The sequence below is a fragment of the Sinohyriopsis cumingii genome, chromosome 9 (genome assembly GCF_028554795.1).
Source record: "Sinohyriopsis cumingii isolate HCF-2022 chromosome 9, ASM2855479v2, whole genome shotgun sequence".
Taxonomy (NCBI): Eukaryota; Metazoa; Mollusca; class Bivalvia; order Unionida; family Unionidae; genus Sinohyriopsis; species Sinohyriopsis cumingii.
In genome coordinates, this window is record NC_142969.1 from 28058909 (window position 1) to 28327125 (window position 268217).

The 268217-nt window shown below is 36.2% G+C and overlaps 2 protein-coding genes across 2 annotated transcripts; both read left to right on the forward strand.

Annotated features, from left to right (window-relative positions):
- Positions 1-20879: 20879 nt before the first annotated feature.
- LOC149791453 (transient receptor potential cation channel subfamily M member 2-like) lies at positions 20880-111891 on the forward strand. Its single transcript, XM_089969198.1, has 5 exons — positions 20880-21088; positions 105239-105342; positions 107060-107136; positions 109786-109945; positions 110351-111891. Exons 2-5 carry the CDS (start codon positions 105274-105276, stop codon positions 110594-110596), a joined length of 552 nt encoding a protein of 183 aa, XP_089825324.1. The 5' UTR covers positions 20880-21088; positions 105239-105273; the 3' UTR covers positions 110597-111891.
- A 2810-nt stretch (positions 111892-114701) lies between these two features.
- On the forward strand, positions 114702-231774 carry LOC149791454 (transient receptor potential cation channel subfamily M member-like 2). The gene is made up of 17 exons (XM_089971361.1): positions 114702-114738; positions 115194-115333; positions 116393-116576; positions 121216-121322; positions 122615-122712; positions 123581-123768; positions 126684-126733; positions 128861-128995; positions 132048-132098; positions 137539-137589; positions 138996-139071; positions 157040-157152; positions 159173-159273; positions 167958-168183; positions 175861-175971; positions 229708-229812; positions 231745-231774. Exons 1-17 carry the CDS (start codon positions 114702-114704, stop codon positions 231772-231774), a joined length of 1803 nt encoding a protein of 600 aa, XP_089827487.1.
- The last annotated feature ends 36443 nt before the right edge of the window (positions 231775-268217 follow it).

The following is a 268217-nucleotide window of genomic DNA, read 5'->3' on the forward strand; positions in this document are numbered from 1 at the left end:
ACATGTGCAACAATCTAATGACCAGTTTGACATCACCGATGGAAAAGCCACATTGGACATGACCCACGTCTCTCCTCCTCTAGGGACCGGACGCAAAAAGATGTTATTGGTGAACGACCTTCGCAGCATTAAGCGTAGCCTTGTCCAAATTCACAATCCTCATGACCAGATGTGTTTAGCCCGTGCCATCGTGGTGGGACGAACCTATGCCAACAAGAACGACACGGTAGAATGGAAAAGAACCTGGAAAACTATTCAACAATCGGACCGAGCCAAACAACGAAATGAAGCAGAACTCCTGTTGCAACAAGCTGGCCTGTCCAAAGACACACCCTGTGGCATTCCTGAGATGCAAAAATTGCAAGATGCCCTAGCTCCACGATACACCTTGAAAGTGCACCCTCAAGAAGTGCGCGGGCCTCTGTTGTTTCGAGGGCAAGATTTTAAGGACGGAAAATACATTCATGTTTATCATCACGATGACCATTTCGATACAATTACCAGTATCACCGGATTCCTGGGATACGGTTATTACTGTGAGAAATGTGACCATGGTTATAATAATCGAGAGCAACACAAGCATTGTGGATTGAAATGCTCAGGATGTTTGGCCTCTTCACCCTGTCTGAGCGAAGAACCAGTGCCTTGTTCAACTTGTCTCCGCACGTTTGTCAGCCCTACCTGTTATCAACAACATCTGAAAACGCAAGGTTCACAGAAGAAATGTGCTTGTCAACTCCTGAGATTGTTCCCTACGTGTGAACAAGTCATATGTACCAATGCTGCCAAGGCACACGTATGTCGAGGAAAGAAAAAATGTCACATTTGTCACCACATCGTGGACTTGGAACACCAATGTTACGTGCAAAAATACCAACCCCCACCAGAGAAAGAGGATGGTCACAAGAAGAAAGGCAATTTCATCTTTTTCGATTTCGAATGCATGCAAGAAACCGGCATTCACATTCCTAATTTTTGCGTGGCTCATCGAGCGTGCGAGAAGTGCATTCAAGAACCTATTTTCAGTCATTGCCCTCACTGCAGCAAGATTCCCGGAGGGCGTGAAAAAATCTTTCGGGGACCGAACACGTTAGCCGATTTTGCCCAATGGGTCTTAGACCCCATCGACAAGACGTGGAGCCAAGAGGACATCGAACGTTACGGAGATTGTCATCGTCATGCCACGGTGATGGCTCACAATTTCTCCGGATACGATGGACAGTTTCTTTTGAGGTACTATACGGAACAAGGCACCGAGCGTCCTAAAGTGACTTTGAACGGAGCCAAAATCATTTTCATGCAAGTGGGACAAGTGCAGTTTAAAGATTCGATGAGCTATTTCGCCATGCCTTTGAGTCGAATGCCTAAAACGTTTGGAATGACAGAAATGGCTAAAGGGTACTTTCCACACTTTTTCAATACGGAAGCCAATCAACACGCCGTTCTACCCCATTTGCCTGAGGCTCACTATTACGACCCCGACACCATGCGTACCGAACAACGAGAAGCTTTCTACGCTTGGTACCAGGCTCACGCCTCGGACCCTTTCGACTTTCAGGAAGAAATGCTAAAGTATTGTCGTTCCGACGTGGACATTTTACGGCGTTGCTGTGGAAAATTTCGAGAACTGTTCATGGAACACGGAGGGGTCGATCCTTTGAAAGAAGCTTGCACCATTGCCAAAGCGTGTTCCTTAGTGTATCGACAACGATTCATGCCTGAAAACACCGTGGCTGTCATCAGCCCTGAAACGACCCACTATGTCAAACGTCAATACTCGGTCAAAGCCCTACGCTGGTTACATTACTTGTGCGACAAGGAAGACAAGTGGATTCAGCATGCCCGCAACGGAGGGGGCGAAAAGACCATCGGAACGTATTCGGTCGATGGCTGGGACTTAGAAAACCCCAAGATCGTGTACGAGTTTAACGGTTGCTTATTTCACGGATGTCCCGTCTGTTACCCTGACCGTGGCACTAAAAATCAGTTTTTACAACGAACCATGGAAGACTTGTACCAGGACACTTGTCAGCGACGCCTAAAGTTAGAACAGCAAGGATACCAAGTGGTGGAAATGTGGGAACACGAGTACGATCACTGTATGAAAACCGATCCCGAGTTTAAACGCCTCGTGGAAAGTTACCAGTTTATGGACCCGCTGAACCCGAGGGATAGTTTGTACGGAGGAAGGACCAATGCCACCTGTTTGCTGTACCAAGCCGACGAAGAGAAAGGAGAAGAAATCAAATACTTGGACGTGTGTTCGCTGTATCCCTACGTGTGCAAATAGTGTCACTTTCCTGTAGGGCACCCGCAATTGCTGACGGAACACATCGACCTGGTCAACATTCGACAATACGAAGGCTTGATCAAGTGCAAAGTTTTGCCTCCCACGAACCTATACCATCCCGTCTTACCTCACCATTGTCAAGGCAAACTGATGTTTCCCTTGTGCCGTACTTGTGCCGAAACGTGCAACCAAGACCAACCTTGTCAGCACACCCAAGAAGAACGGGCCTTGACGGGAACCTGGGTCAGCGTGGAATTGTTCAAAGCTCTGGACATGGGATGCCAACTGTTAGAAGTGTACGAAATTTGCCACTTTCCCAAGACACAACAATACCGCAAGGGTGACCCCACGCAGAAAGGCATTTTCGCAGACTACGTGGATGCCTTTTTGAAACTGATGCAAGAAGCCAGCGGCTATCCTTCCTGGTGTCACACTCCCGAAGACCAAATACAATTCAAAGAGAAATACTACGAACAAGAAGGCATCTCTTTAGACCACATCGAGAAAAACGAAGGCAGGCGATCGTTTGCCAAAGTGATGTTAAATTGCTTGTGGGGTAAAATGGCACAACGACCGTGTTTACCCAAGACGGAATATTTGACAGAACCTTCCCGCTACTTCCAGATGATTCACGACAAAACCAAATACATGAAACACGTGGACGTCGTTCGAGAGAATTTGATCTTGGTCAATTACGAAGAAGATCTGGACTTTGTACAAGACGACCCTTTTGGAAATGTCATCATTGCGGCTTACGTGACAGCCCATGCTCGCTGAAAATTGTACGAAGCTTTAGAACTGTTAGAAGAACGCGTCCTGTACTTTGACACGGACAGTTGCATTTACATCCATCACCCGATTCAACATCACCCTAACATCGAAGGAGACCGTTTAGGAGCCTGGACAGACGAGCATCCCGACGACAAGATTCTAAGTTTCGTCAGTGGCGGTCCCAAAAATTACGGCTACGAATACCGGGACAAACAAGGAGAAGTGCACACGACGTGCAAAGTGAAAGGACTGACTCTGAATTATCGTACCAGTCGAGTGGTCAACTTTGGGGTATTGAAAGAAGCCTTGCAATCGGGAGAGGATGGAAACTTTAAAGTGACCACTTACCAACCGAACAAGATTGTACGTTTACCCACTCACCACATCGTCAGTCGACCTTTGGAAAAAGTTTATCAAATCGTGTACCAGAAGCGAGTTCGACTTCCCAATCATTTCACCTTACCGTATGGACACGTTGGTATAAAACATTGGTTGTAAGAGGATAGCCACTCACCAGAAAGATGACTTCGCCACAGCAAGAATCGAGTGAGAAACCCGATGAGAACTCCAAGTTCAAACCCTACCATTTTTCAGTCTTCTTACCTGACTATTGTGATTGTGCCCGTCGATTGGACACGTTTCAGAAATGGCCTACGGATAGGGAAGGATTACCTTCTTCGCATGTTTTAGCTAGAACAGGATTTGTCTACTTGGGACCTGAGTCAGGATTGGGATACGAGGTACAGTGTTTCGCTTGTGGACTGAAGTTACGAATGGATCTATGTATCTATAAAGATTCAGCTATTCTGGAACATACTCGATGGTCTCCGCACTGCCCTTACCTTTCTATGGCCTTTCCACCCATTACACTACGGTACAATGTTGACGGTACCTTAGAGACGGTACCTTCCGAAACAAGACATAAAAAACGTAAAAAAGGAAAGATGTACAAGCTGGAGACTGCATTGCGACTAGTATAAAAAGGGGGGCTATGGTCAAGATCAATAGTTCATTGTGACTACCAAGACCGAGCGAACAAGATGAATACTTTGAAAAAGACATCGTTCCAGTTTGGGGATTGTAAAAAAGTTGTATCTTCCTCTAGTGTGACTAATATTGGATGGATAAGACCCATGCATTGCGACGGAAAATGTCCGGAAGGAAACTGCGATTGTCCATGTGGTTACCATTGTAATTGCGTAACGGAGTTTGCAGACGAGTGCGATTGTGAGCCTTGCGATGGGTACGATGCTGTACGTTGTGACCTGAGCGATGCCGTAAAGCATCATGGGAACTTTGTTCTCACTACCCCTGTCATGGAAAGTGATGCTGTGCGTGTCAAACCTGAGGGATGCGAAAGCGATGCCGCTCGTCCTCTTAGACATTTTACCGGGTTTAAAGGGGAATGTTCACCTTCACGTCTACCCCCCTACGGATGTCATCCAGCCCTGAGCAAACTCCTGTTCCTGTCACCCAACCCTCATCGAAATGAACCTGTGAAAAACGAATATTCGTTTCCTGTGCGTTTGTCGGAATACTGCGACTTTGAAAATCGTCTTCAATCGTTCAAAGGAAAATGGCCTAAATATCTGGGAGGACCGACCCCCGAAGAATTAGCCAGAGCCGGATTTTTCTACTTGGGCGAAGGAGATAAAGTCAAGTGCTTCAGTTGCGGTGTGTCACTTCACCACTGGGAACCGCAAGATTCGGCCTACGTAGAACATGCTCGATGGTCACCGAATTGTCATTACTTACCCTTAGTGGGACCGAGACATTGAAGTAACTTCTTACCATAATAATCTGTTCATGGATACTTTACAAGAGAACATTCGTGCTTTGCCTGTGGAGTTGAGAGAACGCATTTATCGAGAACTGGTCAAAATACAAGTGAAACGTAAAGAACAATTGCATCCGTTACGTCACCGGTGTTTGAACCACTGGTACCTTCAGGCTATACAAGGACTGATTGAGTTGAAAGTGTTCCATTGGACAGACATTGATCAACGACCTCCTGGTTATAAAAAGGAATGGTTTGGTATGGACGATTCTATCTACTACATTGTAAACGTACTGCATCGAATTCCAGAGGAAGAGTTAACGAATTACCAACATCTTGAACACAATGTCAACTTGGTGAAAGAGGAAACTTCTGAACGAATTGTAATGTGTAGATTAGTGGTGAAACGATTTAGATTCGACAATGAATTAAAACCATGTTTGTGCAAACAGTACATTTCTTGTGTCAGACCAAAGAGGATTTAGTATGACCTATTCATGGATACTTTGCCAGAGAACATTCGTGCTTTGCCTGTGGAGTTGAGAGAACGCATTTGCCGAGAGCTGGTGAAAATACAAGTCAAACGTAAAGAACAATTGCATCCGATACGTCACCAGATCTTTAACCACTGGTACCTGAATGGTATAAGAGAACTGATTCGTCAGAAATTGTTTCAGTGGTCAGACCTTGTTCAATACTTCCAGGCCCCCGATGATTCACGTGTTGATCATTTTGGTTACTTCGAGATTCACCTAGAGCAACCCATTGAGGAAGACGAGGTAAAGGATTACCAACATTTGTTACGTGGAATCTACTTAGCGGAAGAGGAAACTTCTAATCGAACTCTGACGTTTCGGTTACAGTATGCAAGATTTAGATTCCCAACTGGAGAACGAAGATCACTGGCTAGAAAGTACGTGTATTCTTTTCGAAACAAAGAGACTATAAAAACAGGCTGCTATGCCACGACTTATGTCGTATGTCATCCAACAGATTCCGTGGAAGGAACTCAATGACCATATTCAAACCGTGGATCATTACCATCGATTATTACAAGAATTGTATCCATTCAATTTGGGACGACAAGTGGTGTGTGTCTTAGTGACTTGTTTTCTGGGATTTCGTTTACCAGCCGATTCTTTGTGGACTCTTTACGATCAGTACTTACCACCTCCATGGACTTAAATGGTCACGAAAAACTCCTTTTGCTCAAAGCCTTGCGATTTCATCTGGATACTTCTCGACCTCAACAGGAAAAAAAGATTCGTCAACTTTTAGCTACCCAAGACGTGTATGACGATGTGTGTGTAGCTTGTGACTTACATCCCCATTGGACAGATGTCCGTGCCTGGAAAGAATGGGGTTTTGAGGCTTGGACCCAAGAAGTGGTCCAGTATGCACGAGAGTTGTTCAAGGAAAAAAGTTACTTTTCAACCCGTGTTAGTGACGGTGCCAGAAGAACCCGTCACCCAGGACAGGACTGTCGTGGACAGACCTGAAAGACCCTTTCGGGAGGACACTTGTGTGACCTTACCCCCTACTATAGAACTGGTTAGAACATTACCCAAAACATGTTGTACAGACACTTGTTTTTATTCCACGTTCATCGTTATCATGTGCCTTTTATCCTTGTACTTAAGCCTTTGGCTTTTATGTATTTTTGTCTTTCGTATTCATGTTTGATAAAAAAACATTCAATAAACGTGTTCTGAAAAAGTATATAAACTCTTGTCTTGTTTGTTTTCGTGTCACAAGTGACATTTCTCACACCATGGCTACCTCTACTGTCTCTGCTCCCTCTTCCTCTACTGTCAAAGTCATCGACGAACACTTAGATCGTGCCAGTTGGGAGGCTTTGTATCTTCGCCATCCCTTTAACATGCTCATTGCTGGACCTAGCGGTTCAGGAAAAACCGAATTCGTCAAACGTTTGATCGAACATAAACATCATTTGATCGATCGGCCCCCTCAACGGATCGTGTGGTGTTACAAAGAGTGGCAATCGGCGTACAGTCTCTTGCGAGAAAGTCAAGGAGATTCCATCGTGTTTGTGGAAGGCATTCCTAAAGAAGACGACGGCATCGTCTCTGACTCCCGTCAAACCCATTTGGTCATTTTCGACGACATGTTAGGAGAAGACGAAGAAGAAATTAAATTGTGGTTCACGCGCAAAGGGCATCACCGTAATGCCAGTGTCATTTACATCACCCAAAATTTGTTTCAACAAAGTAAAGCCCATCGCACCATCAGTCTCAATGCGCATTACGTGGTCTTGTTTAAAAGCCCTCGAGATAAATCGCAAGTGCAAGTCTTAGCCAAACAGTTAGGAACGCCTTGGCTGACTCAGGCGTACGACGATGCCACTCAAACGCCACACGCCTATTTACTCGTCGATTTGAAACCTACGACTCCCGAGGATTTGCGATTTCGTACCCACTTGTTTCACCACTGGTGCCAAGACGGAGGACCTGTCCTGTACACGTCTCCGTCCTCGACTTCATTTCACTCCCCATGAAAAAAATCTATAAAAACCTCAGACCCTTTTTCGTCTGTCTCACACAGTGTGAACATGACGTCCCTTCAGTCGCATCTTCCCGTCAAATTGATTCGTGCCTTGTATGGCATCAGTCGAGAAATAAATCCACAAACACGAGCTCGTGTCTTAGAAGCTAGTCTCAAAGAAGTCTTACGATGGTTCACGGTGACGGCACGTCAAATACTCCAAGGAATCATTCAGATTCCTCATCAAACCCAACGCTTTTTCGATCGAAACAAAGTCGCTTTGGTCCAACTGGCCGATCCCCGCATCGACACTCAAACCAAAAAACAAATCATTTTGAAACCTGGAGGGAGCGGTACTCTAGGAGGGGTCATCATTCGCTCACTCTTAAGATGGGATCCTAATGCCCCCAAAGTTATCCCCAAGACAAAAGTCCAACGAAGCCCCAAGAAGAAAAAGAAAAAGACCAGGTCCCCAAGAAGAATAACTTCTCCAGTGGCAGGACCTTCCTCTTACCAAACACCACCCCGGAAAAAGAAAAAAAGCCCCCAGAAAAAGAAACAGAGAAAAAGTCCTCAGAAAAAGAAAAGTCCACAGAAGAAAACTAGTCGCAAGAGAGGCACTTCGGCCAGGACGCAACCTTACACTCGCATACCACGACCTGCCACAGCGGTGACTGCGTCTCCGGCAGCCTCACGTTTGTCCACTTCTCCGTTGATGTCACCAGGAACTGAAGAGTACTTGGAGACGTTGATCACACAAAGAACTTCTCCGTTGATGACCCCCAAAAGAACTTCCCCAGTGGCAGGACCTTCCAATTTAGCGGCAGTGGCTGCTGCTCACGAAGTACCTTCTCCCAAAATCAAAGTCCATGAAAGATCGGGCATGTTGCAAAGTTTACTGGATTTGTCCAAGCAAGAACTGGCTCGATTTAGTCCGTTACGTACCCCTGCACGACGTGTCATGCCTGTCCTCAAACTAATACGCCGTAAAGACAATCAGTGGCGACGTGTTCCAGTATAAAAAAGGCCTGTGACCGAGTAGGGTATCAGTGTTTTTAGGTGCTCCTAAAGACTCAAAGATGTCACCCTCCAGAAAACCCCAAGGAAAGAAAAGGAAAGGACTGCCACCACGTTTCGCCAAACATGGGGACCTGTTATCTGTCCTGTCCAAAGCTTCTCCACTCCTACGAAAAAAACTCATTCAAACGGCCTCCAAAGAGGTCATCGATACCGTGTGCGAATGTTGTTTGAACGTTTTGAAAGGCACGATCCCTTTGTCCAAACATCAGAAACAATGCTTAGGCAAACATCGTCAAGTTCTTCGGAAAATGGTTCAAAAGAAAATTCCCATTCGTCAAAAAAAGAAGATGTTGGTCCAACGTGGAGGCATTTTACCTCTCTTGTTAGGCCCCATACTGAAAGGAGTCTTGGGAACCATGTTGGGAGGACTGGTGGGAGCAAGATAAAAAGGCCTTCGGAAGTCCCAAGATCTCAGAATCGACCCCTGACAACCCCATGGAAGGACGAAAACTAGCTTTAGTGCCTTACAAACGATGGATGGAATACCATCGGTGGCAAGAACAACGCACCCCGCATTTACCTCCCAATCCCAATTTGAGCGAGATGTCCCAGTTACAACACGAATTGCAGTCCTTGATGAATCGCCAAGATTTGTCCGAAACAGAAAAATCGCAAAAGTACGGTCAACTCTTGCAACGACTGCAACTCTTTCACCAGAAAGCTTTAGACGAAACAGCTCTACCCACTTTGAAAGATTTTAAGACCTTGATGAAAAGTCCAACACCATCACCAGTACCAGTACCGGTACCAGTGGTCAAGACAGAAAAAGGAAAAGAAGAAGAAGAAGAAGGGTTTCAAACTCCACCAGAAAAAGTACGCAAGTTAACAACACCACCTACCTCCAGAATTGGATGGATTAAAAAGATGATGGCCACCCCTTCTTCATCACAAGAGAAAAAGAAAGTGAAGACAGAAGTGAAGACAGAAGTGAAACAAGAACCGATATCCCCCGCTCAAACATCCTTCTCCTCTTCGACACCTATTGCTGGCCGCACACGCAAAGCCTTGCAATCCAAGAAAATACCCCAAGAGAAAAAGAGTAGCCTCTTCCAAGAGTGGGTGCCTTATTAACACACCAACCAACACAAAAAATGGAAAAAGTCTTAGCCAGCATTTACTACGATCCCTCGCATCCTGCAGGTTACGCAGGAGTTCAAAAATTGTATCGTGCTGCCAAAACTCGACTGAAAAGTCTCCGTTTACCTCAAGTGCAACGATGGTTACAAGAACAAGCTACCTACACTTTACACAAACCCATTCGACGCAAGTTTGCCAGAAGTCGCACCCGAGTGGAAGGCATCGATCATCAATGGCAAGCCGATTTAGCCGATGTCTCTCATTTGGCCAGCTACAATCGTGGCTACAAATATTTGTTTTGTGTCATCGACGTCTTTTCCAAATTTGCCTGGGTCGTGCCCTTGACTTCCAAATCGAGCAGCGAGTTAGTGCGAGCCCTGCAACGGGTGTTGAAACAAAGCGGTCGTCACCCTCTTCGATGGCAAACGGACAAAGGCACCGAATTTCTGAACCAAGCTTTCCAAAAAGAATTAAAGAAACGTGACATTCATTTTTTTACCACCGAGAATCCCGAAACCAAAGCCAGCATCGTGGAACGTTTTCAACGCACTTTGAAAGAACGCATGTGGAAATATTTTACGCATCACCACACTCTGAAGTACATCGACATCTTACCGCACCTGGTGCAAGCGTACAACCAATCTTACCATCGAAGCATCGGACGTGCCCCGCAAGACGTGACTCCCGACAACGAAGTGCTGGTGTTTGAGCGCCTGTTCGGTACGTCCCCGACGAGGGCTGTCCCCAAGAAAAGTGGAGAGTTGGCCGTAGGAGATTGGGTGCGCATTGGCAAAACCAAACGCACTTTCGACAAAGGTTACTTACCTAACTGGACGACCGAACTGTTTCGCGTTACTGGACGAGTGCATGGCCGTCATCCTACCGTCTATAAATTGGAAGACATGAACGGAGAAGTACTCAAAGGAACGTTTTATTTGCCCGAGTTACAACGTGTCACCAAAAAGAAGACGACGTGTACGACATCGAAAGCATTCTCGAACGCAGAACCCGTAAAGTGGGCAAACGACGTGTCAAAGAAGTCAAAGTACGTTGGAAAGGATATCCACCCAGTTTCGATTCTTGGATCGACGCTTCGCAAGTCATCGACTATAAAAAGAAGAAGTGACCATCATGCCCTTTCACACATCAGACGCAGCTACGTCGACCACTCCTTCTTCACCTAGTTCTTCTGTGCAAGATTTACAAAAACAACCCTTGTGGGTGTGGTGTGGAGAACGTGTGCCTAAAACGCAAATCGTCTTTTTCTGCCAAATCTTCGTGGTGTATTGTGTCATCGGGGCAGCCATTGCCAATTTGAGTTTGCAACAAGGAGACAAACAATTGTGGACCATTTTATTGAGCAGTTGCATCGGTTACCTGCTTCCCAATCCCTCCCTGAAATTCTCCTCGATCGGGAACCCCGGGAACCTTGTGTCCAGTGCCAGTGTCAGTCACCACTCCAACAACTACAACCAGAACCCCATTTTGGACGGAGACACGCCTCTGACGTCCAGTAACCCCTCGGACAGCCACAGAACTCTGGAATTATGAGTCACCAAAACCAATTTTACTTAACCTTACCCAGTGACAGTTCCATGGAAGTGTTTCCCCACAACACGTTGTGCTGTTACACGGCCAAATTACCTCAAGCCATCCCCTTAGATCACGAAGCCCATTGGGAAGTGGCTTTAGTAGAAATGATTCACCCGACCCAAGTCCTCAATGTCCTTCCCAATCAAAATAAATTTGATGTGGAAGTTCATGACGAGCAATTGCAACAGGAGTTGGATAAGAGAGTTACCATATCTGACATTAAAACCTATAATGAGAAAACTCAAAAGTCGACCTACCACTTGTCCATTCTCCCAGGCTATTATTTCAGTGGTCAACATTTGGTCAACACCATAGCTACCAAGTTTAATGGCGTGTTTGGGAAAGCTTTTGACATTGTCAAGAACAAAAGTGTCACCATGGAGTACCACAAAGTAGCTCGTCGCTTCTTAATAAAATTTGAACGGACTAAAATCCTGTCCATTTTATTTTGTCCTGAATTGTATGACATGTTGGGCGGAGACATGAACATGAGAATGACCATACTCAAGAACAACGAATTACCCAGCGTTTACGACAACGAGTCTTTTAGCAAGTTATTTCGTACCCCGGTAGAACTGAACCAAGGACTGAATTTGATGTTCGTGTACTCCGATGTGGTGGAGTACAACGTGGTGGGACACACCTCCGTGCCGTTACTGCGTGTCATTCCTTTCAAAGTGGATTCTGCCGCAAACGCTGACGAGGAAGGTGGAAACACTTACCACGTTCACCGCGAATTTGTCCATCCTCACTATTTGCCGGTCAGCAAGTCGTATTTGGACACGGTCAACATTACTATAAAAGGAGATTTGGGACAAAATATTTCATTCACCAAAGGAAAAGTCACGGTGAAACTCCATTTTCGAAAACGGTTCTCTCACGACTCGTAAGTAAGTCATGTATCCAGTGTACCGAGGGGTTGCTCGACAGCGAGGACACGGTTTAGGAGACATGTTAAAATCGGCCTTTCGTTCGGTGGCCCCAGTGTTGAAACCGATGGTGACACGCGGATTGCACGCCTTGAAAGATGCGGCACTGACGCAAGGCGAAGAATTTCTCCAAAATGTCATCATCGACAAACAAAACCCTAAGGAAGCCTTGATGAGGGCAGGCAAAAATGTCTTGCTGCAAACGGGTAAAGACATTTTAGGTCGACGAGACACACCTATAAATGCCCTGCACGCTACCGAGTCAGGCATTCAACAAGGACAAGGCAGAAAGAGACGACGAAGAAAACACCCTTTCACCAGACTTCAAGCGAGAAAGGCCAAGAAAAGAAGAACCGTTCGAGACTTAGACGTTTTCGATTATTGAGAAAGAACAGAACAAAATGATGCACCGAGAGTCTTGCGCTTGTTCCAAAACGGAACTGGATCTGTTTACCATGCCCCCCACCATGATGACGATGCAAGAATCCCAGTGGGTGGAATTTCACCCCGTCTCCTCATTGACCGATTCCGCTCCCATCGAGTTTGAAATCAAAGGACAGCCCGAAGATTACATCGATCTGAATAGCAGTTATTTGTACTTAAAAGTCAAAGTTCTAGATAAGGATGATGGTGGAATAGATGACACTGAGAATATAGCTCCCGTCAACAATTTCATGCATTCCTTGTTCAGCTCAGTGGACTTGTGCTTGAATAACAAACTGGTCAGCAGCAGCATGGATACTTACCCTTACCGTGCCTACCTGGAGAATCTCTTGACGTACGGAATAGATGCCAAGGATACTCATCTCAATGCCTGTGTGCTGTGGGAACCTGAAGAAGCGGGCAAGTTCGACCTTGTAGATGGAACCAATAGCGGCTTTGAGCAAAGAGAAATCAAAATCTTAGACAAGAGGAGTTTAGAACTGATGGATCGTTTGCATTTGGACATGTGGTTGCAAGAGAAGTATTTGCTGAACGGGGTCAATGTCCGCCTCAGACTGAATCGCAGCAGTACCGCTTTCCATTTGTTGGCTGATGCTACTAAGGCTCCTAAAAGCAAAATCGAAGAGGCCAAACTCTACGTACGACGCGTGGAAGTGTTACCCAAAGTAGGTAACGACATCAGTCAAACGTTGAGCAGAACAACCGCCAAGTATCCCATACGACGTGTGGAAGTGAAAACGTTCACCATTCCCGCTAACCATCATTCCATGATCGAAGATCATCTGTTTCAAGGACAGTTACCCAAACGTTTAATCCTTGGCATGGTCGAGAATTCAACCTTCAACGGACACTTCGCTAAAAATCCTTTCAACTTTCAGCACTTCAACGTGAAGAAAATCGAAGTCAGTCGCGATGGCAAGACCTTGTGTACCAGACCTTTCGAGCCCGACTTTGCCAAGAACAATTACTTGAGATCGTACTTGTCCTTGTACGAAGCCACGGGCCAGTTAGGAACCAACACCAGTCACGGCATTACGTACGACGATTATGCAGGAGGCTATGCTTTGTGGGCTTTCGATTTCACTCCAGACCAGGGCAGCGACGAGGGACATTTCCACCCTATAAAATCAGGCCAGATTCGTGTGGAACTTCAGTTTGCAAAGCCACTGGACGATACAGTGAACGTCATCCTGTATGCAGAATTTGATAATACCATAGAAATCAACAGTTTGAGAGAAGTCATCCTAGATTACTAGAAACCATGGAAGACTGTTATCTCTCTTTACCTAGTGGAGAAACTTTGGAGATGGAATGTAAGGAGACCGTAGAAAAAGAAGAAGAAGTGATCATGATGAAATCGAGATGGCCAGAACAAGAAGCCCATTTAGTCTCCTGCTTTGCCAAACACTTGGTCGATAAAATGACGGAATTGATCAAGAAAAATTGCTATGGATGTCAAAACGATCATCCCAGTAAAATTCAACACGATAAATGCCTAATGTTGAGTCAAGAAGAAAAATTGGACGAGTATCTGGACGAAGCTTGGAGTCTCATCTCGAACAAAGACGTGTTGCACCAGTGGTATAAAGACTTGCGTGAACATTCTTGTCCACCATTAACCACTCAAGAGATCCATCGTATCGAAGCTCTCCTGAATCAGAGTGAGGAAACAGAACGAATAACCGTTTATTCGTCAGACATTTTCAAGCAAAAAGTCAGGATCGAATTGACGACTTATTATTACCTGTGAAGAAGAAAAAAACCACACAAATGGATACCTGGGAACTTTATTACCTTTTGAACCACAGTTCGTATACGGCTTCTTGGAATCCTGTCGTCTGTGCTAAAGATGAACTCCCTCATCGCAAACCTAAAGACCATCAAGCTTACGTGATCAACACGGACGACAGTCATCTCCCAGGAACCCACTGGGTAGCCGTTTACTTTCCTCAAGAAGGATGTGTGGAATATTTCGATTCGTACGGATTGCCCCCTTTGGAAGACGATATCATCGACTTTATGAGAAGAAATGCTCAAACCACCCGATTCAATAATGTGAACTTACAAGGCACAGATTCCTTGGTGTGTGGACAGTACTGTGTGTATTTTCTGCATCATCGCAGCCTGGGCTATTCCTTAGAACATTTAGTGACTCATTTTGATCCTCGTTCTTCTTCTAGAAACGATGTGAAAGTAGATCGATGGTTTTGTGACCATTATGCTTATCTTTTGTCTCAAGCTAGGAAACGTAGTGTCCATCAATGGCCTAATGATTTCCAACAGTGGAAATCACAATTTCATTCACAACGTTGTCAGCCCTGTTCAAAGTAGAATGTCTATTGAGAAAAAAATGTTTGTGATTTGAAAAAATTGTTTGATGTTATAGTGTTGGATTATTGTTAAAAAAATGTTAGAGTTGTTGTTTAGTGTTAAGTGATTTTTGAATAAAAAATGTTGTGTTTTGAAAAAAAATGTCTTTGTCTTTTGTTTAGCTAGAAGAATGTTGGATTGATGCTCTTTGATTTCTTACTATCCCTCTCATGACACTCACTAAACGTTGCGGCTCGAAAACCGTGTGGGGATGTTTTCCTTCACGTCCGCGCTTTGACTTTAAGAACCGGGGTTGTTTCCAGTCTAACCATCCATTGTCGACTCATCCTCCTACGAAGATGTGCTCCAAACTAGCTAAGCTCAACGAAGCCTACGTGAATTTGCATAGGGTCAGACACAGTCTGATACCGAAGCCAGAAGAAATAGAGAATGTGAGAATGTTAAAAATCACTGAAGACCTGATAGAAGAGCTCTTCAGAGAAGAAATGAACAGGGAAAAAGAAGAATGGACAGAGAAGTACAGACTTCAGAGACAGCAGCAACAGCAGCAGCAACAGCAGCAGCAGCAGCAACCTGAAGCTGACAGAGGCTTTGTCGATTGTCGTATCGACACTAAAGAGTTCTTCTTCTCTTTCCGAAGAAGCAGACCTATCGCCAGAAAGTCTATCCTCAGAGGACATCGCATTCTTAGAAACTAAAAAAGAATGCCATAGCAAACAAAAAAAACAGCCCTTTTCAGGGCTACCCAATACTCTAGAAAAGAAATAACCATCAATTTGCCAATGTGTGTAGGTAGAGTAGTGTGAAAATAAACACTAACTCTTTTTCAAAAAAATGTGAGGGTATGTGTTTGTGTATAGGATTGTGTGTTTGTGTGTTTGTAAGTGATCAAGTAGGTTGGTGTGGATAGTAGATTAAAATGATGTTTGTTTTTTTTGGCTGTTAGAGGTGTATATTTGGAGTTAGATTGGATTGCTTTGCGTATGTGGATAGTCTATTGGAGTGATTTATAAAAAATTTTAAAATAGTGATGGGTAGCATAAAAAGTGAGTGAGTGTTTCTTTTAGGTCCGCGAGTTGCTTTTTTTTTGGGGGGTCACGATCTAGGTAGGATCAATTTTATGTTATTAGGGGATGTTTTCCATCACGTCCGCGCTTTCACTATAAATTGAAACTCGCTGGGCAGTCTAGCTACCCTTGTTGATTGATCAACACAGCCAGAAGAATGACTAGCAGAATAGTGAAACTGTTAGAACTCCAGATGCACCTGGAATATGCCAGGCGCATAGTAAACGAACTATCAGCGGAGGCTATAGTAGAAGAAGCAAGAGTAAAGAAGGAAGAGGAGGAGAGAAGAGAGAGGGAAGAAGAGGAAAAGAAAAGAGAAGAGAGGATGTCGTTCAATATTCCCGAGACAGAGGATTGGGGTGTTGAAGCGAATCATCCTCCCTCTGCGCTCCCCAGAAGAAAGGTGAAAGAAGACTGGGGAAGAAGATGCGTGTGTGGCGCCAGGCCAGGACGGTGCAACCATTAGATAGGTGCATCAGGAGTTCAAAAAACAGCCTTTTTCAGGGCTACCCAATACTCTAGAAAAGAAATAACGATCAATTTGCCAATGTGTGTAGGTAGAGTAGTGTGTATATAAACACTAGCTCTTTTTTAAGATAGTGTGAGGGTATGCGTTTGTGTGTTTGTGTGTTTGTGTTTGTAAGAGCTCAGGTATGTTTGTGTGAATAGTAGATTATGGGTTTCTTAGCGTATCTGAAGAGTATAGTTAGGGTTTTATTATATGAAATGAGAAAAGTAGGGGATGTTTTCCTTCACGTCCGCGCGTTGCTTGGTCATGATCGAGGTAAGATCAATTTTATGTTTTCAGGGATGTTTTCCTTCACGTACGCGCTTTCACTATAAAACTAACAGTGTTGGTCATTGGAGCCCATTCTACGGAATAAGCGAACAAGAAGATTCCAGCAGCTTCAGCTTTATACAACGATCTTATGGGAAGTTGGTATTGGATGGTGGATGGATTGAGTGTAGTAGAAAGGGTTGAACAGGAATGGAGGTATGCAGTGACAAAAGACTTCGTCTCAAGACAAGTAACCAGCCTCCACTTATCCGTAAATATTGTAAAAGAAATGATAGAGGATGAGGAGAAGAGAATCAGAGGTTTAATTAACCCACCGTATGTCAAAGTGGGTAAGTTAAAAGAAGCGATAGATCATGTGACGAGTGCAAGGTGCTTTCTAGAAGACATTGTAGAATGGACAGATTGGTGTTTCGCGAAGTGGGGGTTAGAAAAACTTAAGAAAGCTGAAGAACTAATGAGGAATGTGCTGACCGAAGAGGTCAAGAATATCAAAGAAAAGTGGTCAAAGGAAAGAAAAGAAGAAGAAAATAGAAAAAAAAGGGATGAATTCGAAAAACTGAACACAAACTGGATGAAAATCCAAGAGAAGTTCCGGGCCATGGGCCACCCGGACTGGTTGCCGGAAACAGAAAAGAAAAAGAAGAAAGGAATGATGGACAAAATAAGAGGATGGTGGAAGAAGTTAAGAAGTTAAAAGAAGAAGAAGAAAAAACCCAAAGGCCCTTTTCAGGGCCAGCCATATTTCTCGAAAAGAGATAGCCTTTCCATTGCCTACCCTTTTTTAAAAAAAATTTAAAAAAAAATCCCATGTTCCATTTCCCTTGACGCTATACAGTCCCACCCTGTTTAAATTCCCCTTGACGCTCAACAGTCCCACGATTTTTCTCTATGTTAAATTCCCTTGACGCTATATGTTCCCACGATTTTTCTCCATGTTAAATTTCCCTTGACGCTATATGTTCCCAAGGGTGTTTTTAATGATAAGTCCCATTGACGCTATACTATCCCTATTCACTACTAACGTTATTGATTTGGTGATGTAAGGTATATAGTCACGTGGCTGAAGTTAATACTCCAGGTGAGTCTCAAGCAGCGTGAGATCAACAACGAAATGGAAAAAAGAACTAAAATAAAACAAATAAATATCCCTCGTTGCGTTTATTACTTACTGAAATTAGCAGAGATATCGATGCCAGTATTTACCCACGAACCTATTTTGTCTTATTTTAAATTTTCTGTCAAAAGAAGCAGTGCCAGTATTTATCGATATAGCTTACTATTGTGTATTTCAAATTGGCCTGTCAAGAATAATCAGTGTCAGTATTATTTACTGCCCTTAGAATGGTTGAGTAATCAGTGCCAGCATTTTTCCACCCAGCTGAGAATGGTGTTCATCATCACCGGTCAGAGGATAGATATTACCCGCGAAATAGTATACAAACATCATTCAGCTTGGCGTGCTAGTTTCCTTTTGCTAATTAATTATATTTTTGTTTGTACACCACGAGACCGCATCTGGGCCTTGTCGTACTTCAGTGACGGTATTCATCTTGCCAATTAGGCTTACATTCAAGGCTCGGATTGGCTTTTGAAAATTAAGAGATCAACATTTTCCAAGGCCTGGACGATGGGGTGGGGTGGGGTGGGGGTGTGGGTGGTCACCATATAGGGCTCGGATAGGCTTTTGGCAATTCAGAAATCGGGATTATCGGGTTTCTATACGGATAACAATCGCAAAAATAATAGCGATACATTGAAATACACCAAGATGACTGGAATGACGATTGATTATGTAAATTATATAATGGATAATTCAGTTCTAAAACGTACCTAAAATCTTAATAAGATCGTAAATTTGACCTTTACGCCTTTTGCGACAAATATAGTAAACGGCAATAGTGTCGTTACAATGTCATATACGTTAAACGCACTGTACATATATCATTTTATTGACAAAAGTAACTAGTTAAGACTTGTTATTATTATATGTATTGATCCTTCTTTCGAAGCGTTCGTTAAGTACTTGTCAGGCAGATTATTTGACACTTGATTCTTGTCTTATTGATATTGGGTCCGCCTTTAGTTATGTGCTAAATTTGTGCCAACTCAGCTGTTATGATACCGGTTTACAAATGAGTTAAATATATTGTTGTTTTCAGTAACCCATTGTTCAGCCAAGGTCACACCTTCAGTGGCGCTATTCACAAAATAAAAAGGTGAAACGATGAACAAACAGTAGAATTACAACAGAAACGAGAATTCCCTCCCCAAAACAAAGACGGATTACTACTCTGTCTGTCTGTCTGTCTGTCTCTCTCTCTCACACACACGCAACATAACACCGTAAAACATATATATACCTTTTTTAATTCGTGAGACCCCATAGGCTGCAAGGGCAACTTTAATGGCGCGTCCATCTGCCAAATGTAAACAAATCATTAAAAAAAAGTATACAAGTGAGGTCAGATAGGTCCATACTTGTGGAATACTATATTAAAGCAAATCATAAGAATATTTTGACTTGACCTGAGAAGTCATTGACAGTTCATAGCAAAATACGTTTATTGGCACTTCACTGGCTACATACAGTGAAGTATCTATGGGAGGTGTTCATTCAGCCAATTATTGGTGCTTCACTGGCTACATACCGTGAAGTAACTATGGGAGGTGTTCATTCAGCCAATTATTGGTACTTCACTGGCTACATACAGTGAAGTAGATATGGGAGGTGTTCATTCAGCCAATTATTGGCACTTCACTGGCTACATACAGTGAAGTAACTATGGGAGGTGTTCATTTAGCCAATTATTGGTACTTCACTGGCTACATACTGTGAAGTAACTATGGGAGGTGTTCATTCGGCCGATTATTGGTATTTCACTGGCTACATACCGTGAAGTAACTATGGGAAGTGTTCATTCAGCCGATTATTGAAACTTCACTGGCTACATACAGTGAAGTAACTATTGGAGGTGTTCATTCAGCCGATTATTGGTACTTCACTGGCTACATACCATGAAGTAACTATTGGAGGTGTTCATTCCTCATATCAACTGCAAGAAATACAAAAGCTCAAAACACCTAATCCACAGATATATCCATATAATTAACTATTAAACAATAATATCTGAAACAGTCACACCATAGCCTTAAGGAAAGAAAGTCAAATGCGGCAAAACTAATCTCTGCCACCATAATTTCACTCTGGCCCACCCACTAACACCATTGGAAACTTACATTGTCATCTTATCGTCCCCGGCTTCTGGCAAAGGGGATTGAGTCTCTTTGAGAAAGAATATCAGGTCAGTTAGTTAAATTTACCTCGTTCCAAGATCGCGTCCTTCGCCCTCCAGCAATACATTGCTACAACCTTAAATATCGACTTCATCGGTCCAATAATGTTATCAATATATTGGAAGTATCGTTTTCTGAGTGATATTTATCAAAAGCAAGATATATAGTTTCATTTCTTTATTAGTCTTCATATTTAGTTCATTACCCGCCCAACTTCATTCCAAGCTTGCTTGATACATTTGCATTCATCATCAGGATCTCGACGATTTCATGTACGTGCATACTATGATCTTAAGACAGGAATGCAATTTTCATATATAATTGGACTGTTTCTTATCGAGACGCCAGCTGTATTATGATTAGCATTACAGGTAACACACGTACACATCAGGTCATCTTTCAATATATTTTACAGTTCCCATTGTTCAAAATATTTCTGGCGGGAAGAATAAATTTGATACTAGCTGAACTATGCTTCACAATGCCAATAGTTCAGTAGGGTTGCAGACGTATATGGTATTTGCTAAAGCGTATTATTATTCTCTATTACAAAATGTATTTTTGATATTATTTTCATTGTATGAAAATGTCATTCATGGCAAGCTTTATAATTGTTCGCCAGGTGGTTCTTGTATTGACATTCTCCATTAAAATGTTTGCAATGGAAATGTTAGCACAGGTATATTCAGACTGGTATGCTGTAAATGGCCGAGACAAGAAAAACAAGTTAAAGTAATCTTACATACATTCCCCGCGTATACCTACCCAAGCTGCGTACATGTTTAAGCTTGGGCAACCCAAATTATGTTCAATGAGGTAGTTTTCTTGGAATGACTGAAAGGCGAAATCGAAAGTAAACAAAAATTGTTATGGAGATTTGCACACATTGACGTGCCCATTACACTTAGGAGTTTCTTCCCGCAACCGTTCATTATGAGAGTTCCTGTTGAAAGCTAAATGCCGCAAATCTGAAGATGGAGTTCTTGATTCTTCATTTTGTTTTTGCTACCATACAATGTGATTAATATGGACTTATCCACTGTTGACCTATAGAAACTAATGCTTCAAATGGTGATTATCAAAATGCTGATATCTATATCTCATTTAACTGCAACTCGACGTATTTCGTGAGAGGTAGGTCAATTATAGTGTATGGACTTGTTTCTAAAACTCTCATGATATTTTGATGCCCCTGTCGAATTGTCCATTCATCTTTTTTTTTGTCACAAAACCTCCTATATCAAAGATAAATTCACCAAAGTTTGACGTAATTTTCTTCTTACAATAAACACATTTTCTCAGCTGCTTAAGTAATTAATCCAGTTGCTAAATTTGAGATCAAATTAGTAAATATCTGATATTTATTGTGAGAGAGTTTTGTTCACTTGATATTTGACAAAAACCCATGTCATATCAAATTATAGTAGCTACATTATCTTCAGCAGGAAAACTAAGTCACGAGCAGTATTCCATTGAAGGGGGTGGGGCATATGATTAGAAATGAGAAAAGGAAACATAATTCCGCCAATAAGCGAAATATACGATTACTTGCAGGTACCTCTTTTTATGTTTTATTTTTTATTTTTTGCTTCCTTTAATTTTTTTGGTGCTATTTTAACCAGTCTTGTTATCCCAAACGACCTCTTTTCTGTCTTTAATTATTTTATTTTGTTTTTGTTTTCAGCACTTTATATTTTTAAATAAAAAAAAATCGTTATTGTTTTCTATCCCTGTCTTAAGTAGATAACAGCAGAATATGTACCTGCTCGCTACGTGAACTATTACAATATATCTGGCTATTAAAGCACATGCGTTCAATCTTCAATAGCAATTTTATCATATTTCACAAAATATGTTTTCAAGTACGGCACATATTTGAGCGTGATTACAAAACTTGTGCATACATATAATATTTAATTGGCATGAACAACCAGCTGGAAGTTTTCTTTACTAACTGATTGATTGAGATATAATACGTCTTGATCCTGGACGCAAAATATTTCCGTGAATTAATTTTGGGCAACTGTACAAATGCATTTAGTGTTGTTTTAAGCATGCAAACTGAGTGTGGCCGGGAATTCGTTATTCAGAATACATTTGTTGTTTTAATTTTTTGTTCCATTCAAAATATCGAAAAGTCTTGGTGTATCATAGCTGTCAAAACGTGTCGGTTAATGTCAAAGAGTCAATTTACGGTATGACATCAATTTATTCTCAGAATAATAACACTTTCTCCTAAAGTAACCGTTCAAACATACAATATCTACTTCACTTCGTTACCACATTAGAATCCGAAAATCATATTCTCCGTCATGTTAAAATAGTTATCTTCATTGCACAATAATTCTCTGAAGTCATTCCCACCCTCATCCCAACCTCCGTAAATATTTCTCAAGATTAGACTTCCCAGGAGAAAAGCTGATATATATTATTTCCCCCTAAATTAGCTATATACTTAAACATGTTGCTTTGCTATATTCTTTTCAAAATGTCAAAATGAATAGCCATCTAATGACCCCTTACAGAGTTTGAACACATGTTTCCTGCATTGTTAATGGATTAACATCTGTGATAGAGCGTATCTGTCTTTCTGTCTCAGTGCTTGCACCCAGCTACCAAATTCGCTATGAAATGATTGTAACAATACAATATTTCTTTGCAAGTGATTTGTTTTAAACCGAAGTAGATCTAATGCAATTTATATACGGCATGACATGGCTCCAAAGTTTCAAGAACACATGGACTGTAAATCCGACACTATGCATTGTAACAGACTGGGAAAACATAAGAATTAATTCACATGTCACATATTGTCTTTCTTTTTAGACATCTGACTGAGATATTTAACGAAAAAGTGTGTGAGGCTTGTAACTGACAGTATAGTGGAATTTACTTATAGGATAAGATATGCTCTAGGGGCAAATGATCATTTTCCCTTGTTTAAAATAGATTATGGACTTACTTTCTTCCTTCCTGCTTTTCTCTGAGAAGTACGACTATATAGCAGGATTTCTGAGGGAAGTCAACTTTCTGGCCATTTTATCTCTGTGTGTGTAGGGGTTTAGGTGAGGTTTGGGATGGGAATGACCTCGTCGTAAAAGAGACCCTCCAAGATAGAAATATAGAATCGTAACGAAACAAGAGTTAATCTGACCTACATCTAGATGAAAGGAATGATAACTGATATATGCATATACAGATCATTTATTTGTATTCAAAATGTTCCAATTTCCGGTCTTCTTTTTCGTTTTGTTGCACTGTATTTATTTTCCTTCTATTCTTCTTTTCTGATTTTGTCCTCTAAATTTATGTATTTTGTTCTTTTCTTATGTTTAATACTTTAAACTCGAGTTATGTCGTAAACATACTACAGAAGAATATGTGCTTATGCTGTACATAAATTATGTAAACATATAATTCATTGGTATTACCTCAAATCTCCTTTAATACACGGATTCGTAAATTTGAATTGTAAGTCTTTCACAGTATATATTGGACATGGAATTGTGTCGTTACAAAATCTTATATGTTAAACGCACCTGATATTGACAAAATAATTAGCTACAATTATACGGCATCTAGAGTTTCTTTTGAAGGGATATTGAAGTAAGTTTTAGGTATATGCACCTTATTCTTAAATGTTGTGGTGTTCCGACTTGAACCGCCTTCAGTTATGTGCTAGCATTTGTGACCTCAGCGGGTACGATCTGTGTGTTTAAGGGTTGAGGTGAGAGGTGGGATGGGAATGACCTCGGCGTAAAATATAGGAATTTAGAATCGTAATCTGAACTACATCTAGATGAAAAGAATGATAACTGATAAATGCATATACAGATCATTTATTTGTATTTAACATGTTTCTATTTCCGGTCTTCTTTTCCTTCTATTGTTATTCTCTCTTTCTTTCTTCTTTTCTGATTTTGTCCTTTAAATTTCCGTATTTTGTACCTTCTATATGTTTTGAACTTTATGCTCGAGTCTGTCGTAAACATATTACAGAAGAATATGTGCTTATGCTGTACGTAAATTATGTCAACATATAATTCAGTGGTATTACGTAAGTAGTAAAGTGGGATACTATAGCGACAATGGGAATTAGCACTACAGACCCCCCTTGTGAACATATAGCGACAAGGGAAATTTAACATGGAGAAAAATCGTGGGAACATATAGCGACAAGGGGAATGAACATGGAGAAAAATCGTGGGACTGTTGAGCGACAAGGGAAATGAACATGAAGAAAAATCGTGGGACTGTTGAGCGACAAAGGAATTTAAACAGGGTGGGACTGTATAGCGACAAGGGAAATTGAACATGGGATTTTTTTTTTTTTTAATTTTTTTTTTAAAAAAAGGGGTAGGCAATTGAAAGTCATTCTCTTTTCGAGAAATGTGGGTGGCCCTGAAAAGGGCCTTTGGGTTTCTTCTGCTTTCTTCTGCTTCTAATTTCTTCTTTTTCTCCACCAACTTCTTATTTTCTCTCCTACACTCTTTCTCTTCTTTTTTTTCTCCTCCTCTTCTTTCTTCTCCTCCTCTTCTTTCTTCCTCTTCTCATTTTCTTCTTCTTTTTCAATTTTTTCATTCCATTCTCTTACCCTTATCCTTTCCTCTTCATCCTCCTTCTCCTCCTTTATTTCTTTCATGACACCACTTATTATGTCCTTTACTTTTCTTAAGTTATTAATTTCCATCTTTACTCGATGGGGACTATAAGAATAATGGTCTTCATTGAGTCTTACTAACATCTGCTCCATTATTCCTAAATTGTCCAAAACGTCTTGCAATTTTTTCATTTTGTCAAGGTGGTTCGAAGCCATCTTCTTTTTTATTCTTTGTAGAATGGTGCGAACGACAAAACCTTGTGGATTCTTACATAAAAAGCGCGGACGTGAAGGAAAACATCCCCTAAGACATAAAATTGATATTACCTAGATCATGACCAAACAACGCGCGGACGTGAAGGAAAACATCCCCTACTTTCTCATTTCGTATAATAAAACCCAAACTATACTCTCCACATACGCTAAGAAACAATAAACAAACCCATAATCTACTATTCACACAAACTTACGTGAGCAGCTACAAACACAAACACAAACACACATACACTCACACTATGAAAAAAGAGTCAGTGTTTATATTCACACTACTCTACCTACACACATTGGCAAATTGATGGTTATTTCTTTTCCAGAGTATTGGGTAGCCCTGAAAAGGGCTGTTTTTTTGGGAACTTCATGGACACCTGGTTAATGATGGCACCTTCCAGGCCTGGCGCCACATACACATCTTGTTCCCCAGTTGCTTTTTACTTTTTTTGGGGAGAGAGCAGAGGCAGGATAAATAGCTTCAGAATCCCAATTTTCTGTCTCGGGGATTCTGAAATTTCTTCTCTCCTTTTCCTCCTCTTCTTTGTATCTTCTCTCCGCCTCTTCTTTGTATCTTCTCTCCTCCTCTTCTTTGTTTCTTCTCTCCTCCTCTTTCATCCTTCCCTCTTCCACAATCGCTTCCGCGGCCAGTTCGTTCAACAGGCGCCTGGCATATTCCAGATGCACATGAAGTTCCAACAGTTTGGTGTTCATTCTGGTGTTGATCAATCAACAAGGGTAGCTGGACTGACGAGTGACTTTTAAATTATACTAAAAGCGCGGACGTGAAGGAAAACATCCCCTAAAACATAAAATTGATCTTACCTAGATCATGACCAAAACAACGCGCGGACCTAAAAGAAACACTCACTCACTTTTTTATACTACCCATCACTATTCTAAAAAATTTTTTTTCATTAATCACTTCAATATACTATTCACATACGTAAAGCAATCCAATCGAACCCCCAAATGTACTCTCCCCACACCTCAAACAGCCAAAAAAAAGACATTATCTTAATCTACTATCCATACCAACGTACGTGAGCTGTTACAAACACAAACACACAAACACATACACTCGAACTATTAAAAAAAGAGTTAGTGTTTATATTCACACTACTCTACCTACACACATTGGCAAATTGATGGTTATTTCTTTTCTAGAGTATTGGGGTAGCCCTGAAAAGGGCTGTTTTTTTTTGTTTGCTATGGCAATCTTTTAGTTTCTAAGAATGCGATGTCCTCTGAGGATAGACTTTCTGGCGATAGGTCTGCTTCTTCGGAAAGAGAAGAAGAACTCTTTGGTGTCGATACGACAATCGACAAAGCCTCTGTCAGGTTCAGGTTGCTGCTGTTGTTGTTGTTGTTGCTGCTGCTGTCTCTGAAGTCTGTACTTCTCTGTCCATTCTTCTTTCTCCCTGTTCACTTCTTCTCTGAAGAGCTCTTCTATCAGGTCTTCAGTGACTTTTAGCATTCTCACATTCTCTATCTCTTCTGGCTTCGGTATCAGACTGTGTCTGACCCTATGCAAATTCACGTAGGCTTCGTTTAGCTTAGCTAGTTTGGAGCACATCTTCGTAGGAGGATGAGTCGACAATGGATGGTTAGACTGGAAACTATCCCCGGTTCTTAAAGTCAAAGCGCGGACGTGAAGGAAAACATCCCTCCACGGTTTTCGAGTCGCAACGTTCAATGAGTGTAATGAGAGGGATAGTAAGAAGTTAAAGAGCATGAATCAACATTCTTATAGCCAAACAAAAGGCAAAGGCATTTGTTTTCAAAACACAACATTTTTTATTCAAAAATCACTTAACACTAACCAAAAACTCTAACATTTTTAACAATAATCCAACAATATAACATCAAACATTTTTTTCAAATCACAAACATTTTTTTCAAATCACAAATATTTTTTTCAATTCACACTCTTCTTTAAACAGGGCTGACAACGTTGTGAATGAAATTGTGATTTCCACTGTTGGAAGTCATTAGGCCATTGATGGACACTAGGTTTCCTAGCTTGAGACAAAAGATAAGCATAATGGTCACAAAAACATCGATCTACTTTCACATCATTTCTAGAAGAAGAACGAGGATCAAAATGAGTCACTAAATGTTCTAAGGAATAGCCCAGGCTGCGATGATGCAGAAAAAACACACAATGTTGTCCACACACCAAGGAATCTGTGCCTTGTAAGTTCACATTATTGAATCGGGTGGTTTGAGCATTTCTTCTCATAAAGTCAATGATATCGTCTTCCAAAGGGGGCAATCCGTACGAATCGAAATATTCCACACATCCTTCTTGAGGAAAGTAAACGGCTACCCAGTGGGTTCCTGGGAGATGACTGTCGTCCGTGTTGATCACGTAAGCTAGATGGTCTTGAGGTTTGCGATGAGGGAGTTCATCTTTAGCACAGACGACAGGATTCCAAGAAGCCGTATACGAACTGTGGTTCAAAAGGTAATAAAGTTCCCAGGTATCCATGTTTTGTGTGTTTTTTTCTTCTTCACAGGTAATAATAAGTCATCAGTTCGATCCTGACTTTTTGCTTGAAAATGTCTGACAAATAACCGTTTCTTCGTTTCGTCTCCTCACTTTGATTCAGGAGAGCTTCGATGCGATCGATCTCTTGAGTGGTTAATGGTGGACAAGACTGTTCACGCAAGTCTTTATACCACTGGTGCAACACGTCTTCGTCCGAGATGAGACTCCAAGCATCGTCCAGATACTCGTCCAATTTTTCTTCTTGACTCAACATCAGGCATTTATCGTGTTGAATTTGACTAGGATGATCGTTTTGACATCCATAACAATTTTTCTTGATCAATTCCGTCATTTTTTCCACCAAGTGTTTGGCAAAACAGGAGAATAAATGGGCTTCTTGTTCTGGCCATCTTGACTTCATCATGATAGCTTATTCTTTTTCCATGGCCTCCTCACATTTCATCTCCAAAGTTTCTCCACTAGGTAAAGAGGGATAACAGTCTTCCATAGCTTCTAATAGTCTAGAATGACTTCTCTCAAACTGTTGATTTCTATGGTATTATCGAATTCTGCATACAGGATGACGTTCACCGTGTCTGGTAGAGCATTAGCAAACTGAAGTTCCACACGAATCTGGCCGGATTTTATAGGGTGGAAATGTCCCTCGTCGCTGCCTTGGTCTGGAGTGAAAACGAAAGCCCACAAAGCATAGCCTCCTGCATACTCGTCGTACGTAATGCCGTGACTGGTGTTGGTCCCTAACTGTCCAGTGGCTTCGTACAGGGACAAGTACGATCTCAAGTAATTCTTCTTGGCAAAGTCAGGTTCGAAAGGTCGGGTACCCAAGGTCTTGGCATCGCGACTGACTTCGATCTTGGACACGTCAAAGTGTCCAAAATGGAAAGGATTTTCAGCGAAGGCTCCGCTGAAGGCTGAATTCTCGACCATACCAAGGATTAAACGTTTGGGTAACTGTCCTTGAAACAGATGATCTTCAACCATGGATCGCTGTCCCTTGGGAATGGTGAAGGTTTTCACTTCCACGCGACGGATCGGATACTTGGCGGTCGTTCTGCTGAACGTCTGACTGATGTCGTTTCCCACTTTGGGTAACACTTCCACGCGTCGTACTTAGAGTTTGGCCTCCTCGATTTTGCTTTTAGGAGTGCCAGCAGCAGTATCAGCCAACACATGGAAAGCGGCACTGCTGCGATTCAGTCTCAAGCGGACATTTACGCCGTTCAGCAAATATTTCTCTTGCAACCACATGTCTAAATGCAAACGATCCATCAGTTCTAAACTCTGTCCATCTGTGATTTTCTTTCGTCTTTCCTCAAAGCCGTCATTGTCAAATTTGTCAAACTTGTCCGCTTCGTCAGGTTCCCATAGCACACAAGTATTGAGATGAGCATTCTTGGCATCTATTCCGTACGTCAAGAGATTTTCCAGGTAGGCACGATAAGGGTAAGTATCCATGCTGCTGCTGACCAGTTTGTTATTCAAGTACAAGTCCACTGAGCTGAACAAGGAATGCATGAAATTGTTGACGGGAGCTATATTCTCAGTGTCCTCTACTGCACCATTATCCTTATCTAGAACTTTGACTTTCAAGTACAAGTAACTGCTATTCAGATCGATGTAATCTTCGGGCTGTCCTTTGATTTCGAACTCGATGGGAGCGGAATCCGTCAAAGAGGAGACGGGGTGAAATTCCACCCATTTGGATTCTTGCATCGTCATCATCGTGGGGGGCATGACAAACAGGTCCAGTTCCGTCTTGGAACAAGCGCAAGATTCTCGGTGCATCATTTTTTCTCTGTGTCTCAATAATCGAAAACGTCTAAGTCTCGAACGGTTCTTCTTTTCTTTGCTTTTCTCGCTTTAGACGTGTGAAGTCTGGTGAAAGGGTGTTTTCTTCGTCGTCTCTTTCTGCCTTGTCCTTGCTGAATGCCTGACTCGGTAGCGTGCAGGGCATTTATAGGTGTTTCTCGGCGACCCAAAATGTCTTTGCCCGTTTTCAGCAAGACATTTTTACCAGCCCTCATGAAGGCTTCTTTAGGGTTTTGTTTGTCGATGATGACATTTTGGAGAAATTCTTCGCCTTGCGTCAGTGCCGCATCTTTCAAGGCGTGCAATCCGCGTGTCACCATCGGTTTCAACACCGGGGCCACCGAACGAAAGGCCGATTTTAACATATCTCCTAAACCGTGTCCTCGCTGTCGAGCAACCCCTAGGTACACTGGATACATGACTTACGAATCGTGAGAGAACCGTTTTCGAAAATGGAGTTTCACCGTGACTTTTCCTTTGGTGAATGGAATATTTTGTCCCAAATCTCCTTTTATAGTAATGTTGACCGTGTCCAAATACGACTTGCTGACAGGCAAATAGTGAGGATGTACAAATTCGCGGTGGACGTGATAAGTGTTTCTACCTTCCTCGTCAGCGTTCGTGGCAGAATCCACTTTGAAAGGAATGACACGCAGTAACGGCACAGAGGTGTGTCCCACCACGTTGTACTCCACCACATCGGAATACACGAACATCAAATTCAGTCATTGGTTCAGTTCTACCGGGGTATGAAATAACTTGATAAAAGACTCGTTGTCGTAAATGAATGGTAATTCGTTTTTCTTCATCATGACCATTCTCATGTTCATGTCTCCGCCCAACATGTCATACAATTCAGGACAAAATAAAATGGACAGGATTTTACTCCCGTCGAGAAGCGACGAGCTGCTTTGTGGTATTCCATGGTGACACTTTTTCTGACACTCTCCAAAGCTTTAAGAAACACGCTATTAAACCTGGTGGCTATGGTGCTGACCAAATGTTGACCACTAAAATAATAGCCTGGGGGAATGAACAAGTGGTAGGTCCACTTTTGATTTTGTGTACGGGTTTTCTTGTCATATTTTACATTCTTATCCAAGTACTCTTGCACTTGCTCGTCATGAACTTCCACATCAAAAAAATTTTGATTGGGAAGGACATTGAGGACTTGGGTCGGGTGAATGATTTCCACTAAAGCCACTTCCCAATGGGCTTCGTGATCTAAGGGGATGGCCTGAGGTAATTTGGCCGTGTAACAGCACAACGTGTTGTGGGGAAACACCTCCATGGAACTGTCACTGGGTAAGGTCAAGTAAAATTGGTTTTGGTGACTCATAATTCCAGAGTTCTGTGGCTGTCTGAGGGGTTACTGGACGTCAGAGGCGTGTCTCCGCCTAAAATGGGGTTGTTGTTGTTGTTGGAGTGGTGACTGACACTGGCACTGGACACAAGGTTCCCGTGGTTCCCGTTCGAAGAGAATTTCAGGGAGGGATTGGGAAGCAGGTAACCGATGCAACTGCTCAATAAAATGGTCCACAATTGTTTGTCTCCTTGTTGCAAACTCAAATTGGCGATGGCTGCCCCGATGACACAATACACCACGGAGATTTGGCAGAAAAAGACGATTTGCGTTTTAGGCACACGTTCTCCGCACCACACCCACAAGGGTTGTTTTTGTAAATCTTGCACAGAAGAACTAGGTGAAGGAGTGGTCGACGTAGCTGCGTCTGTGTGAAAGGGCATGATGTTCATTTCTCTTTATAGTCGATGACTTGCGAAGCGTCGATCCAAGAATCAAAACTGGGTGGATATCCTTTCCAACGTACTTTGACTTCTTTGACACGTCGTTTGCCTACTTTACGGGTTCTGCGTTCGAGAATGCTTTCGATGTCGTACACGTCGTCTTCTTTTTTGGTGACACGTTGTAACTCGGGCAAATAAAACGTTCCTTTGAGTACTTCTCCGTTCATGTCTTCCAATTTATAGACGGAAGGATGACGGCCATGCACTCGTCCAGTGACGCGAAACAATTCGGTCGTCCAGTTAGGTAAGTAACCTTTGTCGAAAGTGCGTTTGGTTTTACCAATGCGCACCCAATCTCTTACGGCCAACTCTCCACTTTTCTTGGGGACAGCCCTCGTCGGGGACGTACCAAACAGGCGCTCAAACACCAACACTTCGTTCTCGGGAGTCAGGTCTTGCGGGGCACGTCCGATGCTTCGATGGTAAGATTGGTTGTACGCTTGCACCAGGTGCGGTAAGATGTCGGTGTACTTCAGAGTGTGGTGATTACTAAAATATTTCCACATGCGTTCTTTCAAAGTGCGTTGAAAAACGTTCCACGATGCTGGCTTTGCTTTCGGGATTCTCGGTGGTAAAAAAATGAATGTCACGTTTCTTTAGTTCTTTTTGGAAAGCTTGGTTCAGAAATTCGGTGCCTTTGTCCGTTTGCCATCGAAGAGGGTGACGACCGCTTTGTTTCAACACCCGTTGCAGGGCTCGCACTAACTCGCTGCTCGATTTGGAAGTCAAGGGCACGACCCAGACAAATTTGGAAAAGACGTCGATGACACAAAACAAATATTTGTAGCCACGATTGTGGCTGGCCAAATGAGAGACATCGGCTACATCGGCTTGCCATTGATGATCGATGCCTTCCACTCAGGTGCGACTTCTGGCAAACTTGCGTCGAATGGGTTTGTGTAAAGTGTAGGTAGCTTGTTCTTGTAACCATCGTTGCACTTGAGGTAAACGGAGACTTTTCAGTTGCGTTTTGGCAGCACGATACAATTTTTGAACTCCTGCGTAACCTGCAGGATGCGAGGGATCGTAGTAAATGCTGGCTAAGACTTTTTCCATTTTTTTTGTGTTGGTTGGTGTGTTAATAAGACACCCACTCTTGGAGGATGTTACTCTTTTTCTCTTGGGGTATTTTCTTGGATTGCAATGCTTTGCGTGTGCGACCAGCAATAGGTGTTGAAGAGGAGGATGTCTGAGCGGGGGATATCGGTTCTTGTTTCACTTCTGTCTTCACTTCTGTCTTCACTTTCTTTTTCTCTTGTGATGAAGAAGGGGTGGCCATCATCTTTTTAATCCATCCAATTCTGGAGGTAGGTGGTGTTGTTAACTTGCGTACTTTTTCTGGTGGAGTTTGAAACCCTTCTTCTTCTTCTTCTTCTCCTTTTTCTGTCTTGGTCACTGGTACTGGTACTGGTACTGGTGATGGTGCTGGACTTTTCATCAAGGTCTTAAAATCTTTCAGAGTGGGTAGAGCTGTTTCGTCTAAAGCTTTTTGGTGAAAGAGTTGCAGTCGTTGCAAGAGTTGACCGTACTTTTGCGATTTTTCTGTTTCGGACAAATCTTGGCGATTCATCAAGGACTGCAATTCGTGTTGTAACTGGGACATCTCGCTCAAATTGGGATTGGGAGGTAAATGCGGGGTGCGTTGTTCTTGCCACCGATGGTATTCCATCCATCGTTTGTAAGGCACTAAAGCTAGTTTTCGTCCTTCCATGGGGTTGTCAGGGGTCGATTCTGAGATTTTTGGACTTCCGAGGCCTTTTTATCTTGCTCCCACCAGTCCTCCCAACATGGTTCCCAAGACTCCTTTCGGCAAGGGACCTAACAAGAGGGGTAAAATGCCTCCACGTTGGACCAACATCTTCTTTTTTTGACGAATGGGAATTTTCTTTTGAACCATTTGGCGAAGAACGTGACGATGTTTGCTTAAGCATTGTTTCTGGTGTTTGGACAAAGGGATCGTGCCTTTCAAGACGATCGATGACCTCTTTGGAGGCCGATTGAATGAGTTCTTTTCGTAGAGGTGGAGAAGCTTTGGACAGGACAGATAACATGTCTCCATGTTTGATTAAACGTGGTGGTAGTCCTTTCCTTTTCTTTCCTTGGGGTTTTCTGTAGGGTGACATCTTCAGGAGCATCAAAACACTGATACCCCGACTTGGTCACAGGCCTTTTTTATACTGGAACGCGTCGCCACTGATTGTCTTTACGTCGTATTAGTTTGAGGACAGGCATGACACGTCGTGCAGGGGTACGTAACGGACTAAATCGAGCCAGTTCTTGCTTGGACAAATCCAGTAAACTTTGTAACATGCCCGATCTTTCTTGAACTTTGATTTTGGGAGAAGGTACTTTGTGAGCAGCGGCCACTGCCGCTAAATTGGAGGGTCCTGCCACTGGGGAAGTTCTTTTTGGGGTCATCAGCGGAGAAGTTCTTGGTGTGATCAACGTCTCCAAGTACTCTTCAGTTCTTGGTGTCATCAACGGAGAAGTGGATGAACGTGAGGATGCTGGAGACGCAGTCACTGCCGTGGCAGATGGTGGTTTGCGAGTGTAAGGTTGCGTCCTGGCCGAAGTGCCTCTCTTGCGACTAGTTTTCTTCTGTAGGCTTTTCTTTTTCTGGGGACTTTTTCTCTGTTTCTTTTTCTGGGGGCCTCTTTCCTTTTTCCGAGGTGGTGTCTGGTAAGAGGAGGGTCCCGCCACTGGAGAAGTTCTCCTTGGGGACCTGGTCTTTTTCTTCTTCTTGGGGCTTCGTTGGACTTTTTTCTTGGGGAGAAGTTTGGGGGCATTAGGATCCCATCTTAAGAGAGAGCGAATGATGACCCCTCCTAGAGTACCGCTCCCTCCAGGTTTCAAAATGATTTGTTTTTTGGTTTGAGTGTCGATGCGGAGATCGGCCAGTTGGACCAAAGCGACTTTGTTTCAATCAAAAAAGCGTTTGGTTTGATGAGGAATCTGAATGATTCCTTGGATTAATTGACGTGCCGTCACCGTGAACCATCGTAAGACTTCTTTGAGACTAGCTTCTAAGACACGAGCTCGTGTTTGTGGATTTTTTTCTCGACTGATGCCATACAAGGCACGAATCAATTTGACGGGAAGATGCGACTGAAGGGACGTCATGTTCAAAATGTGTGTGAGACAGACGAAATGGGTCTGAGGTTTTTATAGATTTTTTTATGTGGAGTGAAATTAAGTCGAGGACGGAGACGTGTACAGGACAGGCCCTCCGTCTTGGCACCAGTGGTGAAACAAGTGGGTACGAAATCGCAAATGATCGGGGGTCGTAGGTTTCAAATCGACGAGTAAATAGGCGTGTGGAGTTTGAGTGGCATCGTCGTACGCCTGAGTCAGCCAAGGCGTTCCTAACTGTTTGGCTAAGACTTGCACTTGCGATTTATCTCGAGGGCTTTTAAACAAGACCACGTAATGCGCATTGAGACTGATGGTGCGATGGGCTTTACTTTGTTGAAACAAATTTTGGGTGATGTAAACGACACTGGCATTACGGTGATGCCCTTTGCGCGTGAACCACAGTTTAATTTCTTCTTCGTCTTCTCCTAACATGTCGTCGAAAATGACCAAATGGGTTTGACGGGAGTCAGAGACGATGCCGTCGTCTTCTTTGGGAATGCCTTCCACAAACACTATGGAATCGCCTTGACTTTCTCGCAAGAGGCTTGCGCCGATTGCCACTCTTTGTAACACCACACGATCCGTTGAGGTGGCCGATCGATCAAATGATGTTTATGTTCGATCAAACGTTTGACGAATTCGGCTTTTCCTGAACCGCTAGGTCCAGCAATGAGCATGTTAAAGGGATGGCGAAGATACAAAGCCTCCCAACTGGCACGATCTAAGTGTTCGTCGATGACTTTGACAGTAGAGGAAGAGGGAGCAGAGACAGCAGAGGTAGCTATAGTGTCAGAAATGCCACTTGTGACACGAAAACAAACAAGACAACAGTTTATATATTTTTCTCAGAACACGTTTATTGAATGTTTCAAACATGAATACGAAAGACAAAAATACATAAAAGCCAAAGACTTAAGTACAACGATAAAAGGCACATGATAACCATTAACGTGGAATAAACACAAGTGTCTGTACAGCATGTTTTGGGTAATGTTCTAACCAGTTCTATAGTAGGGGGTAAGGTCACACAAGTGTCCTCCCGAAAGGGTCTTTCAGGCCTGTCCACGACAGTCCCGTCCTGGGTGACGGGTTCTTCTGGCACCGTCACTAACACGGGTTGAAAAGTAACTTTTTTCCTTGAACAACTCTCGTGCATACTGTGCCACTTCTTGGGTCCAAGCCTCAAAATCCCATTCCTTCCAGGCACGGACATCTGTCCAATGGGGGTGTAAGTCACACGCTACACACACATCGTCATACACGTCTTGGGTAGCTAAAGGTTGACGAATCTTTTTTTCCTGTTGAGGTCGAGAAGTATCCAGATGAAAACGCAAGGCTTTGAGCAAAAGGAGTTTTTCGTGACCATTTAAGGCCATTGAGGTGGTAAGTACTGATCGTAAAGAGTCCACAAAGAATCGGATGGTAAACGAAATCCCAGAAAACAAGTCACTAAGACACACACCACTTGTCGTCCCAAATTGAATGTATACAGTTCTTGTAATAATCGATGGTAATGATCCACGGTTTGAATATGGTCATTGAGTTCCTTCCACGGAATCTGTTCAATGACATGTGACATAAGCCGTGGCATGGCAGCCTGTTTTTATATTCTCTTTTTTTTGGATGCAATACACGTACTTTCTAGCCAGAGATCTTCGTTCTCCAGTAGGGAATCTAAATCTTGCATACTGTAACCGAAACGTCAGAGCTCGTTTAGAAGTTTCCTCTTCCGCTAAGTAGATTCCACGTAACAAATGTTGGTAATCCTTTACCTCGTCTTCCTCAATGGGTTGCTCTAGGTGAATCTCGAAGTAACCAAAATGATCAACACGTGAATCATCGGGGGCCTGGAAGTATTGAACAAGGTCTGACCACTGAAACAATTTCTGACGAATCAGCTCTCTTATACCATTCAGGTACCAGTGGTTAAGGATCTGGTGACGTAACGGATGCAATTGTTCTTTACGTTTGACTTGTATTTTCACCAGCTCTCGGTAAATCCTTTCTCTCAACTCCTCAGGCAAGCCCAAAATGTTCTCTTGTAAAGTATCCAGAAGTATATACACTGTTTTTGGAATCCTTGGGTGGTGGCCAATAGCCTCGTTTACCTTTGTGCCTGGTGTAATATCCACTCATAATCAGTCTTCTTATACTTTGGAACAGAGCATAATTTAAAAACGGTTCAATAACGTTGCGTTTGCGTTTCACTTGTATTTTGATCAGTTCTCGGTAAAAGCAGCAGAGGGGGCGAATCGGACATTTTGTCCAATCGTTATTTTGCTTAATTATTACTTTCTGCACTCAACGATCTAGTGTCGTCAGCGCCTGGTAAAAAAAAAACGACGACGTCGTTGGGGAATCGTCGCGTCGTCATTTGGTTTAATTAACACCTTCTGCACGCTGATCCCCAGCGTCGTCAGCGTCCGGTAAGCACATCGACGACCGCGTCGATGTCATCGCCCCCTCTGCTGCTAAGTGGTTATTTACAATGAAAATTATTTACAACTAACCGAATATTTGGTCAAGTCCGATACGATATCGTGTCCGAGGATCATGTAAATTTATCGTTACGAATCCATGTGGGGTCGACTGAGCATGACTAAAAAAGTTTCGAAAAACATTAAAGTCCATGTCACCGCCGCACCATGTCTGCCAAATATTTCGTAGCGTGTGTGTATCAACGCCGTTGAACACAGCAAGAATATTACAGTTGTCTCTAATTACTTTTGGAATCTGAGTGTATCGTTGAGTGACATATATCACGTCAGTGTTTTTATGCCTGCCTCTGGAAAATATCCTAGCTGGGTTTTTTTGATTGTCTAACATAACATCATCGTACACGACTAGATTGTTAACGTCGCCATCAATATCATCAATACCCGGTGCATCATTGATATCCGTAATAAACTCAATAACATTTTTTTTAGCGATCGCTGATGCATTCTCGTTGAAATCTTTCAACACCTCGTAGCATCGTTGATCATCTACGCTAGGAGCAACCAAATACAACTTATCCCACTTCATCCATCTCATTATTAAATTGAGTAACAATTGCGTCTTGCCGGATCCAGATGGTCCGATGATAATCATCCGGATCGAGTTTGGTAACGCTGCAACATGCTTAACTGGTTCTCTTGTTTTAGTCGCCGAAAAATCAATTATATTCATATCTCTATACATAAATTATGGATCTATATTGTGTGAAGTGTAGAGTACGTACTGGCACAAATGATATGACAACCGCTACAACAAGAAATAACAGATCGGCCCTTACTGGCAAGTGTGTACAATGCGGTACAAAGAAATTTAGATTTATTTCTATTAGACCCGGAGATGTTTTAAAAAAAAGCGAGGTGGTGACATCGCAGCCAAGTTATCAAAACTCCCCGGAACCCCGTGGGCAAAGTATCCAGGAGAAAAACACCTCCCAGGATATAACTACTGTGGCCCCGGAACACGATTAGATATTAGACTCGATGATCAAAATCAGCCCAAACCCGGTGAGTATCCAATAAACGCTATCGATAAGGCGTGTCATGCTCATGATGTTGCTTACAAAAGTAGCGATCTGCAACAGCGTCATATCGCGGACGTAAAATTAATTCACGCGTTAAATGCTATTCCTGATAAATCCGTCAAAGAAAAATTGGCTTCATGGTTGGTAAAATCGGCTATGAAAGGTAAATTAATGATTGGAAGCGGAGCTTCTCGCGCTGGTAATTGAAAACGCTAGCGTTTATAATAACAACATGGATTCCATCTATTATTCCCCGAGAGGATACTGGAAGGGGAAGGCCGCAATTGGTAAGCTTGCAAGCGCTGCAAAGGTAACAAAGGCCACTGCGGCCAATTGGTTATCCAAACAGGCTATATGGCAAATCTATCTACCACCGCCTAAACAAATCAACTTCTCGCGCTTTGATGTCAGCGTACCTAATGAAGTTCATCAGGCTGATATACTATTTCTGCCGCATGACAACGGTTACAAATACGCGCTAACCGTAGTTGATGTTGCGAGTCGATACAAACAAGCGGAACCGTTGAAAACAAAGTCAGCAACTGAAGTGGCCAATGCGTTTGAGCGGATTTATCGAAGAGGTCCTCTGCGCTGGCCAAATCTATTACAAGTTGATCCTGGTAGTGAATTTCGCGGCGCTGTTTTATCAACGCTGAAACATCATAGCGTCGCGATACGACGAGGTCATACTGCGCTACATCGTGATCAGGCAATTGTTGAACGATTCAATCGGACTCTCGCTGAACGGTTATTTGGATATCAATACGCGAAGGAATTCATCCAAGAAAAACGATCTCGTGAATGGGTTAAAAGGTTGCCAGGTGTAATTGCAGCGTTAAATAACGAGATTACCCGAGCAATCAACATGAAGCCCAGCGACGCGATTAAATACGAGTATATACCCGGAAAATCAAAAATAGATAGCGTTTCCAAGCCGATTCTTGGCGATGTTACCGTGAGATATCTGTATGAACCAGGAGAGCTTGAAGGCGGTAAAAAAAGGGCTACTGATCCTATTTGGAGTGTTACCACACATAACATATCAACGATAACACGATCAACTGGTAGACCACCGATCTATAGACTGGATTCAACTGCTCCTCAGCGCGGATTTACACGCGAGCAACTACAAGTGATACCTAACGATACTCAATTGCCCCCACGTGGTCTTAACTAGCGCCGTTGCGTCTATTGCACTCAAGACAGGTCAACCTCACATTGTTTTTGACATGACCGAGACTGTTATCGATCCTATCCACGGTAAATTGGCGAGTGTCTTTATCCGAATAACGCCAACTCATTATACAATTGCAACTCGCGCAGTGATTATTCTGTTGTTGTCGTAGCGAGATTATTAATTCGGCATCAATATCAAAACGCCGCTGTTTTTTTTTATCCTGTTGGCGGTAACCCGAGAGTTTTCTATCAATGACGCTTGCATCGATGGTGACTTTGTCGCCGGCTTCGTCAGTGACTCCGTCACCGGCTCCGTCAACAACAATTCTTCGAAGCTGATTTATCCTTCGTACTCGGGACACTGCAAGATAGACTAGATTCGACCATTCGATGCGATTATCAACCATCCAAACAATTGTGTCCGTGATGGTTAGTCCCTGCGAGGAATGTATTGTTGTTGCGTATCCTAGCGTCCACGGGGATTTATCAGCACGTAGCGCGTCCTCGACGACACCGATATCAACGAGCACGATATCATTCAGCACGAGAATTTGTTTTTTTGTCCCTGACGCTGTCGGGCCCGGGATTTCAACTTCAATGTTCTGCCGCCGTGTGTCAGCGGGTCTATAACACAACGGCACTGGGCGCGTTGGAAACTTTTCCTTATGCAACGCAAACAACCTCCGCTGAAGTGTGTCTCTGACTATCTTTCTGCTCGCTACAATTAAATCGTTTGGTCTCCATGTTTCCCAGAATTCATTTAACGGCGTTTCCGGAATCACCTCGCGGATTATTTCACATTGAATTCTATCCGGCTGTAATCTGATTAGTTTTTTAACCTCGCGCAGTTGTTCATCAAGTGCTCGGTAATCAGTATCGGTTTCTTCATAATAGTCCACAAAACCCTTTAACCAATCATGTGGACCCTCGCCGACAAATGGTGGTGGTTGGCCATGGTCCCCACACATGATTACTGCTGTATTCGCGCGCAGCAACCACTCAAGAAACATTTGTAAAGTATCTAACGAAACAGTACATATCTCATCCCAGATGATAATGTCGGGAATAAATTTTTCACCCATTCGATCAGGAGTCCACTCACCGCCGCTGTATCGAAAAAAGCTGTGATAAGTAACGGCGTCAACATTTCGTTGTTTTATCTCTCGCGTTAGTCTATGGGTCGGTGTAAGCACGATTATACTTGCCCGCGTTCGAAATAATTCAATTGCCCGAGTCGTCTTTCCTGACCCGCCACAGCCGCTTAAATAAACTGTTTTGTGTCTACAAATTGGATCAGAACACGATGGTGCATTAGACCATTCTGATAAATTATTACCGCGTAGGTAATTGTTCTCAACGATGACATTTGCTGACGGGGAATAATCGCGTCGTATTTCTTCTTTAATTCTCCATGTACCCCAACTCTCGTCCGGACTAGTAAACTCGGTTACGTTTTTCTTATACTTTACGTCAATATAAAATGAATCAACGGCTACTCTAACCGCGGTATCGGGGAATCTATTTATCATCGAGAATAAATTGATAGCGGCATAACCCAGCATAGACGCCCTCAAATGTGGATACGCGGGGCTGTCTCCATCGCTGTAGGAAACAACTGTACCCAACTTTGTTCCATTGGACAAGAAAGCTGTTTTGCAGTTCACGTATCTATTTTTCGCCACTGCGTCCTTGATTACGAAATCATATTCTGCGTCATCTATAATCAGCCGTGAGCAATATCGTTTGTAATCGCAGTTTTTTCCACCTTGTGTAAACTTACCAATTATTCTTCTACCGAGATCTTTTGCCTCGTGGTTTCGTTGGTTGAATATCCTCCTGGACCATTCGATGATATATTCCTCGTCGGCATCAATGTGTTTTCTGGATTCATCAATTATGCTATCTAGACGCTCTGGTTCTGGTAACCAGACTTCAGTCTGCGCCCGGTATGATATAATCGCGTCACTGACAATCAACGAAACTAGCATGCTACAATCAATCATATACCGTAGCAGCGCTATTGGCAACCACTTCTTTTCAGCCATGTGTCTACCGATCCAAATATAGCAACAGCGATGGAGTCCTGCCGCGAATTCAAATGATACTATGCGAGCGAATCCGGTTAAATCAAAATCAGGCAGTGGTCCATTAATAGCAACACGAGTCATTTCATGTCTGGGGTGTCCAAATCGTTTGAAATACTCAGCGGCGGATCCATACCCGAGAAAACTCGCTGGATAACAGGCAACCATATCAACGGAAATCATAGCGTCGCGGTTGTATTCAGTGTTCCATAGTCCACCGTGATAGTATTCCAAACAACTGGATTGTACATCTGGTAAAAATTCCTTGCGCGTTGGTCTCCACGCATTTTTCCTTGCTGCAACATGAGCTACAACCGATGGAATCGTAAAACAATTTGTTAGCAGTTGTTCATCATGCTCTTCAAATTCCATGGCGGTTTTTTTCATCCTGTTGTGAAATGCTTCAGTACGATATAATTCGCCGTTTGGTCTTACAAACTGATCAAAGGTATCCGCATCGTTTTCAGCGCTGCGAAGTAACCACACTGATACAGGGTCGTTTTTACACAAGTAGGCAATAGCATCAAATAGTTTCCTCTCCGCGAGAAAACCGTCCTTGGAGAATTGTTCTCCCAGGAATTCTTCGGGTATATACTTTACTGTTCTATCCCGTGGAAATATTGTGATCGCGGGCGTCCATGCGTGTTCGTTATGATCAATAATTTTGATTGGGGCTCCCTTCGATTTATACTTTGATTCGTATAATACTTCACCGGTTATCGTTGTAACGGTTATTGGAAATCTCAGCGATGTTTCTAATCTCGCTATGTCGCTGATGGTCGCTCCACGCTCTTTTACGGTTAGTTCCCACTGGTTGATTTTGCTACGTCGTAAATCAGTCAATTTGTTTCCTCGACACGCATTTGTAAAATGCTCTATTATTCGTTCTGCTACACAATTTATCCCGGTTGACTGTTTCATCGGTTTCAGTTTTCCGATATCAGGTTTCTTATTTAACGGGTATATTCCATAAACAACTGCTGTTTCAGGATACGCTCGTTCATAGTATGGTCTGTCAATTCCGGTTAACAACCCCGGCTTGGAGTCGCGGCTGACAATGACTGTTTTCTTGTCGCTGAGAACCGGTTCAAATTTATCACGTATGATCCAATCGCCTGATTTCACCCGGACAATGAATTTTACTCTGAAGAAATATCTTTTACCGTCAAGTTGTGATATTATCGTTGCTGCGCGGTTGTCGTTCATGGTAGCATCAACAATGCCATCAATTCGAAATGTTGACCAACTGTGAGATGCGCCATCACGCTTGAATTCATTGATACAATCGCGTATTTTATTCAACAGGGTTTTATCGTTTATTAACGCTTTTGGTGTGTCCTTGAGGACTCTATCGAGATTGAATTTAATATTTTTCCGGGGCTTAATTGCTGCCAATCTCTCAAACTCATCCATATAATTAAAACAAGTATTTAAATGAAAGAATATAGTATAATGAATCACTGCAAATGGTTGATGATTGGGTCGACAACCCCGTGCAATAAATCATGTAGAGGTGAATTCTGCGGATACCATTTACAAAGCGTTCGTAATGGTTCTCTTGGCCCTCTCCCGTGCTTGGTTTGCCACGTCGGTGTAAGAGGAAAATCACAGTTATGTATTAATTGTGGCGGAAAGCGATACAGGGAACTAAAACGCTATTATGACAAGCGAATTAAAAACGCCGTCATTGACCCTACCGCAGACTTCGTCATCAAAACCCCCCAAGACTACGTTGAAAGATTTATAATTAAACCAAATAATAAATTAGACAAATAGTATTATTATACAAATGGACCAAGAATTTCAGCCGCATCCTGTGCTCGTCAGTTACGAGGCATCTCGCGACGGCATTGTTAGAAACCGCAAACTGAAGAAGCCGGTTGGTACCGTGAATAATCGGGGGTATTTGCAATTTAGTGCTGGAAAGAAGACGTATTTTGTTCACAGGGTGGTATATGAAGCGTTTAACGGATTGATCAAAGATGGCCTCGTTATTGATCACATTAATTCTAATTGTCAAGATAACAGACTGTGTAATCTGCAAGCTATCTCTCAGAACGAAAATATTAAAAAAGGCCAAACTGGTAAGTGTTCAAATCAAGCAAGAGGTGTCAAATCGTTTAATACATCAACGCACGAGGAAAAAACATTTCACTCCATGCATGCGGCAGGAAAATATTTCGACATTTGTAGGGTCTCAGTACGATTTGTTGCAGAACGAGTATATCAAACAGCGATCTCAAAAAGGACCGGACACAGAATTCGATTTTCATATGTAAATATCAGCGAGTGACGAAGTCACCGGCGCCTATGGCGCTGACAAGGCCACCGGCGCTGACAATAAATTGTCCGTTCCGGAAGAAAACAAAGTATGAACACCTCGGAATTGATACACGGGGTTTTCATTTTTTTTTATTTAAAAACAAGATGTTTTATAAGAATAATGAATATCGAAGACATCAATAATATATTAACTGAGATTTCAAAATTAAAAAATCAAGGAATTGAATTATCTGATGGTCTCGACAGTGAAAAAATATTATCCGATTATGAGATTATTAACGAACAGTCGAAACGGGGGCGTTTTACCCTGGCCCGCGAGTACTTTTTTATAAAACGATTACAACATACGATTAATGAAAACTTGTACCACAATGACGCAAATGCATTCATTGGACTATTTACTGCCGTTGAAATAATACGAAAAAAACTCGGACGTGTTTATGAACGACGCCGGGAGATTTCTAGTAAGATCAAAAACATTAGAAGGATTATAGACGAAAACTCCGGCGAGAAATTAGAAATTGCTTCGCAATTGCAATAATGGTAGGCGAATCACTTACTACTCGGCTAGCCAGAGAGCGGCTAGCAGCGCTTAAAAAGTTTATACCGTTACGAGACAGGGTCCGAGAACAACTTCAAACGCGGCAGCAACTACAAACCGATTTTACTGTTGGAAGCGAACAACTCTTTGCCCCGGTAACTAAAGCGACCAAAGATGTTACGGCGGCAACTGTACCCGTTCTTGGTGCGCTTGAAAAGATAGCGGCTCAGACCGAACAAACAAAAAGGTCTTTAGAAACACTTCCTGCAAAAATAGCGGCTGCTACAACACGGAGGCCGCCACCACTCGCTATAACCGAACCACAAGAACCCTATGTTACAATGGCCGATGAAGAAGAACTAGGTGCTACTGCGAAAGAACCGGAAGAAGAAATACCAGAAGAGGAAATACCAGAAGAAGAAATACCGGAAGAAAAAGAGGGGAATATACCCCGTATTGTACTCAAGAAGAGCACAATAGATGAAATTAGAGGCTTCAGCAGCAGGGAAGAATTAATTAATTTTGCTGCCAACAATTTTGCTAAGAGCATACGAGATAAGAAGCATATCAATAGCGGTTACTAGAAAAATATAAAGTCGTTAAAGGACTGGGCAAGAATAGTGTATTTAGCGAGTAAACATAAAGAAGCATTACCACATCGTGGTGATCCCGATTACGATGAATTCCACAAGGAAGTTAAGAGTATAACACCAAAAAAAGGAAAAGGATATCCTGTTGGTAAAGAATCCTACGGCGTTACCTGTCCTGGTAGTGTTCTCAGTGATATATCACGGCTAGAGGTACTAATTGGAGGAAAACGAGCCGGAAATAACTCTCCGGAAATAATCAATGAAGCCGCTGATATTTGCAAGCGGTTATTTGCAGGCGGTATTATGGACATTAATGCATATCGAACGCTCATAGACGAACTCGTGGATGATTAATTGGAAAACTGGTGTTTTTAATAAGGATGATCATACACTACAACCATGATAAACCAGTACTCGTCTACGTGGTAAACTCGCGATTGCCTGTTTACCGCGCGTACTATGGAGATGGTCTCGGTAGCACCATTGCGGGGTTATTTACAAGAATGGCTCCAAAAGTAGCGCCGTTAGCCAAACAATTAGGGATGAAGGCTATTGATGTTATTCGTGATAAGGGAATTAGTGCTATTGGAGATGTTGCCGGAAAGGCGCTTTCAGCCGCGCGGGACAAACTAATGTCATTGGTGAAATCCAAGAGAAAAAAACAGAAACCACCGGTAATGCCATCAACGACAGTGATGCCTGCAAATGTCAGTAAAGTAATAAATAACGCCGTGGAAGAAAAATTAGAGTCGTTGGCGACGACTCAGTCGTTGGCGACGAAGCCATCAATGGCTGAGCCATCCGCCGATGCGGCAACCAACGCGCTCATGAACGCGATAGCGGGAAGTGGTTTAAATTCAAAGAATTTACGACGAAAAAATCGCAATTGAAAACATCAACATGATAAATAATAAAATGTTTGCGCGTACCGCTGATCCCGCGTTTGATATGGACGCCCCAGTGCACAGGGATGATTCTGTCCGTGATTATCAATATTATTCTTATCATGCAGCGCAACCTGACCTACGATCGCGAATTGAACTTCAAGTCCAAGATACCAGTAAATATTTTTTGCCGTGTGAAGCGTTTATCGAAATCGAGGGAGAACTCGTGACAAATGCCGCCGATAATGCACCATACGCAGATGACCATCGTGTTCGAGTTGGCTTCGTCACCAACGGTATCATGGCGTTATTTGAGAGCGCCAGATATCTTATTGACGGGCGAGAAATTGAATCAATAGAACGCGAGGTTGATGTTGCAACAACGATAATTGGGTTGGCGAGATACTCGGATGATTATACAAGATCGGCGGGCCCATCTATGATGTTTTCGAAGGACACCACCAATAACGCTGACCATCTTCAGTACATCAACGTGCTGGTGGAAAGAGATACCGCAACTGACCCACAGGCTGAAGCAAATAACCCAGACCGCAGAGCAAGACCAGGCGCTAATTTCAATATTATAAAAAGTACTAATGATAATTTTAATCTAGGGTTTGCAGCACGAGTAGGAATGTTGCAAGGACAACGCCGAAAGTTTTCATGCGCGATTCCACTCCATCACATATTTGGATTCTGCAGAAATGTCAGAAAAGTTGTCTATGGGGCTAAGCATACAATCGCGCTGACGCGAAGGGGCGATGATAACAATGCAATATGGCATGCTGCTGGCGTCGCTGCCGGTAAAGTCATTTTAACTAAAATGGCATTGTGGATGCCGGTGCTGACTCCATCAGTTACCACGGAAGCACGATTGTTAGCATTTATGGAACAGGGAGGGAAATCGCTGTTGAGTTGGCTAGCGGTAACAACTGATGCTAAAGAGGATAACGTCGCCGATACGTTTACATGGCACCTAGCATCAAAACAGGGTGTTTCAGCTCCGCGTCATATATTCATAGCGCTGCAGAATAGGGAACGATTGGGTAATCAAGAACGCAGCCATATGATATTTGATCAATTAGGAGTCAGGGATGTTTCGCTGAGAATAAACGGACAACAGGAACCATCCGAGGATATACAGCTTAATTACGACAACAACCATATCGCACGTGTGTATCATCGATTGCTGTCATATATGGGTCGTGATCAAAACGTCGACACTGGTTTGCAAATATCACAACTTGATTTTAAAAACCTGTATCCGATTTATTACTTTTCGTTGGAACATCTTGATTTAACGAGACAATCCGTCGTTGATATACACTTCAGAGCTCGTATAGCCCCGGGTGGTGTTAATTATAGAGCGGTTGCTGTCATTCTCAGCGATAAATCAATGCTGCTAGAAGGCGTTGGTGGACGAATGAGAATCGTTGATGCGCCAGTGGAAAACATGTAATTGAAAGCACAAAACGCGTTTACAATAAAATGTCGTATAGTGTCGTCAGTGTAGAGTTGACTGATGGTCAAGTCAAGAAATTACGATCAAAGTCGGCTAAACAATGCGGGACCACAATAACGCTGAAGCCGTCACAGATGGCAGGTGGTAATCATAAGATATCGTTGACGGCGCGTCAAATAAAACATTTCAATGATGCGATGAAGAATAAAAAGGGTGTTCAAATAGATTTTTCAGCCGCAGCAATTAAAAACATGGAAAAGACCGGTGGGATATTTCCGCTGTTAGCTGCGATTCCGGCATTGATTGCCGCGGCCGCACCAGCAGTGGCTAAGGCGGCTGCGTTGGGGGCCGTTGGTACCTCGGCGGGGATGGCATTGAAGAAGGCAACCGGGAAAGGCTACAAAAAAAAACGACCCGTGGCCGGAAAGGGTCTAAGACTACCGGGAACCCCGTATTCATGGTACTCGGGAAAGGGTCTAAGACTACCGGGAACCGTTTATTGACTCGGGGGTCAATGACTCCTGAGTCTATGACTCCTGAGTCTATGACTCCAATGTCTAATTTTGATTTAATAGACGCCGCAAACGCGCTAGCGATAAAAAACTTCAGAGGTGTTTTTATGAGAGATCAATTACCGGCGGCACCAGGAAATATTGAAACCGGCATAATTAACCTCGATGGGTCCTCCGGAGCGGGAACTCATTGGGTTGCGTACGCGATTGATCCGCGTGCGATCGTCTATTTTGATTCATACGGGTTAGCTCCGCCGAAAGAGTTCATGCGGTATATCCGGGCGTGTTCAGCCCCGGCGTGTTCAGCCCGGGTTTTTTATTCCACGCTGCCAACACAGCGATTAAGTGACCCACCGATATGTGGCCGTGAGGTATTGAACGTACTTGCGGCGATTTCATCATCGCGGAAACCACCTCATGTGGTTGTAAACGAATACACTAGTGGGGTCGTAGAAGCTCAACGGATTTTAGAGAATAACATTTACAATAATAATGATTGATATCTGGGGGCGACCGGTTTCGGCGCTGAAAGAATCCACGGAAACGGCCGCCGCCGACATAAAAAAACTAATTGAGGATGAAATCGCTGATACGTTGAATTTAACCAGTGTTGACCCAGGTGAAATAGTCGTATTTCAGGACCGCCAGGGTAAATTGAAATCCAGTAATGTGTCACTGAATGACGTTTTAATACGACAGCGTGATGCCGCCGAGGACACTATCGCGCTGTATACCAGCGACGGACGACTCAGACCAGGTAAACATATAGTGGAGATAGAGAGAATAATAGAATTAATCCGAGACGGTACTATAAGGTTGAATGAATCCGTGATCGAACTTGACGCGCATGTGAAAAAATCTGCCACCGAGGTGAAAAAATCTGTCACCGATATACAACTCACTACCGCTAGTTTTTTTGGAACCCCGACGGTAACCGAACCGAATCTTGCAACAATAAAAAATACTATTTTGGAGTTTACGACGCTGTCGGGCCAATTTACCTCGTTACGAAAAAATGTTAACAGGATCGATGACAACTTTGATAAATTCCTTGGTAAAAAAAATGCCAAACCGGATGAAATCACAATAACTATAAATGATATCACTGCGTATGGACAGGAAATAGAAACAATCAAAACTGATGTTGCAACGAACAAAAGGAGTGTAGACGCGCATGAACGGGAAATAGAAATAATCGGCGCTAATGTTGCAACGATCATAAATAATGTAGACTCGCATGGACGGAAAATAGAAACAATCAAAACTGATGTTACAACGATCATAAATAATATGGACACGCATACACAGGAAATAGGAACAATCAAAACTGATATTGAAGCGAACAAAAAAAATGTAGACGCATATTGGCGGGGAATAGGATTAATTAAAACTGATGTTGCAGCGAACAAAAAAGGCATAGACGTGCATACATATGAAATAGAAACAATCAAACTTGATGTTGCAGCGAACAAAAAAAGTATAACCGAGAATACACGGGAAATAGAAACAATCAAAACTAATGTTGCAGCGAACAAAAAAGATGTGGACACGCATATACAGGAAATAGGAACGATTAAAACTGATGTTGAAGCGATTAAAGACGGACTACCGAGAGTAGCAGAGCAATTCGAAAAAATAAAAATCCCTCATGAGAACATCATCAACACAGTATACACAATTCGGCATGGATCATTCGATTGGACTCCTACACAGAATACAGTAAATATCACCGCAACTGTTAAGGGCATTTATCGATTGACACTGGTTTCAATGATGCAGTTTAATATATTATCGTCGAGTTCATCCGGGTTTAACAATACAATATCAACAATTATAGACAAGAACGCAACTGAACAGTTTACAATTTATGCCGTTGATAGAAATCTAGCCCGGGCAAACATTACATGGTATGTGGAATTTGCAGCGAATCTAAGTAATTAAAAACACTAGCTCTTTTAAAATAAAAATGACCACCAAGGAAGTTGAATCAGAGGTATCACCGACGTCACATCAATATCGATTCGATACCGCAAAAGAATTTTCCGCGAACTTGAAAACGCTTTCCGAACAATACCGTGTAAAAATAAAAAAATACCGTCGTAAAATAACCGCCATCGACGCGGTCGTGTACTCGGTGTCGGGTATAGTAGCTGGCGCCGGTGTTATTTTATCCACGGTGACCACGATAACCCCGATCGCTGTTCCAATCGCTGTCTCCGCAATGACAACAGTTGCTGGAGTTGCCAACGCAATCACTAGGAAGATATCATCGTGTTTTCAGAAAAAACTCAACGAGTATACAGTAAAACATCAAATAGTATCCGACGCATACTCGAAATTATCCGGGTTGATCTCGTTATCGATTGATAATTTGTTCGTATCCGATGTTGAATTCTCCACGATGGTCCAGTTATATAGCTCCGCGATGTCAAAAATCGAGGATTTTCAACTGGAAGCCGAAACCACCTGGTTGTTAAAATTAGACACTAAAAACAACGAATAATAATAATGTCGCTGAACCCCGAAGGGTCTCAATTACTTCAGCGGATCGCGGAGAACACCACTCCGGTACAAACAAGTATGATATCGATAACATCAACGAAACCCGAATTCAGTGTGAACTTCCCATCACCGGTTCCAGTAAAGGAAATAGCGCTGGCAAAATTGCGAGTATATCACAGTTGGCCTAATATCCGAGCGGACGCATTTAACGGACAACAACCTAATAACTCGCTGGTTTTTGCACGGACAAATAAACCCGATGGGACCCCAAACTGGGAGGAGGTTACAATACCAACTGGGTCATACCAAATAGAGCAAATCAATAAAGAATTTCAACGCAGGATAAAATCGATCACAGGAAAGGAATCAAAAATCGCTATTACGGTTCATGAACCGACGTTATCGTCGACGATTGAAATAAGCACACCGGGGTATATGGTTGATATTTATAACAGTTCAATAAGAACCATACTAGGATGGCCTGAGAATCCACCCGCGGACACCCCCCCATCAACTATCCTCAGACACGATAACGGAGATGGTGGTAGGCATATTGCTCCATACAACGTAAATATTGCATCGGTGATAGCGATTAATCTAGTGTGTGATGTTATCGAAGGGAGTTACTAGGTGGATACCAAGCAATCAAATCAAGCTCAACAGGGGTATATCCTTTATTCGTTTTCACCAACAGCCCCTCAGGGATTTTTGATCATTGAGAGTCCGATTAATCCGGTCTATATGCGATGCCATGATCGGTTTTTAACGAGAATTAATTTTAGACTTACCGATCAGTCAAATAACCTAATTGATCTGCAAGAGGAGGAGTTAGTGATCACTCTGTTTGTAAGATCATAGCAGCAGAGGGGGCAATGACATCGACGCGGTCGTCGATGTGCTTACCGGACGCTGACGACGCTGGGGATCGACGCGCAGAAGGTGTTAATTAAACCAAATGACGACGCGACGATTCCCCAACGACGTCGTCGTTTTTTTTTTACCAGGCGCTGACGACACTAGATCGTTGAGTGCAGAAAGTAATAATTAAGCAAAATAACGATTGGACAAAATGTCCGATTCGCCCCCTCTGCTGCTGTAAATGCGTTCTCTCAACTCCACAGGCAAGGCACGAATGTTCTCTAGCAAAGTATCCATTAATAGGTCATACTAAATCCTCTTTTGTCTGACACAAGAAATGTATCGTTTGCACAGACATGGATTTACTTCAGTGTCGAATTTAAATCGTTTAGTTTCTAATTTACACATTTCAGGTTTCCTCTTTCACTAAGTTGACATTGTGAACAAGATGTTGGTAATTCGTTAACTCTTCCTCTGGAATTCGATGTAGTACGTTTACAATGTAGTAGATATAATCATCCAGAGCAAACCAATCCTTTTTAAAACTAGGGGATCGTTGATCAATGTCTGTCCAATGGAACACTTTCAACTGAATCAGTCCTTGTATAGCATTCAGGTACCAGTGGTTCAAACACCGGTGACGTAACGGATGCAATTGTTCTTTAAGTTTCACTTGTATTTTGACCAGCTCTCGGTAAATGCGTTCTCTCAACTCCACAGGCAAAGCACGAATGTTCTCGTGTAAAGTATTCATGAACAGATTATTATGGTAAGTTACTTCAATGTCTCGGTCCCACTAAGGGTAAGTAATGACAATTCGGTGACCATCGAGCATGTTCTACGTAGGCCGAATCTTGCGGTTCCCAGTGGTGAAGTGACACACCGCAACTGAAGCACTTGACTTTATCTCCTTCGCCCAAGTAGAAAAATCCGGCTCTGGCTAATTCTTCGGGGGTCGGTCCTCCCAGATACTTAGGCCATTTTCCTTTGAACGATTGAAGACGATTTTCAAAGTCGCAGTATTCCGACAAACGCACAGGAAATGAATATTCGTCTTTCACAGGTTCGTTTCGATGAGGGTTGGGTGACATGAACAGGAGTTTGCTCAGGGCTGGATGACATCCGTAGGGTGCTAAACGTGAAGGTCGACATTCCCCGTTAAAACGAAACCCAGTAAAATGTCCAAGAGGACGAGTGGCATCGCTTTCGCATCCCTCAGGTTTGACACGCACAGCATCACTTTCCATGATAGGGGTAGTGAGAACAAAGTTCCCATGATGCTTTACGGCATCGCTAAGGTCACAACGTACAGCATCGTACCCATCGCAAGGCTCGCAATCGCACTCGTCTGCAAACTCCGTTACGCAATTACAATGGTAACCACATGGACAATCGCAGTTTCCTTCCGGACATTTTCCGTCGCAATGCCTGGGTCTTATCCATCCAGTATTAGTCACACTAGAAGAAGATACAACTTTTTTACAATCCCCAAACTGGAACGATGTCTCTTTCAAAGTATTCATCTTGTTCGCTCGGTCTTGGTAGTCACAATGAACTATCGATCTTGACCATAGCCCCTTTTTATACTAGTCGCAATGCAGTCTCCAGCTTGTACATCTTTCCTTTTTACGTTTTCTATGTCCTGTTTTGGAAGGTACCGTCTCTAAGGTACCGTCATAATTGTACCGTAGTGTGATGGGTGGAAAGGCCATAGAAAGGTAAGGGCAGTGCGGAGACCATCGAGTATGTTCAGAATAGCTGAATCTTTATAGATACATAGATCCATTCGTAACTTCAGTCCGCAAGCGAAACACTGTACCTCGTATTCCAATCCTGACTCAGGTCCCAAGTAGACAAATCCTGTTCTAGCTAAAACATGCGAAGAAGGTAATCCTTCCCTATCCGTAGGCCATTTCTGAAACGTGTCCAATCGACGGGCACAATCACAATAGTCAGGTAAGAAGACTGGAAAATGGTAGGGTTTGAACTTGGAGTTCTCATCGGGTTTCTCACTCGATTCTTGCTGTGGCGAAGTCATCCTTCTAGTGGGTGACTATCCTCTTACAACCAATGTTTTATACCAACGTGTCCATACGGCAAAGTAAAGTGGTTGGGTAGTCGCACTCGCTTCTGGTACACGATTTGATAGACTTTTTTCAAGGGTCGACTGACGATGTGCTGAGTGGGTAAACGTACAATCTTGTTCGGTTGATAGGTGGTCACTTCAAAGTTTCCATCCTCTCCCGGTTGCAAGGCTTCTTTCAATACCCCAAAGTTGACCACTCGACTGGTACGATAATTCAGAGTCAGTCCTTTCACTTTGCACGTCGTGTGCACTTCTCCTTGTTTGTCCCGGTATTCGTAGCCGTAATTTTTGGGACCGCCACTGACGAAACTTAGAATCTTGTCGTCGGGATGCTCGTCTGTCCAGGCTCCTAAACGGTCTCCTTCGATGTTAGGGTGATGTTGAATCGGGTGATGGATGTAAATGCAACTGTCCGTGTCAAAGTACAGGACGCGTTCTTCTAACAGTTCTAAAGCTTCGTACAATTTTAAGCGAGCATGGGCTGTCACGTAAGCCGCAATGATGACATTTCCAAAAGGGTCGTCTTGTACAAAGTCCAGATCTTCTTCGTAATTGACCAAGATCAAATCCTCGCGAACGACGTCCACGTGTTTCATGTATTTGGTTTTGTCGTGAATCATCTGGAAGTAGGGGGAAGGTTGGGTCAAATATTGCGTCTTGGGTAAACACGGTCGTTGTGCCATTTTACCCCACAAGCAATTTAACATTACTTTGGCAAACGATCGCCTGCCTTCGTTTTTCTCGATGTGGTCTAAAGTGATGCCTTCTTGTTCATAGTATTTCTCTTTGAATTGTATTTGGTCTTCGGGAGTGTGACACCAGGACGGATAGCCGCTGGCTTCTTGCTTCAGTTTCGAAAAGGCATCCACGTAGTCGCCGAAAATGCCTTTCTGACTGGGGTCACCCTTTTGGCATTGTTGTGTCTTGGGAAAGTGACAAATTTCGTACACTTCTAACAGTTGGTATCCCATGTCCAGAGCTTTGAACAATTATACGCTGACCCAGGTTCCCGTCAAGGCCCGTTCTTCCTGGGTGTACTGACAAGGTTGGTCTTGGTTGCACGTCTCGGCACAAGTACGGCACAAAGGAAACATCAGTTTGCCTTGGCAATGGTGAGGTAACACGGGATGGTACAAGTCCGTGGGTGGCAAAACTTTACACTTGATCAATTCTTCGTATTGTCGAATGTTTTTCAGGTCGATGTGTTCCGTGAACAATTGCGGGTGCCCTGTAGGAAAGCGACACTATTTGCACACGTAGGGATACAGCGAACACACGTCCAAGTATTTGATTTCTTCTCCTTTCTCTTCGTCGGCTTGGTACAGCAAACAGGTGGCATTGGTCCTTCCTCCGTACAAACTATCCCTCGGGTTCAGCGGGTCCATGAACTGGTAACTTTCCACGAGGCGTTTAAACTCGGGATCGGTTTTCATACGGTGATCGTACTCGTGTTCCCACATTTCCACCACTTGGTATCCTTGCTGTTCTAACTTTAGGCGTCGCTGACAAGTGTCCTGGTACAAGTCTTCCATGGTTCGTTGTAAAAACTGATTTTTAGTGCTACGATCAGGGTAACAGACGGGACATCCGTGAAATAAGCAACCGTTAAACTCGTACACGATCTTGGGGTTTTCTAAGTCCCAGCCATCGACCGAATACGTTCCGATGGTCTTTTCACCCCCTCCGTTGCGGGCATGCTGAATCCACTTGTCTTCCTTGTCGCACAAGTAATGTAACCAACGTAGGGCTTTAACAAAGTGGGTCGTTTGAGGACTGATGACAGCCACGGTGTTTTCAGGCATGAATCGTTGCCGGTACACTAAGGAACACGCTTTGGCAATGGTGCAAGCTTCTTTCAAAGGATCGACCCCTCCGTGTTCCATGAACAGTTCTCGAAATTTTCCACAGCAACGCCGTAAAATGTCCACGTCGGAACGACAATACTTTAACATTTCTTCTTGAAAGTCGAAAGGGTCCGAGGCGTGAGCCTGGTACCAAGCGTAGAAAGCTTCTCGTTGTTCGGTACGCATGTTGTCGGGGTCGTAATAGTGAGCCTCAGGTAAATGGGGTAGAACGGCGTGTTGATTGGCTTCCGTATTAAAAAAGAGAGGAAAGTACCCTTTAGCCATTTCTGTCATTCCAAACGTTTTAGGCATTCGACTCAAAGGCATGTCCAAGTAACTCATCGAATCTTTAAACTGTACTTGTCCCACTTGCATGAAAATGATTTTGGTTCCGTTCAAAGTGACTTTAGGACGCTCTGTGCCTTGTTCCGTATAGTATCTCAAAGGAAACTGTCCATCGTATCCGGAAAAATTGTGAGCCATCACCGTGGCATGACGATGACAATCTCCGTAACGTTCGATGTCCTCTTGGCTCCACGTCTTGTCGATGGGGTCTAAAACCCATTGGGCAAAATCGGCTAACGTGTTCGGTCCCCGAAAGATTTTTTCACGCCCTCCAGGAATCTTGCTGCAGTGAGGGCAATGACTGAAGATAGGTTCTTGAATGCACTTCTCGCACGCTCGATGAGCCACGCAGAAATTAGGAAATTGAATGCCGGTCTCTTGCATGCATTCGAAATCGAAAAAGATGAAATTGCCTTTCTTCTTGTGACCGTCCTCTTTCTCTGGTGGGGTTGGTATTTTTGCAAGTAGCATTGGTGTTCCAAGTCCAGGATGTGGTGACAAATGTGACATTTTTTCTTTCCTCGACATACGTGTGCCTTGGCATTATTGGTAAGTATGCCTTGTCCACAGGTAGGGCACAATCTCAGCAGTTGACAAGCACATTTCTTCTGTGAACCTTGCGTCTTCAAATGTTGTTGGTAACAGGCAGGGCTGATAAACGTGCGCAGACAAGTTGAACAAGGCACTGGTCCTTCGCTCAGACAGGGTGGAGAGGCCAAACATCCTGAGCATTTCAATCCGCAATGCTTGTGTTGCTCTCGATTATTAAAACCATGGTCACATTTCTCACAGTAATAACCGTATCCTAGGAATCCGGTGATAATGGTAATGGTATCGAAATGGTCATCGTGATAATAGACATGAATGTATTTTCCGTCGTGTTCTTTGGGTTGACATTGTCGCTTGAGTGCAGTGAGCAAAGAATCCCACACCACAGTGATGAACCCTTCTGCTTTCTCTAACGGCACTTCAGCCTTGAAATCTTTAAACTTCACTGTGTATTTGTAAGCCGTGGTTCTAAATTTTCTAGAGGAGCGCTTTTCCGTCTCTCGAATGGAATAGTATTTTTCAGGGTTGACTAAGGGTGACGAACTTGGTTTAGAGGGTTCGGATTCTGGTTCACTCATGTCCTCTTCAAAATCACTGGCATGAATTTGTGCCAAGACTTCAGCCCTGGTACGAGGCGATAGATCACGTTTCTGCCTCTTACTTTCTTCTTCTTTCTTCTCGAATGAATAGGATCGTTTCATCTTGAATGAAAAGCGTCAAATGATTAAAGTTTAAACACCATGGACTAATTTATAGTCATGGCAGACCGGCGTATATAAAACGGTGTGTGTCTTGTCCTTTCACTATTCATTTCACTCTCTAACCGAGCACAACGATGGAAGAGACTAGCCAAATCGAACGTTTCATCAGAGCTTTGCGAGGGGTCATTAGAAAATTCTCTTCAGACCAGCCTACGGACTACTCTCCTTCCTTTCGAGATAAAAGTCAAGATACTTGCTATATCTGTCAGAAGAAAGGGCATTGGTCTTCAGAGTGTCCAGACCGTCAAAAAAGAAAAAAAGGGGCTAGAAAAGACAAAAGTAAAGATACCTGTTATTATTGTCCAGAAAAAGGACATTGGTCTCCAGATTGCCCAAAAAAGAAACAAGAGGAATCAGAAGAAGAGAGGGATTCTTCAGAGGAAGAGAGGGATTCTTCAGAGGAAGAAGAGGAAGAAAGAAGACAATTCTATTTACAAGAGGCAAAGAAACAGGAGAAGAAAAGAAGAAGGGAAGAAAGTGAGGAGAAAGAAGAGGAAAAGACAGTGAAGAAATTTAAAAAACAGAGAGACTAAACAAGGAGAAAGAAGAAGTCAATGAACTTTTTAAAGTGTTCTGTTGTGAATTGTGAATTGAATTGTAACAATGGATAAAAGAATAAATTAATTATATAAGGTAAGTGTCTTTGAGTTTTGATTTTAAAATAAGAAGCTACACTCACGCACTCATATACAAGTACTATGAGGTAAAATGGGTTGGTTTTTTTGAGTTATTGGCAATTGAAATTGTATTTCTTTTCGAGAAATGTGCGTGGCCCTGAAAGGGGCCTTTTTGGTGCAGGGGTGAGTTTAAGCAATCAACTTTAACTGCCTTAAGCCTTTGCCACGGCCAAGGCCTACTTCTGGACTGCGTACTGTTGATGATGATGATGATGATTGGGTTGAAATCACTAAGGGTGGTACGGTAGGCTTAGTCACAGGGTTGACGTGTTTAGCTCGGGAAGGTCGTATTCTCTTCGGTCGTAATAAAGAAGTCTGATACATTTGTTTCAGACTCCTTAACTCCGCTAAAATGTCCAACAGTACCGTGACCGTTTGATTTTCACCCTCTTGTTTCTTTGCTGCTACTTCTTGTTGTTGTTGTTGTTGTTTTTTTTCTTACCTCATCTTCTTGCTGCTGTTGCTGTAGGAGAAAAGCTTGTTCCGCTTCCATTTGTCGTTGTATAAATTTCTCCAATTCTTCTTTCTGTCTCTGTCTAAAATTCTCCACTTGCGGTAATGAAGAAGGTAACGAAGGTTCCGGAACAAATTCTTGCGAGGTAAGAAAATCCACAAAATCCCAATTTACCTATTCTGAAAGTAAGTCCGGGTTCCCTTGGGCGGTCTCCACTGCTGGTGCACCCCAATGGATCGTTTTCTGAGTTTCCGTCATGTTGAATCACTGTCGCATAGATTGACTGCATACAGGCGCTAGCGAATCTATATAGACCACGTGACGTCACAAACTGCTCTCTTCGGATTGGATGCGGGCTGACTGAATTTTGTAACGCGTGTTCGGATTGGTGAATGAACTCAATTCGTTTCAATCCTTCCTCTACCTATAAATAAGCGCAGTTCACTGCATTGAATCACCTGTTCTCGTCGCTTCAAGATGTGGACCACAGTCGAATCATCCACCCTTGTGTCTTCAATGATGTTTAGGACGGACATGCTCATGTATGTCCGGTCCAAGTGGACCGTTGTCGACAAGTCAGACACCAGTCTGTGGATACGAAGAGTGTACGTAGAAAGACAAGGTTGCCTCAAGAGGACACTGATTTATGGCCCTCGAGTAAGACGCAGCTTGAGGACAAGAAGATGCCGCAGATGCCCTTTATGTTAAGGGCATATTAACATAAACCCAAAGGCCCTTTTCAGGGCCACCCATATTTCTCGAAAAGAGAATGACTTTCAATTTGCCTACCCCTTTTTTTAAAATTTAAAAAAAAAATAATCCCATTTTCAATTTCCCTTGACGCTATACAGTCCCACCCTGTTTAAATTCCTTTGTCGCTCAACAGTCCCACGATTTTTCTCCATGTTCATTTCCCTTATCGCTCAACAGTCCCACGATTTTTCTCCATGTTCATTTCCCTTATCGCTCAACAGTCCCACGATTTTTCTCCATGTTCATTTCCCTTGTCGCTATATGTTTCCACGATTTTTCTCCATGTTAAATTTCCCTTGTCGCTATATGTTCCCAAGGGGGGTCTGTAATGCTAATTCCCATTGTCGCTATAGTATCCCACTTTACTACTTACGTACCTCAAACCTTTACTACACGGATTCGTAAATTTGATTTGTAAGCCTTTCACATTATATATAGTACATGGAATTGTGTCGTTACAAAATCATATATGTTAAACGCATCTAATATTGACAAAAATAATTAGCTACAATTATACGGCATCTAGAGCCTTCTGTTGAAGGGTTCTTTAATTAAGTTTTAGGTATATGCACTTTAGTCTTAAATGTTGTCGAATTGCAGCTTGAACTGTCTTCAGTTATGTGCTAGCATTTGAGACCTCAGCGGGTGCTATGCGGCTTTAACTAATGAATTTCATGTATTATTTTTCCTTAACAGATTGTTAAGCCAAGGTCATACCCACAGTGTCATTCTTTACAAAATGAAAAGGTGACAAGTAGCGATGCTAGAAAGATAACGAAAACATAAGAGCCATAAAAAAACCGCGAAAAAAATACAAAGATCAAACCCTGATTACTACACATATAACACTGAAGGCCATAAATCAATTATAACCTCACTCCAAAGCCACGCACCACCAGTGTGTCGTTCAAAGTTCGAAATCTTAATTGTCATCTTTTCGTCCTTTTCGTCTCACCCCCGTAAAGCACTGTGCCAATAGTATTACCCTAGTACAATCGGTATAGACTGAGTATAGGAAGAATGCATAATGTGACGTGCGACCAATCCTATCCTGAGGGCTGAATTAAGGATATAAAACAGTTATCATTTTCTCATCCTCATGAAACATTCCACACTAAAAGACATCCTGCCTCAATCGATGTTGACTTAGAATAATTTGCAAATAAGACTCATTGAAACAACCAACTGCCATTTGTTTTAGATAGAGAGAGAATAATAAACAATAATTAAAGAGAAAGAATAATAGATACTAATTTTACAAGTAATTGTAATTTAAACGTCGACGAGATGATCAACATAAATATCCCCGTTTGATAATTAATTATTGCTAAAGACCTGTCATAATTGTTCGATTTGTTATCTTACTGCATCAATTTCCTCCGTTTTAGCTCGGTTACTCCATGATTTTCGTCTATCTTCATTCCAACAACACTGCCTTTCTCCATGGCAGCATTTAGGTTTTGTTTGCCTTCGTATTACTAATATGGGCTGTTACAGGTAACACTAGCTTGTTGGCTCACCGACGCTTGTATGAATTCTCCTAGAGGTAACTATTTTGAGATCAAGGTCAAGGAACTGGCGGATTGGATCTTTATTAGAAAGACTAAAGTCATTTAATTGAATTTATCTTGTTCAGGGATTGCGTTTTTCGTCTGTCACATATGCATTGCTGCTATCTCAAATATCGACTTCATAGGTGAGATGATACTTTCAAAGGCACTGGAATATCCTTTGGCCAAAAATATCTGTCAAAAAGTATTAAATAAGTAAGGTTCCATTTCTGGAATAGTTTCCATATTTAATGTATTCCCCATCTCACCGAATTTCGGGCTTGCTTAATACGTTTGCTTTGATTATTATGATCTCAGAGATTTCGATAACAGGCATAGTATGCGCATACGTCTGACCTTAGAGCCGACCCCAAATTAAAGGTAATTTCCTTCTATAACTGGGTATCCTTTCTTATCGAAGCCCGGATATTTTATGATTGACATTACCGGTAATACACACAGACAGACAGAAACATCAGGTAAATTTTCAAAACGATTTTTACAGTTGCCTTTGTTCAAAGTACTTATATACAGTATAATTGCTGAATGTTTAGTAGTATTCTCCGTTTAGGGTTATAATCATGTCTGTGGGCTTGCTGACCTGCTGTCGAATTCATTTCTTGATAACCTTTGAGCGAGTTAAGTACAACCTCTACCGCATATGATCACAATACAAACACTGATGGCTCCGTCGCTCCATTGTATCTGAATACAACATAGCAAAACGCGAGTTGGACTTATTCAGCATAGTATTCGTTTGGTTCTTGAAAAGCGATACTCGCGTAAATATCAGAGACAATATTCAATGGATATGTGCGAATTAGTTTAAAACAGAAATGAGAGAACTTAACAACGGACAGAAAGCGACCTCAAAATGAAATTTTGCGATAAAAGAGGATCCTTATATCACACCAAAAGGAATCCAATCAAATACAATGCTATTTTAGACCTTAGATTTGTATTAAATTTGACATGTTAATCCTTTATAAAAATGACATACTTCGACTATTATCAGCGCCATGAACACTCAATCTCATCGTTGAAGTATTATACGAGACTAACCTATATCACATTTCTTAGTCAATTTATGAGCAAAATGGTGTCTAATGTTGGTACGCGTCCCTTTTGCAAACACAAATACGAAGACCCTTTGACTATTTTAAGAATGGGAAGGAAAGGACACATAGTTTTTACCAGATTTGATATGTTTTATATAACACTTTAGTGATATCAACGTTCTTTCAAAGGTATTTAAGAATTAAAAATGAAATGGTACACTTCACATCAACAAGTTTTGAACTGCACTGTTATGAGATAGTGTTTCAATATTGGCTAAGATAGATCCCAGACTATGGTGTACAAGGTATGATACATCCCAGGAAATCAGAACACATGATATGAAACATCCCTTCCTATCAGAACACCAGGTGTGATACATTACGGGAATTCGGGTTGTTTCGAAAATGTGTTAGTGGATTTTTTAAGTTACGCGGGTTAGAAATTTGCTTTATTTCCTTTTGTGACCAGATCATATTCCCGTAGGATATTTCTGGACAATATAGTTTGGAAAGAGTGCCCATAATTATTTTGTGATGCTGCATAAACTATCTAAGGTTCTTCCTTTTTGTGAACAAGAGTGTTTATAATTCCGGTTGGAAAAATGTGTAAATGATCCAAGCTTTCCTCTATCTTTAAATAAGAAGGATGCTTTGGAGGGTATATGTTAGTGTTATGATAAGAGGAGATAGACACTGCAAACGAATAAATTTGCAAGACAAACAGTTCTAGTATTTCACCTCTTTTATAGGTTCCGCCCATCTTTTTACAAGGGCGAGGGAAACTCAGTGAAACGTTTAATTCCCAACCCTGTCGTGCATAAGTACTTAAGAAAATCATGCAAAAACTTTAGCAGAGGAAAAAGACCCACGTAAGTAACTCGACGTATGTTCATGAAAAACGAATTCCCCAACACAATGCCTCGAATGTCTCGAATGCGAAACTTAATAAAGCAGTGACCAACTGTTGGACGTAATGACAAGTGTGACACTATATGCCTTAACACTATCGTGGTAGCACATACAATACATAATAAACGGTGTAACAGCTGGTGTATAATTTACTCCAACATTTATTTTTAAAAAAATTGGAATTGGTACTCAGTCCATGTTATTCTTGGACGGACAGATGAAACAGTATAACTGCAAACTTGACCCCACATGGCACAAATATTTTCCGCACAAAACTGATGTTCAAAGAGGTATGCAACAGACAGTAATTCATGCAGGACACCTAATGCTAATATTCTTGTCGATACGGTGGGAGTAGAGGCTAGAGAAGAAAACAGGGACTGATGTTTAATAGCACATCGTAACCTTAAAGGCTACATCGTGTTGAGGCAATTGGAGTAAAGGTTCTTGCCTAGCAACAACAAACGGAAGTCAACTTAAAGCATAAATATGGTTACTGTCAACAAGCCTGTGGCCTCAGTATATTTATAGGAAACACTTTTGTCACAGCTACTTTGCTCTCATGGACACAATGCCTCAACCGTCTCATCAACTAAAAGTCTTATTCTCATCTAAGGAGTTGTTTAGTTTAGTAAACTGAACTTAGTGACAAAATGACAATTCTGATGCTGCATGTCTGCGGCATGATGCCCCCGTATTAGATATCACTATAAATTGCCACACTGCAGAACTATTTGCGATATGACTAAATCAATGTTAAAGCTAAGTTAAAATTCCAACACACACACACACACACACACACACACACACACACACACACACACACAATTCACTTTATCACAGCTGAATTAGAAAATTCATCCAACTTCCGATAAATGTTCACGTGTAGTATTATTAGATGCCCCCTCTGAAATCAATTCCATAGATATGATTTTCATTGTCTGTTCCTAACTTTTCAGACGTTGTTTGACACTGAGTAGAAGCTGAGTACAATATTTGTCTGTTTTAATAATAATAATAATAATAATAATAATGAGGACTTTGTATAGCGCCTAATCTTTAGAAGCTCTAAGCGCGTTACAACATTAGACAACACCTATAAGATAAGAAACATAATAATATTATTACAAAAACAAACAACATGAAATTAGAAAACATTAAAAAAACATGCTGAGAATACTTCAGGTAGGAAACCTGAAATATTCTATATTATGTTATCACTATCCGGATCTTGACCAACATTATATAGACATCATATCAGTTTTGTCATCACATATATGCGGAGAGAGAGAGAGAGAGAGAGAGAGAGAGAATGTCAGTTTCGCCTTTCTTAAGTTTTAGTACTTCGTGGCCATAAAATTATTTGCCTTGAAAGAATTGTTACGAGTCTCTCTCTCTCTCTCTCTCTCTCTCTCTCTCTCTGTATAATTTTGTTATTATATTAATGTATTGGCATTTCATAACCATTGATCTGATAGCAACAAAGGTTGAAATTTATTTTTCAGTTTGATATCTATTCATGTTGCAAACTTTCGGCAACCTCATGTTTTGTATGTAACGTTCTGTCGATCTTATGTGTGTTTACAGGCGTATGGTAAATTGCAAGATGGTCTGTTAACCTCACATTTGTAAAATAGTTAGAAATAACAAGAAATATCATAACCCCAGGTACAGAAGTCAGTGAGATAGGGCTGGGATGTATTGGAAGTGTAACCTCCCGTGGTCATGAATGCAACTTCAGCGCATGCCTATAGTCATCTTCCTGACAAGCAGATAGACGTTTAAATAAATAAAAAGAAAATAATGGCAGGCTTGATATTAAATCAGGATGATCCACCCATTTGTGTTAAAGACAATAATACACTGTGAGAGCCCTCCAACTAATCTGAAGACGTAGAATGTCACAAGATGCTCCGATAAACAGAAACATTGAGGTTCACATTAAATCAAAGATTATTGATGTCCTTTAGCAGATTAATCATCGAATTAGATCAGTGGAAGTAACTGAAGGGTTAACATTGTTTAAAAAAGGAATGTGGTCTATTAATAAAAATCGCATTCAAAATGTAAACTAAAAAGCATAGTAAACAAGTGCACCCAATCTCTCTACTTCTTACTGTAAAAAGGTAATTTGTTAATGATGTGTTAATGGGATGGTTTTGTTTTATTTGCTTTGTGTAATATGGTTTAATAAAAGTTATTCCTTATACGTGTTTTGTTATAAAATACAGCTGGGACAAATACTTTAAGTCATCATCCCTGAACTAAAATATAGTAATTTTCTAACACCATTTTAGAATACGCTTATAATTATTGTTATTTTACGAAATGTCTGACATCGCCAATTTATAATTTCACGAAATGCTGCATCGGCGAGTTTTCATTTCTAGGCCCACACAAATGCCATGTATATGTATATGGTTTCGCATGTGCATATGGGAGAGGGTTACAGAAGGGGGGTTGGGGAGCCGGGGAGGGGAATAAAAGAAAGAGAGGAATATAAACAAGCGCATCTTTACATTTTGTGCGGACGCACATGAATATAGTGTGAATGAAGAGTGAAAGAGGCAGATTTAACACCATATTGGGAGTGAAATAACGATAAAATCAAGTGGATATTTTAATTTTTTGCCCAATGTGTGTGTAAAGAGAGAGCAAAAACGTTGCTCATTTGCACCTGACATCTAAAAGCAAAGCTGTGGCACCAACTTGACCAAACATTGGTCAAAGCCAATCAGGACATTCAGATCTGTATATGTTAAAAGTGAAATAAGCATGGCGACCAGTATGCAAAATCAATTAGTACAAATTTCTACACAAAATTAAAATTAAACAAGTTTTGAACAAGTGAATAATCATTGTTTCAATTAGCATGATCACATATTTTTAATCGAACAACCAGGTATGGATGCATATGTCTATGTATGTATCTATGTACGTACGTACGTACGTACGTACGCATGTATGTATGTATGTATGTATGTATGTATGTATGTATGTATGTCATGGTATGCTTTAATCTAGAAAACTATCCAACTATGTTTCTTTTTTTTTTCTACTTCATTCCTTCTGTTAAATGAATTTGAAATCAGGAAAGCCTTCAAAAATTATACATTAAAAGGAATTTGTCGTAATTTAAAGATAGAATAATTAGGTGCAACATTTGGTGTCGCACACACTAGATAGGCGGCTGAGAATGTCTGAGTCGTTGTGACATTATTTAATTGTATTCCCAGCCATTTGTAAATCAGATACCAAATTCTATTTGGATGGAACGACCCATAACGCTCAGCTTTTAATGGCAAATATGTTTCAACAGCATGCGTCATTAGACAGCTATTTCAGGCGATCAGTATACAAAACAGCAATACATCAATTCAACTGAATATTACATTAAATTATAGAACATCACGTACTTCATTCTGTGTTTTTCTTTGTTTTAAAATGAGACATGAAACGAAATTGATTGGATAACCTGCATGAAAGATTAATATTCAAAGCGGTTGATCATGCCATTACTATGTGTCGAATCTGTTAATATGGGTGTGGTATTCCCACAGACACCGATGATCCCAATGCACACAAAACTCGGTGAACATTAGTTGTCACAGTTATCAATAGAAAAATCATTGTCTGATACTGAAAACAAATCAGTCTATTTAATTTACTTTACTTACAATACATTTTAAGTAGCAATGTGCCAGAAAGTAAATATATGCTATAGGACAGAGTTGGATTAAGATAATCGGATATCACATTTGTGATCATATTTTTAACTTATCTCATTTTTATTATCGACAGTTGTCGAATGAATGAATGTGTGGGAGTAGTGAAGTGGGGCACTATAGCGTTAATGGGACTTACCATATAAAACATGGTCCCTGCACTTTGGCGTCAAGGGGAATTTAACATGGGAAATTGAACATGGGAAATACAGGACCGGCACTATAGCGTCAATGGGAATTAGCATTACAATACCGCCCCTGGGCCAAAATTTATAGCGTCAATGGGCATTATCATTACAAGCCCCTCTCCCGGCCACTATAGTGTCAAGACTTTTTCATCACACTGGGCCACTATAGCTCAAGGGAAATTTTACATGGGGCTATTGGGTTTGTAAAGCGACAAGGGAACGTCGTGTCTGTATAGCGTCTGACGTCACGGTGTGGGAGATTGGTAACAATGTTGCAACCATGTGAGTTGACGTCACAGTACTGAGCAAAGGAGTGGGACTTAAATTTGTATAACACATACAATAGACCAGCACTTACACAGCAGACTAAAAAAAATTGTTGAGGCAAAAAATCAATTCTTTTCGAGGCATATGAATGACCCTGAAAAGGGCTTTGGGGTTATGTTTACATCATTCCGTTAACATAGAGGTCATCGCATAGGTCTTCTTCTCTTCCTTAAACTTTGACTTCTGGTCCGTAGATTAAGACCCTTTTCAAACAACCTTGTCTCTCTACATAAATTCTTCTTTTCCAAACGCTTATATCCGTGATCCTGATAATTGTCCATGATGATTTCACATACATGGATAAGTCCGTTCGGAACAACATCGACGATACGAGAGTAGATGATTCTACGTTGGTCCACATCTTGTGATGAGAACAGGTGAAGGGAATGAACTGAACGGGTTATTTATAGGGGAAGGGAGGATCAAAAAGGATTGAGTTAAATCACCAATCCAAACACGCGTTACACAATTCAGTCACAACACGGAGTCAGTCTTCCAATCCGAAGAGAGCAGTCTGTGACGTCACATTCCCTATATAGATGCGTTAGCGTCTGTGCGCAGTCAATTCATGCGACACAGTTTTCAATCATGACGGAACCTAAGAAGACGATGTATTGGGGTGCACCGGCTGTGGTGAAGACAAGTGACGGTATAGCAGCGGCTACTCAAGTCAACACAAGCGTACTTCCAGATGAGGTTGATTTTAATTGGGATTTTGTCGATTTTCTTTCTTCTTCGCAAGAATTTATTCCGGTAGCAGTACCTTCTCCACCTTCTCCTTCTTTACCACACGTGAAGAATTTTAAACAGAGACAGAAAGAAGAATTGGAGAAATTTTTACAGCAAAAGGAAGCAGAACAAGCTTTTCTTCTTCAACAACAGCGAGAAGACGAAGAGGCAAGAAGGAAACGACAGGAAAAATTAGCAGAGAAGAAAAAAGGTCTAAGAGAGAAGGATGACAGTGAAAGTCAAACGGTGACGGTACTCTGAGACATTTTAGCAGAGGTAAGGAGTCTGAAACAAATGTATCAGACGTTTTTTATTACGACCGAAGAGAAAAAGACCTTTCCGAGCTAAACAACCCAACCCTGTTACAACGCCTGCCATACAACCCCTAGTGATTTCTACCAAATCATCATCGACAGGAGGCAGTCCAGAAGTAGGCCTAGGCCGTCGCAATGTCTTAAGGTAGTTAAAGCTGATTGCTTCCCATTCCTGAGTTGTTTTTTTAACAAACAAAATACCCAAAGGCCCTTTTCAGGGCCACCCACTTCTCTCGAGAAGAGATAGTATTTCAATTGCCAAAATCAATTAAAACTCAAAAAAGCCATTTTTACTCATATTGTACGTGTATGAATGTTTGAGTGAGTGCGTGAATGTAGGTTCTTATTCTATAAATCAAAACCATGAGACACTTACGTTTTATACCTGGTATATTCTGGTATAAATTTTACAATCCAATTCACAGCACAACATAGCACTTTAAAAAAAGTTCATATGCTTCTTCTGTGTATGTGTTCACTCTCTCTGTTTTTTTTTTTAAAAAAATTTTCTTAACTTTCACAAATTGTTCCTCCACTTACGTCTGGCTTCGTCCTTTGGGGATGGTATCTCTTCTTCTTCCTGTCAGCACGCCAATCTTCTTCTTGCTCCTGTTGTTTCTTAGGGCAATCTGAAGACCAATATTCTTTTTCTTGACAATGATAACAGGTATCTTGACGTTTGTCTCTTCTAGTACCTGCTTTGCTTTTTTGACCGTCTGGACACTCTTCTTCTTACAGATATAGCAAGTATCTTGACTTTTATCTCGAAAGGAGGGGGAGTAGTCCTTCGGCTTGGCTGAAGAAAATTTTCTTATGACACCTCGCAAAGCTCTGATCAAACGTTCGATCTGTGTAGGCTTTTCCACCGTTCTGCTCGGTTTGAGAGTGAAATGAATATTGAAAGGGAAGTCACACACCCTTTATATATACGCAGGTCTGCCCAGGATATAAAGTGACTCATGGCGTGTAAAATGCAGTCATTTGACTTTTCGTAGTCAAGATGAAATGATCGCATAAATTAGTGAAGTACAGTAGCCGAAGTCTTGGCACAAGTTCATGCCAGTGACTCTGAAGATGACATGAGTGAATCAGAATTCAGACCCAGAGATTGTACACCCAGCCAAAGTTCACCACCATTAGTAAACCCTGAAAGTACTATCACATTCGAAAGAAAATCGATCCTGTAGAAAATTTAGAACTGCGGCTTACACCTACACGGTGAAGTTAAAAGATATTAAGTCCAACGAACCACTGGAGAAAGCAGAGGGATTCATCACTTAAGTGTGGGATTCTTTGTTAACCACTCTGAAACGCCAATGTCAAGCCAAAGAAGACTATCGCTTGAGACTTTCCATTGATCACGACAGTTAAAAGTCCCCCGTTTGGATCGAATTTAGCAGCCCAGCAGAATTGACACCTTCCAAAGTCATCGATAAGATTCAACATGTGCAACAATTCTATGACAAGTGTCACATCACCGATGGAAAAGCGACACTGTTTATGACTCACGTGTCTCTTCCCCATGGGACAGGACGTAGCAGAGAGGGGGAACAGACTCTAATTGATTTGCTTAAAATATAATTTGTCCAATCGTCAAAATAAAGCTTCCTGGGAAAAATTACCAAAAAAACCTAGCAGAGAGTGGGAACATACTCTAATTGATTTGCTTAAAAATATAATTTGTCCGATCGTGAAAATAAAACCTTCTGGGAAAATCTACCAAGAGAAGCCCTCAGATCGTCAAAATAAAACTTTCTGGGAAAAATTACAAAAGAAGGCTTCAGATCGTAAAAATAAAACCTCCTGGAAAAAATTACCACGAAGAATTATACCAGAAAACAAAAGCCTCGCGGTGATTTAATTTTCGTTTGGTCATAGTAAATCATTTACTGTGTCGAGGGAAAAGCGCGCCTGTTGCTTCTCAGCCAAATATTTTATCAAGTCCGATTCGATATCTTGTGTAAATTTATCGTTATAAAAAATAGAAAAAAAAATGTAAAATAAGAACATGAGAAAATAATGCAAGAAAGTGAGGAAAAATTGAAAAGTGATCAAGAGCAAGAACCTTCATATCAACTTCCTCCACCTAAACAAACAAAACAGTCACCATTATCACCTGCGATAATGTTTACCGACGTTGCTCTTGATACTTTTAAAGATCGAGATAAATTAATTAAAATCGCTACGTTTGATCATAATTCTAAAGAGAAATATCTAAAACCAGAATTTATTAAAAAAATAAAAATCGGTGATTGGGTTCCTACAGTATATTTTGCTTCTCAAGGAATGAGAATTGATTTAAGTGATCCAGATATAGAAAATTTCTATAGAAGATTAGAAGTTCTTATTGGAGAAATAATTACCGAAGCAACTGATATCTTTCGGCGATTATTTCAAGGCGGTATCATGAATATTAGTGTTTATCGAAATCTCATTGATGAAATCGTTGATGACTATAGTGACTAGTTGTTAAATAAATAAATAATTAAATAAAATGATAGTACACAAAAACCATCGCAAATCCATACCTATTCGAGTAATAAACTCGTATTACAAGTATGTGAAATCACTTACGGAAGTGGATTCGGTGATGATGTTAAAGGTTTTATCACAAGGATAGCCCCTAAAGCAGGACCTATTGCAAAACAATTATCAATGAAGGCGATGGATCTTATTCGTGATAAAGCCACTGCTGCTATTGGTGATGTTGCTAGTAAAGCGTTCAATACCGTCAAGGACAGACTAGAAAAATTAATACGTAGAAAAAACAACCTGTCAAATTGCCTTGCACCTCGGTGAAGCCCAGTGATGTTAGTAAAGTGATAAATGATGCAGCAAATAAAAAACTAACACAGTTGATAAATCAAGGAGAACTAAATACGAGTCTGATATCAGGAAGTGGGCTTCGTTTCAGAAGATAACAAATTTATAACAAAATGTTTAAGCGAAGGTCAGACCCAACTTTTAACATGGATGAACCGGTATATAAAGATGAATCAATAAGAGATTATCAACATTATTCATACGATGCAAGATCACCAAATAATGAGGGACGAATTGAACTACGAGTTCATGATACAAGTAGATATTTTGTACCCTGTGAATCATTTATTGAGGTTGTAGATGAAATTGTAACAAATGTTGCCGCTAATACACCATACGCAGCAGGTGTTAAAGTCGGTTTTGTTAATAATGGGATTATGTCATTATTTAAAGTGCAATATACATGATTGATGGAAAAGACATTGAGTCAATTCATGATAATAGTGATGTTGCTACAAAGATTATAGGCCTAGCGAGATATTCAGATGATTATACTAGATGAGCTGGTCCGACTATGATGTTCGAAAAGGATAACTCTAATAATGCTGATAATAATCCATTTCGTCATATGCTAGTAACAAATGTTACCACGGTTAACCCACAAGCTGCTGGAGGATTAGCTAGACCAGCTGCTGATTTTTTGATGCCATATGATCCCAACCCTAATTATAATTTAGGATTTTCTGTAAGTAAAATGATGTTAAAAGGTGATCGCAGACAGTTCTCATATCAATTCCATTATCACACATATTTGGATTCTGTAGAGGTGTCAGAAAGGTCATTTTTGGAGTCAGACACACAATTTTTCTTTTTCGAAAAGGTGATGGCATTGATGCTATCTGGAGAGAAGACGTTGCTGGTGTTGGTGACGGTAAACTAATATTATCTAAACTTACATTGTGGATGCCGGTAATGACTCCATCGCTTGCTGAAGAACAGAAGATATTTTCTTTTATGGATCAGGGCGGTAAATCAATAATGTGGATAACAACAATTACTGATAGTATTAATAGTACCATTAATAATATTTTTACTTGGCATATATCATCACAGCATGGTGTTTCTGCACCAAGACATATCTTTATTGCTCTTCAGAGTGCTGATCGATTTAATGATCAAAGAACTAGCACACTGATATTTGACAAATTTGGTGTCACTGAAGTATCATTGAGAATAAACGGACATCAGGAACCATCTGAGGAGATATCATTTGATTTTGATGATAATTATTTATCACGTGTTTATTATCGTTTAATGAGTTATATGGGACGAGATCAAAATGTTGATACTGATTTACAAATATCACAATTGGATTTTACAAGTTTGTATCCGATTATTTTTCACTAGAACATATTGATTTAGTAAAACAACCCGTCGTTGATATACATTTCCGAGCTAACATAGATAATCCAGGTGGTGCTAATTTTAGAGCAATTGCTGTTATACTTAGCGATAGAACTATGCTTCTTGAGGGTATTGGTGGATGGATGAGAGTCATTGATGCTCCAGTGGAAAAAATGTGAGATTAATTTAAAGCAATCGTTTTTATTATAAAATGCCATACAGTTATGTTAGTGTGACTCTGACTCCGGGTGAGGTGAAAAAACTTCAATCAAAAACAACAAAAATCTTTGGAACAAAAGTAACATTAAAACACGATCAAATTCATGGTGGTCCAAATAAATTATCATTAACCAGCACTCAACTAAAACATTTTAATGAGGCGAAATCAGCAAAAACGGGAGTTCAAATTGATCTTTCTCCAAGCGCTATCAAAGATATGATTAAAACAGGTGGTTTTTCCCTCTTCTTGGTTTATTACCAGGATTAATTGCAAAAATAGCAGCTGTTGCTCCGGTCGTAGGAAAAGCGGCTGCATTAGGCGCTGCTGGATAGGCCAGTAGTAAAGTAGCTGAAAAAATAACAGGAGGAAAATATAAAAAAAATGGGACGCGGAATAAGATTACTAGGAACACCGCCATTGTGGTTCGGACGCGGCCTGAGTCTACCAGGAACCCTAGCATCGTGGTTCCCAAAACGTTTCCCACAGACATAACGAGACTTACACCGATGTCAAATTTTGTTTTAAATGATGCAGCTAAAAAAAACTAAAATAAAATTCTTCCGAGGTGTTTTCATGCGATCAGTTACCGGAATAACCAGATTATAATGAAACAGGAATTATTAATCTCGATAAGAAGTCTGGTCCAGGGACTCACTGGGTTGCCTACGCGATAAATCCACGTGAAATTATTTATTTTGACTCATATAGACTAGCACCACAACAAGAGTTTCTAAATTATGCACACCAATAAAATGCTCCAATTAGGTATTCGACGTTACCAACACAAACACCAACTGATTCAGCAATATGTGGCAGTGAAGCAATTAATGTTCTTGGTGCAATATCAAAATCAACCAAACCATATCATAAAGTCGTACACGAATACACCGCTGATTAATTAAATCAATCACTAATTATTAATGGTTGAAATTTACGGACGGTCCATCTTATTACGCATGTTAAAAAAAAAAACTCGTCGACGTGGATTTGTCAAAATATGCAACTAAAGACGAGGTTAATAATCTTTTAGCACTATTCGGAATAGATCCGGATGAGGTTGTTATTTTTCAGGATCAACACGGAATAGATCCGGATGAGGTTGTTATTTTTCAGGATCAACACGGAAAAATAAAAACAAGTAATATCAAATTGAATGATATAATTCGACGGACCGAGTATAGCGCTCACTTGGGTAATTTTACAAATTTCCAGAAAAGGTTTAGAAGAACCGATGAAACTACTACTGCAAGAATCAATGAAAATATTAGAAAATCCGATGAAAATATTAATAAAACTAGTACAAAACTCGCTGATATTAAAACCAACATTGATACGTTCGAAGGAATTCGAGTACTAATTCCTGGAATTATCGAAAAAACTGGTCTTATTAAAATTCCACCGATAATCTCATCACAGGTCAGCAGTATTGTATCAACAATATCATCGGGATCCGCAACATGGTCACAAGAAAATAATAATTTTAAATTTACCGCAGCAGTTACTGGCGTGTACAGGTTATCTCTATTTAATTCTGTAAGATTTAGAATAACTATAGCAAAATACACCTGGAGACACTCCTCCGATAGATTTTTCGGGTTTATAACCGTTTTATTAAACAGCGGAACCGAAGAAGAGTTTACTTTAAGACCACCTGATGACAAGGTAGCAGTTACAGCACAATACTGGTGGTGTATGGAATTTGTAAGCGAAACACCTCAATTATTTACTTAAATAAAATAATAATGAACACCTCAGTCAACGATGCATCTCAATATAGAAATAATCAAGCGCGTGAGTGGCAAGCAGCGTTAAAAAATATCATTGACATATACACAGGAAAAATAAAAAAATATCGGCGATAACTATTTATCGCTGATGCAATTGTTTACTCAGTCTCCACAGCTGTTGCCGGAACCGGCGTAAAATTATCCGCGGTGACAATGATGGCTCCAGTAGCTGTCACGATTTGTATTTCAGTTACAACAACAACTGCGTGTGTTCTTAATATAATTGTCAAAAAAATATATTTTTGCACGACCGAAAAATTATCTGCGAGCATGATAAAATTACACACAGCGACGGTGGCGTACTCGAAATTATCCTCGTTGTTATCGGCAAGTCTTAGTGATGGGATTATATCTGATTTTGAGTTTTCATCAATGATTAAAATTTATAATCAAGCTGATATTAAAGATACAAATAATAATAATGGCGGAACTACTTCAGCAGATCGCGACAAACTCAATCTCACACAGGACCACGATGATTTCGCTAAGTTCGACCAAGCCAGAATTTAGTATTAATTTTCCAACTGCAATTCCCGTGGACGAAATCGCGCTAGCACAATTGCGAGTATATCACAGTTGGCCAAATGTCAGATCAAAATCATTTGGTAAATGACTATCAAATAATTCGTTTGTGTTCGCAAATAAAAATAAACCAGACGGCACTCCTGATTGGACCGTCGTTGGTATTCCAAGCGGTAGTTATCAAATTGAAGAGATCAATGATGAGTTATTACGCAGAATAAAAAATGTCACCGGGGAAGAACCTAAAATAAAAATATCTGCTCATGAACCAACATTAACCTTAGTTATCGAAATAGAATCACCTAATTATGCTGTAGATATTTATCAGTCCGCGATAAGAACTGTCCTGGCATGGCCTGAAATTCAACCACCAACACCACCAACGCCGCCAGAACCTAAAAAATCTGATTATCCTACGGACAGGCAATCATATCATGATATTGATCCAGAATACAAACGACATTTATTTGGGATAAAAGATGCAACTTGGAGTAGTAGAATTCTCTTCAGAAATAAAAACGATATAAGGTGGGAATTTATTGTAACTGCTCAAGATGATGAAATAATCTTTAGTACATTTGTTGAACTAAGTGAGATTATTGAATATTTTAAATATATTAATCAAGAACATAAACGACAGCTGCAGCTGTTACGACAGTATTTTCAAGAGTGTGTTTTTAATGTATCAGGTTCATGCAGCGAGATTATCAAACACGTGGAAATACTAAATCAGCTCGTGTCCGACATGGAAAATATTAACCAGAGATTAATTCAGGGAACAATTGATGATAAAAATGCATCCAGTAAACGACGATTTTTAAAAGCGTATTCGCTGACAGAAGCGTCGCTGCCAAATTTTAAATTTCCCGGTTATAACGTACCAGAATTAAGAAAATCCGTCAACGATGTCATTGATGAGTTATTTTCTGAAATACTAGCCGCGTGGAAAAAAATCATTACCCATAGCAGCTGTACTTAGACACAATAATGATCCATCTGGAGGTGGAAGACATATTTCACCAGAAATAGTGAATATCACAACCGTAGTCGCAGTTAATCTTACATGCGATATCGTTGACGGCAGTTGCAACACTGACACAACAGTATCAAATCAAGCTCAACAAGGATTTATTCTTTATTCATTCTCGCCAAAAGAACCTCCTGGGTTTTTACTTGTGCAGGAACCAATCAATACTGTTTATCTGATATGGCATAATCGTTTGTTATCAAGGATGAATTTTAAATTAACAGATCAATTCGGAAATTTATTGGATTTGAGAAGCGAAACACTAAGTGCAATTTACTTGTAAAATCTGAAGAAAAAAAATAATATTATTTTTCGCAAAGATCCTTAAGATAAAAGTATTTATTTAATTTACTGAAATATTTATTTCTTGTTTTTCCGATAGGGCATTTACTAATCAGAAGCGTTCAAATTGTTTGATTTGTTAATTTCGACTGGGTAATTGGTCGTCAGAATCATAAAATTATTGGATTTGTTAAATCTGATGGGGTAGTTGGTAGTAAAAATCATGAAAATTGTTGGATTTTGTCAAATAATTTTTTTTATATACTAATATTAAATAACAAAATAATCTGAAAATTATTTATTTTTTTACTGAAAATACTGAACAATTGCTGGAATTTGTAATTTTGATGGGGTAGTTAGTAGTAACAATCATAACATTGTTGGATTTTGTTTTTCTGATGGGGTGTTTACTAGTCAAAATCATAAAAGTGTTGGATTTTGTTTTTCTAATAGGGTGTTTACCTGAAAATTCAGTAAAAAAAAGTAATAATTGCAGTAAAATAAATAATAATTTCTGTAAAATAAATAAATATTTCAGTAAAATAAATAAATAATTTTCAGTAAAATAATATTTTTCGTCTTTATCTAATATTTTTATTAGTTGCCTCACACGAGTATTAATTAATTTTTTGCTTCATATTCATGTGATAATTCTGGTCTAATTTTTTCAATTGCTCGAGATAAATCGACAAACTCTTTTATTTGTTTTTCATCCACGGCAGCCAGTGATTGATACATCGCTGACTGAATTTTCTTTATAAATCTGTATTCGGACGGTAGAATATATCTCCCTTCGTATTTATTCTGTTGTACTGTTTAAAAATCAGAGATAATTTTTTCAGGAGTTAATTCATCAGATATTTTTATTCCTTTATTTATTATTTTTTCAGCAGCATCAATTATATCGTTGATTTTTTCGTTGTTCATTATACTTAATATCCTATTTCTAAAACAATATTTCTTCAGTAAAAATATATAATTTGAGGAAAAACGATAGGTTATATAATCTTAATCTAATACTAGAGGAACATAGGAAAACGAGATCCAATTTCCAAGCAGATACGAAAAAGTTGATTTGATTATATGTTCTGCAACTCTTCCTACTGAAGCTGAATTAATATCAAAATATTTTCCAGCCGCATTCATCGATTGAAATATTATTTCTTCGCCAGTCTCCATTTTGAAGAATTTAACCGCTCTTGGTTTTCCTCTTCCACGAGTATTTCCGGATTTACAGTTTTCACTCTGTGTAACCGCTCTTAAATTGGATAAATTATTATTTAGTTTGTTCCCGTCAACGTGATCAATAACAAGGCCGTCCTTAATTATTCCAAGGAAGCACTCATGAACGAAATGGTGATTAAGATAGTGTTTCTTTCCGGCTCTGAATCTAAGATAACCAAATTTGTTAATATTACCAATCGGATTTTTTGATTTGCAGTGTCTAACTGTACCATCGCAAGATGCTTCGTAGTTTCCAATAATCGGATGGTTCGTGAATATTTTATTCATATAGTAAATATTATAATTTGTCTGAGAACTTATTTAGATAATCCATCTCGGATTCAATAGCGCTATCACTGGTGATGTTTTTTTTGTCATAATATCTTTTAAGCTTTCTGTATTTTTTACCACCGCCGTCTGCTCATAATCGTGTTTTTCTTCAGACTCCAACACCACACCGCATGCCCGGAGTTGGTCCTGAACAACCTCGACGAATACACTGTAGATGCTATCCGCAGAGTTCTTTTTTGCAAGATTTTTACAACAAGTCAACGAACCAACCATTAACCATTTGCACTGATTCATTATTACATTAGATATTTGTCTAAAATATAATATGACTACAACTAAGCCTTTATTTGATCTTGAAGATGTTGAACAGGATTTGAGTAATGTTAATAACGCCGAAAAAGAGTTTTATGATGATGGAGCATCTCATGTATGGTCTACGTGGAAAATCATGCATGCTGGCGGTGTTATTGATAATACGATGAATGATACACGAGCGAAAAAAATAATCGATTATATTGGTAGCCATCATCGTGGTAAGAAATTTATCTTTAGAATACAATTTATTGTGCAAATGACGGATCCTTATGTATGGATTATTCGTGATAAGCGTGATCCTATAGTTCAGGGAAAAAAACATATTTTATGCGGTGATTCTAAACCCGATCTATTAACTGGAATTGATAAACCATATTGCTAGCGATCGTATCCCGTGACCGCTGTTGTTTATGGAATTTATCAACTTAATGATAAACCCGATGTTGAAAATCTTGCTCCAATGAAATTTTCTTCGTTAAATGGTGTGGCCGAGCGAGTAATGGAATATTTTGCAAATACGAAACGTGGAACGGGTTTAACGGCTTTAAGACGCAAAAAATAATCACATGGGCTGAATCAGTTACTGATAAAGGGGCATCAATAAATGATGTTGCTGAATTATCAAGTAAACTAAAATTTCCTATAGTAATAAAAGCCTTATCAGGAGAGATTTTATATGAATCAGTGAATAAATCAAGAGGATCACCAATTACGATTTTTGATCATAATGCACACGTGTGGACCTCCCCGGTAACAATATTTCCACGAAATAGTGTTGTAAAATTTTATTCGACAGAATTTTTTAAAAATTTTATTTACGAAATAAGTAAATCCGATCCTGTGTCAGTGTGGTTATTTAAAAGCTCTGAGAACGAATACGATCAGTTTGTAAGACCTAATGGTGATTTATACAGAAACGAATCATTACACGAGGAAATGAAAAGACTAACAGAAAAATATTCCATGAACAAGCAATTATTAGTTAATTGTTTTACGGTTCCATCAGTTGCTACTCATGTTGCTCGAGAAAAAAACTTGTGGAAACCAACACGTACTGAGTTTTTAGAAAATATCCAGCAGAGTTGTGTCGAATACGGACACGGTGGTTTGTGGAATACTAAATATAATTACAGCGATATGATATCAGTTGACATGGTCACGTCTTATCCAGGAAGTTTTATAGGGATGGGCGAGTGCGCTGAGTACTTTAAAAAATTCGGACACCCTGAAAACGAAATGACACGAGTATCAATTAATGGTCCGTTACTGGATTTTCCTCTGACGGGATTCGCTCGTGTACTATCATTTGAGTTTGCTAGAAATCTCCATGGGATTTGTTATATTTGGTTTGGTATACACTTTTCGGAGCGACGTTGGGTTCCAATAGTGTTATTGAGATATATGCTTGATTATTTAATGTTAACGTCGTTGGTGGTTAGTGAAGCGATTAAATCATATAAAAACTAACTAGTGTTTGGTTACCAACTGAATACGACTCGCATGATAAAAAAAACAGCAAAGGATCTCGATAGAAAACTAATTGGTAAATTTACTCAGAGTGGAGCATATGATCACCGACTACATCATTCACGATCAATTATGGATGATGCTGAATTAGATTTTATAATCGCTGATACTGCTGCGAGAAATCTATTTTGTAATCGAGAGAGTATTTATTTGCCAGACGGAATAAAATTATGAACGGTTGTTAGTTATATTGATGGAGAATCCCCTCAGTATACTCATTTAAGATCTTCAGTGCTCGCGTATGTTTCTATAAATTTACTATCAATGATAAATATATTTCCTCGTGATAAATATATTTACTGTTACCTCACCATTGCCACGGAAAACTGATGTTTCCCTTGTGCCGTACTTGTGCCGAAACGTGCAACCAAGATCAACCTTGTCAGCACACCCAGGAAGAACGCGCCTTGACGGGAACGTGGGTTAGTATGGAATTGTTCAAAGCTTTGGACCTGTGATACCAACTGTTAGAAGTGTATGAAATTTGCCACTTTCCCAAGACACAAAATTACCACAAGGGCTACGAGACTCAGAAAGGCATTTTCGCAGACAAATTGGATGCCTTTTTGAAACTGAAACAAGAAGCCAGCGGCTATCCTTCCTGGTGCCAGACTCCCGAAGACCAAAGGGCATTCAAAGAGAAATACTGGGTGCAGGAAGGTATCACTTTCGACCACATCAAAAACAATAACGATGGCAGGCGATCGTTTGCCAAAGTGATGTTAAATTGCTTGTGGGGCAAAATGATACAACGCCCGTGTTTACCCTGTACAGAATATTCAACAGAACCCTCCCGGTACTTCCAGATGATTCACGACAAAACAAAATACATGAAAGACGTGGACATCGTTCGTGAGGATTTGATCTTAGTGAATTACGAAGGAGATCTGGACTTTGTACAAACCGACGAATTTGGAAATGTCATCATTGCGGCTTGCGTGACAGATCATGCTCGCTTAAAATTGTACGAAGCTTAGAATTGTTAGGAGATCGCTTCCTGTACTTTGACAGGGACAGTTGCATCTACATTGATCGCCCGGGTCAGCATCACCCGTTTAGGAGCCTGGACAGACGAACACCCCGACGAGAAGATTCTAAGTTTTGCTAGTGGCAGTCCTAAAAATTACCGCTACGAATACCGGCACAAACAAGGAGAAGTGTACACGGAGTGTAAAGCGAAAGGATTGACTCTCAATTATCGCACCAGTCAATTGGTGAACCTTCGGGTATTGAAAGAAGCCTTGCAGTCTGGAGATGATACAAATTTTAAAGTTACTACCTACGAACCGCACAGGATTGTACTTTTACCCACTCACCAAATCGTCATTAGACCCTTGGAAAATCTGTATCAAATCGTGTACCAGAAGCGAGTGCGGCTTCCCAACCACTTCACTTTGCCGTACTATCACGTCAATATTGGTCAGCATATAAAACGGGACAATATGCAAGATCGATAGTTCATTGTCACTATCAAGACCAAGGGAACAAGATGAATCCTTTAAAACAGACATCATTCAACTTCGTGGATTGTAAAAAAATTACCTCCCCATAGTGTGACTAGTAGTGGATGGAAAAGACCCATGCATTGCGACGGAAATTGTCCGGAAGGAAACTGTAAATTTGCATGCGGTTACCATTGTAATTGCGTAGCGGAATTTGTAGTGGAGTATGGTGCTGTGCCTTGCAATGAGAGCGATGCAGTAAAGGATCATGGGAACTTTGTTATCACTACTACTACCACTACACCTATCATAGAAAGTGATGTTGTGCGTGTCAAACCTGACGGATGCGAAAGCGATGCCACTCGTTATCGTGGACTCTTTACCGGTTTGCATTATTAATGTCCACCCTCACGTGAGGCTATGCGCTTACCACCCTACCGTGGTCATCCAACACTGAACAAATTCCTGTCAATGTCACCCTGCCCTCATCGAAACGAACCTGTACAAGACGAATATTTGTTCCCTGTGCGTTTGCCTGAATACTGCGACTTTGAAAATCGTCTTCAATCGTTCCAAGGAAAATTGCCTAAATATCTGGGAGGACCGACCCCTAAAGAATTAGCCAGAACCGGATTTTTCTACCTGGGCGAAAGGGATAAAATCAAGTGCTTCAGTTGCGTTGTGTCACTACACCAGTGGGAAGAACAAGATTCAGCATACCTGGAACATGCTCAATGGTCTGAATTGTCACTACCTACCTTTAGTGAGACCGAGTCATTGAAGTGACATACCATGTCGCTTAAGAAACCAGACTGGCTAGGAGTCAAACGTTGGATCCCACCGAGACCAGTATTTAAACCCCATTTAAAACATAATATTTAAGCATTACCAAACGAACTGCAAGAGAAGATTACAAGGAAGTTTGGCAAGGACTAGCCAGAGCGAAATCTCAATGGGTGACTGTAGAACCTTTGTTTCGAGAAATTCACAAGAGGAAAGTGAAAGAAGTCAACAAAGGGATTATATTGTTCTGGATCAAGTGTGCGTTCACCCTATTATTCTGCTTTAGGCCGTTTACATTATAAGAGTTTATTGACATTCTTGCTCTTTACCCTGAATGGCAGTGGTCAGAAATTACTCACCATATTCATTACTTTCTCTCTAGGAGAAGATTTTAAATATAATATACTGACTGACATGATCAAGGGAACATTCTGGGCTTGCCTGTGGAGTTGAGAGAACGCATTTACCAAGAACTGGTCAAAATTCAAGTGAAACTCAAAATCATTTCTCGATCTTTAAATTATGCTCTTTTCCAAAGTATACGAAGATGGCAGGAGACTACCTCATTCACAAATGTAAACGAGGACATTGGCCACGCCCCAGTGATTCCAAAGGAGGACATGATCATGGATATTTTACAAGAGAACATTCGGGGTTTGCCTGTGGAGTTGAGAGAACGGATTTACCGAGAACTGGTCAAAATACAAGTGAAACGTGAAGAACAATTGCATCCGTTACGTTACCGATGTGTAAAGCACTGGTACCTGAATGCTATAAGGGAACTGATTCAGATGAAAGTGTTCCAGTGGTCAGACTTTGTTAAACTGTTCGAGGACGAGATGGATCAGTATGTTAATGATTTTTTTTTAACTACGAGTTACACATACTGCAACGAATTCCAGAGGAAGAGTTGGAGGATTACCAAAATCTTTTACACAACGTGGACTTAATTGAAGAGGAAGCTTCTGAACAAAGTGTGATGTGTATGTTAGTGACTGAACCATTTAGATTCGATACTGGAGTACGATTATCTCTGTGCAGAAAGCACATTTATTGCTTCCGAAACAAGAGGATATAATAACAGGTTACCATGCCACAACCTTTATCAGAAGCGATACAACAGATTCCGTGGAAGAAAATCAATGATACTATTCAAACCGTGGATGATTACCAACACTTATTACGAGAACTATATCCATTGAATTGGGGTTGTAGTGTGGTGTGTGTCTTAGTGACTTGTTTTCTTGGATTTTTTACCAGCCGATTACTTGTGGACTCTTTACAAACAGTACTTTCTATCCAATAAAATATGAGAGTGGTTCCTTTAAATGTCCACGAGAGACTAGTTTTGCTCAAAGCCTTGCATTTTCATCTGGATAATTCTAGACATGTACGGGAAAAAAGATTCGACAACGTTTGGTTACCGCAGATGTGTATGACGATGTGTGTGTAGCTTGTGACTTATACCCACATTGGACAGATGCAAGTGATTGGAAAAATTGGGGTTATGAGAAGTGGCCCATTATGCTCGAGAGTTGTGATCCTTCAATCAAACGTCCTAGGAAAAAAGTCACTTTTAAACCTGTATTAGTGACAGTGCCAGAAGATCCCGTCACCGAGGACAACCACTTCCTTCAGGACAGGACTGTCATGGATTTTCTCGAAAGACCATTCCGGGAGAACACTTGTGCAACATTACCCCATATAGAGTCTGGAAGAACATTACACGCTGTCCCTACGATATCATCGTTACCAAAAACATATTGTACAGAGACTTGTTTATATTCCACTTTGATCGTTTTGATGAATATTTTATCGTTGTACTTAACCCTTTGGCTTTTATGTATTTTTGTCTTTCGTGTTTATTTTTAAAAAATCAATAAACGTGTCCTGAAAAAAGTATAAAAGCACTTGTCTTGTCTGTCTTCGTGTCACAAGTGACATTCCTTGCCATATGACTACCTCTGCTGTCTCTATTCCCTCTTCCTCCATTTTCAAAGTCATCAACGAAAACTTAAGCCAGTTGGGAGGCCTTGAATCTTCGACATCCTTTTAACCTGTTAATTGCTGGGTCTAGCGGTTCAGGCAAAACCGAATTTATCAAAGGTTTGATCGAACATAAACATCATTTGATTGATCATCCGCACAACGAATCGTGTGGTGTTACAAAGAGTGGTAATCGGCGTTCAGTCTCTTGCTAGAAAGTCAAGGTGATTCCATCGTGTTTGTGGAAGGCATTCCTAACGAAGACGACGGAATCGTGTCTGACCCCAGTCAAACCCATCTGGTCATTTCGACGACATGTTAGAAGAAGACGAAGAAGAAATTAATCTGTGGTTTACACGCAAATGGCATCATCGTAATGTCTGTGTCATTTACATTGCTCAAAATTTGTTTCAACAAAGTAAAGCTCATCGCACCATCAGTCTGAATGCTCATTACGTGGTTTTGTTTAAAAGCCATAGAAAAAAATCGCAAGTGCAAGTCTTAGCCATTGGCTGACTCTTGCGTACAATGATGCATTTTAAAACCCACACGCCTATCTACTCGTGGATTTGAAAACCATCACCCCCGATTATTTGCGATTTCGTAACCATTTGTTTCACCACCGGTGTCATGACGGAGGGTCTGTCCTGTACATGTCTCCATCGTCGACTTAATAAAAACAATCTATAAATCCTCGGACACTTTTTGTCTGTCTCACACAACGCCAACATGACGTCCCTTCAGTCTGATCTTCCCGTCAAATTGATTCGTGCCTTGTATGGCATCAGTGGCGAAAAAAATCCACAAATACGTGCTCGTGTCTTAGAAGTCAGTCTCAAAGAAGTTTTACGATGGTTTCGGTGGCATCACGTCAATTACAGCAAGGCATCATTCAGATTCCTCATCAAACCAAACCCTTTTTTGACAGAAACAAAGTAGCCTTGACACAACTGGCCGATCCCCGTATCCTCACTCAAACCAAAAAGCAAAATAGTTTGAAACCTGGATGGAGCGGTTCTCTAGTAGGTGTCATCATTCGCTCCCTCTTAAAATAGGATCCTAATGCTCCCAAAGTTCTCCCCCAGAAAATAGCCACTCCAAAAGAAGCCAAGCGAAGCCCAAAGAAGAAAAAGAGCAACGCTGTCAACACCAGGTCACAACCCCAGAAAGAGAAAAAGAAAAGTCCTCAGAAAAAAAGCCCACATAAAACAGTTTCTACCCTCAAGAGAGGCATTTTGGCCAGGACGCAACCTTATATTAACAAACCACGACCTGCAATAACGACGTCTCCGGTAGCCTCAGGTTCTTCCACTTCTCCGTTGTTGATGATGCCTACCAAACCCAATTTGACATCCGTTCTTCCTCAGTTGACGAAACAATGGAAACTCACGTGTCCAAGAACTTCTCTTCCAGTGGTGACACCCTCCTCCACTTCAGCTGCAGTGGCAGCTGTTCACAAAGTACCTGCTCCCAAAATCAAAGTCCAAGAGAGATCGGGTATGTTACATAGTTTACTGGATTTGTCCAAGCAAGAACTGTCCCGATTTAGTCCTTTGCGAACCCCTCCACGACGCGTGATGCCTGTCATCAAGTTGATACGACGCAAAGACAATCAGTGGCGACGCGTTCCAGTATAAAAAAGACCTGAGGGTGTTTTTGCGCTCCTGAAGGCTCAAAGATGTCACCTCAAAGAAGTGCACACCGTCACTATCGTAATTCTCCTATCCAAAAAGGAAAGAGACAAGGACAGTCTCATCGTCCGACAAAGCGCTTAGGCAAGCATCGACGTTACCCTAAGAAGACACACCGTAGTCCAACCAAAAAGAGGAGTAACCAAAGTGGAGGATTCTTTCGCGATTTGTGAAAACACATTATTACCTTTTTGACGAAGCGATAGTTAAAAAAAAAGATAAAAGGACGTGGGCTAAGTCATCGACGTCAGTGTTTTTTTTGTGTGTCCCAGAACCAACAAGCAAAGACGTCACCCCCAAGAAAATATTCTTCTTCTAAACCGAAAGGAAAGAAAAGGAATGGACTGCCTCCTCGTCTAGTCAAACATGGGGACAAGTTGTCTGTCATGTCCAAAGCTTCTCCACATATGCGAAAAAACTCATTCAAACCGCCTCCAAAGATGTCATCAGTACCGTGTGCGAATGTTGTTTGAACGTCTTGAAAGGCACGATATCTTTGTCTAAACACCAGAAACAATGCTTAGGCATACATCGTCACGTTCTTCGCCAAATGGTTCAAAAAGAAATCCCCATTCGTCAAAAGAAGAATATGCTGGTACAACGTGCAGGAAGTTTGCCTCTATTGTTAGGATCTTTGCTGAAAAAAGTATTGGAAACCATGTTGGGAGGACTCGTGGGAGCAAGATAAAAAGGGTCTCTGGAGTCCAAAGATCTCAGACATGACCCCTTGAAATCGAAAGGAAGGACGAAAACTGGTTTTTGTGCCTTACAAACGATGGATGAAATACCATCATTGGCAAGAACAAGGAACCCCACATTTGCCTCACAATTCAAATTTGACCGAGATGTTCCAGTCACAACACGAATTGCAGTCATTGATGGATCGCCACGATTTGTCCGAAACAGAAAAATCGCAAAAGTATGGTCAACTCTTGCAACGACTACAACTCTTTCACCAGAAAGCTTTAGATGAAACAACTCTACCCACTCTGAAAGATTTTAATGCCTTAATGAAAAGTCTATACCCACCCCACGACCCCCCCACCACCCCCAGTGGTCATGAGATACGTAACCCCACGAAATCCTGAGGAAGAAGAGGTACTTGAAGTCTTTCAAACACCGTCCGCAGCTCACATTTTTAGTCAGATTGCAGCGTACCTGTTGTTATTGTTTCTTTCTGAATTCGTAATTTATCATTTAATTTTATGCAAATTACTCAGTGAATTGGTTGATGCCGCTGTAGGTACCATCGAATTATTACCGTCTGTTTAGCAGTTTGGTTGATTAGTACAGCCAAGATTAATTTCATATTTCATTGCAAATAAATGCTATTTATATTTAATTTGATATTATTTGCTTGAATTTTGTCCATGACTGTACAATATACTTTAAGATTATGATCATTTGCAAACAACACATTTGGATTTGAGTTTAGGACCTTGGTTGTTCCATGGAAAATTATAATGTCTACCTGATTTGTGTCATGATGTTTGCTTGACTTTAAGTTTAATGTTTGACTTTGTTTACCTCTTTGGAATTTTATGTAAGCGAACTTTTATTTAAATGCATTTGATGTGAAGATGACACACGTTCTAGGCATTATCTTGCGTCATTGTTCAGGTGACATCTGTATATCAGGTACTGTTTAGTCAATTATTTATTCCTATTTTAATTTCATTCTGTGGCATCACTTTTAGTTGTCTTCAGATATAATTTCTGAGGAATCATTTATCTAAATTATTCAATGGAATTACAAAGTGCTTATTTCCTTTATGGTGATATCGAGGACTCATTCATAGACATTATGGATTATATACTTGTGATGTTGCAAGACTCTTGGTACACAATCACATTTAGGATTATTGGAATTCATCCGGAACATTATGTTCTTTGAATATTTTAGAGCACTCAGGATTATTTGGGATTTATTTCGCAACATTCTTTATAAATTTAGACTTTGGATTCCGTTGAAATAAATTGTCGATTGAATGTTAAATTTCTGATGTAAGTTACTTAGTTTAAAACCGTAGAGTCGTAACACAAGGATAGTGAGCTTTTGGGAAAATTGATCCAATTCAAAATTTGCAAACGTATTCAATTAATTAAAACACCCTTACAATGATTAGGGTGAAATAAAATAAAATTGGTCTGCTGGTTTGACCGTTTACTCCCAAGATAAAATTTCAACGGTAGCACTAAAGAATGTTTAAATATTGTGCTGCTGATCAAAAACTCTTCACAATATATTTATTCGGAAAACATACTTCCAAAAATACGTTTTGCATGAGAAACTATTAATAGCTAATGGTTAATTTATATACATTACTATTTCATAGTACTGAAAATAGTCCATGCCTGCCGAATTTATACATATTTTCAAAATATTTTCCAACGATTTAGTTCAATCAACAACTTAGTTATCATTATTACAAAAAATGAATAATTCATTTTGATACAAAATTATAGATGCAATGGTTCCTACCTATTTTCTTCTGATTACAGCCAAGAGCTAACTTAAAGGCTTAAAACCAACCTTTAACATTGTAGCTACTAAACTAAATCAGATATGAGTGTTCATTGGTTTTCTTAATTTATTTCATCTGGTACGAATCAGCCTGGCATTGGTCCGAATCAGCTAGTAATTTTGGCCCGAATCGGACATCATTCAACTGAAGCAGATACCTTTAAGGGTATTTTGATGACTCTGGAGAGGGGTTATGATACACATGGCTGGAAATGGCGCAGAAACCATGTCGACACCATTTTGTTTAAGTATGCTTAAAGTATCGTCGATAAAACGCAATGCTATACATTTTCGCTGCTGTTGGTGAATGCAGACACTAATCACCGTCTAGCTGGCTAAGCATAATAGTTTTGTTTTATCGAAAGGTGTGTATGTTTCGTCATTCAACTTGTTTTCAAAATATATTGATCCAATTCAACTTGCGTCCTGGCGTGAAGGTTTTCATTATAATAAATGACAATCTTTATAAGATTGGAAATGATGAAATTATCTTTCAATGTGCACTCTAGTATAATTGATCGTCAGTCAGTCAGTGACCAAATATAAGTATACCTCTCATTAAATTTACTAACCGAAATGAACGTGTTATGCTTGTAAACCTTACATGCCGTCTTTATCCGTCACATATTTTGTGTGAACTGATACGGCCTAGATCAAAATAACTCGGCTCAAATGATGATTCAATGTACAAGGAGTCTGCAGATTATGCAGAAATGACCTTTGAACCGTTATATAAACTTTTTAATATTTTTCGCTAATACTACTTGCAATTGGACGAAAGGTGAAGCGAGTGGTTAAGACAACTATTGATTTAGTCGATGTCAAAGTTGATAGATATATAACGTATACAGGTCAAGCTGTTGGCACAAGTCGCAATCTGACTTCATGTACATTGCAATGTCTAAAGTGAACTCAAATACAATTCAGTAGTGGCAAAGTGTGGCGAAATGGCATGTACCATTACTTGCATTGTTACGGGTATGTACAACCTATGCATCCACGTATTTTGAGGTTGTATACGTTACTTTTGAAATTATCTAGGCAACTTGGCTACACAGCTGGTTCGGTCGATAAATCAGGCCTCTGTTTTTATTCGACTTTTACTTTTTGTACATCTGCGCTGTTTTTATTTATGCTCCTAATTGTCTGTAATTTTGAATTTCTGCCAGCATTGTCTCAGACTCGATCGCACTGATTATTTGCTATCTGTTCAATGATCGATTTAGACTGCTCTGTGCGGTTAAAGGTAATTGTGAATAGGCACGTACTCTTATCAAAATAAATTTGCACGTTCCACCAGAGATTCCGGTTACTATCGATATAGCTCCAACAATCATCCGATTGGTGCACTTCAATGGTGTTGCTTCCGTGATTCCAGTTACACCAAGACTAACAGTTGTAGCAGTAGCAATACCTCAAACGGCATATATAAACAAATAAATGCGCTTGTATTTCACGATCAGTAAGGTTCTCTTGGTTATTTCATCTCCCAGCAGTTGTTCCGATTCGAGTACGTTTTCATGTCGGTAAGACGGAGGGTCTATTGTAGTTCTTTTACCAATAAAACAATCGCATAAAACAATTGTATGACAGGCAGACCTTATCCGAACTCGTCACGTCCAGGAGAAATACGCACACGTTCTTCTAGCCAGTAACCTTTTGTGCTGGTACAATAGTCATACAATTATACAAAACCCTCTGCTCGGGAATAATGAAATCTACAGCGAACGAGCGTTTTGGGCCCCAATATATTTGTTCGTTTAAAACCAAACCGATTATGCATGTACCTTTTGCATCTAACGATCGTATTTGCCCAAAAACTGTTACCCAAACAAGTAGACCCCTGTTGAATATCAGTCGACAAGGCTTGGCTTTTGCTAGTCGAGATAATTTTGGTTAAACACACTTAACAGAGAAAGTAGCTTAGGTGCATACATCGTTGAATAACACTTCACCATTGTAGAAACAATTCCGAGTTGTTGCACTTGCTGCTGCAGTCAAAGCTTGAGCGTTTTACGTGCTGATGCTATAACAACCAGCATACTTCGAGTTGGCATTGGCACATCAGGGTGGTTCTAGCTATCAGTTTCTTTTTGGAGCTTGACAAGAGTATATTTATGTGTATAATATGAGGGTCTCGTAATACCACTCTGGCGCAGATATTCGTCAACAAGTGCGACAAACGTATTATCAATGTTCGCATCCAATGTCAGTTGATCCGAGGGATCGTCGGAAAGCTCTACAAACTCATCACCATGTACATAATAAATCTAATCTTAAAAACAAACGCAAAGGACGGTTATATAGCCGTTTGGATAGATGTGTGTTGTGATGTGATTTGGATTTTTAACGTAGCTTTAACAATTTTTCAGTCATATCGCTACGATGTCTGCAATGTGGCAGTTTATAGTGATGTCTAGCACTGGGGCATCACGCCGCAGACATGTAGCATGATGTCCCACCCAGTCACATTATCCTGACACCGGGCCGACCAGTCCTAACACTAACCTCTTAATGCTGAGCGCCAAGCGAGGCAGCTGTTAGTACCGTTTTTGTAAGTCTTTGGTATGACTCGGCCGGGGATCGAACCCACGACCTCCCGCATCGGAGGCGGACACTCTAACCACTAGGCCACCGGAGCGATCGTTTGGATAGATGTGAAATGCTTCAAACTGAAGTTGACAGTTAGCTGCCAATGCATTTGATGTTACCTTTGTGAAATATTTTGTGAAATATTTTAGAGTATTGAAATTAAGTTCGTCAGGTGTTACTACTCAAGGACAAGGCTGATTAATTATCATTGCTGTTGCTCCATCCATAACATAACATGATACGACAAATAAATACGATCCAAACGCGCGCGCAATCAAGATATTAGATTTAGGTTTGTCAAAACCATTTACATCATCATAAACAATTGGACCAATTGATGTTTTATGTTCAGTTGTTTCCTCTTCTTCATTGGCGAACATAGTTATGTTTGGTGTAAATGAAGTCACTACACGTGGTGGTTCGGACATTTGAGCGGTTTATTCTTGCACGTATTGTCTTATTGTAATATTAGTTGTATTAACATAGTCTGTGATGAACGCAACTGATACGACAGTCTCTGATTCCAGCGTTTTCGCTGAATACAGCCAGATTCTTCGTGACAAAACGGACTGAAGTGATAATAATATCTTAAATGTCAACCTTAAACGTTTAAGTTTCCCATTTGATCTTCAAAAATCACAAGCTCACCTAGGTCGACACCAACAGTAACGCGACTAGTAGACTCATCCAAATACATTTTGATGACAAATCGGCTCTACATCGGCACGGAATCGTCCAGCTGAGTAACTTTCCATAAATGTCTATTGTAGATGACTCCAGGTCCACTGTGGGCGTTTGTGCCCTTCGTTAAGCAATTAACAATTGCAATTGGTGGTGCAAGTCCATACGATGCAAATTACAAATGATGTTGAGGTGTGACCACATATGCGTCCCAGTGAGTGCCAGGTCCCGTTGACGAATCCACTTTGACAATACCAGTTTCATCTGTGTGTGGCACCTACGAGATAGGTTCATGTCGCATAAAGACATCACGAATATGTTTGATTGCTTTTGGTATCGCGAGTATATCAAGATTTGTAAATGGCGTGATCTTGTGCAACCGTGTAATAGATCGGGTACAACCTACGAAAGTCTTGTTGGGAAATTTATAGACTCGTGTCGATGTTTTGATGCCGGTCGGTATACAACAGATTGACATACGCACATGCAATATGAGTAGATGCTGCATAGTCAAATGTGACTTCTTCCGGATGTTCATAATGACCGTTTACCGCAAATAAGCCTCAGTCACTCCCGGGGCCCCGAGTGGCCGAGTGGTCTAAAGCGCTCACCGTTCCGGATCACTGCCATCTCACCTCTGTCTGCGTGGGTTCGTGTCCAAGGCTCGGCTAGCGTGGGTATGTGGGAAAGCCTGCCAGTAGCTTCTCGTGGGTCGGTGGTTCTTTCCTGGGTTTTCCAGGGTTCTTCCTCCACCAGTTATACTGGCCGCCATGTATAGCCTATCTTGTGCTGAAAATGGCGTTAAACCCTAGAACAACAACAACAACAACAACAGTCACTCCTAAGGTGTAAAATATCATTTACTATGCTCTTTGAGTATTATCTCGATTTACATATTTGGAACGTGAAGAACATATGTCTAGCTGGTGAAAGACCATGTTGCGTACATATTTGCCAATTAAATTGTTCCACAATACCAGCTGGTGGGAGTGCGAATGTTGTATGGCGAGAAAACAAAACGTGGAAGTGGTTGCAGATTGTATAAATGATAACAAATGTCATTGTGTAGCCACTGTAGGAAATAAAGCAGGAGTCCACAACGTTAATGTTAACAACTTAACTTTACTAGCGGAACCTCCTGTATGCCATATTTTGTTCGTTGGCGTTATTTTGTACGAAATAAGGTGACAAATATAACCTTGTTAATATCATTACAAAATTCAAAGATGGGGATGAGGAGAATTGCGCACTAATATCCCAATGAAGCACCAATGAGTTGCCATTCGAAGGTTGAAATTTGAGTTGGGACTTGGTAACACGGTGGTGTGAGCAGCAATATGTGGCTCAAAAGAATTACAATGAAAATCAAGGGTTGTCTACGGTCAGTGATCTGCTTTGTTAGTTGCAGCTTTGACAAGCATCATCGTTGGGCCAGTGTTCTCGTGTAATCATCGCTGTGTCTGGCGAATCCGAGAATCTTTGTTGCCCCATGCACGATGTCAAGTTCGTGCGTGTGTGATTTGGATTTGTAACTTACTTTTAAAACTTTTTCAGTAATATCGCTACGATATATACACTGCGTCAGTTTACAGTGATGTCTAGCACCGGGGCATCGTGCTGCAGACATGTATCATCACGTCCCACCAGTTACACTATCATGACACCAGACCGACCAGTACTAAGGCTAACCTCTTAATGCTGAGCACCTAGCGAGGCCCCTGTAAGTACCATTTTTATAAGTCTTTGGTATGACTCGGCCGAGGTTCTAACCCGCGACCTCCTGCATCCAAAGCAGACGCTCTAACCACTATTACACCGGAGCGGTACGTCAATAATATATTAGATTTATTTTACACCGATGGAACAACGCAATGATTCCGTTGTTGACAAATCCCACATGGGTATTGGCGGGATAATTGTTGTCATCGACCTGTATCAGTTTCCTTCAACTTCCAAGAATGTCTGACATGGAAGAAAGAATCTAGACATGTGTTTCCTTTGCAATTCTATTTTATTTGATTGGGTCCATAGCCGAGTATGAGTAATACTGTATATCTCTTTCACTTCGATTCTACAGCACAGGCGCACTCATGTCAAATGCTGGATCAGAGATACCTTTAAATTAAGCCATGACAAAACTATACATTATTAATTTTGTTTAATATCTTTTCAGAAAGCTCTCCTGTCCGAATCCACTTGGGATTGCTAGATTTGCAATCACTGAATCTGACAATCTTTGTTTAATGACTTTACTAACCGCAGGCAGAATTGTTTCCCATGACGGCAACGCAATAGGTTTTGATGGTGCTTGTATCACTAATTGACGCAGTCGATCATGATGTGATTAAGCCACTTGTCATCCCAGTTGATTCATCTGATGCATAATAGAGCTTTTAATGATATTAACGACACGTTTTGCAAGTAGTTTAGCGATTGGTCCAATGCGCGAGGTCAAAGCCGCGAGCACGTTTGTTTTCTTGTACTCGTGAACAATCCACGAACATCACTGAATCCAGTTGATATTTAAGTAATACGTCGATCTCTAATGTACAGTTGTATCTGTAATATGGCGATGAGCTGACCTATAACATATCCGTTTTGATTCACAACCACAGCCAACCTAAAACTAAAATTATTGACGACCGTATAATGTCAACCGCATACGGTGCAGATTTCATCGAGATAACATAACTAAGTGTCAGTTTGTGTTCAAGCACGAAAATTGTAGAGTCTGTGCGAATTGTCAGCAACATTCTCCTTCCAATTTCTTCATGTATCGTTTGTGTGTTGTCTGAGCCCGAGAAACGTTCGATCATTTTCCAGGTTGCACCATTATCCATTGAAATCAAAGGTGAGTAGTGCGCTGACAGTCTGCTTAAAGGTTGTGATTGTATATTTTGCCAACTGTAATACACTCGCAACGACGTACATGTGATCTCAAGTATGCGCGATTCGAAAGGGTTAACACGTGAAAAAAATCACACTTACTTCTGGTTTCGTTGATGAGTTTTTAGCCGTCGAAATCACCCTCTGGGTTCAGAACTCATCATCGGTATTGTCGTATACACCATGTATATATTCACTACGATAATGCATCAGCGCGCGATATGTCTCTATTTTTATGATGGCATTGATGAGCAATCACTGAAAAATAGATGTGGCTTAATTAATAACTTCGAGTGTGTTATTGTCCGCACGAACTGATCCCACAAGTGTTTGTAATTGATCAGCGAGGTCGTTAGGGTCACATAGTCCACCAGGCTTCATCGTTTAGTCGTCTATACATCCAGTCTTGCATTATTTATTCTTGCTGGCGCCACATATTTAGTTGTTCTTTAGCCCATTTGATTTTTCTTCCGGTGTAATTGCATACATATTCGATTTTTCGTTTTGTACTACACTTCTTTGTCCCACTAGTCGTATTTTAAGATACTTTTGCTGTATCTTATCCGACATAGAAAGTTTTTCTTCCAATGAAGGCATAGTTGGTATACGTGTTCATTGCTGCTGATACCATATTTTTATTTTTCGTCATCATGTGAGGGTGAGGAATATCTTCTTTCATGTAGCTTTTCTTTTTGCAGGTCTTTTAAGACCATTTCCCTTTTTGGGTTTTGCTGTTGGAGACATTGGCATTTGTTATTCTACATATTCAGGTGCAGCTGCCACTTCTGCCTGTGTTACAGCGATTGATCGAGGTATTAGCGACTTAGGACTTTGCTGAGGTTGCATTACAGTTGCTCGCAAAAATTCTCTCCAAAACGCTTCACTGTATTCATTTTGTCCATCGATAAGTGTATTAAACATTTGCACATAATGAATTCACCGAGTAGCGTAGATTGTTTCCTTCTATTATTCTCTCTAAATACCATTTTAGGCTATTAATCATTCATGTAATAATCGTGTGTCTTTGGTCAAATTTGTATCATGTACTCTTTCCTGTTGGGAGGACTGTTAAGAGCGACGTTAAAGAATTGAGAATGTTGGTGACTGTGACTTATAGTAAGGTGGCACGTCTGGTATCCTGGCCAGTGCCTTTCAAGTACCCAGTGCCCATTGCAACTACACCAAAGGCTTCTCCAGTTTTACCAACATCTTTATTGACATCCCCGACAACCTGTGGCAAACGAGTGGTATACTTTGCAGTTGCTCTTGTTGTTGTCTATATCTTTGGTTCGTTTCGCTATCTTACGAACTGGATCCGGTTCATCTTTCGTTCCCGATAGCTCTGCTGCTTCTTCCACTGTTGTTCTTGTGACTTTTTTAATATCCTTGTCACGTTCAGCAACTACGTTTGTACAGTTTGCTGAGATTTCAACGCATGTTTGACTTTTTGCTGCCATTTATAACTTTACGAATTCTTGCCGTTGTTGAGTGGCTTTATGGCGCCGCTTTCGATACTTTTATATGACATCATTGTAGGACACCTTGTATGATGTTTGTGCTTGTTAAATTGGCGCATGGAACATTTTTGTGAGGAACATTCTTGTCAAAGCCAGCATTATATTTATACCAGGAAGTTGAAGTCAAACCAATGGTGAGAAATCTGTACGGATCGTGTGTGATCAGCGCAAACAAGTATTGAAATACATCCCAAGTGTGGTCAGTGGCACACCAATTCGAGTGAATATTTACAGACTATGCTCGTGAATTCCAGGAAATATCATATGCAGGTTACAGCTGTCACGGATTACCTTAGGCACATGTGCATATGATTGAGTCAAATAAAACACATCGGTGCTTTTGTTCTGCCCTCTTAAAATATTTGTAGGAGATAGACTTCGTTTTCAAGCATCATATCGTTGTACACGAGATTTATTGTTTTCGTGTGGATCCTAATCGTGAAAAGTAGAAGCGTCATCGATGGTAGACCAAAAAAATAGAACTTCCGCTTCTCATGGTGTTCTTACTCAACAATGTTTTGTCACCTTTTGAAAATCTGTTAAAACATAACACCTGATGGCGCAATCCCATACCACAAATCATTCGTTAATCATAGTAAAACCATATTCAATAACAGCTGTGTTTTGCCTGGTCAACTTGGAGCAATACTCAGCTCACAATCTCACTTTGGAAACAAGATTACATCACTAAACTTTGGATGATTTAGTGTTGTCTGTGTAGAGAAATCAGTGAAGGAAAAGTCTTCGATTTTTCTCATTTCTGTGTTTTTGCTAAAAGAATCTGAGAATTTCCTTTTTCATGATGATATTGACTAATACAGTATAAATACTATCATGTCTTGATATTGTTTACGATCTCGCGCAAAAATACGTGTTGCGAATCCAACTCGAGTTCAGACACTTAACAGACGAGCAGCGATTCCTGGTTACTTGTGTTCGATGTTGAGCAAAGACATTTACGTTCATAGAATGAACTAAAAGTTTCGGTTTTTTAAACCGCATTAACACCGTCACCCGGGACATTATGAGGTAAATATCCTGGTTAAAAGGAATTTCATGGAGAAAATTATTGTGGGCTTGGTACGCGCCTGGATATACGACTTGATTCTAGCAATCAACCAGCGCTCGGTTAGGCACCTATCAACCGCGTTGATGCTGCGTGTTACCAGCACGACGTTGCTTATAAAATATTTAGAGATATCCGTGCACGTCAGCGAATAGAAGTTGACATCATCCATGACATGAATGCGATTAATCCAACACTCTGAGAACGAGTCGCAAGATGGGTCGTTAAAGGAAGTATGAAAGCCAAGATTGCACTGGGTGATGGACACAGTGCACTGGTTCTGCAACTCGTGGTAACCATTAATATTAAAATAATATTAATATAATGGACACAAACAACCGAACAATATCCAAATTATAGTACAGTGCGTGCGGGTATTAGAGAGGGTAACCCGCTGTGGAAGAGTTAGTGAGTGCGGCAAAGGTAACTCCTGGAAGTGCTCGAGCATGGTTGGTCAAACAAGCGCTGTGTCAAATTTACTTACCGGTAGCAAGAGAGATTTCACATGGTTAGCTCGGTGTCGAAACACAAAATTAAGTCTATCAGACCGATTCGTTGTTTCTTCCAAATGATCGCGTCCGTGTTAGACATGGTCGATTGTGCACATACAAATACGCATTAACGATTATAGATGTTGCCAGCAGAAATAGAGAATCTGAGCCGTTGATGTCAAAAGAGTCATCAAGTGCCGCAGATGCTGTCTTCGAACACATTTATGCACGCCGGTCACTCACGTGGACACGATTGTTACAAGTGGATTCTGGTAAAGAATGTTTTGGATCGGATGCTAAGCTGTTGACCAAACACAGTGTACGAGCTCAATATACATCGCGACCACGCTATTGTGGAACTATTTAACCGCACTTTTCCCGACCAAAAGAACTATCACTGTTACACAGAAAATGATGTAACAGACGTGCCTGTTACAACCATTTGGAGACAAGCTTGTGCAGAACCTGTATGCACCTGCGGAGTTAGAAGGTGGAAAACCTCGTGCAACTGAATTGTATTGTCCGTCGATGTGTTTACAATATAATTGATGCTCCTAGACAACCAACACCTTAGCGTTTGGACCGTCACAAGGTAGACCAAAGCCACGACGGAAACAATTGTTAAAGAAGAATTGAAATCGTTGCAACAAATACGGAACTGCCACCAGGATTTGTGTTGATGCGCTGATTCCAAAACCAGTATCAATCGTAAGCTGGTTCACAACAGCACGGTGTTCAAACGCGTAAGCTGTAATTCCATCAGGGATTATCCATCCCTTGGTAGCAAGCAGGGACAAACTTATCATGGTAAGCACTCGTGCGATCTTTCTGACAGCATATTATATTTGCAATGTTCGCGAACTCACGTCGGTCTCGAATATATTCAAGGTACAGTTCGCACTTGCGATATTTTTTGCTCAATCACTCGTGGAACGCCTTTGGCTTGTTTTGTACCGTTTATGCCAGATCCAACCACAATCGAGTACATCCTAGGTCGTAGTTCCACATACTCTTTGTTTGGTTTATCGGAACATTAATCTTTGAATTTACCAACAAAGTTTTTATTGGCGTTACTAAACAACGGATGTTGTTTCGGATACACGCTGAAATCAAATTCGTTGAGAAAACGTGGCTGCTGCCATGTCCGCATACACATCATCGATAGTGATACACATCAGCAATGAGTCAGTGTCAGTGGCAGTGTAGATCGTCTTGGTCTGATCCTGATTAAAAGGTTTGTTCTTGTCTTGGTGGAATTCATATTAGAGCCGCTTCAAAATGTCCGGCTCGGAAGATACGGTCCAACATAGATTAGTTTGACAGCGCTAGTTTTGATTTGTAACTTAGAACAGCAACAAATCCACCATCAAAGATTTTTCTGTATTCAAGGTGCGTCAGTTATGAACCTAAAAATGTCTGTCTTGTTCACTTTCACGGACAAGATCAACTCGGTTTCATTGCACAGATTCTCCATAGCTTTTCCATACAATGCATTGTTCGTCAGCTTGAAAAAGTGCTTCTCAAAATCGTTGGTGGCCTGCGTTCTCAGAGTGGTATTCATCTGTATATGCTGGGCCATCCACGCTTGCTGGCGAAATTCAAGAACTCGACTAATCGTGGTTACACGCATAGACAATCATGTATACAACTGCAGATTTCGTACGTGCAGTATATACTTGTGTTTCGTGGTGAGAATTGTTACTAGTTTCGTGCATTCATTGTATTTACAACGATCGCTCAACGATACGGAGACAACCATGTACGGGTCAGCGGATAATCCTTGTGTTCATCATAAAAGTGTTCCAGGAATTCTAGATCAACTTCAAAGAAGTATCTGTACTCGCTGTTGATGTTATGATTGTGTAAGCCTACCAACCGGAAACGGTTACATGATCGTGCATTGTAGAAATTATTTGTGTATAGATTGATGATGCAACTGTTACGGGGAGTAGGATCGTACCCACCCACGTTTGGATTGTTGGCACAAATGTGTCTGTTACTCGCCATTTAAAACCCGCCATGAAGTGATAGCACAATATACAGACGCTTGTCAATATCGGTTGGCAACTCCAACTCGAATTTAGTCTTGGACTACAACCGTCCCCAAGCCATATTCGGGGACGATAGGTAATGCTCAAGATTTCAGTGTCACGTGTCACATGTCAGTGTCACGAAATTTCTCAAACACATCAGCGAGGAAGAACACATCGGTGCGCATATACAGAGTATGATAGTACCGACACTTTTGCTTTCGAATGGGGACCAAACCTTGTTTGTGTGCTCTTAGTCTTTTCTGAGATAACTTCACGTGACAGGGATGAATAAAACGGTTGCAACTGGGATTCAGCAAATTTATCCCAATTGATCATGTACTCGTACAGATACACACCTTTTCTCGTTAACAGGTCCAAGTAAGTTGGGCAGTATCGACGATTAATTGCTGTTCTCGTGTTTATATTAATCACTAACGTATTCAAGGAGGATTTCAGAAACTGTAACGAACTGATGAACTGCTGTTCGCCCAACCGTTACAGGTTGTCGAGAAACAAAATACATGGGAAGTGGTCATCTTTTTCATTTGTAACGTAATCGAGCTAACACCCTTTGAGACTGAATTGGTATTTAAGAAATAACAAACACATATGCGAGTGACAATAAAAAGATGTATTATTCTCTCACACTAATGATGAAGTAACATGATATCAAAATAAATACAAAGGTACATAATATGGAGCCAATGGAAAACCCTGATGAAGAACAGATATAATTATTTGAAATGTTCAATAATTATAAAGTTGTCTCAGATAATTAAGCACCATCATGTTTTTTGTCTCTATGGTCAACCAATATGCTGACCTTTCCCTATATAGTCAAACACTAATGGCATTCTTATAGTCAAACAATATAATGAAATTCTCCTAGTCAAACACTATGACCTTCTTATAGTCAAACACTACAATGAAATTCTTATAGTCAAACACTAGTGACATTTCTCTTAGTCAAACACTATGAACTTCTTATAGTCAAACACTATAATGAAATCCTTTTAGTCAAACACTATAATGACATTTCTGTTAGTCAAACACTATGACCTTATAGTCAAACACTATAATGAAATTCTTACATGTATGTCCAATGTTTACTTGACATTTCATATGCCCATTTACCCGCCTTCCGGCTCAGTCACTTCAACCATCCAGACTTTTCATGCACATATATGTTGGCACTTTCCTGGCGGTCTTTCATCACTATTGCTGCGGCCTCTGGCTACACCTAGTCAGTCCGCACACAGTTATCTACACCTAGACACTCATACCTAGTTATCCACAACTTGTAATCCACGCCTAGTTATCCACATCTAGTTGGCTGAATATGAAAAGAAACAACTTTCCAAATAGTCTGCTTTCTGTGTATCTAGATTAAAATATCGGAGCATTTTAAATGGCTTAATACTAACACACCTGAAATATTCCTTATGTACGACTGTGACGTACGAATGGCATACCAAAAAATAGAAATATGATATACTAAAACTATAATATATACATAATACGTCTTCAATATTAGTTATAATAGCGACAAGATAACCTACCAATAGGAGTATTGCCTATGTGTTCATATCCCTGTTAATAATCCGAACTGTACCATCTCTCGCTACCAAATTACATAAGCCATACACTCTTGATTAATTAAACTACAAGTACGATAAATCAACGCAAACGTATAATACAACATTGAACGCGTTTTGCGAAACTGAACGTTAATTAAAACTAAGTAAGACATAATGGCGATCCCGCCCCGACAGCAAAATACATAAAGAGCTTCCCTCTAATGGCTGTGTAAGTCAAGATCCCTAAGTAACATATATAGTCGCGCGCGTTAACATCTATTACGCGCGTGCCGCGCAAGCAAAGAAGGCGTCACGCGATGCAAAGAAAAAGTATATTTACAAGATACTATGGCGCGCGAAACACGTCAAATACTGGAATTTTTGGTGGTCTAAGCAAGCCGTATCAGGTATTTCGTAAAACCATTTACTTCTCATATATATTGATTTACCGTAAACTATTCACTCAGTTTAAAATTGCAATATGCAGTTTAATATTGTTGGGATTCTAAAGCTCTATAGATAAGTTAAAATTTTTAAAACTAATCCAAACATTGTTTCATATTGTTGAATGGTATCATTGTAAATAAGGTGTTAAAAAGGGGCCAATAAGTTCGGTTCTTTGCTGAATATATTGGTTGTTACTTTCTTCACTCGAAATGACAAGTGTTCTTTTTGTATGTATTATACGCCATCTTGTTAACGCTCATCTTCAGGCTGCCTGTCATACGTTCTCTGACATTTGAAACCCCGCGTACATCGCGGGTGTTTTCATCTTTTTCTTAGGCGGCGTTACGTGGCTGGGTTGGATTAGCGAGGTTAAGAATAAAACGCTAGGCAATATCATCAGCTTGAACAAGGTTGTCAAAGGATGGAATTATAGACTTGCTCACTTAGTTAGTAAGGGATACCGCGATTATTGCTTTTGCCGAAACTGAAGTAGCATGAGAGATGTTCGCTCTTGAAACACTAGTACTAGATCACTTAAGTTGGTCTACAGGCATCATCTGTGTTTGCACTATACTATAACAGAGGGGTCTACCTGTGATCATAGACTGAGATGACATAGTACTTATGCCACCCTGCAAATGGTTTTACAGGTTGGTCTCCTTCATCAACCACGGTATTCCAGCTGGTACCCTAAGAGCAAGGTTTTAGCGCCTGTCCTTGCCGTCGACAACGCCATCGCATTATAGCGTCTCCGTCTTTAATTTTATGAGTTAGTGCGATGGTATGCTTGGAATTGAAAATAACCTTGTGTACGTTCCAACGTTAGTCGACAATATTGGTTAGCGGTATGGCATCGGAAATGTTACCGCACTCGTCCACATATCGATATCCAGTGGCGCTTCTGATCTCTCTAAAGACAAAATAGGTAATAATTGTAATGGTGTGTTATATATTTTGTTAGAACATCAAATCATCGGCGGTGTGAGTAGTCAATGCCGTAGTAAGCAAAGCGTATTATTATAATCGATACATCGACGTATTCTATCCAGGATTCATCTTCTTTTTTATTGATGACACAGCAGTGCTCTGTTGAATAGCGTCATAACACTGTTATTATCAAGGCCATCTTGTCTGCAACGCCATACCCCTTGACTTCCGCCTTTTAGAGTTTGCCGACAAGTTAAAAAACTGGAGTAGGCCTGCGCCTTTACCTATTACCATATTAGAAGATGACCGTACAGCAATATTTATTTGGCAAAGGAATTGTTGTGCAAAAAGTGCAGGATATGACCCTTGATTTAGTAGCCCGTGTGAACAGTTACTGCAGCATGCACCAAATTTTTTTTTTAACTTGTTGGCAAACTCGAAAAGGCGGAAGAGAAGGGGTATGGCGTTATGTTCATGGGGTATGAACTTTGCGCACGCAATGGACATGATTCCCGAGGAAGAAGACTACCATATTTGCATTAACACCAATATCTTTTGATAGCTTTAGGTCAGGTAAATATCAGCTGCATTTAAAGCTCCTAGCGTCAATACATAATATTGCTTAGGGTGGCAATCTTGTTGGGCCAAATCACGTGTAACCGGACCCACTTCATCCACCGCTTGAGTAGCCGCAGCAACTGGCACGTCATTTCACTTCCATACGGGCTATTAAGCTGTGCTCTGATATGGTAAGCTGACCCAATTGGTTCCAGGGCCATTTATGTGGATGAAACGTCATCAATGCTCATGACATTAAAATCTTTGCACGTCCTTTCCAATCTTCGCATATGTTATGCGCTACAGGCAACGACAGAAAGGAAAGGTGGCAATAAAGCACGACTTGGCAATTGCTAACAGGTACCACTAGAAACTTGCACTGAATGCAGGGCCGAAAGGTCCAGCATGGTTACACATGTCTCTGTTAGTCGATACGATAGGGCACCAGAGGTTAAAGAGGGCGGCGACATAGATTCCATCATTGACACGATGCTGGGGCTGCCCTGAAGCAACTGTCCCAATGAAATTATCTATTGCACCATAACTACTGTAGAGACGTCACAAGACATGACATTCGACTAGATGCCGATCACCGACCCAACTATGGCAAGTACCAATAATCCGTGCATACATTGCTTTTTGTTGCTTGTCCGGTAGTTCTTTAATATGTTTATAGTATAAGTATAAGTCATATATAGGGTACATGCTCATATAGCGAAATTAAATAGTATTAGCATAAATCTCATAGATGGCACGGCAACTATGACAGAAAATACTGATGAACTTCTTTATCTGATGAGCAAATCTGTCTTTGGGAAGAGATTACAAATGTGATAAAGGGGACTCGGCGGGTGCCTAAAGGTGAAAAAGACAAGATCGGTCTCTTAAATGCCGTCCAGCACTTTGGTCCTGAAAAAATCTTATCTGATATAATAATATTTGTCTGTCTTACTCTTTCTCACTACTGCAGTGTATGACCAATGCCTCAGTTCGGAAATAAAATTCAACTATAACAACGTGTAGCTCAGATTCACCATACTATACATTTTGTTGGCCTGTTAGAGGTTTTGTAGCAATAGGCTAAACCTCAGATCATCCAATTCACTGTGTTTCTTTCGAGTACAATTTGTATAATATGAGCCTTATAGTCTAGAAATACGGAAATGTCCGATTCAGGATTGTGCATTTACAGCATGATGCAATATTGGTGGCAGTACCTAATTTTAGTATTGGTGGTAATTTGCTTCGACCTTTCCTTGCTCTTGAGATAGCTGGTTGCTGCCTCTCACTGAAAATATTGTCTTTTCAAATTGCCGAATCCAGCTTTGTAAATTGTGTTTCACACCTACCTAAGGGTTAACATTTTTCGTTGATTTAGGATTGGCTGTTGAATCTGGAGATTCGATTGCGTGGGAATTTTAGTTGGCTGTTGCATTTGGACTGATCGTTCAACACGATGAACTGTCTGCCTAGTAAACAGAACTAGTCGAGTGGCTAGGGCTGCCAGTTCAATAAAGCGGATCGACAGCCTACTCACTAATACTGCATAAGGCAGCATAGATCATTTGCCCTCTGGGAAGATACTAATTGAAAGGTGTGAATGTAGACATATTATTTGTGATTTGTGTATATCCAATTAATCAGCTTTCTCAGACATTTTGTAATCTTTGTAAACTTATCAATTACGTTTTGCATCATAAATCAACAAATTTCTAATTTTAATATTTATGTACGGCTTTGAATTCGTCTATGACATTGAAGTTGTCTAATAGTTGCTTAACGAACAATGTTCAGTTGAAATTGTAGTGGTTTCGAGCTCAATAATGACTTACTTAGTTCCGTTTGTAATTCCTCATTCGTTTTAGTTTCACTGCTATTGTAATTCCACATCAACGTGGAAATATGCAATGATCAGCTCCAACTCTCATGCTGCACATCAGGTATGGCTTCATGTTTGGACCCCTTTTGTCTCTTGTACCGCAATAATTCCAAAGTATACAAGTAAACACTTAAACACAAAACTTGTTATCCAGTATTAACCAAGCATTTTCATGTTTTCAGCATGAAGTGGCATAATTCCAAAGTAAATAACCTGTCTCTAGGCAGTATATATAATGAGCTGCATACTAATGATAAACCATTTGTGTAAGTGTTGGCAATTACTATGTCAATCAGCACACATAAGTTTGATTTTGGTTTGGGATTCCCTTTCTCAACATAGATGACCTCACTGGTAGTATGATACATATGAAAACGATGTGCCATTAATTGGGGTTGCGAGTAAAACCTCCGTAGCTGTTTTCAGTACCGGCTTGTAGATGTATGTATCTAGTAGTCCTCCAAGACTCACCACAGGCTTTCAACCGGCTGATGCCAGTTGTTTCAAAATAACCCATTAAATCTCCTTACGTTTAATTAAATATTGTGAACTCGCATGTAATCGTTGAGTACAAGAGTACTGCATAAAATATGTACATGCATATTTAATAGATTGCTTCAAATATTTGTTTTCTATGTACATTAGCATTGGATAATACACCATATAACCAATAATATTGGGTACTGTGTCAATATGCAAGTGTGTCTGGTATGTACGAATGCACATACTAGCTCTTATAGGGGTTACATCATGCAGGGAAGTCGGAGAATGCGAACTAGCATGATAATAGAGTTTCTCAATACTAAAACAAAAAAGAAATCATATTCTCGTGCATTCTCCAGTATCGCATGTCCTGTTCTATTTTTCCTGTGTATATTACTCTCGCATCATACGACATAACCTAATCATATCATGAGTTTTCATAAATGATTTTCATGAATATAACATTTTTACTTTTTTGTTCTTCGTTGTTGCTGATGTTACTAGAGTAATTAATAATTGAAACCGAATTGCAATAAATGTTAATTATGCAGATGTGTCCTTGAATTCGCGTTGGAATGTATAGTTAATTTGTATTGTATGTTGGCTTTTGTCCCTGTTTCTATATAAAGTATATTTAATTTGTATTGCGTGATTGACCTCTATACATAATTGAGGAGAGGAGTTCGGCCTACCCAACTAATAACTTATTTACAAACAACATATTCAAACGCTAAATATTGTCTATGAATTTAGGTTATATATTGAGATCATTATTACTTGCATGCAAACATGTTTATGTGGATTTTGACCTTAGACGTTTACAGAAGGAATTTCTTGTATGAATTTGATATATCTTTTGTTGTGTCTTAGTCTTGTATATATGTGCTAAGTAAAACGAATTTATCATTCTTATTTTGACATCATTCTTTAGCAGAATGAATTTCAAAAATTGCTTCGATCAATATTTCAACTGGCTTATCTGTTGAAATATTCGCTGCAATTACACTGTGCTCAATAGTACTTTGAAACTAAATTACAGTTCCTGAATTAGTGTGAATTCATTTAGAGACAAGTCTTTAACGAGGCTAGTACCTTTACTCAGAAACAAATTAGCTTTGATCTGGTTCTTATCACTATTATATTTGCTATCAGGTACTAACTGAAGTCAGAAAAATATATAGATCCATAGATAGCAGCTGCCTCTAAATAAAGGACGCCTACGTGTAAAGCAGAACATTAAGAACCAATACATTCATCATTAACCTGTATAGAACAAGAGTCCATAAAACAAACATGATTTTATTGTTCCAATGAAGAAAATATATCGATCATAAAGTCTTTAAATACTAAACGTGATATGATTTTGTCATGAATATCCTTATTCTTAAAATTTGATTCGATATGTTTACTTTTACATACTGTAAGAAAATTCTTGAAAAATGTCAAAATATCATATCAGTTCGCAAGCAGTTATATGTAGCTGTTGTATTTTTCTTCAAAGTCTTATTCCTCAGTTTTATGTCAATTTTAATTCTTTTCCACGATCACATTATAGGAAAGAAGAGAAAATACCTTCTTGCTATAGCATCAATGGATATCACCAAAGGGGTTCAGACAATCAACAACGGCTGGCAGAAGCCGTCGAACAGCAAAAAGAAGGTAAATTCTAAAAAAGCGGATCCTTCTGTGGTACGACCATTTTCAAATAAAATCTCACATAGACGTCAGAAAAAGTTTTCCTTGTAACTAAACTTTCTTGTGAATAACTTTAGAATACTAAAGATCTTTTAAAATCCAAGCTTGTAAAAGAAACGTCCATGAAAAGTTTCACTTATTATTACATAATTGATGTTCATACTAACATAAAAAATGTTAATGAAAGTTCACACTTACAAAAACAATTTAGTTTTGAGAATCAACTGTATCTTCCATGTGCTTGGTGCTACCATATTGTAAGGATAAGATGTGTGGCTTTAATCATAAGAAATCATTAGAAAATCTGCAAATGATTTGTTGCATTTCGAGCCACGTTTATGTTCATTACGTTGCTTTGTGCACTACATCTACAATGTTGTTCGAGCAAAGGTTGTATGAATTCAAATTGTTTCCTTCTAATTTAGCAGCACCTCTTTTACCCATGATAACAAATTTATGAAGAAAGTAAAAAGTTATAGCTACAGCTATTACACGAATATAGGAAGATCATGCGTAATATGGACTGAAAATTAAAACCATGTTATTATTTTAAGCGTCTACATGACAAATGTCTTACAGGTAGGAACATGATCTTGTGATGTCACAGACATACTCATTATCTCCAGCAGTGCCAGTAAAACATGCAAGGAATGATATTGATAGAAATTACAAACCATTGTCTCCTCTGGTGTCGGGGGAAATTGTATAAAACAAACATTTTATACATGATATATTTTATAAAGATAATGTAACACGGACTTTACTTTTAAAGTGTGCATTGATACACAGTATGTTAGCCATAACAAACTCCTAACTGATGCATAATTTTATGATCAGAATTTTAGTAAATTTTTAGAAGATTTGTGGAGATATATTTCAGCCTTCCGTACATGAGTTCTTTAAATGCTAGACTAACCTTATTACTGATTAGCTAGTGTAAACTACCCAGTTGGGTTTGCCAGTTCAAATCATCCCTAAAATAACATGGACATATAATGATATTTAATTGAGAGCTCTAATTTATTAAATTCAATCATTTGTTGGCATTACAAAGTGTTCGGATTACTTGCGACCTTGCTTATGTAATTACTGTTAATTCACTTAACGACAGTTTGGGACATTATCATTTAGATTAATCAATGCTACTGATACATCAGTTCAAGAGTGAACATCATTAAGAATGCCACTTGAACTTATGTGGATACTTGATACCTTTGGATTTAATGGAACTATATGTGCTGAACATTCCCGAGACAAAGTCTGAAAATCTGTTGAACTATTCTTTAAGGTCAAATTTGTTCAGTAAAGTGAAAATAATACTTAATTGTGAAATGTTTTCAATAACATTCTAGTATATTCAGCCAAATTGCTGCACACGTCTTAAAGTAACTGAAGAAACTCGAAATTTCAAAATGTGCATTCTTCTTACCATCATGAAAAGACATAACATTAACATTTTAATATGGATTGTACTATAGATAATTTTAATCTCATTCCATATGTCTTATAGATCATGGACACGTCATTGTTTTTTCCGTTAAAACATTTCTTCTATCATCATACGCACCCTTCTTATTGCATTCTCAAACAAGTGGCCACACCTAATATGTTAAATAGAATATCATAAATATATTATAATAAACCTCGTTTTGCATGTGTGCAATTTTCTTCTTTTGAAAAGAGTTTGGTCAGCTGGATCCAACAGAACATCAAAATGAGACGTTGCATACATTTTGTACCCAGTACAGAGGACAAAAAGTAAGCTTTTTTAGTGTATCTACATTGTATTATTATTTATTACATATAAAATTAATCTTACATGGCTGATCTCAGCTTCAATGTCCTTATTATACTGCCAGTCGTGAACCGCTTACTCTGTTTTTTAACTGAACTCATTGGTTCATATATTTGTTTTAAACTGAATCAAATCTTTATAAATCCAAAGTTCTTTTCAATTCCATTCGCATTCTACAATGGATATGGAATGGTATTCGTGTTGTCTTCAAGTTTAGGGGATAAGAACACGATAGAAGCTTTATGGTATATACATATTCCTATGGCATCGCATCCGCATTTCGTCTTTATTGCGGAAAACATGTACAGATCCTGCAACTGGTAAATTTACGAACTAATTATAGACGTAATGCATAATGTGTTTTGAAGTAAATGGACAATGGAACGAGCGCAAATTCAAACCACAGATCAATGCAAGTTCAAACAAGCCAAAAAAGAAGTTTTTCTTAAATGTTTCTGAAGCTGCTGTTAGATTTTCGCATTCGACTTTTCTTTGTCATGATGATCAAATATCCGATTATTTTCAATAATGGGCATTGTTTTTATCATGTCAGACATGATAATATTATCACTTGAGAGATGCATTTGTGCATTATTTATTTGAACGAAATTAAGTAATAAATCAAATTTCCTGGTTTAAGCTTTACAGTTTTGGATTGATATTAAATGGCATTATTTTTATTTTATCGTGAACTGAGTGGTTTTTGTTGGTAGCTTTGAATTCGATATTTCATCATAGCATACTTTAAATAAAGCAATATATACATGTGATTGTTTTCTCCCTTCAACACTCATGAACAAATAATTTCTATAAATGCAGTTCATGTTTGTTCTAAAAGAGTGAAAACTAAAGATGATGAATTGAAGTGATGAATACAAAATCATGATGCATTTATGATACCATACAAAAAACCATTGCGTTAATTAACTACAGAACGAACGTAAACTGAATGCTAATTCAAACAAAAAATCAATTATGCTTGAGTTTTTAATTTTGAGTAAAAATCAAACGGAGCCTGAAATGCAGATTTGGTTAAAATACCCATATATGCGGACATATTACATTTAAGTTTATAACGGTTTTTTTTATCCCACATCCCCACACTTAAAGTTTCGAATGGCCTTAGTGTTTTGACCATTCATTTATTCAAGTATTACTTCATTGATTGTCATGTTTCTGGAACGTTCTCTATACCTCTGACCATGTTTCACCTACGCTCATGATAATTACTATTTGAACGCATCTAAAAAATCTAACTTATCCACATCAAATGTAGGTCACTGTGGCTTAATGTGTATACTTTAGTGATGTATTCATGACTGATGATTTGTTTCACCCTCAATAGCTATCACTCTATTAGACTAATTGCACTGTGAATACGTCCTTAGAAGAGGAATTTAACTATTACAAATGTCAGCCACCGTGACCTAATTGTTCCCGTGAAATTCTTAGGTATTTGTCCATTATTGGAACTTACCATTTATAGACATATCAAATTTTAAAGAGCCAGACACGAAGACTGTAAAGATGAAAAATTGGTCATAACGACTTAACGTTCCCGATTCGTCAACAAAATCTACTATTTCGGGTATTTCTTCATTACATGCGCAATAGTTTTGACTTGTTTCATTTAAGACAGTTTCATGCGCATACTGAAACATATAAAATTGGCGGTGGATATGATTTTGTTTACATCATGGATTTTAAGAAAGAGCTAAGTGAATCAATATGATCAGGTTATGTTTAAATTTGTTTTCTGATAAAATATAATCTTCATATGAAAATAATCGTAAGTCTAATTAAACAGTTCTGATTATATATTTCATCATATTGTACATCAATATATTGTTTGGTTTCAATAATATTATGTAGCCTAAACGATGAAAAAAAGCTTTATAACCCCAAACCGTCAATCGTAAGAAATTTTAGACTACTGTCAATAAACGAAACCCACCTTTTATTAAAAGACATTCGTTCAAAGTGAGGTGATCCTGCATAGCATATGACTGTACGTGTGACATACTATTAGAATATAACTATTGTAAATCTTTCATTACATATATGACTTCAAATTTCTGAATGGAGATTCATACATTTAACTCAGTCGTTAGCATACCTGGCTCCTGACGAGAAGGTTGGATTTCAAATTCAACGGCTGTATCAGCATGGGATAGCTACTCTGGTGGATCCTTAGGCAAAATGTTGTCTCCCATAGGCTAATTGTGAAATATACAACTTGAAGCACCTATTGAATGTATCGAATTCCACCCCCTGATACAGAAGTGTTTTGATGTACTGGTAAATTAATTAGGGAAATGTGTGATGATATAGCAAGGTGAGAAAATCTTTAGCTTATTAAGGTTATGGGCTTTCTTCGAGGGAATGTGTCCTATATTAACATTTATCTTTCCTTGATATATTGTTGTTATTTAGGTTTATCTTTTATTTCGTCATGCTTGAATTTAGTTTGAAGGGTTTGTCTTATTAATGTTCTTCTGTTGCTGTTGTTCTGTGAGACAACAACTTATACATGCGTATCTAAGAATCTTTATTAGTGAAAGTGGATACTGCCATATCATACCACACTTCAAAATGTGATTGCTTTCTTGCAGAATTTGTCATTGTGGATATGACAAAAAGATCCATAAGAACCCGAAGACATCTACAACCACATCAACATGGGATTGTTTAAAAGACACAGAAGCTCTACCAACCAATGCTTTTGGAACAATTGACTTTGTTGATCATGCAGGAGAATATATTAAACCAAACGTAAGATTAATTGTATACCATTTAAAGTTTCAACTGTTTTGATACCGAGTGAAAGATAATACATCTTGTATAATTACGCTTAAAGTTAAATATAAATATATTGTAATAATGGAATGTATGTTGACATTTATATGGAGATTGGAATGATGCAGTTCATAGAAGGAGTTAACTTACAAATCACATATACCCAGTATGTGGCAATATATTAAAGATAATTAATCCATTACATGAATTTATATGAAAATAACTTTAGTTTGATCACCTCATATTTTGCATATTTCAAAGAATTATGACATATTAGAGGTTCATATATATGCGGACTTAAACAAGATGGCCAACGTATAATTAGTTAGACATAAACTTGCAAACGCAAAGATAGATAATTTATTGTTTTTAATTTTTCAGTTTGTCCGTGTTGACATAAATACTAAAATGTCCACGATGATGGAAATGATGAAAATCGTGGGAATAAAAAAGCCGAAGTTGCTGATTTCTGTGACTGGTGATGCAAAAGAATTCCCTACGTTGCAAAGTGGTCTTATGAAAGCTGCACATAGCATAGGTTGGGATAAAATATGTATGAATATAAATTTCATACCTCTCCATTTTGGCAAATATGTGATCCTATTGGACTGCATTTCTATTATATAAATTTAAAAAGATGTTCTTCTCATATTCACTTTTTCCATTTCATTGCCTCAGTTAAAAGTATGGTTTGATTTAGGTTGGGGTAAAACCAGTGTAAGAAAATATAATTTACGGAGGGAAAATATTTTACTTTTATAACAGTATTTAAAGCAGAAGATAAGTGCTGTATCTCTGAGGCTCGGATTTGCTTGTCTAGGTGTCAGTCTCCGCATCAATTAATGTTCTTTAAATTGGATGTAATAAAGTAACCCGTTTTGTGTTAAGACATCAAAGTTTTGCATACTTTAATTTAAGGCTTATCATTATGCAAGTATAGTATGTTATACTATATAATGCATGTATGGAAGGGTCATGTGAGGACAAAAGGGAAGGAACCCTAGACACTGTGTCAAGAAAAATAACAATTGTAAACCCATGATGTGTATCGGTCACATTATGTAAATATTAGAATACGAAGGATGTGTAAATAAGAAACCTAATTATACAAAGTACTCTGGGCTTTGGTGAATAAAAGGCTCATAAGAAAATTATTGAAAGTTCGTCACTTTATATCCTGGTGAAAATGGCTAATGCTGGTTTCTAGAGCGTCTGTTCACTTAACATGTTAGGTAAAATTCAAGACGATGGTCAGCCCTTTAGCCAAAGAGCAATGATTGCAACCAGCTGCAAAGGTGCAGAATCCAAGATGGCAGACAATCTCAAAGTCTAAATTGTGCCTAATCACAGACGTCTAAAATTTGAGATGGTGATTAGTTTGGATATCATTGGACTGAATTGCTAAGTCTTGGGATTAATTTGAGATGTTCTCAGATTTATCGTTATGTCATAATATATTTCGAGGATCATCTGATTTTACCATTAATCATTATCATACATTCTGGATATCCCAGGATTGTTTGTGAACTTATATACAATTTCCCGGATAATCTGTGAAGTCATATTATGCATGTGGGATATTCTCTGACAAAGTCATACTGTCATTGTTGGTTATCTTCTGTCGTTTACATATAAGCATGTTGTAATTTTGGGATATCACTGGATTGTATCATTAAGTCATTACGCATTTCTGATATTTTAACATTGTAATTTGATACAATATAATACATTTCATAACACTTATAATTTATCATTAAAACAATAAACAGTTGATCTGATTGGATATTATAATTATTTACCCTAACAAATTTCGGAAAACCAATCACTTGAACATTAAAATATATGAAATATACTTGAAATTATGAAATACACGAGGCAGCAAACCTGAATGTTGAAAAAAATTACTATATCTTGTATTTTAAATGGACACCTATGTTTGATTTTAATAAACAAATTGCATGAATAGCTTTATTGCAAAGAAATGATCAGTATTAAAATAAAATTCTATATCTTCTCCACTCCATCTTGTCTTTACCATTTGCTCTTCTCCCATTTATACCATTACCTTCCCTCTATCACGTTTAATAAAATAGAAATTAGATATTAAAATCAAGCAAATATAAGCGATATAAAATTATTAAAATAACACATAAATCCAGATTAAAAAAATTAGCTAAGCAAAGAAAATTACACAAACCCCGTAAACCATTTACCTGCAGAAGGAGAGTAAATAATATAAGGAAATAAACTTTTACTCTCTGTCATCGTCTTCAAGGTTTTAGAGTGCCCTATCCCACATTAAACCTTCTGAGCGAGGAATGTGCTAGGAAAAAGGTTTAATTATATTTGTCAGACGTTTATGAAAATTCGTGAGAATTTAAAGAAAGATAGGTAGCTTAGAAACAGAAGAACAAAATTATTTATGTCTTTTTAAACTGTATCTGTTTTTAAAGAAAGGTACAAAGGGATATAATTCTTTAATTTGATGTAAATTTGGTGGACTATTAGTTATTTGGAAGAAAACTCTTTGTAAAAGTGATACAATTGCTTATGTGTTCATTTTGGAATATTTTAACTTGAATCTGTAAATATTTGCAAAAATGTTTTGTTGTTATTTTTTTAAAATCAATTTTTCATTAATATATTTAACTGTCAAATGAAAAATACTAGTTTACGTTTGAAAAAAATCGATATTAATTTCATTCTTCGCATTGAGGTTTTAACAAATTTAAAATAAAGAGCTCTTCTACCTATGCTTATTCCTGAATTAGCAAATCAATGTTAATTTTCAAATTCTCTTTATGAGTAACATTAACGACTTCTTGGATTTTTAATGCTGAAATTGGCCTCCATGGAATGCCAGCTGTCTGCACGTGAAAGATTAGATTATCCGTAGCAACCATGCAATGAAAACATACATACAAATTACCCATCATATACCATTCTTCATAGGAAATACATTTTTTTCTACTTAATTTTCTTGAAAACCACGTGTTTCAAAATGTATGTGGTACATTATATCATTAGACTACAATTTCAATAATAACTATTACCTTGTTGCATCTTTTGTAAAAGTTTGCTGATTAAATCTATTTGGTGGATTTGTTCAAACATTTTGTTTCCAAAAATGAACGAAAAATAAAATATTATTATTTAGTTAACTGATCTTCTTATATTGGAAATCATGTAATCCATGATGAACATTATTGATAACATCACATTGCATTATCTAGTGCTATTATTCCTTCTTTCCATTATGAGTCGTTGCCCGCCACTTGTCTTCTAATGTATTTACCTGTCATCACCTAAACCTGAGGATTATTTAATTTCATCATGCCTTAAACATTTTAAAGCAAACCTTCTTTCACCAGAACAGACTTGTAAATGTTAAGTATGTATCTATTCACATGGCTGCAGTCTACCAATATTTGGAAAGATTATTCGCACTGCCAACACGTGCCCACAATGGAAACACTATCACCCCAATAGCTAGTCAATGCATATACAATATTCTAAATTATACAAACTCAACTAAACATAATACCTACCTATCACATCCCAGGTTATTGGACTACAATCCCCATAACAAGGAAATCGTTCCATATTGTTTATCGTAGTTAAGTGAAAATATGTCGACCTGCCACGCTAAAGCTTTTGACATCGACTCTCACTGAATTTTTTAAAACAAAATATATGATGAATACAAATAAAGATTACTTGTGTAAAATAATCGTTGAAAAATGTTTTGTAAGGTGCATGGATGCGATGCCGATACCTCCACAGATTAAAAGAAAATGGCAAAACTTTACTTTATACACCATGACTGATACCTACTGCTTTACTGAAAAAGGGATACACAACACACCACACTGCAATAGCAAATCATAAATATATAATTCTCTAAGACATAAGCATATAATTTAAGTATACTGTAGATTTTCAATCATTTTTGTATTATACGCTAAATATCCCACAATAACGCTATGTGCATATAAATGATTTAACCTTATAAATGTTTAATTCATACTTTAATGGTATTTATCATACCAGCAATTCAACTGGCTTTAAAAGAATATGCAGTGACATACATGTCAAAAATTGCACGGTATGATTTGTCTAGCTAGGTTAGGGGTGTCTCCCATCCGTCGCAGTTTTCACTGAAATCAACCGCATAAGCAAAATTATTAGTGACAATTTTATTGTTTTCTCCAGTTTTTTAAAATTTGGAACTTATGTGATAACTTTTTTGTAATACTGCCTGTGATCATGTGACTTTATCTGTCTTACGTGGGCAAGATAATGTAATTGCAAATTTCACTCTTTGACCTTGTCTGCGGTCGGCTGGCTGGATTGTTTAAAAGTTATCCAGGTGGATTTTAAAAAGTGTGAGCAGAAACAATTCTGAAAGGTTTAAGACATCAATTGATTATAGTTGGGCTATTTAAGAACTACATCAGGATCAAACAGTAATCGTTACTTTGATTCCCAAGTATGATAATTTTTGCAGCGATGGTTCATGTTGTCGTGATGGATAAAAGTTTATGCTATATATGATGCAAATAATTTTTGCGGGATTAAAGGTCTTGATTAATACAGATTGGACAAATAAATACATCATGTGGCATAAAACTGTCGTTTTTGACTTCGGTGTTTAAAGTTTGTTAAGAATTCCAGGTGTACGAATGCCAAACACCAAACTCTAAGCAAATGAAGAATCACGTGAGATTTAATGATGGCTGGAAACATGCATTTCAATGGTTGCAGTCAAGGTAAAGTATAAGCATTCTAATTTTCATTTAAAGTTTATTTAAAAATTTGTTATTGTGCATAAAACATCACTTGTCATTCATAATGCAGCAATCCCACCTCATTACAAATACGCCATCATTGTAATCAATATTCACGGAATCCGCATCAAATAAAGAAAACATATACACGGGACGGGACACTATTTGTCAAGTTTATAGCCAAACATGATCTCCCACTTATAGTGCCAGATCATTATTCAGATCTAGTAAATTAATATGTATTTCTTGATTCCTAGAAGCCAAGAAATGTCTCATGTAGATGTAAAAAGTACATATCTGATGTGCTACATTGTCAGTAATTTATTAATTGCAACTAATAAATTACACAAATGTATAAGTTTTGTACGGAATTTAACTTGTGTCTAGTGTTTTCTAGGTTATACATGTTACTCAACAACACAACTATTTTGTTTCAGGTGCATGGATTATAAAAGGAGGCACCCATGATGGTGTTCCACATCAAGATATGAACCCTATAAGTCTGAATGATGTTGCTGTAATTGGTATAGCACCATGGGGGGTAATTCATAACAGAAAGGCCCTGGAGTGCAAAGAGGTATAATTGTATAACAGATTTGTTTTAGAAACATGTTCATAACTATTTGTGTTGCATGCCTGCTAGACATTGCACAAATGATCAAATGTAAATTCAAGACTTTAGCTTGAAGTGCCATTGATATGGTATACCCAGGATTGTACTGACGTTTGAATTAAACATTATTGATACATATACATACATATTGGTACCCATATGCTAACTTATATTAATATGCTTCTCATAATATGCACAAATTAATTGTGGAATATATTTTCCTAAATTCTTCGGACAGCCTTTAAATGCATGTACTTTTTACAAGATATAACAATGATACGTATGCTCACTGAAATTTGCACGTAAAACGTAAAATACAAACACAAGAATGGCCTACCATATGTTGCAAAACAGGAGAATAAATAGCAAATAGACATTAATGATATTCTAATTTTGATAAACAGAAGATCCTTTCAATACGCGCATATACATGCAGCTATGCTCATCCAACATTACTATGATGTTTGTACATCCCAGTACAGGATTCCAGTCATCATACGTTAACCCACATACACTTATACAAACATTCAACAAACAACATCTGGCGTCCACTATTTACAGGTAGATTGCAAGGGACAAGCAGTGCAAAATCGCTTGCTTAAGGTACTGACATAGCAGACATTAGACTGTGCACCTCTTAATCCTTACTTCACTATTCTAATCAACACGTAAAGCTGCATTTGACCAGTACTGTCAATTAATTTGTGTGCTTTAATGGATTTGAAGTTTGTTACAAATTACAGATTTAAGGACCAAATTAAATTCATGATTTCTATTAAAACAATATGACCATTCTCAGTTGTATCTTAGACATCTCCTATTTCTGAATAAATTGTTTAGGCTGACTTCTGTTCGTATTATTGGTGCAAGTACTGTAACTGAAAATTTAAATATTAAAGTTGTATATGCATCCTGTTTAAATGGCATATATACATCTGTCTAAATTCAGACAATAATGCAAACCTATATCAGTGTATGAAAGGACATTTTTTCTTAAAAATGTTGATCATCTTTTTCATACAGGGGTCATGGCCAGCGAAATACAAAAGACTAGAGAAGTTGAAACCAAATGAGATATTACTGGACCAATATCACAGTCACTATATTTTAGTGGATGATGGGACCCAGCAAAAATTAGAAACTGAGATTAATTTCAGGGAGAAGCTGGAACAGAAAATAGCCGAAAAGCAAGTCAACTCAGGAAATGGTAATACGGTTTAGCCAGATATGTTATGTTTTCTTCCTTAGTATGCCTGTCCAACTATAAATGGTGATGATCTGCACTCTGCACTCACATAATGCACTTGTAGATCTGCTATCATGTTATTTGTATTTTCACAGTTAGCTGTACTGTATACACGTGTATGTCAGGTAATAATAATAATAATAATAATAATAATAATAGCTATATTGTAATGTAATCTAGCTATTCTGGAAATTTAGTCGGAAATTTAAGATGTTCGAGTCTTAGATGCTCCAAAGGGTTAAATAGACGCTAGCCTTGGGAATTGAAAACAATCTCCCTGAAAATATAAACATTTGGGACAGATAGTGATTAAGTTTTGTCTCATATGTAATCTGTCATGAGGATTAAATGACACTCTCTTTGCAATGTTCAAAGTCAGTCGAAAAAACAAAAGTAGAATTTCAAACATCTTGTTTTGCTGGACTATTTCAAAACTTAGTTTCAAAAATTGCGCCGTCATAACATTAATCAGCCTGTTTATTGAACGTTGATAACGTGGAAACGTTGTTTGGTTTGGAAATATTTGGTTCATTTTACTTCCAAATGTCTGACATTAACAAATAGTGTTATTCTGCCAACAAGAAATGATATATTTGAAATTATTCAATCCCATATTTACAGATCATGAAGCCTGACACCCAACTTTCGCAGATCAAATTTCCTTGTCACGGTATATATCTATAAGCTATCTAATCGCTCTGCTTTATGTGCAGGTATTCTTACTTGACAATCATTTATTGTTGTACATAATGACGCTGGAATAGCCGTGAAGAAATCAATATACCATTTTACTGTTGAGCATAGAACAAGAATTGAGATAAATCTTTACGATTATATGCCTTTGCTGAAGTACATAAGTAATTGTATAAACCTGTAAAGCATAATGTCCGATGCAGTAAATGTTTCAGAATAGTATTGCCACTGGTTCATTAAACTTAGTATTCATTGCACAAAAACTGCATAACTGATTGTGTTCATTTTCTAGGGGAAATGTTTTGAAATTTACGTAGTTTATCAATAGCTAAATTCCATTTTAGATGCATGATGGTACACAAATGTCATGACTTCACACAAAATAATAATAATAATAATAATAATAATAATAATAATAATAATAATAATGATGATAATAATAATAATGAGGACTTTGTATAGAGCCAAATCTTTAGAAGCTCTAAGCGCTTTACAACATTAGACAACACCTATAAGATAAAAAACATATAATGATATGATTACAGAAACAAACACCATGAAATTAGAAAACATAAAAAAGACATGCTGAGAATATTTAAGATAGGAAACATTATTAGGTCTTTAAGTTTGTTCTTGCAGTCGAAATAAGTGAGTTTTGAGAGCACTCTTGAATGGGATCACTGTGTCTTTGTGTCTAAGTTCAGTGGGCAATTCATTCCACATTGCTGGCCCTGATATGCAAAAGAACGCTGTCCATATGACTTTGTTTTCCTAGTTGGAATAATGAGTATACGATTGTCAGAAGAGGAGCGTAAAATAATCGTGCTGGTGTGTACACATGGGTGAGGTATGTTGGACTAGAGTCTGACAGTGAAATGTAGCACAGAGAACACATTGTGTGTTTGATTCTGGATCGAATGGATAGCCAGTGTAGGGTACAGAGCAGCGGGTAGGTGTGCTCTGATCGTGGTACTCTAAGTATTATCCGAGCAGCTGTGTTTTGCACTTTTTTGAAGTTTTTGGAGCAGAGATTGAGATGAACCAGACATAATTGAGTTACAATAGTCCAGTCTTGAAAGTACTAATGAACACACAATTGTTTTAGTGGCATCAACTGAAAGATATTTGCGATTTGAGCTGATGCGTCTCAGCTCAAGATATGCAGCCTTGCATATGTTCATGAGATGTTGGTGCAATGTGAGAGTACTGTCCAGAGTAACACCTAGGTTTCGTACTGATTGCGTGAATTTAATGTTGGAGGTGCTGATATTCATTGTTTGAGGTAAAGGATGTGAATGAGAAAGTCTTTGTGATGTGATCAGAATGGCCTCAGTTTTATCATCAGTCATCTGCAGCTTGTTGCATGTTATCCATGATTTCACATACGAAATGCACCTCTCTACACTTTGGATGGTAGCATCAGCTTCAGTTGGGTGGATATATTTGTATATTTGGGTGTCATCATCGTACAATTGGTGAGACACTTGATGATGATCTATGACACTTGAGAGCGACTGTGTGTATATAATGAAGAGAACAGGTCCAAGTACAGACCCCTGTGGAACACCAGAACATAGATCAATTGGGCTGGATTGTATTCCATTTGCAGATACAATGTATGTCCTATTGAACAAGTAGGACTTGAGCCACAGTAAGGCTGTATCATGAAAGCCAAATACATGCTGGAGACGGTGAAGTAATATATCATGGTCTATAATGTAAATGATGTAACAATCAGTGTAGTATAATTAAATATTGAAAATCAGAAATCGTATCAGCCAGTAAGAACATTTATATGAATAATCATAATAATAATCATAATGATAATAATACCGACAATACTAATAATAATTATAATAATGAGAATAATAGTTTAAAGCCGAAGGAATAACTATTTATCGATGATTAAATTAGTACATTATGGATATTTCTTGCGAAGGTAATATAATAAGCAACTAGTGTTGCGTATCATAACATATTCGGTATCTCAGATGGTGAAGTAAAATTGTATTAAACAATTATGCCGTATGTCACTGCCACATGTGTAATGCATTGTAACTTTTTATTGTTACTGTGTATAGCACCTTGTTAAAATATGCATTTTCCCTTCGTTTAGTAACCTCTAGCGTCTTTTACAGTGATTCCATGCAATTTAAAAATATAAACTTATCCACACAACTCTTTCTCTCTTCCCACCGTATGCCTCCCCTTAAAAATATATTAAATTGGAACTATTTAATGTCAAATATAAACTTCTTCACACATGATTATGTTTCGTCCTTGGATGCCGCCGCTTCAACAGTATATTACAATGGAACTATTCCATGTCAAATATAAGATATTTGTCCTTTAATTTCCTTGTCCTATGTCACATCCATAATAAACCTCCATTAATAGGACAAGTGTCCAAATATTTTTGGTCCCATGGATCATACTTCAGAATTTTCTTTGACACTTCAACCTTTATAAACGTAAGGCATTAAGTCTCTGCTTCTTAAATGCACACACTTATTTTGCCTCTATAAGTCTTCGTCATGTCGGAAAAGGACAATGGTGTTTTAGTCATAATAAGATTCTTATTTTGAATTTCGTTGTCATTTCAGCTTTCATAAGAAAAAATAGTTGTTACTTCTTTAAGCATAATTTCTAAACTTCATTTCTATTTGCCGTCTATATAAATCTGACACAGGTGTTAATTGAGGATATATGGTTTTTGTACTTTGAATTCTTTGAATTATTGCTTCGTTCCGAACCTTTGCAGAAATAACTTCTATAAATACAGGATGATTGTTTTTGTTATCTTAAGTCTCTTTTCTTAATTTGATTTTCCTATCTCGCAAGACTAAATCATGACACATGTCTACCAACGATAAAATTGTCTGTTCCCTTATGCTCCAATTTAAATTTACCATAGCTATTCAACCTCTACAAACTTGACACCTACTAAAAGCATAAGTTATTTGGTCAGTTGAGTTTCTTAATGTTCCTTAATATCAACTTTGTTTTCAAACTTATTTAGTTTCTTAATTTCACCTTCGTTTTCAACCCATTGAAGCTGACACCTATTCACAAAGGACCAATGTTATGGTTTCTTACTGGTGTCATCCAGATACAGATCCTGTTGTATTATAATTGAGCAAACCGTGTTGAGTCATTATTCCATGGTAAAAATAAATCGACCAACTGCTGCAATCAAAAGACGTTTATAAAGACAAAATGCAGGTGTCATCTTGGCACAATAGCGTCTAATATCAAACAGTTCCCAGCAAAATCCAGCTGGAGCTGACCATTACTATCTAAGGCTGACAGATGAGGTCCCTTTCATTCTGAAACTTGGCATAATAACATCAAGACCAGTGATGTAAAATTCATGGGATTTCAAGATCACTCAAATGTTTCTGTATTTCTTAGACAGTGGTAACGGCATGAACCATCAACGTCTGTGTACATCAAAATAGGAAGATGGACAGTTCTTTATTAATTATCATATACAAATAAAAAAAACCTCAATCATTTGGTTCAGCTGTGTTAGCTCCTAAATTATACTTGGATATATGCCGTTAATTTAAAAAAATTGCGATGTCAAAAGATTTACCTCCTTACATTGTCAGTAGGAACAGGTAGCATATAGCTGGAATATATAAATGTGAAATTTGCTTAGACTACCTATTGATGGAATGATTCTAATGCACGGACAACTTTCAGATCTAATCAAAGTGGAAATCTAGCAGAACTTTGCAAAATCAGCAACCCAAATTCTAACATCAGGCATCTGCAACGTAATGGACAAAAACTAGTGCAAGAAAGGTGTTCTCGGTTTGGCCTTATGAAATGACAGGTTGCCGCTGGTCATGTGAGCCTGTTATGTTGAATGGTGAATATATTTTCTCTATACTATTCATTGCAGGTGCCATGCATGTGCTTAAAGTAATACTAGTTCTAGGAGGAGGACAAGCTACAATAACGACTGTTGAAAATGCTCTGAAGCAAAATACACCAGCTGTCATTGTAAAGGTATAAAAAAGAACAATTTTAATACAGCAGTTATCACTGAACAATGAAAATTGAAATGTGAGTTTGCCTATGCCAAGATCTTCTATTGCACATGTATTGTTTATTCTATTTGTAAGTTCTAGCAAGCATCCTAAACTCTAATCTGCTGCACATTAAGGTATTAGTCAACAAGGGTCAACATTTTTTGCATTATTGAAAATTTGCAGTAGCCATACCACCAACACATGTTTTTAAAAACAATATCCTTCAAATAACACTGTGAAATATGCCCGAAACGTATATACTGTGCAACAAGTAAACATTTATTTACATATCTTGTGTAATGCTCATTGAATCACCCCAGTATAGCTAATTGTTTTTTTATATGATTTAAAATATAAAGGAAGAAGGTGATAAACAATCCACATTCACATACTACTTTACTGATTGGCACTAGCTTGCACTATTATCTATTGTTCGTGTTTTGATTGTTTCTGTTAACGATTTGCTTGTTAACTTTCACAAAGTGGAAAAATGCATTTCATTGGTCGTTACGAAAACCAAAATTACTTGCTGAACTAACAACAGGCAGAGCCAGATGAAGTCATGTGTGTTGAAGAATATTGACCTTTGTGGTCAGAATCAAAGCTGGCATCCAACCTTGAAACGTGCATTATATTTTCAATCAATAGCAACAAGATAATTGTGACTACTTCTTTGCGCAACGTTTCACAGTAATATTAATTCGGTTGTCAAAGGTTGCCAATTTATTATGGTCATCTAATTTGTTGATATTGAAAATTGCATATAATTGGATGCAAAAATGACGATGTTACAGGTTGAAATTTTTATATGTTACATAGTGTAATTATTCTCAGTATTTGCTCATTAAGGCATCATCGCTTTGAGTAGGCAGGTAAGCTAACAGAATTATATAATGCATTGGGTCCGTTGCTTGTTATTTTTCTCCAGAGTCAACTCTTTTCTAAAATGTGAGACACAAAGATCTTGTAATTTTTATCAGTTCATGAATTGTCAAGCTTGTTTGGGCATGGATACAATAGCACCGAGAGAATGCAACAATAAAATAAATGTTGAATAATCTGAAAAAAATCATTGCATACAATTCTTTAATATTCTTGCGAAATGAATATACTTTTCTGTGTTATATGTCTTAAGTCACGAAAATTGCTTATATAATGGGGACATTGTTCAGGTAAAAACATAAGGTCAAGGCTACAAAAGGAATATATAACATGGGGCTTCATTTTCATGGGAGGACAACCAAGATCTTTAAGTTTTGTGTATTTCAGGGATCTGGAGGAGCTGCAGATATTTTAGCTTACGCCTTCGAACACGTGGAAACGGTTGTGGATGATGACAAGGATAATCAGGGGCAAGACAGCGAGAGGTTTTCTGAATGCAAATTGTTATTGCAGATGAATAATAGCATTTTGTTCTAAGTTGTTTGTCGATATTTAGAAGCACACACACACACACACATATATATATATATATATATATATATATATATATATATATATATATATATATATATATATATATATATATATATATATATGATATATTTACACAGTACGTCTTATTTATTTCTGTTAAGTAAATGTGTGCACATCGATGTAAAAGAAATGACAGAAAAGGTTAGGGCATTCAGACTGAATAAAGAGCACAATTATATTAAATATCTTGTCGCTGCCAAGCGATGTTATCAGTGACAACAATGTCTGATAAAGCTTTGTTAAATGGTTATTGGTTTCTACCTTTAAGATCATAAAATATACAGGAAGAGATCATTGCACCTGGAAACAAATGTTTTACGCAAACTTACCTAGCTAATATAATGTGTTTTCGCATATATATTTACTAGAACATTTCTGATTTATCATAGATCTAATTATTTCACAGACATGGTATCAGCGTTTTGTTTATATTAATTTATCATTAATTTATCAGTGCCTTAATCTTTTGTAACTACCAGTCAAGAAGAGGAACATGATCCAGTCAATAGAAAATAATAAAGCTGAAATGGTAATCGACTGAATATCGTATGTCTGATATACGTGAGTCCATTTACCCAGTTAGTAGTAAATATGATATGAGTCTTTAAAATGTACTAAGCAACATTTGAATATAAGATAAGTCCTGATTATGTTTTAATCAGTTAATAAATTATTTTGAAAAAATGTTGAAAAGCTGAAAATATAAATTAGCGAACATCACTTTAGTATTTGTTTATATCAGTGATATGTTGGTTTCAGCAGATACGAGAAGCCTATGAAAGAAATCCTGGAACCTAAAATAATTAAAAAAATGAAGGCAGAACAGGTTGATTATGGCGTCGAGGTAATCATGAATTGCCTTGCCAAGTCCGATCTGATTCATATATTTACACTGGGCAGTGATGAACAAGACATTGCTACTGTCATGCTTAAAGCATTGCTGAGAGGTATGTGGTTCTTTAAAATGGCATGTAATTGTTTAAATCGTCTTACTGGATAGCGAAATTATGGTAAATATTTCTAGTGACAAAGACATTGTAATTGTTGAGATTGTCAACAATTGTTCTAGTCTTCCTCTGTCTAAGTTTGCACGGAAAAGGCATACAAATTCCGACTAAATACCTTTATATATATATATATATATATATATATATATATATATATATATATATATATATATATATATATATATATATATATATATATATATATATATATATATATATAAGATACAATAACATCTGACTGAGCAGATAACATAGTGCTATGTGTTGTAGATTCATACAAAGTGTCAGCTAGCAAGAGTTGACATATTATCAAGACTTTAGTATGACGGTTTTGTGCCATGTAGTTATCGTCTATACTTTAAGTAGTTTTCTTCAATGAGGTCATATGACTTAGCTTTGCAATTATCTAGAGATTACTTTATAATGTTTGTTCCAATACATGATTATGTTCGAATAATTTCTTTTTAAAATACTCCATATAAATTGAAAACAATCAGCCAAATTTAAAATATTTGCTTAAATGGAATATCTCGTCTGGTGCTGCTATTCAACATGATTTTAAAGTTAAATTATGGGTCAATTGTTATATATTTAATCCTTTGAGATGCATCAATAATTAAGATTTACACCCTTGAGATTTAAACTTTTAATACATCAATGATGAAGTATTTGTTTTGCAACCACGATACTAAAATAACCATCGATGAGCTAAAATACCAAACTATTATTCCAATCCTATCATATATCCATAAACTATGCCTACAAGTAGTGAACAGTGAAATTATCTATGACACGTTTTCGTCAGTTCACAAAGGCATCAACATCTCCAAAGTTCATGGTTGATTCCTTGCTGCAAATGCAGATGTCATATGCCGACAATTTGGCCTTGATTTGCCTAGCATCACGATTAATTACTTTGGTATATTGTTTATTATATAACTTGCGTAACATTATAATTTGTTTAAGATTGTGGCTGACGATAGGTAGTTCATGCTTTGATAAATGACAGGTATCTAACAACACATCACATTGCCATGTGTTTTATTTGTTGCGTACATCAATTCAATGGTAAATAGACGTTTGCACCGAAATCAGAGACTTGTTTCCTGCTACGATTTCAGTATAATTGTAATGACGTTTGGAACACAAAACCTGCCGAGCTTCAATTTATTGATTTAGTAGGAAGTTTTCTTTTTTATGCAGTGATGATTCAGGTCTGAGTTCATATCATCTGTTAGGTTCTTCAATATCGCATAGTGCTTGAAAATGTTTTATGTCCTGGACTATAATGTAAACATCAGTATGATTTTGAAAAAGGGTTGTAATGTGATCTTGCAATAAACCGTGAGAAATGCCTTAATCAGCGAGGTCGGATTTATAATCATTCAGACATGTTTGTCTTAAGTGAGTTGAAGGCCTAGAATAACAAGTTCGATCCTGCATGAGCCAGCTGTTGCAAACTACTTTTGATATTCAAAATTGAGGGATGTGTCAGATAAATACGGATAATTTGCAAAAAGTATCCACATGCTTACTTTGTTTTTTCACACTTCTAAATATGACTGACTCTCAATCACGGTGAGAGAAAATATGGGCAGGATGGCTATAATAATGGATTGGATATAGGAAACCAGTAGACATACATTATAATAATATACAAATGTGTATCCGTACTTCATTATAAAGACACATTTTCGTCATGCAAGTTTAATTGCAACATACTCCTTGCTATCGAATGGGAGCCATACGAATTAAGTTTCTTGAATTATCGGAAAAACCTCTATCGAAATACGTTATACATAATATTACTATTTAAATGTTGAAATGCGATCAATAACCATAATCATCTCATTAATGAATCCTTTATAATGAAAAGCTTTATAGTGAGGAAGAACCAAACATACCTCTGATATCTTAAAGTGTGAGGTCAAATGTCACATTTTCTGTCTGAAAGCATAATGTATCATACAAAAATAAATTTATCTTCTTAATACATTTCTTAATAATTATATCTATGCCACTTTTGTTGCATGCTGAGCATGGAGATAACGTTTTCATTCATCTTTATGTTGTTCCATCCATATCCGCTTGCAATGGTAGTTTGACCATCGTTTAGTTTACTATTCATACTAATGTAACTGATTCATATCAAGTCAAACATCAAATAAGCCAAGCTTACATGTATTTTGCAAATATCAGAGTCAGCTTAAAGCAATGAAGCCAGTATTTAAACAATTTCTTATAATAAAAACAGATACAGGTTTAGCTCGTTACATACAAAATGATACTTCACCCAAATTGTTCGAAATGAAGTAGCGAAGTAACATTTGTTTGCATTTCATTCAGATCAACATCCATTGAACAATGCATGAAACGAATAAACATAGAATTTACTAAATAGTTGCTGCCATACAACATTTTGCTGGATCTAATGGACTAATGCCAATAGATTATCACAGCTTTAATTCATAACCTAGCACATTTCCGTGTCTGAAGACATCTGATTGAATTCCAGATCTAGAAACCGTACTCATACTTATTCATATTTTCTTTGAAGTATTTGTGTCCGTTAAATTTTACAAGATGTTATATATTCATCATGAATGGACTCAAGAGCCATATATAATGATATTGGGCAGGACATTATGTGGGCAGTCCTTTCCACCTAGACTACGTATAAACGCACCACTGTGACTAAATAAACTATTATATTATTTCATGCAGAATAAAAGAACATGTTAGGTCATAAGCAGTTTGTCTGGCAATACATACCACTGATATTCCCTCAACCATATCCCAATAGAGAATGGGTCATCCGCATATTTTTTTGAATTATAAATTTCTATCTCTTTCAGCCAACATGAAACTGGTGAAAACTCAGATTGCCAATGACAAGACAAAGATGGTTAGTCTCCCCATTATCTCTCTCTCTCTTAACGGAATTTTGTCTGTCTAGCTTAGTTCACAACCAAACATTAGCTATTATACTCAAAGACTCATTTATCAGTCAATATACCCCATTCACCCTGTTTAGCAAAAGACCGCATAACAAATATTTTACCTCATTATCTGGATATTATATGCTTTCTAAAGGCATGATAATTGAGTGATAATAAGTGCACTGGAGTGGTAGAACGTGTAAACGAAGTTGATTTATATGTATTCCTGTTGCCATGCATGTCAGATAATTTCGATGACCGTAAACGTATTGCATGGATGTATCTCACTTGTGCCAACGCGCGAGCGCGCGCGCGCGCACACACACACACACACACACACACACACACACACACACACACACACACACATATATATATATATATATATATATATATATATATATATATATATATATATATATATATATCGCAATTATGCATTTACTTTGCATTATGTCTCTATCTGTTCATCCCCATTCCTTTTCTATTTATGCTTAAGTTGAAATGATAGTTTAGTTATTTATAACATTTTTATAAATATCATTGAATAATGTTATATTTGATTGTGTCTGATGCTGATTTATACTTACTTTGTTCTATTTGGTATCATGATCGGACAGTTAGTTTCATTTTCTAAATACGTGTATGTAGCCCACACAAGCAAAATAACCTGGATAATTTGTATTTGGGTAGTTGGTTTTTAAATGTATATATCTTAGTACACAGTCTGTTTCACAAATTAATATATTACATTTAGTCAAGACATATCATAAATTTGAGTGTTCGGTATTACATTCGTGAGTGCTGTGTTATGGGCCTACAAAATCTTTTGTGACTCTTTAGTGATCATTATTATCAGGCTTTTAGACAGTAATTTAAGCCCCTAGAATGAGGTGAATACATCAGATATCGAGTTGCAGCAATTCGGCTAATAACTTTGCCTCCCCACTTCATTATATTACTAATGATTCAGAAAACGTAAATTCTTTACTTCATACAAATAGGCACTTTGCCCTGTGTGTGCTACTTTATATTGCTAAAGCTAAAAATTTGTCTGGGCATAAACATTGCTATGAGGGCATCTTCATAAAGTCGCTATACAAAATAATATCTAGAACATTTTCGCTTAAAAATCAACTAGAGATGATTATAGTTATCTGAATTTAAATCCTTAAAACCAATAAACCCGACATCCATTGATCATTTTCAATTGTGTTGTTTATAATAATTTATATATATAGTTAAAAACATGATAATCTCCTCAGATATGAACATATAAGATTGATAGCGACCGATTCCTGAAGGAAACAATCATATTGACACGCTTATTGGTATATATCGATTTGAGCGCTTTCCAGCATCTAACAATGGTACTATTGGTTACGATATGAAATTCTAAAGCTCAAGAACTGCAGGCTAGGCAAGTCCATCATTTTGAATTTGATTAAGTGCATCTTGCTGCTGTCAAACTACTTAGGAAATAAGTATTAGAAAACACATATGGCACAACAGTAGTTTCAAAATTGTGCATTATTATAATCTTTCAATACGAACCACTGTTGAAAATAAGCTTTACTCAAACACTAGCAACGGAACTGCATGGTATAGAGAATGGGTTGAGTGGTATTTCGGTTCGGAATCCCATACCAATGTCTGGAGGGTCATAATACTTACATATATACTTATAACCCTCCAGACAGCGGTATGGGATTCCGAATATATATATATATATATATATATCTATATATATATATATATATATATATATATATATATATATATATATATATATATATATATATATATATATATATATATATATATATATAATTTCACAGGACATGAAAGTTGATTACGCTAGGCTTGCATACACAAATATTACTGGTGTATCATATGAAATATGTTATTGACATGTTGATTCAAGCTGTTTACCAAAAAATCCTTACTTTCGGCAATAACGTAACAGTTATAGGAACTTTAGTCTGGAATTGATTATTTAGGACCATCATCATTGTAACTCATCCACCAGCTTTATACAAAAGTTTAACATTTGTTCAACAAGCGTACTCTGTATGTAAACTGTTTATCTTCAGCCTTTCATTCTTGATGACATGATGTTGCATGCCATACAGTATGAGAAAGCGGACTTTGTGAAGCTACTTTTAGATAATGGTGTCAATCTCAAGACGTTCTTGACAGGTGCAAAACTGCAGAAGTTATACAACATTGTAAGTTCAAGACAATATACATAGAAATAGAGACAATATATATATATATATATATATATATATATATATATATATATATATATATATATATATATATATATATATATATATATATATATATATATATATATATATATATATATATATATATATAGTCATTTGTTATATATGCATGAAAACTGGTATTCATTTCTAGCATAGGAGATGGCATTTTACCACAAAAGGAGCCGTTTTGTGGTAGTCTGTGGCTCATAAAATATTCAGTAAATCAGTTAAGTACATGTAAATTTATCTGCAATTGTCTTCATATCTGATCAGATGCTTCAGCTATCTTCATTATCCGTGATATGCAGTTGTACCATGTTTAGGCAATGTACTCTTCCTGATCAGTGTTTGCGGAGCTGTGTCCATTGAAAATCAATAATATTGTCCGTCCGTTATTCCTTTACCTTTTTTCACAGTTCATCTTTTCCAATCTGTTTATAATATTGTAATGGAATTTGGTACACATTTGCACCATTTCAATAGAGTTAGTATGATTATTTTGTTATTTAAATGTGCAGGCCGAAATCCCTGCAATTATTGTCGACATGCGCCAGGGTCAGTGTAATAAATCATAATGCAACAATAGTAAACTTATGTGAACAATTTCTTGTTGCACTATTTACAAAACTGTGGTAATAAAGGTTTGTCATTATCCAATATGTTTAGAAAAATATTGGAATGAATATAAAACGAGATAATAATACATTATTGTATTATTCCATCAAACAATCAGCTACTCAGAGACCATATTGTCCACACCCATCGAACGAGTATGCAATAATGCAGGCTTAAGATAAAAAGCGATATGACGTTCACAAAGTAATGATACGTTTGTGCCCCAATGTTTAGACAGCAGAAACAAGATTTATATTCTCTAAATATGTTTCACTGCAGTATGAAATGATTGAGTCTGTCAACATTTAAGTCTAGACTAATAATATTAGCACATGAAAATATAAAATTGGTGAAGTGACAGTTTTCATTAAAGAGATGTCAGTTTACATAATAGTTTAGATACAAGTACAATCTACGTCAAAAGCACAGCACTATTTTTATACAGTTCTACCCAACACCCATCACAATGGAAATCCTGCAGAGGGAGAACTTTTTCACAGTTAATTACAATGTCTACAAGGAAGTGTTCTCCATTACTATTAAACCTACATGCTGAATATTAGCTTTCTATTTCCAAGATTTTGCTTATTTTCCAAGAACAAGCGATGTTTAATATTACTTTAACATATTGTCTATTGTAACAATAATATGATAGTTTTAAAATATCGTCACATTGCCGGCATGTGTTATATTATTCATGTCCGTCTCGCCTGGACTACGGCTGCATATCTCTACAAATACGGATATCTCAATGATAGATTTTCTGCATTAGCATACAATTAATCAAAATTACGGGGATATTAGCCTTAGATCTGACCATCTTCCCAGATGATGTATTCTATCTTTATATGCATATGATTAAATACCATTCAATTAAGGATATCTTGCTGACATATCCTTCTGCCCTCAATGCCATTATATTACCCAAAGACAACATTACGGAAAATTTAGTGTTTTATCTGTCTGTCGAAGTTATTTCCGGTACCGGCACCGACCGGAACATTTTCTGCCGGCTTTTCCTTGAGTCAGCGCTTACTGCAGGTTTTGGCCATGAATTATATACAGAAGATGTCACTGAATCATCATTTCCCGAAGTGGAAACAGTCCCAATAACAGTCTGGTAAAAGACACACTCCACCGCCTGTCAAACTTATTTCCCAGCGTTAGAAAATATATATGTACACAAATTCTCGCCACATCAAAAACAAGTTCAGACCATTTTCGAGACGTCCTCGAATGTGTCCCTTTGAGGATTTGCTGATGGGTAGGGAAATTCCGGTCAAACAACACTGGCTATTGACGGACTGAATTGTTTGGTTCATCAACCGATCCAACTACCATTTGATGGGAAATGTATAGATTGCCTCTAATTTTAACTTCATACATGCTAAAGCGTATTTCCACTCCATGAAATTTAAATTCAAAATATCATGCTTTAGCTTTAGGGATTAACCATTTCGCTTGTCATTTAATTTTTGTGGGGCAAACCTGAAGGTGTTAGGAGGCAGACAGCTCAAAGACAACACTTTCAGCTTGCCGCTCTATCCATATCTTAGTTTTAAAAATCATCGTACGTAAGCAAAGTTATTGTCATTAATGTTTTCTGGTCAACACGTCACGTAAATAGGAATTTCTTGTTTTGCAGGCACGTTTATATGGAAAATACAAACGATTAGACACAATATGAAAACGTAAACGCACTTTATTGACATATCGTATTCAGTTAATGTTTTTAAGGATGATGCTACGTTCATGAACAATTACTAACAACATTAACTAAATGAAATGTCACATAACTGCTTCAAACGAAAGGGATACATTTATACAGAGCAAAATGCACTAAGGGACAGCTTGGAAAGTAGGGCAGATAATAAAGCAAAAGAGAAGGTTGTTAACATAGAAATGGAGCAACCTGTTTCAGATATTCTAGCAAACTATTTCTCTTCCCGCCATATCGAGTAGATTATCTAGTTGGATAATTTGGAGGCTGTTTCACGTACTTTAGGGGACCAGGACGGTCATGCAGAAGCACTTGAATGTATCTTTCTCTACCTCTTACCTATCTTCCAAAATTATATTCTGATTTGGTAACGTATCTGAGAACAAAACCGATCTTTCCTAAAAATATATGTCTCTTTAATATTACCGGGTAATTATACACATGCACCCTCGCAGACTACCATAAGTTATATCCATATAGAGAGCGCGCCACCCATTACAGTATTAATTGTCGCATTTTGGGGATTTGGCGCGAATCCATGCATCAAAGGAATTTCACAATAACTGCCACCTAGGTGCGAAAATAAATTTTAGTATTCTAGCAAAATTATGCTGTGTTGATGCTTTATCAAATTGCAATTTACTACCAGTAAATTAATCTTTTTATCATTAGGTGGACCCTTCACCAAGAATATTTATGGAGTTGTGGTTGAAGAAAAGAAAGGTATGGCAATTTGAATATGGTAAATGTATCTTGTAGCTGAAAGTTGCATGGCATTTTAGTTTAGACTTCTCAATCTGGACATACGTGATGTGTGCTGACAGTGTCAGCAGTACACAATAACATGATGCAAAAACTTGGACATGTGTTATTCTTTGCACCCTAACCGCCAACAAACCGTCTGCAAAATCACCGACTGATACGAGAATGTTTACATTCAAGGTCAAAGTTAACTTTACTAAAGAGGATTAGCTTTCGCATGCATTTTTGAATTAGAGTTTATATTATTGCAGTCATGTTAGAAAATAATGAATTTGTTTCGCCTTGTCATGCGCTTGAACTTCTGCATACAACAACCTTCCGAGAAAAGCAAATGGCTGTTAGGATACCGTGCACCCTGACCTTCCATCCAGTCCCCCATAGTAGGCACATTCATCGGGCGCACTAAGTTAACCCTCCCGAACAAACCTTTGGTAGCCTACCAGAGACCAAAACCCTCGAAGACATCCTAGTCAGGGTTAAGATAATGATAATCACTAATCACTAATCAAGACCACCCGAGTCAATATGTCCCCTGATTCGATAAAAGGTGCAAAACTTGTCAACATATGATAGAGACCAGGACATTTTGTAGCACAGTGACTAGAGGAAATCTAGACATTCATGGTCCAAACAAAACGTGCAAAAGTAATTTCTATCATCACATGTAATATCTGTATCCTTCAGTATGTCGGAAAAGCTACAAAATGGAGCAACCTTCATGTATCTGATTGGATGACAAAGACGCTGTAGAGAAGCCCGGTTGCAGACAACCTTTTCATCCCCTGGCCACACTTGTAGTGATATAACACACATTGCAATTACTCATAACCCCAACTGGAGTTCCGAAACCAGGAAAGAAAAGGAATCTTACTGGATAGGCCGCCTTAGAACATTGAAACCAAGCGGTTTAAACCGCTACCAAGAAGACTAGAAAAAGACAGCCATGCACAAATCAAATTATCTTTTTTTGCAAGCGACACATTTGTTTAAAAAAATTCTTTAAATTTGCTTAATAGTCTGTCATTATTACAGTAACAACACATATATGGGCTATAATTTGCGCTTACAAAACAATTACATAAAATAACAAATGTCGGTATGGCTCATACGGCTTTATATGTCTATACCATTTTTTACAGCATCCGCAACAAGTTGAAATAAACTAATTGAAACATAATGAATTTAAACGTTTATTTCCTGCAGAAACAATCATGTAAAAGTTTTCAAGTAAAATAAGATAAGAAGATAAGAATTCTTTATTTCAGACTACAAAGTCTATGCCTCTAAATTAAAATATAATTATAAAGTATAAACATTGTAAACATAAAATGACATATATATCATACATACAAGTATACATATCCATCTACAACAAATAATTGTAATTATAGCCCAGATATTTGTTGCTACTGTAATAATTACAGGATATTAAGCAGATACAACGGGTTTTCTGTTTTATTTGTTTGTCTTGTATATGTTTTGCATTTGCCTTTGACAGAGACTCATTAAGAGTCATGGTTAGTCAGATACCAACCAGTTTTGCACTGTTTTTTGTCTAATTTTTTCTCAGCATGATGAACTAAGCCCAAGTCTTTCTTCAGAACCTCACAGGAACTTTCATGGGGGATGCCGATATGAACCCTATTACCCAATACGATTCAGAAGACTTAGGTATAGCTTAATACATCTGGAATGAGAGTTGATTCCAAACATGAATTGGGATTTTAGATGTTGTCTCTAGTAAAATTGTCATATTGTCGAAATTATCGACAACACAACAATACAATTTCTGAGGATACAACTTGGGTTAAGCTTTTAATTTGTCAACAGGTTGTGACAATCCTGGGTCAAATTTACACTACCCGTACTCTCTTAGTTCTGAGAAAGTTTTATCTGACGTCAGGGAAATTATTTGAATGATGTTATTAGCCGACTAGATTGTCGTTATCGCAATTTGACTAATCAGCAAACAGGCCCTAGCTCCAAACAATTATTTTATCTGACGTCAGGGAAATTATTTGAATGATGTTCTTAGCCGACTAGATTGTCGTTATCGCAATTTGACTAGTCAGCAAACAGTCCCTAGCTCCAAACAATTATGACCTTTATCATCCGAATTATGTCATTTCAATTGTTTATCAAACAGTCCGTCCGTTCTAACGTGCGTTATAAGTTTACATGTCACGATTTGCGTGACTCTGACTCAAGGTAAACTTCTTTATCCAAATGCAATTCTCGGAAATCATTCCAAAGAAAGAAAAAAAAAAAAAACACCAGCAATGATACAATTGAGGCGATTCGTAAACATGACACAATATTCATTATACGTGCGCCACTTCTATCCCATAGGACGAACTTTCACTGGACATCTAAATCAGATCATTATGATATTGATCCACATCGAAAACCCGCTTCTCCATTTACAATGCAGGAAATGGCTGACAGCGGAAATATTCCTCAAGAACATTCATCCAGAAATCTCAAATGTTGTACAGGTGACATTCTGTTGGGATGAAAAGCAAAGTTGCACCCAAATGTTACTACGGTCATGGGCAACCGGCAAGTGGCCATGGGAAGAAATGACACTTCAATTCCGCCTTCTGGAAATGTAAGTCCTCCTCAATGTGTCCAACTGGATATACATAAAGTCCTAATACTGTCGGACAATTTAGATGTTGTGATGTGTCTCAGATAGCTTGGAGCAATGTCAACGGACCTTTATATCATAATGTGGAATTACCTTTTGTGGTGTAAAAAATTCGAGACAAATGTTCAGATCAGTCGAATACCTGTTAGCTGAATTATTTTCAAGGAGGGATAACAAAACGAACTGATTCCCTGATAACAGACGTGCCAGGTAAAAGCATGGCAACCCCACCTAGGATAATCCGCCGAGATTATCACTGTTCCATCTATATCCAGAGAATTTCATCCTTCAAGCTTGGCTTGTTTCGGTATGTCTTTGCGCCGAATGGAATTTGGAATGTTTGGATTTTTGTAGACAGCATCGCAATAAATTTAAGGTCCTTTACCCTGAAAATATAAAGAGGTAATATGGGGAAATTTAACGACTGGTGTCGCATCAACGAAGTAACACAACTCTACGTCCATTCCTTTGATTGCCATCTTTTGTTCTTGTTGTTTCAGTCCAAGACATATGCCCTGTCATTATACAGTGATACCGGTCCATACTATCGAACACGCACTGAAATCATTACAATCACAAAATTCGTCCAATTTCACGAGATTTTAACACAATGTATTTATTCGAGACATAATGGAGTAGGTTAGTTGGCATGCCCAGTTTACCCTCTCAATCTTTTAAATGCACAGCATATCCTAGTAGAAGAGAGAATTTAGCCTTATTAGGTCACTTGTACTTGCATAAGCAGCAACCCCTCCCCCACCACATTAATGACAGCACAAACTCGTATCCATGCCGTATTTGCCAAGTTCACTGGATTCTTCCGAAATAATTTCAACGCCAAAGGTAAGAAAAACATCGAGACTCCCATTGGGATCTACGTACATTTGTATAAAACTTAGGTTTCTCGTTTTGCTAAACTAACATTTTGAAAATTTCATCCACTAGCAGAACTAACATGCTTCTCCTTAATAGAGGTAGGATATTTAGTATTTCTTCCTCTCCTTACGCATTCTCTGAATGCAGTGTGACCAGGGAATGCATTTGTTGTGGGAAGAAAGTTTCTAAAGGAGATTATATTTGTCCTAGAATACCCATATGATAAAGATATATTGAATCACTTCCACGCACCTCGATAGCGAGAGCATCCTATCAGAAAAATAGATCCGATACACCGGTAGCCACATATCTTGTAGAAAGGGGGATATACCTGCAAGGATTAATTCCCTTTGTCTATATAAAAAACATATACAAAAATACCTGCTTCCTTCTATAATGGAAGTCTGGGCTTGGATCTGGCCACAAAAAGTTATACAAATTATATGGAATCGGTTAAGTATCATAGGAAAAAAAATAATTATAATGAAGACAAATTGATTTTTGTCATTATGTACTTTCCATGATGAATTATTTCTTTGAACTAATTTCACTTCATTTAATTTAATTTGTAACATGCATACTTTGAGCCAGAGGTAGATCATACGTAACTGGAGCTGATTTGTGTTTGAAATTACCAGTGGTTTATTCATGCCTACATATATTGAGTGAAAATGGATCACTTGGTCGTTCCTTTATCTGTGCAGCATCATATTCGAACCATTTCAATGCAAAATAAGTGGCTTTAGATTTTGCATCACGACTTTTTCTTTCTATTTTAGGTTAAAAGTATTTCTACAATAATTACGAAATATAGTTCTGATCATAAAACATAATATATGTACACTAAAGCGATCGTGTGTGAAATATCTCTATGTAATTAAATTCGGAGTTAGAGTCTAATTAATAATTCCATCGTATATGCTTCCAATTAGGTTACTGCTTGTTTATTGATGACCGTAATTCCAATATAACTACGGTCTGTGGAAGTATTAGGCTGACATCGACTCGACTAGACATTTCTGTTGAACAATTAATATAAATGAGGTTTGTATGTTCACACAAGGATATACTGATAGCATGATCATGTAGGCATGAAATGAAATTGGTACATGTATATTAGCTTAATGATATGTTGCAAAATACAGTAACATATATGAAGACTTTTTATGTGTACATAAACATGTTATCTAATTGCATTTGGTAACTTGCTTTGTTGATATGAAATGTCATCATGTTGATCATTTGTTTTACAAAAATATCTTACTGCATCAGTCTTAGTTTACTAAATACATACCAGTGTTTATGTTATCAAACATTGCATACAACCCTGCTTGTTATGATGTTATCGCAATATTGGTCAGAAACATTGGCTCCCTTCGTCCCTGCTTTCAAACTAGATTTTAAACACGTTTCATCACAATGTCTCCATCGATATGAGTAACTGAGAGAAATTGTCAACTTTCCTATCATGCCACAAATACTTTTAATGATACTATAATGGAACGACTGGTAAATTGTATGGTCTTGGAAATTTTATTTCCTGTATGCTGTAAAACACAGTTGATATTAATATCTCCGATGAAACTATGAAGTAAGCTATAGTGCACTATTACCATCTTATGGAGTTAGTTCGCATTCTATGAGATAAAAAATGCAAACTGTTTTTGATAATGGAAAAAATTCAAATACTACTTTATTTTAGCAAATTACTTTGTTTCGACACTGGTGTTAACTATAACATTATCAACGTTATAACAGCATATGCTGTCCGCATCCATTAGTATGTTAGGTCTCTTAATCATGATATATCTGGAAAATTATAGTAACGGATCCTTTATCTGAAATAATTTACTATTAATGTATCCCTTTTTTTACTAGGTCTCTTTAAAGCGCATGTTCAAGGATTTCTGCACGGGAAAGTCGGAGGAGGTATGACATTTGATGGATGAAACAATATTTTTGACAGCCGATTGCTGTGCCAATGATTAAAAGTTGCACTGCGTTATAGTTTAGCCGTGTTTCGTCTGGGCAGACGTGGAGTAGGCAGACAGCATTAACACCCAACAGGCAATATATAGAAACCGTACATATGAGTTATTTTGCTAGCTTTTACTATTTTGACCAATCCCAAAGAAACTTGAATAAAAGTCTTACATTCATTTGGCCAAAGGATGAGGCATATTAATGTGATAGTTGATAATTTGGAATAAAAGGCTAGTGTGTGCACATAGCTTTCATTTCGGTACAATGAATTGCCATCTCATTATTTTATTCCTAGGAGACTTGCTACATATGGTTCCGTTTTGCTAAAACGAACCACGTGGTTTTCAAGCCTGCATATTACTTTTACTAAATTTAGAATTGCCCTTGCATTCAATGTCTGGGCAAGGACATTACATGTGTTTGCTTCACAATTGCAGCATATGATCAGCTAATGGCAATCTTGAAAAACAATATTTGAGATTTAGAGTGCTTGAATTAGCTTCACATGCGTATGAATTAATCTAACCAGAGGAAATACTGTAATAGTTAGTATATGATAATATCTTAAGGAAGTGGGATTCACTTACAGTTATTACACAAACTGAGATTCATCAGCAGCAAAATTTAAAATCGGAGGTATCTTTTTGATGTCCACATGAAACAGAGATACCAAAGATTTTTTACATCTCCTGCAAAAACTACTATGATTAGTCTTACGATTGTGATAGTGTGCATAATTATTTGCATTCTGTGTCGAAACTTAATATTTTATATCTCCGCTAGTTGTTGATATTTGAGTTATACTTTGTAGCAGTAATCTTAATGCGATACTACTTATCCTTTTTTACGGACTATTCTCTGCAACCGCTTGGGTAACAATGTGGTGAGAAGAGCATTTTAACAAAAGATGCCAGCTCCGTTTGTTAAACTGGGTAATGTAGATTAGAGATATATTGCGATCTCGGGAATTTTGACTGACCTTTGATGATTAGATTTTTCTTTTAATCTTCGCAAAATCAGTTCAAAATGTTTTCTTTTTAACATTCTGTTTTTTTGTAGGGTATAGGGTATATTATTGATTGGATAAGCTACAATTTCTTAATTAGATAGCACATTTTACATTTTATTCAACAACAGCTACAGCAATATTTCTTATAATTTCAAATAAGAAAATCAAGCTGAAGGATGTGAGGCGCTTGGTACACGATTTGGTGGGTGGCAGCTACCTCCAGCATTACATCCATCATCAACATGCGAATGAAGACCAAACGAAAGATGAAACTGTTAGCAAAGTCCAAAAAAAAGATGTGGCTGAAATCCAGAATAAAAATCCAGATATGAATGAATTTCAGAGGCAAGATGAAGAAATGAAACGAATTCAAGAGAAAAATAACGATGAAAATGAAGCACGAAAGAAAAAGAAAACCAGTGAGTACTTTCTTCCCCAAAAGCATATGTTAATAGCAAATGTGTTCATGCATCTCAAGCTGTCTTTTGCATGCAAGACACAAACACATTAAAGCACTACATTGCAGGGACATTTACATACAATCTTTGCCCATAATAATTAGGCTTATTGTCTTCCTGAAGCATGTGTATGAAAAACACGAAGGTGATATGTTATAGTTTTCTGCATCATGTGAAATTGATTAGGGGTATATCGCTTTGCTGCCGTTCATTTGTCGGTCATCAGTTCTATATAACCATGATTTTAATCATACGCATTCACAACTGATCACATCCCATAGTCCAACATGACAAACTATATATTTTTATGTCGATTAAACAAATCTACGGATTCTCTACTCTTGGGCAAATGCTTGTTTAATACTTGTAAAAGGTTAAGCAAGTGCATTTTGCATGCGTAATCTCCCTATACACATGTAGCAGCAGAGGGGGTGAACAGACCACATAATACGAGCAAAAGGGTATTTAGACAAAAAAAAATCCGTGCTCATATAGGGTGAACAGACCACATAATCCGAGCAAAAGGGTATTTAGACAAAATATATAGGTCATACCACGTCTACGTTTTGTTTGTCCCAAACAAGATTGTAGACGAACCCCCTCTGCTGATATCCAAATATTTTATCAAGACCTACACGATATATTGTTCTAGGATCGTGTAAATTTATTGTTATAAATCCATGCGGAGTAGTTTGCGCTCGTGAAAAGAAATTTCTAAATTTATTATGATCCATGTCACCACCACACCAAGTTTGATGAATATTTCGCAGCGTATAAGTGTCTACGCCATTAAACACAACTAAAATATTACAGTTGTCTCTGATCACTTTTGGTATTTGTGTGTATCGTTGAGTAACATAGATCACATCTGTATTTTTATGTCTGCCACGAGCAAATATCCTGGCTGGATTTGTTTGTTTATCTAGCATCACATCATCATACACAACTAAATTGTTAATAAATCCGTCTAAAACATCAACGCTCGGCGCTTCATCAATATCGGTTATAAGCTCTATAACATCATTATCTTCGTCCAGTAATCTTGCATTTTCGTTAAAGTCTTTTAATACTTCATAACACCTCTGATCATCAACGGATGGTGCTACCAAATATAATTTGTCCCATTTCAACCATCTCATTATCAGATTAAGTAATGACTGCGTCTTACCCAATCCAGATAGTCCTATGATAATCATTCTGATGAAATTTGGTAACGCAGGGTGGTGTTTAACTGGCTCTCGCTGCCGAGTTGCTGAGAAATCAATTATATCCATATATTTTATAACATGAATTTATATTGTTTACGCTGTAGATCTAAAACTCCAACTACTGGTTTAGCTACGGTTACAACAAAAAATAAAAAAGTAGCGTATGGTGGAAAATGTTCTGTATGCGGTAGAAAGAAAGTTTCGTTTTTACCTAATAAGCGCGGTGGTGTCAAAGTTTCCAGGTGCTCCATGGGCTAAATACCCAGGAGAAAAACATCTACCAGGATATAATTATTGCGGTCCTGGTACCAGACTTGATATCAGACTTGATAATCAGGATCAACCAAAACCAGGTGAGTATCCTATAAACGATATTAATCGAGCTTGTCACGCTCATGATGTAGCTTATAAGAGTGAAAATCTACAAGACAGGCATATTGCAGATGTGAAATTAATTCATGCGTTAAATTCTATAAAAAATAAATATATCAAAGAAAAATTAGCTTATTGGTTAGTAAGATCCGCGATGAAAGGTAAATTAGCGCTAGGGGTTGGTAATATATAATGGAATCAATTTATTATAGTCCAAGAGGATACTGGAGAGGCAGAGCAGCAATTAGTTAACTTGCTTATGCAGCAGCGGTCAAATACTCTATTGCTGAAGCGTGGTTATCCAGGCAAGCGATATGGCAAATTTACCTACCACCACCGAAACGAATTCAGTACGCGTATTTCGATGTTAGTGTTCCTAATGAAGTTCATCAAGCAGATATTTTATTTTTACCATATGATACTGTACGTAGAAAAACATACAAGTACGCGTTAACTGTTGTTGACATTGCAAGTAGGTCTAAAGAAGCAGAGCAGCTATCAACGAAAACATCATCTGAAGTATCTGATGCGTTTGAACGAATTTATCAACGAGGACCACCACGATGGCCACAATTATTACAGGTTGATCCTGGTAAGGAATTTCTTGGTCCAGTATCATCGTTGATGAAACAACATAATACCAAAATACGACGAGGGCATACTGCAATTCACCGTGATCAGGCAATTGTTGAGCGATTTAATCGAACACTTGCCGATCGGTTATTTGGATATCAATACGCGAAGGAATTTATTCAAGATAAAAGATCTCGCCAATGGGTTGCAAGATTACCAAGCGTAATAGCTGCATTAAATAATGAGATTACGCGAACAACCACCATGAAACCCATTAATGCAATTACAAAAAAAATTTACCAATACAGCGAAAAGATATTGAAAACAAAAAATACTGGGTGATGTTACAGTTAGATATTTATATGAACCGGGTGAACTTGAAGGTGGTAAGAAAAGAGCGACTGATCCTATTTGGAGTATTACCACACACAAAATATCCACCTTGACAAGATCCTCAGGTAGACCTGCAATGTATAGATTAGATTCGGCTGCTCCTCAACGTGGATTTACACGTGAACACTACAAATAATTCCCGAGGATACACAACTACCACCGCGATCACTTAACTAGCACCTCTACGCCGATTACACTCGAGACAGGTCAACATCACATTTTCTCGTGTATGACCGCGACTATTATCTTTTCTGTCTACGGTAAATTGTCTTGAATCATTATTCGAATACCTCCATAGCATTATACAATTACAACTTGCGCAATGATTATTCTGCTGCTGTTTTAACTCAATAATAAATTCAACATCAAGATCAAAGTCGCGTTTATTTTTTTATCAGATTGTTTGTATCCGATTAATTTTTTTCTTATTATATCATCATCGATGATGCTGCTGGTTTTATTAACGATTTCAGGAATTATAATTCTCCGTAACTGAGATATTTTTCTAACCCTTGATACCGCTAAATAAACTAAATTTGACCACTCGATGCGATCGTCTACAATCCAAACTCGTTTATCAGAAATAGTTAATCCCTGGGACGAGTGGATCGTCATAGCATATCCCAACACCCATGGAGATTTGTCAGCGCATAATGCATCTTCGACAACACTTATATCAACAGCGACAATATCATTTAATACGAGATTCTGATTCTCAGTCTGTCCTGGAATATCAACATTAATATTTTGTTTTCGTTCATCTGATGGTCTATAACATAACGGAACTGGCAATTCTGAGTATTTTTCTTTATGCAGCTGAAATAACTGCTGTTGTAAAGTGTCTCTGATTATTTTTCTGCTTGCTACTATCAAATCGTCGGGTCTCCATAAATTCAAAAAATCGTTCATTGAGGTCTCTGAGATCACTCCGCGTATTATTTCACACTGAATATTTTTTTTATTGTAATCTGATTAATTTTTTAAACTCCTTTAAATTTGCATCAAGAACTCTATGATCATGATCTATTTCTTCGTAATAATCAACGAATTTTTTTAACCAATCATGTGGAGATGGTCCAACAAAAGGCGGCGGCTGACCATGATCGCCACACATTATTATAGCGGTATTTTTCGTCAACAACCAATCAAGAAACGTTTTTAATGTATTCAATGACACCGTACATATCTCGTCTCAAATAATTATTTTAGGTATATATTTTTCTCCTATTCGTTCAGGAGTCCATGTATCTCCGCGCCACCGAAAGAAACTATGATACGTGCGCGATTGTACTTGCCGTTGTTTCATCTCTCGTGCAAGTCTGTGTGTGGGTGTCAGCACGATCATCTCTGAATTTCTAAAAACATTAATTGCTCGAGTCGTCTTGCTGCATCCACCAGGTCCATTGAGATATACCGTTTTATATATAGTTATTGGATCACTCACCGGCGGCGCTTTCGACATTTCTGATATTTTATTACCCTTACGATACAAATTTCTCATCGGAACGTCTGCTGATTCTGTATAATTGTGTAGTATTTCTTTTTTTATTCTCCACGAACTCCATCGTTCATCACTACTTATAAATTCCATAACAGACTCTAAATATTTACTCGAAATATAAAACGAATCTGTTGCGACTCTGACTGCGGTCTCAGGAAATCTATTAATCATCGAAATTAAATTTATAGAAACATAAGACAACATAGAAGATATTAGATGAGTATACTGTGGGGAGACATCATTTATGTAACTAACGATCATACCCAATTTTGTTCCGTCGGATAAATAAACACTTTCTTGAATTACAAATATATCTCTCGCTGTTGTATCAGCGATTATAAAATCGTATTCGGCATCATCTAAAATTAATCGTGAGTAATGTCTTTTATGATCATATGCACCACCCTGGGTAAATTTACCTATAATTCTTCTACCGAGATCTTTTGCGGTTTTTTCCTTATTTTTAAGTTTAGTCTCGAGAATTTTAGGAGCTTCTTTGATAACATCGTCGCCGGAAACACCAGGACATTTTTCCTTAAATTCCTTAATAACTTCATCGAGACTGATAGAATCTGGCATGGGCAACCAAACTTCGGTCTGTGCATGATATGATATAATTACCTCACTAACCACCAACGATGTCAGTATCGCACAATCTAGCATATATCGTAATGAAACTATAGACGCCCAACGTTTTTCACAAAAATGTATACCGAACCAAACATAACAAATCTTGTGAAGATTTTCGTTAAACTCGAATGATTCAACACAAGCGAATCCAGTCAGATCGAAATCAGGTAATGGTCCATTAATTGCCACTCGCGTCATCTTGTTTGTGGGGTGACCAAATCGTTTAAAGTACACAGAACAATCTCCGTATCCTAGAAAACTTCCCGGATAACATGCAACCATATCAACCGAAATAACATCATTGTAATTATACTTGGTATTCCACAATCCGCAATGTCCGTATTCGACGCAACTTGCGCGTACATCCTCGAGTAAATCAAATCGTGTTGGTTTCCATGAATTTTTTTTCTCTAGCGAAATGAGCCGCAACAGATGGAACGGTAAAACAATTAGTTAGTAACTTGTCAGTATCTTCCGTGGAGTGCTTGCACTCTAAAAACTTCTTCGCGAGATTTTTCATCTCGTTGTGGAGAGATTCTGTTCGAGATATTTCACCGCTTGGTCTAACAAACTGATCAAATCCACCTTCCTCATTACTTTTAAATAACCATACCGATACAGGATCGTTTTTACTTATTTCGTTAATAAAATCAAACATGCTTCCCCCATAATTATCCGGGGGGAGGGGTAAAATCTAACAGTTCGATCACGTGGAAATACGGTTACTGCGCTGGTCCATGCGTGCGCATTATGATCAATAACATTTATTGGAGGTCCATTCGATTTATATTTTGATTCGTACAATACTTCCCCAGTTATCGTTGATACTTTGATTGGAAATTTTAATATTTTTCCTAATTCAGCAACATTTTTTATTGTAGCACCGGTATCCTTAACTGAATCGGCCCACGAGTTTATTTTTTCACGTCTTAAACCAGTTAATCCGTTTCCACGCATGGCGTTTGTAAAATGTTCTATTACTCGTTCGGCTACACAATTTATTTTTGAAAATTTCATGGGTGTCAGTTTATCAACGCTGGGTTTTTTATTTATCTCATAGATTCCATAAATAACTGCTGTTACAGGGTACGCTCGCTCATAATATGGTTTGTCAATACCAGTCAATAGACCCGGTCTGGAATTTTTACTTAATATGGGAATTTTATTATTACCAAGGACAGGATCATATTTGTCACGGATAATCCAACTATCAGTTTCTGTTAGTACAATAAATTTTACTCTGAAGAAATATTTTTGATTACCCTCGTACTCAGCGATGTAGTTAATGATAGTTGCCGCTCGTTTGTCATTCATTGTAGCGTCCTTGACAGTATTGCGAATAATCTTGAACGTTGACCATACATGAGATTCACCATCCGTGTAAAATTCTTTCTTGGCATCATGCATTTTCGAGATCAAACTTTTATTTTTCCGATCAACCAAATCTCGTACTGGTAAGTCAGGAGATAATCTGTCGAGAATAAATTTATATTTAGAAGGCCTAGTTTGGGATAATTTCTCGAATTCGTTCATGTAATTAAAACAAACATTTAAATCAAAAATATTATATATACAATGTCTCCATGTAAATGGTTGATGATCGATTCAGTAAGTCGATGCAACAAATCCTGCAGAAAGGAATTTTGTTGAATGCACTTACAAGGTATACGGCGAGGAAGTCTAGGACCAATACCGTGTCTGCGATGTGGTGTTGGAGTGCGAGGAAAAACGTAATTACGTGGAAAGAGCGGTGGAAAACGGTTCAGAGAACTTATGACAAAAAAAATAATAGTAGTGAAACCGCTATAAAATCCGTGGAGGATTATATATCAAGATTTCAGACAAACAATGATTTAAACAATAATAGTATTGTATAATGGAGCAAAATAAATCTGTTCCACATCTTGTCATCAAGAATTACGAATCAGATCGTAATGGTGTGATCAGAAATTGTCGATTAAAAAGACCGGTTGGTTTTGTTACTAATACTGGTTAGCTAATGTTTCCTGCTGGGAAGAAACCTTATCTCTGTCATCGTTTCATTTACGAGTGTCACAAGGAGTTGATTAAAGATGGTCTTGTGCTCGATCATATTGACGGGGATCCTCAAAATAATAGTTTATCCAACCTTCGAGTTGTTACACAAAGCGAGAACTCTGCACGTGGTAATACTGGAAGATGTAAAACAATCGGAAAGAGGGCTGTAAATTCTACAAACATAGAAACCGGTGAAGAAATAATATTTCGTTCGATATGTGCTGCTGCGAAATAATTTGACATTCACTCGTATTCGGTACAAAAAGTTGCAGAAAATATATATAAGCTGCTTTCTCAAAAAATATAAACAAAAAATCACCTTCCGATATCAATAATTATCATCACTACCTCGAATTATATTTATTAACTATTTTTTTTAATTATTTATTATTTTGGGTCACAGTATCCCCATGTACTACTTATTTTTTGACCATACGAAAGGGAGATTACTTCTGTATTCGTAGATTTCTTATGGTCGTAATTAGTCGGTTTAACCATTTACCTCGTAATTAATTACTCGTGGAAGTATATTTATGGTTTTTAAATATATAAACGTATTTCCCATCATACAACATAGCGGAGTTATTTTTAGATCTGTTACGAGAAATTGAGGTAATTTTACAATCTGTTTGGACCGCTGTTATTGATCCGCAAGGTAGTTGTATATAGGCAGAACATGCTGCATTTACAATCTGCTTAGAAACCGTTGTTATGGTACAAATCGATCTGTAGGTGGAACATGCTGTATTCATACCGCTTAGGACCGCTGTTATTGATTCGCAGGTTTGTATTTGCAGTCTGTTTAGGAACCGCTGTTTATATATTTATAGATATATTCAGAAACCGTTGTTTTAATACAGATATATTCAGAAACCGTTGTTTTAATGTAGAAACAGGTATTTAAATGTAGAAACTATTATTATTCAGAAACCGTTGTTTTAATGTAAGTATATGTACCGTAGCTATATATTAATTTCTAAAACATATACTGCTAACTGATTCGATAGGTCAATCGGTATCGTATTGGACTGTGACGCTCGCGGTCCAGGATCGAATCCCCATGGCTGACAACTGTCGGTGGTTAGGCATAATTGCGATTTTTATAATAATTGGGTCACCGCCAGCCCCGCTTCGCTCAACAGAACCTCTCCAACCACATATCAACTGGTGGTTGATACATGTTTTGTAATGAACCATGAAAATATCAAAAACATTATTTCTGCTATTAAAAAGCTAGAAGAAAACGGAATTAATATATCTGATGAACTAAATCTGAAAAAATAATATCTGATTTTGAAACATTAGAAGAACTATAAAAATGAAAATAAGTATGTTCCATCATCTCAATATAAGTTCATAAAGAGGATTCAGGCAGCTATGTTTCAGTCACTGGCTATGGTGAACGATGATCAAGTAAATGAATTTATTCCTCTTTCTGTCGCAGTAGAAAAGGTCAGATCGGGATTATCCAGCGAGTACGAAACGAAAAACCAATCAGTACCCGCGTAAGATACTTAAGAAAAATGTTGTCAGCAGGTAACCTCGAGTGGCACAAAATAATTCTGGTGAAAATGAAAATGAAAGTTTCGGTAAACGGGTTAATCTTTGATCAGAAATATTATTCTGAGATTATATTTATTCTGAAATATTATATATTTATTCTTAAATATTATATATTTTTCTGAAATATTATATATTTTTTCTGAAATATATATATTTACTGTGAAATATTATATATTTATTCTGAGATTATATTTATTTTGAAATATTTTATTTTTTCTGAAATATATATTTTTCTGAAATATTATATATTTATTCTGAAATATTTGATTTTTTTCTTAAATTATATATTTATTCTGAAACATTTTATTTTTTCTGAAATATTTTATTTTTTCTGAAATTGATGTGCTAGTTGGTACTCAGAATTTTCTAAAAAAATGAGGATTTTTGACGATTTATCGATAAATCAATTAGAGAACCGCTCGAGGTTTGACCTGACAAAAAACTGTAATTTGACAAATTTTCCTTGACAAATCGACTAAAATAGCTGAAAAAATAACAAATTTGACAAAATGTTGAAATATTTCTGATAAAATAAATATTTCTGATAAAATAAAATAAAATAGAATAAACTATTTCTGATAAAATAAAATAAAATAAATATTTCTGATAAAATAAAATAAAATAAAATATTTCTGATAAAATAAAATAAAATAAAATAAATATTTCTGATAAAATAAAATAAAATAAAATATTAAAATCAAAGATATATGATAAAATATTTCTGATCAAAGATCCAATCACCCCATCAGAATTACAAAACTGATTGATTTGTATCATTTTGAGTATGAATCACCCCATCAGAATCACAAAACTGATTGATTTGTATAATTTTGAGTATCAATCACCATATCAATAATACAAAATATTTTTATCTATTTATTTGTTTATTTAGAAATATTATTTTTTTTAAGTTGATCGAGTTTAATACAGGAGTGTACATAATTTAGAATCTGTTCTCTGTTTCAAATGATCGCGACAATATGTTCTCGACGGAGCTCATCTAACAGTTCTTGTGTTAATAAGAAATCCTCGTTTCCGTATTCATCAATAACTAAATTAATGTTAAATTGCTCTGTGTTTGGAGGTTGTGAAAGCACTGTTCTGATGGCGTTTTCAAGTACTTCTTTGTCATGTATAAAAACCCTCACGTGTTGGTACATTAAATAATATTTACTGGATTAATTAAAATTTCACATACAGATTTATTACAAGCTCTTCTCCACGTATGTCAATTAAGCGATTAAGGTGGTCTGTGAACTTAAAATTTATTCGTGTTAACTTATTATTGTGACACCGCAGATACACAGGATTAGTTGGTTCTTGCACGATTAAACTTCCAGGGGATACTTGTGGTGTAAATGTATATAAAATATATCCCTGTTGAGCCTGATTTGATTTTCCGAGATCTATTTGATAGCTGCCACCGACAACGTCACAAACCAGATTGACCACGATCGTGCTGGTTATATTAACGATTCCCGGAGATACATGCCTGCCGCCGCCATGTGGATCATTATTATGTCTGAGAACAAGCGGAGGTGGTGCTAGTTTTCTCCATGCATCGAGTATTTTAGGATAAAACTCATTAATGATGTCATTGACAGATTTTCTTAATCTGTCTGGATTATAATCAGGAAACTTAAACGTTGTAATATCACCTTCGGGTATTTTGTATTTGGTTGCGAAAAACCTTCTATAATCGCCCGATGATTCAAAAACCAGGTTTATGATTCTATTATGAAAATATTCAATAGTATCAGCTATATGATTTAAAATTTCTACTCGTTTAATAATTTCTTCACGCGTAGATGTCAAATCTGACAAATGTTCATTAAAAAGAATACGTAAATTAACCAGTTGTTCTTCGTGATCTGAATTTATGATACTAATGACATTATTGATATTTATATCGTAAAATGAATTATACAGGTTATTACCACCATCAGCGTTGTGTAAGAGCCAGTAGTACTCACCAGTTCGCTCGACACGAAATTGATCCCGTTTATCCCATACTCGTTTTTCTATGTTCCACTAAAAACTTGTATAATTCATTTTATAATTAGGATGAAAACATTTTGTCGAAGTAAAATCAACCCGAGTTGGTTCTGGTGGTACTTCATACACTGGGGGAACATCCGGCCAACCTGGTACTGATCTTATCGTGGATTGATAAATATTAACGGCATAATCAGGAGAATGTATCTCAACCGTCGAGGACAGCGTCGGTTCATGAACGTTAATCGATATTTTTGCTTCTTTTCCGGTTATTGATTTTATTCTACGTTGAAATTCCTCATTGATCTCTTCAATTTCATAACTACCAGTGGGTATTCCAACATGTATCCAGTCAGGAGTACCATCTGGTTTGTTCGCGTCAGCAAATACAAGCGAATTATTTGCTGGTGTACCATTAAATCATTTTGATCTGATATTTGGCCAGCTGTAATATACCCGTAATTGAGCCAGTGCTATTTCCTTTACTGGAATTGCAGTCGGGAAGTTAATACTAAATTCAGGATTAGTTTAACTTACCGAGATCATCGTTATCTTTGGTGGAGATGTATTAGTCACGATCTGCTGGAGCAATTCGGTCATTATTAGTACTTGTATCTTTAATACCGATACCATCATGCTATATTTTAGTCATCATTGAAAACTCGAAATCAGATATAATTCCATCACTGAGACTTGCTGATAACAACGAAGACAATTTCGAGTATGCTACCGTCGTTGTGTGTAATTTTATTATGTAACCGGATAATTTTTCATTCGTGCAGGTACATATTTTTTTAGTGATGATATTAAGCACACCTGCAATCGTTGTTGCTGCTGAAATACAAATAGTTACAGCTACTGGTGCCATCATTGTCACCGCTGATAATATCACACCTGTTCCAGCAACAACAGCGGATACTGAATAAACAATCACATCAAGGATAACTAATCGTCGTCGATACTTCTTTACTTTTACTGTATATTGTTCAACTCGATCTTTTAATGCTGCCTGCCATTCACGCGCTTGATTGTACCTGTATTGTGCACCATCCATATATTTTTATGTAGTAAATAATTAGGTGTTTTAGCTACAAATTCCAAACACCACCAGTAAGATGTTGCAGTTACTTTCTTATCAGCTGCTTCCAGAATAAAAATGTCTTCACTTCCGCTATTTAATATAACAGATACAACCCCGGAAAACTTACAGATGAATGACGCCATGGATACGTTGTAAATATTTCAAATTTTGCAGCACTAAACACAAACAACATGTTGCGGTACATCTGATAGTTTTATTTTGCTGCGACCATGTTGCGAATCCAGATGACACCGTGTATACGATATTTGTAATATGCCCGGGCGTTATTCCGGCTGGAATTTTAATCAAACTGGTTATGTTAACGATATCAGGAATCCCCGTTACGATATCCTGCTGTGTCTGTTTGATCGTGTCAATGTTGGTCTTGATATTAGAATGTTTCATGTCGATGACGGGAGGAGTTCCAAAGAACTTATCCGTGGCATCATCGGTTTTTTGAAAGTTTCTTCGAAGTCTTGCAAAAGCGCCTACGTGAACGTCATACTCGGCCCGCAACGTGCATAATTTACCATCTACGGTGTTATAGTTGACGTCAACGTATATTTTTGTTGCTGCGTCTTTGTCGGATGTTGGATCTCTTAAAACTACTATCTTATTTCCGTTCATGCTGAGTTCACCCGTCATTATGTCGCCGGTGTTTTTCACGCGAGTAGCAACATTTTTTGCAGTTTCATCTCTGATGGTTGTAAACGATATACTTGAATCCCTGATTTTGCCGCTGTCAGTAAACACAAGAATATTATCCGTAACTGCACCGAGTACTCGTCGAATTATATCATTCCATCTGATGTTGCTCGTTTTTAGTTTACCATATCGATCCTGAAAAATAACAACCTCATCTGGGTTAACTCCAGCCAAGTTCATGATATCAGCGAGTTCATCTTTAGTTGCGTACTTCGACAGATCAACGTCGGATTTTTTTTTTCTTACTGGTAGATGAAGATCTTCCGTAAATATCAACCATTATATAAGATCTAAGATCCAAGATTTGTTTAAAACGAATCGGTTGCTTGTATAATCATGCACGACGTTATGTGGCGGTTTGGATGATTTTGATACAGCGTTAAGTACATTAAATAATTCACGGCCACATATTGGCGGATCTGTCATTGTTTGTGTTGGTAGCGTTGAATACCAAATTTGCGCGTGAAGTGGTGTGACATACTTGATAAATTCAACAGGTGGAGCTATCCCGTACGAATCAGTATAAACGATTCCACGTGGATCAGCCGCGTATGATACCCAATGAGTACCGGGTCCTGAATTCGAGTCGAGATTAATAATACCTGTTTCGAGTTTGTTTGGTCGGTCGGCAATTGATCTCGCATAAAAACACCTCTAAAGGCTTTTATTTTTAATTTTTTAGCAACATCAGACCTCTTCCCCAGCGAGATCCCGGTAATCTTAGACCTCGTCCCTTTTTTGTATCCTTTTCCTGTTGCTGTCTTAAGAGCCATTCCAGCAGCTGTTCCAACAGCACCTAACGCGGCTGCTTTTGCTACGGCTGGGGCAGCAGCAGCTATTAAAGCTGGAATATCCGCAAGAAGTGGAAATATACCACCCGTTTTAACCATGTCCTTGATGGCGCTCGGAGAAAGATGGAATTGAACTCTGGTTTTTGATTCTAGGGCTTCATTGAAATGTTTAATCTGATTATTTGTCAACGATAATTTGTTTGGACCACCACCAGTCTGATCTCGTTTTAGTGATATTTTAGTCCCGCTGGTTGGCGTTTTTTGATTGAAGCTTTTTGACCTGACCGGGGGTCAGAGCAACATTAACATGACTATACGACATTTTTATATAAATAATATTTTTCTAAATAACATGACTAAATATTTTCCACTGGTGCATCAACGACTCTCATTCGACCATTACCACCTTCAAGTAACATCGCTTTATCGCTGAGTATGACCGCGATTGCTCTATAATCAAAACCACCTGTATTTAATGCTGCTTTAAGATGTATATCAACAACAGATTGTTTTGATAGATCAAGATGCTCCGGCGAAAAATGATAAATCGGATATAAAGTTCTGAAATCATGTTGTGATATTTGCAACCCAGTATCAACATTTTGATCACGTCCCATGAATGACATTAAACGATGATATACACGTCCTATACTATTTTGTTCATAATTTACTTGTATATTCTCTGTTGGTTCTTGTTGTCCGTTGATCCGTAAAGAAATATCTGTAATACCTAGTTTATCAAATATCATATGAGAGCGAGTTTGATCACCTGATCGATCACAGATCTGAAAAGCCATAAAAATATGCCGTGGTGCAGAAACACCCTGTTGTGATGCTATATGCCATGTAAACTGACCGTTAACGTCAGTTTGTATACTATCCGTGCTTGTTGTTAACCATGACAACAAGGATTTACCACCAGTGTCCATGAAATAAATCAACTTTTGTTCTTCTGCGATCGTTGGAGTCATTACCGTTATCCACAATGAAAGTTTCTATAATACTACTTTACCAGCATCACCAATGGGTCTCCACAGAGCATCGTTATCATCACTCTTTCTTACAGAACAACCGTGTGTCTAGTTCCAAAAATAACTTTTCTAACATTTCTACAGAATCCAAAAATATGCGATAGTGGAATTGTACATGAAAATCTTCTATTGGCTCCTAGCAACATATTTCTACGCGCTGCATATCCCAAGTCGAAATTTTCATTAGAACCATGAACCACCTGCGCCACATCAGCATCCGCGTTATTGTCAAAATTTCTTGGTCGTCTTATATCATACGGATTGCTTTCAGGGTGACCAGAATTATCTTTCACAGACATCATTGTGGGACCTGCTGATCTTGTAAAATCATCAGAATATCTTGCTAGACCAATTATTGTTGTAGCAATGTCGACATCATTCTGAATTGATTCAATATTTTTTCCATCGATCATATATGTGGCGCTATTAAATAATGCCATGATTCCGCTGTTGACAAAACCTACTTTCACTGCATCTCCGTAATTAGTATTATCCGTTTTTACAATTGTACCTTCTACCTCAAGAAAAGCCTCAGCGGTTAAAAAGTATCTACTTGTGTCATGAACTTGTAGTTCAATTCTTCCTACACGTTGATCTGGTGTTCGTGCTTCATAAGAATAAAACTGATAATCACGCACAGATTCATCTTTACGCACAGGTGCTTCCATGTCAAATGCTGTGTCTGATATACGCTTGAACATTTATTATAATTATTTTCGTCTAACACGAAGATTACCGGATTTGGAGACTCCACTTCCTGATATCATGCTTGAAATATTATTCCCTGATTCACCGAGTCATTGATCTGCTAACGCCGCTAGTTTTTGATTTGCAGCCTGATTTATTATTTTACTGACATCTGCGGGCATAATTTCAGTACTTGGTAATTTTACCGGTTGTGATCTTCGTCGCAATAATCGTGCTAGTCTTTCTTTGATTGCCGAGAAAGCCCTACCAGCAACATTAACAATTGCACCTGGAGCTTTTTCACGAACAACATCAATAGCCTTCATCGATAATTGTTTTGCAACAGGCGCTACTTTTGGGGCTAACCGTCTAAACAACCCCTGAACAACATCACCAAGTCCATCTCCCTAAATTGCTCTATAGGTTGGTAATCGCGAGTTTACCGCTCTGACCGATACGGATTTACGATGATTATTGTTCTATCATCTTATTTTATTTACTATTTATCTAACAACTAGTCATCAACAAGATCATTGATAAGTTCTCGGTAAACGCCGGTATCCATGATACCACCTTGAAATAATCGCCGACAAATATCAGCTGCTTCATTAATTATTTCTGGTGAATTATTTCCAGCTCATTTTCCTCCTATGAGAACTTCTAACCGTGATACGTCATTAATTATATTATCAGGACATAAACCAGAACCTTTTTTAGGTTCATCTTGAGGTGTTTGAAATACTGGTGGTTGCATTACCGGAGAAAATGATTCAGTGATGACCGGGGGGGGGTGTGTCGGGTGAGTCACTTCGAAATTCACGTAGTGAATCTACCGGTGTAAATGTCATTACCGGCGCAGAAATTTGTTTACGTTGTAAAGGTGGAGGAAGTTGATACTGGGAAAGTTGTTCTTGTTCTAGTTCTTCCAGTCTCTCTCTATAAAGTGTTTTTTCTTCTTCATCAAGAGTTTTGTATTCTATATTCTAAATCATCATCTCTAGCTTGTCTTCTGTTTCTTTATACGCGATATATCCATTTAATAAGATTATCATCACTTAATGTTTCATGACGGTGTTTTAAAATACCAGATTTATTAAATATACTAATTAATATTTTTCAGGTAATTTTTCTTTTTTAGTATTTCTAATATCTTCGACAAACCCTTCCTTAAATCTTGCAATCAATTCTACGTTTTCTTTTATTGGTTTGGGTTTAGGAGCAAGTTCTTTTCTCACGTCGGCGACTTCAGTACGATGTTTTCCAATACCTTCAAGTATTTCTTCACCAACAGGAGGTTGAGCCGCAGCTGTATCGGTTGGAAGATCTCGTAAAATCTTCTTTGTCTGTTTAGTTCTTTTTGCTATTTTTTCAGCTTGTTCTGCTGTTTGTTTTGATACTGGAAGAACATCTTCTTTGATGACTGTTGTAACTTTTTCAGTAGCTGCAGTGACGGGTTTAAAAAGTTTTTTAGTGTCTTCTTCGTACGCAACGTGTGCTTCTTGCTGCGCTTGCAAATTGTCTCTAAATGAATCTCGCACGGGGAGAAATTTTGTAATTGCTTCTAGTCTTTCTCGTGCTATTCTTGCAGTATGAGATTCTGGATGTACCATTATTTTGATATAACAATTTTTAAATTAATATAGCAGCAGAGGAGGTTCGTCTACAATCTTGTTTGGGACAAACACAAAATAGACGTGGTATGACCTATATATATGAGCACGGATTTTGTTTTGTCTAAATACCCTTTTGCTCGGATTACGTGGTCTGTTCACCCTTTATGAGCACGGATTTTTTTTGTCTAAATACCCTTTTGCTCGGATTATGTGGTCTGTTCACCCCCTCTGCTGCTCATGTATATGATCATTTGTGCCCTCCCACCGTCCTGAATGTTTGATTCAACCCCTTTTCATATCTTCATTTTACAAATAATACAACACCTGCCAGTGGCCACTGGAAACTATCCTACTTACACAAATTGTATTACCACCTGGCCAAACGGCCAAATTACTTGCCAATCAATACACATAAAACAACATAAAGCCTTTATGATTATTTACCAGTATGTTAAACAAGTTAGTTGTTTTGTGTTCACGGTTTACTGATTGATTATAATCCAGAAATTAAACAGCATTAACTGATGGCGCTTCAACAACATTGGTGTCGGATTCCAGTATTAAGTAATGAAAACTTAATGAGTAGTGATTCTTTTTATTTGAAATTCATTATAAAATGGATAATTTCCACTTGCGCTAATAAAGGACATATATTTTCATATTCAAACGACATGTTTTCTAGTGATATTCCAATATAACCTTCCAAGTTAATCCATATGATTTCGATTATGTTGAATTAATTTAGTACCAAATAGCTTAATTCTCAAAGTTATAAAATGAAACTTTAAAAGTGCTATCAAACTCAATTGAATAGCTTGTTCCAATGAATTACACGCGCTGAATATGCTAGTGTACAATTAACCTTGAACAAGCTAGATTTATCACAATGGCGTTGTCGAAATCTCCTTTGAATAAATTCACAATAATTCCAAAATGTTGATTTATTCAAGCAAATAATTGATTCCAGCAAATGACTGCTCTCAAATTATTTCTAAACTAAACAATAAATGCATCTGTAGACTTATTGTAAAACATTAAGAATACTTGAAAATCTAAAAAATGTGATGTATGTATTTGTGCACTTTTTATACCCGTAACGTGGGTGCACGTTGCAACGATCACCTACTTGATCTATTTTAATACTGCCATCTGTTGCATATATAATATAAATATAAATGATGCATTAATGGGGTACGAACTAAAATCTTGCAAAAACAAAAGATATTTTTAATTTTCAACCGTAAAATAGTTAGCGAGTGTAAGACACTGGTTCAGTATAAGGAGAATTCCTTACAGCTGAAAATGCTAATTTGTTACTGATATAAAATATGTACGCATTATAATTGTTAACGATGTTACATATCTGGAGAAACACAGACAATAATTTCATATTTGTCATCTTTTTAAAAACGACAATCTCATAGCATTTATTCTTTAACCATATAATCAGCCCAAAAAGTAATACATTCTTAAGCCAGTGTTCGATCTTGAGATTATGTTTCAAAATCACAAATAACATTACATGCTAAAGCTTATTCCTGATTAGCTGATAGCAAAAGCACCATTCGGACTTAAGTTTATAAGTTTATGTTCCTTTGACAAGGACATAAAGCATGCATAACCAGTGTAATTTCGTTTTTTTTTTAATTAAAATTGAATTGTAGCGTTTGAGGACCATTTAAAAGTCAATCTTGCATTTTAAAATTATAATCTATTCATACAATTTGATATGAATATTTCTTTTGAAAGGTGAAGATGTGATGACGAAACATGGGTTTGAGAACCCCTCTCTGGATCTTTTCATTTGGTCAATTCTAAACAACCAACAAGACAAAGCAAAATTGTTCTGGCAGCTTGGGAAGGTAATTATGTTATGTTTGTTTGCTGTCTCTCTGTAGACACAGTTAATGAGTGAAGATATCATTCCCCAGTGTATCATATATATATATATATATATATATATATATATATATATATATATATATATATATATATATATATATATATATATATATATATATATATATATATATATATATATATATATATATATATATATATATATATATATATGTGTGTGTGTGTGTGTGTGTGTGTGTGTGTGTATGTATGTATTTGTTCATCCCTGACAAGGCTTGTTATCGCGTCTTGTTCCACAAAACCTAGACGATCATGATTAAATCTTTTAGGCTATATAATTGTGTGGTCATTGCAAATGCAGAGTATGGCTTCATTGCTTTCTGGTCAGTATTTTGGGATATTTCATCACGATTTGTCAAATATATTATGCAGGGAATTCAGATCTACATCACTTTTCCTTTTACATTAGTTGAAATATTTTACTGAAAGTTTGCTCACTACATATCGCGGCAAATGACCTAGAAGTTAGTACGTGTATATTTAACATTACCTTCCCTTCGATCGCATGATGGTCTGTAAATTTAAATATATGAACTAATTTATGTTGGTAAAAATGGAGACTTAGTGTTAAATTTCCATTGACCCCATAGCAGATCCTAATGTAAGGATATTTCACCATTAAATTTCGTAGACTCCACGAAGGCCCGACTAACTTAATGTTAAATTCCCATTCTTTCCATCGCTAATGTTTTATTGCCATATATCTAATACTTACCCACCTTGCGTAATCGTTAGTTGACTGCACACAACATCACTATAGTTCTCCTATAATGCTGTACAATTGTAGTTGTCACAATGATATCATTGTTGATAATGCGTAAAATATCTAATAGTGGGTTTATATGGCACATATGGGTTGCATTAATGCAGTTGTTATTTGTCTTTATCGCATTAATAATATAGCTGTCATTGCTGTGGGGCTCAATGAGCTTATGTATAGTTTATCGGTTTTTCTTGCGTCGTTAGCCTCTTTTCAACAATTGATCTTTACAGCTCTACAAAAAACAGTTTCAATTGATTTGATGATGCATTTCAATTGGTCACAATAAATGCTGAATAGCCATGCAATTTGGCTGCGTTGACAAATACACAACAACATTTAAACGACCACTTTTTCAGAACTTTTGAGCATAATCTGATCAAATGTAACACGAAGCCCTTTATGTTTAAAATAAATGATACTGATATGTAAGTAAATAGAGCTAGCAACGTCAAACAAGACATACTGTAATGGATTCATTATAACAATATAAACGAATATTGACTAAATTTGATGGAAATCACCAAGAAAGGGAAAGGTTTGTACATTGTATTAAAAGGTTTCAGATCATTAATCAAATAGGAATGCCATTATTAAAATAGAATATTAAAGAACAATTGTATGAGATTTATTTAAAATTCGGTACTGCATTTTCCAAACTCCAAATTAAAATTCGATTATGAAAGAGATTACTGCATATTATTTTCCTTTAGAAAGAAATTGTCTCAGTCTACACTGAAATAAACAACGGTGACACTATATTATAATTTTAAAGCAGTTGACAGAAACTTAAGCTCTTTCAAGCTAAATGGGCAAATGTTAAGTTAGGTTGGTCATTTGGGCGATATGATGGCATACTTAGGCCTTTTAGTCCTTTTAGGTTTTGAAATATCTAGGAAGCATCTGTAATGTAATCTTCAGATAAATGACGTTCATTACTAAAATTCTTTGATAAAGCCCATACAATTATTTTAATTGGTACACTATTTTATTTTCAGCCTTAACCAAATCTGAGTCAAAACTGAGACATAGCATCTAAATAAAGAATGCATTTGTTTTCAATAATACTATGAAAAATGAACCAACTTTGGTGTAGATCTAGAAGATCGATTTCAAACCCCATTATGTTGACAGTTAAAAATTGTAGAATTAATCGAGTACATTAAAAGTGTCTGATCATAACCTCAGCATATATTTTACAGGATAAAATGGCGGCTGCCTTGGTTGCACACGCTTTATTCACCGCCATGTCACGCGAAATTGATGATCGAGAATTACGTGAAGTACTTGATAACAACGGCAGGTAAGATTGATTTTAACATTTACATTTGTCGGAAAGAACAAGGAAACAAGAATAATTAGTTTCCAGAAACATGCATTGCTAATATAAAGTATTAATCGTACACATTTTATTCAATTAATCAACTCTTTATGTTTGGTGAGATTATGAAGAAACTTACCGAAGGATCTGTGTACTCTGATAATACTGATGTCATGCACTGGTTCCCCAATCATCCATCACCAAGAAGGGATTTCGTGTCTGAAGTCTCTGTGAGGTGGTACGAGTCTATGCTCTTAAAAAAGTAACAGAAAAGACTGAAGACAACAAGGTTTGTAAATTTTACCAAATAACTTATTTCCCTAGACTAAAAAGTGAAAAATAAATAAGAGAAAAGATTAGAGTTTTACAAATTAAATCCAAAACTAATCCAAGAATTACAAAAACACATGTCCTATTAATGAAAATATCTAAGTGAATCACAGTTCAAATATTGTCGAAAATCCGTGATGGAAGTCGAAGACGTCTGTAAAATCCTTCAAAGGGCAGTTGTGTCAACAGTCAATTGTTAAATCACAGAAAATATTATTCCAATTTTCTAATTTCGGATAAATTCCAATACATGCCTTTGACCAAGAAGTATTAGAGCACTATTGTATTTCCAGGGAAAATAATCACTTGAAATTTAATAATTTGAAGAAAATAAAAACTCAGACCAAACTGGACACTAAATAAAACAACTTGAAGTCTCAAGTGTTAAGGCCGCACTGCTATAATTGATATCATAATATCAGTTATAAGACTAACTGAAACGCAGAACTAATTCCCGGATGGGTAAAGAGTTCATTGTTCTGGAAAAATGGAAGTTTGTTACATGAAAATTATCACGTAGTCCAGGTATGACCTTGATTTTCTTTATGATTTTTACTCTGAGAAAGAATAAAAAAGGTTTAGCAAAACTGCCACTGATTTTAAAACAAGGTCAGCAACAAGGACATCACTAGACACAATGTCTAAATTATTAGTTGTTTACGTCGATAATAAAATAACACAAAATCAGTCAGGTCAAACAGAACTGAAATCCATTCTGGGAAATATCAAATCCAGTAAACAAAATTGCATTGCAATAGCACGTAAAGGAATTAAAAAAATAAAACATACAAATAAACAAATAAATTAAATATTCATAACACTTCCCCCATAAAAAAGAAAGATTTATATAATAAAGCTTTCCTTTTACCATATGCCAATTATAAATCTGGTTTATAATTTAAAATCATAGGACGAAATCTTATGAATGATACAAAGTATACATGAAATGACACGGGAAAGTGCAGCAGCTATTATATTATCTTTTCCCTGATGTCAATATTATAATTCTGTAACAACAAACTCAACATTAGTAGTCTTTTAATTTTTGTTTTTCATCTTGCCGATGAAGGTAAGGTGGATGTGATCACTAAACACAATAATCGGAGAACAAGATGAACTTCAAAATGTTGTAATGCCAATATCAAAGTCAATCTTTCCTTTCCGATTGTAGAATATTTTATCGGATGCTTGTGTAATTTCTTGGAAAGATATCACACATGATGATCAACACCATTTGTATCTTCTTGAATCAACATTGATCCAAAGCCAACATCACTTGCATCAACATTGACTGCAATTTTGAGCTGCAAGAACTGGTGGACAATTAAGTATGGCTTTTAACTTGACAAAAGCCTCCTTACATTTTTCATACCAATGAAACTGGGATTTGTTGTGAGAGGTTCAGCAATAATGGAAAAGGTGGAACATAATCTCCGACAGTATCCAGCCATGCCCCAAAAATCTCATTAGTTGCTTTTTACTGATGGGCACTAGGAATTCAGAATTAACCTAAGCATTTATAGGTTTCATTTGTCCTTGTCCCATGACATAATTTTAGAAATGTTTTAGAAATGTTACATAAGCACGGCAAAACTCACCTTTGAATAAATTAATTGTCAATCATGCTTCAGTGAGTATGTCAAATAATATTCGAATTTCGATAAATTTTATTTCCAGATGTAGTTTTACGTGATGACATCATCGATGTAAGCATGAAAATTACCTAGTGTAAACAGATAACTGGGTTGGATTTCGGAATTACAACAGAACCCTTTTGATGGTGATACAATGTTCAATAACGAAAGACTTGAATGTGATTAATAAGATTAATATATTCGTGTATATGATCCAAATATTGGATCAATTAACGTAAAACGCACTGACGCAATAATGAAAATACAAATAAATCACCTTACGCAGTACAAGGACATGGGTTGAATGATTCACAGTGATTGCACAACGAAACGATTTATGTTTTACTCAAATAATACAACAAATGTAGTAGTTTACTCATATAGTAAAATGTTGTTCACTCAAATAGTGAAAATATGTAAACAAAAGGGGCAGATATCTAAATTATCTTTACTGTCCCAAATACACACTGAGTTATGAAAACCCAAACATTAGCCCACTGTTAAAATATTATATGTATGGAGTTACACACTCCGTCACCAGAACACTCGGCTACCAATCTTACTGGCCAATCAAACCGTCAGTATTCCAGGTTGGTCAATAAAGCAATGTGCGCCCACCAATCTCGTTCAGCAAAGTCCTATCGCATGTTACTCGATCAGCAACAGCGTTTATTCAGCTCTACGGCTGCTATGGTTGAGCTTCACAGCTGATATGGTCGACTTATATGGTAAGCTATGCCTCTGGCACCACGTCGTCTCCAATCACTACAATAACCCGGATCGCTCCGGTCACTCAGGTCACTCTGGTCACTCGGTTCAGTCCGATCACTCCGACGACTCAGATCACTCTGGTCATTCTGTAATCATTTGCGTCAGCTGAAAATATATCTAACACCGTGCACTATGCATGACATGGGCATCAACAATAAAACGTAATGACGTTATATACGGATAGTTATACAGGTTACATTATCGGTACAATAATTACAAAACAACAAACATATTCAGAAGTAAACCTAACCATACCCGACAAGAATCATACAGTACTAAACGTTTCTTAAAAATTCAGCTTTATATTGCTAATATATATCCCTTGCTACGTCACAAACCAGATTAGAAATTATTTGTATTAGACTACTTAAACCGAAGCTACATAGCAAGCATATAAAAATAAACGTAGTAGTACAATATATATAACTTATAAACAATAAATTAATAATTCACATACCTCTACAGCTGAAGATGTGCAAGTCCTTAGAGTAGACCACTCACTGACAAAACGTTCCGTAATGTGAAGATTTAATCTTACGGTTTGGCATTTATACACAGGCAAATTCGTCATACATTGTATGTGCGCTGGAATCATTCGGTTTTTCCCATTGAAAGCACTTCCCACGAACGGCATAGGATGAACCGAACTCACTATTTCGAAATATTGCACAATATACATAAATCAACCTCTGGTATCGTTTTACACAATAAACGAAACCCGAGTATATGTGTTTAACAAATAAAAGAATATAATTCCATGACATCTAGGCTAGAGGTAATCATGTTTCTAAACGTTGAAAAGAACTTGGCGAACCCTGCATCCCCGAAAACATTACTTTATTTTGATAATGTCCATGTTGAATCACGAATGTTGAAATTTGATTTGCCTTTTCCGTCAATGGAATTTGCCAAATTCCTTTCAGATGGTCAAATTTGGTGACATACTTTGCTTTTCCAATTTTATCAATGCAGTCATCGATTCTTGGTAATGGAAATGAATCTGAATTAGTCACACTGTTCACCCTTCTATAATCAGTCCACATGCGGAAATTTTTGTCTGGTTTCGCAACAAGTATACATGGACAAGAACACTCTCATTTGAAGGAGACTTCTCATTATAATAAGACTTCTCAAAACACGGCAAAGTACTTGATAATAAAATACTCTGGGAATCTCCTGTGTCCTTTAACATTTTAATAGGGATAGGATTGGGGGAATCACCCAAGAGTGATATAGAACCATTCGTCACGAATGGTTCATAGTTTTCCATAATTAAATCAGACTGGGGTTAACTAGACCCAACAAATGTATTTCTTTCAATACATGACCGTGGCCTTGACCTCTTAGATACAAAAGCGTGTGAAATAGGTCTGTCTTGATTTTGTTGCTCTGTTTTCAGTTTGTAGCAATCAGAAATAACGTGTCCTATCTTCTAACAATAGATAGGAAGAGATAAGTGTTGCTGATACTTTTTATCACAAACGTGATTTCTAAATGTTGCGCCTGATTGAAATTTAGGACTTATCTAAATTGAACTGATTTTCTACCAGAAGACTGCTGAGTGTAAGTCTTACTACAAAAGAAATTTCTTAAGCTAAATAATACTCATCAGCAGTACGAGCAGCATTTTCTAAGGTTTCAATCTTATGATCATCCAGATGAGACTTAATGTCAATATGGACACATTTCTTGAACTCTTCAATTAATACAAGTGATCTGAAGTTTTCATAATCTTCATCACCTTTCTCGGCTGAGCACCAAAAAAAGAAGCTGGACAAACTCATGTCGAATTTGCAAGAGAAAAACAGCCGTAATTTGATAGGTGGTGCTCAGCCGAGAAAGGTGATGAAGATTATGAGGAATGCCTGATACTTATCCAGTAGCTTTCCTTGTCAGTGTAATGCATGTTTTTTGAGTAATTAACCAATACTTTGTATTTCTCTTCGATGTATTGAATGCCAGACAGCACGTATGGCATTCTGGTTTGTTTTAAAATAAGAAACATGTGGGTTCTAACTTGGAACGCCGACAATTTTTCTGTAGAAGACCAACATCATGTCTCCTGTGTATTGATTTTGAAGCACAAATGCCGTATGATGTCTCCAGGGAAAAAACAAAGATGCAAAACTTATTGACCAGTTTATTTTGGTAATTCTGTTGATCAATATATTTTAGAAGAAGACGTTGGATAGCATGGATCTGCACTGGCACTTCTAGCAATATCTGCCGCACTGCCATGAATTTCGGCATCCGATGCAATATTAAGAAGCGGTATCCTGTCCAAAGGTACCTGCAGCATTATTACTAAAAATGTCAAGACCAGGTAGACACAAAGCGCATTAGGTTTTATCTCACCTTTCTTTAATTGCATGGGTGATGGTGCACTCCAGAATTTTAACCGGCATATATGTTGCATTTAACATGCAAATTGATCATTCCCGGATAATGCATGATACACTAATGTATCATTCCAATGGAGAGAGTACACTAATCACATCAGGAGTAATTTGTACCAGTTCTGCTGGTGTTCCCGTCAACAATAATTGTAGTTGTGTTTAAATGCTTCAGATAGAAATCATGTCACGGGTATATAAAACACTATATTTATGAGTTCCATAACTCTCAAAAAACTGTCATTAAATCAAAATAGGACCGGGCGCATTTCAAAAGGGCTAACAGTTTGGGTCAGTAGGTGTGATTTTGACTTGCCTAGTGCCTGCATAGTAGTTCGAAGTCATTTCTAAAATGGTATCTTCAGCTACTTTTCTCAAGCACTGTCAAGATCTGTCAATCGACAACAGCAAGCCGGATATAGTCTACTTTATAATACACTTTTACGAAGCTTTTCACTATCCTGGTCCAACCATAATATATCAAAGACGTACATTCGTACCAATGCAAGTGCACATCACTTGTTCTAGTCCCACTGACCCAATTAGAAAATACGTCAGTATGCCATTCACTGCCATAAGCAACACAGTTATGGGAGAGATCTTATTACCTCATTACCACATGAAGGACAGGGTCATTGTGAAGTCAACCTTGACCGATGGGGCCAGGGCATTGACTGTCACTGCAGCTGTGGAGCTAAAAGGACCATATCGCACACTGTGAACTACTGTCCACTGACAAAATGCCCCAATGGACTACAGGCTCTGCATGTTGCTGATGATGACGCTGTTAAATGGATGGGCATGCACTGCATAATAATAATAATAATAATAATAATAATAATAATAATAATAATAATAATATTATTATTATTATTATTATTATTATTAACAATACTACTACTACTACTAATAAATAAATAAATAAATAAATAAATGCATGAATACATAAATAACCCCATTAACTGCAATGCACTAGAAAGTATCCGTTGTTTATGAGTGGGACAAGATTTATTGACAAATAGCGCGCTATCTATTTTTGAGTGGAAGAATTTTGTTTTAAAGAAATGTACTCCAGAAGATTAGTCAGCGATATGAAGCTGGGCCACAATAAAATAAATATTCTATAACTTAAGCTGCCAGTGATTTCTTGATCTATATTGCAAAACCTTATTCACTCAGCTACCAAGGATGTAACATGATACTTGGGTAATACGGTTATTGCATCGAATATGGTCGGGAAATGTTCTTCTGACTGAACTTAAACGCGTAGGAAGGGTCTATTGCGTGTTTTGTGTTAGGAAGGACTCCCATTGTAAAAAACGTTGGAAGATGGACAATGATTTGAGATGATTATACGTTTTGCTTAAAAATGTTAAGTGCAGAAATGGATATTAAATATGTAGATATACAAACTGACAAAAAAAACCCAAACATTTGACAGTGATTAGGTTTGAAGTTAAATATACTTTACAAAACATCTATGTTATAAATAAGCTGTTTTAATCAACGGACACATTAATCAAAGCGTTAATAAGCCGGCAAGATTGAAGTCTATGACTATGTTTCAAATGACAAATTACACTTCTAACTGGTAAATATTTAAATGTTGTTAATGTTGATATGACCACCATGTTCATGACATTGCATGCTTTTAAAGTCCTTTCACAGTTACGCCACGTATTTCGCCAAACTTACATTGATAGAAAAATATAAGTATTTATTGTCATTATATATGCAATATGTCGTACACATGTATTAATCAGTCCCATCATTTACTGATGTTTGGCGTCACTCCTTAGGAACACTTTCGGTAGTAGATAGTTTCTGATTTCTGAAACATTGATGCTAAACATGTCACTGCTGTGCATACAATCCGTATAATCTATTAAGGCCGAGCCAAATCATAATCGAGGTCAGTAGGAGCAATGTTAATAGAAGTAAAGGCTTGCAATGAACAAGTTTTAGTTGATCGAATTACCGACCTAAGGCCGTATAAAAATGTTTAAATAATTTTAGGTGCAATATGCAATCTTTAATTTTTTAGCTCTGTCATATGTTCATAAAAGGAATCACACGATATAGATATTCAGTAGCTAGTGAATAATATTATTTATGATCACTGCAGTGGGATTTAGTAATGTAGGGTAGATTGGTACTCAAACATGAGACTGCGACGCCTCAGTTCGACTTATAATTGTCAGATACTTACTAAAGTGTGACTGTACTATGTGTGCGTATCTTATTTGGTGCTTATCGGAAGCCTAGAATCTCAGATGTATTCCTATCATCGAAACCTTTTAAGCATATAATAGCTGAAACAGTAAGATAAGTTTCATGACCCAAGTATGCCGTGTGGCATTTCAACTCTTGATTATCTCTGTGCCAGGGTTCACCTGGACTTGATACAACCGGAATTTAAATTACAGATGCCAATTAATTATATTTAGATATGCCTGTTTCCAGCATTTCTAAGATTGTTGTGCCAAATATCAGCACAAACCGACTATTGCTTGATAAAGGGATGGCTGTACAACACTTCAGGGTTAATTTTCTTTCGAGCTAATCATTAGTTACTTACTGAGAACCTTTATGTACTTCACTTTTCTATGTGTGTATAATGAATTATGATTATTAATTTTGTTTCAATGACTTCTTTTGAACATCTATAATCTTCTGTTATACGGGTTTTCTAAACCTCTGTTCAAACATGTAAAAATGTATATAAGCATTCATGTTTTGCAACATCTGACCAAACGATGGAAGATAGTTAAAGACCGCGCCAAAACTGAAAAGATACAGACCTGCCAAATGGTAAAGAAATACATGAAACTGGTACATTATTGAATATTACAAAGAGACCAGTTCAGGTCTCATTTTTGGATTTCGTTGTGGCAATTTTCACAACACAAGGTTAAAACTTCAGTCAGGTGTGGGAGCTCAGCCGACCTAGTGACCGTGTGTTTTCAGCTAACAGTTGTTCAAACGGACCCCCAAGTTTATACCAATGTATGTTCTTATCTTTATTAAATAATATCATTGATGCAACTGTGGAAACCTTAATATGAAATATCAACAATTTTGCCCGATATCAATTCATGACAATTTAAAACACAATGCAAGTTATATGGCTTTTTATGTCTTGCTTAGTGTTATTGTGTGACTCTAAATTAGGCACTCATACAATGACCATATTTGCTAAGCAAAAAATAAATAAATAACTATTTAGTTTATATATTAAATTCCATTACTAGTTTGAAGACCCATCCATGACGGTTTTGTAGTTTTGATTTTAATAGCAGGATATATCAAACGTAACGGCGTTAATCCTCTACAATTTGTAGACATAATTTGTTTAATTCTATTTTTTATTAGTAAATCATCACTAGAAATGACATACATCACCACAAAGCTTGGCAGCATTGCGCAAACATTACAGAGTTATCTTAAAGATCACAATCAGATGTCAATAACTTTACATTTGCGACCTTGCAGATAATACCATGATACTGGTTCTACTTGTTCTTTTTACATTTTGCAGAGAGTTTATGACTTTAGCCATAAAAATAGCAAAAGCTTGTTCTAAAGCTGATAAGACGAAAACACAGAATCTGGTAATCCGGAAGATGGAGCAATGGGGTAACGCAACATGCATCGAGATTGCCGTGAAGGCACATAACAAAGAATTTATTTCCCTAAAAGTTTGCCGTGATCTGTTTGACGAGATCTGGATGGGAGGTTTGAAGCAGGACAATAGCATAAAGGCAGTAAGTAAAATTCCTCGTTAACTGCTTATCCTGGAACGCTTAGATGAAACTGAAACTAGGAAGATAATCCATTTGAATTGCCACAAACAGTTGCGTAAGTTCGTATCACTGATAACATACTAAATAGTTAGCATGATATTAATCATGTTGTTGAGAGGCACAAACGGCCACGTATTAAGTTCAAAACAGCAATAATGTGCATCTATTTCTAGCATGCGATGGAAATAATCGTACTTATAGACCACGTTTCTAATGAGGAGGTACGCATTAGAATCAAAATTGTAATTTGATCATATGAAGATATGTTCAACACTGTTAAGAAACACAAACTAAGATGGTATGGTCAAGGCTCACGTTCATCTGGCCCGTCAAAGATAATCCTACAGAACACAGTGAGAGGAAAGCGAAAACGATCCAGAGAGACAAAGGGATAGGATATATCATCTAGGAGTGGACAAGCATAGACTTCGCAATGTCCAAAAAAGCAGCGAATAACAGGGCAAAATGAAGAGATTGCCTGAAAGTCATTAATGGCGCCCCTACGACAAGATAGGTTATGGGATAAATGAAGAAAAAAAAAATATCCCACGTTTCTTCAATGTTGATTCTATTTTATTGTTATTTAGAAAAAATTAATTAATCTCATCCTATTGTTCCAATAGAATGATGTTATTCTCACGAAGCAAATAGTTTAACTTTTATAGGCATATTTATAGTGATCCATAAAGTTCGCTAACGACAATCATTTGATATTGATGTATTTCTCTGGGATATGAAACAGATTGTATCTCGTAAATTTAATTAATAAGCGCACTAGGTCTTCAGCTGAATTGACGTAATCAGTCAAAAATGCACAGATTTTCGGGGAAAATAAAATGTTTGTATTTTTATATGTTTCTTAAAGACATAATTAAACCGGTTCCAGATCCAGTACGTTGCAGAGATCATCGGTACTTTAGCTGAAACAACTACGAATTAGCGGCTGCACTGATTAGCAGTATTTTGTAAATTCCCTCAGACAAGGGTCGTTGATAAGCGGCATTGCAGCTATAACTAATCCAGACAAGCTTTAATTCTCACCACATCCGCGTCGACCGATAATCATAGCACAATACGAAGTATGACTACATTGTGGTACTGCTAGAACATGGGTGAGATGCTTGGTCATTTGTGAATAAGTAGGTGCACATTTATGAGTAGATACATGTATACATTTAATGTCCCATCACTGTCTGCTTGTAGTTATATCCTAAGGGCAAGAACGTTCTTGACATTCTTGATTATCCTACTAGATTTTGAAGTCTTTTATACCTGATCGTTTGCCTGTCAATGACTAGAGCGAATCTGGAGCCCACATCAACTATTACTGACAGTTGCTTCCTTAGTCCATCACGACTAAACATCACCTTACATGCCTCTTCTCATTGCTGGGTTTTGGACGTGCGTAACCCTGATTAAGCAAACCTTCCACTGTCACAAAATTCTTAGTGGACTGTTAAAAGTCTTTTCCTGATAGCCAAATACTCCTTTCAAGTACATTTAACTTTATGTTCCATGTAGTGTCGCTTTTCGATGTGTACGAACTCCTGGTTAAAGTATAGAACATTAGTATATACTTATTACATTTGAGCCATGAGAGCTCGGCGAGAGTTGTAAAGCGCAGATAAGCCGGATATAGAAATAAGAAATCTAACAGTGCAGCTTGATAGAAAGGCACATGGACAATTAACAACTCAAATGCCTAAACAACATATGTAATCTGTTTCAGAAAGTGTCGAATATACGTTTAGAAGGGTGGCTGTCTAGCTATCGTAGGATTATATGTCATTAAGTGCAAACATTTTTATCATCCTTAATAACCAACTCTTTCTTTTGCTTCTTTAGACATAAGTCTTTGTATCTCCCATATATTTCCGACAACTATCGCTCTCCCCAAAGAATTCACTCTACTCAGTTATGAATTTTAAGCCCTATGTAGCTTTTAAGAGTAAGGTTAAAGACTAATCTGACCGATCCTGGAACTTCAGAAACAATTCATCCGCACTTTGGAAAACTTACAAACATTAACTGAATGCGATCGTTAGCAATCAGAGATCAGAGACCCTTAATACCAGTAGGCCATAAAGATATGGACTGAGTTTTTTGCCAGAATGCAGACATGAATAATAAATGCTGCTTGCTATGGTTAAATAAATATAATGCACATTAATTATTTAGTTGAAATAATTAGCTCGTCATTGGAATAACAGTATCAGAATATACAATCCATGATAAATTTTAAAAGAAAACGCCTATAATGGAATATGACTAAGTCTGGATAAACATTTCTAAACCTCAACTGCCCATAAACCATGAAGATATTGTTGACAACATAGACAAGGCAACAATTCAGCACGATTTGATAACGTTATATAAATAAATAAGAACACTTCGTGCGGAAAAAATAAAACACAACCCATCAGGGTGTATGAAATTCAAAAGAAACAGATGATGAGTTTATAAAACAATGAGATGCCACTCCAAGATGAGACAAGGCGGATGAAATACATGTAACAATGAGATAAAATGAGTTGAAGGAGCAAAATAAAAAAAAATTACAAAACGAACTTCTCAGAATAATGACCGGTGTACAAGACACTGTGATGGAAATACTAAATAAAGACACGCCTCTTGCTATGAAACAAAACCTCTCTTTCATTAATTTTGCATAAATATTGTCTACCTAATTACTACTCTAGACTAATAATTAACACAAAGTGCCAGATATACGCTAAATAGTTGAAAAACAAGCCGGGTCTACCTTCGGTGCCTCCAATGCCAATATCTTTAAACGATTGGTTTGAGTAATCTGTCCGATTGGCTTGGCTTTAGGGTCTATCCATAAAGGTAACAGCGTTGTTATCAGGTGGTATGATGTCTATCGTTACCTGCCTCCTTCGTTCGACTGGCTCTCGGGCAGTTTTGTTTCTAGTATTGGCTTAGTAGTTGTTTTGTGTCTTTTGCGTCACGTCCTCATATTTACTCGACATATACTTGTCTGTTCACTAATTGGCATCATCAAAGTTCATCTAAAGCTGCTTTAACACAAACCAGTTGGTGACACTTACTATTAACTTCATCGTCTGTGCACATACAATGTCCATAGATTAACACATTCTCGTTTTTTAGCCTATTCTGGTTAAAGGTTGTGAGTGATCAGTAAGTGAATAAGCAACACGATTATCCAATATAGAAACATCGAATGGAATAGAGATTGCAGCATGCTTCTTTTCATCTAAAGATTTACCCACTATTGTAAACACAGTTGTATTGTAAGTTTCATTGCCATCATAGGATGGCCGTTTTATATAACAAAGCATAATCTATGGAACTGGGTATGGTTCCAGACTGACATGCATGTATTCAAGCTCTCCATTGATTGATTGTATGTGTCACCACTAAAGACGTTTGTTCCATCCAAACCTCCAAATTTAGTGCACATGGCCTCATTTATTTTATCAGTTCCATTGTGAAATGCATCCCATCCAGTGTAGCGTGGCAGACAACACTGCTGTTCCATCAACAGTCTTCGCATCTCATGATTGGCATTACATCTGTTAAATGTCTTGGACGATGGCGAAATGGTACAAAGCTGAAGGAATTCAAAGATACTAACTCCACATCCAGTGGTTCCACTCCGCAGCAAGAAAATACTTTCAGTTTGCTAAAACGTCATTGTATGCTCCCCACTTTAGAAATAATTTTCGCAGGAACTCTCGCATTGACTGCATCTTTGCTCGTAAATAAAAAAAACCCTCTTACGTTGCTGTTATCTTCGGAAATTAAGCTTAGGAGTTATAGAAATATCATCTCTGCACATCGACTGTACCATCCGAGACGATTGTTACATTAACCAAATCGCTAGATGGAGAGTTTACTAGATATGGGTCTACCTACTGACAGTTTTTTCAAACATAGCACTTTGCGAATTTTCCACCAGGCCGTTCGCGGTTTAATATATTAGCCTAAACTAAACACAATAAATGTAATGTAATGAATCATGCCTACATTGCAATAAAATAATATAGATTGATACTACAGCGCGAGAAGCTTAGAGGCATTTATGCAAACTGCATATGAAATGTTTCACTTCTGTACAGTGAATCTAATAGTAGATTAGGCGCTGCAAATAATAGCTGCACATTTGAGCAATTTCCAATACATTAAGTATAAATTGGGGAAAATGAAACTGAAATTGCATGATTTGTATAGGGAATAAGAGCTATAAGTAGTTTACGTACTTTTAACATTTTTAACTTTGAGCGGGAAGTGTTTTACCTTTCACTAAGCGTTAAACAAATGTATTTGTGCAAGCTAATTGATTATTATTAATTATGTAAGTAGATTTTCTGAAGCCCGTGGTCCTAACCTAACCTCTACAACCGTTACGATAAATGTCTATGTAATTCGCGATCGGATCACTCACCAATGGTTCCTTGGATATCGTCGCGAGGTTATTATTATGTCGAAAATCTTCATTAGCCGTGTAATCTGCGTTATCCTGACTGGTGTGCAATTGCTCTTTTTCCATTCTTCAGTGACTGTATAGAACACCTCGGGGCAACATTAATGTCGTGGCATACGTCATCAAGAGGCCTGCTGTGGTTATATAATCAACTGAGAAAACAGCAGCGTTTTATAATATCTGGGAATAGTATATTTCCTCGTTGTTGAATATGTTTTCAATCTATATAAAATAAGTCAGTATCAACTCTGCTTTCGTGCTGGGAAAACACCTTAATAGTCAACAAATTTATATCTCATATCCAGCATGGAAGACATCATATGTGTGCACTGGGGAGCATCTCCATTCTTGTAAATGTTAATGTACCCGGCGAAAGGGTGGCTCATCTGATAGGTTTACATGAATTCTGGACACGAATCTGCTTTTGATGATTGTGTTCATGATAAGGAAATCCGATTTGGCAGGATCAAGGACTAGTCGGCGATACCAAAGCATGCAGTCCGCAGATGCCATCATGGAGCATCTACTGATGATCTTCCGTGCAATCTCTTTCACGTGTGAAATGTCATAGTATTTAGCTTCCGGAGACTGCAGAAGAGCAAAACAGTTTGTTCTTTTATACCGGACGATGGCTTCTGCGACAGTTAAAGCTTTTAAGATGTTTTGTCCAACAAATAGCCTCAAAAATCAATCGATCCCATTTACGCATATTTCCGGGGGTGGGGTGAATGGGTGGTGGTGCTATTGGGTAACTGCCAAACTACCCGACGACGTTTTGGATTATACTCAAAACCGATCTCGACAAATCGGGTCAAACTGTTATTGGACAGTAAGCCATTAATTGCCACGCGTATTAGCTCGTGTGCGGAAAACTAACAGGATAACACACGGTCGTGTCGACGCTGACGACATTGTTCGCGTCTTACTTGGCGTATCGGGATCGCGTATTATATTACAGAACAAGTTTTGAAGTAAATTTCCAATAATTGATTCGATGCTTGAAGTGCAATGCTAACTACTCGTAAGTCGATGAATTATTGATGATACCACCCTTGCCTCAAGTATAATTAGCACCATGTTGTGCAATTCTTATTGAAACTCTTTTACGCGGCAACACTCGCTACTTTTCTGCATATGTGGCATTGAGTAAGGTGGCATTGAGTAAGGAGTTGATAGATTATGTAGACCCTTATACAGAATTCCAGTCATTCTCTAGAATCACCTGCATGAACTGGTAACACTTATTGTAATCAATGCATTCTAAACACTGTTACACTGTTTGCTGATAACAAATTATTGTACAAAGTTCTTTCTTGAAGTATAGACATTTGTTGCAAATAATAGTACAATACTCAGTATGTAGCTGAATGAAGCAAGTATGAAACGTAACTCCGTTCTGTAGATGAAACTTTTGTCTTCTTTAGGATCCGGAGATATAAAAAAAAAATCCTTTAGTGAGATATAGTTTACATCTCACGAACATTTTCAGAATTTGTCTTCAAAAGCAAATGCCATGAATGTATTAAAATAAGTCATTTTCGAATTCGTGCCTTGATAAAGCATGCATCAGATCATTTTTTAATCTTTAATGTATACTTTCGTAATACAGATTGTGAATTCATGTTTTATGACCGGTACATTTCAAATGGTCTAGATTTTCTATGGAATATAAAGTTGTAACGTTTCTTTTCCAGCACTTTTCCACAATTCGTATAATAAATATTAAATATTGTCTTCTTTACTGACAAGGACCTGTCATCTTAACCACAAAGATGCAAATCTTCTGTGAAATAGAGATGCAAACGCCAAAGATAGAAGAAACTAAAAATTGTTTTGATCACCTCATCGCATCGACTGCATTAAATAAAATTTGACTCCGTTAACAGAATGAATACGGCGTTGTATCCATTATGTACAGTTCAACAATAATTAACAGTTTGATGTATGTGTCCCGTAATATGAAGCAGTTTTAATGTTAGACAAATGAGGTTCATGAACCATACTGATAAGAAAGAATTGATCAGCAAAATAAAAAAACTATTCAAGATTTGTTCTAAAAGCATATTCTATCAACATAACAAGCAATTTATTTTACAAACACATATGTCGTAAACAATTCAGGCCTACCTATAGTAGTTGTACACGTATCATCCATGTGAATTATCTAATGCCCACTTGAGGCTTTTGAACGGTTTATTTAATTGTTTCAAGAAAAGATATTTGTACCGTAAAGAATAAAATATATACCAAATATTGACCAAATGGTACGCGATAGGTGCGTTTATATTCATCTGTGAAATATTGAATGTAGTATGTGTGCATCTGTAACAACGTAATTATGCTTTTAGACAGAAGGTTTCTGAAAGACTCAGACCTGAACATTTATACTAATGCTTATTGTAACTAATCCGTTCGCTTGACAAGCGTTTCATGAATCATAAAATATTAGACACATAGAAATTTGTTTGCTCATTTGGTGGATAAGTTTGGTACGCATTGGTGGCACATATTTTAAAAGCATTAAAGATCTACATGTATAACTAAACAAGTGTTTCGTGAATCTGTGTGCATTATATATTTTCCACTTGAACAAGTATTGTGTACCACGGTCCAGTTCATGTGTAGAAAGTCAATTTTTGTAGATAAATCCATGTTTTTGTTCTACGATTTGCCTGCTCTAACATTTTCAACTTTGACATTTTGAAACATTGTTTTAACACAGTGAAGAAATAAACTTCAGAGTTCAGCAAACGAGAATTGATATTAGCATTCGTATGGAGTCTTTGTAACTCTAATAGTTTTCTAAAACGTAAAATGAATTGAAATAAAAGTTAGTGATCTGCAATGGGAGCATACGGCTTTCATAATCTCAGACTTAAAATCTTCAACAAATCATTCAAATTATGCACTAGTACTATCCGTCTAGTCCTATAATAATGTTAAGGTCAACGGAATGCCATATTTTAATTTTTCACTCAAAAAGAAATTTTCCGGTTGTTTCATTAGATGAACCCAATGACCATCCATTCCTATAACATCTCTGAAAACAAACTATGTTCTTGATTTTAATGTGATGTTTTTAGAGCATTAGAACATATGTGTATTGCAAGCGGTGAATTATTTGGGGACACTTATGATTTACAATTACTCCAATAAAATTACTCCATTTTCAGCTACTGGTATATATGGCAATTCCACCTTTGATCCCACTATTCGCACGTTTTGAGAAACTAGAGAATGATCAGCAGAATTCAAGTAATGATGAAACCAAAAGTCATGCAAAGGTAAACTTCCTGCTGTTATATTAATAATTTCTATATTTGTTTCACGTTGGCGTGAGTATTGAATCTGCAGCATAACCTGACTCATAATCATCCAACATAAGATAATTTCGTTACATCCTATATATATATATATATATATATATATATATATATATATATATATATATATATATATATATATATATATATATATATATATATATATATATATATTAAAGACATTCAATGAATTTAATTGCCAACATCATTCACGGGAAGTACCATACTGAATTGCCCATCAGATCTTTGACTCATAATACCATGCATGATTTTGACTTGCAGCATTTTGCATCTTTTATAGCATTCATTAACCCTGACAGTATCTTCTACAAACTTTGTTTATTATAACACACATATGCATCGCTATATTTCAGAGTCTTTGAATTCATTTTTCTGAACTTTCCACAGTGTCGTTTACAGTAATTTTCATACATGATTACCCACCCAGTTTACTTTATATTTACAACGGAACTGTAATAAGGGTAATATAATATAAATCTGATACGGTCTGACGTTTTATATTGATCAGTCCTTGAATAAGTTTAATTTTCAACATTTCTCAACAGCATTTGTGATGCTGATCCTCCTAACTTGGAAAGATTTAAATTAATATTAACCGGTATCTTTTTGATGGGAGCTTAATTGCTATTGACCTTTAATGCATAGTGTCATTATTGACAGGTCCTACTGCCCGTGGCTTCCTAATCTCCTTAAGTGTTAGTCACATCATACAAATTCTTATTCTGTTAAGTTTATGTGGCGTGGAACATTTTATTAATTAGACTTATGAAGTCAATGCCATCATTTGGGTCAAACAAAGTTTACTGTGAAGCAGACGTGTCAACTAGCTGTAACAAGTAGTCATTTGATGTTGTCTTTTTTAGGCTTTCACATTTCTATCACTGGCCACATATTGACCACTTAGTGCCAGATGATTTTAAATCCTATAGCTGTCAGCTCCTACGGGGCTGCATAATGAAAGATTACATGTTAATGTGTGCATATTGCAATGCAAGGCTTAAGTACCAAAATCAGATTGATAATACTTACTTCAATGCTCTAGTTCATACTTTGTTTGAATTATATTTGACAATGTTAATATTTTATTGATATTCATTAATTGATAGTTGTATTTGACTTCGGAAATCAGGTGCATGGTAGGATATGACATTGTCCTTATATAAGTCATTGGTTTGTGTACCATGACTTAACTTAAGAGGCCATTAAATCTATCGAAACAAGTCAGATGGCTTCCGTTTTAAGGGAGAAAAAATACATAAAGCAAAAAAGCAATTGCTATGGTGTTCATAATGGTCAAAGATTAAGATTTTGGTGACATCAGATATGAAAAACAGGAGTAATACAGTTTCTTTGGTTTTGGACCCATTACCATGATAAAACTTGCACTATGGCTTGAACTTGTTGTAGGAAGTCGGATAGAAACATTGTTGGGCTCAGATGAAAACAAGTTTCCACACCATAGTTTTAGTTATATAACACATACTTTGATCAAACAGTGAAGGCTCACTAATGGAACAATAAATCCATGACACTATTATTGTTGTTATTACGTACAGGATACATGGGAATCTTTCTAGTGTGGTATAGCTGGAAATATATTTTACACGCATGATATATATTCCCTTAACTTTCGTGCTGATTTCAACTCGCATCGTAGAAAGGCATATTCGTGACCGAAAATTAAACATGAGTTTCAACGAGACTATCTGCTTGGTTGAGCAGCAGGATATAGCTCTCCCTTTTCCAATGGCAGCATCGTCGTCAAACTTGTGTAAGGTTTAGTTTCAGTTGTTCTACTTGCAACATTTGAGACAATTCACTTTGTGAAATGCTTAATCTCACGTTGGGGTCCATGTTAAAGCAGGGGAAATTTTTAATCCAGTTTTTTATATTGGCTGTTTCTTAAACCTCTAGATTTTTTATTGCATTTGTCTTATGTATTACAGTCTAAAACAATTGTTCCATAACTGGCATGCTTGCCCATATAATCTTGGAGTCAAGACCCCAGTCATAGAATGTTATCGATAAAGTTTTACTGAATTTGGTTTCATTTTTGCTGATATTATCTTAACCACTTTGATTGATTTTGATTATTCTTTCAGTGACTCCTTATGACGTCGAGACAGTTCAGTCTTCAAACTGCATACTGAAATGTTTAACATTAAAATTGAGGTCAAGTGTTTTCAGAAATGCTTTGATGTTGGGCTTGACATCCATGCCATGACCTTTTTGTTAAGTTATCTGAATATGTTCGATCTAGCTCCATCCATGGATAAAACACGATTCGCATGCAAGAGTTATCTATAATTATCCATGGCAGAAGGCAACGATAACTGAGTTTGAAATGCAAACTATTTAAGATCCTGATTTGGTCTTACACAGCCGAGTACATATACTATGTAAAACACGTTTCAGTGATGTTGCAGCAATGCAATCATATTTTTGTTACGTACAATATATATATATATATATATATATATATATATATATATATATATATATATATATATATATATATATATATATATATATATATATATATATATATATATATATATATATATATATATATTGAATTTGTTCGCATTTGTATTATTTTTAATTGCATATATCCACTGATGTGTGTCATGCAGGAGGCCATTTGCTGCCTTTCATCAAAGATAAGGTAAATAGTCTTCTTTTCTTCGAATCCCTAATTACTTTCAATTTTAAAATGACTATTCTAATATTTGCTGACTTATTGGATCGCATATCATTTAGAACAGTTGATGTTTTCAAGGAACAAATGTTTTTCCTTTCATTCATTACATCTATATTTAATTTAACCTACAACGTTTTATTTTAGTTGTACTATATAGATGGTAATTTCTTAGGTGATAAACTTGTATGAAATCATGTATGACACTTTTTCATATCTTCATTAATATTATCTGATTAGAGTATTCGTGTCTGTATGTATTGATTAAATGTTTATACATGTTCTCTTAATATTATTATATCAAAGTGATAATAATAATTTTTAAATTGATCTATTACTGACTAAAGTTGATTAAACATGTATGACTCTCACTTGCTCATTTCAAATAGCGAATATTCACTTAAAATATGTTTCACAAGCTCGGTTATTATACTTAGTTTCTTAGTGGTAATTATTTAAACATGCGACACAATCAAACCTTTTTTTTAATGAAACTGTGGTTGTCTATGTTACTTCAATACCAAGGCATGTATCTAATTTTAAATTTCTATAATGGGTTATGTATTTAGTTTTATTCATGTAATTCTTTACTAATTTATTATAATGGATACATTGACTACATATAGCTGTGTTACTTTAGATGTTTAGTTATATAATCATACATCTGTAGAAGTATCATTTCCATCACTAAAGCATCAGAATAATGTATATTAAGATTTCAAGGGTAGTCCAAATACATATTTAATATATAATACTTGTTAGAATTATCTGTTAATTTGTTTTGTGAATACCATTTAAATTCAGAAACTGGTAAAGATTGATCTATTTCGTATGCGTAGACTTTATAATAGCCAAGATATGTGACCCAGCTTATCGTCATATCTCTATGATAATCACGAACAATACAATTATTGTCTATAACATAAGTTTTCGATGTAGATAGAATTCCACTTCCAAATCCATTTGCATAAATAATCGTAAATTAGTATCAATTAGAAATTATAAAATCCCAATTGTTAGTTTGCATAAAGTGTCCCAGGCTATTGTTGCTGAACTGAAATAATGAGCATGATCTATGCAATAATATTTAAAAATCATATTAATAAAACGTTCAGACACATCAGAAAGAAAACTTTCTATATTGAATAAAGTGTTCTCAGCAATACACATCTTACGATATCTAGTTGATCTTAATTGAAGATGGTGCCAGTCCTGCACGCGATATGTCTGCCATGACGACACTTCAAAATCGTGTCACTACATCCCTTCACTGAATGATAATTATGACAACGGTTTTCATCAGGTCCGAAATAAAATCGGTGCTAGTTGTACATCAGTGATATATATCACTAGTATTGTTGTTGTCACTTGCGCTGTATATTTTATTTACATTGTGCGCTTAATTTGTATCCACGATTGTATGTTGTTGATTTAGTTAACTTCGGTCCGCGATTGCGGATTGTTTTCTTCTAATGCAGATCACTTGTAAGGAAAGATATTTACTAGCATTTGAGTTTCATTCCCATCATATTTTAACTGGATTAGAATTTTTCGTTGGATTCCTTTATTTTCTTTGACGCGATAATTCAAATAAATACAAATGGATGCGTGTTGATGAGAAACAAATAGTGCATTCCTGTTTTAGATCAGTATATGTGAGTATTGGTTGTTGCGGACTATATAGTTTTGTTGCTAAACAACAAAGATATTGAATGTTATTATTCATCTAGAATAGTTTACCGAAAGTACTAAAGTCCTAAGACGGTCATGATTTTAAAAAAAATAATTTTCAATTTTGTAAGTGCTCCAAGAAGTTCGACATTGTTTCCTATTGAAATACATTACTTGCTATATTTTAACTATAGTACTGGTCTGGTGTTCTTTGCGTATAATGATTTAAACTTAGAATCTTAATAAAGCCTCTTGGGCTCATCCAAAATCTGTATTTCTTTAGTGTGTTTCATATATATATATATATATATATATATATATATATATATATATATATATATATATATATATATATATATATATATATATATATATATATATATATATAACAAAATCATCTTTAAAAGTTAAGTTGAAATTGTTCTTTGTTTCTTCCCAGAGAAAGCTTTTAAATTCACATATATGAGAAATGTTTAGTGAAAGCGTTCAAAACATTTGTCATCTAAATTAGAGAACTTTGTTTTGAACCCCACCCAGGAACGGTTAGAGGATATGTTAAATAACGAGCTACTTCAGCTTGGCCTTTCGGAAGCATCTTGAATAAAGTAAGACATAAAGGGTATATTGATTAATTGGTAGAAAATAAATGGTTCGTTCATAGCACTTCGGGTTTGGTTGCCAGCTCTGTAGCGGGTTCGACAAGAAATTTAAAAGAATAAGAGAGTTATAGCTACAAAATCCCAGACGGAATCAAAACGAGAGATGAAACTGCCGAGATAGAGAATGAGAGAGAGAATAAAAGAAAGAAAATGAAATACAAGTACAAAACAGAGTGTCCTAAACCGACTCTTTCATGAATAAGAACACTTGTTTTCCAACATGAAACAAAATAAAATAGATCATGTTGTTGATATTGAAAATTCTACACCTATGTTATAACATACTTACAGGTCGAGTTCTCTCAAGCTGTAATATTGGTACAAAAACTAAATATTTATTGCATTACAATTTTATTGAATCCAGTAAAAGTAACTCGTTTCTCCACGTTTTGTTCTGCGTAAATCAGATAATACACTCCGAATGTAGTCTGACCTTTGAAATGTCAGCTGTGTCTTCAAAACAGATTCTCTTTTCTGATTCCAAACATGGATTATTACATGGACAAAATTCCAAATGCCAACTATGAGACAAATTTGCAACTCTAGATGCGCTTTATCAGTATCAAGTGATGACCTATGGGATGATACATTCTCTGGCAATACACCAATATCTAACATCCTTCTTAACAGCTGGTCTAGACAGTTGTGATATGAAGATAATTCTCGTAATCGAGTACAGCGGCACCTGCGAAGAACACTTAGAAAACATTGGGAAATTGTTTGGTCGGTCCAGTGATACAAATGTGTAAGCTATGTGAAAGTTAGTTTGTTACACTTTCAAAGAACGTATTGTGAGGCATGATCAAGTTCAACCTGAAGAGGTAAAGGTCAAGGCTGTATGTGAACTTCAGGTGTTTATTATCAAAAATCAACTATGAAATGTTTGGGTATTGCTGAATAATATCGGAAATTTTGCGTATAATTGTCAAAACCTCTCATAAATTTGTTGAGCAAAAAACTTTTTCCATCTGAAAAATGTGAATAATCTTTTGAAAATTTAATACCATTCTTTAGAATGCTCTAGTTTTATTAACAATACATTTCAGCCAACTGTTTAAAATATATGTTGATTCATGTGATGTTGGGGATGCTGGAGTATTGAATCAAGAATTTAACGATGATGTGATCATCTGGTGTTATTTTACCAGCAAATAACCATGCAGCAGGAAAATTATTATACCAATAGAGAAAGAAGGTTTGACTTTGATATTTACTTTGCAACAATCAGACATGCATATCAGTTAAGCTCTTTATGCATTTGCGGTATTTTGAGATGACACTCTGATTTATTTCACTAACAAATTAAAAAATATAAAAATCGTAGGCTGTTGGTGCAAAGTTTAATAACGCGAGGATACAAAATATCATTAGAAACGTCGGTGAAAAAGCTAATTTAATTGCAGATGTACTCACATGTATCGAAGTAGGATTGTAATCTCATGCAATTTTTAATTATTGTAATATGAAACACATATGTTACTAATTTGTAAAAGAAAGCATTATTCTGTAAATGTGTTTTGTTATTTATTAGCGGAGATGTGCTGTATTTTAATCTGAATTGGGTGTTTATTTGCTGTCTGATATGCTATGTTGAAAATAGAATATTCGCATAATTCACTTTTGTTCATGATTGAACACGTTCTTTTCTATACAAGATGTATACAAGATGCTCACTAGCAATGTCTATATATAGACTGTAATACGTCAACAACTAATTCAATCTCTTGAAATATATGTTGTGATAAACCAGTTTAGAACCATGTTTCTGAAATCAAAACTTAATCGAGTGGAATTTAAAAAAAAAACTCATTTGCTATTACAGAAGCGATTAGTGCCATTTAGACTTAATGTTTCCTTTGGATTTTGGAAACTCATTTCAAAGATTTTTCCGCTCTGCATCGGTGTTCTCTCAGGTCATTCAAATTTATTGGTACATTAGATCATTGAAAACTGCAATTACTTCGGAACATTATATGTTTTTTTTTACTCTTGATAGATCATTGGTAATTTATATGAATTCACAATATTATTCGTGTCGTTTGAACTATTAGTTTGCAATCTAGGCAAATAACTGTTTTTCTCATTTCATCTTAATTGCTGGTTTCATTTTATGTCTGTTTTTATTTATTAATACCTGGAGTCGAAACATTGGTCGGTCTGGTGTTACGATAATATGACTACATGATGCTATATGTCTGCTAGACATCACTATTAACTGCCACACTGATGACGACGTGGCGATATGACTATACAAGTTTTAAAGCTACTTGAACATTTCAATTCGCAATCACACACATACACACATTAGGCGACCATGACATGTTATAACAGAGCACAGAATATGGCACTTAGATAGGCAAAAATATTTAGAGGTTATGCTAGACCTATACAATGTAATTAACAAAGCTAAAAATAGATATAGAATAAAGACAGGAACAGAAAGGCTTACATCTAGTAGAGAATGTGGGTATTGATCGTGCAACGTGAAATCAAACTAATGCTTCTTCAATGTTATGTATTGATCCTGAAAATAATATTGAAACTAAAACGAGATGCTTATCATGTAACAAGGTGATTTCAATGTAGTGATACATAAATTTATGAACACTAACACAGCTATAAAATCTTAAAATGCTTTAAAATATGGTAACGAGTCAACTGGTTATGAGAATTATAAAACTATAATAAAGTAAATTTTGATGCAATTAAATATTGCAAAGATTATAATCATTCATCAAACTTTCCTATTACTATGTACAACTAGGCACAAGTTTTAGAATGAAACATTGACAATGGATTTGGTTGTGAAAATTATACATTACAAAGTTTACGGTAGAGTTATAATTCCTTGTTGTTTACCAACTGCAACAATGCCAGTATACGTTATCAGTCCTGTTACTGGGCATATTTGTAGAGACCCACTTAAAGCAGTAAAAGATGAATGTGGTAATAAAGATTTACAGGACACCGTCTCTCTACTGGTCACAAACATATAGGGTTGTTTTTGTAACCATTATCTATAATATTTTGAATGTACAAAAATATAAATATGGCATTTCTTGGTGTTATGCACTTCAGACTTTCAGACGAAATCCAACTGAACAACATATTATGATCACAGATGGTGTAGGTAGAAAAATACAGATAACAGTAGTCATTAATTTTTGAATGCCAAACTTGAAATGTCTTCTCCCGCAATTGAATGCTTCGTTAAAGCTAAATCTAGTGTTTGCTATATTACAAAGACGTATGTTAAAAAAATATAAAATTGTATTGAGAATACCATAGTAAGATTGAACGAAATCCAAAAAAAAGAAAAGAAATCACCATCAATGCATTTGAACGTCTGCCAAGACTTCTTTTGACAGAATGTCAAGCTGCAATCAAAAGTAATAATCAAAACGAAAACAGTCTTTTATTTCATAATGTAACTGTTTCTTAGAATTATTAGAAGTCAACATCCCGAGTGGGCGTTTCAATACAATATTAAGCCATCAATACATTATTCAAGAGCGTACATCATGTTTCAGTTATTAAATAAAAAGACCCTGACTCTGGCACAAAATCAAAAATTTTAGATTATAGAATTCTAGATGGTATCTTCTCTGACATTAGGAAAGATAATAAAAACCCCGTAAAGAACTAAAGGTATCGAATATGCATAGGCATTGAATAGTTATGTTCAGTACCGAAGTTGTGAAGACGCATTTAATTTAGTCACTATACCTAACAATTAATCCAGTAAATGGCAAGATAAATATTACTGTATAATCACATATTTTAATGAATTTGTCCTTGTCACAAAATACCAAAAGAAATATTAGCATATGATTATCTAAAACTCAAATAATGTTAATAACATAAAAATATAAATCAGATAAAAGTGGTTAAGATAAATTATAGTGACGAAGACCTATAGTGAAACTGCATAATTGAAAACAATTTAAATTGCAATTTTTAGTACAAGTGTCATTAATATGCCAAAACAGACTTCATGTGCGAAACTTGTGCAGTTTAATGAGGTGAACTTAGTCTGAATGTCTAATTTCTTGACTGACTGTACGTATGATAGATCTTGATTAAAATAGTTAAAAAGGTTGAAATTGCAAAGATATCAGTTAGATATGATTATATGCTGGAACCTTATTGTGATTTTAATCTCACCGGCTGAGTTTAGCAACATTCAGTAACCTGTTTCTTTTGAGTGTTTGAATAGATATGTTAATCAGTAATTTGTTATTGAATATTTTTGAGTATTAGCAGATCCGACACTTGTGAATTAAGCAAATGTCTGATTTGCTGCTGTTTATCATGATTTTTAATTTCAATTTGATTAGTTTCAGTTTGCTAAATAAACATGTTTTTTTTTTTTTTTTTTTTTTTTTTTTACGAAAGGAAGCTCTGTACATATTGAGAGGATGATATGCATAAGATTCAATGTTACCTTCATTAGGGACATAATTCCCATCTTAGGACATTTTGGTAAATATACTCATATCTTCGTGATAACAAATACCTTTGACTATGAGTGCGATCTATAAATAAAAATTATGATTGTTTTCTATGCACACTTTGGGCAGGAAGATGATATTAATATCTGATTTAAATAATTGATGAGTAGAACTCCTGATAATCTGAAAATAACATATCCGGGGACATTTAGACATGCATACACGCACGCACGCACGCACGCACACACACACACACACAGATATATATATATATATATATATATATATATATATATATATATATATATATATATATATATATATATAAATTGTAAAGAGCATCACAGAAGAAACAAATCTGTGATCCATATTTATGTACGTGTATAAATTTGTAAACACTTGCAATTTTTTAATAAAACATTATGTGTTATCTAACTTGATCTGGTGATGTGTAGCATGCTCATACCCACTTACTCAAGGTCAAGGGCATGAAGATAAACATAATGTGAAACAATTGATCAGTGTTCTTATCCAGTCTCTTGCTTGGTTATCTCTATACATAGTGTGATGCACACCTTATCACGAAGACGTGACGCCGATGGCTCGATAGGCAAATGTTGCTATTGTGAATCTTAAATATGTTATCCATAAAAGGAAATAATACTACCACAATATTAAAAGCATTTCAATTTAGATTGATATTATTGGTATTATAAATATAATTATGACATCCAAACTGAGTGCACTCATATGATGTTGATGGTTCATATGGCCTTGTAACATAACAGCTAGTGTTATACACACATAAGAATGAGGAAACGTTGCAAGTATTGTTGACTGTTTAAAGACATATAGAACGTAACGGAAAACAATCAAAGTTTTTTTGCTTCAGGAAAGTGGCCCCAGAGTGTCAAGGGGAAGCAGATGACAGTGCTGATAAATTGGCAAACTGCAGCTGTGTCAAAGCAAGTGGAAAGTTATTCGAAACAACAAAACGCAGACTCCTGAATGCGTGCTCTAAATTCTCAACGTTCTACAGCGCACCGATTATAATTTTCATGCATAATATCGTAAGTCTCAAATATGCATCTGTTGTTTATTTATAAAGGATGTACCCTTGTACAATTGTATGCAGTGTACAGTTTCAAAGAGCGAGCGTGCTTTAATACTATCATCATGCTGTTCCACGCACACACAAAATCCAGATTGGTTATTTGTTTAACTGCACGACGACATAAATATATTATTGATTACCAAGACAACTGGAGTATAGTGCCTGTCCCTGAGACACATGATAGGAGCTGATCCTCGTTGATGCAATATCATGAATCATGTCTGTAATACCTTTTTTCACATCTTCGACTGTGTGGGTATGGATTTAACTTATCTGACGTTCGTCGTTTCTTAAAACATGATGTTAGCATTGATTTAAACTCAAACGTGGGTTGTCCTTCAGAAATTACATTGTGTCTTAGGTCAATTGATTATGTAGGTTTTGTAAAAAAAAGTCTTGCTTAATCTGACCAGAGGTTTCACTTGTGTTCTGATGTAATTTCAGGGGAATTATTTTTTTAAACTAATAATTGGAATGAAAAAGTGTTCATTGACATTTCAGAATACAAGATGACTTTGCGATTAATGTGAATTCATTCAAAGACATTCTGGATAATAGCATTGTGACACTAGACTATTTATATATCAGCATGTTAAAGACTATTGGAATTAATTGGGAACTTTCTTTAATATCGGACTTTTAATACAACATTTAGTATTTTGGGGGATTTAATTCATAATACTGCAAGCTCCACTTACATTTCAGTTTTTCATTTAGAAAAACAAAATATTTTCTTACTTTACTGAACTGGATGGTTTTGTCTTCTTTCTTTAATATAATTTAAGACCATGGAGTCGTAACAACACTGCTTTCTTTTCTTTGCTTGTCCATCTTTTCACAGTTGCATTTTTAGCACAATATGCTGCAGTAGTTATTTGTATGTGCATAATTGTGCTGCTGACTAAAACGTTGATTTTCAGATCAGAATATTCCAGTTTGGTAGCGAGAAATCAACTAGTGTCACATACGTTTAGCGTGTGTATAGCTTGTGCGCATTATCAATGATTTGCAACGAGCTTTAAACAAGTTTCATTAAAAGGAAACGAGGCTTTCGATTGGTTGTCATTGATACAGCGTACATACTATACATGTATTTACACATAATTTTACACATATTTGACCTTTGAACAGACTTAAGATTGACTATAGGCTACTTTCTATTGAAAACTTCCTTGCTGAGCGTGTCCTATACAAAATGTAATTTTGTGCCTTTTCTGGCTATTCACAATCTCATTGGCATATTGATAAGTTGTTTTTCTTTGTTTGAGTTTCTATTTTTATTCACATTGGTTAATTCAATATCAGACACACTTATGATATAAACATGAAAGTTGGCTTTAATTAAGAAAATGGAGCTCTAGAAACACATGGTGAGCTTATTGAAGAGTGAAAGCTCAGCATTCACATAATGGCACATGGAAATTATTGTGAAATTGACGTATTAACAAGAGGTAACCAAAATCTCTCTCTTTCTTTGATTTTTAGAACATTATAATAGGTTTAAGAAACAACGTAAACAATAACAAAGCATGTAATACATTAGAGTATGCGTGTCTCGTAACCAAGACATTTAGTGCATAGTGTGAACAGGCGTTTGCAAATTTGTATAATTTATTGTCTAAAGACTTCAGATAAATACCAAGGAAAGTGTACTCATACGGTTACGAAGAACAGTATTATTGTGGGTGACTTGGTGTAAGTTCAGTTACTTTCACTCCAGATTTCTGCGTATTTTGTCTCTTATGCATGAGAGTGGAGGGGGAAGGAACCAGAAATGATTGGGATGAAATTGTGTACCTTGTTAAATTTATTTAGAAATCGGGGATTCTTAATACATTTTGTCGTTATTTTCATACGTCACGAACGATTAATGAGGGGAAAGTCATCAGTGATCTATAGGCCTAGAATCGACATCACACATTTGCAAGAAGGAAAGTACCTAGACATCCGTAAGGTTCTTGAAGTAGCTGTGCTCAGTGAAAATTAGCAAAATAGTTTCAAAGAACAACTTGCAGAACTTCAAATTGCTAACAATTGCAATGTATGATTGTAAGACGTGGTTGTCCCTGTCGTGTTATATCAAGCAGCATTCCCAATATAAGATTAGTTTGTAAACCAAATAATGAAATCTAAGGAAATTTCTTAATATTCTAGGCAACTAATGTGCGAACGGATACCAAAGTAAATTAGAGAAAATACAAATATGCACACATTTAATTACAAGCTAATTCAATGGATGAAAGTAAAATCCATTTGTTTTGAGAAAATGTACAACTTAAAGTATATAACGTTTCAAATCTTCCAACTTTAAGTCTTTTTGTGTACTGTATGTGTAAAATGTACCTTTTTCGAGCACGTTCTCAAGCAACGGTCTATTTGTTGCCCCGAAAAGTAGATTTAGTTTATTTCATCTATTGTTTTATTCTTTCTTTCTTTATAGTACGAAAATGTGCGTTATTTCCAGGGGATCGGTTATTTTGTTCTCCAAATGAATTAACAATAGTATATAATTTGCACGTAATTATGAGCAGAGTGTAAGAAAGACACATAGTATTTTGAGTCTATGCTCTTAAAATAAGAAACAGAAAAGAGAGAAAGACAACAAGCGTTGTATTATTTAACCAATAATTTATCTCATTTCAATACAAAGTGGAAATGAGGACAAAGGAAATTACGGTATTGCGAACTAAATCCCCAAATAATTCAAGCATTAGATCAGACACAAGTCCTAGTAATTTAAAGTCCTGAATGCAATTCAGCAAACGTCCAGAAAATATTACAAAACTGAAGTTGATAAAGTGTATGTATTAGCTCTTGAAGTGTTGATGTAATATCTTGAGTTTGGTCAAAATAAAGTTTAGCCAAGTTGGTCACAACATAATACAACTTGAAGATATTAGATGTTAATTTACAGATGACCCAACCCTCACAATCACAATATTATATATATTTCTACATGACCTCAGGTCACAATTAACATTTTTGTTTTCTTCAACTATTATCTAATGGAAAATAACCGTCTAGAATGATTTAATGAGCTTTGTTTATTTCCAACAAAATAACCTGTACAATTCACTAAGGAGACTCATAAACTCCTGACCCAAATCAACGTTATTAATCCTTCTTATTTACCTGAATAAAAACACTGATATTAATTTCATACAAATAGAGAATAATGAAGTTAGTATTATTTGTTTTCTTAAAATTAAATTACAAAAAATTTAAAACATCAATCAGAGCAAGCAGAAATGAACTCAATTTTGGACAAGGTCAAATCCAGCATACAATATTACATTACAATATCATGTATTGAATAACAAACGCTTTATAAAAGTAGCAGCCAAATAATTGAATGAAATATACATAACACTTCCCCTAAAAAACACTTTTCTATTATAAGTCCAATATACATGTGGTAAAAGATTCCTTAAGATGTATTCTTATGAATGACAAAATGTATACATAACAAATATATTTCTGTACATGTGAAATAACAACTACTATTAAAATGTTTTTTTTTTTCCTTTAATGTGACTGCTATCAATAATGTATTCCTGCAACATCAAACTCATCCTAAAAAATCTCTGATTTTTCGTTTCATCTTGCCGATGAAAGTAAGGAGTTGTGATCATTAAACACAATAATAAGAACTGGTGCACTCTTCGGAATGGCTTTTAGCCTATCAAAAGCTTCCTGACATTTTTTTTCACACCACTGAAATTTGGTATTCTTGCTAAGCAAATTTGTCAGGGGTGTAGCAATTATATAAAAATAGTTAAAAAAATTAAGACGGTATCCAGCCAAATGCAAAAATCGCATCACTTACTTTTTACTGATAGGAGCAAGGATAGACACAGAGATATCCTTGACCTTGGCATTTATAGGTTTAACTTGTCCATGTCCCACGATATGTCCTAGAAATGTTACACAAGTACGACAAAACTCAGTTGCGATAAATTAAATGTCAAATTAGCATCACTGAGTCTGTCATATTATCTAGACCAGATGTAAACATGTCCATAAAACATTGCAAAGTACTTGGCGAACATTTCATCCAAAACGACATTGCATTATATTGATTAAGTCCATGTGGAGTCACGAATGCCGAAATTTCCTTTGCCATTTCCGTCAGTGGAATATGCCCAAATCCTTTCAAAAGGTTAAGTTTGGTGACATACTTTGCATTTACAATTAAATCAAAACAGTCATCGATTCTTGGTAATGGAAATGAATATGTTTTAGTCACACTGTTCACTTTTCTATAATCAGTGGACATGTGAAAAGTAATATCTGGTTTCGGAACAAGTATACATGGTGAACTCCAATCACATTTACTCGGCTCTATGAAACCATTCTTCACTAACTACTGAATTTATTTTTACAAACATTCCTGTTTGAGAGGGTTCATCCTGTACCGGTTTTGTTTCACAATTGTGCAATTTACAATTTCAACGTCATGGTAGATTTTAATTGTTCTTGTTGGAACATCTGGAAATAAGTACTAATATCCAAAAACCAACTGTTTTGGTTAGCTCTTTTGTTATTGCCGCAAAAGTGAATGTTTTGTCTAGATTATTCATCATTTCTGAATTCCGAAGGTTTGTTTCTCCACAACTAATAGAGTCCGTATGCTTTCCTTCGCTTAAATCCTCACTGAGTGGGACAGGTACAACTAAATTAACTGCATGTTTAACCTGGCTGTCTCTCTCAGGAAACTCTTTTAACATTTTTATTTGACAAAGCTGCTTTTTTCGCTTCCCAGGAGTATTTATGATATAATTTGAATAACTTACTTTAGTTTCAACTGTGAAAGGACCATATTACTTGGCCTGAAGAGGATTTTGTGGTACTAGCAAGAGATCCATACCGGTATCAGCAGGCTCAAAACCCCTTTCTTTTGTATTTGTATCATATCGTAATTTCATTTTGGACTGAGTAGAGTGCATATTAGCTCTTGCAACCTCACAAGCCTTTGACAACTTATACTTAAAACATATTCAAGAAGATTAAATTGTATTTCTTAATTAATTTCGCTTTTGTCAACTTCAGTGGGCCACACAAAGTATGTTCGAAAACTAGTTGAAAGGGACTGAATCCTATATATTCTAGAACTGATTCCTTAACAGCAAACATGAGTAAACGAATGCCTTCATCCAATTTTACCTCTATCAAATAATATGACCGAATCATATTTTTCACAGTTTAATGAAATCTTTCTAAAACCCATTGACTCTAGGGGTGATAGGCAGAAGACTTGAGTTGTTTGATGACTAATTCGTACATAACTTGCTGGAATATTCCAGACATAAAATTTGGTCTTACTCAAATTGAGTAAAAAAACTTTATAAAAACCAATACTATTGTTTTAATTTTTATATTGCTCAAAAGAATTGCCTCTGTGAATCTTGTTGACGCACACATTATGATCAACAAGTATTGGTTCAACTGTCTTGGCCTGAGGTAAGGAACCAACACAGGCTGCCATTATTCTGCTAAATTGTTCGTCAAATGCAAGAATAGGGTGCAGATGAGCCTTATGTATCTTCTGAATGGATTTTGCTACTCTATGATAAGTGTCACAAGATCGGCAGTATTTACAAACATCACATTTAATTTTTTGGGCAACATATGTAATTCGATATCTTGTGATAAGTCTTATTAATGCCTAAATGGCCAGCCAAAGTATTTCTAATCTGTATGATATTGGGACTATAAGTTTATAGTTTATTGACCACTCCTCCTCAACAGGTACCTCGGGTGGTCTCCATTGTCTCATAAGAATTCAATTTTTAATGAAATAACAAAACAGGTACTTATGTGGCTTCAGTGTCACTAATATCGCTTTGAAACAAACAGGAGATTTCAGGAGCTTGTTACTATTCGACGACAAGTGATTGTCGTTTGTCACCCTGATTAGAATAAAGAGAATGAGTAGTTAAAAGAGGATCACTGTGATCAGTACCTTCTGATTGATCCAAACAATAAGTGAAAGTGACCCCATTGACAAGCTGACCAATACATGTGTCAGCTAAAGGAATACTTTCCTGATCAAACTAATTTTGAAGAGCAGTCTTTTCCATAGATATACTAACTGCACAATCAGTGTATAAATGAGGGAATTCTTTTTGAATAAGATCAACTTTCTGATCCAAACAACGCTTGTCAGTTACAAGTGGATTAACCATAACCTCATCTCCAGCTAGGTCAATGGATATAAATAAATGAACGCCCTCAACGGGTAAAATATATACTGTTTCGACTGTCACGGGTCCTGAGATTATGTATATTGACAAATTTACACAATGGGGAGGAACATTAACAAAGCCGCACTCTACTTCCTGAACAAGAACACTCTCATTAGAAGATGACATCTTAGAAAAAGGCAAAGTACCTGATAATAAAGGACTCTAATAAGGTCATGTGTCCCTTAAACTTTTAAAAGGGATAGGATTGGCCGAATCACTTAAGAGTGATATAAAAGCCTTCGCTCATAGTTCTCCATAACAAAATCTGAGTGGTTTTATTAGACCCAACACATTTATTGCTTCACAACATGACCGTAACCTTGACCTCTTAGATTAAAAGCAGTTGGAATAGGTCTGTTGTGTTGCTGATGCTTATTTTTTATTTGCAATAATCAGAAATAACGCGTCCTTTCTTCTTGTAATAGGTACACGTAGTAAGAGATAAGGACTTATGATCAATCTTATCAGAAACTTGATTTCTAAAAGTTTTGCCAGATTGAAATTTAGAAGGGTTAGGCTAAAATACCTATCTAACAGAAGGTTGAGTGAAAGACTTATTTACAAAAGAAACTTTATGAGTAAAGGAATACTCGTCAGCAGTACGAAGGGCAATTTCTAAAGTTTCGACATTATGCACATCAAAATAAGTCTTAACGTCACTATGGATGCAATTCTTGAACTTTTCAAGTAATACGAGTTGTCTAGATATTCGTAATCTTGATTAACCGTCTCGGGTAGCATCACATATCCAATAACTGCTCTTAATCTCTTGCAAATTCAACATGCGTTTGCACAGCTTCCTTTTTATATTTCCTGAATTTTCGCCGATAAGCATCACGGACTAACTCATAACCATTTAAGATGCATTCCTTAACCAGATCAAACTTATCACTTTGCTGTAATGACAGGGAGGCATATATGTCTCGAGTTTAGCGAAAACGTGCATTCTGTAATAACAGAGTCCAATGTTCTCTTGGCCATTTCAAATTTTCAGAATTGGTTCAAAAATAAGAAAATACTTATCTACTTTTTTGTCTCTAAAAAGGGGCACTGACCCAATATTCTTAGTGACATGAAAACTTGAATTTACCCACAAGATCGTTAAAATTAAAAGAATTTTTCTCACAATCATGTACATCTTCACAATATGAAAATAGTTTTCATCTACAAAATAAGCCCTTTAACAATAAAAAAGAATCAACATTTACACTTTCTAGTGGACGAGATATTTATCTCCATTTTTATATTGAAGCAACTAAACAAGAAATTTTAAATAGCAGTCCTAAAAGAAAACATTTTACAAACATATCTAAAGAAGAACTAAATTCTTTACGTAGCTTATCGCAAGATGAAAGTATTAATATTAAAAAAGCGGATAAGTCGAGCACCATTGTAATAATGAATAAGCAGGATTATATTAAAGAAGAAGAAAGACAAATAAATGATGAAGAATATTATACAAAACTTTCCTATAATCCTTCCGAAGAAACGAAAGAAAAAATAAGCCAATGTATTAATCAAATCTCTGTACACAATTGTTCCATATATGATGAACTAGATATCTTCCCAAATAAAATACGCACACCTCAGTTTTATATTTTACCAAAAACACATAAAACGGTTGATACGTCACTACCTTTAGGATATCCAGGTAGACCCATTATTTCTACATACAACTCAATTACAAATATTATATCGCAATATATTGATCACATTTTACAACCACTAATGAAATCACTAACTTCATACGTCGAAGATACTTTTGATTTCATTACCAAATTGAAATCTTTACCGAAACTAACTGAAAATTCATTCCTTGTTACACTTGATGTGGTTTCACTCTACACGAATATACCATACAATGATGGCATCGAAGCGTGTAATTATTATCTTGAAGAAAACGAATATACATATAAACTATCTAAAGAACATATTTGTGATTTGATAAAACTTGTGCTCGAAAATAACTTTTTTTTCAGTTTGGTAATACAAACTATCTTCAAAAAATGGGAACAGCAATGGGTAGTCCTATGACACCTGCTTATGCATCTTTATTTATGGGAAAATTAGAAAATGATTTTCTAAATAAATGCCACTTAAAACCGGATGTATGGTTAAGGTTTTTAGACGATATCTTTATGATTTGGAGTTATTCATTAGAAGACCTTTATTACTTTATAGACAATTTAAACAAATTACATCCAACAATAAAATTTACATTCAATGTCTCTAAAACTAAAGTTTCATTTTTGGACCTAGATGTCGTGAAAAATGAAAATAATGACATTACTACCATGGTTCATGTTAAAAACACGAATATTCATCAATATGTTGAATATTCTTCATGTCATCCTAAATCATGTAAAAATGGGATACCATATAGTCAAGCAAAAATATACAGAAGAATTATTTCGGATGATGCTGTTTTTAAATCATCTTTGACAGAGCTAGGTCAGCATTTTGTAAATAGAAATTACCCTATTGACATCATTAATACTGCTTTCCAAAAAGTATCTTCTCTTACACAGCTTGAATCTTTACAATATAAAATCAAAAGTAGAAATGAAGATATCGTTTCTTTTGTTATTGAATATAATCCAAGTTTGCCTAATATAGGTAAGATTATCAATAAATATTGGGATTTATTAAACTTGTCATGTAAAGCAAGCGTTAAATCGCTACACGAAAGCAAACCTACACTTGCTTATAAAAGGACTAAAAATCTTAAAGATTTCCTAACTAATTCTAAATTAGAAAAACAATCATATAAAATAGGATCATCAACTAAATGTAATAGACCTAGATGTTCACACTGTTCATTTATTATTGAAAATACTTCTTTCAATAGTAATAATACGAAAAAATCTTTTAATATGCGTTGTGATATTCATTGTGCAACATCAAATGTTATTTATTTGATAACATGCAACAAATGTGGCATCCAATATGTTGGACAAACCAGTCAACAAATATCTAAACGTATGAACCAACACAGATCAGACATAAAAAATTATATCGATCAATCATTTTCATCTCATGTTGCCTCACATTTTAACAAATATTCCCATATATTGCAAGATTTCTCCGTCCAACCTATTGTTAAAACTGATCCTGAAATGGAACGTCTACTAAAGGAAACCTATTGGATTCACCGTCTTAATACGGTATATCCAAAAGGTCTAAATCCAAAAACACTATATGACATTAAGTGAAAAAAATTTTAATATTTTTTTATTTATTTTTAAAAAAATTTTGTTTATTTTTTTATTTTTATTTTTTTATTTTATTTTTTCTTTCTGAATTATGTCCCTTGTGTACAATTAGATAAGATTATTCTACTTTGCAAACAATTTTAATTGATAAAAGTATAATCTAATAACATAAAAATAAGTTTACTAATTCTTTAAAAATGAAATTGCAGTTGTTAATTAATTTTCAATACAATATAATTAATTATTTATAAAATGCTTCATAGCAAGCGTTATGCACACCATATTTTTTATTATATAAATTGAGTTCTAATAACCTATTTAATTGCTGTACAAATTATATTAGTACATATATTTTATATATTTATCTAATTTTAGTTTTTATTTTATTAATTTTTTTTGTTTTTTCTTTATTTTCTTCTTCTTTTCTTTCTCTTTTCTATTGATTTATTTTCTATACCTCTAATAAGTGTTGCATTATACATAATACAAATGTTACTAAAACTATTTATCTCTATTTATTAATAAATTTTTATATAGTTATCAGCAGAGATATATGTATCTTTAAGATCCAGTTTTATATATTTTTACGTATTAAGATATCATTCATCTTTGCTGTATATGCACATCTTCATGTAAATTATTCGTTAAAGTATAAGATGATTACGTTAAAAATGTAAGCTATGACGTCATCTTGTCATATTATTTATTTCATTCATCACTTAGAAACAACATATTTAATTCAGTTTGAATTCAGTCTGATGTAGCATTAAAGTGAAACCGGTCACACATTCTACGTGTTGGTGTTGTTTATTTTATAATATATATGTGTGTGTGTGTGTGTGTGTGTGTGTATTGCTTTGGTCAACTTTGTTCAGCTGGTTTTCTTCTCTATAAGGCTGTAAAACAAATCTATTTTGTTGTTTACGTAACAAAATTAAAACAAATTGCCTGCAGATAAAATACCTTTTTTGAGAGGAAATTAATTTAGGTTATGTCCACTAGTTGATCTATTTTCATTGAAGAAGACGTGAGGCAGAGGGAATACGGCAAGAACTATCTCATTTCAGATATTCTTCGTAGCCTTTCTTCTCGTGTACAGCTACGTTCTTATCAGTAAGCTGGGGCCACATATGTCAGTTGCAGAAATTAGTCTTATTATGTGGGTATGTTCATCGCTTGTTGGAGAAATTATACAGGTTTGTGCATTTTAATTCATTCAGATCATTTGTAAATTTGTCGTTGATTTGGAATCGGTTATCCAAAGCAGCAATATTTGTAGAAATTCGAATCGTGTTGTAATTTTAACTCACAAATAACAAGTAACACGACTCGTGCTCTTGGAAAGCAAAATTGTGCATGATACAAAAGGAAACATGATACAAAACTAAACATAACATACTATATATAAGTATATGAACAGGGATAGAAATATAAAGTTTTTAAATTGAACAATATCATACTGTATTATATAGCAAAGGACACCATTTGAGAGTAAAGGTATAGCCAGAATCAAAACCTTGAGGATGAGTTTGGACGTGTTAGGATGAGACCACTTGAAAATAGACAACTTGTGAGCAGACGAAATAAGACTTATCCAACTGTGTTGCTATTTAGAATGCAGGCCACCTGCTCCTATTTATTATTTAATCTGCGTTTTAGTCTAGCTTAACAGTGAATACTGAACTTATTATAGAAACATGGGATGTAATATCGATGTAAATGTTGTATTCTCTAAGTTCTAAAAGACCCTTGAGAGTGATTTCAACTTCTGCATTATGTTTTTACACTTTAATAACTTTTATTTTTCATCAGGCACATATTACTTTGTGCATATATTTGACGCAACTCATTATATTCAGAAACCTTTCACAGGTACCCTACTTTAGGGATATTTTACGCGTAACATTACCATGATAAATCTAATTTTGATTCTTCAAAGTGCATGCACCGACTTCAGTGAAGTATTATGTTTGGGAATTCTGTATCGGTTCATTGTGAATTTCAGGTCGCGTATTTTTAATTGTCTCTCATAAAATTGTATATGCTGAAATCTATCAAGCTGAACATCTGTGCATATCATCTAAACTATATTGTCAGTTTAAATGTATTTTAGATATTCTATTTGCTACGAAGTTAAGGCATATATTTATCTGTTACATTTCGGTTTTTCTTGTTCTAACTACGTTTTTCAAACAGGTTTCAAACATACAGGCATTGACGTTTTGGAAAAGGTTTAAACTTTACATAGCGGATGGCTGGAATGTTTTAGACATGCTCACAATATTGCTGTTTGTAATTGGAATGACCGTTTTGATGAGCAACCTTCATCCCCTTGCAATAGAAGCAGCTCGAATCATCATGGGAATAGATCTTATGCTTTTTTTCCTGAGAATTCTTCACACTTTTCATGCGCACAGACAAGTAGGACCCAAATTGGTGATGATCATGAATATGGTATGTAGCGGTTGTGCCCGAAGTTCTCAAATAATGTTATTACCTTCTCCGCACGTTTTTTCTCACTATGAAAATCCTTGAATATGGCTAACAGTAAAATCCTGTGATATAGGAGATGGTGTAACCATTTGTTTGCCTTTATTTTTTAACGTCTATCGCCTAGTAGAGATTGTGCCTCAACAGCATTGCTACTTAATTATGGAGTGTATTTAAACCAAAGTTTGTTATAGCTGAAAGATGTAGAGCACACTTTACTATAAAGTTTTCATGTCTAATAATTTATCCTCAGACCTAGCATGTCACATATATGTTTCTGTTTGATCCTAGATTACTGTGAAACCTTATCTTAACAAGAGCTGAATCGCATACAAGGATAAGTGGTTGTTCTGTATAATTCATTGAGTTATGGCCCTTTATCATTCTGCACATTTAATTTTTATGCACTAATGTGTGACAATCTTGCTTCCATATTAATATTAAATTTCAGAAAGTCATTCCTGGATAATTTCGTCAACTAGAGCATATTCTGAATATATCACTAATTTGGTAAGCTTGCTCGTAGGCTTCGCATATATATTTATATTTTCCTACGTTTCCTCTGCATATTGGCCAAAAACATTTTAATGCACAATTTTGGAAACACTCTGACATCAGCACTCGTAAATTGACTTGCCATACATGTTTGCTAAACTTGATATGTTCAAGATGGCACATGAAGGTCAGCGATGCGTATCTTCTACTTAAATTTCTAATGGATATTGGTCTCCATAATTGTTCCAACGGGAGTGTGACACTCCATAATTTGCACTTTTATTAGATTTTATTCAAATTTACTGTGAAGCTTTATCTTCACAATAGCACACACGATTTCGATGGTGACCAAATTAATGTATATTTGAGAGTGTCAGAATTATGACACTTGGTCAACAACTCAGAAAGGCTGCCCTTAGCAGCTTGTGAGGAATCTAGCGTTTGAATCATATGTATGGTTTCAACCTGTTTGGTCATAGTGTCTTAACTCAAATGCGTCTTCAGATCAGTTAATTATGTGTAGTATTTTAGAGAGTCATGGCCCATGACCAACTTAGAATTAACAGTATTTTGACCTGTGAACACTCTATCATCCACTATTTATGTTTGATTTCAATAAAATGTGCAGGATAAATTTTACAAAATAAGATATTGAAATATTGTGAAATGAATCAGACTGTGATCTGATGTGGAAAAGTTATTGTCCCCCCAAAATTTGGAATTGCATTCTATCGGGATACGAGCACACAATGGAATGCCTCTACTGTGATTTCTTGGTTTATTGAAATGGCTTAACAAAATCCACATTAAGTAATTAAGTAAGCCATAGAAGACAAACATAGATCGCGGCTGTATTGTTTACTTTTTACGCATGTATGTATCTCGAACAGTTTGGCAAACACCTTGTTAGCACAAAGTTTCCAATTTTTTCTACAGATTTGATTTGAATTGAATTGTTTATGCTGAAACATATTGTGGTTGCAGATGTCTTCCTCAGTGAACAGATTTTGCTAATATGTATGGCTTCTTAATGACAATGTCATCTCCTTTGTGGCAACATATTTGTGTTTCAACAATCAGTTTATTTATTATTGACATTTCAATAACAGTTTCTATAATATATTATTCTCAGGACAGACCACAACAAATTAACAGATTTGACTTTAGTTTTGAACGTTTTCGCCTTTGTGTGCATTATAACAATTTCAATTTATGCTGAGCAGTCATAAATTCGTGAGTTTGGCTTAATACTAATATTTTCTGAAAGCTTTATCTCAAGAAAATGTTTTGCATCCTTTTAACTTTTTCTCGACTTTTTAGTTATGATTATTCATAGTTATTAACATATAAGATGATAATAATTTCAATAATGAGCTTAGAAGTATTTTACTGAGTTATTACCTATGATTTATTCAGTATTTAGTTTCTAGTTCTCCACTTTATAATTCAGGGCGGCAGTGGTCAGTTGACACGCTTTTAATAAATACTAGTTAAGACAGATTTCAAGATATTTGAGGGCTATATTCATCAACTTCTCCATACGTGTGACCTCACGAGGCAACTTTTAGAGTCTATTGTGCACAACACCTACATAAATATATTATATTATATTCTGTTGACAAGAAAGTTCGTATGACTTTTCAAAAGTTAACTACGCTTTTCATAATATTAGTACGATTCACAAGGATGTTCCGCGTGTCACTATTTGTTTGAAATCCAAGCATCTAATCTCCGCTTCTCTCCAAACCACTTTCTCACGAACTATTAACGTAGACCTTAAAAGACGACATCATACCAACATTTATGTCAAGGAACGTGTTTCTTAAGAATTGAAATATAATGCAACAAAAATACGTGTTAGTGTAAACATTGCGTGATCGACGGAAGTGGAATTAGTATTTCTAAATATTTTGAAAGTACTCGAGGCACCCGAATTTCCCATGGATAAAGCATATTTTATTTATGTGGTGTATAGTTTATGCAAACGTATGATAGTTGAAATTTACAAGTCAATTCTTTTTTTTACTATATTTAATATGAGTTATAGTACACGTTAAAATTATAGATATGTATTCAGATATCTTGCACAGGAAATAATTTTCGGATTTCAACGATCAATAAATTTATTTTTTCTAATATCGTGCAAGTCTCAAATACTTATAGATTTATGCGTATTGAATGGAAGAAAATGTAATCGATGGATTCACTGTGCTTATGGCTGGAATAATTTTCTCTTTGGAATTAAAATATGGAAAGAAAAATAAACAGATATTTGAAGCCTCTGCAGTGTGCTGAATTTTGCACAAATATCATTATTGAAATAATAAAGTAGCATGAGTTCTGACCCTTATGAAAATACATAGGAGTGATCTATGGCAATGGATATATTCACAAAAGCTAAGAAACGGAACAAACTTTTATAGCCTTTCTTCGCTCTTTGACATATCACATTTATGTGAACAAAACATAATGTGGAAGCATGGTTACACAATTTTAGCTGTTTCTTTCATTTTACTGACAGTATTAAAATATTATTACAGGCTATTTTCCCAGCATATATCTTGTCAAGTATATGTTTTAATTTCAAAAGATCAGTATGGAATAAATATTCTACCATGAAACCAGTTGCTGCCCTTACCCCGTTTAGATAATACCCCTGTGGATGCAAGCGAACGAAATAACCATGGAGGAAGAACCCGGGAAAACCCCGGAAAAAACCACCGACCCACGAGAAGCTACTGGTAAGCTTTCTTTCTTACAAGACGTATTTACATGTGAGTTTCCAATAAAGAGGTTAACGTGTTAACCTTATATATTATTTTCGCAGGTGTGGGATGTAGGATCCCTGGCTGCAATAATAGGCGTTTTCATCTTGTCATATGCAATAGCATCCTATGGCATATTGTACCCTAATACAGAACTCACTATAGACACTGTGATGAAAATATTAAAGCGACCATATTGGAATATTTATGGCGAGCTTGGATTGGAAGAAATCGAAGGTATGTTTTATTACTGTGAGATGACTGATACGTTTAATGTGTCAATATATATGTATGTATGTATGTATGTATGTATGTATGTATGTATGTATGTATGTATGTATGCATGTATGTATGTATGCATGTATGTATGTATGGATGGATGGATGGATGGATGGATGTGTGTATGTATGTATGTATGTATGTATGTATGTATGTATGTGTGTGTGTGTGTATGTATGTATGTATGTGTGTATGTGTGCATAATTGTGAGTATGTTTGCTTGCATACATGTATGTATGTATGTATGTGTGTGTGTGTGTATGTATGTATGTATGTATGTATGTACTGTATAATAATGTCCTCTTGTTTAGCAGACTCATGTGGTGAAACGAATCATCTGTCTATTCATCATTGCTTCCATGAAACTTTCGTCAAATCCACAAAATAAGTTTCATCGCACCAAACAAAAGTGGAAAATGTATGTAACCTACTGCTAGACACGTCAGTGTGATCAGATAATATGATTAATTTCTATTTGTACAAATTTGTTGTGATAGGCTAGTTCACCAAACTTTATTTAATACATAAATTGGTTATTTATGTATAGCCATTGCAAGCCCGAGAGAAAAAGGTACAAAGCCCTGTGACCCAATTGAAGAACATCGTATAGAAACTAGTCTAAATGATCTGAGACAACAACATTATCGAACACGTTCTGACATGAAGGACTTGTAATTATGTTGAAATAATATTAATCAACGTCGATCAAGAAAGTATAATTACATGTAACCAGGCTAAGTACAGTCAGATAACCAGCTGATATACATATTGGCAGGCATGTCGTTTATATTAGAAGATGCATCGTTAAAAACAGACACAGAAACTAATTATGTTTATGTGTTTTGCGATTCAAACAAGGTGAAGACAATTGCTCAAACAATGAAGCTCTATATGGAAGTGGGACTGTGCCTCGCTGTCCGACGAAGGCTGGGCAATACGTTGTGCCAGTAATGATGGGGATATACATGTTGATGACTAACATCCTGCTTCTCAGCTTGCTGATTGCTTCATTCAGGTATTATAAATCAGAACATCACAACTTGTCCACTGGATTTTATATTAACTACTTAAACCATTTAGATATCATGCTCTGCAGTAAAGACATCTTAAATAATGTTATTAATGAGAATAGTTTTTGAGAAGGTAATCTTTGATTGATTGATTAATTATTGGTTGATTGATTGATTCTTCTGTGTCTTCTTCTTATTCTCCTTGTTTGTATTTGTATTATCATCATTCAAAGCATACCATTCGTTTTTAACTTGGCAATTCAGAATTAATCTGATAACGATCATATAGTTATAAAGTCATGTGAACTTGTAGTATGACCCATCTTTTCAGGGTATAATCTATATGTTTACTGCTACTGAAATCAGTTAATTTACCAAACTATCCGTTTTAGATGTAGACCTAACAAAAGTAATGCATGATAACCCTGATGTGCTTTAAAAAATACAGCCATTAACCAAAATATATTAAACCTAAACGAATTAATTAGTGTGTATATGCTTTTATGGGATTCTACCTAAATTTCAAAACGTCATTTTGTCACGTGATGATATATAAATAATGTACATTTATGTATTAATCTGCATCTATCTATTGTTGATCTCTTCTAATATGGTAGGTTCACCTAAATGTGACACGTTAAGACAAGGGAATTATAATAGTTGATTAATGGTAAATCTGTATAAATGTGTAAGATTTTATATGTTTATCATGTGGACACTAACGTTAGCTTTGATGGAAAGGTTTAGATGTATGCAATATCTGGCTGATCTCTACTTTGTAGAAGTGAGCAAAAAATAGATATAAATTTTCTAATTAATTCATAGCTCACAAATATTCTGTATAGGAATGCTCGTGGTCAAGCCCTTAGGAATAGACTGATACAATTGCTAAGTTGTCATTGACTGCATGGAATACATATTTATCGATTTATAAATATCAGTACATTGTATAAACTGTATATTTATCTTAAGATTTAAATGATAGAGTAAAAAGACAGTTATAACCAAATTCGCAACTCTCCAAGACTTCATCAACGTGTTTCATTCCCTAAACGTCTGACATTCAATAAAATATGTTTGCTTAATAAAACAAGATCCACTTTGAAATAATATGTCTTTGTTTTCTAGTTATTCAATCGAGAAGGTACAACAACACACAGACTTGCACTGTAGTCTTCATCGATACAACCTGATCTGCGAGTACTGCACTAAGCCATGGTTGGCACATCCCTTTGCCTTACTGATTTACCTACCTCAGATTATGCTTTTAATATGTAAAAAATGTTACAGCAAATGTAAGAAAAGTAACAGCAGATGTGAAAAAAGTCAGAACAAATCTGGAGAATGTCAGAACAAAATGCAGTGTGGAAAATGTCAGAGCAAATCTGGGGAATGTCAGAGCAAAATGCAAGGTCTCAAACACTGTCTTCTATCAGTTCTCAGTCGGAGAGAAAATGCATTTAGTAAGTTAATGTTACATTGTATGCTTTTATTAAAAAGGTATAACTTTAACATAAACATTTGATTGTTAGATACATACAGACATGCATGCATGCATACATACATACACACACATACATACATACATACATACATATTTACATACATACATACATAGATACATAAATCACTTGTCTGTTTCCTCAAGATACAAACTTGTTACTCCTTCTACAAATAATAATGGCCTCGTGTCTTCTTTCACTAAGAACCGCATCTCATAATATACCATAATGATACTTAATTAACTTAAACAGTTACTTTTTCTGGCATTACAGAGTGTCTGAAGTGGATCATTTTATCACTCACAAATTACTATATCTTTTTCACTGTTGGTAATGCTCCAATTTAACTTTGCATTAGAATAGTCGAACCTTTCTGTTTCTGTTGTAAAAGTCCTGCTTTCTTATTGTGCTGGATTTAGCCAGAAAAGTGAGTCATATTTTCAATACATTAGTAATAATTATTTACATATGACAGTGATTGACCTTTTCTGTCAGTAGTTTGGACTGAGGGGTCCGCTTAATAACTTTCTCCACATAAAAGCACAACTGCAGAATATAAATTAAGCCTTATGGGTTACAAATAGTGCATAATCAACTTTCTATTTTCCTTTTGAAATATGGTAAATAATGTGTTTAGAGAAGAAATGTTTTAAGTTTAATATTCTTTTGAGAATATTTACTAACATGATCTTCATAAAACTGAAACGTTCTCATAACCTGTCTGCTAAATATATTAACCCTGACCAGGCACATTATCTTAAGTTCAAATGTATCTATGTGCGAGGTGTATATGAAATGAGTGCACTGTAAATTAAAGTTACCAGTGAATCCTTCCTTCTTGATTTACCTATTTAAGAATATGTTCTACCTATGTGCCCAATTTTAAAGCAAAGTACGATGTGGAAAATCCTATTCCCTATCAGCTTTCACTCAGAGACGTGACACTTTCAGTAAGTCAATGTTGTAATGTTTTCTTTCTTTTACAGAAACATAACATTTTTTGAAATATTTGATTTTTTGAAGAATGGTTACATACATACATACATACAGACAGACAGACAGACAGACAGACAGACAGAGAATTAGAGTTATATAGATATACATGCATACGTCAATAATCTCTAGACGCTCTTGATAGTGCACAATTATCTTCCTATTTTCTTTCTTAAATATCATAAGTAATTCATTATAAAGAAATATTTTATATTAAAGATCTCTTTAGAATAAATGAAGGTTAGTCATTATAGAAGGGCCTGCTAAATTTGTAATGTCTTATCATGTACTTTATTTTAAAATCATTCAGATTAATGTGTGATGTGTTTATAATAGTTGCATGCAGTTCAAGACTGTTAGCAATGAATCTACTTAAAGTATCCCATGCACTCTAACACACTTTATCAGCATGAACATACACACTCTAACAATTTGATTAAATAATTATTGAGACCCATTTTATAATAACTTCTTTGTATGTTTTTTAACTGCCCATCAAACTGCCTGGTAGCTATGATTAAATCTTCTGATCATCATCGAATCTGTGATGATACACTAATGAATATTTCCCATTTCATTTCGCTTTTTTTGCTGGCCTGAATGTGAACTTTCAGAAAAAATATTTAAACTAATATTGGAAACTCTATAATACAGTAGCGTCTAACGTGTTACAAAGAATGTATTGGACTAGTATAATTTGGAAATTATAAGATTACGAACTCATTCCCTAATAGAATTTAAGTACGGACATGACTGATATAAAAATTATATTGTTGTCGAATACCCGGGGTTATCAAATATGCTTTGGCATTAACTGAATTGTTTTCACAGCACCAGAGTAAAATTATACTTCGATAATATGAAGAACATTATTTCCTTGAAATTGTCGACGATTCATATATAAAACTACAACATGGTAGAGAGCATTAACTCTGGTACGAAACCATAATATAAAGTGTAATGCCTCTTTCTAAGAAATATCCCTTACGTGTGACGGTAGTAACAAACTTGTGTAAAACTATTAATGTAAAACATTCAAGTAAAAGCTTCAAAGAAAATGAAATTATCTTGACAATGAAAAGAAAAGAGAATAAAGACTGAGTCCACAAAATTAATGGTTACAGACAAAACTGTAAAACAATATTTGTCTAGTACGCAAAGTAGTAGACGCGGTGCTTCTGAATTGTTATGTAAACGATGACATGTACATGTAATAACATTAATGGAAAACAAGCTGATGTGACAACGTACATTTTGAAATCTTACAGAGATCTTGTTTAGCGATAGAATAGTTACTAATTTGTCAAGGTATGTTTTGTTGGAATGAAGTAACGACTGTGCAAAATGTGCTGATAATCAAGGACACCATGAGTCATTTTGTGTTTCCTGATTAGAAAGTGTTATTGGCCTTAGAGCCTGCCATTGGTCATGTTAGGGGAGGATATTTAGACCATTACCGATTCACAATTTCCCTTTTTGTCTATAAACAACCAAAATAATACATAATAAATAAATTCGGTCAAAACACGTTGGAAGCACAATATTACTAGCAGGACAAAGGACAGGCACTCATAGCAAAATAATGCATTATTATAAACGTCGAAACATGTTTGGTCTCTGTTCGTTTTCTCGTAATCAAACTTTATTTGTTTTGCTTGAGTCTGGTTCAAACTGTAAGGATTTTATTCCAATTTATCTGGCCAATCTAATTACAATTGGGAAGTGTATGGTAGGCACTTATAACCAGAATCGTGTTTCATTAGCTTTTAGCAAATGTTTTACCCTTCTTTCACAATCTTTATGTGTTTCGAATGATAAATCACTTCATAAAACAGGTAATGGATTCATGCTCATGATAATATAACTAGCTTTTATTGGGTATTTAACATGGTTTGAAAACTTTCCACTTCCCTCTCCCTTTGGTTAGTTCGGCTGAGAAGACTGGTGTTACTGTTTGAAGTTTTTCTAAATGGATATTTCATGCGATGAGAGGCAATTCGGAAAGGATGTGAGTTTAGTTACATCTAGTTAGATTACTACAGAGTTCAATCAGCATTCAACATCGTTGAAATGGCTTTGATGTTTAAAGTTTGTCAAGATATCAAAATATGTATTATTTCTCAGGACTAAGTCACCAACGCTATGAAACCAAAATGACCCACGAAATTTTATGAGAAAACAGGAATTTCTTCAAGTCCCATAAAAGTGCATTCCGCCCTGCTTGTAAAATTGACTTTAACATCGCCTACGATGACGAGGATGACATATCGTGTCTACGTACTTACCATAATACCACGTATCACATGAAAAATGTAGATACATTTTATGCCAAGCCTGAAATCTGTATAAACAGTAAACAGTCCTGAATTCAACGCAGTTCAAACTATCGTTGAAGCAGTTATACAGGTGATAATCAAAGACGGTTACATTTAATCATTCACTAATTCGCAGACTACCCAAACTGAATATCGTACATAACTCCCCCGCTTGTGGGATATACGTCTTTTGTTAATACATTAGACAAACATGTTTAAATAGGACGTACAGGTCCCGGAACACAGCGCAAACTGACCGATCCTATCCTATCTTTTCTCCTTAGTTTCGAAGTATCAATTTAAAATTGTAAAAGAAAACGACGGTTCAAGTATTTAAGCGAAGAGTATATTTGCGATGTAAACCTGCTTTGGAGCGCGCACAACATATCTTTAAGGTCTGCAGAATGGTACAAACATAGAAAATAATAGAAACATTCACGATGACATTATGCAAAGAAAGATTTATCTTGCACACTGTACTTCTCAGGCAGGGTAAGTTATATGATATTTTGTTAACGGGTGAAACATTAAAAATGGCTTAAGCATTTACGAAACTATTAAACAGTGCTACAAATGGTGGAATTTATGAACTGTTATTTAAATGCGGATTCAAACACATTAATGAACGTTGAGCAAAAGAGAGCATCAGACCAAATCCACACAATTACACGACAGTCATTATATCACTGCCTTTAAACAAGGGATTGTACCTACTCAGCACAAGTATCGTCATCATGCTTAAATTTAAGAACCATTAGCAATATACTTTTAATATGTCATCACGTAAACGGAAAATTCTTACTTTGGAATAAAACGTATTAGCTATTCAACCACTATTGATATCTACTTACAAAAATGGCTAACCTTAAACAGATAAGAACCAACTACTTATTAAATGTTAATTGATTGAACACAGCACACACACGAACACACACACACACACACACACACACACACATATATATATATATATATATATATATATATATATATATATATATATATATATATATATATATATATATATATATATATATATATATATATATAAGCATTTTGAGTTGCATATTGCTTTCTTGCTATATATAAATAAACGTACTTCAGAAAAATATAGCCCAGCTCTTTTAAATGGAAAGACCACTCCTCTTATAAGGTCACTTCTGAACGAGGTGATCGAATACGACGGGGACTATTGATCTAGTGAAACTTAAAGGTTAAACTGGGATGCAGTGAGAATTCAAAAAAAAAAAACCAACTTCTTGATCCTTTTTAATATTTTTTCTGATATTCGGAAACAAATAATTCGTAATTCTGAAACACACAGACCCCGCGTATGTTCTGCTAGTTACTAGCCTTTACTTTTACGTGTAAAATTATGCACTTGGCTAATATGTTCATCAAATAAATAAAAGGTGAACATGGAATCAAGAGTTATGCAAAAGTACCAGAGCCAATCATTACATTTGTGAACATAATATAGAGGGTATAGGGTTTATTTAGGCCATTTTGTGTTGGTAATTTGAAGCAAGAAATAAGCAAAATTTTATTTGCAAATTTGAGTATACTATAAATTCAAATGACATGGAGAAAATATTCTACACATGCATTATCCGTTTATTTGTTTGTGTATGACCCCAGCAACGAAATGAATGGTTTATTAATTTGGTGCCGAATTTGTGAACAATAATTCCAGGAAGTATAGTGTCAATAAAATTTATGGTGTTAAGAAAACTAAATTAGTCATCAATCATGCTATGATGTATAGTATGGTAAAACGTATTTACAAATTTAGACATACTATATTTATTAATTTGGTGCCGAATTTGTGACAAATGTTTTTAGAAAGTATAGTTTCAATAAAATGTATGGTGTTAAGAAACTAAAATAGTCATAAATCATGCTATGAGATATAGCTTGGTAACGCGTATCTACAAATTTAAGCATACTATAATATCCGTATGATATTGTATATATATATATATATATATATATATATATATATATATATATATATATATATATATATATATATATATATATATATATACAGCATGGAAATTTCAATTAATATCATGTACACAGGCAAACGGTGTGGGATAGTCTGGACTAGATGTCTTCGAAAAAGTTGAAATCGTTATTTTTCCATTGAAGCTACCTTGTTGATAGACAACTGACGAAACACCTTCCGTTATCCGAAAAAATCAAAACGCTGTATGGGTTTTGATTTTATTTATGTTAAAAGCTGTAAATTAGTCTGTTAAAATCGAAAGATGTTAAAATAATAAAATAGTTTGTCTTTTATAAAAATGTTCGCGCTATCACGTATGATGGAGTATAATACCAAAATACACATACGTCTTCCTTCATGTATGTGATGTTCTTCTTTTGGATGATACTAGAACAACTTCCATGTAATAGCATTTACACAGACAGTTCATACACCTGCCATGTGACTACAATTTAAAGGATTATTCACACGGCAGCTAATGAATGCCGTAGTGACAACAGCTCCAGATAATTCCAAATAACATAAACATAGATAAACAAAACAACAGTCTTCTGGGCAATTGCTAGAACCTTACGTGCAAAATTACGGCTAGTCCACTAAAGCAACCACCAAACTGTATTCATATTACAAATGCTATACAGTCCATAATGTCTTCTAAATAGACGGCAATAACATAAACAAAGAAAATCATCTTTTATCTAATAACCTCGTGAACGGAAATAAAATATGTCTACTTGCGACGCAAAATTCCAGCATCAATCCCCACTCTATAGTGTTTTATTTGTTTAATAATATTTTTTTATAAACCATTTTAGAGTGTGGGTGTTGCTTTCTCGAATTTAGAAAGAATGATGTTACTGTTATATACTGTGCATATATGCACCACAAACTACAGAACATAAATAATAAGCGATTGAACATATTTTCAAACTCTAAATATATTCTGTCTAGTCAAACGATTCAAGCATAACATAAACCATGTTTGTTTTGAGTGAAAAATGGAAACAGGTGCATCGACTCGATAACAAGATTAATTTTTCTCGCTCACGACAATAACTACTTTTCGAAACGTTATCGCTTCTTTCGAACGTAGATGAAAGAATACAGCATTGTAAAAGTTTTTACAACAATGAAGTGCATATATGAAATTATTGGTAATAAGTTTCCAAAATAAATATATTTTACAAGCTAGGTATATATGGCGGCCGTGCATATATTATTTCAAGATGAGGTGCATGGCGGCCTTGTGATATTCCTTCCCAGTTAAAGTAGAAAGCAACTGAAAACGTTAATGTTTGGAATTTTAAATCATTAATCACCTATATGGAAGATGAAGATTCTCATCTATACTTTGAAGTGGTATTTACCAAAATAAACCGGGATTTTGTAGATAATTTACGATGAATTGCACTTCCATCTACTATGGATAGACTAACCACCGCGCGCATTTCATGATTTTAATTCGGTGGAATTAAAATTTATATATAATAATTTTTTACATATTGGATAAGTTAAAATGATCTGTGATTCCCAAAAATAATTTAGACAAAATAACTTTTTTAAAAGGTCGATGCTTAAAATTTGATAACGAATTAGTGGGTAAACGAAAGCGATTTTTCAGATTTAAATTCAATTCATTTAGAATTAACAAGAGGGTGTAATGTTGAAAATCGGCTTTAATAATTGGTATGCTGATATCATAGGTGTACCAGTTCACACTAAGCTGACAGGATTTTGTTTCAATACGGAATCAACCCCTTAGCCACTAGAATAATTGCAGAGTAGAAAAAAGGGGGAATGGAATCGTGCATAGTTCAGTATCTACCAATGATTTAAATATCCGACGCTGTTTCTTCCTTCTCCGCTCTGGTTGGGGTCTCTAAAAATTAACACCTCAACAGATAAAACTCTAGTTGTATAAGCATTAGTATGTTGCGTATTTCTTATTCTTCCTTTGCAATTTTGACTAGGATGTAAATAATATATAAACATAATTTATTGAAATACTAACCACAACCACTCGATAAAGTCTTTGTCTAAGGTTCAAGCTCAGAAGTTAACAATTAAGCCAGATTTTGTATCTGTTCCATCATGCTGTAATGTTGATTGTATGTCCATCAATGTCATAGTCAGCTTCTTGGTTTAGATAAATACATTTCCTTACTTTCAAATATCTCTTTTGATTCATATTTATTGCTTGTATCTCCACCATAAAAGTGCCTTATAGTTTTATATCACAAGGTCCCTCAAAGCTGAACTGTTTAGTATTACACTTTAAAACATGCTCCAATGCATTTTTATATTCAATTTTAAAGTGACAGTCTATAGGCGCTTTAACAGAATGTTATACATTATTGTCCATCTCAACTCTACTTCGGACGTCTATTCAGCATCATTTGCTGCCTTTGCATTATTCTCTGATACATCCAGTAATACTTTCCCGGCTCCAATAAAAATAGGATGTGCTTACAAATCATTGACATATTATCAGTTAGCATTTACTAAATGAAGTAGAACCATGTTTGGAGTTAGCCAGCATGTGTTTTCTAGGTAGTCGGTTTTATATGCAGGCATTTGTAAACCTTCATGGTGAATGTAATGTTGACACAACAAAAGAATGCTTGTTTCATGATCACATGTATCAATTACCGTTAGTCAAGCCTAATTACCCCGATGTGTATTTAGTTGACTACCTGAAACATGACAATAGTCGTAACTATTGCTATGAGGAGTCTAGCGGTGCGGTAATTTCGATCGCAATAAGCACCTAAAAGATTATAGTTATATAAAATGTGTATATTTCGCAGAATAGGTTCTGGTTATCTTCAATTTCTTTTATATTTTCTTATAAAACGTATATATCATCGTAAATCACAACGTCGTCGTGAAACCTACTAGGATCTCATTATATTGACATCATATCATCTTGACTAAAGGGACCTGAATTTCACCCATGTAAAAAAATTATTTGCTCCCATAACGTGTTCGCTCGCCATTTTAAAGATGAGTGACTAAATTTTATCCTGTGTTTCGATATAGTTATTTGTGTGTTATGTCGTTGAACTGATCCTCTCCAGTTAAAGGTACACTCGTGAATCGTGTGTCCGTGATATCTATGGCTACGCTGACCTTAGAAGTTTAAAAGTAGGATGCCATTATGCCATCTTATTGTGGAGTTATAACTAAAAATAATAAACAAATGAACTCTTAAAAATACCCACATTTGCTAAACAAAATCATATCAATTGTGAATACTATGTTAGTTAATTGAAATTATGTTGATTCACTATCCAATATTGGTCCATTTGCATTCAAAATAAAAATATCTTCTTAAACACCAATATACAGAGCTTGACAATAATTGTCAGAAAGAATGCTGTCACGATTGATGCTTCATTCATTTGACAGATAATACTAATAAGTGATAAACACATATCTGCTCTTTTCTTGTCTTGGTTATTGTGGATATAATATTACTGAAATCTCTGAAAACGTCATCTACTCAAATAATACTGAGCAAAACATCAATTGTAACGAAAGCAATCTAACACCAATATCTGTCGTGTTTGTGCATACATCACAAGTCGTCTGCAACATCAAAAAGAGCTTGTTAGCTATTTAAATGTATTCAAAGTACTTAAAACTGTCTAACAAAGATGGCAATATACATATAGCAACGAGCATAAGAATGAGTGATGCTGACCTACTGTCACGAATAACAGCTGCTGCGCTGAAATACACGTTAGTTCTTTCTTTTGAAACATTTGTTGATCAGAAGTCAGTCTATATCTGTCCCTGAAATTCTATAGCATTATACTTTTTGGCTCATGCCATTTAGGTAAAAATGCTGAAACTAGATATACATATTGTTGCGTTAAAGTCTTGCTTGATCCCATGTCATATTTTGCAGAGCAAACATTTGACAAAGACGATGATGATGACCTATGCACGTTCGAAGAGATTCATGCTCTCAAAGTTTATCATAGGATGGAGCAAAATCATCCAGAAAGTAACGGAATAAAGGCAAATAAAACAAACAAAGGGTAGGGCTGCATCGTATCAACTTTTCTCTCAACCTTGTTTTGTCAATTGCTCAGGACATATACCAATTATTATCTAGTTTAAAAACACAATGCTGTGATAAGAATATCTTATCATGTTTGTTTCTCTTGCTCAAGCATTTTCATGTCTATTTCTATTAACAACTTTATGGCCTTTGTTAATCAACATTTTATTTTTACACTTGATTTGCCTTTAATCAGTAGAGCAAAAGATCCATGCAATATATTATGATGTATTCCGTATACCTACAATTACCGTTTAATAGTTGAACCTTATTTAAGCTTTGTTTCAGTGCCGGGAACTGTCTATAATAATAATAAAAATAATAATGATAATAATAATAAAAATAATAATGCTAATACTGCTACTACTACTGGTACTACTACTACTGCTACTACTGCTATACTAATGCTACTACTACTAATAATAATAATAAAATTAATACTACTACTACTAATAATAAAAAGAAAGGTAATAAATTAGTATTATATAATAATAATAATTATTATTATTATTAGTAGTTTTAGTAGTATCATTATAAACATTATTATTATTATTATTATTATTATTATTATCAGAATCGATCAACTTGTTAGAACAATAAACCAGCTCCAGCAAGCTGTAAAAACAAAGCAACCCAAGTCTGACCCCATTCAGCACATCTTGACTGGTGCAACAAAGTTAGAGAGAAAGGTTAAAAATATAGAGAAACAGGTGAGTAAATCTGTAAACTTATCAATGAACAAAATTAAAGTTGTTTCTTAAATACATTTCGTGATCATAATATATTAGGTTAACATTCACCGCCTCAGAAAACTAGCATTTCCATGCAAGTAAAGTCATTGCCATGTATTAATAGACAGAGGATTTGGTACCACAGCCCACAAATTATCAGGGACTTTTAGGTTTGCTTTTCTTTAAAGAGGAGTTAAAAATAGTTTTCATTGTGTGCCTTTCTGCAAGATAGTTTGTGATCATCATATACTTTCTCATCAGCGAATAATTACTGTATTTGCTCTGTCCAATAATTTACACTGTGAATGTCTCCTTTGTCATAGATAATCCAACCAGTGCCATGTTAATTATCGACCTGTATGGTACAATAAATATTCCAAGTAAATTATCATTTTATTGTCAGTGATATGACAATTTATGAAATTATCACTAGGTTAAAAGAATGCCTACCAACTTGTATGACCTTTCATGAACGGTAAAACTTTTTCAGAGGTAAAATAGGTAGCACACTTCATAATTGCAATGTTATATTAAGGAGCATAGTAAAATGACTTAATCCAGAAACTAATCTGTTTATTATGCATTGGAAACCTTCGTCGACTGTAATCAGACTATATCCACACAACTGAACGTCAGGTACCGATAGGCTTACAAAGAGTTTATAAATGTGAAGGAGAATTTACGTTCATTACTTTGTAAATCAAAATTGTGGGCACTTCAACGACTTGCATCAAATTTATGATGACAAAAATGTTATGTAATATTACTGCCACAATTATATTGTGATCAAGACAAAATGTGCGATATGTTAAGGAACTTTTCTTCAACATATTAGATAAATTAGGGACAATTTCAAACAGCAATAGATTTAATGCCAGTTGTGTCAAACACAGCTTGGGAAGTAGTAAAAAATGTTTTGCTCGACTTATTTGTGGCTTCAGATAGGTATAAACTCACTTTGGCGAATTTGTGTGTGGATCATCTAACAAATAATACCTGTAGATTGTTTGATAAAAGATGTTCAAGTAGTGACTGAAACTTTATTTGATCCTCGAGTCTGGCGTAAATGAACAAATCAGTGTGTCACAGATGACCGAAATAGCCTGTTGAGTATACTAAAGAGCTATCGCCTAATCCATCAAACCCCACATTTGATATCATCCGGATACCTAAAACATTCACATTTGGAAATATAAATGTATTCCACTTCCATCCATATGCATTTGTTCTCATATAGAATCATGAAACAATATTGCTGCTAATACAGAAGAATTGTCTGTTCCCAAATCATCACATTAGTCATTATCCCACTCACAAACCAACAACCAATAATAGATGATATTTGCCATTTTATAACCCTTCTAAATTTTTTAAGACACGTATACAAAATAGCAGTATAGCGCATTAGGAACTGCTTTGTAAACAAACCATGTACACTCATTTATTAGATGCTTTAGCTTTTGGTTAATTAAATGTTTTTCTGAACACACTAAAGCAGCTCTTTAGCGGACTGTCAGAATGTTATCTGTGTTGACAAAATATGTCGGATTTAGGCTAACAATAGACTCCATCTTGGCCATAACATTGCCGGGGTCCCCACAAGAATCATGCAAGTGACAAGGCATAAACCTATAGCTGGTAATGAGAATAGCAAAAATATACTTTTTTGCATCATGCCTTTCGTCAAAAAGTACTTTCTTAGTTATGCAAATACGAATTACATGAGTTATGTCATTGGTTCTATAACCTGATTACACACTGCAAAATAGTACTGTAATTTCGTCTGGATTTCCAACTGCAATAACATTCTTCTTACAGAACTCGAAACAAAATGAATGTGATATTCCATAGTGTCGTTTTGATAATTACAATTGAACGAGTTCATATTTTTCCACATTATGATTACGAACATTCAATGACAGAACAGAAACACACATGCAGCTGAGTCAAGACACATCCGTTTTGCTGAAAACGACAATTCTTTCTGTACCTGATTTCGAGATCGCGACTAAGTACAAAGGTCGTAAGGCGATGGTATGTGTGCATTAATGCTGTTATTGAAAATTGAAGAATCTCCTCTTGTGTTTATTTTTGAATACAGCATGCATACATTTTCTTTGTTTCTTACAGTGTCTGTTTTATAATTAAGCCTGCAGTATAATAAATAAATGGGTAGATAATTAAAAGATTGCTGCATTTGTATTTGAAAATATGAACTTGCTTTCTCGGATGAATATGTCAGAGCCAAGGTCGTGAAGTATTAATCTGAAAGAAACTCAACAAGCGCAGTAACCTATAAGTCTAGTATCCATTTTCATTTTTTTTCGTACAATATAACAAACATAGTGTGATTTAGAGTAATTACATTTTGTAGATTTACTTATGGTGACGCTTAGAGACTACAGCAGATTTTCAATAATGTGCTCACTTTTAAATCTGTTGGACTAGCAGTTGTTTCATAGTAAACATTATTTTGTTAACCACACTATTAGGCACAACCTACTTGAGATAGTAAAATTGAATCTGTTAGGCTTATTTTTGTTCATATAAAATAGATCTGGTTACCATGTCAGGTCATTAAAACAGGTTTTTAATGCATGTTTTGTCATTTTTTACTGCTTTGACATTTTTAACAAATACGTTGTTGGCACAATTAAGATTTGTAACCATAGGTAAGTAATTGAAATCTGTGAGTAATATTTATATTTATATTCAAGTGACTTGATTTTATTATCAATCCATTATAAGAAGTATTTTGATTTGAATTACTTTTTAAAGTTTTTAAAATAATTTCGGATCAGCAACATTGAGAGAAGAGTTTAGGAAATTCGTGAGAGGTAGACATGTTAGTATCTGTTTCCATCTGGTTTTAGCATTTTTGTTTCAGTCTGTCAACAGTGTTACGTTTTTAGGAATTTAATGGGTCTACATTGTTAACAGTTTGGTGAATATATTTTTCAATCAGAAATCTTTTTAGGAGTAACGTTATTGACATTACAACCTCAAGTTGTTGTCATGCATTCCTTTTTAAAGATTTACAGATAGTTCAAAACGTAAAGACAATGTTTGAATTCTGATGCAGCACCACAGGAGACCGTCCTTTTTAGAAAGGCCTCATGCAAAACAGTTGGGCACCTCTACACCATTCTTACAAAGGTGATAGTGGACGTTTCCGACCGGTTTATATACAAGAATATTTAGACAGCTCGGAACCATCCTCATACAAGCGTGTCTGTAGCACTCGCGGTACTAAATTATATCGAAAATTGGGAAAGAATTACAAATGGGTGAAGATATAGCGAATGTATTAATTTGGCTGGCCAGACTTGCTGTTACATGAAACTAAGATTTTAGCAGAGAGAATCTCGCTAGAGCTTATCGTTGTTGTAACTGAAAAAATAACAAAATTTATCGATGTAATTTCAAGCCTTTTAGAGGAATGAGTTTGGAAAACTCATAACGAAATTTGTTTTATATCACGATGCTTTAATAGGGTTACTATGGAAACCTAATTAGAACCGTGAGTCATGGACGCCTGAAATTAACTTTAGCAGTTTTGAACTGATTTATGTAGCACCACCTTTCGGGAAAAACCCTTTATTAGACGCTTCGGGCATCACGTAAATGTATTTATAGGACCTTATTGTCCTCATATATAGAGCATGGTATATAAGATTTAGTTGCGAAGTTCAGAAGTTCCGTTGCATTTAACAACATAATTGTTCTACATGGACACATTGGCTTTGCAGACTACATGTAGGATCTACTTAAACGGACATTGAAGACCTTAACGTGCCAAATTATACTCACTTATGGACTCTTAGAAAACGGAAGTGCTCTTATTAGCATTGGAAATGTCATGCTTTGCTAACGCACATGTTTTCACATTATTTGTATGAACACTTGTGTTAGATTTAGTTATATTCACTAAATGTATTATAAAGACCTTAGCAAGTTATGAATATAAACAAAATGGGGTCACCTGTTTTGAGCTAATTTGTTATTCGACATACAGAGATGACGGCTAGTTCGTCGGTGTAGAGATACTATCGGAAGTCTGATATATAGTGGACAGACAGAATAGGCGTTTATTTAGCAGAGGGATGTGGACATAATATGCAATTTTAAGTAACTGGGGGAGGGTCGGTTATCCGAGTGATTTAAGGCACTCGCTTTCATCGATCGTTTCAAATCCATCTCTGTTAACGTAGGTTCGAATCTGATTCTCAGCCAGAGTGGATATATGAGCACATTCACAGACATTTCGTGGTTAGATGGTTATTACAGGGTTTTCCGTCCATCCGTTATACTGGCAGCCATGGATAGATCCTCATTCACTCGGAAATAGCTTTACGATTCCCATCCTCAACCCCAAGAACAAGAGACAATAACGTAACTGGGTAGGATTTTCCTCTCTCCAAAATAGAGGCCTCTTTAAGTTTGATAAAGGTCATAATGTCCATGCAGGCAACACTAATATTTAATAATTTATCATATTCGAATGATTTAATGACGTAGACAACGAACCAGTTGATTTTAGGGATGAGAAATGTTGACGACGGTTGGTGACATCTCCATTGGCTTGACGGTAAAACGGTCTTTTGAAGATTTTAAATCATAGCAAAAGTACACATTTTAATAACAAATCCAGTGCTTTTTAGTCATTTTAAAATTTCAGCAATTTTCTCAAAATGACGAAAATATTTATCAACTTGTTTTGTAGAAAATATATGCGAACTTGAGATTACCGTTAACATCAAAGCCTGAACTTTTTCATAGTTGGGTTAGCGTTCCATATACCAGCTCTAATTCTTTTAATCTAAACTGAAATTCCCTTTTTCATTTCCCCTTTCTGTCTGCATTTGTATTTATCTCTTTTCTTTTTCTCTTTGCATTTCCATTAGCCTATTTTGTCTTTCTTTTCCCTTTCTTCTTTATGCAATTGCATGCCCTTCTTCTTTCAGCAACTGCATTTGTCTCTCTTTTTCTCTTTCTCTAACTGAATTCGTCTCTCTCGTTCCTCTTTCTGCAACTGCATTTCATTTCTATTTCTATAACTGCATCTCTTTCTCAAATTGCATGTATCTGTATTTTTCCCATTCTACAAATAAATTTGTCTCTCTTCTTTTTCTTTATGAACCTCAATTCTTCCTTACGTCTATTTCCATCTTGTGTTTTAATTTCAGTTATGTTACTTTCCTGTTAGATCCCGATTTACCAATCTACCATTCTGTTCTGCAAATATTGTACCAAAACTTGCTTAATTCTTGCTTTGATAAAGTAGCCTTGCCTCAGAAAGTTCATATTGTCTGGCAATCTGGTTAATTTATCCCTTTGCAAGGACTCTGGCCGTTCCTTGGAAGGATTCAAAATAAGGTTCTCACCATTAGATGTCCTTGTAAAAGAATGTTGCCTTTACTAAAGATTTATAATGTTTGTGAGATTAAAATACCACGGATTAAAAATCATCCAAAGCAAAGTAAATTTAATTTATTTTTAAAAAATGATGTTTTCTGAAATATTAGAGAAATTAATCCAAATTGCTGTTAGGACTCTGTGGTCTTAAACAAAGTGACAAAAAGGTCAAAGTCCAACAAATTGCATAAATTCAGCAAATAATTTACTTCCCCAGAAGAAAAGGAGAAAATTTTAAAGTGAACTTACAGTATTGTGAATTACATACCAAAACGCCTACAATGTTGTCACCAGTTCAAATGAATAGAGATGTAATCGAATTCCAGTTGTATTCAAAATAAGCTTCAACACTGAGTGTGTTGATGTGCGTGTAGTCTCAAGTGTGATAATGTGACAGTAGCATGGAACGTAAAGATGATGTGCCAACTACCTTTTGATCTATTATAATAATATAATCTATGACGTCCTTGTCCGAATTCGTTACAATTGCAAATCAGATTTTCTGTCCAAAAATATTACTTAGCACTCTGTAATTCCAATGAATAATAATTTGAATAAATAAATCACCTACATCAAAAACTGACCACAACGATATGATTGATTTAGCTTCAGCTGTTAAAGGATGAGTCATTTCTCTATTAAACAATATTGTATAAAAAACTAGGAGATGATGATATCATTAATATGATGCTCATTAGTAGAACATTGTAAGTTGTTAATAAGATAAGGCGTGTTGCTAAAAGTATAATAAAGAAAATGGCAAACATCAGATACACTAGGTTTCTTCATCGAGTGATACCAATGTAATGAACTCAGATTAAGGTAAACATGTTTAGCTTTATTGATCATGATCTTAATATTTAATCAATACTCAGATAAAAATATTAGATATATGTTCTATTTTCCCACAACAGTGTCTCTAGTCAGGTAATCCATGAACTTGATTTTTGACTAAGATCAAATACAAGTTAAAAACATACATAATATGATCAAAGACAAAAACAGCTACCAAACAATGTTTATTAAATACACATAGCAACCGTTTATTCCTGCAACTAATCAGAACATGTAACTTCATAGAGTAATTCCACTAGAATTAACATATTGAAGTATTGATATATATATATATATATATATATATATATATATATATATATATATATATATATATATATATATATATATATATATATATATATATATATATATATATATATATATATATATATATATATATATATATATATCAGCAAGGACAATTAATGTATACAATTTAAATAAATATGAGAACTATTTAAAATATCACCAAGGACACTACAATTTAGGATTTACACACGAATATAAAATATGTTTTATCGATCACCTAGGGTATTAAGGAACAAAATTTTTATTGAAAAAGCAACAAAGTACCCTGCAATGAATACTGCTTCATTGGCAAGTGGAAAATAAGTCTTATTGGTTTTGACTCGTAGAATAAAAATGATATATACATTTCATCCTATTGTGATATTGATTGATAATGATTCACGACTGCAATAAAATATCTCGTGGGGTCCATTTGACGATTTGGCGAATATGTATGGTCACACAACTCTCATCACGGAGCCACCACTCATGGCCTGCCTATCCCAGTTTGTAGAAGGATTCCTCGAAAGTGCCCATTTTCCATGCAGACCCATTGGTCTCAAAGCTTTGGAGTAAGCTTTGATTTTTTACTTAGAAAAATAATTCCTTACCACGAGGGAACGTCGCCATCGACAACAGCTTACAGGTTACAGGAACAATTACTGAGGTCTACGAATCTACATCCAAAATCATCTAACATTTTACAATAATAACATTCCTGAATTATAATGTTATGTATATTTAATTTCATTATTTGTTTGTTATTTTTCAATTATGTTTTTATTCCATTACATGATATTGTATTGTAATATTGTTTACTGGATTTGATATTGTTCAGAATAGAGTTCAGGTCTGACTGAATTTTTATTATTTTTCAACGTAAACAATTTTAATAGAAACATTTTATCTTGTTCCTGACCTTGTTTATAAAGCAGTGGCAGTTTTCGTAAACAATATTTTTAAAATTTGTTTTCCTTCCTGTCTTAGAGTAAGAATCGTTAAGTTGGGCCATATTCATAACTGAACGACGTGATAATTATCATGCAACAAACTTCCCTTCATTCTGCGAACCTGTTTTGCATTTTATTTCATCTTACAACTGATGTTATGATAAGAATTCTATCATTCATGCCTGAACACTTGAGACTTAAAGTTGCTTTTTGTTATGTCCAGTTTGGTGTTGAGTTTTTATTTTCTTCAAATGATTGAATTTTAAGTGGTTATTTTCTATGGAAATACAAAAGTGAATCAATAATTTTTGGACGAAGACATTTAATGGAATCTATGCGAAATTCAAGTACTGGAATAATATTTATGTGATTCATCAAGAGACAGTAGACACATCGGCACTTTGAAGTCTCTTACAGACGTCATCGCCTTTCATCTTGAATTTCAATCGTGATTTGAACTATGATTCACCTAGAACTTTTCATTGATAGGACTTGTGAATTTTTAATTCTTGGATTATTTTGGATTTATTTCGTAAAATCGAAAGTTCCTTTCCCTCTTTTTTTCACTTTTTATTCTAGGAACGTTTTTTCTTAAATTTTGCAATGCTTGTTGTCTTCGCTCTTTTCTGTTACTTATTTTAAGAGCATAGACTAGTAACAGAAAATAGAGGACTCGTCCGGGATACGAAATTTGCTAAAATATTTAAGAAAACGTTCTTTTTGAAATTTAAATTCTTCTAGTGTCGGAAAATTGACATCCCAAGTATTATTTCACATTTTATAAATCTTTACTGATATCAACATAACTTTTTTACAATATCATCAAAAGTAGAGAATTTTTTGATTTTACCAGGAGAGGTTATATATTTTTAAAATGAAGATACAGCTTCAAAAGTAGATATAGAGATAAGACAGGTTCAGTTTCAGATATAAATGATGAAGATGCAAGAAGAGAGTGAAGAAAGACAATGGCAAAAGAATAGAGAAAAAAATGTAATTTCAAATAAGATTGAAAGAATTAAAGCTGGCAATGGATCACACACCCCACTGTCGGTGTTTTAAGAAATATTACGTTAGTACCCCGTCTTCTGGAAAAAGAAGTAGGTCAACATTTGCTCATTTTTGAGAAAATTGCTGACATTTTGAAGTGACCAAGAGAGTACTGGTCTCTTATTAAAATTTGTATTTACTGGTAAAGATCGTGATACTTACATTCACTGTCACTACATCAGAGTTCTAATTATGATGTGATTAAGGACTATATCTAAAAGCGTTATGAGTTGGTACCCAAGGCTTATCGACGAGGATTTTGAAATTCTAGAAAATCAATGACCAGGCGTATGTCGAATTTGCATGGGAATAAACATGACAATTTGATAGGTGGTGCTCTTCTTAAAAGGTTAATAAAGATGACAAAAACCTCCGACAACTCGTATTACTTGAAGAGTTCGAGACTGTGTCCATATCGACATTAAGACTGATCTGGATGAGCGTAAGATCGAAACCTTGGAAAATGCTGCTCGTACTGCTCACAAGTATTCCTTAGCTCATACATTTTCTTGTCTAAAAAAGATTTACACTCAGCAGTCTTCTGGTAGAAAATTAGTTCAGCCTATTACAAGCCCTTCCAAATTTCAATCTGGCACAACTTTCATAAATCAAGTTTCTGATAAGAATGATCATAATTCCTTATCCCTTCCTAAGTGTACCTATTGCAAGAAGAAAGGACACTTTATTTTTGATTACTACAAATTGAAAAAATAAAAAATAGGCATCAATATCAAGACAGACTTATTCCAAATGCTCTTATTTCTAGGAGGTCAAGGTAACGGTCATGTACTGAAAGCTATACATTTGGTGTGTCTAGTAAATGCCAGTCTGATTTTATTATGTAGAATCATGAACCATTCATGTCGAATGGTTCTATATCACACTTGGGTGATTCAGCTAATTCTATCCCTATTAAAATATTAAGGGACACATGCATTTCTGGGAGTTTTTCATTATCTTGTACTTTGCCTTTTTCTGAGAATTCTTCTTCTGATGAGAGTGTTCTTATTCAGGGAGCAGAGTGCGGCTTTGTTAATGTTCTCTACATTGTGGAAATGTGTCATCAGCCTTAGTCTCAAGACCCGTGACAGTCGGAGCATTGTTTTCTTTACCCGTGATGCGTTCATTTATTTCTAGGCAACGATCAAGCTGGATATAAGGTTGTGGTTAATCCACTTATAACTAACAAGCCTTGTTTGCACCAGAAAATCAATCCTATTGATACAGAATTCTCTGATTGATACCCAGCTTGTGCAGTTACTAGTGCTCTGTCAAATAAAGCTCTTGAAAATAATATTGATCAGGAAAGTATTAGTTTAGTTGACACATGTATTAGTCAGGCTTTTGATGAGGTCATTTTCACTCGCTTTAATCAATCAAACGGTATTGATTACAGTGATCCTTGTTTAACTGCTCATTCTCTTTATTATAATCAGGGTAACAACCAACAATCACTTGTTGTCGAACAGGAAAATGATCATGAGATGTCCTCTTTCTTTTAAAGGGCTATCAATGAGACTGAAGTCACTGAAGTACCTGTTTATTATTTGATTAAAAATGGGATTATCATGAAAGAATGGAGACCTCCCGAGGTACCTTCTAGTGACTAGTAGTCAGTAAACTATCAAATGGTAATTACCAAAATCGTACTGACAGAACGTTCTTAGTCTTGCCAATACACTCCTGTGGCTGGTCGTGTAGGGATTAATAAGATTTTTCACAAGATCTTTAATCATTTCTATTAGCCAAAAATTAAAAGTGATGTTTGCAAATACTGCAGATCTTGTCATACATTTCAAATAGTAAGAAACCCAATCAGAAGATACCTAAGGCTCATCTGCTACCTTTTCCTGTATTTGTCGTACCATTTAGCAGAATAATTTGTAGATTGTATTGGTCCCTTACCTAAGACCAAGTCAGGTATCCAATACTTCTTGAATATAATGTGTGCATAATCGAGATTCCCAGAGGAAATTGCTTTGAATAATATTAAAGCTAAAACAATAGTAAAAGCTTTGATAAAGTTTTTTCCCCTCACTTTGACCTTCCCAAATCTGTCCAATTTGGTCAAGGGTCAAATTTTATATCTGGAATTTTCGAGCTAATTATGCTTGAATTTGGCATGGAGCAATTCAAGTCAAAAGTAAAATTATGGCTTGACAGAACTGCAATGGAGAGAACCGTTGAATATGGTAATTTAGTTCTGTCTCTCTTACTCATTCTTCAAAATTGTCTTTAGATAAGGTATTAGGGCTCTTACAAAGTTCAGAAAAAATGAATGAGTTAAATTATAATAATAGTACTCTTGGGATGTAAATAACTGAAAGGAGTACCATTATGTTGATAGAGATAACCAGGTTAAACGTGCAATTAATTTAGTTGGACCTATCCCACTCACTCAGGATTTAAATGAAGGAATACCATCGGACTCTATTGAAACTGCAAGCTAAAATAGTTTTCAACCCGGTGATAAAGTTCTGGCTCTTTATCCCATACCATAAAATAATCTCCAGGTCAAGTAGTATGGTCCTTACACAGTTGAAAAGAAATTAAATGAGTTAGATGATATCATTTATACTCCTGGGAGGCGAAAACAAAAACTACTTTGCCACATACATATGTTAAAGCAGTACCAGTTTGTTGCAAGAGGCTAATCGTGCAATGGATTAAGTTGTACCTGTCCCACTCAATGGGGATTTAAGCGAAGGAGTACAATGTGACTCTATTGATTTTGGAATAACAAATCATCGTAATTCAGAAATTATGAATAATCTGGAACAGAACCTTTAACACTTGCAACAAAAAGAAAGGAATTAACACAAACAGTTATTATTTAATATAAGTATTTATTTCTAGATATTTCAAGAAGTACAAACTAAATTTACGATGACGTTGAAATTATAAATTCCACACCTGTGAAACAACACCCATACAGGATGAAACATCTCAAACGGGAATATTTGTAGAAAGAAATTCAGTATTTGCTGGAGACTGATTTCATAGAACCGAGTAAATGCGATTGGTGTTCACCATGTATACTTGTTCCGAAACCAGATACAATTTTTCGCACGTTTACGGATTATAGAAAGGTGAACAATGTGACTAAAACAGATTTATTTCCATAACCAAGAATCGATGAATGCATTGATAAAATTGGAAACGTTTGTCATAAAAATTGACCTTCTGAAAGGAGTTTGGCAAATTAGACTGACGGAAAGAGCCAAGGAAATTTCGACATTCATGACTCTAGATGAATTTTATCAATTTAAAGTGATGCCGTTTGGGATGAAAGGTTGGCCAAGTACTTTTCAACGTTTAATGTACATGATTACCTCTATCTACAATAAAACCTCGAAAGATCATTTAGCAACAATTCGGAAATTCTTTAGCAGACTCACTGATGCAACTTTGACAATTAATTTAACCAAATGTGAGTTTTGCCTTGGTTGTGTAACAATTCTAGGGCATATCGTGAGACATGGACAAATTAAACCTATATATGCTAAGGTCAGTGATATCTCTGAATTTCCCGTGCCTATCAGTAAAAAGCAACTGATGCGATGTTTGGGTGTGGCTGGATACTATCGGTAATTCTGTTCTAATTTTTCCATAATTGGAGACCCTTGACAAATTTATTGAGCAGGAAAACTAAGTTTCATTGGTCTGAAAAATGTCAGGAGGCTTTTGATAAGTTAAAGACCATACTTAAGGGTGCACCAGTTCTTACAGTTATTGCAGGAATATAATATTGACATCTAGCACATTAAAGGAAAAGATAATTTAATAACCAATGCACTTTCCCGTGTATCGAAATGTTATTTTTCATGTACACTTTGTATCATTCATACGATTTCTTCATATGTCAGTTTTTTTGAACCACATGTATAATTGACCTATGGTGAAAAGAAAGCTTTATTATATTTTCTTATTCTTGTATGGGGGTAGTGTTATGTATATTTAATTTAATTTTTTGTTTCTTAGTTTTAAATCGTTATATTCCATTACATGATATTATAATGTAATATTTTTACTGGCTTTGACATTGACCAGAATAGGGTTCTGTTCTGACTGATGTTGTTTACTTTGCGACGTAAACAACTATAATAGAATAATTGTATCTAGTTTCTGACCCTGTTTCTAAATCAGTGGCAGTTTTAGTAAACCATTTATTACAAAAATATTTTTTTATTCTTTCTAAGAGGAAGAATCGTTACGTTGGGCCAAGGTCATACCTAGACGACGTGATAATTTTCATGTAATAAACCTCCATTCCTCCTGGAAGGATGAACTCTTGACCCCCATCCGGGAATCTGTTTTGCGTTTAAGTTAGTCTTATAACGGTTGTTATGATAAGAATTCTAGCATTCGCGCCTTAACACTTGAGACGTCAAGTTGTTTTATGTTTTATCCAGTTTATTGCTGAGTTTTCTTTACTTTAAATTATTGAATTTTAAGTGATTATTTTCCATGGAAATACCAAATTGCTCTAATAATTTTTGGAGAAAGATATTTACTGGAATTTATACGAAATTCAAAAAGTTCAATAACATTTTCTGTGATTCTTCAAGAGACTGTAGACACATCTACACTTTGAAAGCTATTACAGACGTCATCGCCTTCCTTCTTCTATTTTCATCGGGATTTGCACTAAGACTCACTTAAAACATTTCATTGATAGGACTTGTTTTTTTAATTCTTGGATTATTTTAGGATTCAAGTTGTAAAACTGCAAGTTCCTTTTGGTCATTTTTCACTTTCTATTCTAGGAAATAAATTTTTTGTTCAATTTTACAGAGTTTGTTGTCTTCACACTTTTCTCGAACTCGAACAGTACATTCAATGTATTTATAAATTAATTTGTTTGTTCAGTTATACAATGGTAAACATGAGACACACTGCTGTGAATGATAGATGGCTTGATATGACATTGGCTTAACTATCTGTAAAAAAATACTGAAAAATAATGAAACAATTATATCACAAAAACGAATGCAGTTTTATATTTTATGTGCACTGACACCTAACGATTTGTCCCCTAGGGTGGAACACTTCCTCACTAAACATGTGATATCTTGATTATAGGCAAACGTTTCTCTCTATGTAACGTGGGTATCGTGGAACCCAAGGCCAGATATCTTGAAACAGCGAAGACCAAAAAATACCACCCATGGGAAATTATGTACCTTTTAAACGAACCCCGAGTACATTTTCTTTAATATCGAATACATGGACATTACCTGCACCTGGCCGTGACATATACCTCACTGTAATACATTTTACAGGCAGGCCTATGAGCATTGAGTCATATACGTAACATATGTTCTATTCATATGTCACTGCTCTGGGTGCCTTTCGTACATGACTATCGACAGACTACAAAGCAAGAGACTCTGTGAGGTAAAGGGTTAATAACACCAAACAACCAAATTACTTAACATTATTAAAATGGTACTAAATGTGTTGAATGTGACATTTGTAGATAATAAGAAGTCCTTTTCTTTAGGACCCCTCCATCTCTATATCGATCTCCACATTTATTTTAAGATGTTAGCAGTTAATACATTATGCAACTAATATATTGTAGTATGGATTAAACCGGTTTGTTTCTAAATGCACGGACACGGAAATGAACTTTGGTATGATCTTTTGCATTGATATATGTATCAATTTTTCGGATGGGGGCTGTAAATGACAGATCCACAAAATTAGATAATAATCAATGTGTATTTTACCAAAATTACGAAAAGTGTGTGTTTTTGATAATACGTAACTGATCACAATATTTGCATTCCGTCACCAAATCTATATATATATGTGTGTGTGTTATATATATGTTATATATGTTATATATATATATATATATATATATATATATATATATATATATATATATATATATATATATATATATATATATATATACACATACATACGGAGCATTACTAATTTCTCAAGCAGTAGGAACTTACAAATGATGGGACAAGGGTGGCCACTCCAATCTAACTTTAATCTCAGCAACCAAACATTTTAGTAAATTTGATGTAAAAGCAAGATAATGATCTTGTTAACATCTGTAATGGCTGGATTCTTGCGATAATATGTGACCTATTTACACATCGCCTACGATACCAATTTTACTCTCAAACTGGTTTGTTTAGTCGGTAAAAGCAAATAACTCATGAACAAATACATGTAATCAACTTTTCTAATAGTGCCTGGAAGAATCAGAGTTTTGCTATTACAACATTTATTTGTATGAGAAGTACATGTATTGTTATCTTTCAAATATTTATATCTTCATAATTCCCTCACAAAATCGTGTATAATTCGTATTCAGAAGAACATTTAGAAAGAATTACTTCCACTTTTTAGAATATTACCCATTGCATATATAGAATGAAAATTAAAGGATCAATTTTGTTTTTCTTGTAGTTAAATATCATGTCTGGGCAGTTACAATCGGTTGCAGATTCACTCAAGGAAAATAAACTTGGAGCAAAACAGACTCAACATGAGGAAACAGATGAAAAATATAAGGTATCTTTGTTTTCCTTTGATTTTCTTTCATATTAAGTTGTTACTGCTATTTTTATTAGCATTATCCAAATAATGGCGAATGTTAAAACTAGCATACCTTCATATTCGTCTGTTTATGTGTTATTGCTATGGTTCATTTACATACAGAATGCTATTTAACAAATTCCTTGTGGTTAATTATTCACATGCTGTCCAGTTAGCCGTGATATCGGTACTCCGTCTTCCTTTTCATTAAATAATCGCATTTTTTAAGTAAAATTCATCTTCTACCTTATGAGAACGACACATGTAGAGCCTTTCTAGCAAAACATTGAAGCAATGGGATCTATATATTGTATGACTTTATAATTGGCATTCAGTGGAGGTATTTACCTTTCACATAGAGACTGCAGCCAAGCGTGTATTGTACTACAATTACTGCTTCCGCTCATGCCGAGCTGGATGATTTCCTCTGTCAGAGAGACCTTGCAATCCATGATTACCTGGTAGCAAGCTTACAATGTGTCTTTTCCAGACTATGCAAATCTTGACATCTTATTTTCCGCAGAAGGATTTAAAACTCTCTCACTGCTTCTTTAGTTCATCCTCTTTGTCATTACTATTTTATATAGTTGCCACAAGCATCGTAAATCGAGCAAATTGTTTGCACAGTAAACCACGTTGACCAGTTAAGTTTAAACATCATTAACTTAAATTGTAATATGGCAGATCTGTTGAAAATTCCAACTAATAAAGAGCTTAAGATCATTTACATGGCATGAATTACATGTATATCTTATAACATGCAGCAAGTCAAACGTTTCTAATGGGAGTGAAAGTAACATACATAACTAAAGCTTTCATTAATAATATCAATTCTACGTTAGCCTAAATTTATGCAAAACTTACAGTGTAATGTGCGCTGAAACAGCAGGGACAATAGTGCATTCTTATTTAAACTGTATTATTTTCGCCTTCAACCGCACAGGATAAGAAGGCAGCTCTTTTGTACACCACATTGTATTGCATAACCACTAAATCTCACGCGATTTGGTCAATATGTGTAATATATTTTAATACAGCAGCATGAATTGAAAGTGCTCTGTATTTTGCATGCACAAGTGGCTGGTCCTATATATGTAATTTGCATGATATTTCATTTCAAATAATGCCTCTTCTCTTCTGTTATCTTTTCAAAATGTCTCAGATAATTAAAAGTATTGCTGGCCGAGTCAGTGTTGTTTTGTATTTTGTGTACAAACAAGGCTCTATCAGCCAGTTATTTGGATTTTATGAAGCCCTTTCTCACTGTACAGGTCATGCCCATTAATTATTGGAGCATTTCCTATAAATGTTTTGCTTACGCACTGTCATTGAAGTATTAGAAACTATAGCTAAATTACCATTCACATGTCTTATTATTCGGCACGCATCTGAAAATTTCTACAAAAGGTAGTTTAAATAATGTAGGCATCATACATACACATAAGTCAATTATGATTCTTTTCTTGTGAGTTGTTGCACATTTGTGAAATGGAACAAATCATATGTTTCATGCTAAAATAATACCCCAAATTACTGGTATTTAGTTGAATTCATTCGTTTTCAACACCCTCTGATTACTTAGCACTTGTATCGTCTAACATTAAAATCATCATTGACCTAATTATTCAGATAACATGTACGGTATTTTTTTATTCCTTGTCATTCCCATAATTTCAGCCCATTCATGCAACCGATTTATTGAATTTACTAATGCATATAAAAGTAAAGATTTAGTCAGACATGTGAGGTGACCGTATGCATTGTCATATGATATAATTTTGGTGAATGTTAACTATCTCTTATGTTGACATTTATTAACTGATACAGCAGTTAGTAATTATGTGAATCTGCAGTTACAAATAAATAATAATTTATTATTACATTGTGCAACATGATTCTTTTTTCCAGGCTAGTGCTTCAGGACTCCTGGCAACATAGTTCCATCCTTTTCATGACGTGCCACTACATAGTACTCATATGCAAAAGCCACTACCAACAATATGTAAATGCCTGCTTCTGAAGACAACAAATCCATCATCTCATAGGTCTAGATCATGTTTAGAGAACCAGTCATTTTATTGATGAAACAATCATTTGAATATAAGCTGATTGTTGCATTTAGAGTAATCTGCATATTTGTTGCATTTAGAGTAATCTGCATATTAAGTGTTGCTAGCCATTAGTTGTTTTATAACCCCAAAGAAAGAATCAAGTCAGTCAGTAGAGAGTGACATATCTATATTATATTTATTCTTCTCCCAACTCGCATTTCTATCGTGAGGAGGTTTAACAATTATTTTGTCCATTTTTTTATGCATGTCAATCCATCAATAATTTCTTTTTGGAACAAAACACCCAAACCTTCCAAGGCATTTTCAACAGTTTTTGTCTACATTTCTGGCATAGCATGGGGTGCCTTTTATAAGCAACGTATGTATGTATGTATGTATGTATGTATGTATGTATGTATATATATATATATATATATATATATATATATATATATATATATATATATATATATATATATATATATATATATATATATATATATATATATATATATATATATATATATATATATATAAAGAGAGAGAGAGAGAGATAGAGAGAGAGAGAGAAGGAGAGCACTAAACCGAACGGTAATTTTCAGTATTAGTCATAAATTAGCTGGCTGCAAATATAATGGTTTATTTACTTCGTTACCAGTTCAAATATACTGTCATGGCAAAAATATTTTTGAACCTTTGGTATTTCCGAATAGTCTATGAATTACTGCTAGTCGAAAGCTATAATTATATAATTATACCTTGCTTTTTACGAATCACGCTTGCAATTTATATTATTTCTTTGTACGTAATTAAACAAAATGGATATTTTATAGCAGAGATTTGACATAACAAGATTATCATCATACAAAAATCTTAATAAAAATAAAGAGATAACAATTGGTGAAAACAAATTCAGTTTGCTTATGCTGTGAAATTCTTTTCATAAAAGACACGTATGGAATCTTTAGGTTTCTTTTTTGAAGACTTGTGCCCTTTCTGAAGAAATTATCCTTAGAATTGAAATTAATTGCCTGGTTTTTATGTTTTTCATATTAAACATGTACATTTCTATGGAAGTATCCATTACGACAGGTTTATCTGCAGTTGTTCTCAGATATGCAGGAAATAGTTAAACAGTACCAAAGCTCAGCAAAAGTTATTTGAAAGAACTCACCAAGGACTCAAGTTTTATCCATTTAGGACATTTTAATTATTTACACCTCGGATAAGACAGAAAATATTGTCGTTAAAAATGTTTTATGAGTGACTTCATTAGTTCAATGTTTACACTGTTTCTAATTTCACTAGAACATTTGTCTTTTATACAGAATTATATCAATCATTTCGGGCCACGTTTGCAACGCTTCAATCTCTTTTTAAGATTCTGACTATCAGAAAACACTTTTGCCTAATTTGGCATATTTCTAACAATATGATGCACACCAATTTCCATAATTTGTGTCATTTAATGTTTGGTACAGCGAAAAGATTCTTATTACAAATTTGCAAAAGTGGTAATTTATTATTTTACATTATGATTGGGATATTTGCAAACATGATCAATATAAACCTTTTGACAATGTAGAGAATTATATATTATTGTTCTAGATATATTTTCATGTCAAGGCATTCTGCATGTTCCAGATTTAAGAGCGTGAATTAATATATTACCCATGTACTGTAAACAACTACATATTTAATAATTTTCAGTGATTTATCTAAAGTCATGTGAACCACCTTTTTCGCAAATAGTCCAATATACAGTTATTATGTACTTTTGAGCGTTGAAGTTGTTTGCATTGGCAACATGCACAGTATAAAGAATTTTGGTAAATTTATAAAGTATTTTTTGTCTTGTGACTGAAATTGCTTTACGTATGTTCGTTATGAAAAAAGAGCTTGAAGTAATGCAACGTATAGTAATTTAAGATAGGGAAAATGATGCTTGTAAGAGCTCGAAAACGCAACTTCTGAATAATTACTTTGTATGTCCAGGAATTAAAAAGGCTAATTAGAGCCTGGAGTCCTTAAGATACACAATAACCCAAATTACACACAATAATCATATAACAAAACAAGTTATTTTATTGATTCTTAAGAAAGGCAATTATTAAGATGCATGAGGTTATTGGAGGTATAAATATGTTTCCTTTACATAACCAGGATATCCAGTGATAAAGACTTATGATTTTTTCTTTAAAATCAAACCCATCGTAAAGTACGAAACTGTAGACCAGAACAAACATATCTTGGAAGTTTGTGTTTATACTATATCTATTCTAGGATTTTGATAAACTATATTTTGGCATTCAAACTGTTTGAGTGTTTTGAACTGAAAAGGGAATCATACATTTTCAGTCCATGCAAAGATATTTTTTAAGGTTCTTTATAGAGTAATCTAACCAGTTTTGTGTTTTCACATTTTTTAAATAATGTAGACAAATTTATTTAAAAGTTCGAATTGAAAAGGCATCATTACTGAACGTTAACAAAATCTTAAAGAACCTTTTTCAACTGATTATGCCAGAATTTGTATTATTATTATTTTTATCATTATTATTATTATTATTATTATTATTATTATTAGTAGTAGTAGTAGTAGTAGTAGTAATAGTAGTAGTAATAATAGTAGCAGCAGCAGTAGTAGTAGTGGTAGTAATAGTAGTAGTTTTGTCTATAATATATTTGACACAGTCACATATTAAAATGTAGCATTTATTCAAGAAGATATTTTTAAAAATTTATGTATTAGCATAAACGATTACCTTTAAATTAGCAAATGATGTTGTCTGTCTGAAAACTTGACAGTATCTTAGTTGAAACATATTTTGTTGTGTTGTCGTGACATAATTAATTTAGTTATTTCTTTTCCAAAGATTATTAGAGCTGAATAGTTTCATTTGGTCAGAAGTATATGAATACACGTGTTACCGACTGCCGGTGGACAGCTGGCTTGGGATAGGCATCTAGTTCAATTTGTTTTGTTTGTTTAATTTTCGTCAACTGTAACCATGGATGTAAACACAATTTGGGCCATCCTTAAATATTTGTCAATATCATGTGAGATTTCTAATCATTTGTGTTGTGAAAATGAAAGGAAAATATATACAAACTCACAGACAATTTCAAAAGTTGAAACTGAACTCCATAAACTGATTTTTCTGAATTTGGATGCATATTTCAGTTACAATATTACCCAATTTTGTCTGTTTTAATAGAACTTAAAACCACTTCAATATCTTGGTAGATCCAGGTTCTCTGTGACCACAGCCTTAGTGGGCTTTAATCCCTTTTTCAATAGGCAATGCCGCAGAAAGTATTAGTGTTGCAAATGGCAGGAGCAATATGTGATATAATGATTGACCTTTATCGAAGAGTTTCAAACAATGTGTAAACTCCAACACCATTTAAACAAAACAGTGATTGTAATCCCAGTACAAACTACTTTCTTTGACAACAGCAATGTTGAACCTCTTGTTGAAGTTTTCCTCTTCATACTGGAGTCTCACCTTTTAAGTTAATAACATAGAAGTATCGCTTACCTCCTGGGTCCATATTCTAAAACTATATTGAGCAAACATAGAACTCAAACTCCAAGATCCAAAGCTTTGATAGTTTGTAACTTTAGTTGAAACTAGGTTAAATGTAGTAACTTTCCGGATTTTCCTGAGTCACATTTATAGAGGTCTCTATGTCACAGTTTAGTTTCCATATTTGTCGGACTTTCGTTTGTGTCCCTGCACATCCTGGTTGTAGACCTGGCGAAATACTATAACATTTAGGATATAATGTCTTATGTGCCCGTAGAATGATGTGAGTATCAGTCTGAAATCGGAGCTATACTGCTATAATGTAATAGTAGATTGGTAATTTGACATTAGAGATTACATGTTGGTTTTAATGGAGTATATTATTGACTTGACACACAAATATATACAACCAGTAACAAACTCGACACACTGTATATTGTATGGATGTATGCATTCACTATAGAGTGCTGATGCATGAAGTATGTTGCATACCTAACTGGTGATGGTGAGGAAGAAGATAATATAGAAAAAAGTCCAACGATGTTGCAACAACAGATTTCAAAACCTAGAGTCATTAGCAATTGTAATGGAAACAAAAGCAAATTGAGAAGAATGCAACATTTATTTATATTTGCAGATGGAGGATGTAACGGTAGAATTATTGAGATAGTCAATTGTGTAATACTAGGGATTGCAATTAACACATTCCTAATAAAGATTTAATAAATGAAGTAAACTGAAAATATGATTTAAAACTGAATAATTTGCAGTGGTAAACGAGTGATTGCACCAAATAATCAGTTTTCATGTTTGACGTATCACTTTCTTTGAATTGGTTGATGCAAAAAGAGCATGAAATCATTATACAACATTTTGATTAATGTGATTAATGGAATATGCTCCATCTATACATTACATTAAGTTAAACTAGAATTTGTGTTAACTCAACATTCATCTAGTTAAATCAAAACTCAAAGAATCATGAAAACCACCCAGCAAATGTACAACACAAATAGATTAAGTTGATAAAAGAAACGGAAATCTAGTGTAATGTAATTATTATGCTTTGCATTGTTATTAAAACGTGGCATAGCTCATTTGATCATGAGTAATAAATCTATTTGAATTAACAATCTAATCTCTCTGATGACCAGTATATCAACAAATGGGGGAGTCTTTATAGGATATCAAGCCATACAGAGAGGAAGCAGTTCATTTAAACAAGAACTAAACATCAGTGGCAACCTCCACATAAACAATCCAGACATATAGCCATTACATGCATTTAGTATGTCGATGACAACAGCCAGCAAAATAATACCCAAAAGAAGCAATTAAATCCCATTCACAAAAATGCATTATGCACATCGTCTATGTTCACTGGCCATTCCTTGGCTTCAATATTTCAAACTGGAGGAATACTCTTGTATCTATCAGTAGATCTGCCACTGCAACCTTTAGTAATGTGTATGACAGAATATTCATAGTATGTGTACATTGAGAAGAACATAGAATTATGCGATGCACTTGATTAAACTTATTGATTGCGAATATTATCAGCTAACTCTCTTAATAATATGGCATACCTATATTTATTACAAATCACTGAAAACATGCATATAATGCATGTAATAAGTTAATTTACTGAGAATTCCTTTATAGTAGAAACTTTAAACATTAAATGATGTACATAACAAATAACGAGGCCTATTTCTTATGCAAAGGCAAAGCAAATCAATACCTAGTAAATTAAATTCAAGTAGCTGTATGAACATGACTGCATTACAGGTAATTGTGCATCTATATACAAATTATATATATATATATATATATATATATATATATATATATATATATATATATATATATATATATATATATATATATATATATATATATCTATCGTTATAAGTATCAATAAGTATATATGAAATATATTTTGTAGTTATTGTTTCAATTATTTATATTTTTTTAAACAAGTGTGTTTATCATATTCACTGAGTGTGGACGATTAGTGTTCGTAATTCTGACATGGAATGTCCCACTGATGTTCCTGATATCGATCTGATGAGACAACCCTGGTGTTTTATTTGTTTACGTTTTGCTTTTTCAAACCTTTTGTCAATTGTTCATGCAGTAATATGCATTTTGTGTATTGTTTAACAGTTTGTAAAAAGTATATATCTTATAAGTATCTTCACAATATGTCACAATACATACAGTATTACACATAAAATGAACACTAAGCTTTACCCGTAATTTTTGTGTCATATGTCCCCAAAATATTGACCCTGTGTGAGAATCTAGGAGCGCTATTTTGTCTGGAAAATATAAAAAATATGCCTACGAAATTGCTTAGCACATGTTCATCCACGTCATTGTTGGCGTTATCGATGGCCAAAGTTATTAAAGGAGATAAAATGTTAACGATTACAATGAATATCCATTTCACAATAACAAATCTGACAATGAAAACAGACTATAAGGCATATCTAATTTATTCAGTATGCAGAAGTGATTAAAGATACTAATTTGTGCAACAACACAACTTTTAATCATTATTTAATTTGCTTTCAAAAGAAAAGTAATTAAGAAAACATGGGTATTTACTATAACAAGGGCATGTAGAAAATGCGTGATCTCTAAAATTAAATGCGAGCAAGATCCAAAAAATATATTTTCATGGAGCGTCACATTTCCGATTAACCATCTATTAAAACACATTAGTGGTTTCACAAATTACATGAAAACATTTATATTGCAATTATTTAAGGGCCTAAGGTAAATATGACATAGTTAATACCACCAACCATAGAGGAAAAAATATTATCTCATTTTAACACTGCGAGTGCATTATGTGCTACAAATGTTTTATGTCTTTAAAATATTGTGCCCCCCCAATTTTGAGGGTGAAGGACATAATGTCCACTACCTTTCTTATCCTGGGTACAACTCTATAAATACGTAGGGATCAAATTGCAGAGTTTAATTATTCATTTAGTGCTGATTAAATACAAGTGTGTGATTGCCTTTGTTACCTTTATCTTAATATTTTAGTATATTTATTTACAATATTACGTTAAAGTTTAGAATAGCATTACATTTTCAATGAGGCTATGGGATTATTCTTGTGTTACATTTTTCCAAGAGGCTATGGGACCACATTTTTTTACATTTATCCAAGAGGCTATCGGAGCACATATTTTGTTACATTTTCAAAGAAGCTATGGGAGTTCATAAATTGTTATATTTTATAAGAGCTACATTGTGCAGCCTGTTTTGAACGCAATATGTTATAGATATATACTATTGGTACTGGTAACTGATTGACCTCCTTCGGAAAACCCATATTGTTACAGGGAATTTTTATATGGCTGTCTAGTACAAAAAAGATATAACTGTAACAGTTCCAGACATATTAGTATACAATATTTCAATATTGCTACAAATATTTAACCATGCGTTTAAAAATTAATTCATAGGTATTTGGATGGAATTTGTGAATCCATAAGTGAATTGGAGGGCTTTAGCGAATATATCCTGCTAGATGAAATACTTGTTCAAGTGCTTAAAATAATAGGTCAGTTTATATTTTGTAAAGACGTGATCTTCATTACCAATTGTTCTGTTAAATAATGATACATTTTACAATGACAGTCTCACAAATTGGTGACTGATCTATATTATCCAATGCAAGCTGGCATATTAACATTGTGGTATAAAATACTAATAATTTGTATTAAACTCAAATTAAACTACATAGCAGTAAAAGTATTTTCGTTATATTTAATAGAAATTGATTGATTTGGCTTATTTAAGAACGTATTATCTAGATTCAACATTATTCTCTCATATAATTGTTTTACACATGTGCCTGTCCCCATTTGAATTGAAATCTTGTAGACATCACAAACAAGATGTTTTTAGATGCAGAGCTGGAGCGAAAACTCAGTGTTAAGGTTCCAAAGACCATTAGGAATTTGATGCAACATGCAAATCTAACACTAACAATTAGGGAGTCTGCATTGCTTTATACTCATCAGAAAATAATTTCACCTCACATGGAGAGGATAGATGTAGGAGCAGAACCCAGTTGCCCCTAAGTTTCTACATATTTAAATAATGTGTTCTGCCTACTCACTATAATAAGTGCTTCAATCGTTAAATTAATTTCGTGAATGTTGCTTTTACATAACATTTACATTTTACTTTTTTTAAACCAACATTGCCCAATGTCCATTCCTCTTTGTCGTTACCACTACGGGCCAGTTTCTGTCATAACTCTGAGTCCATTGAAATCCACACCATATATGCCGGTATATAGATTTTCATGATACGAAAATGCAGCGGAATTTAGACAATGAAGACTGGTCCTTGATTCACTTACTACTCCCATCCCGACTCGTCCCAGAGTAATAACTGAGCAATTGTTAAAGTTCCTGAGTATGTCCTTACCAAATCAACACTGACCATCTACATAACCCAAGATTCTGCCTGTAAGTCATAATCTGTAACCTGGAAGACATTGAGATCCTCCATATATGACCATCTATACCATATATACACTTTTTCAATAATAATGGCTTATCCATTGATGTAAGAAGCATTAACCCCTGCATTTCCCCAAACTCATGGAGTTCATGACTAGAATTATAATATGTAACAATATTGTTATAGTTTATAGCATCTCTCTCTCTCTCTCCACCCAGAACAAGTGAATTCACTGATAGCAAATGGCAGCATCTCATTTGGCTGATGCAGGATAAGGTGAGACAGTGGTCCTTGTCACCATTCTCTAATGTTTAAAATGTATTTGCAGTGTTATAAAATGAAAATTATCTGTACCTCGTATTTTCTAATATTATGAAGTGCTTGTATTTGTAAATGTTTTGTAAAACAATTATTTTGACCATTTGACCACATGCTATTATTTTCCACTATTTGGTACACACATTTCGTAATATTGTCCAAAACAGTTAGAGAAATATTACATGATACGCTAAGTTTATGCATATTGCCATATGATTGATTGCATGTTGCGATCTGTTATATGATCCCCAAGCAACGAATTTGTAAAGCATTTCGTTCCATTTGCGATAGTAGATGGATTAAAACCATTTTCGAATAACAGCCTTCAGTTTCCGTACAAGTAGATCGTGGTACATCACGCTAGCTAGTTAAATCGTCTGTTATTTAAAATGTGGTACGTCTGTCACAACGTTTGCAGACTGATTCTGTTTTAATTGACGAAGATGCAGGTCCATTATATCCATCCGTGCCATTTGGGCTGCTGCCTCTGTGTCTTTCAAAAGTGATGCAAAACTCTCCTTTCCTTTACCTGATATTTGCTAGTACTATGCTTCAAGTGCAGTTCAGAGAAAAGAACCAACAAGTAAAGGGCGGTCGTTTCCCTGGCACAACTCTGTTTTTACCTTTGTAGTGGAGTGCTGTCTATACATTTTTCAAGATATAGACAGCAATGCAGAATAATTTACAACAAACTGAAATATTGTAGTAAAATAATCATGGAACAATATTTATTTTGATCATCATTCGCTTTAAAAACATATTGTCAAATTACTAGATCCTGGTATCCTCCTCGTATTAGATAAACGTAGGTTTGTAAGATTCCACTATTGTTCCACTCTACATATACGCACACAAACATGCACCCACATATTTACTTAAAGGAAACGGAAAACATTTCTTACATGTGATATGGAGTAAGGTATATAATCCACTGATGTCGTATTAATTGTCACAGGATAAAGAGTTTGGACAATGTTTAGCAAAATATGGGTAAAATATAATCAAGAAATTAAAAAAACACTTTCCTCATACTTTTATAAAAAGCTATTTATGTGGAAGAGAAACAACAAAGAATACGATGTAATGCGTCTAGAACGTCTTGTTGATGGGGACAAAATTACTACAGAATTTAGAAACAGACTATACGCCTGGGAATATCTTGAGAATTTATCTTCTAGCAGTAAGTTGACACGTTGGGTAGCACACGATTTTGTACGTGTGCGACAACTTCTTGCAAAATTGGAAACTTGGAATCAACTGCAGTATTGTTTAAAGGTATTCATTTTCATCTTTTATATAATGTATTTATTTGTATGATTCTAAGAGATACATAGTAAATAGAATTTTCTGAATTATCTGTTCAAAAAGGGCATAGATTGTTTCCTCATGTTGACATTTTAGAAATCGAGTACACACACACACACACACACACACACACATATATATATATATATATATATATATATATATATATATATATATATATATATATATATATATATATATATATATATATATAACAACCCCGATATTTTTGCCACCTAGAAACAGGAAAAATGTGAAGAAAACAATCACAAAATTGATCACAGAAGAAAATGAAAATATTACTGGTCAATTTGATATTCTATGTGAAGTAAAAGAGTATTATTCTACCCTGCATAACGAGGAAAACGAGGTAGAAGATATAAACCTATTAATTTCCTAGACTTCACCAGGAGGAATCTTAAGATTAGAAGGCAACGTTACCCAGACAGAAGTATTTGGTTGTTTAAAAGGTATGAAAGATACCAAAAGACCAGGATCAGATGGCTTCAGAGCTGATTTATAAAGTCTTTTGAATTAACATTGGGCAATTTGTAGTTAGAACAATTAATGTAGGATATGAAACTCAATATTTTCAAACTTCTATGTGACAAGGTATTATAACATGCATACCAAAGGAGGATAAACCTAAGCAGTACCTGAGGAACTGGCATCCAATTTCTCTACTTAATGTTGTATTCAAACTAAGATCAGGATGTATTGTAAAAAGAATTATGTCAGTACTGAATAAAATAATATCTGAGGATCAAACTAGTTTTATAAAAGAAAGATACATTTGGTGAAAATACAAGGACTATATATGCTATTATGCACATTACAGAAGAGTTACACATTCCGGTTACTTCTAACTGATGATGAAAATGCATTTGACTCTATTACATGGAAATTTATTCATAAGGTTCTTACTTTTTCAGTTTAGCACTAGGCCAAAATGTGTTATCCCAATACCTCATCGGCAGTTTACAAAATGGCTTTTCTTTTGAATTTTTGAAAATTTCCATATCCACATATCTCCTCTTATTATGTGTAGAAATATTGTCTATACAATTAAAGAATAATACAATATAAAAGGTACCAAGTTAAAGGATACAGAATATTTACTGTCACAGTTTGCAGATGACACTACTTTAATTGTTGATGGCTCTTTTTATTCCTAGGAATCTTCTATTGACGTATTGAGCTTCTTGGCAAGGATTTGTAAGGACTGAAACTTAACACTGGCAAAACAAAAGCATTTTGGATAGGAAGCAACAAGCACAGTGCAGAAATTTTCTGTCTGAGAGAAAGTTTGATGTAAAAGAGGGCAGACAGCATTTTAGACCTAGATCGTGCATGTCATTTAGTAAACCGTACTTCCATGTCGTGTCGTAGGCCTTTTCTAAATCAAAGAAAACAGTTACAAAATATTTCTTCTTGATAAATGCATCGAGAAAAATATGTTTTCTGTCTAATCAGATGATCATTGGTGCTCCGGCCATAACGAAAGCCACTTTGGAAAGGAGATATTAAATTATTAGTTTCCAAGTGCCATACAAGCCAAGAACTGATCATTCGTTCCGTGGCTTTGCAGATACAGCTTGTGAGTGCAATAGCTCGATAGCTGTTTGGATCTGTGCTATCTTTACCTGGTTTGGGAACTGGTATTACTCTTGCTTCTTTCCAAACTTTTGGTACATAACCAGTGATACATAAATCATTAAATATTTCCAGAAGAACTGTTAATAATGGTTCTGGAAGGTGTTTCAAGAACTGGTAATGTATTTCGTCAGGCCCATTGGATGTATTGTGGGCCTTATTCAGAGATTCCATCAGCTCAAACAGTGTAAACGGTTGATTATAACTTTTTGAGGTTTTCGATGTGAATTTCAGCCATGTCTTTTCTCTTTGAATTTTCAATTTTATGAAGGCTTCTGAATAATTTTTAGAGCAACTATCAGCAAGTATATTTGCTATGTCAAGTTTGGAATTGTGATTCTTGTTGTTTAGTTTGGGATGTCGAAACAAATAGTGTTTTCCCTTTCCATTTATTATGAAGATCGTGTCCCAAACTTTCTTTATAGAGGAACGAGAATTTAAAGGAGAAACATATTTTTCTATGATGCTCTTTTACTTTGGTTAATCGTGCGGCGGGCTTTAGCCCAAACATTACGGTTCTTAGTTAAATTTTCGGGCGTTGGATAATTATTAAATTGTTTAGTGCTTCTTGGTGTTGTCTAATTGCCTCTTTACATTTTTTTTGTGAACCACGGTGTTTTGGGTTCTTTTACAGCTTGGTGAGGACTTGGGAATGGATTCTTCTGCAATATTGGTTTAAACAGAAGTAAAATATTGAAAAGGGTTATTGTCGTTTAAAACGGTATCGCTGTTAAGCCTAGTTGTGCAAAGTGTTTCGAATTTGGCCTTCTTTAAATTTCATTGTGTAGTTTGTTAGAGAAATCTTACTAGGCACAAGGTACATATCAATGAACTTTAACGCGGTTCTGGCTTCTCCACTCCCATTTTGTCCGGTTTCCACACACCCGTCCTCACCTCCATTTTTGTCAACATAATATGAATTTTGTGTTAGTGTTTCTTCTTTTCATACTTGGTGAGATCAAATTTGTATCCATGTAGTGCATAACTTGACTGGACCAGGTAACCGTCCATCCATAAGTTAAAGTATAGTTTTTAAGAAAAGCATACAATGTAACTTAAACTTACTGAAAGCATTTCTTCCATGACATTTCTTACATGTAATGAGCAGCAGCATCTCAGGTAGGTAAACCAATAGAGCCATAAGGTGTGCCAAACATGGTCTAGTGTAGTACTCGCAGATTAGATTGTATCGATGATGGCTACAATGGAATTCTGTGTGGTGTTGAATATTCTCGATTGAAAAACTGCAAAACAAGACATGAAATAGTTTAAATTTACTTACAAACATTAAATATTACTTTATTGTACATTCGTATTTTATCAGCTGCAAGACATTTCAGGGAAAGCAACCGATTGGTGTGGTTATTAGGCAGAACAATTATGTCATAATGATTTAACTTATATATATATATATATATATATATATATATATATATATATATATATATATATATATATATATATATATATATATATAATTACAAGAAAAATGTAGTTGTACCTAAAGAGTGGGTCTGCGGGTTTCTAGCAGATGACCATGTGTACCCCTCGGACGTGCTGTGTCATCCATTGTAGTTCAAATTAATAAATTTCTAAATTCATGTTGTGTACTTTTATTTACAAAGTGCAATAAAATTGAAAAATTTGTTCATACTGAATTGTTCATACGTCACTTGTCAATCTTTATATCAGCGCAGATGATTCTGATTGGTATAGGAATGCTTTGCAATGTTATACTTTTTAGGAAATATCGTAATCAACGGATGCATGCATGTTTTCCGCATGTAATTATAGCCAAGAGATTTTGGAATAATTCATTAAAACTTGTACTCTCCAAATCTGTCTGAATATCAGAAAACACAAGCAAGCAGTCAGTCGCTAAATACTAGATTCAAGGGATTTGATCAATCCATGCATACTTGCCGGTTAGTTGAGCAACCAGGACAATGCCAGATGTACCAAAATAGGGCACATGTCAGCAAGAGAGTCACACGATTCAACAAAACTATCACTGACACAGGCTCTAATATTGATGGCAGCCACATGTTTCTGATTGTTTTGTTCACATACAAACAGTATGTGACTTTCATTTCATGATTTTGAATCGTTGTATAATAACACCAACAAAGGGGTTTATTGTTGATATCACGTGACTCTTGCAAGTCTGATGTCATAGACATGTAGGTTGCGAAATGTGTGCAGTCACCTGACTTGCACTGCAAATTGGGACTATCAGGTAAAATTTCAACGCTGACGTATTGTCGTGTTTGTGAGGGAATTAAGGACATTTTAATACTCGTATTTTCTCGGACAATAAATAATTTTTCAACTAATTTCATGCAGGTATGACATGTTATAAAATCGTTAAAGTTTCCAAGACACGCTAGATACCCTATGCCACCGCTGCACGGTGGAGGCAAATTCCAACTTTTCGAGAGGCAATTGACTCTGAACCTACACCACAAAATAAATGTCTAAATGTCAGAAATTGAGTGGGAAGGGTCAGAGGAAACTTGCACTAGGGAAGCGTTATCAGTTAGAGGCAGTTAATTTGTTTCAGAGGATGATTTAGTTTCACATGGTAATGTTACAATCACATAATTCATTATCACCATAGTACTGTGAAAAGAGTAGGACAATTTCAATATCCGTCAGAACTGGATGCCAAACTGGCATTTGAGTAATGAGAGTTTGTGAAAGACGTAGATAGAGGTGGCAAGTATCCCAAATACAGTTTTACAGCTTTTAAGCTTTAGGTGAAGACATTGTAAACAGGTTCATTGAATCTGATGCACAATCAATGCATTATTCAATCATATGTAGTAAGTCTTTGATCAAAATCATGTCAGACATCTAGTCTCTCAAATGGCAACAAGTCACGCCATTGATATACGTGAATCTCGTGCATTGTCATATGCCATATTATATCAAATAAACCTATATTCCAAGCTTGAAAAATAATACATAACCTTATCAATGGTCTCCAACTTACTCGTGTGTGGTTTTATTATCAAAGGAGTTGTTTATGTGCATGCCTGTTTTATTGGACGTTATTACTTCACTTTAAACACCTTATGCACTGTGACCATCATTACCACTATAACTACTATGCAAAACAGTATACTGCACATATAAAATTTATCTTCATAGTTATGTACATAACTTAATTCAATATTATTTTCTACTCTTATCTTTCTTCATTTTTCTCTTTTTTATTGTTACCAATTATTCAAACTTTGGTTCCAAACTTTTTCAAGATATTAATTATTCCTTCACTGTATTAAATATTGGTCCTTTGTATTTCAAACCTTATAAAAGAAGTAGAAAAGAGTTACAATATACGTGAAAGTAAAATTTAGACACTTAAAATTTGTAATGAATACCTAACAATTTTCTGGTAATGTTCAGTTATATTCGTAAATGTGTTATTTTAGAGCAAACAAATTTAGCCTCCCTCTACGACGTAAATCACAAGTACTAGCCCTGGTTGCGCAATCCTCTAAATACCATTCGATAAAATGTATAGTTCATATACAGCAGCACATTTGTCATCTGCAATATTATGTGATTTGATTCATGAACTTAAACGTTTTTATGCTATTAAAGTGACAATGGCTTTTTCCTGAATACCAGAAACTGGCTAAATGATGCCTAGTTTTGAGTACATAACCAATACCATTTTTGTGAAATCTGTAATTTGGTTCTCAATGTATTTTCAAACCTTTTAATTCAATCGTATTTGTAACACCATGTATATTGGTCAGTGGGTAGGGAGTATTAAAATCGACTATTATACTGCACTTAAAGGAATTATCTGACCTTTTAATGGTTGAACAGATTCAAAATAAAGACAGATTGACAACAATGCATGTACAAATGTAAATGGGGATCGTCTATACAAATTGGAAATTATTTATGCCAGACTGGTAAAACGTATAATTTGCACTTGAGAAGAACCCATTAAAAGGGTTGTCTATGTTTCAGATAGGCTGCCATATATTAAGAGTTTCCCATTAAATTGTCAAAATAAGATTTTTAAAAATATATTAGGTGACCATGTAATAATTCACTGCAAATCAACATTCACTGGCACTAAGCTGTTAGGCTACATTCTCAAATTATACTTGTGAAATTTGGTTGACATCGGATTAGGTGTTTCGATAGTAGTAAAGATATACTCATTATGTAAATATACAGTGCAAGACATATCCGAAATATTTACATGGCTTTATGAACACATGAGCTTCATTAGGTTAACTGTATGATTATGTTTCGATAAGTCAAAGTAAATGTTGAATTTCTAAACAACAACAACAGCAGCAGCAACAACAAGAGCAATAATAATAATAATAATAATAATAATAATAATCATAATAATAATAATAATAATGAAGATTAAGATGATTATGATAATGATAACAAAAATAAGAAGAAAGAAATAATGAGTGAATTACTTGGAAAAAATATTTCATTAATATAGTAATTTGTTATAATAATTTTCTTGTCGTAAGGTGATATTCTATGAAATTTTAGTTTTCATAAAGTCCGCTCTACAAGCTTTGAATTTCTGATTTATAATACCTGAATATAGCAGTCAGCAAACTAAGAAGCAAGGTGTTCGTCATCAACATGTATATCCCCATCATCACTGGTACAACGTATTGTCCATCTTTCGTTGTACAGCGAGGTATGGTCCCGTTTCCGTACAAAGTTGCATTGTCTGAGCAGTTTGCATCACCTTGTTTGAATGAACGACGTTTTAATCATAAAATATGTCATCATACAAACACAAATATTTTCATGTTTTGTTTCTGATACAGATAAATCTGCTAATTTAACCAAGTTGAACTGGCTATCAGCCTGGTATCAAAATCTTGAAATTGCTAGGGTTGCAAGTATCGTAATGTTGAAAGATCTCAACCATGGATTTTACTTTTCTTTTTGTTATGTCGATCCATATTATTGAAGAAATAAATACAAGTCCGTGATGTCAGAATGCATTACATTAATTTTATCTGTCAATTTTGTTTACTTTGAAAAACAACGTTGCCTAATGTGTCAGAGGGTTTGGTTTTCACTTTGGTAGCGAAAATGATATTTGCACACAGATGTATATCATTTATGAAAGATGATGTCAGTTCTAATATGTAAAGATGTTGTGATGTCTTTAGCATCATTATGAGTATTTTATAGAGATACAAGTAGTTCAGCCACAACAATGACCATACTATTAATGTATCTAATTACCTGCATTTACAGGAGAAATTATTCACACCTTCTGCATAAACATCTGTGCAATGTATCATGTGTCAAAAATAAACTTTTCTTTTGTTAGGCCATAATATAATTCAAAGGTGTATATTATTAAACAAAAGAAGTGACTCTTAACTACATATTATTATTAAACTTCTTGTCATATGCATTATTGTATGAGTAAAATAGTTCAATTGTCGATTTTAACTCATCACTTCTAAAAGTGATTCAGCAATTACTATATCCTTAGAATAGGTTGTTTTACTGAATTGATAGAGAAAGTACACTTATTTGCTCACTTATTTGCTCTTATAGATCAGCTTATTTCAATTTTGTTTTTCTAATGCTAAATTTCATTTCCTTATGTTTCAGCTGCAATAAACGATACCACCCAGTTCATCAATAATTCAGTTTGCATACATATGATTTACCTTCCACCATGATGCATTTCTTTCTCATCATTTGTAACTTCTATTATTTTACAAAATTGGTGACCGCCATTTGTTTACAGCTGGCTAAGATCTTACTTTAATTGCAAATATTCGTTTACTTTTAATATCTGCAATATTAAAATCGATATTTTGTACCTCTAGCTAAGACACAGCTGCAAACATGTTGTCTGAATGCCATATTTTAATAAAGCGCCCATTCTGGGGATATGGAAGAGCTTCTGCTGGCTCAGAGCGGTTTATCTGTTTTAATAAATGGTAGTCACATTTGGAGCCATATCAACATCATTTATAAAAATCTGAATGTATAGATCCCAAAATGAAAGTCAGTCAGTCATACATACATACATACATGCATGCATGCATACATACATACATACATACATACATACATACATACACACATACACACATACATGGCCATATAATGTTAAGTTAATATTCTTCTCTCTGCAAGAAAATATACCTTCAATTTCTTCTAAATTAAGGTCTCCATAAATATTAAAATACGGCCGCTTTAATATGAATATCACAGTGTCAATGGTGAGTTCTGTATGAGGGTACAAGATGGCAAAGGAGGCAACTGCATACGCCAAAATAAAAAACCTATGATTGCAGCAAAGTATGCCACATCCCACATCTGCCGAAAGAAATTATCATTTTAACACACACATATATTTATTATAAATACATACGTGAACTTACTCGAAAGACATGGATCTATGCAATTATGAATGACACTCCAACCATTTTTTCATACTCTTATTTTAGGACATTTCTAGTTAGATCTTTAAAGTCAGATCATCTCAAGGTCGTAATTTGGCAAACAATAATTATTAGTATATGCTCATATTTTCTCCATGAATTTTACATTGTCAGAATCGTCCAGTATTGTTACATATTAAACGGCTTCAAACTGCAAGACTCGTGTGTCTAAAAAAAGTATCGTATATTAAGAACTAATTTGTAAACAAAACACGTACACACGTGTATTTGATACTTTAACTGTTGGTTCATTATATTTGTGTGCGAATGAAGTAAAGAAGATTTTGGTGTATTTGAAAGATGAAGACGTCAACGATGAAGGCAAGTTCACTGACTCAAAACGAAACTTCAGACAAGAAAACGAATGAACGTGACATTATTAATGTCATCAAAAAATGTGAGAGACAAAGTAATTAAAAAGACCATTCTGTTCGTTTAAACTGTTATTTAGGGAAATATTCGTTATTGTTCGCAAATAGTATGGTTTAAACAATGACCAGTGCTCTCTCGGATCTATAAAAGTAGCACACAAGAGCATAATGAGGTCAAGTCTATCGAATATCTATCAAAGACACATTTTACAAGTCAATCAAAACACTAAATTCATGAATAAAATGCAAATGAGGATTTTTTTAGGAAACTAAGAGCAACAGAGCCAATAAGACAAGATGACTAAACAGTATCATTTCTGCTGACTAAAGGGACTGTCATACAACAGCTGCTTTGCAATTTTCCACATTTAACTACTTTGATACAATGTTAGGCTTGTGATAGAAGCCATACAGGTCATAGATAGGGTCCCTTCAACAACGAGCATAACAGGGCGAGTAACAGGGCATACATATGTATTATTTAGTTGGGAATAAAATGGAAATAAACTGATTTACGTTTACGTACCTTGAGTTTCCCCAACATGTACTTTTCTAGTTCAGCAAATCCGAATTACATGACCCATGTCGTTTATTTCAAAACATGAAATACACCGCGAAATTTTACTGTACCTTTGATTACATTTCCAGCTAAATCCATATTTTCCTTACTGCACTCAAAAATAAATATCGTCGTTTTGATAATTTCAACTAATAAAATTAATATGTTTAGCACATTATGATGCCAACCAATCAGTGACAGAACCGAAACAGACGTGAGGTTGATTCAATGAACGTCCACTGCTCAATTCAGATGTGCATCGTACGGATTGACACATCTATACACAAAATTCAGTCGATCACAAGCAGAAAAGCAAAATGAGTTAAATCAACAGAAAAACAAAATATATCTATTCCAGACCAACTGGAAAAATTGTTTCAAAGCGCATTCATTCACATTATTACTCTATATTTCAACTTTAAGTAGACTAAAATAAGAATATTTTTAAACTGATGTCGAGAAGGACGCTGGGACGTGCTATGTAATCGCTAAAATTGTTACTGTGCATTGAAGAATTTGCGGCTATAAAATACAATTTAAAATGCAACAGTAATTTCAGTTGCTTTGTTTCTAGTAGTGTATTATTATATTAGTAAGTCTTGGCTGGTGTAACAAACTGAGTAAATAATAAAATGGTTACTGCATATGTATGGGACCATATGAACTCGGTTTTCGGAATAACACTGCGCTCCCAAGGTCGAGCAGTTTTACTCTTAAAAAACTCGTTCAAAATTTCCCAAACAAATGCAGTAACCTATACATAGTAATATTTGAAAAGGCAGTATTGATAGAAAATACTGCATTTGGGTGGCATTATGAAGTACAATTATCTGAATACGAAGCAGTATTATATTATGTACTATCCTCTCTTGTAGTATAATCACAAATATGCCTTTGCTCCATCTCTCATTATAATGTAAGTGTATTTAAACATCGGTTTATTGTTGTGCAAAGTATATTTGCGATGATCAGCGAAAGCATCTGGGATGATTCTAATATCTCGTGTTTAGTGTCGAATAAACAGTAACAACAGGAAAGAGTGAAAACAGCAAGCTTTGAAAAAATAAGATCATAATTTATTTCCCTGAAAAATTTCTGTAAAAATGAAAAAATATGAACTTACGGTTTTATACAATCAAATGCAAAAATAATCCAAGAATAATCCAATAATACAATTTTAGTAGTCCTAATAAAAATCTGCTCTATTGTTTTCAAGTTTGAATCCCGACGAAGAATCCAAGATGGAAGACGATGACGTATGCTGTAACCTGTATTTTTGAATTCTACAGTTCCTTGTAGAAACAAGAATTAACACTCTGGTTTTGGAAATCTAAATAAATTTCTTATAAGAACTGTCTTTGATTAAGAATCTCACATAAGGACATGTATTTTCCAGGAAAAAAGAAACAATCCTTTTAAATCCAAGTAATTTGAAATAACTCCAAACAAAACAGCATTCAACTTCAAGTGTAACAGCCCAACTTCTCCAAAATCAAAGGTTATATTGTCCTCTAAAACTTAAATAGGGGTGACGTGATCATGTCCTGAAAGCTCGTGGAAATTAGGTATTTGTTCAAGATCTCGTCCACCCAGTGTGGCCCTGACGAAAACCAATCATTTTACTCTAAGAAATAAATCATTTAAATTTTTTTGTACATCTTAAACACTTTGTCTCATAACGACCTGGACAACAACCAATCATTTTAAAATAAAAATAGAACTTATTTATGTGGCTGCTACAAATTGTGAATCAAGGTCGAGATCTAGAGCACCACCTTGTGCTTATAAAACGAACGGTCAAAGTCACAATATTATGTAATGAAAAATATAAAAAACTGACCAAACAATTAAATTGAAATAAATATATATTAAATTAGATATATATATATATATATATATATATATATATATATATATATATATATATATATATATATATATATATATATATATATATATATATATATAAATCAAATGTACATACCATGCTCAACGAAAACGTTCATTAATGCCAACTGGTGGCAACACTTTTCAAAAATAAAATTAAATATGTTTTGTCAAGTGAAACTTGTGTTTTATGTCAGTTTCAGTTTAATAAATTGTTGATCTGAATAAAATCAAACAAAACCGCAAATGCTGAATTGCTCATAATACATTTAGATGCCCATTCTAACGACTATTGAAAATACGCGTTAGGAATGCAGGTCAAATATGTTCGTGGTTGGCTATTCTTTGAGCTCTGAATATTGTTAAGCTTCAGAGCAAATCTAGTTTACATCAAATGACAAAGGCTGCGTTTTTATAACGTTTAAATGTTCGTATTTCAAAGTGTATGCGTTATTATGAGCATGAAATAAAACACTAAGTTATATATATATATACAGAACTCCGTAAAGAAATGATCAAGTGTAAAATATCTAAACAATATGTGTGGAATGTTCTTGTAAACTAACTCATCCAGGCGGTTGAGACAAATCTTCACGGCACATTTGTTTGAAATTTAATGCTAATATGGAAGTCTGAGTCTGCACAAAGTAGTACTCTATCAATATATATGCTGAATGATAAAGGGCCATAACTTAAAGAAATATACAGAAGAACCCAAAGCATGACTGAGCTGTGTTAAGAGAAATCTTCACAGTAGACGTGATTGAAACAAATAATAATAAATGGAGCATGCTAGGTCTAGGAATAAATAGTAGACATAAATTATATTACTAGTAAACGTAGCCTCTACACCATTTATTTTGTGTCCAGACCAAATTGGACTGAAATACATCTCATACTTAAAGAATTATGCTGTTGAGACAAATTATTTGCAATGTGATATATAGACGTGCAAAGAATAGACAAACAGAAAGATGGTTATAATATTGTTATATCTCATCATCAAAATCAAGTACAACGTGAAGTAAACAAATATCAGTGGGGATAAACAACCGATTTATCTGGAAAATTGTATACAATCAGTACATACCATTTTCATGATCATCACTAACTTTGATCCTATATTTCTGTGCGCATGAAAAATATGAAGAATTCTCAGGAAAAATGATACAAGATCTAATCCCAGGATAACTTGTGCAGCTTCTAATGCAATGGACTGAGGGTTGATCCTCAAACAGCCATTCCAATTATAAACAGCAAAATTGTGATCATATCTAACAAATTCCAGCCATCCGCTATGTAAAGTTGAATTTTTTTGCAAATACACGCCACCGGTCTTCTTAGAACCTCTTTCGAAAGTGTGATTAGTTAGAACAAATTAAAATGGAATGTGAAACAGTATTACAGACATTAGCTTTCTAGGGATTAAAATGTCGTACATGACACTGACCATATATTTATAGTTATATACCAACATCCTTCGCATGATAAATTCCAGCATGTGCGATTTATGAAAAACGATTTTGTTTTTAAATACATTACCTTATGTCCACAACATATTAATGAAAGAACACACAGTTTCCAAAATAAAAAGTTTAGAAAATGTAACAGTAATTCATATTCCGGGCCAAGAGTAGTGTACTTATGTATGTTACTGACAGATGGTTGCTAAATAGGTCACGGCCCTCTAACTCCATTATTTTTGCATATATTGGTTTCGAAAGGATTTGTGCATGCACAATCAATAGTTTGTAACAGTGAAAGTGATCAAGATTTGACCATACAAGATAACATCATGAGGTATAGAATGCGGTGACCTAAATCAAGCATGCCATTTACTGACAAATCATACATGCTCACACTACTAGAATAGTAGATACATCCTTAGATTGTAACGTGTCAAATTGATTTTTTCTAACAGCTACTTAATCATTTCTTTAACATTAAATAAAATATTATCAAAAAGTATTGCATGTCCCATCCACACACATACATTAATGATACAAGCATATTGTTATAACATGTTTGTATCTGATCATTGATCAGTTTTGTTCACACTTGCTACTTTTCAAACGGTGTCTTGATTTTGCACTAATATCAAACACAAATACCCAACACTTATATAACAGAAAAAATAATGCATTCTTGTGTCAACATGAATGTTGGTAGCATTAATGTTAGTTGCGGAAACATATGTTTGTATAATGAATGCATTTGCAAGGTAGTCATGGCAAAATATATAATGATTGTCAAGACACAAACAAATACAGAGTATTCAAAATAAGTTATCTTCTAATGCAAGTGACTGAAGAGAGAATGAAAAGCAAATTTCTGAAGAGAGATTCATGTTGTATCCCTTGAAAGGGATAATGTGGGACAATTCTAGAATACCAAGAGTACATGCTTTTAAGTACACAATGCAAATCAGAAAACGATGGCGGTAATATACAGTCAGCTATTTACGAAGCAAATATTTTTCTCAATAAAATTAAAATCTTTAACTTCTTTGTCAACATAAATAGCATAATCAACGCGATATGCGATCACAAATGCATTTTGCATATTCATCTATGCTTACCTTTTGGTTGTTTCATATAAAAGTCTGATTTTCTACATACAAAATATATATTTAAAATCAACATATAAAACTAAAAATACATATTACAATAGCAAACTTTTTTTGCGCTTCAAATAAACAAACATTAAAATCAAATACTGTATCTGCTAACTGCATGTTTTCTCTCTAGCCAAATAGGTAGTTTTCTTTTCATCGTGGATTTTATTGTTTAGGTGCACGAGTTGTTGTTTATTTTTTTAAGGAGATAGGCTATCCCCAAGTGATGCAAATAAATATCTTAAGGGACCATTGTGACAGTGGAAATTTAACAAATTAAAGTAGTACACTGGTCGCCAGGATACAGGTCAGAACAGTAGACGAGCTGAAAGTGGAGGAATTGGGTACTGACGACCTATGACTGGATAAAACAGATTCATTGATATGTTGATTGGAAAATCGGCGAAAAATTGTTGCAAGGTCTCCTGATATGAGACATATATTGACAGTTATGGACTATGCATTTGCCCTTGGGTTGCCTTGTTGTTATTATTTTTTCTGTTACTATTGTTTTCGATTTAAATATTGTTTAATACTTTATTCCCACTTACAATCGTACATATGACAGTAAATAAAGGCACATGAGCTCTGAAATCAGAGAATGCATTTACTATGTTTACAAGGTTGATAATGCGATCAAGTACATAAATGTATGTCAGTCTATATTACCGTGTGTGCAAAAACATACGCTTTACATTTATGCTTAATTTTAAATCGGATTGTTCAAGCCACAATGTAATTATATTATTCATATATTGCTCTTTTGCATGCAAACTTCAAATCGGAGACAAAATCAGAGATGATATACAGTACACAAACATATATAATCTCTCCAATGAGGAAGGAAGCTACCCAAAACATAATAATAATTTCTTCCACTGACATCTCTGGCTCACGCTTGCTGATCAGAACGTAGCTGAACAGCGAGAGATGAATATGAATGATATCTGAAATGAAATAGTACTTATTCTATTTATTGTGATGAGGGACTTCCTGTCTTTTACTTTAAAAATCTAAGAGCTAGTGCATATGTCCTAAATTATGTTTGTTTCTAAGTCGGTATTTTATCTTCAATTATTGTTTTCTATTTAGTTATGCAAACAACAAAGCAACAACCTAGCATTGCTGCATTTGGGACAGAATATCGTTAATAATCAAAGGAATGTACACAAAGTCTGATGTTATGATAAATGCTCATTGGAGCAGTTTCAAGGTTTCAATATTGAATATTGCTTTCATGAAGTAAGCTTTGAGTATGGATCCTTTTAAGTAATAGCAAGGACTTGATGGACAAGAAGGTTGTTTATCGGTACATATAAGTGCAATCTTTAGTTTCCATTTTGTCTACCTACCTATATATACCTACACACATATACACACACATACTCTCTCTTTCGAGTTGGAACGAGTTATTGTCACGTACATAGATAATTATATATGTATATAGAATTCACCTCATCTTAAAGAGTGAGAGAGGAAGGGTAATATTTAGTTTTAAATGATTTCTTAAACATATTTTCCCAACATCTGTTGAAATGAATAATATATTAATATTGTTCTGCAATAAAACAAAACCATAATTTTGCGTTTCTGATATACAGAGAATACATCATGCTGATGTTTAGGTGTGCCCTTTCAATTTTATTAAACTGTACCGTGATGCAGCCTATATAAATCACTTGCACATTGTATATTCAAAACTTACGCCATTATGCATGAAAATAATAATAGGTGCATTGTAGAAAATCCAGAATTTCTCGCATAGAGTCAGGCCTTCGTTGCCATCTTTTATTTTCTCTGATTTCTAATCTGCTGAGTATTCTGAGTATGTACTCACTTTACAGAAATGAGAAATTCAAAACTTGGGGTTTTAAAAAAATTCCTTTTTATTTTGATTCACATAATACAAGCGACACCTTGCAATGCTCTCTAATCTTTGTGTACGTATGACTCTATTGCCGAAGTTAGAATGTCATGGAAAATTAATCAATATCCGATATGCGTGTACTGGTTAACATTTAATGATGTATTTATACTTATAAAACTAATGTTGGCTGTCAAATTTGAAAACGGTTATAATGTTAAAAATTAATTATTTCCTGTTATAGACAGCAGATTTTAAGATTCAACACAAACTATGTGCTTTAAACCTAAGCATATTAATACTAAATGGCTGTAACGTGATCATCTTCCAACCAATGTCAATGTCCTTTGACGTATTGACATTATTATAACATGATAAGGTGTGGATATAGATAATGTTTCATCAGGGAACGCCTCGATCAGGAAACAGGCAAATGACTAAATAGTTTTTGTAACTTTGACCTTGCAAAATGGGCACGGACATGCCAACAAAATGTAAAGTCAAGTTCTACAACAAATAAAGTTTCATGCAAATATGTTCAATGGAAGGCAGCTATAGGCAATGTCTGGTCCAATTACATGCAGGAACGCATCTATAGGCAATGTCTAGTCCAATTACATACAAACATAAATGCCAATGGCAATGTCTGGTCCAAGTGCATGCAAACATTCATCCGTAGGCAATGTCTAGTCCAATTACATGCAGGAAGGCATCGATAGGCAATGTCTAGTCCAATTACATACAGGAACTCATCTACAAGCAATGTCTAGTCCAATTACATGCAGGAACGCATCTATAGGCAATGTCTAGTCCAATTACATGCAAACATTCATCCGTAGGCAATGTCTAGTCCAATTACATGCCAGAACGCAGCTATAGGCAATGTCTGGTCCAATTACATGCAGGAACGCATCTATAGGCAGTGTCTGGTCCAATTACATGCAGGAATTCATCTATAGGCAATGTCTAATCCAATTTCATGCAAACATTCATCCGTAGGCAATACCTAGTCAATAGGGAATGTCTAGTCACATGAATATATTCATCCATAGCGAACATTTAGTCCAATCACATGGAGAAGTCCATCCATCAGCAATGTCTAGTCCAATTACATGCAGGAACGCATCTATATGCAATGTCTGGTCCAATTACATGCAGGAAGGCAGCTATAGGCAATGTCTGGTCCAATTACATGCAGGAACGCATCTATAGGCAATGTCTAGTCCAATTACATGCAAACATTCATCGGATGGCAATGTCTGGTCCAAGTGCATGCAAACATTCATCCGTAGGCAATGTCTAGTCCAATTACATGCAGGAACGCATCTATAGGAAATGTCTAGTCCAATTACATGCAGGAATTCATCTATAGGCAATGTCTAATCCAATTTCATGCAAACATTCATCCGTAGGCAATACCTAGTCAATAGGCAATGTCTAGTCACATGAATATATTCATCCATAGCGAACATTTAGTCCAATCACATGGAGAAGTCCATCCATCAGCAATGTCTAGTCCAATTACATGCAGGAACGCATCTATATGCAATGTCTGGTCCAATTACATGCAGGAAGGCAGCTATAGGCAATGTCTGGTCCAATTACATGCAGGAACGCATCTATAGGCAATGTCTAGTCCAATTACATGCAAACATTCATCCGATGGCAATGTCTGGTCCAAGTGCATGCAAACATTCATCCGTAGGCAATGTCTAGTCCAATTACATGCAGGAAGGCATCGATAGGCAATGTCTGGTCCAATTACATGCAGGAACGCATCTATAGGAAATGTCTAGTCCAATTACATGCAGGAACGCATCTATAGGCAATGTCTAGTCCAATTGCATGCAAACATTTATCCGTAGTCAATGTCTAGTCCAATTACATGCAGGAACGCAGCTATAGGCAATGTCTGGTCCAATTACATGCAAACATTCAACCGTACGCAATGTCTGGTCCCATTACATGCAGGAACTCATCTATAGGCAATGTCTAGTCCAATTACATGCAAACATTCATCCGTAGGCAATGTCTAGTCCAATTACATGCAGGAACGCAGCTATAGGCAATGTCTGGTCCAATTACATGCAGGAACGCATCAAAAGGCAATGTCTGGTCCAATTACATGCAAACATTCGTCCGTAGGCAATGTCTGGTCCAATTACATGCAGGAACTCATCTATAGGCAATGTCTAGTCCAATTACATGCAAACATTCATCCGTAGGCAATGTCTGGTCCAATTACATGCATGAACTCATCCATAGCAATGCCTGGCCCAATTACATGCAGGAACGCATCTATAGGCAATGTCTGGTCCAATTACATGCAGGAACTCATTTGTAGGCAATGTCTAATCCAATTTCATGCAAACATTCATCCGTAGGCAATGCCTAGTCAATAGGCAATGTCTAGTCACATGAATATTTTCATCCATTGCGAACGTTTAGTCCAATCACATCGAGAAGTCCATCCATCAGCAATATCTAGTCCAATAACATGCAGGAACTCATCTATATGCAATGTCTGGTCCAATTACATGCAGGGAGGCAGCTATAGGCAATGTCTGGTCCAATTACATGCAGGAACGCATCTATAGGCAATGTCTGGTCCTATTACATGCAGGAACGCATCTATTGGCCATTGTCTGGTCCAATTACATGCATGCACTCATCTATAGGCAATGTCTAGTCCAGTAACATGCAGAACGCATCTATAGGCAATGTATAGTTGAATTACATGCAGGAACGCATACATAGGTAATGTATAGTCCAATTACATGCAGGAACGCATCTAAAGGCAATGTCTAGTCCAATTATATGCAAACATTCATCCGTAGACAATGTCTAGTCCAATTACATGCAGGAAAGCATCTATAGGCAATATATGGTCCAATTACATGCAGGAACGCATCTATAGGCAATGTCTGGTCCAATTACATGCAGGAACGCATCTATAGGCAATGTCTAGTCCAATTACATGCAGGAACTCATCTATATGCAATGTCTGGTCCAGTTCGATGCAAACATTCATCCGTAGGCAATCTCTGGTCCATTTACATGCAGGAATGCGTCTATAAGCAATGTCTAGTCCAATTACATGCAGGAACGCATCTATAGGCAATGTCTGGTCCAATTACATACAGGAACTCATCTATATGCAATGTCTGGTCCACTCAGATGCAAACATTCATCGGTAGGCAATGTCTGGCCCATTGACATGCAGGAACGCATCTATAGGCAATGTCTAGTCCAGTTACATGCACGAACGCATCTATAGGCAATGTCTGGTCCAATTACATGCATGCACTTATCTATAGGCAATGTCTAGTCCAATTATATGCAGGAACGCATCTGTAGGCAATGTCTAGTCCAATTACTTGCAGGAACTCATCTATGGGCAATGTCTGGTCCAATTACATGCAGGAACTCATCTATAGGCAATGTCTAGTCCAATTACATGCAGGAACGCATCGATAGGCAATTTCTGGTCCAATTACATGCTTGAACGCATCTATAGGCAATGTCTGGTCCAATTACATGCAGGAACGCATCTATAGGCAATGTCTAGTCCAATTACATGCAGGATCGCATCTATAGGCAATGTTTAGTCCAATTACAGTCAAACATTCATCCGTAGGCAATGTCTAGTCCAATTACTAGCAGGAACGCATCTATAGGCAATGTCTAGTCCAATTACATGCAGCAACACATCTATAGGCAATGTCTGGTCCAATTACATGCAGGAACGCATCTATTGGCAATGCCTGGACCAATTACTTGCAGGAACTCATCTATAGGCAATGTCTAGTCCAATTACATGCAAACATTTATCAATAGGCAATGTTTAGTCAATAGGCAATGTCTAGTCTAGTCACATGAATATATTCATCCATAGGGAACGTTTAGTCCAATCACATGGAGAAGTCCATCCATCAGCAATGTCTAGTCTGTAGGCAATATATAGTCCAATCACGTGCAGTTTTGTCTAGAACTTCATACAACAAAAAGTATTTGCAGTGAGTCCACTTCTCGCGATGGAAGTCTTTACATCTGCGTGTTCCAGCCACGGCCCTCCAACAACTTGTTTCAATTTGTCTCTTAATATTACATTTTGGGCGTGGACAAAACTAAATATAATCTGACATTAAGTGCTTGTTCAGTGGCCATGTGAGATATTGACTTTGATTTAATACAGAGTTCTGTATGTGAGCTTTTCGTTTTTGTAAAAAAATACTATTCTATACATTAAGAATCATCGGCGGTTGTGATCTTTTTTCAATCCGTAAGTTTAACACCCTTGCTTAAAGCCCGTTTCGAATATGCAAACATATTCTGTTTATTTTTATCTTATTTACATTTTACAGTTGAAAAACAACATCAATAATTTATTAATAACTTGAACTAAACCGGCGGAAATAACTAAAATTAGGCTAAGCCTTGTACTGAGGTCTTCCAAACACAAAAGGAAATATCATCAACAATTTTAGGACCATATTTATCAATCATGTCCGAACTGAATTTATTAACAATTTCACACAGTAGAGGAATTTCCTGGGTTGGACTTTAGATTTATTCCCGAGTCTCATATTTCTTAGCTGGTGGTTTATTTTGCATTCGGAAAAAGCGTAGGCTTCAGCATTTGGACTTAAATTGAACAAAATATTCTGGTATATTTACAGTCCCCCAGTCGACTGGCTCCAACCATTTTCTGTAATGCATGAACATGTAAAATTTCTGGTTGTTTAAAAGAAATTTTTAAAACATCTTTAATTTTTCAAAGTGATAGATTCAATCTATAAAACAGTATGTGCAGCAGACGGCCTTTAAAACAGTATTTTTGTCCTACCGCTGTTAGAATCACATGTTTGCGACATCAAATGCTTCTCTGCATACTTTGTACAAACAGGTGGCAATTGTCATAAGTTGTGTCCATGTTCAGATGACTGTGTGGGTGACCACAAGCCTTGGTCTATCCAAATTTCATCAGGGTTTTGGAAAGGAATAAACCTAACTGCTCCATTCAGGTGATCTGGATATCAACCACCTGAATTCCAAAGTCCACACAGAAATGTTTTCACTATTATCAATAAAAGGAATTGATGAACTGTTACAAAAGTTTCAAATATTTATGATAACAAGTTCATCATCGCTATAATCAATTTGTTAGAAGAAACTGGCAATGTAAAAAAAACCTGAAGGTGTTTTAATTATTCTTGCTAGTTGGTTAATCAGTTAGTATGAGTGACAAGTGGAAATGGGTCAATTGATTGTCTAACAAAGAAATAATCTGCAAACAAGACATGGTGACTTCTGAATTTTACCGTATTTAGGTCTTTTTTGGTACAGTTGTTCAGAACACATGCCAATAAAAGCCTTAGAACTAGAAACTTATAGCAAATATAGGAATTTAAGGTCTGATACATATATACTGGAACAATCTTACATACAAACATACACAAGGCAATTTCATTTATTTGTGGAAGAGACACAAGTTCTGAACTTCTGATCCCAAACTCCCTTGGCTTATATCATCTAATCAAACAAACCTCTTAAGACAAGTGATGGGTCATTTAGTAAAACTAAAACATGATTTCCTTTTGTTGATTCACAGTGATCAAAACCTTTGAATTCCAAAACCTACGAATTTCAAAATTGTTATGCTTTTATGTACCCTTTAATAAACGATATCAGACAACTTTATTAACTGAAATAACATTGCTTGCAGATGTCAATTTGCATAACTGCATGCAATGCATTGTCAAATGAGCAAAAGTGACCAAAACAAAGAATCTCTACATTTGATAAGCCAGCATCTAACATGGGACAATGAAAGACAAATATGTAATTGGCACTGTGACTATAGGATAACATCCCATTATATATGTGTATTAGTGCAGTTAAGACACAACAACTACAAGTTCATGAATGGCAAATTTATTTCTGATTTGCATAAACTCCAGTATCACTGCCACAAAACAGTTCTGGATTGTGACACAAATTTAGTTAAAAACATAAAAGATACCAATAAATATCTGTCAAAGAAATCATTTATTAAAATATTTTGTTTTTTATGTGATACTATGGCACCTTTATAAAGGAGTAATATAAAATATTTTAATGAAAATGTTACTTTTATTCCATTAGACAAAATTATTACATTTTGTTAATGACCAGTTACAAACAAGCAAATGTTTCATTCTGAATGGCATCATGAGAACACAGATTTGGTACTCTTAATCCTGTCGTATCAAGGTATGAACTTTAAGCATAGAGTAATATTGGATCCGAGTTGTATACAGCAACTGATGCTTAAGAGGCACAACTTACAAATCTTTGAACATTTTGATACTGAAGCTACAGTCACCATCACTGCCAGAAAAGTGGTACCTTTCTCAAGTCATTTATGGTAAAACTTAAGAATATTCTTGGCATATATGTGTCTTCTTAGCTTAAGCAAGTTTGTTTGGTTGTCGTTCACTGCTATAGTTTTGGTCTCAATTGTAATTAGTAATACACTGATATGATGACATTTCCGACGAAAACTGTCAATCAATCAGATTAAGTGGCCATATTAAAGGTTTCAAAGTCACATATACTGCCTTAGTGACTAAATTCAAAGACTGTTACTCAAGATCTTAAGATTCATACCCTGGTATGTTACAAATTTCGATCATGTAAAAAGATTCAAAGTCACTGTTTATTGGAAAGATACAGCTTTGTGATAAACACATCTTCATGACCCTTTCCACACAAGCAAATTTAGGTCCATCTTAAAATGAGAAATATTAAACTCCATGCAACTTAGTGATCCCATGATATAAAATTATGACAAGAAATGCATTGAAAACTGTCCTTACAGTGGCGTGAAAAGACACACAAATGTGACCTAATATTTTTTTTAAATATTGTTTAAAAAAACATTTTAATATAACTAACTGGTTATGTCAAAAGAGGTTACATAATGAAAAAGCATATATAGTGGACATTGGTCCTAAATTAGAGCTACAATGACCAGAAGACAAGAAAAGAGGTGCCTAACAATATCTTCCTTCATGACCCAGTACCCTTTTCATAGAGGCAAAATAACAGGAAAAATAACAAAAGAGGGCCTATCAATACTTTTATTCATGACCTAGTGTCCTTAACATTAAAGGCAAATAACAGGAAAACTAACAAAAGGAGACCTATCATTGTTTTCCTTCACAACAGGTGTGATGTTAATTGACATCATCCAATTCATAAGACGTGACATGTAATGGACAGAAATATTAAAACTGTTGTGTCACTTTTATTATGAACTTTGCCCTTTCATCATTTGGCCTATTACACTCCATAAAATCAGAACAATTAATTAGCATTTAATTTCTAAAAGTTTAGTTCAGTTTTTCCTTTATTTCCTACACAGGCATGTTTTAGTACCATGGGTGAGGAAACATAAATCTCTGCTTACTTCATGTAAGTATCACACAATAATGAGACTGATTTACAAAATTGTTATTTGCTTTCTCAAGGATGCAGTCTGATATCAAGTTGCTTGATTCTACTGGTTAGTGTCAAATGTGAAAAGGTGATCTCATCAAAGAAGCTCCACATTTCAAAAAGCCAATGGAATACCAAACATACTGTAGGTACCATGAATATACAAGATGATCTGTAGTTCTGTATACAAAACATTTTAGTATCATGACTGTAAAATTTATCTATATTTACATAAGTTGTAAGATTCTCAAGTTGACCATCATATGTTTAATAAAAAAAAGTCAAAATAGATGCATGTAGTTTAAGAGAAATTATACAGAGCTTGCAGAATACATACCCCACTCACTGAATAGTAACAACCTAGCAAAAACATTGATAGGTGACAAATATTATTGTTAAAATGCAAATGCAAACCAAGGTTGATGAAGACATCTCAGATGATTTGGGAGATAAAAACTGCAAACAGTGATGCTGAAAAGCACAGGTATAACCTCTTTTCTTAGACATGGGAAAAGCTCTTCAAAAGCTGATCAGACAGATAGTCACAATACAAGGCACATTAAATAGTCATGATACAAGACACATTATATAGTCATGATACAAGACACATTGTTGTTGTTGTTGTTGTAGGGTGTAATGCCATTTTTCAGCACACGATAGGCTATATATGGCAGCCAGTATTAATGGTGGAGGAAGAACCCAGGAAAATCCCAGAAAGAACCACTGACCCACAAGAAGATACTGGCAAGCTTTCTCACATACCCACACTGGCTGAATCCGAGACTCGAACCCACGCAGACAGAGGTGAGATGGCAGTGATCCGTAATGGAAAGCGCATTAGACCACTCGGCCACTCGGGGCCCCCAAGACATTGTTTTGTCACAATACAAGACACATTATATAGTCAGGACACAAGACACATTGTATAGTCACATTACATGACACATTATACAGTCATGATACAAGAAACATTGTATAGTCACAATACAAGACACAATATACAGTCATGATCCATGACACATTGTATAGTCAAAATACAAGACACATTATATAGACATGATAAAAGACACATTGTATAGTCATGATGCAAGGCATTATATAGTCACAATACTAGACACATTATATCGTCATGCTACAAGACATTGCATAGTCACAATACAAGATATATATAGTCATGTTACAAGACATTGCATAGTCACAATACCACACACAATGTATAGTCACGTTACAAGACACATTGTATAGTCATGATGCAACTCATATTGTATAGTCATGATACAAAACACATTGTACAGTCATGATACAAGGCATATTGTATAGTCATGATATAAGACACATTGTCTTGTCATGATACAATACATAGTCTAGATATGATATGAGACATTATCTAATCATGGTACAAGACACATTGTCTAATCATGGTAGTTTTGTTGTTGCTGTTCTAGGGTTTAATGCCATTTTTCAGCACAAGATAGGCTATACATGGCAGCCAGTATAACTGGTGGAGGAAGAACACTGGAAAACCCAGGGAAGAACCACCGACCCGCGAGAAGCTACTGGCAGGCTTTCCCACGTACCCACGCTAGTGGAGCCCTGGACTCGAACCCACACAGACAGAGGTGAGATGGCAGTGTTCCGGAATGGTGAGTGCTTTAGACCTCTCGGTCACTCGGGGCCCCTCTAATCATGGTATAATATACTCTCTAGTCATGACACAAAATATATTGTCTAGTCATGGTACAAGACACATTGTTTAATCATTGTACAAGATGCACTGTCCTATCATGGTACAAGACACTGTCTAGTCATGTTACAAGACACATGGTCTAGTCACAGTACAAAATGCATTGTCTAGTCATGGTACAAGACACATTGTCTAATCATGGTACAAGATGCACTGTCTATTCATGGTACAAGACACTGTCTGGTCATGGTACAAGATACATGGTCTAGTCATGGTACAAGACACACTGACTAGTCATGATATAGGTGCATACCAAAATTCAAGATGATGTCTCAAAAATTAAGAATATATGTGCAAGTACAACGTTTAAGCACAGGGAGACAAGCTGAAAAGTACTAATCTGACAAAGCCAAATTTAACATTGAACACAAAATTATCACAATACAAATGCATACCAGTCATGCAGATATTTTACATGATTCAAGAGATATTATCTGGAGAAAATATGAAAATTGGATGAAGAAGTCCAAACTGAATATAAAACACTTTCTATTGTCATGATACAAATGAAAAGCCAGGTTTTATCAAGATATTTCAGATGGTTTAGGAGTTATTAACTGGAAAAAGGCATGGCAGATGGACAAGCTGCATCCAGTGTATCCCCCAATTATGTGTGTTGGAAAGGGGTGGGGAGGGTAAAATGGTTTACATGATCTTACATTATTTTTAGAGAACTAAATTTGATTATATAATCATAATAATTAATTTCATGAGATTAAACTTTATAAAGAAAAAAAGACTTGGTCTATTAGAAAGAATTAAAGAATGCCATGTTAAACTGCCCCCCAAAACACTACAAATAAAAGTTAGGTACTCCATGGCACTTCTGTGACAAATGTCATGCAGGTTTCATTGCCCATAACTGATACAATCAATATTACCTCCATGCCTCCTTCCTCACAAGAAAAAACAAAACTGCATAAAACTAACAATCATGTCAAATTTTTCTGCAAACGTTTCTATTTTAAACCATAAAACTTCAATTCTCTTGTCTGGAAACTCAGTGGTCCTGTCTATAAGGGACACTTAAAGGCAACAAATAGTTATCCTTATTGTGCAGGTAACCTTCCTGTAAACACAGGGAAATTTACAATAAAGAGACAGTGTCTACAAAAAGTAAGTTTTACAATTTCTACAGGGAACAAATTAAATAACAACAAATGCCTGTAATGAAGAAGTACTAAAAACCAAATTTATACAAACTTTTAACAACCCAACCCCCCCCCCAAAAAAAAAATGAACAAAAGTTAATACTGGGTTATGTTCAACTTCATAATGTGTGCAAACATTTAGCTTGTGCAAGATGGAGTAGCAGAAATGTACTTTTGAGATTTAGTATAAATTTCACGGAGTTTAGTGCCTGGCCTTTGGACTGAATCCCTACAAAACTCCCATTTCTCACCCCTCTGAATAGTTAAGGTTAGTTTTTATTCCTGAATGGAGTTCTACGAAATGTGTAAAGAAAGGTTTCAATTAAAAGTAGAAGTTAGTTAATGAAAACTTAGCCTGATGACAACTGAAGGGCCAATCATTTTAGCTTCCTATTATTTCTACTTGATACAGTCATGTAGCTTTAAGTACAAATATTTTCCTCCTTTCTTTGTAATGTTTCATATATATATATATATGTTCCACAAACTGACTTTAAATAAATCTTTCAATAGAATGCCATATCTGCTGTATGAACAAATTAGAGAATAATAATAACTGTGATTTTTGTGGCTTGTACATAATAAAAAGAAACAGATGACTTCTTCAGATATACATTTTAAGTCTTCTATGCATGTAAAAACAGAAGAACATTTTGACATGAATTTGAAGACAACATTATGACAAAGTCTGCAAACTCTGTCTTACTGATCTCAAAGGGTACAAGTGGACTTGATATTACTCACCAAGGTAGGTGACAAGAAGCATTGTGGTTGTAAATTCACACATTTATTGAAGCTACAGTGGGGATAGAAAAGCCTGAAGCACCAAAATATTACATGGTTAATTAACACTGGTGCCATTTATTTTCTTCCCTGTAACATACATATCTGGTAAAG

Bases quoted from the DNA above. Each gene is read 5' to 3' on its own strand.
- LOC149791453 (XM_089969198.1), top strand. From the start codon at position 105,274: ATGGATATCACCAAAGGGGTTCAGACAATCAACAACGGCTGGCAGAAG. The intron at 105,343-107,059 runs GTAAATTCTAAA...TCTTTTGAAAAG, and splicing joins CGTCGAACAGCAAAAAGAAG to AGTTTGGTCAGCTGGATCCA. The intron at 107,137-109,785 runs GTAAGCTTTTTT...GCTTTCTTGCAG, and splicing joins CCCAGTACAGAGGACAAAAA to AATTTGTCATTGTGGATATG.
- LOC149791454 (XM_089971361.1), top strand. From the start codon at position 114,702: ATGGCTGGAAACATGCATTTCAATGGTTGCAGTCAAG. The intron at 126,734-128,860 runs GTTAGTCTCCCC...GTTTATCTTCAG, and splicing joins CCAATGACAAGACAAAGATG to CCTTTCATTCTTGATGACAT. The intron at 175,972-229,707 runs GTAAACTTCCTG...TTTTTCTTGTAG, and splicing joins AAACCAAAAGTCATGCAAAG to TTAAATATCATGTCTGGGCA.